Below are 235648 nucleotides of genomic sequence, written 5' to 3'. Positions count from 1 at the left end.
TCCGGACACCGCCGCCAGGATACTCGAGCACTACAAGCGTCTTTTTTGTGTGTGTGGAGACTATTCTAAGCGTGAAGATTCGAGCGTTGCACAATCTCCTGCAGCGATCTGCACGCGTGTGCTCGCTAGCTTTCCTGCACCTTCTCGATGGAGCTCCTTTGGTGAACTTGGCTGTTTGCGAGGACGCCACTGCCACCGCCGCCGCCGTCGTCGCCGTGCGCGCGCTGTAAGTTTGGAAGTTGACGCGCACGCACCGGCCAGGTCAGTTATTTTTCATCGTCTTTTATTTTTCAATAAAGATGAATGCGAAGCAGTAAATCTACTCAAGTTCTCTGAGGTCACCCCGAAATCATGCCGTAAACCGAAAGTCTTTAATTGACACAAAATACAAGAGAAGTCCACGTGTTATGTTGCACTTGCACTAAAAACAAGTTGACTGTGACGTCACGTAGAGGTGCTCACTAACAATTAGCTTAATTTGGAGCGTTTATTCACTATACGGGGTGGAGTTTTTTTGTATTATAAATTAATTTATTTGTTACTCAGACCTTATTTTGTTTTCACTTTTCAATAATTAGGGAATTTAATTTTCCACTTTTTAAAATTAAGTGTTTTTTGCCACTTTTCAAGTCATGTAGTTTTGCTTTATGAATTATGAATTTAACTTTTTATCAATTAATAGAATATTTTACCTATTAATTCTTTTATTCTAAGTAATTGTAATTTTTCCAAATGACTTGTATTTTTATTAAATATTTGTAATGTATTTATTTTTGTATTTAAGAAATTATTGTTTTGTTTTTATGAATATATGTTTTGACATCCGTACATATATTTGAGCTTATTATTATACAATGTCATTTTTTACACTTTCTTAAATTTGTATTTTTATTAATACAATATATTTTAATTGCATCTTTCCTAAACATTTACCATTTGATTAACGTATGTATTTTTGCTTTATGAATTACCGTTACATTGTATTTTTTACTTTATTTAATTTTTCGCATTGCCATTTATTTCTTGTTTTAAACTGACGTTTTAATTATTCATGTACATTATTATCTACAATTTGTTAGTTTTAAATATACCTAAGACATCACTCAGGTGTTAATCAGATGATTGACACACTTTTTCCGTAATGATATTGATTTTTTTTTTTACAGCTATGCCACCAGGCATGTTTTATGGTTTCTAGTTGTTGTGTTGTGTGTGTGTGCGTGTGTTTGTGTGTGTGTGTGTGCGCGCGTGTGCAAAAATATTTCCGTGAGTCCTTCATCTGCATTGATTTGATGCTACTGTGCACGCTGGACCTCCACAAAGGCCAAACAATTTGGTAGATACAGCCTTTCTGCTAATGCCTGAGTTTTTTGGGCATGTGTGTTTTTTTCCACTGAGTAATGTCTCAAAATGTCCTTACGTAATACACAAGGACATAACCCGATAGAAGATAATCATATTACAATACAAATTATAATTTTTTTAAACCACCAAGAGCATTGATTGAGAGTGTTTTCAGTCTGCAGGCTTCCGCAAGTAGTGCACGAAGAATCATTGGATTGAATATTCAAACTGCGTTTAATGTTCCAGTGGATTAAACTTTTTTTTGTTGTTGTTTTTTTTGCAATCCGGTAGAGTATTTTAAGTAGAGTTCAATTGTATTTAACCTTGAAGTTCAAGACAATTGCATTTAATGTTTAAGTCTTCGTTTCCAAACTTTACTTAGGTACAATTTTTGAGTTACATTTTAATTGATACATCAATGAAGTATAATTAAAAGTTCGAGAACAATTTCAATCGACTTATTTTTGATTGTAAAACCAGTAAATGTGTTGTGTGATAAATAGTCTAAATTCATAAAGATAATTTATGCCCTCTAATGTTTATTCTGCGACAAAATGACAATTCTACATCATTTGAAAACACTTCTCCGTTGTCCTAACAGCATTTCTGTAAAATACCACAACAACCAAGAATTATAGCAAGATTTATACTGTAATTTTAATAACTTGGGGAACATCTACTTGTGAGAACAGAACCCAGAAAGGAAAGAAAAAAACGAGGAAAGGCAAATTATTTTCACTTGTGGAGGCAGCAGTTAATGGGCTCCACGGTGTGGACAGTGTGTGGCATATGGACAAACACTCATTTTTCGTCTCCCCACTGCCACTGTCAAGTTGTGAATGACTTTTGTACTCCAGAGACCCAGCTATTTGTATACTGACTTTAAAAAGTCCATTTGATATGATACATGACATTACTCTACAATGGCAGTTAAGAATACCAAAAAAAATATTCGAAAGATTTTTCATTTATTTCAAATAGCATTTGTATGACAGGTTAAACTGCTAACAAAATGATACATGAGGAATATTAAGTGTACAGATTTTATTTTTTATTTCTGCTTAATTGAAATGCCCTGCACAGTTAATAAATCTTGTAAGATTGTTCCAGTGTTACCCAGGCCCGTATTACATCAACTTCCATTTCCACTTTTTTTTTTTTTTTTCATGATTTTGTTCAACAAGCATCGAAGGCAGAAGATAACCGGGTCCAAATGCGACACTTTGGCCCTGGTCTCTTACTCTTACACCCCCTCCGCCAAGGAAAATGGCTTCCTCGGGCTGCTCTCGACTGCTCTTTAGTACTTTGATCTCATTTGAGTACAAGTGCAGCGATTCCAGATGTGATTGCGACTGCCACAAAGTCAAGTCTGGACATTTCCCACCCCCTCTTTTCTTTTGCTTTTTATTGAGTCTCCAGCATGAAGCATTGGCGAAGAAGTCCTTTAAGTGCTTCACTACGCAAGTGCTTGATCCGATTTCGTCAGAGAAGTGCGTCTGTTACGGGCCCCATTGATTTATAGCCTTCATCGCAAAGTGGCCCTGCAGCGGAGGTCATGGCGGTCTCAGTTTTTTTTTTTTTTTTTTTTTTTGTGAAACCAAAAAAAAAAAAAAGCTCTTACTCTCGTCTTGGTGAGATGAAGCGCTTGTTAACCCCCCCTGCGGGAGGCACACGCCACTGTCATTTACCTTGATTACGGTAGGGTGAGTGTCTGTGCTGATTGTTTAAACCTGACGGATATTGTCATCCTTCCGCCATCGGCGTGGAAAATGTCTCTGATCTCACCCAGAAGGCCGTCCGTCTTGCTTTGCGAAGCGTTGGGCTGACACTTATTGGCCCATATTGAACATTTGGAACATTTGCCATGCTGCTTGTGTTACCGTCGGCTCGGATGTAAGGCCTTGTGCGACTCAGATCGTTTTTGACAGCTTTAGTATAGCACAAACGCAGAATGCCGTTAAACAAATGTGGATAAAGGTTTAAAGTTTCATTTAGATATGCCTTCTATGTGTCATGTTGCTAACTAAGACTAACTGGCACTGACTTACCGGTGTTTTGTGTTTTAAGACATATAATCCTAGCTCAATGCCATGCTCTGCTCGTACACAACTATGAAGTCTTCCTTGTTCCTCCTACATGCCTTGATGAAATCTCAAAATTCTTCACATTTTTGAGTCTCAATTCTGTTTTCGTAAACTTGGTTTCATTTTGGTTGCATAATATTTTTATGCCCATCATAAGTCTAACGCGGAGTGCAGTCAAACTAGTGCTCATATGTGGAGTTTTCTTTCTCGTGGTATTTTCGTAGGTTGTTGTTAAAAATGAGCGTTTGCATCATTGTAGATGTGAATATAGCCGACAAAATCGATGTGGTTCTCCTGATTCCCTTTAAATTCAGTGCAGTCGAAGAGCACAAATTTACATAGCAGAAGCATAGACTCACTGGAGTCGGTGCAGGAGCTTGGCATGCTCAAAGTACATTTATAGGGAACTGCAAGAAGATCTCCACTCGCAGATGGTATAAAGTTGGCCGCCGCAAAGTGGGCACTTGCCGACTGCCTACCACCCCTGATTTTGTGTCTGTGTGCTCCCTGGCCACAACAGGCACCTCCATGCACACACTCAAACCAGTTGTGGTGCTTTCTTATTAAAGATAATGCTATTACTACTACTACTGCTAATAATAATAACGATGATGACGATAATATTATTCATGATGAATTCAATTAATTTATTGCTCCAATTATTTTAGGCCCCATCTCGCAGGAACATCCAGAAAGGCGCAATGTGGTCTGCCAAATTCCTAAACAAAGTAAACTAGACTTGCCCCAGCACAAAAATGAAGATACTGGAGTTTTTTTGGTGAGCGCACGTGCATCTGTCTACAAAAATAGGGCCCTTGTGTCTTTTCAGGCATGGCTTTTTGAGACTTTTTTTGGAAATAATCATGGTTGACATGTCTAAATTTAGTGGTCTTAAGTGAAACCTCCTCTGGGGGTTGAATTTGCAGAACCTCACCTTTTGAGGTTATTAGAATTTAATGTTTTATGGTGAACTGTAAAATTTCATCACCATGCTCTGCCCACACGCTTTGACAAAATCGAGAACATTTCGAAATTTAGTATCAGCCTTCTGTCTTGTTTACACGGTTGAAGTTTACCAGGAATCAAATAAGATCTCTCGGGAGAATTTTGCCTTAAAAGTTGGTCTAAATTAATTTAAAATGGGGGCTTGGAACCCAAATAGTTGCATAGCTTCTTGAGATTTTTTGGTGGGTCTCCAGAGGGTTGAAAAGCCTACCAAGTTTCATTTTGATAAGGGATCCTTGCTTCCGGGGCTGGATTTTCCTTTTAAATGTTAGAGTTCTGAGTTTTATGACCAGTGATCAAACTTCACCGCAATGCTCAACCCACATTCAATGACCAAAATTCAATTTTCTTGCGTTTTAGCATGGCCCATCTGTCTTCGATCCAAAAATCAGACAAAATCTGTATGATCAGCTTGTCTTTCAATTGATCAATGAAATGTCCCACTTTCATGTTTTTCTGTCTTCCATATGGAATGAAATAACATTTCCCAAATGTTTTAAATATATTTAAATTTTAAATACCCTTTTAACAACAGAATAACAAAATGATTCAATGAGTTTAAAGATACCGATTCACATTTCAAGTGCTGCAAAAAAATGAAGATCCATGGAGTAAACTTTAGAGCCGTCTTATGGAACATATCGAACAAAAGGTGTAATTAGTTTAAAGTGGCCTATCTTTGGGGGGTTTATTTGTCATATAAATATCGAATTTCCTCAAATGTGTCCTTTTATTAGCGCCAGTGCCCCAATTAGTCGCCGACTTCATAAAAAGAAATAAAAGCCTCTCTTTTCCTTATCAGTAAAAGGATATGTAATAACTACGGTTACCTTTGTTCGCAACACACAAACAGAATATGGTACATTCCACAGAATGGATTCGCAAAGTGCTTCACACAATACAGTCGTACATGCAGAATACTATAAAAGTAGTGGTAGAAAATAAAATTACAACTGAAATTAGGCGCTGTGGTATTTTTGAATAGAATAACAAAGACACTAATTAGTATTTGTCAAAAATGTATTTCCTCAAATATCTCCAAAAATATGTCCTTTTTAATATCATGATTCCCTACCACTGTGCGGGAGGATCTCATCCATGACCCAAGTAACTGAGGTGCACACACCAGAAGGAGCAGCACAATCAACATCCAATGAATTGAAAGAAAAAAGACAAAAACAGTGTAACTCTTTACAATCTACTTATGTCACAGTGCACATTGTTGCAAAGTACAATACCACATAGCGCTTATTTTCTGATTCAAGAACATGACCCCAATTTTTTTTTTGGGGCGGGGGTGGCTGGATTGCAATAATGGCATTTGCATTTCATTTCAATACGCAAGTTGATTTTAGATACAAGTGTTTTGAATTGTGTACGTGGTCTCTGAACTCATATCTCAAGGCACCACTGTAAGAGATTTTTGTTTGACTAAACAGAACCAGGTTTCACACTGCGTAAGTCCATTTTGAGAGTGAACGACTGTCAATTAGTCACTCCACAATAACTACGTTTTAATGCAGTCAATAATCGGAATATTGGCAGTATTCTGGGTTTTACAAGCCATGTAAACGTGCGCAAAAAAACAAATATGGCTTTATTCCTGATTTTAAAAATTCGAATAAGACTCATGTGTCACCTCTCTTCTGACCTGAATATTGGGTCATGTGAACTGCAATGGGGTTTCTTCTTTAGGAATGAGGCATTGGTTTGTGTTCTGCGCATGCCCTTGCGCAAGGAATCTTGCCTTTGTAGAACAGGAAGTTCTTGTATGTGCTTCATGCGCACCGTAGCAAGCCCAACTTGAATACATTAGTTTCTCTGCAGTGTTTTCAAACAGTGAAAATGAGACAGTGTGTATATAGACACACATATACGTGTGAATAAGACCGGACGACTGCCGCGCAACTCGCCGGAAATGCACAAGCTGAGGTAAACAGAAACAGCTCAGAGACGCTGCTCAAAAGCACGCTTTTGGAGTGAGGAGGAATCCGCGGCTGCTTTATTCTTGTGGTGAGGGACATGAATATAATGTGTTTTATTGACGGAAAAAAAGTAACAAGCGGAAATGATGTCTATTTGCGTCACGACATCCGGGTGTCACCGTTTCAATTGGTGTATTCAAAAGCGGGAGTGACTTCTGTCATGTAAATGGGATATTCAGAATTTTTCAGATTTTTTTTTTTTTTACGTGAACCTGCGCACTGACTACATGTAAACATGGTTACAATGTTGGGTACACTAGAGAAAGGATATTAAAAAAAATCAGAGTGCAAGTGTATAGTGCCTCTATTCTGTATGAACTATGTATTCCTCTCGCCCCCCCCACAGCAAATTAAAAATTGCGTGGGATGACAATCGCCCCGTGGGGGATGCATGCCAGCCGGCCCTCAGAGGCATGATAAATTGTTATTAGCTAATCAAGCAGTCTCACTTGCGTAAAAAACGAGCATGGCATAAAGTCGATGGACGTGTTGGCGTCGGTGCCGTGACCTTTTTATTAGAGTTTGCGATGGCAGACAAACAGCACTATCAAACGCACCAAGGTTAACGCTGCTTGACACTGTAGTCGGACGCACCGCGGCAACCGTGATGTATTTACTTGGTGTAATTGCGGGCCCCCTAATCCGCTACTGTTAATACATGGGTCCGCGTGGCTAGTGTCAGCGTTTTGCACATTTTTTTTTTCTTACCCCATTCACCAATGAATAATTAAAATAGGAAAACAAGCTATGATGCCTTTAGGATTATGGGGAAGGTAAACAAACTGGAGAATTCACATTAGGTACACAACATGGCATTTGGTAGGTATGTCCATCATGAGTAGACGGAAAGAAAGTCCCAAGAAACTATGCATGAAAAGATATAGGAAGTCTGCAATTTTGGTTGAGTCGTTCAACGAGAAGCTTGAAAGAGGACTTTTTTTTCTTTACTTTTGTTCGATTACTTGCAAAATCAAACCACCTAAACATAAAAGAAGGATGACACAAAACGTTTGCATTTTTTCATCATAAGTAGGCACAGTGTGACTGTGAAGTTTGGTGATTCCCCAAAAAAACACAAAATTCTAGTGACTCAACTTTTTTCAATGCATTTTGGAAAATTCAGTCCAACACCAAATCTTATTTAATGACTTTAATGAGTAGACAAGCAAAAAAAGGTTTCAGATGCCATGCCGAAACGACACCGCTGTTTGCAGCGTCATTTAAAACCAAGCTTGTCCTCAAGTTTGTCCAACTACCATATACAAGGCAATTGTGCAGCAAGAACCAACGTTTTTTTTCATTGGATTGGGCGGCGCATGGCAGCGAAGTTTGACGGCTAGCCATAAAACAAGAAACTTGTAGTCAGAGCCAGTGTCACTTAGCAACTTGAAATTTGGTTTCATTATTAATTTGAATTAATTTGGAAATTCCCTATCATGAGTAGACCCACTTAAAAGTCTCAAGAAGATTTGCTGGAAAAAACAGCCAGCTTGGTTTGAAGCAGCCAATTTGGAGTCACGTTGGGCATCGCCTGCTTTCCATGTCCTTAATACAACAAACTTCAGAGATGAAAATTGTTGCTATTATTTTGTCTCGTCTTGTGCTTAGGTGCACAATACCCCGAAGAAAACATTTAATATAGAATCATATGAACTCCTTACAAATGCAGATGGAATAGACCGAATCCACGGTATTCAATTCAAAGTCAGATAAAAAGCAATAAAATGTCTTTTGTAGTCACAATATCTGCTGTTTGTCAAACACTCTGCTCCTAAATGATTCAACACTGTTCATTTGTAGTCCATGAAAAGCTGTCAGGATTAAGCCCGAGACTATTAGGCTTCTAAATTGGAGCTCAAGCGTCGTTATACACGTCTCGGCGTTTTCATTGGAGCATGGGAAGTTGCGTCGCCCAGGCAACGTCCGCAGTAGCCGCCGCACGCTGGCTGCGCGACCTCGTGTGTTCTGCATGATTGTGTTGGATTTATGTATTGTATGAGTGTGTGGGCAGTTGCTATTGCAAAGAACACACACAATTGTATTTGATGGAGAGGACAGCTTCGCGATTAGCCGCGGGACGATGCGGCCCGCTAACCAGCAGATGAACGTTTATGGCTCGCCGTGCTCTGCTGGACTTTCTGGGTCAAGAGCGAGTGTAGCAAAAATGGGAGGGAGAACATACGTTGCATGTATTGTACTCTCGCTGCTTGGTTCTTCCACCATTATGTCATTACAAGACATCTTTAACGTACACGAGATGCTCATTGTACTGCGTGTTTTGGGAATGATTTCACATCCCCCAATTCTGCAAACAAAAATCCTGTAATCCTATTTTGACAGTCTGGTTATGATAGACATTCACACCAAATTTCACATTGGTGAAACTGCTGTTGCTGGTCAATTTATTTTTTCCCTTACCAAAAATACAAGAATGAGAATTGTATTTTGATGCCATCCTCTGCCCGCATTATGAATGTGTGTGATTTCATTTGTTGGAGTTTTTCAAAATACAAACCTAGGAATTTGCCTAAAACAGCTTCTTGCGACTTTTTCGCGCATCCTGTGATGATTGACATGCCCGCCTAATTCCCGTCAATAGATAAAACCAGTGTCTGGTGCTTTTTACTTTCTGAAATCCTTCAACTGATCATCAAACTTGACGTCCCTGATCTACCCATAAGATGGTGTTGGCAAAAAATAAAGAATTCTGAATTAAGCGTCAGCCATCTTTATAGTTTTCCTGCTTCCAATTTTGCTTCATTTGGGCAAATTCCCTAATTTGAGACAGAACCTTGAAATTCACCCAGGATGACTGCTTTAAATCAAAATGTCCGACTTTGTGTTAAATATCAAGCATAGGTCCTGGACACTTTATCATGTCCAGTTTTGAAAGACGTGTCAAACCAATTTCACATTCATTCGTAAAACTTGGAAAGTCAGTTTGTGTGTCTGTGTGTGTGTGCGACAGGAAGATCATGTTTGTTTTCATGACGATGCTTGCACTTGGAAAAAAAACCCGATGAGTATTCAGGTGGATTGAGTACCCGAAAAAGGCGATTCATGAGACCGAGGAGGGCCTTTGAACTGCCTGGTACTGGGTTAAAAAAAAAACAAAAAACGTGTGTTGGTGTGAACGTAGCCTTAAGTGACCGTAAACATCCGAACCCAGATCTCTTGTCCAACTGAAAGCCGCATCAAACCCTGTAGTTTTCTGTGTGGACCTGCCAGGCATCTCCAGTCTGTTCTTTTGTGGTCGCCGGACAGCTCAGTGGGGAGCGCTGCGTCGTCTTTAGCGCTTGTCCATAGCACTGCCGATGCGCTCGTGTGATGGGAACACGAGGGAGGGAAAAAGTGTGTGTTCACTCCGAGGTTGAGCCGACAAAGGACGCCGAAAAAGCCGGCGTCGACGTTGCTAAATTTTCAGATTGATGTTTCTTTAATAAGGCCCGCAGTCTCTTGGTATGCCGACGGCGATCCGCGGCGGTGACCTACATTCTCCTTAAAACGCTGACAAGCAATGAATAAAATCCTCCAGTTACTTGATGTATTTTAATTTTGGGGGGAATGCCTTAAGATAAAACAAAGCCGATATAATATTCTCTATAAAGTAAGGGGAAGACATTTCTTCAAATTATGTTTTATTTACGGGTATCTGTGACGATTGTTGCAGCACCATTGCAGCATTCGTCCCCTCCTCTAGTTCTCTCCTCTCGTCTGCTGCCATTGTGCTGGCGGCAGCTTCCACCTTTATACTCCCCCACCGCCTCCGAACCCCACCCATGGCCGCCGCCCTCCCTGTTTGTGGTAGTGTGCGTGCGGTGCAATGGAATTGTACCCGGCGTCAGCACTTTGAGAGCGTCCCCACTGCATAAAAATGCATCCGCTGTTGCGTGTTGCTTGGCGCGACGCTGGCCGCATTTCAAATGTGTTTGGAGTAACATTTGACCCTCAAACGAGGCCGATGCGTGACGAGATATTGATATTCCCCCTTGCAATGCCATTAATTCCTACAAGCCGTCCACATGACATTTTTTGCAATTTTTTTTTACCATAAAACAGCACACTACAGTGGTACCTTGACTTCATTTAGTTTAGTGACCATGTTTGTGAATCAATTTACCCTTAGATGAAATCACTTACTTATTCCTATTGAAATGAATGCGATCCAAATCCCCAGCCACGCCCACATGTTTTAATGATTAAAAATAGAACCGTATTGCATAAAAACAAGAGAATGGATTGACATAATCTGTTTTTAGTAAGTGTAATTAACTGTATCTGCTGGAATACGTGAGACTTAAAGGGGCGTGGCCTAGTGAGTGTCCTCAAGAGCTGGAACACATTTTTTATATGTGTGTTAGACTGTTTGAAGCCATTCAATATAGAGCTGAAAGTGCATCATCCCTATTGCGCAACTTGCGTACAGGGAAGGGCATTGTGTTACCAAACCTTCATTATTTTCATCAATAGTTTCACTGACCTGACAGTTCCAATTATGGTTCCCATAACAATTTTGGAGTTAAAATTACTGAAATGATATCTTGGAGCCAAGGATAAGTTTAAAGATAATTTGATATTTTTGCCCGAAGGAACAACCAGACAGCAGTTTCCAGAGTGGTCGTGACTCATGACTCTAATACTTCCCTGAGCTTCTCTTTCATCTATGTGTAAGTCACGCTTACTTATTTTCACTAAACATGGACTGTGCTCTGTAAGATACAGCAATGATGTATCTTAATAATATATGTAATATAATTAACAATTACGTCACCTACAATTCCATAAAAAAATTTACTTTGATTTTATAATTTTTTTGCATATTAGCAAGTTTTTTTTAAAATGAAGGAACTTTGAAAAGTCAAAACACGTCCCTTTAACAAAGTCTCAAATGTGAGACTTCTTCACAAGGCAACGTAGAGAACTCAGTCTATAAATTGATATAAAGTTCCATTGTCAGATGCTTTAGTCCTCAACCTACTGTTTCTTTGAAAGTTAGGCATTCATTGTAAATAAAAAATGAAATAAAACATCTAATTACATTCCAGGATCCACTTTTATCTCATTTGCTTTTTAATACTATTTAGTATTTTCTTTTTGCTTAATGTAACTAAATATACTGAATATGTCCTTCTATTTAATGTTGGTATTTACATATCATAGTTGGATAGATGGATAGATAATACAACGATCTAAAGATGAATAGTTAAGCCGGTCCTTGGTGGTAAATACAACGGCAGTCAAATTATTCATAAGTGAATATCAAACTTGCTGGCTGCATTCAGGCTGTCAGCTGTATAAAAAATAGCAAGTCGATAATGGCTCAATACTGAAAAGAGCAACCTTTTGCTGCAGCAACATTTATTAAAATGCATTTCCCCCCCCTTTTCAGTTGTCCATGCAGCAACTTAAAAAATTAATTTGGCTTTGGTAGCATTTTTTGTTAAGATTGCATGAATAAATACAAGTCATTGTGCTACTGGTGAGTGGTTATTTGGGAGTTTGTAAACATCCCCTCTCAGCTTATTATGCAATGCTTGCATGGCCGTAAAAAAAAAAAAAAAATGCGAACAATCAAAATGGTTAGGATGAGATGCGCATGTGGATTTGTGTGTAGTGTCTGCAGTTTCCACGATTCGCATCCTCGGCGTGGCAGAGAAACAAGAGATTTAGCAGAAGGATTTCATCATCTTCCTGCCCGGAGTAAGATCATTGGTCACTTGGGGGAAAAGAGCAGGCAGCTGCAATTGAATTGCTTTGTAAATGCAGTCAACTTCTGTTGTTCCTGCTGCCGCCTTCTCACGCTTTGAACCATCTTTGCTTTGCTGTTGCTGTTGTTTTCAGATTATAGTAATCCACCCAAAACACAATAATGGAGACATGTAGAACAGAGCCCTTCACAGCTGATAGGCTTCAACATATATAATTTTTTTTTTTTAAAACTTGAGTATGTTTTTATACTGTTTACTGTTTCATTTGATATAAACAGAAAAACATTTAATGAAATTCAAGATGAAACATTAATTCTAATATCCTCCCAAAAAATAAATTAACTGTTCAAACAAAAAAAAAAATAATAGCGTATCACAAATAAAATATTGAAAATGTATAAATCTAAAATGACACAACAGCTTAATTTTTGATAAGGAAAGTACAACATCTTTAGTTTGTCTTCTTTTTAGTGAAATGCAAGATCAAAAATTTTCTTTCAAGGAAAGTCCCATAGTGGTTGGTTTTATTCCTTTTAGGAAATTGTAACATCAACACTGGTTTTGAACATTTGAGGAAAGTGCTGCATCAATAGTCTGTCTTCTTTTTATGAAATAAAGGATGAAGTAAAATGTCAAACAATCTGGATTTATTATAATATTAAAAGAAAAAGAATGCCATTAGTTGTGTATATCCACTAACGAGAGTGGCTGGTTTGTTGGTGATACTAATCGTTCATATCTTTTACCCAAGATGTCCCATACTGCACCAAATTTGACAAAATGTACTTTTGTACGTTTTTATTTCATGATATAGGTGAATGGTTTCATTCACAGTGGTCTTTAAAAAGTGATCTGTGCAGAAACTCTTTGAGAGCATTGCCAAAACACATGGTGGCCTAAGGACGGTACATGTGGAACAATTGGATGCAGTGTAAGAACAAAATAGTTTCAAATAGATTGAGGCGTTGAGCCTCCACAGAGGAGAAGACAATCTGGTTCTGACAGTGTCCAAAGTTCGCAAAGTTTAAGACAATGTGCTAAAGGCCAAGCCTTCCATTTATCGCAAACAACAGACCACCCCCTCCCGAAAAAAGAAAACCAGATCCATTGCTATTTTTGGTGAAGGTTCCATTGACTGTTCCAATGGCGGTGAATTTTTTTGAGATTCAGTTGAAACTATCGTTCAAGCAATATCGACTGTCGAAGAGTCCATTGACTGGTTGAAAATTCAATTGATGGCTCTATTTAAAGAGGATGTCAACCCAAAAATTATGTTTCCAATAATATGTTCTATGAAGCCCCACTAGTCTCAACACTGCATTCTGATTGATATTGTGTTTGTGGAATATGAGTTAAGAAGCAGCATCAGCCCAGCATCTCAGGGGGCATTCATTTTGCCACTGACTGAAAACTGTTGCCAAGCGTCTGAATGTCTTTGCTACCATTTGCGACCTTGAACAAACCCGGACGAAAAATCAACTTCCTCTATTCTCACAAACCTTTGCCGTTTTGTGGGATACGGCTTTTAGCTAGGCTTTGAGCCGTCACCGTTTAGCATATTCCAACAAGTATTATGGCAATTACTAGATAATGCAGTGTGTCGTATGTAATTCTATGATGACTCAAGTTGTCATTAGAACACAGTTGTCCTCTGTGCGTTATTGGGGTTGAATGAAGCTTCACTTTGTGTCAATGCCCTTGTTCTGGTAATAGCAGCGATTGGGGTGGGCCTAACTTGATTGCTAGCTTGCGTTGATGCATTACATCACCGGAGCCACTGGCAGAAGAATGCAACCTCTGCGGCATCATAAATGCAAAGTGTTTTTTCTTGTTTTCAACCTGTTTCAGAAATGTGACCCATGATTTATTCTTTTTTTTTTTTTTTAAATATCTGCAAGAGTCAATGTTACGGGCGTAATGAGGTATTGTTCACTGTTATCCGCAGCAAAATGTGGACTATCTGTAACAGCTGGCAGCTCTGGTATCGGCACTTTTACACCCAAGTCCTTGGCAAAATTGCATGGCATCTTACTTGGCACCTTGACAAAGTTGGTGGAAATGGATTTTTCATTTTGCTTAACATATCCAATCTCTGCGAGTTACCCTTTTATGACGCTCCTCTATATTTTCCCCATGTACTGGGAGCGTAAGTGAGCCATAAGAATGGAGTCAAATGGATTAAGGCGTTGAGCCTCCACCGAGGAGAAGACAATCTGGTTGCGACAGCATTCACAATTCAGAGTCCAGGCAATGTGCTGCAGTCAAACTTGAAAAATACATGAACAAAAAAAACGTAAAAAAAAAACAAAAAACAGGCAGCATTTGATGGAATGCTGCCCTGACTCCCCCCTCTAGAACCTACCTCCCAATATACTCTTAGCACCGACAGCCAGGAGAGAGCAGGAAAGCGCCTCGACAAGATGAATTATGCAAAGCTGTCAGAGGCGAGCGTTGTCGGAGGCTCTGCAGACACAGACCCCGCCAGGCCCTTCTGGCCACGTCCCCTCTTTTCCCCTCGATGGCCTGTTGTCACCATAGCGGTCCGGGCCACTCTGGCTGACAAGTGGATACTCTTTGGGAGCCGCACAGGTGAGCTTTATTAGCGTCATTTACAGAGGTCACCGACGGCTGATGCGGGAAATATAATTACAGTACCGGGCGGGAGAAATTGCTTACGGGGGGGGAAGAGTTGTCCTTTCAGCATTTCGAGGGGACAGTGGCTTCATTTGTTTGCAAATAATGCTTGTGTGAGCTGATGTCAGGGCTACTCACCCTTTGCTAGTATTTTTTATTCATGCGTCAGTTTCTGAGATGCACCTTTTTATTTTCTGTCAAACAGATTTCCGTGAATATTGATTGATTTATTTATGACTCTGCTATTTATGTTGTCATGGCAAATACTTAATAGCCCCAGATGGATGCTTGTTTCTTGCCACCGAGGGAAACCAGGTTGCCAGGGTTATAACATATGGATTTATAGTCTACAATGGAAACTGACAAATTACGTGTAACTCCAATGCAGACTCTAGATCAGAGTTGGTCAACGAAGACTAAGGAACTCACCAGACAGATGATGAATCGATTTGTGGAGAAGTTTAAAACATGGTTATATAAAATAAATCAATAAATAAAATGAGCTTTGCACATCTCAAGGAGGACCGTTCAATCCATCATGAAATTTGGAAAAAGTATGTAAACCTAAAAAGACATGACTGCCCACCTTAACTGACAAGAGTGAGCGAGCACTGTTCAGGTCAGACAAGCAACCGACAAGCCCATCCTTACGCTGATGTAGCTGCAGAAATCCACAGCTCAGTTGGGAAAATTTTTCTACAGGACAACTAGAAGTCGTGCGCTCTACAAATCGGGTCTTTATGGGAAAGTGACATGGAAAAAGACCTTGTTGAATGAAAGGCATAAAACCTTTTTTTATATTGTTTTTAAATAATTATGCGAGGCATTTTTAGGCTATGAAAAAAGAGGTACAAAAGTACGTGAATTTATTCGACATTCGGCTCTAAAGGACAATCGGGGTTCCTCTGTACAGGGAAATCTTGGAAGAAAAATGTTTGAATTCTGCGAAAGATATGCGATTGGAAATGAGATTTGTCTTCCAGCAAGGCAGTGGCCCTAAACATAAAGCCAGAGCTCCAATGGCATGTCTTAGATCAAAGATGTTAGAATGGCCCAGTCAGAATTCAGACCGTAATCCCATTGAGCATCAGGGCCAAGACTTGAGAATTGTTGTTCACAAATGCTCTTCATACAATCTGGCTGCGTTTTATTTTTTTAATTTTTTTTTGCCAAGAAGAATGGGCAAAAATTTCAGTGTTTAGATGTGCAAAGCTGGTCACGACATACCCTAATTTGCAACTGTATGTGCAGAGAAAGGTGGCTCTGCAAAATATTGATGCTGGGGGCACATTCAGACACATTTTTTAGATTTTGAATTGCCTAAAAACAAAAGGAAAAAAAGGTTTATCGTGTCCTTTTCATCTCACATTTACTGTATGTATTACTTTGTGTTGGTTGATCATATACAATTTCTTTGATGTTGTGAGGTGGCACAACTGTAAAAAAAGTTCAAAGGGTAAGAATACATTTTCCAGACGCTATATAATTCCAGGCAGTAATCGGACTGCCTGCTCTCGTGAGCCCAATTGAAAGTACAAATAAATCAAGATGCACAGAATACCCAGATGTTGTTCTTGTCAGCTGTCTTAAATCAAGGAAGCGTCAGTTGGATACCTGTGAAGGCTTGACTAGGAATTTATCACAGGATGCATTTCGTGCTGCTATCATGGAAAAACCTGGACGTCAGAGTCCGGTGGTGGGAGGTTGCGTGAAGTAGCAAGTACACACTCATTTCAATTTCCCAAGAGAATCATGTTCTTAGGAAGAATGTTTTTGCGTACATTCTTTGTTTGTGAAGACCGTACTTTGTGAGTTCGCGAGTCCATACACTGCATTCTATTGAGAAACGGCCGGTGCTAGGGTGAAGTAGTAGTTGTCACTGTTATTGTTGTACTGGTGCTGTGCTAGCATGTAGCATTAGCTGCCTTTACTGTAGAAGTCTATTTTTTTTAGACATTTTGAAAGGTTTTGTCTGTAGTGTTACTGCCACTGAGCCCCAAAGTGGCCCCTCAGGGCCAATTGACTCAGACATTTTGGCCCTTAAATATACTTTAGTACACGCTATAGTGGGGGGGGGCAAGTCTGGCGTGGGAGTCATTGTGAAGTGTGCGGTGTTCCATAGATCACCAAGTGTCTCTTTCCCCCGCGCTGTGACACTAATTTCGGCCGCTGATCCGCGGTGTCTTCACGGGTGGCTGCCTGCCCCGATTCAAGTGCACGATCAAAGGCAAGACGTGAGAGGAAGGGGGGTGGTGTGTGTGTGTGCATGAGTGTGTGTGTTGGGGAGTGGTGGTAGGTGGTGTTGGTTCAAGTATAACTGGAAGACTGAAAAATAGAACACAGATTTTGCTAAAGAATTCATGATCCGACTTCCAAAAATCTTCAAACGTAATCAGTCGGCATCTGCACATCACTTTCTACTCTGGTTCTTAAAATATTTGTGCCGATGCTCAACTGGGGAAAAGAAGAGGAAGGTTTTAATTTTTTTTTTTGTTTTTTTTTTAAACAATCAACGAAGACGCGCTGTCTTTTTATCCTTTTATATAAGCAGCCCTTCACTGGAATTCTTTGCAGCCTTAAAGCAAAAGTAAGGGACTTTGTTTAACTGCAGACTTCTCAGTTATATCTGAGGTGTAAATTGGGTGATACTCGTGTCATGCTGTGGGTCCATTTTTTTTCCTTTCATTTACATGGTATACTCCACGTTAACTCTTGAAGACAATATGTAAGCCTGCTGCTTTTCAAACCTTATTCTGATGGTCTATTTTTGTCATCCTTACCGTGTGTCCTAAATGATTTCCCCACACATATTTTAACCCTACACTAAACAATATGTAGTTCTCCTGTTATGTTGTGGGACTAACTGCCCCAGTTTCGAGTTCAAATAACGAAACAAAACAAAAAACACTGGATAAGTTGGCTTTATTTTTTTCCATTCATTTTCATAATTCCATTTTAATAAACTGTATGTATTTATATCTATATATGTGTGTGTGTGTGTCTGTGTGTGTGTGGGTGTGTATAATTATGAATGTTTGATTTATTTTAAAGATAACAAAAAATAATAAAAAAATAGAAAAAAATAACCTTCCATTGAAGTAACGTTGTTTTCCAAATTTTTTGCAATATTTTAATTCTCTAAAATGGCCACTGTTGCATTTGCCGAAGTAAAGGAATCATGAGGTTTATTCTTATTTTTTATATACAAATATTTTTTTAAGAATAAAAAATAATTAATTTCCCCCATCCCCTAAAGATTTTTTGTTGTTGTTTTCTAAAACCGAAAAAAAAGTATACGCAATTCACAGATTGAAAAATAATTATCATGAAAAAAAATTCATCAATCTTCCATGTTAAATATATCAAAATTAACAACCTGTAGTAATCGTGCTAAAATGGCGGGAGGTCACAGCAAAACAGCTGCAGTTTTGTCTTCTCGTGTCACCATAGCAACAACAGTGATGCTCTATCTCCTTATTCCAACTTGCTGTCGCATCAAAAAGTCCATGAGGCTTTTGTTTTAAGGTCAAACGAGTACATAGTGTCTTTTTTTGGGGCCTACGGACGGACGGACAATAGTCTTCTCCCGAGAGCTTCCGTGACCTTTTCCTAGTGAAGCAAAACCAGCGGGTAGCGTTCCCATGCGGCTCGTACGTGTGAAGCAAAGCATGCTGGGAGTTCATGTACTTTACACGCCTGGTCACTCAAGGGCTTCTTGCGAGTTACGACACAAATATAACTCCACTTAAGTGTGCGTGTGTAGCATTAGGATGCAGCATTATACAATCAAGAATAAGACGGGGGTGGTGTTCATTTCGGCTGCAGCTCGTGTCACTGCGGTTTTTCCGGCAGTCTCCCACGGGCGTACGTCACCGCCAGAGTGGTCCGAGCTACCGCGGTGTCATTGGGAGGCGTCCATGCTTGAAGTGAAACCAAGTAGAGCTCATTCGGGGGGGGGGGCAAAGCGGGAGTCCATAGCCTGCTCTCGTAGTGCAGCCAAGGGAGAAATGAAAGTGTGTGTGTGGGTGGGGGTGGGTGTGTGTGTGTGGTGTGAGTGTGTGTGACAACGGTAATAAAATAGTCCTGACACACTCGGGCTTCGCATTCCAACTAAGGTTTTTTTCTTTTTCTTTTTTTAACCCATGGATTGGTCACATTCTCATTGCCTTTTGTCCACGTCTTTCGTAGAGTTCTCTTTTGAGCTTCAGTCGGAGATTTCAGATTTTTTTTTTCGTTTTTGCATAATTTAAATTTTTTTTGACTTTTTTCAAAAGTCTAATAAGTTTACAAAGCAATGTTAGATAAGTTATATAGAAGATCGTCTAGAATAATATGAAGTTGGCCCAACATTAACAGGTAGTGTGTTTCACGATAAAAAATAAATTAATCACTTTTGTAGGAAGTTTTTTTTTCATCAAAACAAATTTAATTGAGATCTTAAACATTTAACGATTAGGCATTTTTATTTCTAAAATGGAAACATTTGTTTGTGTTCCATTAATTGGAGTTCCACCACAGTTTTCTTTATAATTTTTTTTCTGCATTTTTCTTTCTGTGCACCAAATGTTATTTTTTTGCTATTTATACTGCATTTTCTTGGACGGAATTCGATTGAATTCTGGATGTTCTACTTTTTTTAAACAATTTAAAGCAATTTATCACTATGATTTTTGTACTTTTGATGAAAAACGCTTGCTTGCTGCACAAGCAATGACATTTTCAACAACAACAAAAAAGCCATAAATTTGTTATAGTAAAACAGTTTTCATTCATAAATTTGCTATACTAAAACAGTTCAGGTTTTTTGTAATTTTTTTGTTGTCATTGTTGGGGGGTTGAGGGAGAATTTATTATTTTTTTAACCACTATTAACAGTGCATTTTTTTTTTATATTCTAAATACGCTCCTCGGCATGTAGGGCAACTTCTGTAATTCTGTGTGGGTGGGGGTGGGTGTGTGTGTGTGGTGTGAGTGTGTGTGACAACGGTAATAAAATAGTCCTGACACACTCGGGCTTCGCATTCCAACTAAGGTTTTTTTCTTTTTCTTTTTTTAACCCATGGATTGGTCACATTCTCATTGCCTTTTGTCCACGTCTTTCGTAGAGTTCTCTTTTGAGCTTCAGTCGGAGATTTCAGATTTTTTTTTTCGTTTTTGCATAATTTAAATTTTTTTTGACTTTTTTCAAAAGTCTAATAAGTTTACAAAGCAATGTTAGATAAGTTATATAGAAGATCGTCTAGAATAATATGAAGTTGGCCCAACATTAACAGGTAGTGTGTTTCACGATAAAAAATAAATTAATCACTTTTGTAGGAAGTTTTTTTTTCATCAAAACAAATTTAATTGAGATCTTAAACATTTAACGATTAGGCATTTTTATTTCTAAAATGGAAACATTTGTTTGTGTTCCATTAATTGGAGTTCCACCACAGTTTTCTTTATAATTTTTTTTCTGCATTTTTCTTTCTGTGCACCAAATGTTATTTTTTTGCTATTTATACTGCATTTTCTTGGACGGAATTCGATTGAATTCTGGATGTTCTACTTTTTTTAAACAATTTAAAGCAATTTATCACTATGATTTTTGTACTTTTGATGAAAAACGCTTGCTTGCTGCACAAGCAATGACATTTTCAACAACAACAAAAAAGCCATAAATTTGTTATAGTAAAACAGTTTTCATTCATAAATTTGCTATACTAAAACAGTTCAGGTTTTTTGTAATTTTTTTGTTGTCATTGTTGGGGGGTTGAGGGAGAATTTATTATTTTTTTAACCACTATTAACAGTGCATTTTTTTTTTTATATTCTAAATACGCTCCTCGGCATGTAGGGCAACTTCTGCAACTCACCCCCCTCTCCCAAACTACAGTTTAACATTACATATATTAATTTTAGATTGTACCCAGATTTTATGATCATATGCCATGGTACAAATGATATATTTCTATCAAAAAACAAAACAATACATTTGCCATTGAGCTGAAAATTGTGCTTGCAGTACTAATTTGACAACTCATTTTAAGGTGGTGTAAAACCCATGATTTGTACTTTTTTAATGCAGTATAAAATTGTTTATTTGCTGAAATTTAATATAGCTTCACTTCTGTTGGATTACTTTTGTAGGGGATTCATACTTTTCTACGCTTATTCAGAAAACATGCATCGAAAACAACTAGTGACTTTTGGTGACTTTTGTTGTCCTGGTTTCATGAACCACAATATAAAAATATCAATGGCATCACCAGATTTCATGACATAGAAATGTAAGGAAAAAAATAGTTCGAGAATTTCGAGGATAGTCCATAAAATGCAAGCATGCTGCACTTCAATTATATTGTGGCCCTCAGAAATGGATCATTCTGAGTAACTACATGTTCTCGGCCAACCAAATAAAATATGCTTCATGTTAAATAAAAGATTGGTGAAAATTGCCGCAGTGAGTATGATTTTAACACACACAGACTGATTCAATCTTAGTGGAATTTTAGCTGCATTGAAGATGAAGTGTGGGCTGATGTGATGCAATTTTTCAGTCTTCACCCTGAAAAAAGACAAAAAGTAAATTACAGTAATTAACGCTATATTGTGGAATTTTTTTTTTCATTTTTTTTAAATGTCAAAAAGTGTGTTTAAGTATGTCTCCTGCAATGAAAGGATGGAGGATCACTGCTAGTTGGTACAGGATCATATGAGCAAGAATTACCCATGTTATTACTGTAGAGTAGGCAACATGAATCATTTTACTTGTGTATCAAATTTTTGCAGCTGAAGTTAACTGATATGTCATTAATCCATTCCAGCCCGCCCAAAAACGGCACCAACATTTATGATGTTTTTAATCGAAAAAAAAAAAAACCCTGTACCGTATAAAAAATGTAAATGTTTTTACATGTTAGGGTATGCTCCCTGTGAGTGTTCTCATTTTGTATTTGTGTTTGTCCACATTAATTAAATGGCTGAAAATGCATTGGCAACTGTGTCGCTCCTTGCCCACATGTGACGGCATCAAAATACCTTCATAGTTCATTCCCCGCACCCCCCTTACTCTACTTGAGAGACCTTGCATTGAAGGTCACCCACAAATCAAATTTTTGGTTTTCAAATCCCATGTTCAGGCACATTTATATCAAAATGAAGCTGTCAGACTTAGAAATTAACCCAATATTTTTGGATGTGACATGACATCTTGACAATTACTTAAAATGAAGGTCCCCGCTATGTGAAAGTGCAACAAATCTGACACACAGTGTCAAAAACCCTGTCAAATTTGAATGGTTAGCATGCAAAACGAGGCTTCAAAATTGTGAAACAAATCAAGCCGTCTCTCCACTCTTGAACACTGCGGGTGTGTCTGCCTAATGCAAGGAAACCACGCCCCACTCAACTGTCAAATACCACAACTATAGCCTAGAAAATGGATGCTACTTCATCTAGAATATTTCTGGAGCAACACATATTGCAACTACAAGTGGGAGCCGTGAAATGTATATGCACAATTTTTTTTTTCTTTTTGGGTGTACATAGCAAACTGTGCAGCAAAAGTGCACTGATAACCACTGATAGAGTCGCTCAAGTCCATATGTCGTGCCGGACTCTGAAATGTGTCACATGGTGCCATTTTAGCCACTCTCCCAAAAAATAAGCAGATCTAAAATGGTGGGGAAAAAAAACTCCACCAAAAAACACAGTAGCTCCACAATTTTTTAGTTTTCACATAATTGAAATGTTTTAGGTAATTATCTCCTAAAATGTGCAAACTAAATCCCTCTCAAAAGTCAATCTCAATTGGACTTAAAGAGGAACAGGAAGTTTCATGTCGAAGTTGGAATGAGGTTTTGAAGTCAAGCAAGGTTTCATCGTTGAGAGCTTGGTGTGAGGGTTTGATTTGGATAAGGCTCACCCGAATTTATTGATTCCTGTATTTCTTTCCCCCGTAGGTGGACTGAATGGAGTGAGGAGGCGGGGCCAAGTGGGGACCGTCGGAAAGAGGCCTGGTGACAACACGTACAGAAAAGTGGGCAATAGGTGAAGGCATGCGGGCAGCATGGAACGGGTGAGGGAGCAGCGGCCGTTCTGCTCGCTCTCCAAGAGCCAGCGAGAGCACCGCGAGCGAGGCGGAGAAATCGTACGTGAGTATCGTTACGCGTCGGAGCGTGAGGACGCCGCCCAAGACGTCATCGCACCTTCCTGCCGCGTCCCCACCCAGAAGTCGTACAGCTCCAGTGAGACGCTCCAGGCCTTCGAGCATGATCCGGCGCGCATGCTCTTTGGCGGCCGGGTCAAGGAGACGGTGCGCCAAGAGAGCGCCGAGTACAGTAGGCCAGGTCAGAGGCACGCAGAGTTGATGATTGTTCATCGTGCTTGAAACCCTAACTTCAAACTTAACCTTGTCTTGGAAGAGAAATTTAAAAGCCCCCCCGCCCCCTGCATTAAAACCCAACTTTGAAACCCAGTGGGTTGAAACTCTAAGTTAAAAACTAAGCTTTACACTGATTTGATTGGCTGGAGCGGATGACACTATATTTAGCATTTTATGCAAAATCGATGATTGGTTGTAATTTCATCATTTTCCAAACGATCAATGACGTCATCTTCGGCTGGGCAAAATAAGACATTTCATTCAGTCCAGAGACGTTCTGTGCAGCCATAGTTAATCATTTCATCAAAGTTTCTCACTATATACAGTTGGATTTTATTTAAACTTCCTCACAATATTTTATTTTTTGGGAGGGCGGGTGTGACGTGAGCTAACCCGACTTTAAAAACCCAACCCTAGCTTTAAACCCTACCTTGAAACATTATTTTGAAACTCAGTCTGAAGAACTACTTCAAACGCCAACACCTAGTGTGAAACCCAAACCTTTTCTTTGAAAAAAACCCAATTCTGACTTTAAATTTTAACCCAGGTTTGAAACCTTGATTTAAAACTCTAACTTAAAACCCTAGCCCTGCCTTGGAAACCAACTTTGAAAGCCCCTATGTCTTAAAACCCAACTTTGAAACCCTAACCCTGGCTTGAAACCCTACTTTAAAGCAGTAATTCTGACTTGCAACCCTGTTCTGTTTGAAACCTGAATCCTGGCTTATCACCTTAATCCTCTCTCAAAAGCATATCCCTGTCACAGAACCCTCACACTATCTTAAAAGGCTGTCTTGAAACCCTAACCCAGGCATAAAACACTGACTTGACACCCTAACTTCCCCATCCTTAATTGAAAAACTACTTTGAAACCTTAAGCTTGCCTTAAAACCCTGATCCGAACTTGAAACCCCAAATTGAGACCCGAACCTTGCCTCCAACATCAACAATGCAAAATCTCCCTGGAATTAAAAAAAAAATGAAGGAATGAATACATTACAAAAAAAAAAAAAATAAAATCAGCCGGTATAGCCACTTTGATATAGCAACATTAAATGTTGTAGACATGTCTATCATGAGAGCACCTACAAAAAAGTGTCAAGAAGCCATGATGTAAAAGAAAGCGACTCAAAATGGTCATTTTAACCATTTAACCTAGAAATTGTCTGATTGCTACTAAATTAGAATCAGACAAAGATTAAACGGTCATTGCGTGTGAAACAACTGGGGTAAAAAGTGTTGTAATTGTCTTTTTTTTTTCTACAGACTTTCTGTCTAATTTATGTAATTAAAAAGGGTTAAAACAGTCCATTATATTTTGTGGCTGTCCTCTCGCTCACAAGCTTGCAATTGGAAAGAAAATAACGTCATATTCTGGTATATGGTATATCATATCCCACGGGTAAATGACCGTTTTATGACATGAAGTAGCCAAGTTATTTTTCCAGATTTTTTTTTTCAACATCTCCAGCTGCCTCCGATTGCATGTAGTCTCACAGCAAATGCCAGATTTCATGCATTTTCATCTGTTGCTCAGCACACATGATCTCGCTTTACAAATGTACATGACATTTAAATACACACAGCCGGATCTCAAGACACTTTCATGTCCACAAAGGCTGACCATGAAACATCCCCCTTCATCAATCATAAAGAAAAGACTGCAAGATGTACCAGTATATGTAAAATTAGAGTAATACAGAATTGCATTTTTTCTTTTTTTACATGGAAAATGCCTGGATATATGTCATTTGCTCTCACTTTTAAGAATGAAAGACTAAAAACACAATCAACAAATACAATCGTAGTGGGAATAATTGCAAATAATTTGACTGAGTGTAGCATCATGTGGCTCATTGCTTTATTTTTGAACAATTGTTAAGTGTTAGTTGAAAAAAAGGTAATAAATGTTATAATAAAAGTTAATGAAAATGGCTGAATAAAATTGGAATTGCTATTGAATAACATATAAAAATAAAGATTTAAATTCATGAATTATAAGTTAAAATGAACATTTGTATTACTAAACGAATAATTATATTAGAATAATATAGAATAATTAAATTAAAATAACAAATAAATTAAATAGTAGACATACACTTTACCAGGAAATACAATAAAAGTACACAGTTAAATTCAATAAAAACATACAAATTGAAATGGACATTTTCGGGCATTATTTATTGAAACTGATATTACAAATGCACACATAAGGAGATAAGTATAATTAAAAAAAATATATTATTTAACAACAAAGTGAAGATAAATTAAAATAGCCATTTTGGCGTTTTGTATCATTTAGTACAGCAGCACATATAAAAAAAGGAACACAAAGAGAAGAGTAAAAATTAAATACAAAAATACATTTTCAAAACTACTACATAAATAAAAGAATAAAACAACCTGTCAATTCATATGCGGGTGACTCAAAACAAGAACATTTTCCCTATTTATGTGCCTTGTGTTTGTAATTAACCTTTTGATCTTAAAATGTGTGATTTGAGGGGCAATTAATTCCAATTTATTTTAACCTCTACTTTGTGCGAAAAAACAAGTGCTTTCATCAAGTCGTCAATGAATCTGTTTTGTTTTTGGTTTCCTCATGTCAATGATTAACCTTCATTTTCCATGAGGCTAAAATATAAAACTGCAGCGTGAACGTTTTGAAAAGGCATTCAAGTTTGAGTTGCTTTGCAAGTCTGTCGACGTGAGCTTCCTCGGGTGTTGTCAAGGTTTTTGATTTCACGGCCCGTCCCCCGCCCCTTTCCCTCCCTCGCCATCCGCCATTTCCCCCCTCACCTTCCACCACATTAGCACGCCCGTCTCTCGGTCGTTAGGCTTGTTTTTCGCTCGCTTTGTTAACTTTTATCGCTTTCCTTTTGCAGGGCAGACGTTCTCGCTGAGGCAACTCGGCATTTGTGAGCCTCGTCGAGGCCTAGCTCTGTGCCCCGAGACGGGCCTGTCCCACCCCCTCGGCACCTACGCCAGGGGGCCTGCCGTCCCCTCGGATGGGCATGAACCCCAGTCCCCGGAACGTACAATTGCCCTTTGGGGCAAGGGGGGCCGCAATTCCTGCCTCTCCAGTCGCTCCAACTCGGCGCTCACGCTCACCGACACGGAAATGGACAAGTCAGACAACGAAATGGGTGAGTCGGATCCTCGATTATTATTGGTTGGTGGAAGAAGCTGCAGTGGGCGGGGTTGCACGGCTTTGTTGCGGATGATTGGTGGGAGAAAAGCGGCAATACAGATGGCGGAAAAGGAACAAACCAGGGTGTCCTTCTGACGGCGTCACCTGCTTGTTTTCGCCGCATTAAAGAGTGGAGTTGGATAAAGTTCACCCCGCGGCGAGCGTGTAATCAAAGATGGCTTTGAATTGGGGGTGGAACGGGGAGGTGGGGGGTACGAATTGTTGCGAGGTTGAGTTGGCGCACACAAGGCAACCGCGCTTGATGAGATGGTTTGAAGTGCAAATGCGATCACGGTGGAAACTTGAGACACTGCATCGGGGCAAATTGAGGCGGATGCTGATTTGTTTTTTGATTATTAATATTAATATTTCTTCTCTTTGTTTTTCCTCCGGCTTTTTCCTCACATTACGAAAACATTTATGTTAGCTTCATCGAAAACGCTAAACCATCCATAGAATGGCAATGGTTGTTTTTCTGTATTGTACAGGATGCTACCATTGGGCTGACATTGACCATTTTATTTATATATATATATATATATATATATATATCCCCCTCAATGCAGAAAATCCAAAAAACTCCATAGTTAAGCTTTAATGTAAATATTTTAAATGGATGTTAAAAAGCCTCTTACCATACCCACTATCGGAACCGTTGCCATTAAAGAAACGCTCTGTAATTATTTCACATAGCGAAAGATATGAAAGAATGACAGGTGGTTAAAAATAATTAGACTTGATTACATAGACTTAAATGTAAAAATGTGTCAGTTTTTGAAGAGGAGAAAGTACATGTGACATTTCAGACAAATTGTTTCTTTAATGGAGGGATTTGACTTTTAGCGGAAGCAAGAGTGGTGTTGCAGTCATCGACTATACTCGCTGAGGAATATTTTTATGTTTTTCGCCTGCCATTGTGCCCATGTGCCTGTTCCATCCTCTAGTGATGCCTTTCAACTACAGGAACCTTTACCTTCAACTTTTGTAGGACCAGTATGTTCTTGGACTGCAGGAACTATTGTTTAAATTTGCTTTCAGCTGAGATGGGGCTTGTATTCTCTTTGGAAATTAGTTCACTTGGGTCTTCTGCTCTCCCATTGCTTAGTTGGCTCGCTTACTTATTCGGATGTTAGTCCGTTCTCTTGTTAGGTTGTTAGTTACTTTATTAGTTCGTTTGCTTTCACACTTATGTGATCCTTTTGTTTGCATACGCACTGCCTCTTCCATACGTTTGGTAGTTAGAGCGCACTGGCGCTCATTCGTTCCTTAGTTGGTTCTCATTTGCTGCTTTGTTTGTTTGTGCGTTTACTCATCTGCTTGCATTTGTCTGTGTGCTCACTTCTGAGTTTAAATGCACCGTTGGGCATTTTTTACATTAGTTACTTAGCTCGTAACCAGTTAATTTCTTCTCATGCTGGGGTAGACCCTAATCATGGTGCTGAGGCGCCCAGGCCCAAGGAGCCTCCAGGAGTTTTATGTTTTGTTCTTGGAGATACAGTACATGATAAAACTGTTTTGCAGTGTAAACATTTTTTCCCTTAACAATCATTTGGACCCTCTAGTAATTTTTTCAATGTCTAGATTTTAAACGTTAGATGAAATGTGATTTAAAAAAAAAAATGCAGTCCATCAGGCTGGATGGCACTTGTCTTTTGACTTTGACTATTTAATGAAGCAGCTCAGAGAAATGAGCCATGCATTCAAAAAAGGTTTCCATCAAGCCAATCTGCATGCGGCATCTTACGCAAGGGGCCGTTCAGGCCCGTTTAGTCATAGATAAAAGCTATATTTCATTGGCACTCACACTCATGTCTTACCAACTACAGCACGGTAAGAACACTTGACACAATTCATGCAAAATTTTAACTGTATTTTGTAATGGCAACCATTCATTCATTGAATGATAAATGAATGTAATTATAATTTGGGAGCAATTAACATGTAATAATGTGCAGCGCAGCAAATTATTTCTAGAAATATGCAGGCAAATTACTCTGAGAGAACCAAACCAGAGCATGAAAGTGCCTATTTTATGAGTGGTGAAATTTTATACTTAAAAAAAAAAACGACACTAGAGTGTTTACCCAGCCTTTTAATTATATTCCTAATTCTCATGCTATTTAGTTTTTTTTATATTCTTGATTTTTTTTTTTGATTTCTGGCATATTTTAGGGGAAAACGCCTGAAAACACAATTTATTAAAATATCTTACCTTTTTTGTTTATAGTAATGTAAACAATTTATTAATTATAGTCCAAAAAAAACCATCACCGAACTAAACCTTAACAACTTCGAATTGATAGCATTTTTCCATTGTAAAATATTGGGATTGAAAGTCAGTATCTTGGCTGTCTTAGTGCAATGTTCTGAAATATGACCATTGCAAAAAAATAAAAAATCCAGATTTTGTACAAAGTTGATAGGCGATATGTCCCTCAGCGGAGAATGCTGAGCATAAATTGAAAGTTGCGTTCTCCCCTCAGAATGCTTTTTCAAAAGCAATGAATGCTCTGAAGTAAATTCCCACATCATTATTGTTGGAAAGGTGAAAGAGCAATAGAAAAATCGCTGCTGCCTACCTTTTACTTTCTTTCTTTTTTCAATAAACGAATAACCAAAATGGCAAGTTGTGAATGTTCTTTTTTCAAGTTTCAAGGCCTCACAGTTTTGTTGTCATTCTGTGCTTTTCATACTTGATGGCAAATAAGGCGGACAGAAGTTTAAAAGAGACATTTGACGCGCCCCAAACAGACTACCCCTCTTACCATGTTGCGAACTTGACTGGAATCGCTACAAATATTAATAGATATTAACATTTTACATTTTACTTATCCCTGCTACTTTTTTCATGTTAAAGGCGATGCATCATGGTAAAGCGACGTGTAGGAACTGTTAAACAATACCTCGCCTGGGTTCTGTGAATACAAGTATAGTTTTACAGGATCTGAAAGAGGCAACAGAACCATTTTGCCTCAAATTGAACAAACTTGTTAATATCGTTGGGGGGGGGGGACAACAAATTCACCCTCAGTAGCAAATATAGAACAAAGAAAATGACATATTAGACGTACACTACACATTGCAGTGTATGTAGATGATTTGCATGGATTACATTGTGGTACACATGACTTGAAGTATGTTTTGTGTCAAGTTACTGAAAAGTGTGTTAGCTCAAGGTTTAGCGCTGAGTGCTACGCAACGACAGAATTATTACTGTAGAAAACCTGTCACCTCCCGAGTCCCACAAACACCTCGGCCTCCATGCATTTTTAATGCGCTAATATTCCATTATGCCGCTTGTGGTGCCCATGTTGTGATATAAATGTTAATCTGGTGGACCTTTTAGTTTGTGAATACTTCACAATCAATGTTGCACCCCCTCATAAAACATGTACAAGTGCACAAAACAGAAACACGGCCACCTCTTGCTTGACTTGAATCCTAATGAGGTGTGAAGAGACTTTTCTTATCCACCACAGGACGGGCAGAGGCTGGAATTCCATAGCAAGGGTGGACGCCCAAAATGGACATGCAGTAGTTAAAATCTGTCATAAAATATTGCAATACGGTCATATCCTAGATAGTTGCACAAAATCACAGACGGTAAATTTAGCCTGAGTTGTTAGCGGTTGTTACGTCGAGTCTTTGTGGCAACGACATGGGCACTTCTGATGAATTTTTTAATCAAATTATCCATAAGCCTTATTTGGATGGCAAATGTTTGTTGTAAGACAAATTGGAAGTGATATACATGTTTTGGGATCATAGTTTGTGATATATTTACAAGGCTTTACACGATCAGGGTTTTTGGGGTTGATTATCGTGTTTGAAAAAAATCATACTTGATCACGGATTTATTCTGAAAATGGAGCAATATATCTATTTGGACAACTTGTATTTTTATCTACAGTCGATCCCCGCCATAGAGAAAATGCATTGGATTAAAAAAATTTATTTCTAAATTAAAATTTAGTTCTTTAAAACTTATAGGATTTAATTGCATGGTTGCCGTTTATAGAAATTTTCATTCTACCACATTACTAATTAATTGAATTTAATAATTTGACACCATTAATTGAAAAAAAAAATACACAATAAAAAAATCCCTCCCCCCAGGAAAATTTTTGGGACTAAACGCAAAGCTGTTTAATGCTACCCCTAATTCAAGTTTACTGTCAAATTAAACATTTTGCATTTAAAACAACATTTACCAAATGTTGCTGGTTTGTCATTTGTCAGCGCCCTGGGCACCCATCCATCAACGCCAGTCCATTATTATTTCAAGCCAAACTACTCTGGAATCATCAGTTTGCCAGTCCATCATGTTATTTTAGGCACGCTTCCGTCATCACTTCCTCCAGTAAACTTGACCGCTTCACCAGCCTGTCAATGGTCAATCCATTAAAATGAAAAAAAAAGTCTAAAGTCTATCTAGTCTAACAGATGAAATATCCAATTTCCTTCAAATGGTATATATCAGTGTATCTACAGCCTACGGTGGTTGCCAAAAGAACTTGACACACAGACCGATACTCGCATACATTTCACTTAGCTTACACCATTTGCCAATCTATTGAACGTTTTAGTACAGCGGGAGCGCACTGGTGGCTGCTTGCCACTTTTTGAACTCCTAAACCAGCAAAAAGTTGAACTTTTTATGTTTTGCTGACCTTAACCAGAATCCTGGGTCCCATTGTTGGTTGGTGAAATCCTGTGGGCTTCAAGTGCCGCCTAAATTCTTGTAGAAATCAAAACTAAGTTGCCAAGACTACCAATCATTGCTTTTTCTTCATCTTCTTCTTTTATTTTTAATGACTTTAAGCAACTTTTCTTTTTTTTTTTAGGAGGCTGGAGCAGCTTAACGGCATTCCCATTCATTACCGTGGCGAAACATGATTTGAGTTGCGAGCTCTGGCAGGGAACAAATTATACTTGTACCTCAAGGCACCACTCAATGTTTTCTACTTTTTAAAAATATTTCACTGCGTGCTATTAATAGTTTTTAAATGACTGCAAAATTTCAGAAAAAATGTAGCAAAACACCCCCCAAGTCGTCAACATGTTTGTGTGAGCGCGTCGCTCTACAGCTCACTTTGTTTCTCGCGTCAACTTGCCGCGCTAACATTAGAAAAATCGCAAACGCGGGACATCACGCTGACGCGAGGTGACACGCCATCTGCCAAACTCCCATCTCACTTTCCCGCCTTGTGATGGCGGGAAAAAGCCTTCTGATTCCAAGCACCGCTACACCCCCCACCCCCTGAACAGACAACACCCGTCCCCCTGTTTATGACTCAAACATGGCAGGGAGATAATAAATAACATCAGATTGTTGTTGCATTTATGGACAGGTCTGGCCATCTGGGATGTTTGTTTTGAAGATTAGTCCCAAAACTGGCTCCCAGGATTCTTTCATCACTTGCTAACAGGCTGCTGTTATTTATTGCACGCCACAGTGTAAACTAGCGTTGTTAGAATCCTTGCCGAGGTTGGATTCGGTCGGTAATGTTGGTAAATAGTGGATCGTTGCTGGTTTTTAATCTGGAGGCTTTGTATTTCCAATGGGTTGATTTTCATCCATCCATTATCTGATCCGCTTCTCCTCACGAGGGTCTCAGGCGTGCTTTAGCTTATCTCAGGCATCTACGGGCAGTAGGCGGGGTACACCCTGAACTGGTTGCCAGACAATTGCAGGTCGCACAAAGCCATAAAAGCATTCACGCTCACTATCACACATAGGGACAATTTGGAGCGTCCAATTAACCTACCATGCACACGGGTACGGGGAGAACATGCAAACTCCACACAGGAAGGCCGGAGCCGAAATCAAACCTCTGTAATGTTAGGCCATCATCATCATCATCATCATCATCCACTGTGCCCCCTGAGTTGATCTTAATTACAAAAATATGACCCAAAAAGGGACAATTTTGCTTGATTTTTAAAACCTTTTCTTTCTTTTTTTTTAATTGTGGGACCAAAAGCCCCACAAACAATGCAGTGAAGTTGGTAAAAAAAAGACATGTTTGGCTGGGTTCTTTGAAATATGTAATTTTCATACACTACTAATTAATTGGAAACAAATTATTCATCTTTTTAGCGGCACATCACATCTAATCTACTTTTCGATCTACTTTTTACCTGTAATTGTTTTCAGCTGACCTGCTACCCTGAACTGGTTACAGTTAGCAGTTAAAAAAAAAAAATACTCCCGGGCTTGTCAATGAGGTGTTGATCCGAAATTGATGCCCACTCGCACTGCAACGCTGACAGCTTCATGAATTTGTTGCCAGCGGTGGCGGATGCGAACGCGCTCGACGGCACGAGCCGCACGTTTCTGTGGTAATCTGATTTTGTTCTGCTAAACTCGTTAGTTTTGCGGCCGAAAGCTAATTGCTGCCTTGAGCAGTGCTGTTACTTTGAACACCACTACAGCGGCTCCTGTTTGCCATGAGGGGGCGCAAGCATCCATGTCTGAAAACTTCAACTAGTCGCCACCGGGGTTCGTGTGCGCATTTCTGCTCTTGTCTGCTTCAGTCTGCGTAGGTGAAGTGTCTGTGTTTTTTTTTTTTTTTTTGTTGAGGTGATCATGGTTTTTGCTCGGATTAGTTTACTTTTGATCCAAAATAACATGAAGAATTTTTTTATACTTTCACAGATTAAAGTGGACAAGAGTAATAATGTGCATTTTCATTTTGGTGGCGATCGGTCGCCCGTTTTAGACAACAGAACTAACAAAGCTAGATACATTACCTCGTTTGCCTCCCCGCTGTGACGTAGACGGTGAGATCGGATAAAATTAACAAGACAAGCTCCAAAAGGGGGTGTGCCAAATTGTGGTATCATCCCAAAAGAGACCTTAAATCACTACGCAGTCTTTTAAGGAGGTGAATTTTACGGCCAATCTAATTTTTACATTCACACCTATTATATACAATGTCAACCTTCAACCCGTCCGAGTGTCCCTTTAATTAAAACATGGATTTTTTTGCCATATATTTTGCGGATCACACATTTAGTGTAGAAAAAAAAGGGTGTGAAAATATATATTACAATTGAGTATGATTTATGTAAAAATAATATTCTCAAAGAAATTCCTATGAAATTTACTCTCGTCATTTATTGTCATGTCGTTTTTGTGTACAACTTTAAAAAAAGAACAGAATAAATATTTAGTAATCTTTAAATAGATAAACAAAGGAAAATGCACGGTCATTCGTCTGCAACACATTTTGGGTTACAGGAAAAAGTGTTTGTGACTTTATCATTTGTATGAATTACTCATTTCTAATACAGGTTCTTCGAAGGAAGAAAGTGTTTTTCTCATTGTTGTTATTTCACAGAATTGACCCATGTTGCAAATGTGCTTGGCGAGGTTGGATTAGCTGGTGAATGTTGGTTAACTGGGGTGCGGATGCTTGTTTCTATTCCGGAGCCATTTACGTGCTGCAAAGGTCGCTGACAACGCTGTGAAATGTTGTAGCAAGTGGCGACGTAGCGTGAGCTACAAACAGTGCTAACACGATAGCGGAACCTTCTCTCGTCTCCACACCGCTGCTCCCCCACAGAGTGGATGATCTGATTAGTCTTCGGAGTGTCTTGCCGTATAAATCTGCATCTTAATGGTGGAAAAACACTTTTTTTTTTTTTTTTACCCCTTTCAAGCCTTAAGATTCACACTGATATCATCAATGACTAATTATTGCAGTAATGAATTTAGTTTATCCTCATGATGGGATGGCAGCTTGATGGGATAGAAAAGTTGAATTTTATCTTAAACACGCATTTTCAGTGTCACAAGTGAAATGTATCTCTAGTTTCTTTTTGGATTAAGAAAGGAACAAGCGAGTCGATAAACCTTACCTTTTGTGGCTCATTCGCTTTATTAAAAATATGTTGATCTGAAAAGATGATAGAAAATTAATTATGAAGTTCATTATTTCTTATTCATAGAAATTATTTAAAATGTTGCAATTATTTATTATTTAATTTATTCATTATATAAGTTGGTTTTGAAATTAGTAGAAACAACATTTTAAATATTTCAATTTCACATTTTTCATGTTTTTGTACACAAATGGATTTAATGTTTTTTTTTTGTGGATTATGAAAAGAACTGGATTCCCTGTAACATTAATGCTCTTTCTGTAGTTGTGATGTTTAACAAATATTCAATTAAAACTTGTTTTGTCTTTATTTTTAACTTTACAAGAGTGAATATATCATTAAAACATGCATTCATCCACTTTTTCGCAGGGGGTGGTTCTGCAAAAAATGAGACCTTATTTCTAAATTTTAGTGGTTATTGTTTTTCTTTTGCAAATAATGAGAGTCATGTTATATGTAGAAAAGAGACATGTTTTTGGAGTTATTGGAAAAAGGTGTTTTCTTTTATTGTGATCATTCATAATTTGACAACATAGCCCTCATAATTACCTACTAACGCAACATAATATTTAAAATAAAGGTCATGTTTTCTACTAATTACCATACTTTTTATTTTTTGTTTAAAATACAGTACTAAATTGTTTGCAAATGCTGGGATTAAATTTAAATTTTCATGCATATTCTTTGTACAAAAAAAAATCATTAATTGGTAAAATGTACTTTTTTGACTAAGCTACAGTGAATTATGTTTTTGTATGAAATCCTGTTAAATTCAAATAGTGGCTCCTTCACGACAGAAGTTGTTTGGTGTAAGAGGAGTCAATTTTGTATAAGTATTACAATCTGTCTTTTTTTATCAAAATTTTAGAAGCATTATTATTTTATTGTACGAGATCCTACTGTAGTCTAATAGTGGTTATATTCTAACAAAGTGTAACTTGACTAACCCCGGGACATTGACACTTCAAAATGATGGCATGCTTTTGTCCAATTTTCTACTAAATTATATCCGATTTGTTGGATTGTTGTAGAGCTTTTTAGTAATTAATTTTTTTCCACGATTGGGTCAACTCAACATGGATGGATTCTCCAATTGATTGCCGTCGGCCTTTTTTGTGCAAGTGAGCAAAAATATACGCAGCTCCTAAGTTCATCTGTCATCGCGGGTTCTTGTCAGAGACGCAGCTGCCCGATAAAATGTGCCGTTAAGGCTGCGCGACATCTATTTCCTGTCACCTCGCTGAGCGTCAACGTCAAGATCCGCTGAGGGATGTGGCCCCAAAAAAAAAAAAAAAAAAAGACGGCGGCGACTGCGAGTTGTCGGCATCACTGATAACTGTGTGGTTGTCAATCACCCATTCGGAAGAGGGTGTTAACAGGGGGGTGGGGCAAGCGAGTGCGACTTTCCGCCCTCCAGAGACAACGCCTTACTTCCTTTCGTCATTATTTATAGCGCCAGTGCAAAAAAAAAAAAAAAAACAGGAAGCCGGTTAATAATCATCGTTGATTACGATTAGTATGTCACCCGGGTTGCGTTGCTTGTAATTACATTTGCGATGGTGTCGAAAGCAATTCTTTTCTATTGATGACCCTCACCTCTTTCAGGTCCCCGTGAGACGTGCTAGTGTGAACACTAACAGTGTTTCACCATGAAGCATGATTACTTTCTGAGGAGCTGTGCAGAATAACAGAGGTTACAGGAGTTCAGAACACTCAGCGAGATTCCCCCATCCTGTCGGAAATAATACTTGCACTTGGGATCGGCCATTGAAATGTCCTTAAAGACATTTTGTTAAAAACCATGAAAAGTGTCTATTTCCACATTCTACCGAAAAAAAAACATAGTCCTTTAAAAGCAAAGAGAAAACACATCAGTTAGAAAAGGCCGCTAGCTTAATGCTAACACACGATGCAAAACGCTATCGACGGTCTCAGGACACACGCGTTGATGTTGCGGAACTATTTTGCCACGGATGGGTAACTGGCAAGCCGTGGACCACACTATGAGTGGCCTCTTCATTATCCTCCCAACCCCCTGTAATTATTTGTGTGTGTGTGTGGGTGTGTTTTTGGGGGTAAAAAAACTCAACGTGTGTAAAATATGTACATTTTCCTGGTTCGCATGGCACTTTGATGCAACAAGTCGAGCTGAGGACATTCACTTGTGGGCCTTCTGGGTTGGCTGTGCTGTCGATGTTCTTTGCACTCTGGCAGCACCTCTGGGCGTGCGTTGCAGACGACGTCCCCACCAGACCAGCTTGTTCTAAGCCATTCATTTGGTTTCATGTCGGCTTTCTTTTACAATCCCCTTCCTCAGTGCCGTCCAGGGACTTTGGGCTGCTTCTCATTTTTATTGCCACAGGTGCTGCAAGCTCTGACCTTTGTGCTCCGGATTTACACTATAGACCTGAATGCCCTGTTCTGATTTAGCGCCTTTTTCTTGCCAGTCTATTCATTCATGTCATCTACTTTCATATCCCAAGTGGGATTTTTACTGTATCGTCCAACCTTAATGTGGTACAATGTGCTCTGGCCTTACAATTGACGTGGGGGAGGAGGTAGTCCAGACTAAATGAAACTGCAGTTGCGCTCTTGTGTTTACATACGCTGGCAGAATTGGTCATGTATTGACAATTTTGGGGAGAATATGATTGCTATGGCTGTTTGTTTTATTAATGAATGTGCTGTCATAATTATAATTTCAAAGTAATAAAATGAAGCATTTTTTTGTATCATTCATCAAAGCACTTTACAAGGTTAAGTTCTGGCATCTAACGACCAAGAGTTCAGCAAATGTACTTTGGGTAGCCATTTCAAAGCTTGAGATAAACCATAGTATTCTGGGAAATTAAGTTCTGTTCTACCATCATATCAATCAGCGTATCATATCAGGTTTTACAATTTTAATCACCTTTTTGAGCTCAATGAGCTTTTAATGTTAACGAAACAATTATTACACTTTACTTTATTCTATAGTTATTGTGTAGATAAAGTTAATAATTTTTGTATCAAATTAATGTCATAAATAGGCTAGTAATTTGTGAGACATGAGTGTTTTGCGTTATGAGCATGGCACAAATTGAACTCATACCTCAATAAACCAGTCCGTTTTTTTACCGTTTTTATTTTGATATGAATGATTTTTATTTTTTAGTTTTTGTTTAAAAGTAAAACAAACTCAAACTTTGGTGAATGAATTCTATTAAACCGTAAACCTAAGACTTCAAAATCAACCAACCAACCAAACAAACAAACGTGGGGAGTTTATTTCAACTTGACTAGTCAAAATATTTTTAACAGTATTGAGTTTTTTGATTAGGGGGAAAAAAATTGTGCTTTCTCTAAAAATGTTGGCACTGATACAAATGAACGGGAATGTGTGTAAAATGAGATGTAGAGGAGCTGTGAAACACTTGAGGTGGTTTTAGTCTGTAACATTTTTAAACATCCCAATCAGGGAGAGTGCTACACTTGTTGAGGTGGGTTATAGCCCCCCCCCCCTCACAAATCTGTGTTGCTCCACTTAGACTCTTACAGCATTTTATTTACTATTCTAGAATATATATTTGGCTTATTATTATTATTACATTTTTATATATACATATATTTTTATTATTATTCTCAGCTCCCCCATGTATGGGTCAAGTCCCGTTTATCCCTGAGAGAGAAAAAAATCCATGCCTGGTGACAATTTGGTTTCTAAGTATAACAACGTTCTACTTGCCACCATTTTTTAAAAGCCGGACTGCATCGTTTTTGTGAATGTGGAAATGTTTCTTCGCGCTTTAAAATCCACAAATAAATTGATTGAAAGGTTTGTGAGTTAATTTGGGGTTTGGGTGGGTTTTCCTCAGAGTGAACGTTTCTTCCAGCTGGAACAATAGCATGTTTTATCTAAGTGTTGCTCTTTCAGGCAGTCTGGAATATTTGAAACAAGGTGAAAGGAGCAAAATTCGCAGAAAGAATGATGAAAAAGGTCAGAGTTTCACGTCTGTTGGGATGTGATCGCTTCCAAACCCGCGCAGAGACCTCGACAGCGCTTTATTCTGATTTGCTGCCAGGAAAAAAAAAACTTTCAACGCTGTCCAAGAGGATGAATACAGAAAAAGACTACGCGGTCACTGCGGCTGCCTCAATTATTTCCATGTGTGCCCAAAATTGAAATCTTTTCCTTTGCATTACTAAATTCTCGTAAAAGCAAAGCAAATTTCCTGATAATAACAGCATGGTGGAACACCGTGTCTTTTTGCTGTTGTCGTAAAATTAATTAGACGACACATTTCATTGTCTTTTGATCCATGCTTCTTTTTTAGTCTTTTAATCTTAACTTCACGACACTAAGCAAATGGAAGTGGCTCTCCAGATGCCTAAGAATATAGAAGGGCAGATAAATTGTCATTTACACTGAAAAAAATTGAGTTAACCATATTTTGTGGTTGTTTCATTCAGGGCAGAAAATCAATCTCTCAGAATATGTGATTGCAGCATTTCCATTCGACTTCAACAAGAAAGAAAATTTATGTTGGTTGTTTTGAGAGAGAGATTTTCTCGTAGAGAAATCTCACATTTGGAGTGACACGACAAAAACCTGTGTTTTCAACAATCAACATGTTTGAAATTTTATTTTTAATTTATCCCAAACAAAAATAAAAAGTTGCTATCATTTTGTAGATGAAAAAAAAAACAAAAAACACTCATTCACACAATCCCAAACTTTGTAGTAAGATGATGATGATTTCCATTGGGCAGCGACAATAAAGATTGTCTGTATTGGGTCATTTGAACTATTGCTTTTCCTCACAACAGCCGTACTGGTGCCTCTCCCAGCCATTTTCGGCAGGAGGTACACTCTAAATTGGTTGCCAGCCAATCTCAGGGCGCATTGAAAATCCAAAGTCTGTTAAGACCTTTATTTAGGTTTTTTTATTTTTGTATGCAAAATCTGAATACAAAGTCAATATGTGATTTGCATTATAAAGCAATGAATAAAAAAATGTTGCAGTAATGAAAAAAAAAATACTCGTAATGAGTTCAGATAGAAATGTCATTTGCTTGAGCTCATTTCCCAACACCAATAACACAGAAATCGTCACAGCGGTGTGTTCGGCTGCGTGATTAAATTAATTTGATGCCGCGTTTCATTGTTTATTGACACCTATTTTTTATTTAGTCTTCTGTAGGCAAATAAAAGAGCCTCTCCGGATGAAATTATCTGCATAAGCATTCGATAACGGGACATAAATATGACAATTTACAATCAACAATTGAATTATTTTCCTCCTCTCTGTCGCATTTTGACCAGGCTTTCATTTTGCTTTCAATCCAATCAAATGAGCATTTACATCTGCTCGGGGCATAAAACCACAACTAAGAGTGGCATAAAAAAAAAAAAAAAAAACGCTCATAAAAACACGCCCAAGAGAGAGGCCTTATTATTGTCGACGTGGGACGGTCGCCGCTGAAGAACATTTGATGGCACCGTATTTCGTGATGCAGTGCTCCTGTTTTATTTAAGCAGAGGGGGCCGCCTCCGCCAAAGGGGCCCGCGGGGACCCCGGCGCACAAGCAGAAGTTATGATGCCGGGGAGACGAGATGGTGGCTCTTTTGGGGTGGGGGTTCAGCGAAGAGGCGGTGGAGGTCAGCAGTATCTGGACGCGCTAACATCAGCGTGCTTGATTTGTATGAGCCTACCGGCTGAACCAACACGGGGCACTGGGGAGCCCACCATCCATGTAAATACAGTATTAATATACAGTGGTAGCTTCTCTTATGAGTGCCCAGATTTATTTTTACTCTCTTGTGAGGCAAAATGTGAGTTTGCGATATGCCGCTACGTGAATAAAGTGGAGAAAAAAAGGAACATTTAGGTATTGTAATTCCCTCGGCAGTAAGCAAGGAAATCCCTTGTTGCCGATAGACTTTCTGTTGTTTAATGAACGGGACGCACAGTCAACAACACAAATACAAAATGAGAATACTCGTAAGGAGCTGCTGTAGGCAACAACTCATGCCAGACGCTGACACTCAGACTGATTCCAGCTCTTGACATCACTCATTAGGCAACACACCTTAGAGCAGTCGTACCCGTTTGGACCAGGCCGCAGCGAGCCGCAGAGATGAAAGAAAACAAAAGCCAAACTTGCAATTGATGCATGTCAAGAAGCTATTTGTCTCAGTTGTTTTACACTAATACTGAACACACATGCTAGCCAAATGAGCCCTTTTGGAAGTTTTTCAAGATGCACTAAATTATTATTATTTATTTATTTTTTGTGTGCGTGCGCTTCAGACTCCCACCTGTAGGTGGCGACAGCAGACGTCATATTGTATGTTATTTTATTTTTTTTTTAAATGAAATTGTAATAATTTCTTATACAAAGTAGATAAAGTTTTTATCATCGGAATTTTAGTCCCATCTCTAATTGCTTCTGGATATTCACATTCATTCAGGTAATTTCTTTCTTAGGGCATTAAATTGATCGCCACTGTACTGCTCTGTTTGTCTTAGAAGACGTTAATTATATGTGACACGTTTTACGGAAAATTCTAAAATAAATAAATAAATTTATCATTACAATTTATTTGGGTATTGTAAAACAAAAAAGCAAAAAAAAAAAAAACAAACCCAATAGGAAAGGGGACATGATGGTTTCCTTAGAGTGGGAGGACAATTGTGCTCATTTACTAATAAATGCGTAGGAATGTCCTGTGTTTGTGCATAAGTGGGGTTTTATGTTGATATTCTCAACTGTTCATATTTTTTTAATCAGAATTCATCCTAAAGCAGCACCTATTTGAATAACACGCGCCCATTTCCCCCTCAAAAAGGGGCAGCCGTTTGACAATCTGCAAAAGATGTTTGGAAGGTTCTCAATCTTTAAGCTATTTATAACAGTGTATGTAATAAAAGGAATTAAAGGAATTTGTATGTAATTCATGACGGTCTAAGTTACGTCAAGCAATCCAATGACGATGAGTGCGTCGTCAGGATCGTTTTGATGGTTGTTGTTTGTCAACTGCTGTTCTAGATTTGTAACATGCATGTGTAGGGCCACTGCATTGATATGAAAACGCTGACGCTTTGGATTAATGCGAGCTGCTCCATGGATTTCCATGTCCAAGGTTACCGATATGCTTTTGCGCAACAGCCGTAAACAAACAAAAAGCAAGGCGGAGACAATCTGATACAGTACAGAAGCACATACAAGCACTTGAACAGAACTATGCTAAAAGTGACACGTGTCATTTTCACATTTATTTAAGACAGCCAACTCAGTAGTTTATTACTGTTAAAATTATTATCATGAGGGTTTAAAAATGACTTTCAATACGTTGTACATCTTGGTTAAAAATGTAATTTTGACGTGTCTTAAGATAATCATTATTTGTGCTTACGCATGGTCTGATTGCAGAATATGCACAAAACCAAGTACGAAGATAATGGTGAATCATATATTTTGTGCGTTGCACATTTTGCGCACAAATTGGTGTGCACGCTAGTAAATGAGGGCTAAGGTCCGTTGACGTCGTTAGTGCAACATTCAGATGGTTTGTCCCCCTCCACCACAGCAGAAGGACAAAACATAAGAGATCATTTTGTTTTGTGACAGCATTTTCCGTATATGCAGGTTATGTCGAAAACAAATTATTACTTCTTGTTTTCTTTTACAGTACAATATTTGAGTGCAAGTTATCTTATGATAAATTGTTTTTTGTTTTGGTGCATTGAACTGTGAAAAATCGGAGGAGGCTCGGTTACATCCTGTGGACTTTTTTGCTGTATTTGGCGCGGGGTGTCTTGGTCCTGCGTGCAGGGTACAATGAACATTTCAAGACTCCCGAGACACAGCAACTGTATTCTGCAGAGTAACACATAGTGTTATCGCGCTGCATGGCATTTTCAAGTCATTTGGCGTTTCAGGGGATAAAAAGCAGCATCCCCACCAAAGGACACCGTAGTGGCTCCGCATTATAGGACACAAGGTGATGATGTCACGCACGCACGCACACACACTTGTCTTTTCCTTAACGGAGAAAGGTCAGTTTCCTGAGGAGGAAATGGTGAGCCATTGTTATGATTGATCACATGGCGAGGTCCAGGGAGGACACAGTGTCACTTTCATTGTCAAACTCATTACGCCACCGAGAGCGGGAGGAAGATTACCCCCCTCCTGCGCTTACGTGTCCTTTCTCCTTGACAGCGGGAGCGGCGGCGGCAGGAAGTAGCAGCTACCTCCGCCAAGACGAGGCCTAATGTGCTGAACATGCACTGGTGGCAAAAATACGTTGTAGAGAATTGTCACTCATAAACATAGAGTGTGAGTGTGTCATGTATGTATGACATTTATGGTGAACTTAAATATACTGTACCATTTATCGTTTAGGAAATATATGGCTTAATATTCCATGCATGGCTTACTATGCCTTGTGTGGTTTAATATTGCACGTACCAATCAATCAATGAAGCCGAGGTTATTTATACAGCCTTTTAATTCAAGCTTCACATGAACAAGAAGCAATTAAATACAAATATAGTGAGGTTTGAAAATTTAACAATTCTATATATTTTTTAAATATATTAGGAAAATTACTATAGTAAAGTGGTGTTCATAAAGAAAATATAATGACCATTTTAAAAAGAACTGCAAATCCTAGGCTTTTATATTTGTAGTCTTTGGGCATTCTGCAACATTTATTAATTCATATTTGATCACAACAGTCTTAAATCCAGGCGAGCGCGCTGTCGTTGACATTTCTTAAATCCTCGTCATCATCCTCGGATGGGCTGAGTGGGCAAGAGGTCATGATGTGCTTCGTTGTTTGGATATTCTGCAACATGGGTGGTTTTTTATTTTTTTTAAATTACATAATATTAAGAATGTTTGTCTTTTTTTTGATAGAGCATCAACACGAAAAACTTTTCATTTGTAAAAATCTCAAAAACTGCTCCAAAACTAACAAAAACCTCAAAGCCTCGTTTTAACACATTAAAAAAATATATTTTTCTGCAGTTTCAAACTTTCAGTGGGTCATTTTAACTGGCAACATCACAGTAGGGTTAACAACATGCAGTTTGGTAAGGGGAGAGCAGCCAAATCAATTAGAAAGTAAGGAAATTGAATGACGCTGGGGCAGCTTGTGAGGAGGGGTGTTCGGGAGGATATTCTTCTCCTTATTAAAAATGAATGTCATCCAGCTCGCTCTGGACATGTGCCCGCTGTAAAGCATCCTGAGAGTGTGGTCACTTTATAGAGGCGGGTATCGGGTATCCGGAGCTATGATGGCGGCGGCCGATGAGTCGATCCGCCCAGTCGCTGATGCAAAGCAGAGCACTTTGCAGATATGGATTGGAGATTGATGATACTGTAACGCCATGTAAAATGATTCATCCTCAAACAACAAGAGGGAAAAAAAAAAACATTCCCTTTCTGTTTTTTTAAGCTTCTTATCTCAGCGTGACCTCTCGGATTCAAGGCTTTTTATCTCTGTCAAACATAAGCCAACACCAACAAACACAACATGAAACAGAATCCTTAATTCCCTCAGTTTTGCCTGCAAACACTCGGAAAAGAAATGTTTGCCGGATTGCATTTATCGGAGCATTTGATTTCAAGTTATTACAAAGGCGTAGAATATCTGATGATCTGACAAAATCACAATGATTTAGGGTAGTATTGGGGCATTTTGTGTCATCCAAGGTACAGTCAGCACTAATCAACCCCAGTGGGCACTGTAGCTGTGTCCAAATTCATAGGCGAGATCCTCCAAAGGCTCCATCTCCAAAAATGTACACTTTCATTTAAAAGTAAACTTGGCCCAGTCCGAATGCCTTTGGGCAAAGTTTTTTTAAGTGTAGGAGAAGAGTGGAGCAATGTAGGCTACAAAAGAGTCCTTCCAAGTAGCCTTAGCTCAGGGGCCATCGCCATGGAAACATGAGCAAGATTTGAAGGCTGGCCTTCAATTTGGTGTGGTCGAGTCGCGCAGTGAGTAACGTCAAGTGGCAGAGAAATGAAGTATTTATTTCAAATAAATTCAAATCCCAAAATTTGACTTTTTCAATGAAAAATATAAAAAATGTCCCCCCCCCCAAAAAAACAAAAATACTGATGCACTTTCCTACTCAGAAAACGTTTCAGCATTTTAACTGCAAACGCTGTTCAATAAGTTGCTGTTACACCAAAGTAAAGCATTTTTTACAATTTGTTTTGTTACCTCAATGCACTCAATGAACTGGGACTTTCGAAACCAAGAATGTACGCAACTAAATTGGTGCTGTGCAGTGGAATTAGTGGCATTAGTAGTAAAAAGTGACTGTGCGCGAAGATGGGAATTAAGCACTAAACGGTAAACCTCAACTCATCTAATCAAGTCCCAAATTCCCAAATTTGGGTGTGTGCTTTTGTGTATCCTTGCACGAGGAAAAAAAAAAAATCCAGGTCGCTAATAAAGGGTCTGTACTGAGACCGCTGTTGCTGTTTCCATAGCAACACTTTTTTTTCCTTTAGTGTTATTGCTCCTTAAACCGACACTCAATTACAGTATGTTGTTGTATTTGGGGGGGGGGGGACTAATTGGCAAGATGCCTACTCTGGTTCACTCAAGTTAGTTTTCTTTTCCATGAAGTCAATGGTGGCAAAACGTGTGGCAACATTGCGAAAAAGAAGACAATAAATGCAAGATGCTGTAACCTATTTGCCAAATGGTTTGTCATCTAATGCCCCGCCCAACCCCCGTGTGCCCCTCCGCAGTCTAATCCCACTGCAAAGGCTGCACTAAAAGGATCCATGAGGCATAATAAGATGAATGGGTTCTGACCCTGAAGCTGCTAAAAGCCAACCTGGCCAATTTATCTGAGTGACCTCTACACTTCTGGCAGACGCTCCCGCCTCACCTCGCACGGACGGCAGGAAGGAAGCCTTCAGGGTGGGATCGATACAGGCCGGGAAAAACTATCCGGCACAAATTGGGCACACGACGGCTCAATCCGAGATTATGTCGCCGATAACGTGTGGTCATTTTTTCATCCGGCTTTTAATATTTCATGTTTTTCGATTTGCAGTCATTGGGTGTTGAACATTTGGAGTAAAAAAAATGTCATTTTTGAGCAGCGCAGTTTAATTACGCTTAGCACCTCTGCCTCACTGTTCTGAGGTCCAGGTTCATATGTCGGATCAGGTTGTCCCTGTGTGGCGTTTGCGAGTTCTTCTCTGTACGCTAATTGAATACTCAGAGGTGTGAACGTAAATATAAGTAAACCCTGATAAGATGATACATATATACAAATATTCATTAATGCATATATATTTTAAATAAATATATATTAAATTAGGAACAATCATTTGAAAATTCATTTCAAATGAATACTGAAATGCACACACTCTTGTTTTACCTGCACCCATTGCTGTCGACTTGGGACCAACCCACAGTCTACCAGTCGGCTGCGATCAACTGGTTGGGCTCTCCTGGTATAAGGAGCGCTGTACTGTATTTTATTGGATGAACAAATTTGGGATATCCTTTTCATGCCAAATTAAGACAAACTGGATTGCGTCGTGAAACCTTGAACATTTTTGGCAATGCTACAATGCAGATTTTTTTTTTCTCACTCTTCGGCGCAGTCTAATATTTTGGTTACAATAATTTTTAAGATGTCTGAGATATGCCTTATAATTTACGCAGTGTAGTACGTTTAACCATGACCACTTTAATGAGTCAAGTGCCTCATACTGTGTCGACAAACCTGTTGTTTTGTTTTTTTTTTGCATGCAGCTCGTTTTACTTTCTTTTTCATGGCCGCCTGTGAGAAGCCCGTCTCCGTTCGGCTTCAAGAGGGGATTCTTGGCGTTTGCCAATAAAAGTAACAACAAACAAAGAGGCACAAGTATGACTTTTGGGACTTCATTAAAAAACAGAAAGGATTCCTCTTCCTCTCAAAGACATCAGCGCTACTGGCAAATAATCCAGCATCACTGTTAGACATTTTCCATCATGGATAGGAATACCTACTTGGAATCAGTTTGTCGTACTTCCTGGCTCAATCACATTTCCAAATAATGTTTTTTTTTTGTTGATGTTGTCCTTGATTCTATTGAAATACCATATCAGAGGAACTTACAGAGATCAGCAAAGACATACTATACAAATTGATTCTTGCGTTTCACTTTAGGGGCTCTTGAATCTGAACATGGTACAATGATATCCCAAGAATTTCATTAAATGCCGCTTAGTGTCAAAACATGTTGTTCATGTTCTGCGTCCTTCAACTAAAACTGTCTTTGCAGTTAAAAAATTACACAAGTCATATCTTCTGCAGGATGTCTTGAATTGGTGTGGGTCACAATGAGATTTGAGATTTTCAAGGCATTCTGGAACAAAATATACTGGCCATTCTCAAAAAGTTGAGTCCTTTTTCCTTTTACGGTAACCCAAATTTAATACACGTATTTCTTAGCAGTTCAATTGAATTTACTTGAACAGTTACACAAAATTGCATCGGGCACAGGGTGTTTGGAAAATGCAGCCTATAATTAAATCTCAAAAATGACTTTTGAAAGTTTTATTGGGTTGGAACTTCAAAGAATTTGTGTCAATTGTGGGTAATGTTTAATGTTTTTTTTTTTTATTAAATAAAGCACTTTTGATTGTCTTCCGTAAAGCAGTCTTTGGTGTTAAAGGATGTTCCAAACTAGCTGCCCATTCTGTTCTTTGTACGAATCCAATCCCTTTAAGCCATGGAGCTTCTATTATTCTTGTTTTTTCGATGCACAATAGCATCACTCATCTCTTTGTTTTCACTACGTCCGATGTCATTCCACCAGTCTTTATAGCAGCGTATGCCCCCCCCCTTCCAAAAAAAAAAAAAAAAACAGCCACTCCTTTGAACTCGCAGTGAGTTGCTTTGCATTTCACGCCGGCGTTCACATTATTACCGTGCACACATCAAAGATTGGCCCTAAATCCCCTCCAGGAAACACAATCAATCTGCTCGGTATGCGCCAGTGAGGACAGTGGGCCGTCGTTCCCCTTTTAAGGGCGCCTGCGAGCTTGACCGATGTGCGTTCGATACCCCAGATTGTGGCTAATCATCATTAGCGGGCGCGGCAGAGACAATGACTTTCCTTCAGCCGGGCTCAACTCTGAGAAGGGCATCAGAGGGGGGGGGGGGGTGGCGGATTTTTCTTATGGTGGCTTAACACTTGAGTCTGGCTTTAAGGAATTAGAGGAGAGAGGACTTGGGCACAACAAAATGTGCTCTCTGATCATCCATCCGAGTCATCAACGTGGGCCACTGTAAAGTTGTCTGATGAATTACAAGGGGGGCAAATAAAATAAAAAAAGCCTGAGAGGAAGATAAAACTGGGGAATTTATTTGATTTTATACATTTATCACCTGCAGATATATGACGAAGTCCTCCGCAGGGAATCGAAAACAACAGAAGGGAAATGAGGACGGATAGTTTGGGGGAATTGCCCAAAATCGACAGTGGATTATGAAAAATGTCTTTTTCCTCGCGGTGCTTAAAGGTTAGCTCTCTATTACACGGAGAATCGGAAGTCAGCAGTATCCCCTTGAATGAGTGGATCGGGATATTAATGGCGAGTCCGGGGGAATGGGGGCTTCCCTGACTGAGTTTGGCCTCAACCAGACACATTTGTCATTGAGTTGTCAGCCAGCCACCTGCTTCAAACAAGTAACATCGACAAACTCAATGATGAGGACCGGAACGGGGCCCTCGTGGCGTTGCGAGCAAGTGATTGGGCAAATGTTGTGCATGTCGTGTGGAGCACTGCTTTAACATTGCAATTGCGGCCCGGGATGTATTGGCATAAAGTTACATTTTCAAGCTAGTCTTGTACTCCTGTGAGACTGCTGACGCGCGTCGCTCTTCATAGCAGGGTTTGACTTTAGTCGGTAGCTAAAATGACGGGTAGGAATTCAGTGGATTTGATGTCTTTTTCTTCATTAGGGCCAACTTATGTTCTTTATAGCGTGATTAAAAACAATATTTTTTTTTTCATTCGCTATTTAATTGGATAATTTGCCTTCTGTCGTACATGTGAAACATCAGCACAGAATTTTTTATTGACAATGCATTATTTATTTATATACTGTTTATTAAATCTCATTCATTTTTGTCTTTGTATTTTCATGTGATTATTTTTTTACATTTTTTTTTTGTTTCATTCATATGTATTTTAAACCAAACACTTATTTGATGTTTGTTCTCTGAAAGAAATTATGTATTATTTAACTTATTGCAATGGTTTCTTTGAAATTGCTTTTTTAAACAAAAAGCATATTTAATTTGAATTAAAATCAATTATGTATATTGTATTAAAATAAAGTTAATTTATATTCAGTTTTATTTTTATTTAATTTGATATAAAATGTGTTTTTTTTAAATGTAACTGAATTGTTAATACCATTCCTTTTTAAATTAAATTTTGTATTTATTGAAGAAATGGCTTAATTTGGGCTTAATGGCTTATTTTTACAACTGCTGCAAGTCAGAACTGTAAAAACACCACTGCTGTCAGTCACTCTGGCGGCTTTGTCAGGGAAAAGCTGATAAAAATAGAACCACATTTGCTTTTAAAAATAAAAAAAGTCATAAGTATCCAAATGACAGCTCTGCGCCATTCTGCACAGCAGTACAGTTAAACAAAGGTCCAAATGTCAAGCGCCGGCAGCAGACGCAGAGGTTTGACCACAACGGCTAAATGGGCCAGGCGACTGCGCCATCTCTTTCTTTTGCCCTCGAGGCGCAGCCAATCACTGCTGGGGATAAGTGGCGCCCCAGTCGGGCCAAGCGGGACCGCCGCAGGTACGTGTAATCCCATGCATTATTCACACCCGCCGCCATGGCACTAAGACCTCCACAAAAGGGAAGGCCTAGGGTTCCATCAGGACGACTTGTTTGCCATCTATTATTGATGGCGACACTACAGCACCATCATACTTTCCTCTTGATTTACCGGATTCTATTATTGCGCCAGTGACAAAAGGCAATTTCCAGTAAATTTGGCCGAGTATTCGCGGGTCGCCATGCCACTAGTGGACTTGTGATTGCAATCTTTCGAAGAAGGCTTTGGTTACACACGAGAATGAAAAAGATGCTTTGTGTGGTAAAACCCCAAATCATTCTTCTACCATCGGTGGAAATCCCATCACAGAATGTGATTGAGATGACCAAACTCTCGGAGACTTTGGAAACAGGAGCTTTTGGACACAAAGCGGAGAAACATATCTCCGGAATCACAAGAACATGTCCGGTACAGACCACCACGACAGAAAGTAGAAACAGAGCTTAAGTCTAGCTAAAGACACATAGGCGCTTGAGCAGTATGCTCACTCTTTTGTTATAACGGATCCTGTTATCTTGGGAGGAATCAGTGGAGACAGGTATGGAGCAACTTTGGGATCCTCTCGAGCTGGTGTGGCCATTTTTGTGGTGTTTTAACAAACAAAAGCACTCAATAAAGATGTGGACTAATGTAAGATTTCCTTGCTAATGTTTTAATGAATACTTTCTACGTTTTGACCACTAGATGAAGCCACAAAAATTTGGATTTGACATGATAAACCTGTGTGTCAAAGATTCTGCCCTGACAAAGATAATAACACTCAGTTTTGCAAATTATTAATACTCCTGTGTTAAGTAGTGGAGCTTGTTTCACCATGACTACGTCACAAGGCCACTGTACTCTCATCAGATTTGCCGGAATCTATTACTGCGCCTGTGACAAAACGTTATTTCCATTAGGTTCGTCCGAGTATAAGCGGGTCGCCACGCCACCGGCGGCACCTTGTAATTGCGATCTTTAGAGGCTGGCTTTAATTACACCAATCGGCGAAACGAAATACGCTTTTTAGCGCTCTTAATGGCAAAACCCGAAACCTTTCACGCCGCTCATCAGTCATGTCAGAGGTAGGCCTCCATGCGAAATTAATTTTGTAGCCAAGACCCCCAGTCAGACCTAAGTGAAATAAATGAGCTATTGAATTACCGCTTTATGATGCGCCGGGAAGATGACACGGCATCAGCAGCTCCCCAGCAAGATTAAAACCTGCTTAAGTCATTTTTTATGCCTCTACCTCATAAACTGTCATCTGTTTGTTTTTTGTTTAAGCAGTAGGGGGGTCACATTGTTGAGTGATGTGGGTCAAGTGGTATTAGACTGGAAATTGCAACGCCTTCAGAAAACCAATGCTGAGCGATACTGTTGTCAAGCTAAGAAAAGTGAGGACTGGAACGCCGGTTAATACATCAAAAGCATATCATAGCAATCCCCAGATAGCAGTGTAATATGCTCCCCTGGGGGGGCCTTCACCTGCATACGGATGACATCAGAGCAATTTGATTGGACGTTGAGGATGTCATGACATCATTAACAAGTTATTGCTTCTCTGTCCCTGAGATTGCATTAAATTGTCTAGTGGAGAAAAGTATAATGTTTTGGAATGGAAAGTGTGGAAATAATTTTGCGTTCGACTTTCCAATGTCCTGATGCTGTGCCTTATGTTGACAATTATGTGTTTGAATTCCCCCCCAAAAAAAAAAAAAAAAATCAATATTATCGTCCTTCAAAAAGTCATAAAAAGTACAATGTTTTGGAAAGCCTGTGTGGAAACATCAAACAACTGTGTTAGATTTTCAAATGGCTGTTGGACACAGATGTCCAGATGTGCCATACAAGGACGTCATATTGAATTTGAATGATAAAAATTGAATATTAATTAAAATCATCTTGTGAAGAAGTAATGAAAGTGCTATGTTTTAGAGTGGATGGTTGCAAAATTTAGTTTAAAGTTATTGAAAACTGGTGGGTAGAATGTATATTTTTCAAACACATTTGATCATCTTCATCACAGTAGTATTTTCTATCATTGCAGTATTTTTCTATCATTTCAGTACTCGTACCATTACAGTACTTTTATCATTGCAATATTTTTATCATTGCAGATTTTCAATCATTCAGTATTTTATTTTATCATTGCAGCGTTTTTATTTATTTCCCCTCTGTACCATGGACTGGCATTCGGAGTGTTTCCTTACACTTGTATATGTTGTGGGATGTGAGTGTGTATATACTTGGGGATTTGTGTATATACGTTTATACTGTGTATATTTGCATGTTTTTTTATGAATGTCTGCTGCTAATGTTATACATTAACGGCCACATTACGCTGCCGCCTCTGTGTGATCTATATCTTTGCTGCTGCAACACCTCAAATTTTCCCATTGTGGGACTATTAAAGGACATATTTATCTTTATCTTTATCACAACAAGTCCATTTTGAAATTGATGAAAAAATGAAAACATGTATTGATTAATTTTATTGCAGACGAATATTGAAAAAAATTCAAGTAAATGTTTATTAAAAACAAATTATTAAAAAAATATCAAACAGTCAAATGAACAGATGCACATGAAAGGAAAAAAATATTTAAAAAGTAATGATTCAATTACAATACAAAAAGAAAAACAAATAAGAAAAAAATAATCCTAATTGAATCCTGAATGTAAAAGAAAAAAATATTAAAAACAGAAATTAAAAAAAAATAAAATATGATAGGGACCTGCCATTCATCGTACGGGATAAACATGTAAACACGCTAATAGTAAATGAAAACACTTCCAAGGAACATGGAGAAGGCGCATACACCGAAGTACTGTAACTGTCAACTTATTTATTTATCTAATTTATATATTTGTCTGTATTATTGTTGTATTGCACTGGAGAGGGGAGCCCTCTAATCTCGTTGCACACTTGAGTACAATGACAATAAAAGGGATTTCTAATTCTAATTTCTAATTCTAAAATTGCCCAATTGTTGAATCCTGATGTCATTTCGGAGGCGCGCCCGTGAAAGACACGTCAAAACACGAATAAAACAGCGTGTCGTGGGCGTATGATTTAATCGAGCCGCTGCGAACTTGAGTGGGTTAACTCCACGTGTGTGTCATTTAGCAGGAGAGTGAGTTCAAATTTTATGGCTGCAATAAAATCAGGTGATTTATTTCTCTGTGATTTATATTGGAATGATTACTTCTTTTTGATTCTTGTTCTAACAGAAGTTGTTGTTTTTCTCAGATTTCCAAGCACCTGTTAAATCTGTCAATATCTCATTATAGACGCATGCACTTATGATAACATGTACCGTAGTTGCACTGGCACCCAGGCTAAAGCATTACTTACTTTCTGAGTCACATCACTTAAGGAATGTGTTTGCAAGAGCAAAGAAAGTGGGGGTTTCCCCAGCTGTTGTACTGATGAATCAGGAAAAGCTCTGAGTGCAGTAATGGGCTGCCCGCTACATTAATGTCAAAATTTGAATTAAACCTTGATTGAGACCAGTATTCATCTAGAAGATGTGCCTTTTCTCCATTTATATCTTAGAAATGACAAAAGTGGAATTAGCCCACTGCAGTTTTCATTTACACATTGGAATGGCTTCCATTCTTTTTAATGATTTGGGAGTGAAGGTATGGCTGGATGCCGTTTTCCCTTGCAGTTGATCAAAGAAACGATGTGAAGACGCTAGCTTTGACATGTCTGAGCTTCTTCTTTTACTGCACCCCGATTACCCCCAAAAGCCTCCCCCCACTCTCCTTTTTCCATGCCAACCCCCTGCCGATTCGCCTTTTGCACCGTCTTTTCTTGCTCGTTCCCTTTCACACGCCCGACGTATGCCGCCGCCGGTACGAGAAGAAAACCAGCTCTCTCAATGAGCTCGCTTGGAGAGGTGGGGGTTCTCAGCGTCCTCTCACCCAGGGGTCCCAGCGGGGAGCCCCGCCGATGCCGGGCACCCCGTCCCGCATCCCCCATCGAGCCCATGCCTGCTTGCCGCATCGCCATAATCCATATTCTAAAGGCCAGATGGATTAAAAGAGACACTCGATGGTCCCAGACAGTTTTGGCCGCCATTTCGCAACACGTCTTTCAGGTTGAAATGCAAGGCTGCTTTCTTCCTTTTAGTCTGGAACATTAAGCACATTATGTGAAGGACGTACTGGCTCGTTTCCCATATTCTTTACTTGTTGCCATTTTCCCCTACTTCTTTTTTTTTCTTCATCGGAGTGAAAATGAAGCTCCTTGGCTATAGGTGGATTGAGTTCCAGGAGTAAATGGCCGGGGTAATCCTGCCATGACGGACGATGGATGAATGGAGACGGGTGACCGTCCAAAGGCAAGTGGACGTATCATGTGATTTATTCCCAGGACAATCTCGTTCTCAAGACAGCTGCCCTTCTATTTGGCGCTGATACCTCATGCTGGTCCAATTACTGTGCACACCAGTGGTTCACCAGGTGTCCGCAAGCCATTGCTTGGGCTCTGCAAATTGATCACATCAATCTAAAATAACGGCATTAAAAAAAAAAAAAATGTAATTTGTTTTTTCAAAACAAAAGGCATCTTATTACAGGTATAAAGTCCCATTTGTTTTGTGTTCATTTCATCAGTCTTTTGAAGACATACCTTATGTCCAGATGTTGTGCCGTACGACAGCAACACACTTTCATAGTCATTTAAAGTAGAAATTACATTTTTTTTGGAATGAAATAGTGAATATGCAATTAATTCTGATCTAAGTTAGTGAAAACTTGCATCCAGACAATGTCCGTTGTGCATATAATTTTTTTTAAATCACTCCTGATCCCCTTCTAGACACAGTTACAAAACTTTAGAATTAATAATTAATAAAAACGTTTTATCAATATTAAAAAAAAAAAGAAATTTGAAATTGTAAACAACATAAAAATAACAAATACATGTAATTAGATAATTTAATTTTTTCATTGTAAGTTTACTTGTATCTGCGCACCAACAGAACAAACATAATAAAGGCAGAAACCTTGACACGATTACCATATGTCAAACTGGTCTTATGTGGCTGTAGCTCCAGTTCAAAACTTTGACAGCATAGCTAGAACATCAATAGAGGTCATGGTTCAGCACAGAAAGAAGAAGTGAAAAAATAACACATCTGATCCTATTGTTACTTGTCTTTATCATGTGTCAATTCACAATTTTTCATCTTTTGGCTCAAGATACATGTTGAAACATTGAAAGAATTTGTTAAAATATTTGTGCTCCTATGTTGAGCATTACTAACTTAAAGGGACAGTTGATTGACGTTGACTTATATAAAAATGACATTAGTAATAAAATGCCCACCCTAAAAGACTGAAGTAATTTAAGGGCTTTTTACAGATGAGATTTACAACAAATGGACACGCCCCCTTTTGGAACCTGGCTTGTTATTTTTTTCCGGTCTCAGTTGTCTGTCACAGCAGGAAGGCAAGCATGGTAATATTGCTTGCTTTGTCACATGCAAATGCACATTACTACTCGTGTCCACCTCAACCTGTCGAAGTAGAAAAGCGTTCTGCACAATAGTTTGGATTTACTGACATCAAACGTGAGCTCATGTGATCACTTCCACAAAATCAAAAATATCATGCCGATTTCTTCTCCAATTGCACAGGCTGAAGCGGACATGAGCATGAATGCGCACACGAACCCCGACTGGTTATATTTCAGATATTTAGTAACTGTAAAGTCATCTCAGGAGGCAGACGGCGACTGGCGGCAGGTAAAGACCTCATTGAACACCAGGGTGATCTTCTTGGAGCGGCATGTGCTTTTAGCCGGGGTGTCAATGTCAGATAGCCAGCTTCACAACCGTTGTTGTGCCTTGTGGAAAAAGTTGGACTTTGAAAACATCTAGTACACCTGCGCATGTTCGTAGTGAGGATATGCTGTGCAGAAATAGATGGATGGTTAGACAGACTTTGAAAAATTCATAGCGCAAAGGTTCCAGCGAGGAGGCCGACTTCACGGCCGAGTCTGGCCGCATTGGACGCATCATTTTCGGATGAGTGATCTTGGAAAAAAAAGTAAGTCAAGCTTACGCTTTTAAGTCAGCAATGGAATGGCCAATCGTTTTTTGATGTTTTCAGAGGTTGGAGTGGCCCAAGTAAAGATGTCCACATACATTTTGTGGCTGATTGGTCCTGTTATTTTGTCGTTATTAGCGACGTATTCACAATGACTTTGAATGGACAAATTGTAATTGGTCCCTCCCATGGAGGAGGGAGAGGGGGCACGGCCATATCCCTTCTTTTTCTAGGGCAGTTTTCAAATTGTTATTAAGTCACTGATTACTCCAAAACAAATAGATAACATCATTTTTCAGAAAAAAAAGGATACACCCAAAAAAATACACCAGCCTGGCTGGACGATCCCTTTCATAAAGACAGAATCCTTGACACAGTTCTTGTGTGTTTACCATTCGTCAACTCAAACTTTTGAGGCATTTGGAGGAACTGATAACTCTCAAAAGAGCGTATTATTACCATGTGTGAATGCAGATTCTTGGACACAACTTTTGTGGCAAATCAGATTTTCTTACTTTTTCTTGCTTTTCTAACATGTTTTAAGTAGTTGTTGTAACAAGCTGTGTTGCAAGATTATCAGCGCTGATGACATCTTTGATTTGACAACCGGTTGTATAAATTCATCGTTCTGACTTTTTCTGGCCTTAGTTAAAAATTGTTTTTAAAACACATTAATAAAAAGTCAATTGGATTTTTGGTTCTCTCACTAGCAGCTAGCGTTGGGAGCTAATTAGTATTCTAAAAGACAACCAAAATAAACCCATTAACTTATTGGAAGCAGCATTTCTGTGGAGGAAGAAATGTTTAGTGTCGCTGTCATGTGAAAAATGCATTAGCTTGCCCACGGGACCGTGTCCAGTTCTAATTCTTGGGTTCTCGCTAAGGAATACCAGGTGGGAATAGTAATGAGGCCATTCATTATTCCCAGAAGAATAAGAATCAGCATCATCTCAGGTGTTGTCGAGAGGGGCAAACACGGATACTCTGTGCTATCTAATAATAGCATCAGTGTAATCGTTTGATTGAGTCCACGCTTGATTTTTCATCGTGTTGGGAAAATGTAAAAAAAAAATTTTTAAAAAAAGCTCAGAGGCACCAACCCTCTGGAATGCATATCGAGTGAGTCTGTCATTTATAATAAATAAATAAATGAATAAATAAATACATTAATAAATAAAGCATGGCTCAATGGTAGAGTGGTCGTTTCCCAATCTAGAGGTTGTGGGTTAGATTCCCGACCATTGTGACCATGTCGAAGTATCCCTGAGTAAGATACTGAACTCCTGTTGGTATGTCGTCAGTCGGAAGATGTGACATCAGTGTGAAGCGCTTTGAGGGCCTTAATAAGTGGAAAGGCGCTCAAGAGACCATTTACCAAAAATATTTTGTTACTCACACAATAAAATAAATGCTACAGTGCACCAGAATTATTATTATTATAATTATTTTATTTTTGTTATGGCAAAGCTTCGTTACACTGACACGATACAGACTCATGCAGGTATATGTATATATTTGCAATTGATAAATGGAATTAGATCAATCAATTTTATTAACGTAAAGGTTCTTTTTTTGAATCAATGAAAAAAATTCAAAATGACATTAGTAAATGTTTTTAATTAGATTTTTGGTACATATTTGTATTTGAGTCTACATGAGGTCTTTGTTTGAATCGGAACAATTTATTTGAAATTATATAATGGATTTTTTGTTTACAATACAAGAAAATTTTATTTTATAGTTAATGTATAGTTAATTTATTTACTGGATGATCATTTAAATCAAATTCTTGCCAATGTGGTACATGCCTAAACAGTAATACTCTTATTTGTTTATGTCAAACTGAAGTTTTTTAAATTTGTCATTTTACTTCCAGGTTGAAACGTTGAAAGCTGTCACCAAAAGATGCTGCTCAACACGTTTGGTATTATCTTGGGAAAGTTAAATCTTTGACACAGCTCTTGCAGGTTCACAATGTGTCACATCAAACGTTTTATGGCTTTACTTCCAAGAGGTTTACAGTGGAGCCCAGCTATTCGGTGGCAGCAGGGACCAGTCGCCTTGCGAATAACGAAAATATGTTGAGGACCATCATAAATGCATACAAAAACAAAAACAAAAAAAGAAAACAGGGGGTATCCACCCCCAAAACACAAAAAAATAATTAAAAAATATTTTTTAAATATTACAGCAAATATTGAAAAAAAATAGCCACACAAGGCGCTCTTGTGCGTTTACCATGTGTCAAATCTGACTTTTGAGCTCTGCGTTGTAACCAATTCATGTAATTAAAATGTTAGCACATTTTGATATGGTTGTCGGTGCTCAGCATGTTTGATGAGGACCGTACGTCCTTTTTTTGTTTTTTTTTTGTGGCCTTAGCTCCGTGTTGAAAATCGCAAGCGAGGCCATTGAGTGTTTAATAGCTCATAAAATCAAGCATTAATACATAATTTTTGATATAGTTTACCATATGTCAAATCCCACTTTTTGTTGCTTTAGTTTTATGTCAAAACATTTAAAGCAGGGCATTTACATGTAGAGGTATTGATTCCTCCTAAAAGCGACTAATACTGGCTCCATCAAGGCAGATTATTTTTGGACAAAGCTGTTATGGTATTACCTCGTGTTATATCCAACTTTTTATGGCTCCAGGTCGAAACACTAAAAGCAGGACATTTATGGGCCTTTATAACTCTCAAAAGTGAGCATTGATGTATTTCATGGAGGGTGGGTCTTCACAGCTCTGGTGGGTTTACGATGTGTCATATCTGACTTTTTGGGGCATGGGTTAAACCAAATTCCTATATACGAATAAGTCATTATTACCTTTTGTCAAGGCAGAATGTTTGGATTTACCGTGTGTCAAGTTCCTCCTTTTTTTGTCTGGATGCTCCATCCAGCCAGACGGCGTAACACGATCCGTGATAGAGTGGTGCAAAAACACTGCCGTCTACTAGGCGGAGGAGGGGTGTTGTTGGTGGTGATGATAGCGGGGAGGGGGAGTGGTGCGGGGGGCTAGCCCACGAGAGGGTGAGTTAAAAGAGAGGAAGAAGAGGAGGAAGGAGGAGGGTGGTCGTGGTGGAGAGAGTGCGGCAGACAGCGACTCGGCTGCTAACTACCGCGACACCCCGTGCGACTTCCCGCACCGACGCCGGCTGCATCCATCCTTTTGAGGGGGACGGGGGGGCTTTCGGCATGGTCGGAAGATAAAAAGGAGAAGAGGAGGAGGAAGGGTTGGATCGGAGAGCGCTGCTGGCTGGCTGGCTGGCTGGCAGGCAGGCGATGCAGAACTGCACCGCCGCCTAACAAGTGCAGCTTTCAGTCTCCAGTCAGGGAAATCTCCTCACGAGGTATCAACTTCTTTGTTATAGCCTGCTTGTAATGATCACCATGTTACAAATGCATCGCTGCTGCTGGAGTCTACGTCATGGACAATACATACAATTAATGCATTGTAATGTGTGTATGTGTGTGTGTGGGGGGGGTGAAGGTATGTGTGTGTGTGTGTGTAAGCTGGGGGCCCTCATTGAGACTGCAAGACTGTCTGTCGTGTTTCCCCATGTGCACTCTGCTGGTGTTACCTCCACCAAGGAGGGTCATGTTGTCATCTCCTTTGATTGTTGGCAGGATTGAGTGGGATTTAGCCAATGAGCATGCAGGTTGGATCAAAAGGGTGACGGGTCTGCAATTTGGTGCTGGTCCAAGTGGTTGAGCCTTGGCGGAGGGCTGAGCTTGGTCATGTCTCCACCAAGGATGTATGGTTTTGGTTACATGATAAACTTAAAAAAATAATGATAAATTTGGGTTAGTCAACCTTAGCAGACGTCTGTGGTTGTCCATGTGCAATACTGGTTGCCTCCACCAAAGACGAAATGCATGGGCTTGTTTATTTGTTTGCAGTCGTGGGCATCATCAGTCCGTCACCAAGTTCCCGTCAGTGTTTCAGGCCGATCCACATGAACCCAGTCCGTCCCTCGTCAGCGACAGCCAATCAGTGTCAAGGGCATTATTTCCACATGAAGACATCATTATTTTTGTGTTTTTTGGATGGATTCCAAAACCTTGACTATTTGGCCTTGGTGGAGGCCAACGTTTTTACCTTTGTTACCTCTTACATTTGTAAACTTTCTAATACATTTGTTTGCTTATAGGCACCATTTATGAATATGAACTTCATTTTGATCATTTATTGTGTGGATCACAAATTGGGATTTTTCGCATTGGCGAAGGTCTGCGCTTGAGTCAGTTACCTCCGCCAAGGAGGGAATGTGTTATGTTTGTAAGTGGTTTGTTGAGCAGCATTAAGAACTATCAAGGGAAGTAAAGGATTTTATTTTGTGGCTACCATATTTGAATGAATCAGTATTGGTGCATGTCTACGTTTGACATCCCCCAAGGAGGTGATGGATTTGTCGTTTTTGAAGTTAAACAATATTAACACCTAAAAACTGATTTCTCAAATTTTGTTGTTAGTGTAGTCGTGCCTTGGCGACATGCATACCAGTTACAGCTACTCGAAACATTATTTTTAAGCCTTGTACTTTTTCACATTTCACCTTGCTACCACAAACTGAAATGTTTTGATATAATTTTTATGTGATCCGCAAACACAAAGTCGCACATAATTTTGTCAACACTTTGTTGAGGCACTTTTCTCTGCATGTCTTTTAGGGTTGGCTCAAACAGTTCAGCACATCGACACACTATTTTTTTCCCCCACACATTCTTTTTTCCAGAAAAGCTCAAGCGCAGACAGATTGGATGAAGGGCATCCGTGAATTGCAATTTTCAAGTATTGGCACATATACTCATTGGGATTTTAGGTCTGGACTCTGAACGGGCCATTCTAACACATAACTATTCACACACATTGTAGTACTCTTGTCTTGCTAGGAAATGAATCTGCTTCCCAATCTCCAGTCTTTCGCAGCCTCCAACAGATTTTCCTGCAGGATTGCCGTGTATTTGGCTCCATCCATCTTCACATAAAGCCTGACCAGCTTTCCTGTTGCTGAAGTAAAGCAACTCAACAGCATAATGATGCCACCACTATATTTCACAGTGGTGATGGTGTGTTCAGGGTGATAAGCAGGGTTAGTTTCCCACCACGCATTGTGCTTTTCATTTAAGTAAAAAAAAAAAAAAAAACTTCCACATTTGCTGTGTCCCCCTCATAGCAAACGGGACTTTGTATACCTTTCTTTCAACAACGCCTTTCTTCGTTCCACTCTTCCTTAAAGACCAGATTTGTGGAGTTCACGACTTCTCTGTGTCTTATGGACAGATTCTCCCAACTGAGGTGTGGATTTCTGCAGCTACCCCAGACCGAAGATGGTCTTCTTGGCTGCTTCTCTGAGCAGTGCTCTCCTCGTATAGGTGGGCGGTCACGCCTTGGTAGCTTTGCCGGTGTGACAGATTGAACGGTGCTCCTTGACATGCCCAGAAATTGGGATTTTTTTTAACATAATATAACCATGCTTTAAATTTCTCTGATCTGCCTGATGAGTTCCTTGGTCTTCATAATGCTGTTGTGCACTAGTGTTCTCCGATAAACTGCTGATGCCTTCACAGAACAGGTGTATTTATACTGAAATAACACAGAAGTGGACTCTATTTGGTAATTAGGTGACATCTGAAGGCAATTCATTTCACTGGATTGTATTTCGGTGGCTCAGAGTGCAGGCGCCTGAATACAAATGCTCACTACATTTTTCAGACGTTTAAAATATTGAAAACCATATATGCTATTTGTTACACTTTGCTACTTTGTGTTGCTCTACCACATACAGTTGCCCAGTTGGCATCCATTGCAGCCTGGTCATCCTGGAAGGGGGATTCCCCCATCTGTGGTCCCTTCTCAAGGTTTCTCACTTTTCCCCTAATGAGGTTTTTTGAGTTTTTCCTTGCCCTCCTGGGGGTTAAGATCGGGGATGTCGATTGTGGTTATGTAAAGCCCTTTGAGACTGTCTGTGATTAAGGGCTATAAAAATAAAATTGACTTGACTTGACTTGACAATTCTATTGAAATTTGTGACTACAAAGTCACAAAAGGTCAAGTTCACTTTTTCTAGGCACTGTTCCTCTCAGAAGGAGGTCATGTTCTTGTTTGCGAAGGTTCTGGTATGCATTTGGTTCTGTGTTTGTTTGTTTGTTTCTGCGTGTAATATTTAAGTCTTTTTGATGCTGATGCAAATTGGGATAGCCTGGCATGCGCGGAGGGCTCAACTCCACTGATTGCCTGTCTTGGATTGGCTGAGTTATTTTGTCAGAGGATTTATTGTGTTTTGGGCCCTCAACATGCTAAAACACTGTGTGTATACCTTGGTAAAAACTTCTGTATTTTTCCGGTCCCCATTGCAACCGCCTCAAAACTCATTCAATCGTGGCCCTTGGAAATTTAGAAAAAAATGTCCCAGACACCAGTTTCAGAAATCGACACAAAAATGAAGTGCTCAAGTCTATCGTAACGGGTGGCCCCAAAAAGTTTCCCGGACCCATGACCAAAATGTAACAGGATGGTGGCCATTTTAGCTTAAGGCAGCTGTCTCAGTTTGAAGCAGTCAATTCAAACCCCTATTTGGGACTTGCCCATTTGAGCCCCAGTTAGCAGCAGGTATAGTAGACAGATATGCAGTATTAAATTGTGGAGCTTTTATTGCCCCCCACCATTTTTGATGTAGCCTACGTGCTCCATGGTGGTTAATGTATGCAAACAAGCCAGTGGAGGTGTTGCTTTTTCAGTCAACTTTGATGAATGGTGTGGGGTTGACGTCACATGCCTGCCAGACAGAGATGGATTGAAGTGCTTAGCACACCAATGGCCACCGAGACAAAGAGTAATCGGTGCGTGGTGAGTGCTGGCCAGTGTAAATGGAGTAGATTGTAAATAGTCACATTTTGTACCGTAAATGCTCCAAATAATCACATTTTCAGCGTGAAAAGTGAAAGCATACAGAATATTTATATTAAAATGCATTTTTAAATTACTTGGCCCTTTTATGAGTATGATATTTTGGACTCTAGTCATTAGTCAATTGCAGAAATTTCTGTTTTGCTTGAGTTTTTTTTTTTTTCTCCTATTATGTTAACTCGGTGAAGCCGCATGTGGCTTCTTACCCACTGTAAATTTTATACACTCTGTTCCAGGTATCGATGGACGAATGCATATTTGTGATTACGAGGCGGCTCGTGTTTTGGTCGAAGTGTAAGAGCAGCTGCCATGCTCGAGTTTGTCTGCTGTACTCCGTGGGTTTGGTCTCCACAAACTCTCCTCTTAGTCTGTCCGAAGGTTTATTAGCGTAATATACAATATAAAATGTGCACTATACTCTCCCAAAATGTGTTTTGCTTGTACTCAATACTGCATCTGTTTACATGATGCAAAGCACTTCAATGCCAATGTAAAATTTTAAATATATTTTGTCAATAATTACATGTTTAATTAAACGCATAAGTCGTCTCTTTTTCCACAACACATTTTTTATTCCCGGGTTTAAACCTCATTTCTGTTTTTATATGTGCAAATGTTGTAGTTTTATTTATTTTCCCGGTGGCACATTGCCCAACCACACTTCAAAGGTCATGAGTTCAAAGCGGCCCCCGTGCATTCCTTTGTGGAATTTGCATGTTCTCCCCTATGTCGGTAGGTTTTCTCAGGGTACACAGGTTATAATTTATTTATTAAATATGTTTACGCATTTGTAATTGATATTAGGTGTTAATTATTTTTATTTTGATTTGTATATGTTTCGCTTTTATTTGTATATATATATTATACTTTTTAATTAGATTTTACTGTTGAGTACTTTTTAATTTAATGTTTCTTTTATGTGAAAATAAAGTTTCAGCCTGCAAAGCAGTGTTTTGCCGAGTCTGCAGTACAGTTGGAGAGAGGGGGTGTGGTGGTCTATTGTGATCCAGCCGTCTTTATACGTGTCACTTGTAATTACATTGAAAAATTAGGTTGCTGCGCACAGCAGAGAGAGAGAGGGTGAGAGAGAGAGAGAAACAAAGCATTGCTGAGTACTGTACACATACAACATTCTCGCTGAGGGTTTGCTGTGACATTTGCCACCGCTGCAATCACGTCGTTGGTGTGAGACATCATAAAGAGCTGATGGGGTGTCACTATAATTTTAGACACCCCTTTGTGAATGGACCATTACATTACAACTATAGTGCTTGTGTGTGTTTATTTCCATTGTGCAAGGTAGTGGTTAACATGAATAACAGGCTAGAGAAGCCATTGAATAATTATGACACTTACTCGACATTGCGCATGTGATCATGTAAGCAGTGGGATCTTTTTCATGATATGTGAATGTGCACAAGCGTGGTTGAGCGTGTTGTAGACTCCTTTTTCTTTTCTCTGTGGATTATTTTGAATCATTTTGTTTATTAATAGTGTGCAAGGCGCCAGTTGATTTTATTTGGCTAGAGAAGCGATTGTATGTGTAAGAAAGTGTGCCATGGACCATTTTTTGGCTCTGTTGATTATTCCTGATGGTTGTGTATAATTCTATTGTGAAAGGGTTAATGAATGAATGCCAAGAAGAACCTTCTATATTACAGAATGTGTACATTGTGTGACTACATGTGCAGCGGACTTTTTGGACTGCACTACGGTTTACTTGAAGTATCTATTTATATATTGTGTTTTCAATCAGTTTTCATTAATAACTGAGGAGGCAAACCTTTTAATCATGAGAATTACATCCATATGACAGACGTTACGGACTACTTTTTACTCTCTGGTTATTCATATTAGTTTAATTTATTTATTTTGTGAAAGGTGGTGGTCAACGTAGTCAAGTTTGAGTAAATGTTTTACATGCCGATGTTGTGTGCTTTTGATATTCTATCCAGGTTGTTCAGTAGAGTGTATATAAAAAAAAAAAAAAAAAGAAAGACGCTTGTTCAAATTCTGAGCCGTATGTTTTGAGTTAAGTTACTTTGCAATGAAAGCCGTCAACATGATGAGGAAGATGTTAGCAGGGTTATCCAAGCTATTTATTTTGGAGCGCGATCCGAGACCCGCTGTTATCAAAGAGACTATCCATGCGGCACATTAATACGAATTAGCGAGCGGGCAACACAGCCGAGCTTTGATCAGAGGTGTGTACGGTGCAATTCTGGGATACAGTCAAGTGTGGTAAAGTATCACTGAATCCAATTATTATTATCAGACGTTTGGCGTTCCTGAAATTCCTGTCTTGTCCTTGATTGGTATCTTTTGCTTGTCTTTCCTGATGCTTATTATGACACATATTGAGAGGACCGTGATTGAAGTTTGAACCTTTGTGCTATCTTTTATCCTTGGATGGCAGACTCATAAGTTTGCCATTATAGTCTAAATTGAAAAAAAAAATTTCAATGTTTATCTTCACCATACTTCCTTAATACTAATTACCACATTTCTATTGTCCACGGATTTGGTTGCATCTTGAACTTGAAACTGCGGACGCGCATCTATCAAAAACAAAACAATTCAGATTAAAGCTGCAAGCAGCTATGAACGAGGCCCTCATGCTCACATTTTCCTGGCAAATCCTCAAAACGATCATCAAACTTTGATGTTATGTTCCACCCACATTAATTTCCCACTCTAATCGCAATTATACAACTGTCTAGGATGCTTTTTTTCGATTGCAGACATTTAAATGAATTCCCTATTCGGAAAAATACCAGCCCTGGATTTTGCCAAAAATATCAGCTTCGAACGAGCATTGCTGATTAGCTGTTTTATTTCATGCTTTGTTTGTTGAGTCTTTTTTTTTCCTTTTTTGCGCATCCTGATGTAATAGACATGTACACACAATTTCATGTCAATCAGTGAAACTGGTCCAGGATTCCTGGTTGAGATTAGAGTTTACTCCGATAATTTACCTTTTCGTTCATCAAAGTAGTAGCCCTAGATTGGTCCCCTAAAAGGCTTTTTTAAACCAAAATGACTGACTTCCTGGTCAGTTCATTCATGGTCATTTTCATGTGCCCTGCTATGATAGCCATGTCCACTCAATTTGAAGTCAGTCTGTGAAACGATTGTGCTTTTCTTTCCCCCCATTTGGGTGCTACTGAGTGATGTTATTGTGAAAATGCATCGAATCGTCATCCGGATATTGCAAAAATGGGTGAAATTTTAAGCATGTTGAGGTACCCAAAAGGCTGGCAAGATTAATAAAAAGTTCAAACTTTGACATAGAATCACAAACTACACATGAATCCGTAATAAATGTTGAATCATAATCCACCAATTTGAGTGCATTGGCCTGTGAAGTTTCTATTTCACAACGTAAAAAACACTTGAGGGGAAAAAAGCTGCCTTCAGATTGAATAACGCTGAATGGTTTCAGGGTGAAAAGTGTCATTCTCGATGTTAATGACGTTAGAGCCTGTCCCGTTCTGTTCAATCCTAACATTGCTCTCTTTAATTGAAGTATATTTCATAATTCAATCTCATTATAAAGAGTTTTCATCATCCTCGCTCTCTGTTATGACTGCAAATCAGATTTTAATTACATTTTCCCTGAAAAGACAATTGGAGCTTTCAGGTGCGACTCTTTCTTGTATATCTGCAATTTGACTCGACAGAGATTTAATTGACAATTTAGGATTAAAAAAAGAAAAAATTAGTGTGTTCTAGATGGCGCCACTCTGCTTGTAATTTCACAGTCATGTGCACTCCAAAAACCTAATTAAAGTTATTTTAGTGTGATATCAATGCAATATTGTCAAATCATGAAATCAAACTTTAGGTAACTAAGTAATCGTTTTTTAAGGGGCACGTCGCAGGACAAAAATGCACTGAAGATCATCCTAAGCAGGAAATCAGGAGGATATTATACAACATTTCTGGCTCGGAATTTAGTAGCAAGCATTACACTTTTCTGCGGTCAATTGAAGACAGCGTGTATCTCTATGTTATTATAAATTTTGATACAATGCCTTGATGGTCACTGAAATAACCTGAAAGTGGCACAAGTAATAATTGAAAAAAATACTAAAAATTAACTAGTCAAAACAAGCATTGTTTTATTTTTGTGGTCAAATCTCTTGAAATAAGATTAAGATTATTTTATCCAATTTTGCCCATTGTTGTTGTGCTTTCACTTCTTACACCAAAATCCCTTGAGTCTGATTTGTTTGTTGCAAAGATGTACAAAGCCTATATGCAACAAAACATTTCCCAGCACTTACGCAATTAGGGAAAATTATTGGTTGCCCTCCATTGAAGACAGCAAATCCCACTATAGTCGAAAAATTATGTCGCTGTCACTAGTAAAGTAATGATTCCAAAACTGCACAAAAAAACAACAAACAATAAATATATTTTTTGACAATCCAATAGAAATATAAAAAAAAATATTAAAAGGATCAGTTAATTGTGCTTCTACTGAATAGTCTGAGGTTTTTTTTTTTTTTTCTCAGCCATTCTTGGCTGTTTTTAGCCATGCATCAGTGGATCAGGTAATGGATGGATGGATGCATTTTAAGAATTTGCTCCAAAATGCTTTGAAAGTCTTGACATATCATGGTACCTTGCAGAGATTTGAGACCTCATGTCGCTAAATATTTCGTCGATCGTAAATACTAGCAGTTGAACAGATTAGTCAACTTTACTAGTCCACATTGATGTTTAAAGCTTGAAGTCGATAAATCGCTAATCACGCGTTTTGGGCATTTCGTCTTTAATTCAGCCAATTTGCAGAGGACTTTTGACTTGGTTGCCTGCTGCTGTCAACGGACAATAATACTCTGTGGAGCAGCAAAGTGTCTGTTTTACCAGGCAACGCAGTGTTCATACATCTGCACAAAGAGGCATTGCACAGGTGGACTATAGATTGCCATGCCCATCCACCAACATGCTCAGAGTGAATCTGAGTGCTTCTTATTGTGTGGCATTGTGTAATGTGGCATGACGTCCGTAAAATAGGCTTTCTACGGAATTGTAAATAACAAGCGCCGAGGACATTGCGGTTGACTGGCACATAGGAAAGTCTTGCTTAACATAAACATCTCTTTAGGTAAAAAAACTGCAATAGATTGCAAGCAACATGTATGTGGACATCGCTACTTCTGCACACATCTAGCTCTGAAAATATCAGATCAATCGGCCCATTATTTAGGATATTATGGATGAAGTGTTTTACTCATTAAGCAATATAACCTTCTGTAGTAAGAAGTAAGTAAAATATAATCGTAAATACTCGGGCGGTCGTTCTAATATTTTCAGAGGTTAAAATGTGCAGAAGTAGAGACATATATTTGTTTGACGTTTGATTGCGGTTTTGGCGTCATTATGTTTTGGCACATTACAAGTTTAAGATTCCCGGACACCAATGCAGGATGGCAGTTGATGAGGGGTATTTACATCGGGGTCGGCATCGAAAATGGTATTTGGACCCATTCCATAAAAGAAGCCACAAACCCTTTGGACATCTTAAAAAAAGATAGATTTCTGTTCCGTTTTATTTCTGTTGCAGACACCGCCTTGAGCAGTATGTCTGCCATATTGGATTTGGCCATCGTCTTAACCATGAACGTATAGTTGTAAAATTGAGTTACAATGACATCATTCAATAAATAGCAATTGTTTAGGATTAATCCCATGAGTTCTTCCTTGATGATACATCGCCAAGTAAATGTGACATCTTCACAAATCGCTTTACTTTGGCCCATCCAATACGGCCGTGGCGTTGATGTACTCAAAGCAGGGTTTGCAAATATTGTCGATGGTACTACTTTCCAACAGGGTTGGATTTGCTCTGCATGGGTGAGAGTTTACTCAAATTAGCTGGTTGTGAATGAGAATAGAAGTTAGCCTCACTAGCTTTGGCTGTTCCAATTGCCGCTAGCCTTAAAATAAAAGGGGCTGGCGGCAGCGAGGAACAAGGTCAGCCGTGCAATGTGAAGCTCCATCTTTGTCGCATAAAATATGATGTACAATAACGCTTGAGAAACAACCTTGTGATTATGAGAACTTCATTCATATTACAACACACACCAACCAACATCGCGGCATTTGTGCTGCTTTATAACAGACATTGTGTAATAGCACTCGTTGCAGTATGTGGCATGAGGACATTTGGAACTCAGTCATTTGCAAAAATATGGAAGTCCATCTTCAAATACAAAACAAGCTCAAATAGCAGGGCAACAGTGAAACAAATAACTACTTAATTTTTTGTTGCCTGGCTCCTGTTTTCCTTTTTACAGCACGCTATGCTATGAAGCGCAAGGTGAGACCAACCGGCTCGTGGAAAAGAATAAATACGCTGAGCTTCAGCTAATAACAATAACAACATTCAGTGTAATTATTAGTTGAATTTTTTCAATCATTTGTTTTTATTTGTTACTATGCCAGTCTATCAATTTATGTCTTTTACGTTAAACCAGTTTATGGCGCAAAAAGGTTGGGCACCTGTATGTACCGTATGTTGGCATGTTGGCACATATAAGAGTGTGTTCGTTTACCAGAAGCTAATTCTTCTTAGTTTATCTGAATATCTGCTTTAATTTGCATTCCTTGTTCCTAATTAGTGAAAAATAATGTCTTCGTTAAAGCTTTAAATTATTGTCCCTCTGCTTTTAATGACTACAACATCCAAAAAAAGGATAAAAATACCCGCGAGTCAATCAATACATTTCTATCCTACTGAGTTGTGCCGGCAAGAAAATGGAGTCCACAGTTTCTGGATTTAACCTTTAACCACATTTTCACAGAACGCAGCACGTGACCAAAGCACTGGGCTCGCAGGTCACGGCGACCCATAAATATCAGCCACAGCGTCCTCCCATTTTTGATTGTCTGGGGGGGGGGTATTTGTGTGTGTGCGTGCGTGCGTGTGCGTGCGTGCGCGTGTGGGGGTGTGTGTGTGTGTGTGTGTTGTGGGTGGGGGGGCAAGGGATTGTTACAGTTAACATCGTGGAGTGATGGATCTTCATGGCTCATCGGTCGACCACATGGAATCATTTCCGTCATGTGAGAACTATCTCACAAGGGTAGAAAAGACAGGAGTGGGTTCTAAATTCCTTTTAAAATGTTAGTAATTTTAAATGTGATTTTTTTTTTTACCTTTCACTTTTGAATTACATTTGTTAATTCTTATTGAATCAAAGTTTATTTTTATTTATTTTTAAAAATATTTCACATTATTTATTAAGTTTCACTTTTTAATTGTATTTAATTGTTTTTTAAGTGGTGCAATGTTTGTATTTGTTAAAATGAAATTAAATCAAAATAATTGAAATCTTTTTTAATTTAATTTTGTCTCCAGTTTATCCTTTAATTTATTTTCCAAACACATTTCTTCTTCATTATTATTATTATTATAATTATCATTATTATTATTATTATTATTATTATTAGTAGTAGTAGTAATACTATTTTCAGTTGGAAACTGCGTTAGGCAACCAATATTTTTTCATAAAAACACTCATAAAAACACGCAAACTCAGCATGGAAGGCCCAGATTTGACGTACGACCTCAGAACTGTGAGGTGGACGTACTAACCAATCATCCCCTGTTTCAACTGTCATAATAATGATTTATTTATTCATGGTATGTTTTTAATTTAATGTCTAATTTATTTTTCTGAGTTTATTGTCATTCTCTTCATTTTTTCAAAACTATATTTATTTGGTCATTTTTTGTATAGTAAAGTTATTCCGGCATTAATTTAACAAAATGTTTTGTTTGTTGTAATGTATTGCGTCGCACAGTTTTTAGAATTTGGCACTTCTCATGTAACTAAAAAAAGCCTTTTGTTTCACTTTAGTGACAACGAGGCTATTAAATACTTAAAGAAAAGCATTTTAGAGCTGATTTGGATGAGATCAGATCATTCATCACTAGCAGATTGTGGAATTAATGTGATTAAATGCGTTATTAAGCATGTTTGAGTTAATTTGTCCATGATTAACGCGCGAATCTCCTTTTGGCAAATACAGGAGGTGCTTATCTTCAGCATGAAGGCGTGCAATTTAGCTCGTTTAATTTTAAATAAATAGTTATTTTTGTACTTTGAGCTGAGAGCAGAACCCTAATATTACCTTACGACTCCGCTTGGTCGCGCTCATCAAACAAGTTTGCAGAAATGAAAATGTAACCCAGAATAAACAGTAAAATCAAAGCAAAATATGATTTCTCTTTGCAAATATATTTCGGCTAACCTTACCTTTTTGTGTTTTCATACACAGTATTTTAGAGCAATAAATAGAATTTCTTTTTGGTGTGTTCTATGAAAAAATGGGCTCACAATACATGTTGTAACCGAGCAAGTTTTTATGACATGACTTATGACTTGCTCGAAATAATTAATGACTTGACTCGACTTGCTTGAGATTTGGTGGCAACTCGACTTGCTTAACTTTTTTTCCACAGTAACTTGGTACTTGCTTGAAACTTAAAGGTTACGACTTGAGACTTGCACTTATATGACTTCATCCCACCTCTGGAGAAACCCACCGCAGCGACTGAGAAAAGATTATTTTTCAATTTAAGTAATGTATTACTCATTGCATTACATTTATTAAGCCTTCTTTTTGCACTATAGAAAGCAATGAATAAAACTTGCTTAATATTTTGTGTGAATTTAGGTTTGGAATAAACCCTGAGCATGTGTTAATTTGTCTCACAAAAAATACAAACATTTATCGATTGTATGCTGTAATTGTTTACTTTTGTTATTTTTTTTCCTGCAAGAAGTTAAGACAGATTGTGTCGTTGCATTGCTTCAAATCAATTACAATGCTACCTCTATATTATGTACGAGTCGTGTATACTACTGTATACCTTTTTTCAATAATGACATATATAGATAGATGCGGCCTGCCATTCATATTGCTATAAATAAGATACGATAATAAGTCTGGTGTCGTGACACACATGTCACATCGTCTTGGGGTTTACATAAACCGCCCTTTCCGTGTACCAGCCACTGACATCTAAATAATGAATACCCTGCCACTCGCTGTAATCCTTCAGCTACCACAAAGTTCCCCCATCATGCCCCACTCAAGAGGAGCTCAAAGTCAGACAGAGCACTTCAGTACTCTCTTTCCACCGTCTGCGCTCAAAACAAAAAGTGCCCATGAAATCTCGTCTTTCACTTCAAAGCAGCATTCTTGTCCTCTGTGTCAAGTAATTGTACAAAGCAAAATGTTAATGTTGATTTATCTAATAAATTAAGTTGGGTTCACATAAGCTAGCAGATCCCGGAAGTCCAGAAGCCACAACCTGGGGTTTCCTGGCATAATTTGCAATAAATTATGTCGTACATATTTACGATTCGGCATTTGTGATCTCGCCTGGTATTTTTTTTTCATCATTTCATAATGTCATGTTTTAGACCTCAGGTGCTAACATACAAGGGCCGCTAACTGTTAAAGTCACCTTTGAGTCATCTGTGATTGACGACAAGCAGGCAAATAAAAAAGGAGGAATGGAAGAGCGAGGTGAGCTGTTATGAAAAGCAGCCTTAATTAGACGGAATGCTCGCCCTCTTGCACAATTCCCTCGTGTTCTTCTGGGACGGGAGCGGGAAAAAGCTACGCCGATGAGCGTCTATCTGTTTAAGTGGCCTTTTATTGAGGGATAAAAAGCTCCTCTTTGCCTCTGTTCCCATCCACTGCCTCCCGCCACCATTACGGAAGGAGTGAAGGTGGTCAGGACACGGGAACCAAGGATTTCTCAACAAATGATGTCGACATAAGTGGGACGCTAAATGCGATTCCATCAGTACTCCGTGGACAGCAGCCATTATATTGGATAGCAGAGTGTTCTTTACATCAATCTCCTGTAACTAGCTGTCTGTGTTTGTGTCTGTTTTCAGTCTTACTGGCTGTCAAGTCAATATTTAGTGGTACGCTTTGTTTTTGGTGAATACCGGAAAGCCCCAGGGTTGCGTGAATATTTTTAATATACCATGTATCGGTGTTTGGAAACCAAAAAATACTTTTTAAAATATGCAATTTAATGTAATTTATGTTTATAATGCCAAAAATTAGGTCTGCAGATTTTTTTTTATTAATTTTTTTAATATTTCAAGTTTCAATTTGACCCACAACACAATGAGTGTTAATAAGGAAACAGATTAAACTTTGACACTATTTATGGATAGAAAGAAATGGAAACAAAAAAGAGTTGTATCTTCTTTTTAAATTTAAATGACTCACCAATTACCGCAACAAGGGGGCCAATCAGGAATCAGATTGACCTCCCCTCATCACACCACCGTCGCTGTTTGTTCACCATGGATATCACCACCAGCACTTTATGTTCCAAAAAATAGTGCATCAAAGTTGTCTTTTTTTTTTTTTAAATGGGGAATGAATGAGGAGGAGAAATCAAATATTCAGTCTGGCAAAATAATGGTTTCAATATAAAAAAAAACATAATAGGAAGGTAATTAAGTAAAGTGATTCACCTTTAACACGGTTTCCTTCTTTAGCTACTTTGGCAAAGATGGCTAAAACATCAGCGCTAAACGAAAGTGACTGAGCAAACTCAGATTGATGGAGTTAATGGATGAAATCATTGTGTCACAGAGTTGTCCCCTTCTCCCCCACCCTTGTGTTACTATTTATAGGCTGTGCATGTCAGGGGGCCTTTATCCAGATGTTTTATGGTGCATATCAGATGCAGTATTATAGTTTTAAGCACATTCACCACGACCGACTCAATCTCTGGAACTCTTTGTCAAGCCTGCTTGATTGTGAAATAATGGACATTTTTTTGCCGCTCTCCTGCTGGCGGCGGATATCAGCGCCAACAAACGGATTTAGATTAAAAAAAATAAATATATGTGTCACGCTTTAAAATGGAGTAAGAAGTTGTAGAGCCAAAGGCGGCAAATTGACAAATCCGGAAATTAACCTTCAACGGAGGTTATCGGACGTCATTGTGTGATCGTCACTGCCGTGCTGATGACTGTCAAAAGGCCAATGGGATATCAACACAGACTCCAAGTGTAAAACGTGCTTTTGTGTTTCTCTTTCAAACATCAGAGAATAGAAGTCTTGTCAATAACATTGACATCTTTTAATCTGGGCCAACAGGGTATCAACACAGCCATCGAATATTGTAGTCTGTCAGATCAGCGCTGGGCATTCGGGAATCTTTTGCTCAGTTGATTAAAAAAGGCCAGTCGTGCTTTTTAAATCCAAAACGCAAGGTCATTTGAACAAAAAGAAAACAGTTGCACAGGCGTTTCAAAATAGTAGTTTTTGGTGTGGCAAACAAAACACGACTCCCGGCCGGCCCTGGCTCTTTGGTGCTGAAAGCAATTGGCAATAGTGCCGCCATGCAGCTAATTAATTATCTTAATACTTAAATTTTCAGAATGAATTAGAAATCATAAGCGCAAGGTCTAATCTGAGTCGCTGGAAACACTGCACACTCAAAGGACTGTGTAGAATCGGGAGATGGACTTGAGTGAGCTGACTAAACGGAGACACTGCAGTAGGGCTGAATGATATTGAAAGACGATATAATTGGAATTTCGTGCCCTCCCTCAATATTGCGATTTGGAGTTAATGATTATTTTTTTCAAGGTCCCCTTCCCATGTAGAAAGCAATAAATCAAGCTCTTACATAATAACAATTATTATAAATAAATGTTTTGGTCTTATAAATTAAGATAATAAAGGCAAATGAATCATAAATTGATATGAAAGACATTTAATCTAATTCAATTTGGGGTGAACTTGCTGAACATCTTTCATTGAGACACACACACGGCCAATCACGGCTAAGCTTGCAAATGTCACATGACCAAAGTTAGCTGATTCCTGAGCTACTGTGATGTCATTTTCAGTCAACAGCAAGTGACAAAATGGCCGCCACCCCGAGATGCATAAAAATGGTTGCCGTTGCAGTGCTGCATAATTCATTTTCATCAAACATAATATGTAGCCGCAAAAACCTCATTACTGAAAAGATTTTTTTTGGCATGACTTCCCTTTTGTTTGCCACGACAATATTAACAGTTTACAATATCAGCCTAAAACACACTTCCTTAAAAAAAAAAAAATTGTGTTAAACGAAGTATAAAAAGACTTTTTTTTTAAATAAAAACAAATGAGCATTTATATTAAGTGAATTCTGTGAACGTCGGTTAATGTTTTTTTTCAATAAAAAATAATTACGTGATAAATATAAAATGTGACTGTTTCATACGTGTATTTACATGTATACTTCTAAGTATTGTTAATACCGGTTTTCACTTATACGTTAAGTGGGGATGGTGTCATCTGTTGAATGTAGGTAACTAAGTTACTCTTTCGAGGTAACCGTGGCAACATTGGTGATACCATCACCGTCTCAATCCCGCCTGATTCTCGAGCAAGAGGCTGACAACTGTGCTGTGTAGTTCTTCATCCTTGGGGTATTTTGATAAAACTTTCCTTATCATCTGTGCTACTAGCACCCTCCCAAAGGCTGTGTTCCATCTCTGGTTTCCGTGGTTCTGCGACAGGTCCCATTTCCCATTATAAACGACATGTAAAAGCATTACATCATCTGTATAAGCAGGCCAACAGTTTGCCAGTGTGCTGCTATACCTTGCACGGCTCCGTCTGGCTTGGAACAACAGTGTCATCTCTATTAGCTCAAGTGTTTACTCAGACAGCTTTCATCTTGGACACAGAGCGCGTCCCACCGCCGTGATTAATGCACCGCCACGGCGGAATAAGGCTCTCTTGACGGTCTTCGGTAAACTGCTCCAACAATCACCCACCGCCCTTCCCCACCCGATCTTCCCTCTAATGTGCCTCGACAATGAAGAGATTGATAATGATCATTATGCCGCTCCCAAAGAGTAATGTCACGTCCCGGCATGAGCCAGGCCACTTCATAATTCAAGCACCGCTGCGGGTTGCGCGAACGCTTCGTGACTGCCGACCACGAGCAGCTGCGGCTGGGTCATGTCGAACCAGAGCGGCTGCCAAACTCCTACCGCTCAGTCTCACTAGCATGTTGCTGGATCAGCCATCTCGAGGGACGACAGAGTAACAATCTGTGGACTGTTCCGCCCCAAAAACTTTTAGTAGCGCATAATTAAGCAGTTAAGTAGGCAGGTAGAAGGTAGAACAATAAGTAGGTGCAAAGTGAGTGGAGACAAGAAGGGAGCAGGAAGGGAGGTGGATTCTTTAGTTGGTTTTGCATAAAATACGCCACTCTTTGTGATCCGTATCAAAGTACATAGCCTTCCAAAGTGTGTGTTGCTCACCCCCTTCCCCCCTCTACCGAGCCTCTCACCTTGACATTTTACAAGCCGGCGTAAACGACAACCCGAGGGTCACTCTGTATTTGCTTCCTCTCTCGCACTGAGTCCTCACAGCCTGTTTCATTTGTTTATCTGTATGTGTTTAGCCCGCCCGGTCCCCAATCTTCTTACGGCTTAGCATTTAAATTGCTCCATCCGCCACACATTTTTAACACATTACGCTAATGAAAAAAAAGTGCACCGCTAATCCCCAAGGGTGGCCGACCTTATCTGACTAAACACCTGACAATGAGATATGGTTGTGCACTGGACAAAAATGTGACCAACAGTACTTATTGACTTGTGATGTGGGAGCTACAGGTTGGTATTCTATTCTTGGAAGTATTTTGATATCTGTCTAATTTGTTGCAGTCATCGCCTTGCTATTCACACTTTGTGAATTCACCTATTCAAGTCTTATTTTTGTAACCTATGCACCAGTATTTGCTTAAAAACTCACCTATTTGTGTCTTGTGCTCTTTTATAGTGGTGGGCGGCACAATCCAAGTAGCGATAACATCGATCCATATCAGATCGATAATAACGAGCCAAGATCGATACCTTAGTTTCAATCTGCTGCAGTTTCATCAAACAGACGACAGACATTTTGCTGGACTTGCCAGTTCGTCTCAGCTCCGAGCAGAGACAATTTGTTTCTGCCCCTCCCCCTTCTCTTGTGCTTGGATCTGTCCGCCCATCAATACATATGCAAAGCATGCATGCACATACGTACAGAGCAACTCGCTAGACAGCTGCTGGCAGGCCAGTTTACTTTCCACCCTCTTTTACTTTGGAGCCACACTGTTGTAACATGTGCAGATTGTGGCTTGGCATTGTCTAGGTAAGTTGTCAAAGATGTGCCTGAAAAAGATGTTGCTTGGATGGCAGCACAAATTGCTCCAAAATGTGCAGGTTCCATTCAGCTTGCTGCCTTCACTACCCATGACTTATGAACATAAACAGATGCTGGTTTTTGAACTTTCCATCCAAAATAGTCTGCATGGATCTTTTCCTCTTATGACATCCACAATTTCCCAAAACAATTTGGAATGTGGATACCTCGGACTATTGTCCACTTTTCACTTTGCGTCAGTCCATCCCAGAGGAGCGAATATTCTTCACGTAATGTTGCCGGTTTTTAATGCAATGCTGTTCTAGGGATCAAAGGTCGCCTTCATTCAATGTTGATTTTCGGCCTTGCTGCTACCCTGCAGAGATTTCCCTAGCTTCTCTCAAACCTTTTATTTTATATGCTGCAGATGATAAAATGCCGAATTTTTTTGGGATTGTATGGAGAGAAACGTTCTTAAACACATTATTTGTTCAGGCGCTTATTCATTCATTAAACTAAGCTTTTGGGGGGGCTCAATTTACTACCAAATCAGGATTCTCACCTGTTTTCATTGAACTTGTTCAACTATGGAATGTTCCAAACAAATGTTTAGACTTTCCCATCATTTCTTTATTGAAACATGTTGCAGTCAGAACATATTTGCGACAACAAGAACAACATTTACGTTCATCTGTCTGAAGAGATCATGTGTTTACAGTGTAGTCAATTAAATACTGGTTGACAATTATTTGCACACGTTTTTGTTGACATTTTACAAAACAGCCAGCTTCATTTTAATTGGGATTTGTTGAACAGTGAGTCGTAGGTAGATACAGTAGGTAGACTGTAATCAAGTCTGTTGAGAAGAATAAGTTAAGTCTGTACGTAGGCAGGAGGTGGCTAAGTAGAAGGTAAGTCAGTTAGGATGCACAGGAGGAAGAGGGGTAGGTAGTTAGTCGGGAGGCAGTTGTACATTTTGGTTGTAGGTATGGTGGGATATTGTAGGACTAGGAAGGTAGTTAGTTATGTAGTTCACTATGTATATACTGTAGGTTAAATAATAATATAGTCAATTATAAACATTTTTTAAGGGGAGTCATTTACACTTTTTTCCTAATTATATGTAGTAGGATTAGCCCTCAATGTAGATCTTTTTTTGGGGGGTAAATTTCAAGTGTTTCTTTATCATAATACTAATTGACTAGATACAAACCTAATCCCCTGAATCTCCTGCATGTTTCTGCGACATCCTCCCGCTTGGCTCGGTTCTTCTACCTTTAGCTGGAACAAGACATTTTGTCAATATAGGTAGCCATATGAATATGGAGGCGCTCATATGGTTGCTTTGTAAATCACTGGGATTACAATATTGACAGCCTTGAATAAACATTGGGACAAGGTCAAAATTCACTGTGGCTTTTTTAAAATATTTATTGGCACGCTGCGCTTCAGCACATTTTTTTTCTTTTTGTTTTAAGTCAAGCGGAGCATATCTCGCTCCGGTAGAATAATAATATTATGAAGGAGGGATTAGCATAATTTGATGGTAAACAGTGTGCGTGCGTGTGCGTGTGTGTTTGCGTGCGCGTGTGTCCTGAGAGTGCCCTCGTGTGATTAGCTGTGCTATCAGATTTTGTCCGGCATGGCAGATTGATGGTGATGGTGATTAAGTGTACCTAGACGTGGAACAGGAATATAGTCACTCCCTCTTATAATGTGGAAGGCACCATCTCTGGGCACTTTATTACGCAGTTATATCAAGAGGTAGATAGATGTATATGTAGGTTGCTAGGTGGGTTGGGTCTAGGTTTGTAGGCAGGAGGTAGGTATGGGGAAAAGGAGATTAGAAGGTAGAAGACAGGTAGCTTGGAAGGTCGGTTGATTGTGGGTAGGTAGGATGATTGTAGGTTGGAGCAAGCCATTAGGTAGGTCGGTGAAGAAATCCGTATATGTTGTAGGTTAGTAAGTAGGAGGCAGCCAAGTCATTAGGTCGGAGGAAAACAGGGAGGTTGGAAGTTAGTAAGGTAGATAAGTAAGTAAGGTCAATCAGTAGGTTGGTGGGTGGAAAGATGGGTAGGTAGGTAGGTAGCTGCACAGTTATTTCAGTTAGTGGGTTGGTATTTGGAACAATCACACCTTTCTTTATGAGAGAAGCTCGGATTTTCTCCGGTGCATAAGGGCAGCAACTGACTTCATGTGACGGATAGACAACATTTAAATGCCACAGAGATGTCACCTCAACATTTGTACCCTTAGTATGAAGGTGAAAAGCGTTTTTCATGGCACAGTCCAATGAAAAGTGGGTGTGATTACTTTACATGACTTGTAAAGTCAGAATTTTCTTTTATTGGATCTCATTATCTTGTGCAGGATGGGCTGTGAACCGGAGATTGAACATGACAAGGGAATAATAATAAGGCAAGTGTATGCAAACAGCTGGAATTCCTGTGTGCATTCCGGCTGAAAGCTGATCCCAGGCACAAGTGTGGCGGTGCTGCTGTATCAACATGTCTAATCCAAGCGTATAGTGCACACGGCGCTCTCATACAATATTAATACTGGCCGAGGAACTTATTGCAGGCAGCTGCTGACAATTGATGCTCACGCTCGGCCATATGCTGCCTCTCTCTCTAGCTCGCTACTCAGTTGTCAGTCATCTCGGCCTTCTCATGATCCTAATTCTGATGGATGTATTCCAGTGTGAAATGAGTCACCCGGGCGTGAACGCCGACCAGCCTGCGTTCGCGTTTGGTGAGCGCCCGGGTCTGTCAGAGGAGGTGTGCTCCTCCGTTATCTAATTGGGGGCCGAGCCAATGCGATTAGAGGCAACCTGAAGGGCGGACGCTGTCTTTTGGGTTCGAGACATGTTCGGAATGCACACCTGCTGTTTCTACACAAACATTTCAAGCTGAGCACTCTGTTTTTTTTCTCCGACAGGAGTAAAATATACTGTCCGGCATGGCAGATTGATGGTGATGGTGATTGAGTGCACCTGGATGTGCAACATGGTATGATTCACTTACTCTTAACACAGGAGGCACTTTCGCTGGCCACTTTAGGTAGGCATTTAGGCACTTACGTCATTCAGTTGATATGTAGTAAATAGATATGGAAGCACATAACTATTTGACGTGGTCAATAGGTAGGCGGTAAGTTGGCAAGTAGCTATGTTGGTGGGATTGTAGATAGGCAGGTCATTTGAGAGGTAGGAGTGAGCCAGTTAGGTCGGTTGGTTGTTAGTCTGTAGGAGCTAGTTTGGTTGATCAGTCATTAGGAAGTTTAGGTAAGTGCAGACATAAGGTAAGTTGTTTCGTAAGGTGGAGCTAGGTCACTGGGTTGGTTGTATTTTTGGAACATTGTACCATCATAATCGTTCCTTGTCATTGACCACTTAATTCTGAATATACAAATCACCGTTTGGCTTTCTCACAAAAGGCAGCTTGTCATCCAGTGCAGGGAATTCCAACCAGGGGTTGGCATTCCCCAAGGTGTACGAGGGCACACTTCACGGGGTACGTAAAAAACATTTAATAATATATTTTCCAGATCAATAACCTGTGGCACAGCCATGTGTCAACTCAAGTGTCTCAAATTGACTGAAAAGAAAGTAAAACTGCTCAAGAGGATCTTCACATTATTCTTATTCAGTGTTTTGGTCTTGATATTTAAAGTTGAAAAACCTGTTGTTTAAACAGAACCTATTCAAATGAGTTAAAATGTTTGCGCTAAATGTCATTAAAGTATTTAAGACAAACACAGGATTATTCTTTTTTGTTATTTTTTTATTTATATTACTTCTTGCCTGGGTAACATATTTAAATTTGAGTTAAAAATAAACCAATGTCTAAGAATTAAATTAAGGGCACAAAAATTTGGGTTCTACTTTGGAAGAATCATCAACATGTGTGAGTGAGCGGGTACTCATGGGATGGCAACGAGCTTTGGGGGATGTACCAGACAGAAAGGTTAGGAACCACTGCTCTAGTAGCTTGAGTATTTTTTTTCTGTCAGACAATCTTTGCACTTCAATGCCATCCCAGCACTGACATGCACAGTATGAGTTGGATGAACCGTGCGTTGAGCTGAGAAAGAAAACCTATAGTATGCTTTGTTATTAAAAGCCCAGGTGAGCTCGCTGTCACATTTTCAGCCTTCCTGTTAAGTCATGAGAGCAAACGCTGCAATGCGTTGAGCACTAAGTGATGCTCGCTGCGGCGTGGAATGTATAGTTTACAAGTGCAGTCAAATGGAGGGGCTCGCCCCCCTCAACACTACCGATCACGAACATAGCAGTCTACATCTGTAGTCAGTGCTCAAACGCTGTCACACAAGACAAAAAAATTACAGCTCACGTCTCATCTGGAAGGCACCAGAGCTTGACATAAATATATATTTTTTAATTATTTAATTATTATCTAGTTAATAGTGGGTTATTTTAATAATTCACTCACCCTAGCCCAGCTACCAGAAAATATTAGAAGAGGAGGGTTGGCAACAGCAATTGCATGTCCATTAGCATTGATACCAATAATAATACCAATAAAATATGCCAAAAATATTTTGTCATTGGTTAGCGCGTAATACTGCAAGATTTCGTATTAATGTGATACGAAGTAAATATGGGACTAGTATCTCGTTAGAGAAAACCATACTTCTTTTAATATCAGTGCTTTTGTCTTTTTTTTTTTTTACAGCAATATTTTGTGTCAATATGATATCATGTCTGCCATCACTTTGACTCATCATGTCGGCTGCGATAAGTTAGCCTCTGGTGCTAGCCATCATCCATCCATACATCCATCTATCCATTTTCTGTACCACTTATCCTCACAACATTTTTTTAAATTTATGCAAGCTGTTCTATCCATCTGATATCAAGTAACTAGTCTACTATTGATTATGATTTCAATAACAATCATTTTTAATAATTAGAGGTGGATGCATCATTAAGTTGCTAAATGTTTTCTTTTCTATCACTCATCGCAAATGTATGTCCAGTATCTCATATGATTCTGTTTCTGTTACCAATACTTTTTAGCTAGGTTGTGATACTTCAAAAATTGGAATCATTTGATTCGCAAAAACAGGGTCAGAACTGCTTCTACAGATATTGATGTATATTTTAATTAGCTTTGTGCATTATTCAAAATCCGGCATCACTAAAGTTGGATATGCTGACTGACCATGCCAACAAATTTAAACTTTGACAGGTTCAACCGTACATTAAGACTCCTTTGAGGCCTAATCAATTTCTTCAACTCCAGTAAGAAAGTACTTGTGGATCACCAAAACTTTTTGGTGTCGTAAATACGCGACTTTAATGACGCTTTACGATTTATCTTTGTTTCTCTTTTGTAGCATTTATGAGCAAGTACTCCATCAAGTGACGGATGTGCGAGCGTCCGCAGACAATTGCTTTCTCTTTGCTCTGAACAAGCAACATAAAAATGCCCCGCAGGGTTTTATCTTTAAAAAAAAAGATAAATATCCATGAAAATCATTACACTGGGGGAATTTGATCACAGCGGGCGTTATTACAGCTGCCTGCACTCTACTGGCTCATACATGTACATTAGAAGGAGGTAGCCGGCGGGTCAGGAGTTCAGCCGTAAATCTTTCCTTATACACCAAAACTGTAGTAGCGCAGCAACATCAGTGTCATGTATTATTTGCAAAAAAAAAAAAAAAAATGCATTATTTACTGGAGCCCATGATGGCACCAGGAGCCAAAAGATCATTTGGGCTAATGGGCTGCTGCAAATGCATTCATTACTACCGCTAAATGGTTTTGATGAGGATGCTGATAAAAGTTGATGAGGAAACGTTTTCTTTTTTTGTAATGATAATGCATCCCCATTGCTTTCCAGTGAGCCGGAGATGACAGATCAGCTTTCATCGCTTTGTATAATGTTACCTTGACATACGATTTCAGCTACCACAAAGTTCAAATCATCTATATTAGTGATGTTTATTGATACTTCTTATTCTAACGGAATGATAATTTTATTTTCTCAATTTAACTATTAAAAGCCCAAATTCTGTCGATATAAACATCCAACATTATGTATTTGGCGACTGTATATACAGCAAGTTATAGCCATTGAATATGTATGTATTCTATATATACATATAGTCAGCAGCAACACACATTTGAACCTACACTTGAGTTACGTTAATTGAAGCTGGCATAACTATCGGACAACACTGACTCCAAGTAAGTCATAAATTCTATTTCAACTCCATAAAGAAACTAGTTTATGTTTGACATAAATTCAGTTCAGAGAATGTGTGTGTTATAGCTGTTCTTTTAGCTTATGGACATGGCATTGCATCAGTGTGTTGACTTAAGCAGCCTTGAGCAGTTTGGCACAATTAGACATTTTGCACTGTGAAGTTTCTTTCGAGCTTTCTTTCTGTATCTGTGTGTTACCCATGGAGACCAAGTACAGGAGAGCAGAAGTGTGCATAGGCTGGATGCCTCCTTGACAACAACACCTCGCTAGTAAAAATCAATGTCTGCCGAGCAAACCTCACAGCCGCTGCACGCAGGCACATACAAGTTAAGGCGGTATGTTCCGTGGGGACAGGAATGCGAGGTGGTCCATTGTGCTGGAAACAAACATTGGCGTCTGACTTTGTTGACTTTTTATATATATTGATTTACATGTTATACAAGGCCAAATTAAACGCCTCTACACATCAATACGACGTCGGCCGTTGTGGTCAACTGTCACGTCGACTTGGAGGTCGGCACGTGGGACCGGAAAATGATGGAAGAACACATTGCAAAAGCCGACGGAGACATCAAATACTCCGGACCTTCTACGCATGAGTGAGAAGTAGTACCTCTTCATGCCATCGGCGGTGATAGTCATTCATGGTGATGACCAATAACGGCGGCCTTTCCTGAATGAGCATGATTAATTTGTCTTTGCGCTCTTTTGTCCAGCCAGCCGAAAAATGAGTGAAGTTGATTTAGTTCTTGAGGAACAGCTTCAAATTTCACTGTTTGTCTGCTTTCTTCACTTCCCATTCTTGTCCAGTGGACTGATTTGCTAGCTGACAGTCTATCGCAGTGATCATTTGTCCCGACAGCTCGACCCAATTCTACAAACACGCCCCCCCAGACGCCCCAACAATGGCTCCAACTTTATAACGTTGCCGGCTACACCAAACAGACACCGTGTATCGAAGGCTGACGTCGGACCGGTGCATAGAGAGGCCTTAAGAGTGATTATGGTAATGACCAGTCCTCATAATGACGCGTCACTTGATAGTCCTCTATACCAAGCCCCCCTTCTCCCGCCCTCGAAATTTTGGGAAAAATTTGGCCCCTGAACCAATTTCAGTTGGCAACATAAAATAGTGTCGTCTATCATGAGCAAGCCCACAGAAAAGTCTCAAGAACCCATGCCCAAAAGGAAACAGGAAGTCTGCCACTTTGGTTTGAAACAACCATTTTCGATCCAATTTTGTCATTTCTAAGGAATTCAATTTTCATCACTGCATGTTGATGTGCGTGGCGTTAAAGATAGTAACTGGGCCTGTTGCTAGAGGCAACGTTATTTTGCTTGAGGCGATTGGGTGCCGTGCTTGCTTATGCGTCTGCATGTGTGTGTATGCGTGTGTGTGAATTTGTGCACAACTCCGGCGATGACCCCAGCCAAGCACCGTGGGCCGTATCGTGTTGCCGATTGAGCGTGCAGCATGGCCTCCAAGGGCTTAGCGGCAGGTCTTCCACAACAGCGGTCGTGCTGTGAGGCTTCTGGTGTGTGTTTGTGTACCGCAACATGTGCTCACGCGCACCACCTTCTTTGTGCAGCATACTCAGACACAGACACACACACACACACACACCAAGCATGGCGGTTGAAGAGTAAACCAACGATTGGCGCTATTATTATTCTGCACTGGCTCTGCTCTACTCTTCTGCCAAGTGTATTGCAACTGTGGGCTATCAATTCATAGCTCTGGCCCCCGGGAAAGCGCTTTGGAAAGCAGAGGGATTTTCGCGCTGCATGCTGCGTGCTCTTCTTCTTCCAACTCTGAACTCATTCTTTTTTCTTTTTTTTTTTTGCAAGCTGTACTCTGGCAAGGAAGAGCAAGTGCTAATGTTTGAAGTCACTCAGCAAAAAAAGAAAAAAAAAACATGGAGGGAGGGACTGAGGGGATGGGAGGGGGGCTGATATAATGGCACCAAAATGCAAGTTTGTTCATCGTCGTTCATCAGCTTGAATAACAACACGTTAATAATGAATGAGGCTAATGCATTCACCATACTGTTGTGCATTAAATACTTTATTTATCTGCTGTTATACACTCGGCAAGTGTGTTAAAATGTTTAACTGCCTTATTGTTCTGAATATTTTTTGTATTGAATTTACATTACATTATTAGTTTGTGGACTATAATGGACTCGACTGAAACTTTTTTTTACTAGTGGAAAAGGCAATAACCTAAAATTACGTATGTTGTGTTATATTTATTCAATAACCTGCACAATCTAATGCAGTTAGGTAATTAACTGCAAATCTAAACGCAAATGTTAAAAAAAAATAATGTGAATTATGTGTTGGATAATAATACATCTTCTAAATGTAATATGTTTTTAATAATAATTAAAATCCTTTATTTTAGGTACATATTTGACTACTTTTCAAATGTAGCATAAGTCTTTGAAGAATAACAGTCTAAATTATTATTATTATTTAATGTTATTGCTGTCAGGATATGTGGTGTTTTAATGTAATATGTTAATAATAATATTTATAATAATTATTATTAATACTTTTTTATTATATTTTTTACTGCCAGAGGGAATCATTTACTAGGTTTTAAATACATTTGATTTTTTTCACAATTGATCTTGACTTTGTTTTATTCCTAAATTTCATTTCAGGCAGGAAATTATGTACTATATTTAAAAGTAATATTTTATTAATAGCAAAGAATAGGACACATTTTAACAAGCATACAGAGGGGGGATAAATATCCCCTAACATTTACATTTTCAATTGTGTTTGTGGCAACGCATGGGGCAGTGATCTAATCCCTCCTTCCCTCTCTTGGCATGACCAATCAAACCAAAAATAACCAAACCTTTCCGTGAGTCTGACAGTTGCATTGAATGTAAATCGATTTGCCATGCCTCCAGAGTGAAATGCTTGGCTGCTACGTTCGTAGCAACTCAGCTAATCCAACGTAAAGAACGCCAGCTTGCTTTGAGTGAGTTAGTACAACCTCACTCACACCTTCCAAGCCTTCAAAGCTGCTGTCATTTTAGTGGCCCGTGCTTGCCCTGTTGGCTGAGGAATTGCCACCATTGTAAAAATACGTAAGTCACACATCAAAATAAGAGTATATAAACTACAGGGTTATATGGCACGATGGACGTTTTTATATCGTAGCACATATCATATCATATTATCACACAGAACGGCATTGGCACAGGAAGGAGTCACAGGTGCCTCTCGCGCACAGCGCGGCAGTGGGGCGATATCACCTACGATTGTAAAAAAAAAAAAAAGGATCTTCAGACGAACAAATAAATTATATTGCTTAATTCTAAACGAGATCAGAGTGGTAGAGGTGTAAAATGATTCTCATTAAAGTATAAATTAATCAAAAATACATTTGTGTTTCCAAGACCATTAATGTCATCCCGAGTAGTGACTTTTTAAAGACGAAGGAACAGCTCCTCCAGCCAACTCTGTGAAGTGCTGTCCAATATGTTCATCTTTTTTTTTTTTTGGTCCACGTTTACCAGTGAGCTGGTGTTCTGTCCTACCTGTGCAAAACTTCCTACGGAAGGCTAATTTGACAGCCACAGTACTACCTCAGATTGTTTTGTTTAGATGCACACAAATAGAACTTAAAAAAAAATCCTTAACAAAATACTTGGACATAGACGCAAGCAGATAGGACGTCCTGACAATTGAAATAACCTCCAAAGAATATAAGCATAGATACATAGAGTATGTTTATGCATAGATGTAGGATTCCAAACCTAACTTTTACTGGCAATATCAAAAGATTGTGGTATACATACACCGTATGAGCAATGTGATCAACAAAAACACGCGCCATTTCGAGGCATTGGAAAAGTCAAATAAGACAAAATAAAAACAAAAATATCATATACTCACTGCTTTTAACCGAACAAACGGCAGGTTGGACAAAAGGTTCCAAACTTCTGGCAAAATCACGATTGGTGTTGTGCGTATGCGTGCGGACGCGCACGAGGCACTGGGAGGACTTCTCGACGGGTTGGAAGGAATTTCAGAACACCTGACTGGTATTACAAAGGGGATGGAAGTTCATACATTCAACAAGACAATTGAAGTATTACAACATCGAATGTGTCCGTCTTCCGCCTTGTTTCTCCTTGCTTGGATACCAGGCGAGTCACAAAGCTGCGCTCTTTCTCACTTGAGTCGCTCTCTCCACCGCCGTGCCCGCGAGGCACCAGGCAATGGAGTCGTTTGCTCCTCCACAAAGCTTCGTGGAAACGTTCATCCTCATTCTGCAGTTATATAGTACATGCTTGTCATCTGCACCATAGAATGTGACAACAAAGACTTTGTATTTTATTTTGTGGTTGTTTGTGTGCCCTCTAAACAAAGTTGGGTTGAACTGAAACAAACGGCGCAAGTCTGTTCACTCGGACCTAAATGTACTGTGATACAGCAAATGGCTCATTAAATCAGATATGGTGCTTCGATAACTTTTGGAGCAACTAATGAGGTGACACCTCATTTACGGTAACTTGACGTCATTTCTGCACACTGTGATAATATTTTAAAGCGTTTGATGCTATCGTTATGCGTTAGATTAGCGACTGGAAGTTAGCAAGCGCACAATGTGGAAATAATGTGCGCATAGAGACCAGGAGCAGCAGTGCCGACTCCGTAGTCATTGCTAGAAATTATACTTGGGGTTATTTTTACTTAAGGTGGAAGGTGGAAACAATTTTTAAAATCTAATTCTAGCCATTCAATAATAATAGCCATGTATTTTTTTTAAATCTAAATTAATTTCCTTCACTGAGGAAATATATATATATATTTATAATACATTATTTAAAATTAAATTAAAACTGCTTACAGTATGTCACTAAATAAATGTATACAAAATTAATCAACACAGTATGGTGCGGTCCAAAACTCTAAACTGAGCATTAATTTTGTAACGTCCGCATTACTCAGAAAGCGTGTCGATTTCAATTGTGCATTTGCCAATTTTGATTGGGTGGGTCTACCTAATCTTGTGACGGTGTGTGCACGTCATTCAATATATTGTCATCTAGAACTGTTTTCAAAGTTATTTAAAGTAGACATGATTTACTGGTAATGATATCACACAGCTAAAGTTGGCCTTCCTGCCAACATCTGTTGAGTGGCACCTCTCAAGGCCCGTCGTACTCGAACACAGTCACGAGCCCGTTCAGAGCATTCAGAAGTTGCCAAAACTGAGCAACGCATTTGGATCATACTCCTCTGCTCATCTTCCACTTGATTCTGACTTTTTTTTAATCATCGATTGTCATTTCAACACTTTTGAAGTATGAACAACCATCCAGTTGAAGCAGGCCATTGTTGTTTTAAGCAGGTGTATTTCTAGACTCCTTGGCGACCCCAGCCAAGAGTCACCTTGGGGGCCCTCACAGCTGGGAAAGACCAAGATCACCATTCAATCCAGAAAACCTTTATTTAAAAATAAACAGAATGGACAATCTATAAGAACACTATATAACATAACAAACTGAAATACGCATAATTTTCTGAAAGACAGAAACAATAACAGAAAATGCTCACCTGAGGCTGATTAAAAAAAACATTTAGTTTATGTACTGCTTTTCCATGATACCCAAATGTCCTCAATTTAAAAACAAGAAAAAACATACTTGTGTAATTGTTTGATCTTTATTTGTGTTATAGCCGTAAATCAGATCATATCATGATAGATTTAAATGGGTAGCGAATTGCTATAATTTTAATGTTAAAAGAAACTCCCACCTTCATCTGCAGAGGTAATTTGTTGTTGTTGATGTTGACAATTTCAACTCAGAACCTTTGGGTTGGAAAAAATAAATGGGAGAAGCACAACATACCAACATATTTCATCAGCTGGCTTCATGCTGCAAATATTGTGTATGCTACAGTCGTGTTGCTACTCACTAAACATTAAGATCTGTCTGAAATAATTAATGAACAGCCAACTTCACTTACTGATAATAAATTTGATTAATGTGACGTACAGAAAATTCAACAAGATATGTGATATTGCCGTCTTCCAAATACAAAATGATTATGGGTTAGCTTACTGTGTTTAAATAAGCCACCTTTAGCCGTTGCAGTAAACATGTCATGTGCAGTTAGACTTTGTGAGACTATACTGCATACTTGGATAAAGTAGCATCACAACCTTTTTAAAAATAATGTCAGATTTCTTTTTTTTTTTTTTGCATGCCCGCTTTATTTTTCCTCGCGGTGAAGTACGGCAGAGAGCCGACCACAGGCAGTCGGGGACTCCTTCTCGGAGGGGGGTTCAGTGTGTTGTGTGTTCAGTGTCTATGGCGGTTTCTGGTTGCATGTGTCATTGATATGGATCGATATTGGCCGTGTCTCCCCTTTAACAGACGAGGCAGTGACAGCTGGTGGAGGCCCTGTGCGGTTTTTTTTTTCAATGCATCGACGTTGCACGTCTAAAAGTTCCGTCATTTTGTCACTGACAAAAGAACCAATGCCATCGCTGGCCTGGGGGCTCATTCCAGTTCAGGGCCCACAGGCAATTGCCTACCCCGTTGCGGTGTCTCGAGTTGTAACGAGTCTAAATTGACCTGTTATTTATGATGTCATTGTATGACTTTCATTTCATGGTTGCTATGAACTTATGAAATCTTCACCAATAATGTCAGTGGCCACGATTTAAAGCATGGTCTGCTCTAATTGATTGCTGATGTTCTGGTGCTGTATTTGATCCTCTCTTAAAATTAAAAAAAAAAAAAAAACACCTTTGATCTGAATGGACCAAATTTTGGAGGCATGTTTATCCTCGTAAAATTAAAGTTTAGTAAGATAACATAAAAAATGACTTAGTAATTTCCTGGAACTCTGTGAAAACTGCAGTCCCCCAAACCAGATTACATTTGGTAGGTGTGTGTAAATGCACCCATAAAAAAGTCTCAAGGACCCATGCCCAAAAAGACACACGAAGGCTGCCTTTGTCTCATTCGTTTTTTCCAAGTTTCCTTCAAAGGTGAATTTGTCTTGGAGATGTTGTTTGATTCTTATTACATTTATTACCCTTATACAAACCAGATGGGTAGCACCAAATGTACAAAACATTAGTGTTTTGTTTTTTTTGCACAAGTATAGAATTAATTTTTTTGATTTTGATGACTCACCGTAAATCAGGGAACTAATACAGAAACTCCTCTATTAATTAAAAAAAATGTCGCTCCCAAAGCCAGTTCCACTTCTTCAACTTTCAACATTGCTACAAGCAAATAGCTTATGTACATTTGGCAAAGACTGTCCGCAACTCTCGCGAACAACCCAGGCTAAAATTAGCTCCACCGTGGCATACAAACGCTTAGTCTCACAGTCAAGTTGTATAACTTCATCATACGTCCTTGAGGCAAATTTCTGCTTTCCTACAAGCTAGGGCACAGGCAGCATCTTGTGGCAATTTAGGGCATTACACAAAGAGATGGGTGTTCACTGTATTGCTTGTTTCATGAAAAGTTGACTGCAGAGAGTCTCCCACCTGTACTGAAATAGTGTAGAAGTGTAACATGTTACCTGTCTGGCCCAGACAAACAAAAGATGAACACACAGGATAAATATTAACTAAGTGTTTTGTCAGCGAGCTAATTGGTGGAAGAGCACGTTTGCGGCGGTGGCGAGCTGTCAGAAGGGAGACGCTAAGCTGTCATCATCTGTGAGATCATCTGCCATCTGTGCTCTCATGGAGGTTTTTGCATTCAGAACTTGTATTTACGTGGCATGCATTTGCAATGAAGGTCTGGAATTCAAATGCCCCCTGATGAATGCCTACTAAATAACTCGCAGGGTTATTTCTATGGTGCAACAATTATGTAATCTGTGAAATATTGGTTACTTCGCCCCCTACCCATCCCTTTGCTGAGATGTGACTTAAAAAGCGGTCTCGCTGTCTGATCAGACAGCATTGAGGAGGAGGAGAGCATTTAAGATATTCTGGCAGAAAATATGATGGAATTTAACACTCAGTTCCTTTCCCTCAAAAAAAAAAAAAAAAAAAGCAGTCTCTGGAAATTCTCAAGTCTCCTTGAGTAAATAAACCACCCTCAAGCTCACCCTGAGCAAGGTTGTTCTGATGGGCCCCAATTCCACTGAGTAGACCCACCTGCCTCTTTTTACAATGGAACCATGTTAAAGTGTTTCAATCTAGAGTTAACCCATTTTCTGGATGAAACATACTACCCAACTATGACTGACTGATCAAAAATCGTACAACACCTGCTCAACCAACCAATTTATGAACAAATTACCTTGCTCCCAACCTACTCCTTTACCAACACCTTACCCACTGATCTTCTTTTCATACTCACCAACCTGCTTATTCCTTAGCTTCCAGCTGATCAAATGACAGCCTATTGACAGAGAGACTTACCTCTACTCTGCCCTCCCTATTAATTGACCATCAGACAGACTTACATAGCCACCTCTCACACTCCCATCCAAAAACTACCTTATTAGTTATCTACCAAATGACCTACCTACCTATTTAACTCCCAAAGTACCAACAACTGCCTTGCGATTGACTGGCAACCAGTCCAGGGTGTACCCCTCCTACTGCCGTAAGATTTACAGATAATGGAGGGACAGTTAATACCAACAACCCAGCAGCCCAACCAACCTACCTATCTACCTACTAACAGACCTCCCTACCTATCGACCGACAAATTGAGCCACATCCTACTTTCCGATCAATCTAATTACAGGACGAATTGATTAACATCATACGTTCCTACCCACAGACATAGTTTTGCGTTATTTACTATATATTTTTGGTTATATCTTTAGATTTACCTTTATTTATACCCAAGTGAACAAACCACTGGGATCGCTGCTTATTAGCCGGGGAAGTCTGTGCTATTTTATCGATTGAACACACTGCAGATAAAGAACCTACCTTTCCCAAAAGTGTTTAATCCTGGATGTAATCCATTATTCACTACATTTAAACCAAATTCTAAAAGGGCTTTTTATCATGCGCTTTCGGGCATCCCGAGCGAGTTTTCTTTCAGAGATCATGTTGTGCGAATACAAAGATTAAATAGTAGAAGGAATCCTATGCACACACCATTTTGTGTTTGCCGAAGGCCGAGGCAGTCATAGCAAATGGCCTTTCAGTTCCATTAGTGGCGGCATCAGTCTCTTAATGGAGAGCAAAATGGCACAGGACCTTTTGCGGTACTTACACAATGAACATAAAGTCTTTCATGACGTGCGCTCAGCTTAATGGCTGCAAAGCGACTTTTGTGCCGCAACATTATACCGTGTGATATGCAAGGGCTCTCAATGCTTGAATTAATGCTCATTTAAAATGAATGTCACAGGAACCCAGTAGGCCTGGCTGTCAAAAAGTGGCACCATTGTGGCAAAATGTGAATGACACAATGACGGCCGCTCTGTTTGGTACTTTTCTGATGCTCCATTCTCATTCCCGTTTCACTCTCGGGGAATCTTGACTGCGTAATCGCAAAAGTGCACCTTCTTTACGGTAGCGCAGTGGCTGAGTGATTACAACAGAGGTGGGTCACTTTTGTGCTCAAGGGCCACGTTTAATTTTTAAAACAGACAGATGCACCAGGTTATTTTTGTATTATTGAGTTGGCCAACTAAACTGCCATTGTACCTAATGTTCTTCCTTTCTACTACTGACCAACTTAACGACTTACTGTACATACAAACTAACCATACTACCTCGTTACATAACTATGGACTGACAGACATAGCTGCAGACCTGCCTCAGCTACCTAGTTACTGAATCGCTGACCTACCCTACAGTAGATGTACTTAACTGCCGTCAGATTGCTGACAGAATGACCAATATATGTGCCTACCGACCATCTGACCTATGCGGCCTCTCCTACCTGTCTACCTATTTACTTACCTACCCACTGACCAAATGACCTAATTAACGTCGATCTACATAAAAAAAATAAAAAGGCGAGGGACTAATCAATGGATCATTAATCTCATCACCTAATCCATCTAGGAAATTAATTAAAATGCCGATCAATATGTGTAGGTGTGCGTGTGTGTGTGTGTATATAAAGTCTACTTAAAGCCATTTCATACCAACACACATTTAGGGAGATGTTTTTGCAAGAACGTGGAGGCATCGTAGCACTACTTTTAATAGATGTGCAAGACTCATTAAGGAGGCGAATTAGCGGGTCATTGCAGCTCTGGCATGAAGTATTCATCAGGAAGAATGTTTTAAAAGCCTCTTTCTGATCCTGACTTTTCTGATCCGGGTCTTTCTAGCGCGCTCCCAGGCTTGATGCCATTTCAAAGCCAAAGCGTTTCATCTGCCTTCCCAGTCACTGAACCTGCACTTGAAAGGCCGGCTGCCCCATGTCAAAGCTCATTGTCCAAAATCCCATCGCTGACTTATTTTTGTACAGAATCCGACTTGGGAGACGAGTCTCTTCATGTAAAGGACTTTTATTCAATTGCAAAGTGCTTTAACTCCTTACCCTAACTTGAAAACCTGACCGGGACATAGAAGACTAATTTGAAACCCTAACCCATGCTTAAAGCCCAAATATAGAACCCAAATTATGGACTGAAACCCTAATTTCACTGAGACATAAACATCTTCTGTCAACGTGTGTGTTTGGGAGGGGATTTCTTAAACACTGGTCTGAAATCCTTATTTGACTAAGACATACACGGTCTTGAAGACGGGTGCTTGGGAGGTGAGCCTCTTCACATGAATAGTAATACTATCCGTATTAGTGCAGTGGCATTATTAATATCCCAAACATCAGCATTTTTTATTGGCGTGAAACTTTTTGATACATTTTATGCCTGGCAAATGTATCCCCTTTTATAGCTCTGCTTAATGACTTTGGCTCTAAACTGTCGTTGCTAAACAACAGCTTTGTCTTGCTAAATGCCTCATGTTTAAGTCATCTTCCTTTTTTTTTATTATTGCCAGTGTAGTCTAGTTTCCAGGCATATTTCCCTTGATATTTCTACACAATTCTCTCCATCAACGTAGCAGTTAGGCTCCAGGTGAAGTACAGTAATTCCCTCATCTCCGTTCCCTCTGCTTTGCTTCGTTTCCACTGACACAACCCATTCAAACAAGAATCTTGAAATTAAAATGTTTAACTGGAATTCCCAATCATAAACTGAAGTTAAAACCCTATCCCAGGCTTGAACCCCTAAATTGAAACCCCAACCGTTGTTTTGAAACCCCAATGTGAAACTATAAAACAGACGAGAAACCCTCATTTGAAATGCTGACCTTTGTTTGCAAATTTAATCCAAGTTTACGCCCTTAAACTCAAAACTCACTTTGAAACTCAAAATTGGAACCCAAACTGTTTGAAACCCCGAACCTTGAAATCCAGGTTCCACATTTAAAAGCCTAAACCTTGTTTGAAGCCCTAATCCTTGCTTGAAATCCTATTTCGAAATGTCAACTCTTCTTTGAAACACGAACCCAAGCTTGAACGCCTAACTTGAAACCCGAACATACCTACGGTTAATAAATCCTTGTTTCCGGACCTATTTCCCTTGCTATTTCAACCAAATTCTCTCCATCAACATAGCACTTAGGCTCCAGGTGAGCTAATTCCCTCATCTCCGCCTCCTCCTCCCCGTCTTGCTCTCCCGCTCCTCTACATCAAGTTTGTGCTGGAGTATGTGCTGATGGAAAATGCTGAAGTTAATGATAATAATAATAAGAAGAAAGCTTTGCTGCAGACCCTGAGTTGAAGCAACAGCTGACACTGATCCACATTTCTATTAGCCTGCTTAGCACTTTTCTAATAGGACTCTCCGTCTGGCCCGGGAAGATGAGTGGGGCGTCGCGTGTTCATTATCGTTGTGTTTACCGCCGGTGGAACAAGCACTCTTGCGCTACTGCTGCATCATTTCAGATCAACACTCAATATTGGGCTTTAAATGCGGCATCAGCCACAGACAACTCCAGTATTCTTATGCCCGAAAACTGGAACAGAAATACAGCTGTTATTTTAATAACTGCAAATGAGTCATTGTCATCATAATCTAAAATTTGGGATCTTCGCGTTGCTTCTTCTTTTTGTAGCTTGGGCCTACCATGTGTATTATTATTCCACTCCTGTCACCAATCAGAGGCGACCAACTTGGGACATCTTAGCTTGATTGTATGAGACGTCATTTTAAGAGGAAGGTTGTTGCTGAAACCTGATGACTTGGAGACGATGTCCGAAGAGTAGCTGTCATCTCTGCCTTAATTGTCATTGCGTAATCTGAAATACAAAACTTGCTCATGAAGGTTTATGACCTGGAATGCAATACGTCATGTCCAGTGATGCTGTCTTTGCTGAATTGACTTTAAACCGTGTGTTATAACTGTCGTATTAGGTGACATATGTAGGTAGGAACCTTACATATGGACCGGTTGTGCATGGGCAAATAAACAGATGCGCAATGACACTGGATGGCGTGTGCCGTTCCTCCTGTCGCCTCCTACCAATAATGTTCGGCCAGACTCACTAACTAACAAGACAATAACCCAATTTTGTAGCCGTAACCCGAATTTAAAACCCAAACATTGGCTTGAGACACCAAGCCGCACGTGAAACATCCTTTGAAACCCCAACCTAAGCAAAAACAGTTTAACAGTCCTGAGAAAAACGACAATAATTTGCGTCCAATATTTTGATTCATGATGGTGCGCTAGTATGTGGCACATACTAACTACTACCTATTCAACGCTTTAAACCTCCTTTTCACTTTGAAGCAGCAGAAATGTGAACTTTTGAAATGTGATGTTTTCTCGCATTGAATGGACATCTTTTATGCTCAGAAGGACGCCTTTGCGAGAGCAAAAACGGGCACGGCCATTAAAGGCACTTGTCAACAACATCTTTTAAACGGAACGATGTCTCATCGATTTTTCACGCACCTCCAAAAATCTCTTAATGGGTGGTTGGGAATGCGAAAGGTTTTATAACGCACGTATTTTTTGTTACTTCTATTTTCAATTGGCAATGCAAATTGAAAAAGTGACTCATTATTTTCTTTTTCAATCTGACACAAAAAAACTCACACTCATTACCCAGACTGTGTGTGGCTTGAAATCTAACTTTGAAACCACAGCTTCTGTTTGAAACCCCCCAAAAATAATACATGCATTTTTGTTTGTGAGTTGAATTTGAAGTCATTTAATAAAGAAAAAATATAGATTGCCATGGCAACACATCTACGTTATTATTCTTTTTTTTTTTTTAATTTAGTGTCAGAGTGACTTTATTAATTTTTATTAGTTTTAGTTATTTTATCAACACTTTTTTTTTAAAAAGTGTTTTACTTGTGTGAACAATTAGAAAATCAACACAAACAAACTCGTCTCCTCGAAGGGACGTCATCTGCTGGCTTTGTTTAATTGGCTTCTGCTTGATGACGTCACTTCTTTGTGACACAAGAGGACTACAACTCCCAGATGACTGTTCCAACTTTTGACACCATCGGCTTGTGTATTAAACTGCCAAACACGCAAACAAAACATTTTCAAATTCAACAAATTATAGTTTGTTTTAGTTAGTTTTATAAATGTAAAATATAGTTTCTGTTTGATTCGAATTTTTTTAGAAGCATTTTTGTTTTGATTATAGTTCGTTAATGAAAATGTTTTTCCAATTTTTGTTTCAGTTATTTCATTATTTTTCATGAACCATAACAACCTTGTAATGAGCAAATATTAGAAATTTGGAGGCTCCACTGCATAAACCTGACTACCTAAAGACTAAAATTAAAATATTAAAAATCATATTTTTTTTCTGTTTGTCAAAAAAAAAATGATCAGTGACTTTTAAATGTGGTGATTTTTAATTACAATTGAGAGTGGAAAGAACAAATGATGCACAGATTGTTCGCCATATGACTCAAACTTGGAAAGGCGACCCTCTTCCCATTTGTGGCTCATTGGAGCAAATCAGATTTGTCAGCACTGTGCGGGTTTTTTTACCTGTTTAAATGGGCCGAGATGGATAGATTATCACCGCGTGCAATTCTGGGGGGCCAATTCCACAGCTTTGTGTGAAATTGGAAAACCTGTTCTCACCGAGTGAGAGCTAATGGATGTTCTGGTCATTAGTTATCTGAGAGTCTTTTCCGGCAGTAATCAAACGTGAAGCATGGCATTAAGCGTCCGTAAAAGAAGCAGATGCCTCGCTAACTGACCTTCTGTTTGAGAAAAAAACGACTGTCAGGGACGCCCTGCTCTGACTCGCCATCCTATTTTTTTATTTATTTATCTTTTTTGCCATGCTTGCATCTCGTCTCAGTTTAATGTCTCGCTCTTGGTTGTATTTACTTTATTCGGGGTCTGACAAGTGGCTCTTTGCACCACATTTTGCCCATCTGCTTGCTCTCTGTGCCAATTTGATAATGCAGACACGCCGCGCAGTGCGGTCGGTGGGTTAGTGGCTTGGGGATTTAAACCTCAGATCCAACAACATGCACTGTGCACCATGTTCATCGACGTATCTAAAGTGTCTTCATTGATTTAAAATTCACATTTGTAGTCATTTAAATGGACACCGCATCATCCCGAAATAATTAATGGCTCCCTCAAATCCAGCAGATGCCTGGGAAACCTGGGAAATAGATATGTGTGTTTCAAATTTGAGTTTTCCATCCTGCGTTCAATTTGAAAGACAGGATTAATCTTTCAAAGTAGGTTTGAGTTTTAATCCAGATTTAGGGCTGATATTTAGAGTTTCATTCTTGTTTTAGAGTCTCGCAAAGGTGAATGGCTTCAAATGAGCTGGTTATAATGTGCTTTATTGTTTAAAGCCACAATTAGGTTTTCAAAGTAGAATTTTAAGCCCGTTTTTTTCTTATCACTCTGTTTTGTTTGTTTTAAAACCTGGGTTGGGTATTGAACAAGGGTCAAGGTTTTGAAATAAGGTTTCAAGACAGGGTTGCAGTTTTAAAACAGGTTTTCAAGTCAGGTTTTTAGTTCGTGTTAAAAACGAAAATATTAGAGGTTAGCGTTATGAATTAGAGAGAAAGGTTGATATCAGAAATTTGGTTTTAATCCAAAATTAGCATTTCAAAATGGGTTAAAAGTTAGTGCCACAAAGTAGGGTTTTAAATGTTGGTTAGGGTTTTGAATATTATTCAGGGTTGTGAATCAAGGTTTCAAGACATCTGGGTGAGGGGGATCAATTAGTTGCCTCACTGAATAGAAAACGAAGGCTACGATTGAAGTTTAACATTTGTCCGCCTCCTCCCTCCGCTCTTCTTCCTCTCTCCAGGCGACCATCTGTCCAGTCCTCAGGGTCCACCCCCCTTGCCGCCGGCGCCCCCGCCGCCGCCCCACAAGCAGCAGCCCTCCATCACGTCCCTGAGCCGCGGCTCGCTGGCCAATCACAGGGCCGCGAGCCCGCCGCCCGCCGCCGGCCTGGCTGCCGATTTGCAGAGCACGGCGGAATGCGTCCAGCTGCAGGACAGCTGGGTGCTGGGCAGCAATGTGGCCCTGGAGAGCCGGTAAGTGGAGCGCCGTGCTTCCCAGCATGCATTGCTGTGGCGCTCGCTCGGTTGCCGTGGTTACGCTAATATCCCGCCGTGGGTTAGGATATCATGTCCTGTAGTGATAATCTGTGGAAGAGCAGCAGTGCTGTCCTATTAATTATTCTGTTAGCTTGACAATTACGCTCAGCAGGACTTTGGACTAAGCGGCCTTATTTGCATATTTGCAAAGTAGCCTTTCAAATTAAGGTTTCAAGCATTACGGTTTTCAAAACATAATTCCAGTACATTTGAGTTCCAGATTTTGTTTGAAATTACAGTTTCAAACCTTGGTCTGTGTTTTGATCAGGGTTTGGGTTTAAATGCTGCGATAAGGTTTCAAATAAATTTTTTTAAGATCTTCAAATTCATATTCGGGTTTGAAATTTTGGTTTCAAACAGAGGTAAGGGTTTCCAATTATTTTAAGGCTGGGATAAACGTTCAAGTCTGAGTTGATGTTTGAAACATGAGTCAGATATTTAAAATGGGTTTTAAAACCAGATTAGGGTTTCTAATTCGGGTTTTATATGAAATGATTGTTTCATGCCAGTGTTAGGGTTTTTAAAGCAGAGTTAGTGTTTCAAACAAGCGTACAGGTTTCAAAAGAGCGCTTCTAATAAGGGTTTGGTTTTCAAGAACGGGTTAGCATTTCAAATATAGGTTGGAGTTTTAAATTAGCAATTAAAGCCATGGGTTTCAACATGTGATGTGATTTTTTGATTGCATCATGTCATGTTCACACCTGGGTGACACGCTGGCAGAGTTCACTTTTAACAAGATCTCTCGTCTTGCGCCTTGCTCAGTGTGATTCACACCAGCCTCTGTTTAACCATTGCCATGGAAGAGCCTGTTCTCAGGAGAATTTAGTGGAATTTGGTGCAAATTATTAACACAAATGGTGTTGCCCTTGATCAGGCCGAGAACCGTAATGGAGGCCTCACGGTAAATTGGCTACAACCGCACAATGTTCCAAATAAGGCGTAGGATTTACAATTTGGATTTCAAGCCATCATTTATATTTTCAAACAAGAATTTGAGGCCTGGGTGAGGGTTTCAATTTGGGTTTTTAAGATTTAAGGTTTCAATTGATGATTCTAAACCTGTGTTAAGGTGGCAAATTAATTTCAAGTTTGAAAACAGGGTTATAAATCAGCATTTGGAACCTGATTTAGGGATTCTAATAAACATAGATGGGCACTTTACCGTATTTTGCCGGTCCGTCCTGTGTCCTCTGTCCCTGAGCTGGGCCCCCCTTCCAACCTTACACTATCGTCCTTATTCATAAAAAAAATCGGCGTCCAACTTTGTCCTTTTAAAGTACCTCCGTCCTTGCATTTAACCCGAGAGGCGAACGACAGAGGTTTTGTAATTCATAAACATTACTTAAATCTCATTACCTGGCTATTCACATCCACTTACTGTAATTTACGGACTACAAAACACCTAATTAAAAGCCCTAATAGCTATATTTATCCATGAAAATGGATTTGTACTTACCTTAGGCGCTTCCGACGAATGGGGTAATACCTATATTGTGGCGCCCACGAAGTAGTGAGAGACAATTGCAATTTTATTACTGTAAGCAGTAGAACAAGCCTTCAGTTACTTACATTCATACAATGCGGTATAGGGAAGTCATTCGTGAACACGTCTTTCACGATCACAGTGTCACATCAAAACTAAAATTATTACTCAGCAGCAAACTGAAAGACATGTAAATAATGAAACAATAAAATAAAAATTGTCTAAATTGACACAAAACATGCATATTATTTACATCCTTAGTGCCGCAAAGCATGCTATGAGCGCATTGTAGCAAAACCTTTATCAGATTCTTGTCACAGGAGACAAATTCACAGATGACCTCGGACCGGGGTCGCTCTGTGGAGATGGCTGTATTTATTGAACTTTAACCCTTTGCACAAATTAAATACAATTTAAGATGCTTAATTTGGCTCTCAATTGCTTCTTCACCCGCTCACACACTCTCAATCTCTCTCTCTCTCTCTTGCGAAACAGTACATTACAAGACTTCATTCTGAGTGCAAAAATTTGCATTCTATGCATGTGGTACTTAAACGGACGGACCAAAACCCACTTATGGCCTTGCTTAGTCTATCCTTTTTAATAAACTTCTTGTCCTCCGCCCCAAATATGGGCGTCCACCCGTCCTGTTTCATCCCAGGGACGAAATGCCAATTTCTGAAAATAAGAGATTGCGTTTTAAATTGGGATTTCAAAACTCGGTAAGGGTTTCAAAATCAGGTTTTAAAACAGGAATAGAGTTTTTAAATCAGGATTAGTTTTTTTTTCTAGGTTTAGAGATTCAAACAATGGTTAGGGTTTGAAATTTGGATTTAAAGACAGGGTTACGGTCTCAAAGTGTTTATTCATGCTTGGTTTAGGTTCTCGAGTATGGGACAGGGATTCGAACCAGCGTTTAATCCAGGGTTACAATTTAAAAATTATGGTTTCAAGTATGGAGTTGGATTTTAACACACCGGTGAAGTCTGGGTTAGGGTTTCAAACTAAGATTTCAAGCCTGGATTTGTGTTTTATGTTCAAAGTGCTTTATAAATGAAATCAGATTGGATTGGGTCAAATTTTAAATCGGGGTTTCAAGATAGGGGTACATTTTCAAATTATGGTTTTAAAACAGCCTTAGGGTTTGTTGCAAACAGTAGTAGTTGCAAACCTGGATTATGGTTGCAAATTAGTGTTTCACGCTTGATTCAGGGTTTTAAACAAGGGAGAGGGATTCACATTATGGTTTCAAACCAGGATTACATTTTCAAATGAAGAAGTCCCCTGGGTCAAGGGTTTGAAACAGGGTTTCAAGCATGATTTTAGTTTTCAAAGTAGGGTTTCAAGGCCAATTTATAGATTCTGGTCGAATTTATAGTCTGGTGCCCTGGCGGAGTTCCCTTTTAACAAGCTCTCTAATCTCACACCACTGACTTGTAAGAGCCTTATCTCCGGAGAATTCAGTAGGATTTTGTGCAAAATATCAATTAGAATGTGTAATGAACCCAATCCAGTCACGGCAAGTCAAAATGGAGGCCTCACTGAAAGGCGATAGAAGCGTGCAACATTTATCAGCCCGGCGACGCTGTTTGCAATACATTTGTGACACAATAACGGCGTGATGGAGTGCGAGCCGTAAAGCAGACACTTTAATTCTTCAAATCCTGTGGTGAAGCATCATTTTATTCACTGCGCCCGCTTCTCTCGTTCTTAGCTGTTTTTTACAAGCATCGCTAAAATATCATTGTTTACTTTTTATTTTCCTCCATTTCCCGTTGTTTTCCAAACGGGGCGGCAGTGGTTCCCACACGTCTTCGTCAATTGAGTACTGCACAGTAGGTGCTCTGGTGGGGTTGCAGTAAAAAAGAGGACCAAAAAAATTGTTTGTGAAATTCAGGATTCAAATTGGGGTTTCATGTTAGTGTTTGAATTGTTAGGGTTTAAACTCAGACTTCAAACTGCAGGTTGGGTTTAAAGCCTCTGTCAACGTTTGAAACAAGTATTATTGTTTCAATTTAGTTTTCAATTGAGGAATCAATGGCTGGTTTAGTATTTCAAGGTCAAATTTAAAATTATGATTTCAAATCCGAATTTGGCCTTTAAGAATCATTGCAATGGTTTCGAGTAAGTGTTTCAAATGACTTTTCAAATAAGGATGAGTATTTTGTATTTTAGAAATTACAATTTTGAGCCAAAATAGGGTTTTAAGATTGGCATAGCGCTTCACATTAGGGTTTCAGTAGAAGGGTAAGGTCTCATAAGTCTCATTATTTCAAGCCGGGGTTAGAGTTTCAAAGTACTCAGTTATGGTTTCATAATAGGCCTTCAAATCAGCGTAAAAATTCCAAAGTAGGGTATCTGACCTTGGTTAGTGTTCATTGGGAATGACACTTGCTTTGCGCAAAAGATTCCAAACGCATTGATTGCTCCAACAATATTGAGCTCCTTGCTTGCGTGTCCAATTAGCACATTTAGCCCAACACTTCATTCATTAGTGCTAATTGACGCAATGCTGCTAAGTGCTTTTTGCAACTTGAGCTTTTGCTTGACGTGGTGCGGGTGGTCTTCCGCTTCGAACCTCATCAGGCAGCCGATCAATGTGAACTCGGTTGATGGTATTGGATCGGTGCTGCGATGATACTGTCACTGCGCACTGTTGCCTCATGGATGAAGTTGAAGGGTATTGTAGAATGTTAACCAAGACTTGAAACCCTATCCACATTCATTTGAAATCCAGCCCTGGTATGAAACACGAACCCTGGTCATCAACCCTACTTGAAACCCAAAACCTGGCTTGAAGCCCTAATTTGAAAATACTTGACACAGTCATCCAGGCTTGAAGCCCTAATATAAAAACCCTGATTTGAAATCCTAAGTTATATTTTAAACCATACTTTAAAATCCAAACTTAAAGACCTGACATTATTTGAAACCATAAACAATGCTTGAAACCTCAATTTGAAATCTAAACTTGAACCCCTAACTCTGGTTTGAAACCTCAATTTGAAACCTTACACCCTGTTATGCAACTCTAACCCATGCTTGAAACACAACATGACCCCAAACCTAGTAACCTGTGTGTAAAAATAGGTATTATTTTTTTTTTATTTTTATTTTCATATATTTTATTTTATGAATATATTTTTTTTTTAATCTTCTTGGTGAGCGGTGGGGGTTGCGTCCTAGCCGACAACCACACAGCAATCCTCATCTCATTTTAAATCTCTGTAAAGGAAACCGGAAGCAATCACGCACTCCCCAAAAGAGTCACTACATGCTCCCGACTTCACAAGCATGAACCATGTTGCACTTCTACTCACAGCCTATCCTTCCTCATTCCACCAGCGGGCCAATCCACTTTATCTGTACTTGTTATCTGCCTCCCCTTGCACTCTACACACTGCTAAATAAAAGGTGATGGCCTCACCTGCAGCCTTTGGCCAAACTCGGTGCGGTTGTCTAGCTTAATCACTTTGAATTGACGGTATCAGCAAAGTCTTCCTATGGTCCTGCTGTTGGGCCGCAAATCCATGTTGCTATTAAGAGTGGCAGAAGCAGGCAAAACGTAAGGTTTCCAAACAGAAGTGGCTCAGAAAAGCTATCATTTCATTATTTAATACGATGTGTAATAAGGAAAGCACGTTTCCTCTCCACAAGACCATTTCAGAGCCAACCACCAAACTCAGATTCAATTTATATATTTTTTTTCCTTATGAGAGTGTATGTGTCATTTTATACTGGAACTTAAAAGGCGAAGTTAACCACCCCAAAAATATTTGCGATAAAATGTGCTATGCTGCCTCACGAGTCTAAACATGACATTCTGATATATATTTTGTTTGTGAACCATGAGTTAAGCAGCAAAATCCACACGTTTTTAGTCATCTCAGAGAGCGGCCATTTTGTCACTTATGTCGACTGAAAATGACATTACAGTTGCTCAGGGCTCAAGTAATGACCAACCAAAGCTCACCTGTTTCCTGAAGCTGAGCCAAGATTGGGCCTGTGATGTCATTTTCAGTCGACAGCAAGTGGCAAAATGGCTGCACCCGGAGATGGCTGGGAAAAGATTTTGCTGCTCAACTGATATTTCTCAAATGCAATATTAATCACATTGACGTGTTTGGACTAGTGGAAGCGCATAGAACATATTATTGTAAAGAACATTTTTGGGGTGACCTCCCCTTTAAAAAATGTTGGGTAATGGTTTCACAAAAGGGATTTAAGCCAAGGTAAGAATTTCAAAGTAAAGCTTCAAGTCAGCGTTAGTTTTAATTAGTGGGGTTCAAATACGTTTTTAAAAATAAGGTTTCAAGATTGTTTTGGATTTTAACTAAGGGTTTGAAACAAGGATTAAAGTTTCAAAAAGAGGTTTCACACCAGCATTAACACAGCACTAACACCCCCCTTAAAATATGTGTTTTTTTGTAAATCACAATTTTTGTTCTTTCAAAATGAAAATGCAAAACAAACAAATATTCAATCCTTTGATGCAGAGGGCCTTTTTACCTTGACTTTTCTGAAGCTCAAGCCCCTCGGATTGGATCTCAGCATACATTTCTTTAAATCGCCATTGTAAGAATCCAGTATAGCATATGTACAACACATATGGGTACATCACGAGCTTGAATAACATCTGAAGGTTGTTCACAATTGTTCCATCGAAGCGTTCATGCGTGCAAAGGGAACCGAGGCGTTCTCCATTGACAATGTCGCCGTGTGGAATTGATCGCGAGCGTGTCGGAAGAGGTTTTGCTGCCTTGTGGGAGGTCGTTGGTGGCGACGGTCCTCAAGACGCGCTCCGCTTTTAAGTTGATTGTGAACGATGCAGACAAGCAAGATATGTATTGAGTTCAATCGTAAATATTTTCTTTTTAGGAAAGTGCGACATCAGTAGTTTGTGCTCTTAGTCAGAAATGAACGGCACAGACAATTCGAACTGAAATACAAATTGATTAAAAAAAATTAAAGCATACTATGTAACACCTCAAATATTTTCTTCTTTTTTCAGTTTTTATTCTTAATAATAGAACGACAGACAAATGCAATGTGCTGTTTGGACTATTCAGCCATTATCTGAGCCGCTTAACCAAACAAAGGTCAATTTTTAAAATATCATTTAATAACTTAAACTTTTGGGAATAAAGACACTCTGACTATGCAACAATAGTAGTTTTCTGTGTTTTTTACAAACCATAGCAGTTTGATTAGTCCGCTCCAGCCGCGTAATGCTATTGCTAGCTAAGCGCTAGCGTCCGAGAGGTGGATTACCCGTTAGTACAACTTCAATTGGCTTTGTTTCGAGTGTTCTTCTTGGGCAGTTTAGCTCTGGACAAATCCACCCACTCGCTTGTTCCTTCTTTTGTGACTGGTTTTCAAATGTCACGTCGATGACAACCCGTGGAAGCCGCAGAGCGCCGCTGGCCTTTTCTGCCGTTGCAGTTGTCCAAGTCCCTTAGAGTTGAGACCATTCATCGGCTTTCGCGGCTGTCCCTTTGCCATCTCCACCAGACGGATTAGCATAGGGATGCGCCATGTTGCGTCAAGCCGGCGCTAATCAATTACGCGGCAGCGGTGTTTGTTCGTTGTGTTCGACAGCATTTTGTTTTCACAGAGTGCTCTTTAAAAGCAAACAAACATGAGAACCATTCAGAAAAATCCGCTAGTAGTTTTTTTTTTATCATTAGCATTTAACAAAGTTAGCAGCGTCATATATTTGTCATATTTGTTTTTTTGCCATGTACAGTACATAATTCAAAATGATTCACTTTTGACACTTCTGGTATTTTACAATCGTTAGATTCGCCTTTTAATTAATTCATGATTATCCTCAGATTTCTGAACACAACACTGCAATATGACAACACAGCCTTCGTTCAACACTTTTTTGATACACCTTTGGCAGTAAATTGTATTTCAAGCCTTTTTGAATAGGATGCCACAAGCTTTGCACACCTCCCGTATGGCTGGGTGATTTTGCTCATTCCTCTTTGCAGCACTTCTCAAGTTCCATCAGGTTCTCCTTATTTATTTATTTTTTACCAATTTTTTACTCTTTCCCTGCCAGCCATTTTCAAAACAGAATTCTCCATATGGCCAGATTCTTCAAGGCCCACAGAATATTGTGTTTTGTGATGGTATAAACACTGAACCTACCAAAAGAAGGAGTAGCCTCTTTGACCGGAGCAAAAATTTTTGTTCTCAATTTTCCGTTCTTTAAGCCGTTGCCCACTTGACGGCGAAGGTCTGTGGAGCCGGCGAATGTTTTTCGTCAGGTTTCGTTCAACGTTGCGAAGATGTTTGCTAGAAATTGGCACACAGTTTTAACATTCACAATCACTTTTTATTCTTGACAAGAAAAAACATGTTAATTGTTGAAAACAACAACTGAGGAAAAATCAACATTCATTACAGTGGCAAAGCTTCACCGCTCAGTGGGATATATATGGGGGGTGCGACTACGCTGTTCACCACGCGGACATGAAATGACCTAAAACGTTTTAATATGAAAAAGAGACAAATGAGAAAAAAAACATACTTACAGAGAGAAATAGAGCAATATTATCTGGTAACGTGGAACAAACAAAATTCGAGAATATGCTACGGTGGCGGGAGTATAATCATAAAGTTGCAAATGAAAAGGAGAAATCAATATTCTGGCAACGGGCTACTCTATTTCCAGCGATTGTGAGCTGATGATTACAAGCAAGTGTCTGCTGGAGACTCTGCCTAACCACCTGGCCAGATGATTGGAAAAAAAAACAACAGAAAAAGATATTCACTTACACAGAATCACAGTGAATCTCCTAAACTTTAAATGTGCTCATTTCCATTCCTCACGATGGAAAGATGAAGTCAAAATTCACAGCCTAATCATTGTGTTTTTCTGAAAAAGCTGTGTTGATCTTACATCAAAAGTAATATAACGAAGCCATCTCCAGAGATTCTATTAGTCATTACAGTGGTTTACTAACCTGCATTTCTCAGAGAAGTTGGGCGTGACCTTCACATCCACCCGTTGAAAAACATACTTCCCAAATATTTATGTCAGTGACAGAAAACAGTTTGATTGCCATTGACGACTATAAACAGCCGTGGCAGTGAATTAATTAATCGCAGATGACATGTACGTGTTGGCTACCAATCATTTAGTGTCAGTTGTGCAGTGCTCCTTCTTTCCTCTAGTGAGATTTGGATCACAAATGGCAAAATTTAACTTACTCCACGGTGCTGTCCAGTACTCACTGGTCCTTCCTTCTTCTAAGTTACTGTTTGATTACAAACGACAAACCCATAGCAGCTAACGAGTCAGCAGTTAACCACAGAGGCTAAAGTTGCTCTGAACAATTTAATTCTTTGTTCTTCAAGCGACCTTTTTTTTCACAGGTGATAAACATATGGCATCAAGCTAGTTAATGGTTAGCACCAGATGCTAGCACTGCTGTCTGCAGTCGACATCTTTGCTCGACGAACAGATAAACTCAAATGGACCACAGAAGCCTCACATCAGAAAGCTTTTGTCAAAAAAAGCTTTCGCATCCAGCCAACGGTAATGGGAAACACACCTCCCACCTACTTACCTGGAACATTGTCATTCCAGGAGTGACGCGCACTAACCTTTAAACGGAATCCCCCTCCATCTGTGTGTCGACAGCTTGCGTCGATCGAGGGGCCGCCAAGGACTGCCAGACGGGTCTAAAGTGTGACATTTGTTCTCCGCTCCAGCATTGATCACAATATGTAGCGGGTGCAGGCGACGCTTAGAGTTTCACTGCATGTCCTACTTTCCCGAAAAAGACTATTAAGAGTTGTTAAAGCAGCCATTTTGTGTGTTTGAGTGCGTCGTGGCTCGCCGTGGGGATTTTAGATGATGCCACTAATTGGCTGCGCTAATGCTCCTTGAGTGCAGATTCTTGTCGGATTTAAACCAGAAAACTTATAGACTTTACAGATGCCGTGCAAATAATTGATGAGCAAATGTATGACTTTTTGAGTGTGTATCTGAATTGTCAGTTGCCATGGCAACTCATCCTCCTCCGAGTACTACTACTGCAGGCTGCTTAAAGTCATTACCAAGCAGAAAAAAAAGAGTTTAACCCAAAAGTAGAGCGAGAATGGGGGACTTATTTTTTTTTAAACAATCAGAAAAGCTTTCAAGTTTTTGGGGGGGAGACTTTAACGCCCACCCACCAAAAAATAGCAGTGGTGACCGTTTTATGTTTTTTTTTTAATCATCTTTTTCCCCTCCTACTCCCTTCAGGGTCAATGGAGACAATTTGCTTAGTTACAGTTGGTGAGTCAGTAGAAATCTCTACTATCTGTTGACTTTTGAGGTGCACATCAGCAGCTTTTCTTTTGTCATGCCAAACCAACGCTGTTTATTTGAAAGGAGCAACTCATGGCTGGATGGCCACGGTCGCCAAAATCAGTACAAGGTGTTCCCTGGCGTAATTTTTCACTTTCAGGTCATTCTATTAAATTCTGAGGCGTAACAAACGAGTCGACAGAAGTCACGATCGTGACTCAGTGTTTCTTGGGTAACTGATTATATTCAACACCTTACCACAGTGGTGCCATTCAAACTGCAAGGTATTGCCCGTGCAAGTCTGTGCTTCCTTTTCATAGTAACCCGTACATACTTCCCAATTGACAGTCAGTCATGTTGCAACAGTACTTGGACTTAATGGTTTTATCAATTGGGCCAGAAATGCCACTCCTCATTTCCCTCCTTTGGCCAGCTGGCAAGCGCCCCGGAGTGAAACTGGTGGTGGCAAAAAAAAAGTCTGGAAAAGAAGTAGCGAAACTGGTCTTGGCAAAAAAAAAAAAAAAAAAAAAAAGAATCATGAAGCACAACTGATGGAGGACCAGAAGCCTGAAGAAGTATTAAGAAGTATAGATTGTACAGTAGTTGGAGGTGGCCCAAAAGCCTGAAAAAGAAGCTCAGGGTGGATAAGCGGTGGTAAGAAAGACTGAAAAGAAACACTAAGTGCAACTAGAAGTTGCACAAAAGTGAGAGATAAGTGAATGATGTTCCATATCTCTGTTACTCCGTGCTTCTTTTGGGGGCTTTTTGTGTAGCACACTACTTCCACGCTTTGTTCACTCAGTGTGAGCAACTGAGGTTGGCACAAAAGCCTGGAAAAAGAAACGGAGTGCAACTGGATGTGGCACACGAATCTTAAGCACACAGTATATCACAGACTGAGGGAACTCATGTTTTGGGTGGTAAAGATTCTTCCCCAATGTACAGCATAGTCGAATGCAGAACGCGGGGTCAGCGGGTACAGTTTTCGAGCTCTATGACCATTGGGGGTATTAATCCACAAAGTACAAGCGTTGGTAAGAGTGGCAAGATGGCTTAATTCATTTACTTAAGAGCTTTTCACTTGGGGTTTAAAAGTTAATAGGACGATGGCTGCGTAATGCCTTTGATTAAAGCCTCTTAATTAGCACAGGTATTATAGGCTATTAGCACAGACCTGGTCACAAAAGGTCAAGGGAACAAGATGGGAGTCCATTGTATTTATGAGATATTGTTTTGTTTTGTTTTTTCATGTTGTTTTGGTTTTTACGTAACCTAGTGTCATGCATTCTGGCAGCTATTAAGATCTGGACAATATTTTTGGGGGCACTATCGATATTTATGACGATATTTAACGATGCTGCAGTTTAATGGCAGCAGCATTCATTATTCATGAATATTAAAGGTTTCCGTCTCATGCAGTTATGAATCCAACACAGTTTTAAAAAGCATAATAAAAAAAAAAACAAGTATCACTGTTTGCAGACTTTTAAAGTGCACACCTGCAACCAGATTGCAATAGCCTATGTTCGGATTCCGCAACCCTTTTTAAGCTGCGATTACATTGATAATGGGGTGAATGATGCAATGCGTTATGTAGAACACTCATTGTATTTATACTTTAGCGTGCAAGATAGCAGTAGTAAATGACACCATATGGATATTAACTGAACTAACGATATGTAACAATATCGATATATGCTGCCTCTGAAATTTTTTTTTATCATCAGTCAGTTGTTATCACAGACATGCCACTAAACTAATTTCAAGCTTTCTAGATGTAGGAAACATGACAAGAAATCAAGAAAAAAAATGTGGTAGTCAAGTAGTTACTTGTTTAGACAACGCAGAGGGAAAAAATTATGCAATCATTCAATTCTGAGTCAAAATAATATGGAATCATGAACAACACAAGAACACTGAAGCACACTATTCGTACTTTGTTGCATCAACACTGGCTTTTTTTCACAACTTCGAATCTCACAGGAATGGACTTAATTAACAATCAACTGTTTTTTTGTGATTGCTTTTGCTGGATCATCTTTGCTTGTTGGAGCCTCTTCATGGAGCAAACATTTTCAATTGGATTGAGATCTGGACTATTTGCAGACCTTGTCATTGACCTTATGTGCCTTTCTTCAAGGAATGTTTTCACAGTTTTTGCTCTCGGCTTGAAAAATGATTTCGTCATCCACAAACGTCCTTTCAAACGTGAAATGCGAGAGGATGTAATGACAGCAATCTCCTCTGTGCCTTTACATGACGTGCAGCCCCATATCATCAAAGACTGTGGAAATTTCTTCAGGCAGTCGTCTTCATAAATTTCATTGGGACGGCACCAAACAAACGTCTACAGCATCATCACCGTGCCCAATGCGAATTCGTCATCCATCACTGAATATGACTTTCATCCGATCATCCACAGTCTACAATTAAGTTTTCTCTAAGCTCATTGTAACATTATTTTTTATTTTTTTTATGATTAGGTTTTAATGATGACTTTCGTTTAGCTTTACTGTACGTAAATGCCATTTCTTTTCGCCGTTTTCTTACAGTCACATACGCTGACTCCAGAGCCTTTGCTGAAGGTTTTAGTAATTTTAGTCGGCTATTTTTCTTCACTTTACATTTTAATATTTTTAATCTTCAATCGTTTTCTATGTAAATACATTTAAATGTTGTACTTTGAAGCACATTGATCTATCTTGTGTATGCCATGTGTTCTACAAATAATGTTGCCTTGCCTTCTGATGTAGACATCTAATGCTTCCAAATCTGCACTGCTCCCTGGGAGATTCAGACATTATCTGTATTCATATCATAGCTGGTGGTATCAGTAGTGCGCCATGAGAGCTTACAATATCGTTAGTCTTATAACATAATTGCCCAAGTCATTTTTAACTTGCAGTTTGTCAGCACATCAGTAAAGAATAACAATGTGCTTGTTATTTTTTTTTCAATGTTTTCTAAAAACATTCAAATACACCTTGGGCAACTAAGCTATTCGGCTAACGAAATGATGCATTGAAATATTGATATCAATATGCCTATCTTCTTATCCGACAGGCATTTCCTGTTTAAGACGGGCACGGGAAGCACCCCTTTCTTCGGCGCGGCAGCCCCCGGCTACACCATGGCAACGGGCACAGTGTATTCCACCCCAGCGCGCCCGCTACCCCGCGGCAGCCTGTCCCGCGGCGCCTTTAAGTTCAAGAAGTCGCCCAAACACTGCTCCTGGAAGTGCACCGCTCTGATTGCGGTTGCCGTGGCCGTGCTGCTGTCAGTCATCCTCTGCTACTGCATAGGTCAGTGCCAACATTCACTCTGAATGGACCAATTAATGTCAGGGTTCAATTAGAATTGGTATTTAAACACTCCTCTTTATCATGCTGTTCACGCGGCCATTACTTGACCGCTAATCTAACTAAACAGCAAGCTAGCATTAATTACAAAACAAACAGGTGAAAAAAAACAATGCAGAAACAAAGAAATTATAATAAAACTGTCACGGTTACAAGAAACACAATTTCATCTGCACAACCCACAAGCAACTGCAAATGATTTCAACAAGGGAAACGTGTGTTTCTCTCTGCAAAGAATTGACACGCTTTGGGGTCATAACACTTAACCAAAGATGTTATGAACACATTACACGGTACAATACAAAACACGAACAGAATATGAACACTTAATTATCAGCTATTCCGGGCCATCAAAGAAACGTGGCTCAACGAACTGTGCAGGTGGAGCGAAGCAAGCGATATAGCTCGCGAAACTCGGTGCTGGCCGCTTTAAGAGTTAATCATCCATTTTGCAGGGCATAATTTGCACTCGCCATAAAGTGTTGTCTTCCGTGTCCTTAGGGTATCTTCGTACATACAAGTACATGGTATAGCTCATACCAGAAAGCTGTATGTTAGGCTACACGCTACAGTGTCAGTCAATTGTTACGGCTGATACTGGTATCGTGCATCCATAATGTCCCCATTGTAAAATCGCTTTGGCTGCTCCTTGCTCCTCAGAAGTCATTTCTCACGCTGTCTTAAATGTGAATCCAAGAGTGAGAATCAAGGCGACTCGGTGGAGGAGCTATAATCAGGGAAACAGTGACGTTTCCTTTTCTGAAGTCAGTTAGCTCCTATCCGAAGATGGAGAAAATAGGCCTAATAACAGCTGAATCGGAAACAGAGCAAGACTTCACAAGCAAAATATTCTTTTCTTTTTGTCGTCCTTTTTAGTTGAAAAATACAAATTTTCCTGAGTCTGTTTTGTTTGAGGGGGTATTCATATCTTAAAAAGGCTCAGTGACACTTCTTATTTATATAGTTAAGCTACAATGAAAGTCCATTATAATGACATGATAAATTCATTTAACCACATCAAGAACATACACATCGCTAAATTAGGTTTGGAGATTCTGAACTGTTTTTCCATTTCCTGTAGTATACAATTTTAATACAATTATGCAATTAGTTGTGTTAAACCTATACCACAAAACTCCCATAATTAATTTGTAATTGATTGAATTAAAACAATATTTTTTTCACTTTATTTACTGCTTGAGGCATAAAAAAAAAAGACTAGACATTTTTACACGGGAGCGTAGTCCATCCATGATCGACTCTGCATATTAGACATCGTTGTGCAGAGTGACAGTGTTGGGATCAATTGAATTGAATTCCACTGGAAACATAAATTAGACGTGTGCTCATTGTACTCACTCAGCCACAAAGGCTATTTATTCATTTGCGATTCACGGCATCATGATTTACATTAATTTAAAGCCTAACATATTAAATAAAAAATAAAAAAGTAAAAAATATGTGGTAAATATATAATAAAAAAGTAAAATAAATGCTGTTTAATTAAATAATTTGCATATTATTAAATTAATTAATTTGTCAAATATAAGTGTGTTAAAAATACACTACAAATACAAACGATTGTTCTTTGATTGAAACAATTTAATTTAAATAATGCAATTACAAATTAGCATGCTCCATTTTTTTAATAAATGAGTACATTACGAACAAATTATTAAAGTAAACAGTTAAAAATCACAGTATTTTATTAGATATCTGTATAATCAATAACTTCATTGATTCTAAATACTATCATAAAATGGAACTAGAACCATACATTATTATCTAATTATCAAAATAAACAATTTACATAAAAAGCAACAAAACTGATCAAATAAAGTATTTACATCTTCATTTGATGTCAGGTAAATACTTTATTTAAAAAAATAAATAAATAAATTTATATATATAAAATAAAAACATGAGAGTAGAAACATTTATTACAAAGGTATACAATTGTACATACATACACATAACATTACATTACAGCTTTCCACACACATAAATTTTTTTTTGCCTCTTCTTCGAATGGCCGGTCCCATCTGTCCATTTTAAGAATCAAATGTGTCCCCTTGAGCAAAACAATTTTGCCCACCCCTGCTCTATATAAATGCAGCCTATCTGCCATTTAATTACCATTAAAAGACTGAGGCCGCCTATGCACAGCCTGCATGTTCTTCCTCCCACAGTCGCAACATGCGCACTGTAAAAAGGAAAAAAAAACACCCATTAGCATTATGATCTTTATTGTCTCACTCACCCACACACACTAAGCCACGCAGGCAGAATCACTGCTAACGGCAATAAGAAATTATTACTGATTGTTCTACACTCTATAAAAATTCACTTTAAAGACCAAGTGAGAAGTAATTTCAGAAAATGCCAAATGAAATCAAAGTAAAGTAATTAAAGACAATATAAAAACAAAGCATGAAAAAAAAGTAATCATGTTCCCGAAATGAGATGTTGGCAAGCGACCAACTCGGAAGTGTGATGTCGTTTCAAGAACAACAATTGAGGGGCTCCAAACAACAAAGCCAGTCAGAAATCGACTCAGAAAGTAATATTTCAAACTTATCTGAGGGGATCCAGGTGTTTGCAGAATTGGTGGAAGAGGAGACTGTTGGCTTGATGTATGTTGTACCATCCTTGCACGAGCCAGATGTACGGTAGGCGTGAAAGGTCACAACAAAATTACTCCACTACACAACAACACTGAACCTCGGCACAACTGCAAAAGCCACAAACCACAACATTGAATGACAGTGCTATTGCAAAAGACAATCGAAGCTCCCTCAGGATGGGGAAAAGACGCAAAGCTGTGATAGTAATATTAAACTTTCTGGAGGGATGTCCGTGTGTAACGATGACGGAACGGGTTTCTCTGGGTTGGTGTCGGCTACGGCCCGCAGTAGCCATGTTGTAACAATACAAAAAGGAGTTAACTCAATGAACATGTGACGAATCTATGATTACAATAACCATTGTTTGCCATGATATAGCTATGAAATTCTTCAGTGAGGATACTTTGCCCCAAGAGCCAACGATACAATAAATTGTGATATTTTTATCGGAGGTTGCGTTCAGACTGCAGGCGTATCTGATAACAATCGGATTTCTACTCAGGGCTGACTGTCCATACTGTTTTTTAGCAAGTGTCCAAATGGGATTTGGCCTTGTTCAGGCTGAGTCACATTACAGATCAATCTGATAGGTTGCTATAGTAACATGGACGGATCGAAGGCGTCGTCCAGCATGTGTAGTGTTTAACGACATAAAATTGCGACAGCAACAACAACAAATACATGCTGTTGAACTTTTGTTTGTCTAGCGCCATCTCCCCACGGAAATTTCTTCACTATGCTCCATTTTTCTTATGGCTCCGCACTTCGGATGGTGCTCTCTGGACTGGTGCATTGGGTCTTGCATCACATAGAGTGATGTCACGGACGATCAAAACGAATTTGTGTGTTTGGAATTGCTCAGACTGAGAGGCATCTTGTCCAAAACGGATATTAAACTACCTCCCAAATGTGGTTTGTTCGTCTGTCTTGGCGAACTCTAAATTCATGTGATTTGTGACTGTCTAGACTACAAACGAGACACCCAGTTTCAATGTGAATGGGCTAAAAATCTGATTTTGGCTGGCAGTCTGAACAAGGCCTAATACGGGTATAGCAAATTTGCACCCTACATCCAATAACACACGTTGGAATGTTGAAGTTTGATGCTGCTGTATTTATAATCTACCCTCACAAATCTATTCATATTATTTCATGCTGGTTTATTTATAAGGCTGGTGTATCAATACTGTGCGCTGAAAAATAATGATGTGATACATATTGATACTGTTTGCTGGTTTTTTACTTCTGCATCCTTGCGATACCGATTTCTGATGATTGTATCATCAACTGTTCACTGAGTAATACTAATAGGTCACACTATCTAATACATATTTTATCATTACATAACAGTATGCTCCATTGCAGTAAAACTGTGGCATACATTATGATATCCTTTCTCAATAACACTCCTTTTATTTTATTTTTCTTGATTTCAACTTTGTGTTGTAAAATAACCCGCACGACATTGTTTCAATTTGGAAGTAATCGCCTCCCGTCATTTACAGTTGAGTCGATGAACCTCTTGGTCACTTTTGACTAACATTCACCTCCAGTTGTCCTTCCGGCACTGCCAGATGAACACGTCGCCTGTACTCCGTCTGATAGTTTGTCACTGTCAATGAGACACCTGCCAGGGTCCCTGCCTGTTTTTTGTGGGAGGCGGGGGGAGCAGGGCAAGGCGACAAAGCTAAAGTCAGGGAACCAGTCACTTCCAATGTGTTTCATTCACAAACTGAAACCATGCAAAGAATGCTCATGATTTAAGGCGATAATTAGCGTGTCGTAATTAGCGCATTTTAAATGAAATGGAAAATGGAAGCAGCAGACGACGACAACGCCTCCTTCCTTCCTTTTCAGTCTTTGCAAGAGAAATGCACGACTCCATTATCTCCCGGTGGCATTAGACAATCTTTAGACGTGTCATTCTGTGAAATGGAACACCGCAGACAGGCTGCCTCCAGAGAGCGTGTCTGGCATCGCTCTTAATCTATATATGTACACATATTTCTTTTTTTTTTTAAATTGCACACGTGATACATCTCAAACGTATCTGTCTCACATAGTCTCTGTTGAAAACATCCTCTTGCTTTGGTAGGAAGCCCATCTCTAGCAACCGTAACCCATTCTTATCACAAACATAAAACCTTCCCTTGGTCTGAATGACGGAAAACACTATGCACATGGACTTTCTTTCTTTTACATTGTTAAATTACTATAGTCCATTTAAACACTCAAGAAGACACAGTCCTTCTCTTAATTGTTCCATTGTAAAATAATGATTGACAATATTATTGCCCATACAGTCAAATAGCAAACTAAAGGAGTGCGCCCTCCCTTGGCTGGCACAGTAAAACTAATGAGGGATTTTACTATAGCATATTGTTCTCCCAACCAATTTAGTAACAGGCCTCCCGTTGATTGACAAATGCTAAAAGATCACGACTGAGTACATCATAGGCCAAACGATTGTGATTGGATGGCCCTTCCGTTGGACATTGCATAGTAAAATTAATGATCAACTGTAGTACTATAGCCCAAACTACAACTCCGTTTGTTGACACATGGTAACATGAAGGATTGACTCTACTAAAGCCCGATTCTATCATTTCCACCCACTATGATTGTTATTTGTAGACCAAGAGCAAACGACGTGGATGGTTTGGCCAGTATGTGCTTGCGGTCAAAGACTCTGGGCTTGAATTTTGGCTCGGGGCCTTTCCGCATGGAGTTTCTTTCAGCACGGCAGTCCCCTTGGGCAGCAAAGTGGCAAGCACTGAAATACATGTGCCCTCTTTATACAATCAACCCCAGGTGACACGTGCATCCATCAAATTCTACCTGACAAAATTGCTGATTTTGATAAAGTGACCTGCAGTCACATCTATGTTACACTTGTGGTACCGCCACCAGCAAACGTGGCTTCCATGCTGACTCTATATTTTCAGGAAAGTACCTCATTAATGTGTTTTCTTTTTAGGAAAGTGACAAAATACTTTGCCAACTTTTTGAGAAAAAATAACCAAGATAATATTCATTTTGGAGAGGAACAACAACACTAGTTTTTCCTGTTTTTGGGAAAATTCTGCAATTCTTTTGAGGAAAGTTCAATGAATCTTTGTTCTTTTGAAAGATTATATTAACATTCAACAATTTTCTTCATTTTAGGAATGTACAACATCAACAGTTTGCCTTTGTGAGAAAGGGCACCAATAGTTTGTCTTCTTTTTTTAGAGAATGAATGACGCAAATAAGTCGAGCAGTAATAGATTGAAAAGTCAGAATTTATTATACTGACTAAACACTGATGGCATTTCTTTTAGTCATTTGCGATCCAGAGGCTGAGCTGCACTGCATTTGTTCATAGTGTTACTCTTCCTTTCCCTTACCTAATGAATCATGATTGGAACTCGGCTCCCCTCTTTAACATGACATAAAAGAAAGAAAAAAAAATTGTAACCCAATACTCATTCAGTTAACATATAAAGTCATGTAAAAATATATTATACCACCCTGATTTCTTTCATTTCTTTGTCATTTTGAATGCCATGCACTAATAAAGGTGCAAAGTTTCATTTAAGAGTTGATATATTGCTATTTTTATGTGTCTTCTTGATACTAACTAAAAATGTGTCCTTACATCAATAGCCATGGCATCGTAGTGGCAAAAACCGTCCTTTTAGGCACTCAGATTTTTTCTGTCTGTTGTCCAGATAATCCAGCTTTAATGGAACCAGGCATTAATATGAACAAAAAAAAGGACCGTATGCCAAATATGGCTTGGCTAAGACAAGAAGCACTTTGTCTTTCAGCTGCTATATTTTGCTGAGTGTCAAAGCTGACTTGTCGCAAACCTTTTACAGTCTTGACCACAATAATAAACCATCTTTCCCCTCCAAAGGATGGAGCCAATGCACTATATGACTCTTTATTCAACTTAAGGGAATCGGGGACCTTGTGAGCAGGTGAAATATGGCCCAGCAAGGGTGCCGACTGTTTCCCAGCCGCTTTATCGGTGAGCCCAGAACTAGCGCTTCCTGTCTGGAGAAGTGGTAAATGTGCCACATCTGTATCTGTGCTTACGGCGCCTTTATTGGCGGAACATTTGCTGCTGTTTATGAGCTAATATCATTAAATTCATATGCTTATTCTTGTTTTATTTGGCTTTAGCACTCACTGGGGAATGACTTAATCCACTGCAAAGTCTTTTGTCCCTAATGACGTGTTTCCACCAAACAGTACACTGATTTAAGAAGGTACCAATTTAATTAAGTCGGCAATTTTCACCCCTAACAGGGGGTGTGAGTACCGCGAGGTGATGGGTTCACATTGGGGACAGTAAAAGTAGTAGTTATTTTCGTTGGTGCAAACAATAACAGATGGCATTTAAAATAAAACATAAAAAATGGCTACCAGCATATTCTCCAAATAATGTAATACTGTGTGTCGGAATTTTTGGAAAGCACAATATCCATTTTTTTTATTTTATTTTATTTGAATTTTTTTTAAGTCTTTTTTTTGTAAATAGAAGATCATTTTACTTTTGGTAAAGTGCACCATGACTAGTTTGTCTTCCACTTGTGTTCTGTTTTGGAAAATCTAACTTCATAATTTGTCTTTTTTTGGGGGTGAGTGCATCATCAATCATTTGGCTTTTTTTTTTTTTTTTTTGTGAAAGTACAAAATTAACAGTTTGACCTTTATTTTTAGGAAGACGACAAATCAACATGAACAATTTATAGTTTAAAATGACTTTGACCTAACGTACTTACAGTACATACATATCATTAGAGATTGGTATGGCAGGTTAAATGTTTTCTTTTCAGTGTAATACCAGTAGTTTGTCTTCATTTTAGGAAAGCAACGGAACAGAAAAATTCAACTCACAGTGTTAAATGAGTAAACAAATTTCACATAATGCCAGAAGCAAAGTGGAAGCCATGAAGTCGTATAGCCAGAGCTTCGATAGCTCGTCGTTCGAAAATTAACGATGCAAACGAGTACAACTTTAACTATTTGAGCAATCTGAATTCATAATATATCTGAAAACACCGATGATGTTTGTTGATGAAAAGGGCCTCCGGCCAGAGGCTAGGCTGCACTGTCTTTGTTTACATATGTGGCTAGAGAGCAAGGTAATGACACTTCCTGTCCCATAACATGCTTCCATCCCCATCCTAATATCCATAATTGTGGGTGTAAATCCCAGCTCCACAGAGTTGGTTTTGGCACCAGCCGACTCCAGATGGGCCGCGTCGCTCATTCTGCTATCATGAGCGATTATCATGGCGGTCTGCATGAAGTGTGACATGTGAATATTTTAATTTGTCTCCTCACACTCGCTCTCGTGTATTAAGAAGCATTACAGGTTTTTTTTTTTCTGAACCTCACTTGAAGATTTTTTTCGTATTACCCCCGAGCTTAAACTAACATGTTACGAATGTACAAATCCAACCTTTTCCCCAATTTACCGCCAGCAAAGGTTTTCTACTGGGCACGCTCTTAACATAACAGATAAAAGGTCAGCTTTAAGCGGGAAAGGGGGATTTTTTTTTCTCGGGAGTCCATAAATATTCATTGTGACGGGCCAAGGTTGCCAGAATAATTTATGGAAATGACGGGATATTCACAAGGTAAGTGGAGACCAAGCCCCAGGTGGAATAAAATTGCTTGAGGGGGGAGAAGCTGATTTAAGAGCCAATTGGCACAAACATTGAATAGGGATACATGGAGTGCTTTGACCTGTGAGCAAAAATATGCTCATATTTGGATGACCTGACATCTGAGACCCGGTTGAAATGTTCCCTGTTTACGTTACTATGTAGATATTTCAATGTGAACGGCAGCGGCAATAGTCAGCAGAATTGTACTCCATGTCATGAAAAAATATGCTTTTATCACTAAATAGTCTGTATATGAAGAGTCGAGAATCAAATAAACATCAATAAACGTGATATACTGTCAACATTGTTGTGGTAGTTATACATGCAGCAAGAATAGTCTACAGCAGTCTAAGTTGCTAAACAAACATTTATTATTCGATAATAATGCCAAATACTGTCGATACTAAATGAATGCCGGATATACAAAGAGTTAAGATTCAAGACCGCTCCGTCATTGGAATTGATGGAATTTCCATCTCTGCTATCAAATACATATTTATAAATAGTAGACTCTACAAAGATTGTAACTTTCTGTTGTCATGCCAACCAATCAAAGATAAGAAGAGCGCCAGCTACACGCAGACAAAGCCAAATAAAGTTCAAAACAAAAAAGAAACACACACAGAAGCAACATGGTGATTGATGAAAGCACCACAAGTCAACAGATTGACTATCGATGTGCTGCACTTGCCTTCCAATTTTTGTAGGCCTTGGTCAAACGTACCAGTATAAGGTTCTGTTAAACCTCTGTAGGGTGTGCTCCAGACCCATTTTTGCTGGGGAGGCATGGCTCATTAGTAAAGTGGTCATCTCCCAACTCAGAGGTTGGGGGTTTGATCCCCGGCCAGTGTGACTACGTTGAAGTGTCCTCGAGCAAGATACGGCACCCCCGGTTGCTCTTGATGCTGCGTCATCAGTATTTAAATGAGGTACCAGTGTAACGCACTTCAAGTGCCGATGGTAGAAAAGTGCTATACGACAGACAGCCCATTTACCATTTATGCATGTATGACAAGTTTAAAATGACAAATTTTGCGCAAGATCTGCTTTGGTGAGTTTTCCTTCATGTTTTGGCCCTCAAAAAGGAGAATTATTTCGACCGAAACAATTGGGTACCTTGCAGCAGTCTACCGATAAATCACAAGTGAAAGCAACATAGAGGGACCGCCTCATGCTGCTATGTGCGGACAGCGCTTTGTGGACTTCTCTAAATCATGATAGTGTGTCGAGTCTAAACTTAAGGGTTAGTTCAAAAAAAAGAATTATGAGGAAAGTAAGGCAACATTGAGCAAACAGGCAAGAGACTATCCCTAATGTAAGATTGATCAATGTTACACATTACGCAATACTAAGGCGAGGAAAATAAAAACTGTAATAATAGCTAAATCATCAAATAAACCACAACAGCAGCAGCAAGAATAGTGCGTCATATAGAATAAAATCTGAGTTGTATCCCAAAATATCCTGAATAAGCTGTTGAGAGTGGAATAAATAATAAATACTCTGTAAACCTGCCCAGTGCAAATCCGGTGTGGAGCGCTGTCTAACTGCTCAGGGGCAGGCTACACCAATTGTTGCAATTTTAGTAGACACACGCAGCTTGGCACCATGAGAAACGGGCCATTTGCGCCATTGTGGGGCATGAACCCAGCCAACTTGATTTGTAGCCAATTGAAGCGGCTGCTGCCATTCCAATTAAAAAATATATATAAATTCATTTAGGATGAGAGACTGTGATAAAGGATGGATGTATAGATGGATATTTAAAAACTATAATAAAGATGATAATAGTAGTACGCTCAATTAGTTCAGAAAATAATTCAGAGGGTTTGATGCTCCATGTTGTCATATACACGAATGAAATAATATGACGTCTGCCAAAAACCTTGCTAAGCCGCAACGCCCTGCATGGCTCAGAGCCGTCCACCAAATTTCCAAACATGAGGCTTGCACTTGCACAAAAATGATCATTTTGGATGCTCAAATGCCCCTGTGTTTCTATGAATATAGAGCCCTAAGTGTAATTAGTATTATACTGTATATGCAGAGATCATTGTCAACAGTAGCAGAATTGAGTCTGCAGCATTGTATCTGACAACATAGCCTCCACCTATAGCAATAGTTTTTCGATAAGACGTTGACAATGAAATAACCACAAACACAATGACTAAATAGATCATGTACTATCAAGTGTATCTACAGAAGTGAATTTAAAAAACAGCAAAAATAGTCAGCAGTACTCTAAGTAGCAAAATACATGACTAAATAGTCTACCATATATACAAAGAGTTAAGAATTTAATGAACAGATATGGCTATCTCACACATCAATTGATACGTTATGTGCCAAAGTTAATGTGAACTCCAGTTTTCCACCGTTTTAGTTTATTTGCAGGTATTTTGAAAGGGAGCTATATCCGACATTCCTTGAAGGGGAAGGCAACCCAAAAATATTTCTTGACAAAATAATGTTCAATGTGGACCCACTAGTCCAAACATGACATTCAGATTAATATTGTGTTTGTGGAATGTGAGTTAAGAAGGAAAATCCACCCATTTATATCCATCCCGGGGGACGGCCATATTGCCACTTGCTGTGGACTGAATTCAAAATCACAGGTGCGCAGGGCTCAGGTGACGACCAATCATGGCTCATCTTCAGAAAAAAGATGAGCTGTGATTGGTCATTACCGCAGCCCTGAGCAACCGTGACGTCATTTTCAGTCGACAGAAGTGACAAAATGGCAGCCCCCTGTGATGGCTAAAAACGGTGGATTTTGCTGCTTAATTAATATTTCACAAGTACAATATTAATCAGAATGCCATGTTTAGGTTAGTGAAGGCACATAGAACATTTTATTGCAAGAATACGAAATTATGGGGGGGTTGACTTCCCCCTTAACAAAGCAGCGATTGATAGACTTTCCATAGCAGTTTTCATTCTCTTGTCTGATGTGCCCTACACTTGATATCCTCTCCGGCCCCCCTCAACCTCTCAAGTTGCTCACTGCAAGTCGATACCCATCTACCGAGCAGTCTGGAAAAAACAAAAAAAAAAGAAAAACTTTTTTTCCCGCACATCAAATGGCCTGGGAATCAAGATGCTTCCTCAACATTTTCTCATCGGCTAGTTGTCTTTGAAGGAGGAGATTGGTCTCTCGCTCGCTCTCTCTCTTGCTCTCTCTTCTTTCACCATGAATGTACCTTGTTTTCCACCACCGAAATAAGAAGAAGGCACTTAGATTGTGCGGAAACAAAAATGAAGGTGGCATGAAATCCACTCTGCATTTTTATTATGTAACACCGACCCCCACCACCGTTATTTTCCTCACTTTCTTCAAAGCTGCCGTCTCATACTCAATGAGGAGTGGCATCTTTGCTACATTTGTAGATAGAAACTTTAAGAGTTAGATGATAACCTCATTCACAATCACCATCATTGGCATCCCAAGTGTGTCGCTGGTGATGCCACAAAACCTTTCCTCCAGTGCAAGAACTGTCTTGTGAAAACTATTGTGTAGGCAACAACATGGCAAAACGGCAAGCGTTCCCTGAAATGTTCCCAAATTAAAGAACCTTGTATTTTTGTTGTTGTTTGTTTTCATTTGCAACACTTCATTTTAATAGTACTTACTAATCCATACAGCAAACCTACTTCATCTTTAAATCCTGACGACAATTCGGAGGAGAGGGAAAGATGGCACTTTAGTCATGTGAGTGTTTTTTTATGTTGTTATAGTGCTTATCACCCATAGCAATCCTACGTCCTATTTACATGATACAGTCTTTCGACCACTGAAGAAAGACAGAAATGTTAGGGTTTTTTTTGTTTTATTTTGGCACTCTAGGAGTTTTTTATATTTTTTTGTGCCTCAACATGCTGGCCAACAGTGAGCTCTACAGTGGGAATTCAGAGAAAGAATAACAAGGTCCACTACTCGTTGGCACTTCAATGGCAATTTAAATAAAATGTTAGCGCTCACCCACTGGACTATCGTTGTTATATGATGTTCCGTGTTCCCACACCACTTTGTGCTTTACATTTTGCGGCTTCATTGCGTTGTGTTTTTTCCTAAATATTCATTAAAAAAAAATAAAAGAAATAAAAATACAGTTGTATCCGCAGCTATATTGTGGAAAGAGATGAGCTAACTCAGAGGCGGGCACTCAAACAAGGAGCGTGATTGGTTACCCGCACAAGATTGACCAATGAGAGCATGAGTGGATTTATACCGGGAGCTGATTGGCTGCACATCATCGTAGCCTCAACCAACATCTTCCATTGTTGTATCTCACCAGTCTCGTCCACATTTATGAACAGACAGCACTTTTGAACAAATAAAGTAGTATTTTATTGTTTTTTTTTTAACAACTCATAACGTTTCTCAAATGTGTCGTTTAGTTAATCAGAGACAAGCCGGAACGGCAAATAGTAAACGGCCGTGTTCAGAAGCCACCCGACAAACATGGCTCAGTCAGCAAGAAAAGAAAAACGAAACATCGACAAATCAAATGTTACAATGTTTATAAAAGTTTGTCTTGAAACAGCGTACCTTAACTAGAATCCCGCATTGCATTTTTTCAAAGGCCCTTGTAGAGGTTATCGTACAAATCCAAAGCTAAGCAATGATTACTTCACCGCTTCTTCTTCATGGGTTTAAACGTGCATTAATCCACCAGGATTGTAACTTTGGCTAAAATGCACCATGGGATTCTAGTTAAGGTAAGCCAATTTAAGGATAAAATAATTAAAACATAGTTATTAGCCAACATTCAATTTGCATTTTTAAAGTTAAATTCGTTGTGTAACAAAAGTAAAAAGACCCCCAAAGTGATGTTCTTTGATAGTCTCCGATGTTGTTGACTTTGAGATTTTGATAACAGGCACTAAGGAATATGATACAAAGTGTGTTTCGATAGTTTGAAATGTCTTCAAAGCATGTGGGTGGGGAAAACTCATCATTCTTTATGGTCTCTCTATGTTGCAATTTTTCATTTTACGTAGAATGGTCTGAAACACGATAAACACGACAAACAAGGATCAAGTTTATTTGCTTATCACTGATTGCTTGTGACCACCACAAGAAGAGAGCGACATCACGTGGCTTTGTTACATTTTGATGCACTTAGAAATAAAGCCAAATTGTTTACAAACCCATCAACCGATTGGAACCACCGAAAGCCAACTACAGGTGTTGAAAGCACCCCAGACCAAATGTTTTATTTAAAAGGAAACATTAAACTCCTGACTGCTGGTGCCTCTGGGGCTCTGATAAAACCATCGCTGTGTTAATGTGCCCACATTGCCGTGCCAACTGCGAGGAAATGTGCTAAAGCAACAGGGCTCCTGCACGCCTTGATTGAAACCACCGCTATCAGTGTCGCCTTGCCGCAAAAACACGCTCGCACAAACAATGTGAAATAAATTACTATCTCTCTAAAGAGTTATCCTGCCTGCATCCTGAGATGGCAAAAACACTCATCCTCTGAGTTGAAGTAGAAGTCCAGATACTTGGGGAAAATATGACTCTGGGAAAAGTTTTAGTACTAATTCGATTCATATCCTTAAGAAAAAGTAATAAAGCACAAGTAGAAATTATTTTTTTGTCTGCTATAATCTTTTTTTCCATTTATTTATTTTTTATTACTTTGATAACTTAGACTCCAGCATGCCCGCAACCCTTGTGAGGCTAAGCGGCTTGGATAATTCCAAGTCAAGTCCATTTTACTTGTATGGCGCCAGTTTACAACAGAAATGATCTCAAGGCACTTTACCGGTTGAGCAACTCAATAACATCACTCCTCATGCATTAAAGAAACCCAACTAAACCCCAAACAGCAACAGAGGTGAGGGGGAAAAAATCCCTCTAAGAAAGAAGCTTTGGATTCTGTGGCGTCACCGTCTGTCTCTGCAGTTTGGGTTAAGATGGCGAGACAGACGGCAGAGCGATTGTCGAGAGTTCGATTGGGCAAAGCAAAATTCCTTAAGAAAAATAATAAGGGTTCCATGATAACTGCAACAATTATTATTCTCCATTCATTATCCACAGATGTTAAAAAACAAATAACAAGCATATTTTGATAAAGTAAGCAGTAGTAAGAATATATTTTCAAGTTTATGGAGTAAATGGTCATCAAAAAAAAAAAAAAAGTAAATTGTAGATAACTAAAAAAAATAAATAAAAAATACTCAAGTGCAATAAAGTATTTTGACTGTTACCTTGCGCCACTGCCTGCATCATTCTAGTGCCTTATTTGCCTTTTTGTCTCATTTGCTTCTGCACGCTTGTGCGGCTTTTTTCTTTACTTCACAGCCATGCACCAAACACAAATTCCAAGGTAAATTCAAAACTGTGGACTTACTGTTACAATTAACATATGGCTCCAAAAGTCATTTTGTCGGTCCCAGGCTGTTACATCTGCCTCACAATTTTTGTAGATCTAGATCAAACGTGCTGCCTAGAATGCTTCATTAAGATGGCATTTTGAAATGCAAAATTTAATGCACATCATATAGTATTTCGAAAACTCGAGATTTTGTTTCCCTGTCATTGTCCAGGTGTTGAGATGGTACAGCCCCAGTTTGAAAAAGTATAACCTCCGTAATGGGCTAAAAGTGTATAAACAAACACTTCCTGCACATTTTAGGGTGTGACTACCAAGCCTTTTCGAGGTGCTACACTTGCCTTCCAATATTTGTACTCCTAAATCAAAGGTACTGGAATAGGGATTCTGAAAAAGAAATCCACTCAAGTAAATTCCAGATGAACTGAAAACTTGAACTCAAGTCCAGGAACAAAGTATTTCGTCTTACTTTCCACCTCTGCTCACATCATCCCACAGGTGCTTTATTTGTCAGTTTTCTATTTTTTTTCTGGGGGGCTAATTTGCTTCTGCACACCCACGTGGCTTTTCTGTGTACTTCACAGCCATGCACCTATTCGGCCTCAACTGGCAACTGCAGGACTTGGACAGCCAGCCAGCATTTGAAAATGGCGGAGTCGGAAAGGCCGGTCCCACGCCGTCCAGCGCCGTCACGGCCCTCGCTGCCGACGGTGAGGAAAGCTCACTGTGATTGCTTATTCTTTTATACGTGTATATTATAATGTCAGTTTCCGTCCATTATAACACTGGCCGACAACTCCTTAATGTGCCACTTTTCCCCAAATCATAAATAATTAATTTCTCATTATGTTCGGGGGCATCTCCATTAGGCAAGCCGTTACAATCTAAAATGAGTAACTACAGAAAAACCATGGTGAAAAAAAAGTGTGTAATCGAAGGCCTCCCGAATATATTCATTAACTCTTGTATCAAGAGATTAAAACGTAACTATGCAATTTATGATGGCAAAACACTTCTTCATGTCAAACAAATATTACATTACCCTTAAAAACAAATGGCTTGCAGAATGTTTAACTTAAAAAATACACCGGAAATGTGCATGCACATGCAGAAACATAAACTTACATCACTTCCCAAGAACTAACCTGGCTAAACTTCGCTCTTCTGCGACATGGAATGTTTGTTATTCAGTCGGGATGTATCACTGTGTCAAATACAACAACAAACGCAAATCCACTGTGTATTTTCAGCGCCAACACAAACAGCGCGTTCATATGATCATTTTGGGAACACTTAAACATGAAACAGACAACACAGAATAAATACTACATGAATAGTACGAGCAAAACCAAAACTGGGATATTTGGTAGGGAAAACAATTAGCAGCATCCTCCTGAAATATGGCTTCATAACAAGATACCGTAGGACAATTCTTAAGTGAATGAAAATACAAAACTCAGCATAATGCAGAATCAAAGGCCGCTCGCCGCTTATTGTGCAGAGCGGGCTCAGTGTGTGGGAATATCCTTTTGCAGTGAATTCATATTTCAAGTAGGTCTCCAGACTCCTGGTATTGTCTGTGAAATGCACCTTTCGGTTTTGCTTTTGGCCCGTTTCTCCATTGCAAAGAAACGTTTTACTTATTTTGCTTGCTTGTGGATTTAGATATTTAGCCTCTTGACATGCGTCTAGAGTCCATCATTAACGGAGACAACGGAGAGAATCCAATCACGTCTCCAATAATGTATAAACCAAAAGCTGTACATTTTGTATCCTTTCATTTGTGCGGCCGCCGCCCAGTTGTTGGGGACCACTGCCTTAAGACAATTCAGAAAGAGCAAAAAAAAGTGCCCTACTTTCTCGGATACAGTCTTGAGATTAGAGCGCTTCCATTATTTGAACTGCTTCCATTTTGAAAAAGTCTCATGTTGTATGTAGTCCTGGAATTCACTCGAGAAGGGCTGTTTCAGTTCCAGATCTCTAATCTTCAATTTCAGGTAGGAACTTCAGACTATTTTGTGCATCCTGTTTTAAAAGATGACTGCTTAATTTCTATCCGATCAGTGCAACAGGTGTTGGGGGCTAATTGTTGTTCTAACTTTCCTCTGAGTTTTGAGGAATGGTTGTGTTGTAGACACTTTGTTTCGCTGCTGGTAGCATTTTCATTTGAAAAAATTCCTCTTTGCATTATGAATATTATCCCACTATCACACCGCCCGATTACAGTGTGGTAACAATCTATATTCATCGGCAAGTAGGCGGCCCATTTTGCTTCACCTTTAACACTTAACGCCTCCAAACAAAAAACGATAACAGCAATGCAGCATTGCGAACATGCAAAACAATGCGTAACACTGGCTCATTGAACCCTGGCTACTTTTAAATCCTCATAAGCGCTGTTAATGAATATGGTGCTGGACAGCTTGTGGGCTCTTTAAAGGCCGATCAATAGCCGGCCGTTATTCTCCCGAGAGGTTACGCTTGGCTCCAGGTCTCGCCGCTGCCTGGAGTTAAAGTGACAGCCAATGGCCTCATTAAACGCAAACGCTGAAGCAAGGCAAGTAGTGTCTGAGTGCAAACACACACACACACACAGACCCACAAATTTACAGTCCAGTCCAGCTACAGTACAGTATGCTTGTTATGCTCGACCACGTAACCAGTTGATTATAATTGTTAAGTGAACGTGCCATTCAAAACTAAATCAAATGTGACTATTGTAGAGAGATGCAGTGTACCTTCTTGGAGAAGACACACAACGTAGTGGCATTTCCATACCGCAGCGACTACTTGTAATAACAAGGCTATTCATGGGAAATGCAAAGAAACAGCAAGATGTGCGGGGGGCGTCTGGAACAAATAAGTGTCATAGCACCCAGCACATAACTGTGAATATGAACGCACGAGACATTGTGGACTGACCACATGTCAGCATCTACTGGGGAAAAATAAAACAGCGATTACAGAGAAATGCAGAGAAATGGCAAGAAACGAGATTGATTGGATACCAGTGTACACTATATAAGCCTGAACGCACACAATATAATGGAGCGACCATACATCAGTGACTACTTGGGCGAAGCGGGACTATTATGAAAGAGACTGGATGGTGTTCTATAGCTACACAGATATATACAACATCGTGAAGTGACCATATGCTGTCATCTACGAGTAAAAAAAATTAAAAAAAAGACAATTGTTGTGACTAAAACATCAAGAAACACAGAAGACTGAAACAGGGTCCAATTGTAACAGCGTGCGCTACTGGAGCAGGCAATGACTGTTGTGGTCTTGAGTTGCCGTAGCGCAGGAAGGTAGGCCTTGATTTGCCACGGTGAAGGAACTGGGACCATGAGTTACCACGACACATGAACTGAGGCCTTGCGTCGCCGTGGTGCACAAATCGGACCTTGAGTTTCCACAGTGTTGCAGAAGAATAGACACTATTATGGGGTACACCTGGACAAGACACGAGTGGCTTAACGGAGCTGATTGGTTGACACAACGGATTGAGCTGACAAGAACAGGTGTAAACAGAAACCTTTTGGGGAAGACAAGAAAAAGGACGCATGGAATACATGAGAAAACATCAAACAACTCTAAATGTGATGAAAACAAAGTTAACAAAAACAGGTCTTCTCAGATGGACTAATTTCATTCCGCATACTTTTGCTTGAAGCTGCTCTGTCTCCCCCTCAAGCTAAAAACACTTGATTAGTGACCTGTCGATGTCACGCTGTAAATGTCAATGAGGAGTTGTAAAGTTGTCAAAATAATCAGTCCATATAACCCTTACACTGACTCTGGGAAATGTGCGGGTCACTTATAGGAACCACCTTTACCTAGCACTGCATGTAGCAATTGAGCTGAGGCTGTTAACTCAATTACAAATTGCAGTACTTAAAATAATACTGCTATCAACTTTTCTGTTTCTCCTCCATAGGAAGGACGAGCGTTCTCCATCAGGAGAACAACTCTGTTGACACGGGTCCTGTGGACGTTGGGAAGAGCGCAGGTCAAACCGTTCCACCAGGGGTGTTCTGGCGTTCCCAGCTCAGTGTGGACAAGCCACGCTTCCTCAAATTCAACATCTCTGTGCAAAAGAATGCCCTGATAGGGGTATATGGGCGCAAGGGACTTGCACCGTCTCACACGCAGGTGAGGACTTCAGCTTTTACTTGGGTTGCGGTTGTGTTTATGCTTTAGGGGGTTACGGGCTATTTATCTGCTAATTACAACTGTGACATTATTACTGCAGTTCAGAGGGTTAAGGCCATTTCACACTGGCCTGGCCAGCAAAATCCACTTTCGAAAGAAAATGGGTCTGGAAAGCCCACACTCCACCGCGGTTCCTCCCAGGTTCAAAACAAACTATGCAATCAAATTTGTTTTTTTGCTGTGACATATTCTTTGGCCGCAGAAGCCGATCCTCATTCAAAATGGCGCGTGGGACAGACGGAAGTTGTTTAACATCATTCAGCATTAAATTTGTTTGAGAGACCCAGAAACACATAGAGTCATTAAAACCCCAGCAGCACTTGGGAGCATTTATTTCAAATGAAGAATTTTTTTTTTTCCTAACGTCACACCTGCTCCTTTGCTGATTGGTTCATTTCGATGGTTATATGCTCAGGTTGCTTCGCCTCAGAAACGCTTTTACATGTCGGTTTATGATTTACCTTGCACACATCTTTCACTGTTCCGTACGTTTCAGCCATTTCCCCTCACAAGTGATTCCAAAATGTTCAAAGGTGTCACTTGAATGACACTGGGCGTCTGGGGACATCACTGACAGAAGCACTCAGGCGACAGTGGCCTGTGAAAAAAAAGCTCTCAGTCTCACCTTGTTGACATTCTGTCCTAGTGAAGAAGCACTTTACTCGAGCGCAGAGGAGGAAAGCTGTGTTGGGCACGCAGGTGAGATGGGTAGTGTTTTTAAGGTGATAAGAGAAGGAAAGACACGCAACAGATTCTAAGGTGGAAGTGTGTAATTAACAAGACAGTAATGTTTACGTTCAGTTCAGGAAATCTAAGGGATTTGGTCAGGGGTTAGGCTTAAGGGTTCAGGAAATGAAATTTAGATTGTTAGTTTGAGAGAAGAGACCGGGGAATCTCACCTGTTCAAAATAGGAAAGGGGAGTATTTAACCAGCAGACAGGATTGGTTAGCTCAACAGAATAAGTGCAATGAGTAATAAGTGACGAAAAACAGGGTTCGGAGTTTGCGAGAGGAGAGACTGGGTAAATCTCAATCGAATGAAAAAAAATTCTAGTCACAAACAAAACAGCAGGGTGAGGGAATAGGGGTGAGGGGAAAAGGGTGAAGTTTCACCCAAGTGCAGAGGAGATTGGTGTCGGTCACAGGTGAATCGGATTGCACTTTTAAGGTTGTGGAGAAAAAAAGAGAGAGAAATAAACTCGAAAATCAAAGAGGAGTAATTAACAAGACGACCCCTTTTGTGTCAACGCCGGACGTCGTGTCAATCGTGGGCGCCTCGGAGCGGCATTCAGCCACAGATCAATGCATTTACTCAACTGAGCATGAAAGAGCCCGGCCGGTGATATTGAGCGTCCCATTCACAGCCAGCAAAGGGGAGACAACATTTACGAGTAACAACTTTTACGCCTCTTGTCAAATATAGACCTTGTCCTGCTGCTATTGAGTCCCTGTCTACGGCTGTACAAAGAAAACAAACTCAAGGGGAGAAAAAATGACTTTTGTTGGGCTCTTTTTCTGGGGAATTTGTAGCAGGTCACTCAATCTAAAGGTTGTGTTTGTCCTTTGACTCCCTACGCCTAATGTCACCGCTATTGTTGGTCCAAAATGAGCTTAGATGCAGTTCAAGCAACCTCATCGAGACGGATGCACTCAACCAGAAGGCGAAGATATGTGGGATGGGACTGTATTACTGCTTCCCCCCAGCACAAAGAAGCCAACTTCCGTCAGGTTAATAACATCCCCCCACCCCACTTTCCTCTGCCCCGTGCCCCCTGCCGCAATCAAAGGGTCGACTTCACCTGAGCGGTACCAAAGTCAGACAAAAAGGTTGCCAAGGTCCTTGTTTGTCACATACCATGGTAATGAATCCTGTTTTAATGTCTTTTCTTATGCCCTTTTCCTTCAGAAATATTCATTTAAAGCCATATTTTAACTATTTTCCACAGGGAAGAAAAGCAGCATGTTTGAAACAGATTGTTTGATGGTGCCGACTGGGTGGTTGTTCCACAGTTCTAAGGCTTGTGGTTCAGAACTTTTGAAAAAAAAGATGCAGCACCGGGTTGCTTTGTTGCATGAACACTTTGAAAATTGATAAAAGTTTAAACTTGTCCAAGGCGAAACTAATGTTTTATCGAGGTTATTTGAGTGGCATTGGGTTTAGGATTAGATTGTCATGGTTAGTGGTTCGGGTTCATGTTTGGTGCAAGGCATGGGCGGTCTTACCATTATGTAGGATCAGGCTGGGACCCCAAGATTTCCATGTGCCACCAAATGTTTAATAAAAATAATTTAAGTTGTCTATGATTGAAAGCAATTATTCTTTTTGGAGTATCATTTAACTTATGCTTTGAAATGCATCAAAATGCTTGATCCATCATGATTGTTCCAAGTGCTCTACCTCTCCCTATTCATGCAGCGAACTACTCCAACATTCTCCTGCATATGTGGAGACTTCAGAATCAGGAACATGTAAGCCATAGCAAAACAAACTTGCTGTGCAGAGTGAGAAAAATGAAGAGCAGTTATCACAGTGTAGCAGAGAGCACAAGTCAAAACTACAAAAGGTTTTACCCATTTTCATGGTGACACCTCATGCACATAACCAACAAAAGCCAGGAACTTGGCATTTGCAGTGGCACTGCTGTCAGTGTCAGATGAGGATGATGTGGAAAATGACCAGAACACGGTGTGCTATGATGCTAGTGCTAGAGAATCCTCATGAATGACTTCAAAGACTTCATGTCTCTCAGAAAATGTGCATATTTTCTCAAAATCAGTTTTGTTTTGATAAACATTTGATAGTTGATGATAAACAGTGTTTGGATTTTTGCAGTACACAAATGAGGAGGCCTCATTTGCCTTGGCTGGGTTGGGACTCAGCAGTCCAAGTTAGGGTTTGGCGTGTTAGGGTTACAAACAAATTTGACATGAGTTCAGTGTTGGGTGTAGATGATTAGTGTTGGCGTCAGTGTTGCGGTGTGAGGTTTGGGTAAGAATTGAGGTTTGGCTAGCCATCTCCATTTTTTTAGTATTGATTTTTAGTTATAACTCTCTTGCATTTTTTTCCACTAACGGCACTGAGTAGCTTTTTTGACTCCAATCCAATCCTACCTCTGGTCTCTGAGGTTTCTGGATTTACAGCCTGTTGGCTAGTCTTGGAAGTATGGATTGTATGACTTTTAAATAACAAACCGGAGAAAGAATCAATCCTCATGTTTCCCAGTTCCATACATGGTTGATACTGCCGTCAGAAATTGGCTTCGAGTGCAAGTCAATTTCAGTCTTATTATTTGACTCAAAGGATTCATTTGGACCACATGAACTTTCCTAGTCAAAAGTAAATGTTTTGTTTTCAGGGTTAAAATCTTGCCCTAGTGTAATGTGCTTACCAATCCATTCACCCCATTGTACTTTCTTTTACGAGGGGCGACCTTGCTTTGTAACATTGTATTTTCCAGGCGTTCAGCATTAATCGTGACATCTTAAGCGGGAAGTTGTTCGTGGATCTAGTCAGCCTTTAGTTCTGTTTTCTTTGGTATTGTTGCTATCCCTGCTAAAAAAACATTCTAAGATCTCTTTTCCTAAAGACAGACAATCTGTATGCTTCTCTAGCTTCCCCTTGGTTCCCCCTTCCCAACACAAGTCTGCACCAGAGGCTCAGTTTGTCTGCGTGTAGCCTGCAGTGTCTTAAACCAGGGAATCCTATTGTCTACATCTGCTGTATTTTGCTGTACCCATTAGCCTGTCTGGGGGACTGGTTGTTTTCTTCCGCACTGCACAGTTGAGGTCCAAATGAGGTCCAGCTGTTCAGCGGGTGCTGTGAGAGCGGATGCACCTCTTCAATTATTTTGCCAGGCAGGAATCACGCCTTGTTTGTCTTGTAAGTCAATGTTTGTTTGCGGGGGAAGAAAGTACATTTAGACCCCTGGTTTGCCGCCTTAATGAAGAACTCTACTGTGTATATTTTGTTATTCTTTAAAATGTCCTAAAATTACCATCAATCAATTATATTAATTTGTTTTTGCTAGTATTAACTATTCAGCATCTACTGGGTCTCTTGGACAATTTATATATTTAAAAAAAATACAAACTTTGTTAGCCATCGGCAAACTCAAGCTGGCAGGCGTATAACTGAATTACTGTTTGATTTTCTTTCTTTTTTTTTTGCAAAAAAAATAAAATAAATTCTTTTTGCGCCCAAGATAATAGAGGGAGATTATTTTTTTCCCTTTTATCACAGGAACTCACTCCTAATATCCACTGACGGTAAAATCAACATCCTCCTCAAACATTGGATTTCCATGAACAAAATTCAATATGATAAACTAAACGCAATGAAAATTCTGTTAGTGAGGACTCGTCCATTGAAGTTGTCTTTCATTGTCTTTAATCTAGGAACAAAGCAAATACAAAAAGGCTGCTATAGTCGGCTTTCACAAGGCTTAGTGCCAATGTGAGATACAAATGTGCTTCACAGGCATCACTTTAAACAGTCTCAAATTCAAATGACATCATTCAAGACTTGTGCTACCATAATAGGTTATACAGTATATATGCATTTAGATAATGACAGGCCTATTAAAGCTACGTGTGGCCTCACAATTATACACTTGCACGATCAACACAATCACTCCTTTAATTTGGTCATGTATGCCATGTTAAAGCAATGTATTAATTTAAATTATGTGGGGACTGCCTATAATACACTTGGATGGTCAAAACAATCACTTTCTCATTTTGGCTGTGTATGGCATGGCAAGGCGATGTGTTATGTGGTGCATATTAAAGCCATTTATGGCGTAGTAATCATACACCTGTGCAGTTAACAGAATCCTTTAATCATGTTGTTTATGTATGGAATGTTAACTTAGCATATGTAAGTCATATTTAAGTGTACACTGGTGGAGTCAAATCAATCGCTTGCTCCTTTGCATTTCACCAAGGATGCTGGACTCTGTCGTGTGTGTTTTTCCGCAGTACGACTTTGTGGAACTCCTGGATGGCAGCCGGCTTATTTCCAATGAACACCGAGCCCCGAGTGAGCCGGAGAGGGGAGTCCGCCCGGAGCACCAGGTGATGGTCCATCAGGCGGGGTTCATCCAGTACCTCGACGCTGGGGTGTGGCACCTGGCTTTCTACAATGATGGACGCAGCATAGAGGCAGTGTCCTACAACACCATCATTCAGGGTAAGACCGTTTCAAACTGAAAATGCCATCTTGGCTGTCTGTGTTTTGGAGACCTTTGAAAATAGGTCTCAGAGTTTGTATCAGAATCAGATTTTCAGTATGTCTTTAATCCATGGACGCCACGCAGTTTTCTTCTCTGACATTTTTAATGAACCTTAAACCTGTACCCAGAGATTCCATCCCAAGGACCATTTTGGGGATGCAGGAGAGGAAGTTTTCTTTTTTCTTTCTTTTTCAAAAGACGGCCTAAGCAAGGCCATCCCTGTAATCGTCCCTCACCGGGTCAAGTACCGCGGGTATGGAATTCAAATATTTGCACTGGAAGCTGAATGAAATCTTGTAATGCTGTTGTGTGTACTGGCTCTTTAACTGAGAGTTCAACTGAGCGAGCGAGGTGAGCGAGCCTTGAAGTTGGCAAAAAAGGGAAGAGATACGCAAGGCTGTGAGAAGCAGCAACTTTTTTTTGGGGAGCAAAAAGATGAAATGCAATAAATACAGCCATCTCTATAGTGTGACCCCGATCCAAGCTCATCTGTGAATTTTCCCTGTGTGAAACCTAAAGTCTAAGAAAACGTCATGAACAGGGTTTCAGTATCTTGCTCAAGGACACTATGACGTGGTCTCACGGGTCAGGGATTGAACCCCCAACCTTTTAATTCGGAGACGACCACTCTGCCACTGATCCGCGCTGCCAGATTCTAGTCCCAAGTGGCTAATGTATATACAAATCTGTTTATAATGGCTAAATTTGCCGTGGCTTTTAATGAGGCGTGTTTTTTTTGTCTGGAAATTACAGTAAGTTGATATGAAAAGGAAATTAACCAGCTAATTATCTTTAAATAATGTTTAGGAATTATGAAACTTCTGCTGTTAGCCTCTCGTCATGGACAGTCTCTTTTTTTTGGGGGGGGGGGGGCGGTAGGGTCAGACGGACTGGTGAAATGCGAGGACGGGAGTGCTTTAAAATCAAGGGGATGCACGGTGAGAGGGGACGATTATTTTATAAATAAGGTTGGAGGGACGATGCTGGAAGGGTGCCCAGGTCGCATACGGAGGACGAACTGGCAAAATGGGGTAAAATGCTCATTGTTGCCTTTGATGGGACAGTGTTCTTTCCTTGTTGTCCGCCCATAAACTTTAAGCCTAACAAAAGAAAAAAAATTTAATCAGCCTATCCAGCTTCACCTGCGTGACAAAACACAAACCAACTGGATTAAGACAGGTAGAAGAAAAATTCCACCTGCTCCACAAACAAGTCGATCTTTCAGACTTTTCCGCAACCTTCCAGGCAGACGAGAGTTGTTCCTTGGGAGAATCGCTGATCATTGGCTGCCGCGCTGTAATAAAAGCCATGCATGGGCATTGATTCTTCCAGCCAAACAACTTGTAGGCTTTAGAAAAAGGCTGGAATTTTTTTCCCCTCTATTTCCTTCGGGGGGAAGACTTTCATCGATTGGGTCCTACCAAATATGAAGGTATTGACGAGCCTGGCGGAAATTGCTGGGGTACACTACCAGCTAAAGCGAACACCCACTACGATTGGAACATCCAATACAATCCAGAGTAATAAACCCCTAAAAAAAAAAAAAGGAAGAAAGTTTGCCCTCTTCACACTTATCAAAATCTTGTCCTTTTGGGACTCTGTCGAGTGAGCATCCTGTAGGATGTGTCAGATTAACTTCAAGTTGGAGAGGACTTAAAACACTTGGGAGATTGCTCCACTCGGCTTGATCATCAGGGCGTTGGGCCGTGATAGCAGGATAAAATACGAGCAAAGACGGAGAATACGTGTTGAGGAAATTGAATTATTTGTTCTAATTTAAAATGCTTTTTTGTTTGACAGATACGAGCAGATGCGTTACAGAGGCTTAAACCTTAGTGGAATGGATACACTTTGCCTTTGCCTTACACAAATAAGGGATGCATGGTGGGAGGAGGGGGAGGGGGTTGATGGGGCACTGTCTCGTGTTGAAATGTGCACTTGTCAAAAAGTTACTTTAAAAGCCATCTCCCCCAGATTTGCAGCAGGGTGACAGCGGCGTGATGCGTTATTAATAGTCTGACTTCCCGCAGAGTCTGTCACCGAGTGCGCACACAACTGCTACGGGAACGGCGAGTGCATGGCGGGTTCCTGTCATTGCTTCCCAGGATTCATCGGGCCGTACTGTTCCAGAGGTAATTATCCTCTTTTATGTTAGTGTGTGTGTATTTTTGTGATATATATATATATATATATATATATATATATATATATATATATATATATATATATATATATATACATATATATATATATACATATATATATATATATATATACATATATATATATACATATATATATATATACATATATATATATATATACATACATATATATATTTATACATATATATATATATACATATATATATATATACATATATATATATATATATATATATATATATACACATATATATATATATATATATATGTATATATATATATATATATATATATATATATACACTGTATTTCAACAATCATTTGGAAATGAGATGTTAGAAAAGGTATTGTAGAATTTTTTTTCATGCCGAATTGTTACTACTTTTTTCCGCACATCTAGCTGCCTGCCCGGTCTTGTGCAGCGGAAATGGCCAATACACCAGGGGGCGCTGTCAGTGCTACAGTGGCTGGAAGGGCACAGAGTGTGACGTGGCCTCAGGCCAGTGCGTGGACCCTCAGTGCAGGGGCCATGGAGTCTGCGTGGCGGGAAACTGTGTGTGCAACACCGGCTGGAGAGGAAGCAACTGTGAACAAGGTAATACAGTTTGCAGTGCATATTTTCTTTCAGCACACTAAACTCACTTACTGTGATGCCCAAAAAGCAATTAATGCACTTAAAAAGTATGTTTTGATAAGCTTAATGTGTGGGAGGGGCAAAAAAATGTTTTTTTTAATTATATGGTCTCTCTATAGGGTGGGTGTGGAAAGTATTCACGTGATTAAGGAGGGTTCACTCAGTGATTCTCATTGTGTGTTGGAGCAGTGGCATGTGAAATAATCACTGCCCAAGTATAGCTCAGTGCCATTTAACAAATTATTTAGGTACATTTTGATTTAACTTTTATGTGAAATGAATAGTGTTACTGAAACATTATTTGAGCACAGTTGTTATTTTCAAACTTTCCAATATTTGAGCACAATATTACTTTTGAACCAGTGCATAATGTCATGGTGGCTTACAATTATACTAAATATTATATTTAGGGCATAAAACTTCTGCTTCCTATTGAGGTGGTACTTGGTGTAAAAAAAAAGAAAAAAAGAATGAGAACCACAGCACGTGTGATGTGGTTCTGCACTTATTTGTCTTGTGTACCCGGAACCTTTTTGTCATACCATGAATAGACCCATTCATACGTGTCGATGTCTCCTAAATTTGAAAATGTAGAACAGAAATAAAAAAAATGTAAATACTTCATGAATCTGAATTTGTTATATATAACTCAAAACATTTACCACAAAACTTGGAGTCCCTATTCATTCAACAGCGATTCAAACTTTAAATTTCAGAAAAAAAAACATTTAAGAATAATTTTCAATATTTCTTTTTATTTTTCATGTAAGCTTTATTGAGACACTTTAGCTGACAACTGGCTGTTGAGAGTTTGGCGCAGCAGTGCTATAGGTTGTCTCTCCGGAGAAACAAGTTGTCCTGCACAAATATCACTTAATTGATATACATATGAAATGACTGAAAATATTTACTTATCACCTTGAAAATAAATTATTAAATCCACGTTTCCACATACCTGCTACAATGTGCTTTTGTATGCCTACCCCTGGTTGGGAAACACAGCACTACATATTTGTGTGTAGCTGTTTAATGTGTGTTTTGGAGTCGGTCAAGCACAGAATGCGTATTTGTTGTTATTGACGGCGTGTGAATAAATTAACTTGGGCAGCTAATGGGCTAAACTATCGTCGAGTTTCGCAATCGTCCATTCCAATCAATCAATCAATGCCGTCATTTAAGAAAGAGCGTCATTCTTTTCTCTCCTAGGGCCGATCCGCTTGGCCGCATTTAAAGGTATCGACCTGCACGCCGTCCAAAGGCAATTATCAGCTCAGATTTACATGCACGGGTTAGTGACCTCATGTGCATGAAGCAACTGAATGAATGAAGGTTTGCCTTTGAAGGGAAGATAAAAAGGACATTGTTTTCATTGGCTTTTGTCGTTAGTTCTTTTGTGGTGCACGGATGGCTATGGCATAGGCCGAGGGAGAACTCGTTAGAGAACTCGTTAGTGCAAATATGGTGCATTTCATGTCTTCGTTGATCCCAATGTACATGTATTCATAAACATCAAAGAAAATCTCATCTTCGTTGTATTGGCTTTTTGCATTGAACACAATTAGGACTACCAGATTTTTGGAACTAGAAGAACTACGAGACCCATCATTTTGACTGATTGCGCTCTGTTGCGCTTTGGCAATGACGTCATTGACTAAAAGGATTATTACTTGCCGCTCAAGTGTTTAATTAGTTATTTTATTAAAATTCCATTTTGAGTATCTTTTAATGTAAATGATGTCGTATAAATGATTGAGAAACAATTGGTTCAGCGCCTATTGTCCCGTACGGCTGCTTGCGGGTCAGCTGTTCTAAAATACAGCTACTTTGAGGCCGACGGAAAGGAGACTCATATTGCAAACAACTTCACTGCACTTCACTTCGAAAAAGAGGTAGTAAATCGGAAGTGCATCACACAAAACAATTCTGTCTGGAGCGCACCGCGGAACTCTTTTTTTTCCATGGGGGAATTATGTTAACATGCACCACATAAGCTCATTCCTTTATTGATTTTGTCTGACTGGCATGTACTGGCCACAAAGTCATGACTATCACATCTAACAGCCAATTTTACCACACGCCACGTGGCTCTTCTTGGCCGGGGCAGGGGGACTTTTATAATCCGACTCACTGTGTCTCAGCTGAGCAATTCATCCTCAGACTCATACCGACTCTACTCTATAAGATTTTTTATATGGTAACCAGCAGCGCTTCTCAATACAGCCGTGTGTTGCTATGGAAACCCGACAGCGCCATCCCAGCAGACATGCATAACAATAGGTAGAGCCGTCAAATTGACTGGCACGCCATAGTTAAAGTAATAATGACTTGTAACAATGTTTAGATTGTTTAATATCATAAAATTGCAACATGGGGATGGAATACATACAAAATTAGGAAAAGTCACATACATGTTTTTGTCAGCATCAAATACAATTCAGTCTTCATTGTAACTACCGTGCGTGTTTTCAACCGCCATGAATGCAATGTGAGCCTTAAACTTCACTAATGTATTTGCATAAGTAAACTCTTTGAAGTGGTAAGCCTACCTGTTTTTGAAAACTATTTTTTGTTTTTGCCAAGGGTCTTTAAGATTAAATGTTTGGGATAAAACATTTGTATAATGGATGGATGGATGAATTTAGAGTGAACCTAATGTACACGGTGTGATAACCATTGAGTACAAGTTATCCTTCAATGTATCGAATGTATGCATCTTCAGAAACGTTGCGTCTTCATTTAATGTTATTAACGTATGTGATTTTGCACAAAGCTCTTAGAGCAATCACCATTTGAAGTTGACCCTGATATATAGTCCGCTCCATTTATCATTTTAATCAAACTGGACTTTTCATCTGTTAGACTATAGCATGTTTTTTTGTAGTTGTTTTGTTTAATAGACGGACTGACGATTGAAGGACTGGCGGACCAGTGAAATTTACTGACGGACGCGATGATGGAAGGGCGGTTTTAATAATAATGACTAACTGACCAACGATTACTAATGATGGCCAAAATTTACTGACGCGCCCGGCTCTGATAATGATATAAGATAATGAAGACATTTACTGCAAATCCTCAACGTGTCTGTTAAGGCTGTCTATTGCCAAAGAACCTACAGCCATTGCTTTGTTAAGACGCAACAAACAACATGTCATTTAGTAGGCATTATAAACAACCTTCAATGAACCCAACATATGTTCGTAAGCACTTAAGACAATTTCGAGTCTGTTTTGAGCCACGTGTACATGATTTTAGACTGCGGGAGGTAGTCGCTGTAATGTTCAGCAATGCAGTGCAAACACTCATCCGCTGTTCAATGCGGAATACATCAGCGGGGCACTAATTATGCTCCTTTTTCTAGCACCTTTAATGGAATATCATTAGAAGTACAAAAGAGGTCAGAGCTTAAGCGTGTTAGTGTATAGCAGGAACTAATAAAGAGTAAAGGAAAAAAAAAAGTCAGCCGTGGCACACTGCGTTTCCACCCGAGTGAAAATAATCTTGAATGCAAAGGACACCAAGTGTTAAATTGACATTGCTCACTGTGTGTGCTCAGTGGACTGCGTGGACCCAAAGTGCTCCGGACATGGCACTTGTCATCACGGCGAGTGCCACTGCAACCCGGGCTGGGGCGGAATCAGCTGCGAGATCCTAAAGAGCACTTGTCCTGAGCAGTGCTCCAGTCACGGAACCTTCAACACTGACTCTGGGACGTGTGTCTGCGAGGACAACTGGACCGGCGCTGATTGCTCCATTGGTCAGAATCACTTCTTTTTCTGCATGAGTGTAATTTATCATGTGATGTATTGTAATATCAGAATGTCAGGACTTGTATGGCTTCCTGAGACTTTTTTGTGGCTCTTCTAACGCTAGACATACTTACCAAAGTTCATAAACTGGCTTTGACGACTGAAAAAAGAACTGTAACAGATTGGGTGGCCTTCCTTCGGATACATAAAAAGTAATAGTCACCCTAAAAACTACTTTTGCATGTTTTGTGTTCAAAATACTTCTTTGGGAGGGGATGTATTTTCCTCTCTTTGCTTACATAGCATCAAAGGGCGGCTAATTACCTCCCAATGATTTTGTACTGCTTTCCTATTTTGCCTTTCAACGCTGAACACTCAAATTAACTGGGAACACATTAGTTTAGTTTGTGTACGTTTCCTTTGATGCGCTCACAAAACAACAACAGATGCTTTTGCCTTAATTACCAGACTTGATCATAAATGACACCATCGTTTCATACAATTTTGGGGGAAACTATTGTACAAGGTATGTGCAACTTTCATATGCTTAACGGTGATGTGATGTAAAAGATAATGGCGCTCTTTAGCAATCCAGTCTCGTCTAAAAACAAAAATATGAGCATGCATACTAATAGCATATTATTTATTTATTTTTTACTTAAGGTTAATATTAGTCTATTGTGTCCCTGTTGCGTGTCTCATTGCATTATGCGTTCAATGCAGTGTGCTTTTCGCAGTTTGCTGGAAAAATTGCTGATATATAATGATCCAACACATCTGTGTTGTTAACATTTGGGCCACTTGTAAATATTTAGAACATTAAGTGACCGGTAAGCATTTTGCTTTGACTGCTCATTTCTCATATTTTAATCTGCGGTAATTAATCAACTCAATTTTTGAAAATTGTAATTGCCTACACAGGAATAATTTATTTCCCCACTCAGTTGGACATGAAAGTCTTTGAGCAGAAAAGACGGCTAAATCAAATTATTTCTCTCGTCTTTCCCACTCCTTTCGTAAAGCCAAAGTTATTCATTTGCAATGTCCCGCTGATTGAAAGTCAGGAATTTGATGAATACGAGCCAGGCCCTAGCTTTATGAATTTCTGATGACGCGCTTTGTTTTTACAGCCTTGATTAAATTACCGGGAGAAAGAAAAAAAACATCCTGAAGCTTCATTATGCTCTGTGTCGGAGATAGTCAAAGTAGGTGCAAAGTTGTGACACTTGACGCGCACTCCGCTTGCTATAAGGGTGCCGACATATGTTAACAACGCGATTCTGACACCGTACATTAATCTTGCGGGAGCCGACATATGTTCTTTCTCAAGGTGTCACCCAGGTATCTTATTAGAAAATATGAGACACAGATTTATTCGCAGCCTTAATTACCCCCCCCCCCCCAAATAAAAAGTCATGTTCTTTTCTTCTTTTTTTTTCTTGTAAGGGGAAAGCATCATTTCCCATCTGAGACTCTTAATTCGTCACCGGGATTTGCTTTTGAGCTCAAGTGGATGTGTTCGTGCAGAGGGCAGACCCCCACATCTGTTATGTCAGCCTGATTTATGTGGACTTTCTTTCTTCTTATGGATTATTTTGAGTTGTTCTCTTCATTTCTATTGTGTAATGTAGCGGTTGCCGTGAATATCTGGTGGATCTAAGTTTTTTTTGCCACGTTGTGTATTTACAATTGTAAAACAACAAAACAAATCTGCCTTGTGCCGACGCCAGACTACACGAATGTAGCCCGATTGAGCCGACAGATGTGTTGCCGACAAACGTAGTGTCTCGTAGCTGATATTGAGTCAGCTTGATGCGTTGTAGACCGTGTCATGTGACATCCTCAACGATTGGTCTTGTGGCATCTGGTATGCTTGTCCTTCAGTGCCCTGAGAGTATGGTCTTCAGCACTGACCAATTGGAAGACAGGGCCCTCCTACTTATGATGAGAGATTGGATGTGGTGCGCACAGACACAATGGCAATAAAATGAAAGCGCGGTGTCTCGGTTGTTCTCCTTTCTTTATTTGTTTGCCTTTTCTGAGCAGAGAATGCCTCAGTTGACAAGTCTTTGACAGCTGCTTGTTCCATCTCCCCGATATTGACCTCTTTGTACCATCTGGCAGGGAAAAAGAGGGCACTCATAGCACCAACTAGCGGGAAAAAAAAACACAATAGTTGCTTCAGGTCTTTCCGTCGCACTGTTGTCGATATAACGTCTTTGTAGTGGCTCAACGCTGCAGCTGCAGTTAAAATACGTAGCTGCGGCAGGGGGACATCAATCGCTCAATAAACACAGCTGGAGCTTTAGCTGTGTTGAGTGATATAAATCTGTCTGGGGACGGCACAAAATTAGCAGGAGGCGGCCACAATGCAATTTTCAACGCAGGAAAAAACATGTTTATGTGACACAATGCCATAATAGTCAGTCTGTTAGTAGGTGTGGCACGATTTTTGTCTAAATGATGCATTTTTGCAATTGAACACCTAATTGGTCAGAGTCATCGCATCCTATGCGCATGTGACTTGAGTGTGCAGTTGACTTTTTTCATAGTGGATACATTTTCTCATTGTGTTTATTTCTTTTGTACAAGGTGGCCTTTTTTTTTATAAAGAACTAGCAAGAGGAACCATCGCATTGACTATATAACATACATTGTGCACAAATGCACCTGTGTATGACTTAAATCAGTTGATCATTTATCAGGATTGTGGATTATCAAGTCTACAATTTAAATGCGTTCTTGAAGATTTGCACAACTCGTGCAGAATTAACAGTCAGGTGAGCAGCAACGTTAATGAAGCACAATTTTTCAGGTCACTCACATTAATATTCTATACCACGAAAAGCAGAGTATTCATTGTTACCTTGACAACAAAAGAAACACTAATACTGTATGTATTGTATTTGAAATGGACATATTCTTTTGGCTTTCTTTTCTTTTCTTTTTTTCATTTTTATGATTATATTTTTTTACACGGCATGGAGATTGTTTTGTGCCCCAAAAGAAAATAATAGCCTGCACAACAAAGATGTTCTTTTCCGTTTCATGTCTTCAATGAGCTAGGATCTCAAATCAAATTTGTCAATAGCAGATCGTCTCGGCCCAAAAATTAGGGAGTGTGTTAACCCGCCGGGGTGCGTCGGGAATTTTCACAAGCCGGACAATTAATGCTGTGGTTTTTCCTTCAATTAAATAAACTTTAATTAACAAGCGTGGCGACTGTGATCGACCGCCTGCAAACCTCTATTCGGCTGGGGCGTGTTCAAAGCAGATAAACACTTTGGCGCTAATGAAAAATTGATTACATGGATTCTTTGCGAAGGAGGAACCTTTTGCCAATTCAATGACTGTCCCCCTAGAGGTGCTTTTAATATTCTACAGTGTAAGCTGGGGGGTGGGGTGTTGTTAATCGCAAGCATCTCTCAATTGAAGTAAAAGTCTGACATGGACAAAAAGTGTTGCAATCTGCGACAAGTAGGCTCTCCACCATTTTTTAATCGAGTGAAACAGCAGATTCCTCTACCTTTGATGCAGTGTTATGAAATGGTAATTTCCCTGGTAATTTATTTGGTCTGAAAGTATATTTCCAATACATACATATATATATATATATATATATATATATATATATATATATATATATATGTCCCTTTTATTGTCCCGAAACAGGTCATGTACCCACAGTCCCACATTTCACTGACAGAAACACGGCCTTGCATGTGGCATCTGCCAATACACTACTTCAGACAAAATGTGAAATATCAGGACGCACCCACCCCAGTTGAAGTAAACTGTTTTAAAACAAACTTTAGTAAACACTTTAACATTATATTTATCGATGTATCGTCATGCTGAGCGAGCCGTGCTTGTTGGGTGGCCGAGACTCTGCCCACAGCTTTTGAACACAGTTGTTTACTATTTCTGACACGCAACGCGTCTTACCGCAATATGGCTGTATTTTGTTATGAATATTTTGGAAAAATCCCCAAAACACTGAAGCTGCAAAAAGTGGAGCGCAAAGTGGCGAGGGATTACTGTTTTTGTAAATAACAAGAGCCGAGGACACAGAGGTAGACTTGCACTTAGGGCAGCAGTGAAATAAATAAATAAACGCTTATCTCTTAGTATGTCACTGCAATTACTCGTATCCAAAACATACCAACACATATATACAACCTCTAAAAATATTGCCCCAATATTTTGTATTTTATGGACTGTAACTTTGTCTCATTCGTGACATCAGCTTTGTAGTGACCACCTCTATGAAGAGGAAAGCGGATCATTCTAATATTTTCAGTTAAGTGACGGCAACTATACTGCCATTTTTCATAAAAGAGTCCACAGGAGCCACACACACTTTGGACATCTACATCTACATCAAACATCATTTATGTTTTCATTTAAATTTTGCATTTCATGTGACTCCCTTAAGATTGGGCTCTGGTGATGGGTCTGTGCAGGAGGGAGTGATTTCACTTTGTTTGAAGCCGACAAGAGGAGGAGTTTACAGATTGCTTGTCCCTCTGGTGAGGGAAGGTGGTTATCTTAGAAGCTAAATGCTATCTTGGTTGAATCAGTCGCAAGCAATTCAATCCACCCACAAGATACTCCCAGCTGGTTAAGAAAGCTGGCTGTGTCGTATGCCCAAGTAGGAAACATTTGCCATTAGCCTGCCACGTAGACGCAGCTGTCGTCTACTGTATGTCTGTGACAAGGGCGGCGCAACCCGGAAACACGTTTCCCGGTCTTTCTGCCATTTTTAATTTCACCGGAATCACCTCAGCAACATTTACTGGCACTGTGGCCAACCTTGGCCCATTCTAGAACTAACAGACTTTGACAGCTCATGACAAGGGCCATTTTGAGTGGACTGCACATTATTTTCCTAAATGCAGAGTCTTTTACTTCTGGGTTAATTTAAACGAGGCTTTGCTGTACTCAATTTCTTTGTATATAGTTGAATTTAGTATTGAATGTATCAAGTATTTATATTGGGTAACATATAAGAATTAACTATGCATTTTGATAGATTTTTATTGCTGTAATATAATTAGTCATTAACACAGATATGTGAAAAAAATAAAATAATGTGAAAAAATAAAGTGCAGGTTATGGAGAAAATGCACATACGGAATTGTTGCGAAAACACGCTTTAAGTTAGTGTGAAACTTTTGCAGGCTCATGTACATTTCCTGGAGCCACTTCAGATTGTGAGAACACACTCCAGCTTCCATGGTGATTGTCACACCTTTTATCCTCGCTTCTCGCCGAGTGTTAGCCTCGGCCCGCAGTGCTCTGATGTATCACCCCAGCCAGATAACGCCGACTCAAAGAGGCCCGCTTCGCTTTTGTCAAAGTCCAGACCACGTTTGGAAGCTTATTTGGATGCTCCTCACAGTGTTCTTCCCACATGGCTCACATGAATAAATAAAAAAAATAATAAATGCCTTGTAGGATACATGGTTGCTATAATACAAGTTTGTGTTCTGAACATCTCTGAGTCATGCAATGTGAGTCAAAGCACTATTGTTCCTTTCCGATTTTCAAGAATTAAATAACCAAATAAACTTCTTTGACCGTTGCTAAACATGCTTCCATGCACTTCCCACACGCAATGATAAAAACTAAAACTTTTCTCAACTTGTCGTCAACCATCCGTCTCGTACGTATGGTTCAAATTCGACATCAATCAGTCAAAATTTGTTTGAGATGTTCTTTTCACTCAAAGTGATTCAAATGACTCTTAAATTGCGGCTTCAAACCAAAAGGGCTGACTACCCACGTGTTTTCTGTCATATCTTATTGATGCTTTTTGCTAGCAAGGATATTGTCGAGACTCACCCACACAAGCCTTACCAAATATACATTTTCACTGGGATGAGGAGATGACAACACAGCAGTCTTAGATGTTATTGTACTTCATTACAGGACAAAACATTAGGTATACCTGCCCATTCTCTTATACTAGTCAGGGATGTCTACCAAACCAATGTGTTATCCGGTCATCTCATCTTCTTTGGGTTTATTTAAAATCCTGACAAGTTAGTTATTTGTTTCCATGATCCATGTCAGTACGGCATAGACAGGGTGACCTTACTTAAACACATCTAAGGTATGTTTACGTTACATGTAGCTATTGTTCATTTATGTTCCGAAACAAAAAGGTATAACTTGCTTCGTAAACCGTGGCTATGGTTTGTTTACGTTGACTAGAAAAAGCACACAAGTAGGTAAAATGTAGCTTAGGTATGTTTCGGTTCCCAACAATCAAGTAAGATTACTAAAATTTGTTCACATTCCCTACAAAGGAGAAAAAAAGTTGGCACAACATAGCTAAAGTCCATTTAAGTTTATTACAATAGAGTGAAATGTAACGAAGATTTGTGAAAAGTTTTCAGCAAGTTAGTGCAACCTGTCCGATTTGCAAGTAAAATGTTTGAAAGTAAACTCACCGAACATCATACTAGAAAGTATTGTATGCCCTTTAAGGTTACCTTAGTTAACATAAGACAATGAAATACCTAACACTAAAATAAAAAAAAACAACTTAATTCATCTAGTTGAAGAAAATTTCATTGTTTGCCCATTACTTTACATAGCTGGTATTCATGAATTGGCTCAAAAAATATTAGAAAATAATATATTTTTGGTGAAAGTAATTGACATTGGCTTATTTTCTGCGACACACCTGATGATTCTGCGCCAAGGCACACTGGTTGAGAATCCCGGGCCAAAGGTAAACACTGAGTGTCATGGCAAGACTGAAATTGCCAGGTTGTGAATGACAAGGAAGTTGACAGAGCTTGGCACTTAACCCTTCTCTGCCCTACGGCCGCGATTTTGATACCGTTCTGGGCTCGACCTGAGGCAATTTTTGTCGTTTGCCCATTTCGCGAGGAGGTTGATCACACGCACTAGGGCCGATTTGTGTAAAATCAAACTCCAGCCTTTGTTAATTGAACCCCCTTTTTTTTTTTAATTTGTCACCCCCCGCCCCAAAAATGGGCTTTCGGCCGGGCCGGAGGGTTGGACTGTTCCGCCCCTGGCCTGCCCAGCTCTGGAAGTTGACATTTATATTTTTATGTATGTTTAGTTTCATTGGTACCATGCAGGTGGAATTAAAACCATTAAAAAAAAACTACACAGAAAGACGTGTATTAAAAGTAGTTTGTAGTCTAAATATTTGAACAGTAAGCATAGGTCCAGCTGATAAAAATATTTTCATTAAAGGTAAACAATTTTTAAATTGCACCCTGGCCACTTCACTTGTCTCACTGAAAGCAAAAAAGTTAACGATTGTGTTTTTGCTAATGCCATTACAATGGTAACAATATTATAATCATAGCCACAGTTATAAGCCAAGATCTGCTTCATGAAAGGTGACTAAGGTATTGTGAAAAAAAATCCTTGCATTTATTATCCTTATATTAATGTAAGTTGAAATTAACATTTTGTGCCTATGTGTATTTATATCTCTTCTCAAATACGGTGTGAATCATTCTGTGATGTTCAATGTCATTGAGTGCTATAAGTAAAGGAACGAGAAATTTGATAAAACAGCGCCAATGGAGACGCTTTTGCAAACACCACTGACACTGAGTAATCGACGGGCACATTGCTTCTGCTGGTTCAATGTTAGGCTTTGATTTTAGCAGATTTTCCCTATTTTTCCTATAGACAACCTCAAACCTCAAACAACATGGCTATAGAGGGTATTGGTAAAACTGGAAAATTTATCTTGAAAGTCCTTATAAAAGTGCTTGAATTAGGCCATGGAAAAGGTGTACGAATCCTGTAACAAGGGCTTTCTTTATTTTCATACAGTACTAAAAAAAAACAAAAAAAAAAACAAGTACACTGTACAACCGGGTGTAATACTTAATACAATTCCTTTCATCAGGAATTCATGCCGCAAATCCACTTTAGAAGTTGGCAAACAGGTAATCCTAGCTTAATTTAATTAGGGCTCATGCATGCATCTTAACTTCAGAAGAGGTATTATCCACTTATTGTAAATCAAAGACTGTTATACTGTGAACCTTTATTATCAAAATGTTTTTCAAATAATATGATTGTCGTATTTACCATTTCCCCCTAATCATGTACACAATACACATTTTATTTAATGAAAATTGATACTAAAACTAAAACTGTTTTTGAAAAACGTAAAGGTAATAAAAGCCACCCTGAAAACCAATTAAAACATAAAATGAAATAAACCCCTCTATAATTAAAAGTCCCAAACGATAATAACGCTGATGCTGATGGACAATTCAAGGGGATATGTTTGCTATCTCAGTGCTTACAGGTCAAAATATTAGGTACCACGGACCGATATGGTGTCCCACTGAGAAAAGCTGCTTCCTAACCAACCGTGTCATTAACTGCCTGATTATAAAGAAGCTTGTCGTGTGCCCTGGCGACATTAATCAACGGATCACGGAGCAGCATCCTACTATTTAGAGTCTTTTCATGTCATATCTCAAAAACGGGAGGACTCTAGTACGACAAAAGGATAAGCCACATCTTCTGTCTTAATTTCTATCATCCTGTCCTTTTATAATAAAACCTTCAAGGTATTGCAGAGCACTTATTTTCTCGTCTTGTTTTTAACAGCTACATCTGTCCATTTTCTGCTTTTCTGTGTTGCTGGACATACATATAGAAAGCTTTGATATGATTGTTACGTACATACTGTAAATGTGACATCCCTCCCTGTGCACAGTATTTCTAGCTTTCTGTTTTCTCATCACCCTTTTGCAGGTGAGGCAGAGTGACTTTGACAAAATATGAACCACTTAAAAACACATAGCACTTGTCGGCACTTTCCAACATGTGAATGAATCACTGTTTTTGCCACATGTATTGGGCACAATGTCGTTGGCAGTGTTCAGCGCAATTGACTCCGTGACTACAGGGGCTCCTTTCTTGTCATTTGGGAAACAATGTGAAAATGATTCATGCTCTCTGTTTCTTAGTAAGAATTGAACTTTCTGGTTCTTTTTGTTTTGAACAGTCTAGCGACAAGTCGGAAAGGTTGTTCAATCATGTCACATGTCGTCACATTTAAATCGAGCCTGAAAAAATTGGCTGTTTTTTTTTTTTTTTTTCATAAATCTTGATTTAAATTCCATTACCTCTCTAAAACATGATGAATTTGTATGAATGATGCTATACAAATATAAGTTCATTAAAGATGTCTTGAATATTTAGGTTGAAAAGTTAAAAAAAAATAATATTCCCATGGACACATGAGATTGTTGTTTAGTTGACATTCGGATTGTGATGGGTCCTGCAGGGAATTTCTCCCTTTTATGGTGTTCCTGAACCCCCCCCCCCAAAAAAAAATAATAATAATCACACTGCTGACAGTCTAAATCTGACTTTTCTGAACTTCTTATTTTTTGTTTGTTTGTTTTTTCTCCCCGTGTCGTTTCCCTTCCAGAGGTGTGCGTGGTGGACTGTGGCCCTCACGGCACATGCCTGGGTGGCATGTGTCACTGCGAAGAGGGCTGGGCAGGTGCAGAATGTGAGCAGAGGGACTGTCATCCGCGCTGCATCGACCACGGGGTGTGTCGCGAGGGCAAGTGTGACTGCCACCAGGGCTGGACGGGCGAGCACTGCACCATAGGTGAGCATGACGTCTCAACACAGCCTGCAAAAGCGCACACACATGCAGACATCTGACAGAAGGCCACAGATTGTGGAGGCAACACGGGCAACCTTGAAGCGTGAATGTCAGTGGGTTCAAAGTTGTAGAAAAAAAATCCACCTGCACTACCAGGCATATGTCACAAGATTAGGTAGACCATGTTGTCAGCACTTCTGAAGAGTTTTGATGATGTAACAATCGGTTTAAGCCTCATTCACCAAGTCTGTACTGTGACAATGATAGATATATTGTAAACTATGTGTTATGCCACAACTGTCAACTGAAAAATATCATGATATTGGCACGTGCAGAATTGTTGATGGATCTGATGTGCTGGGGTACCTAAAGTTTTGATTGGTGGGTATAAAATAATGCTTCAATGATGTCATGATTTACTGACCAATTTTAAAACAAACAAAACAAAACAATGCACATATGCAGATCCTGAAAAGTCTGTAATTATATTTTTAAAATCTTCGGGCCCTAAAATTAGTACAGATTTGCTTGTTTGTTTAAATTCCTGACAAATTGAAGAAACAAAACAAAGGTTATAGCTAATGTTAATTTATTGTCATAAAGGTAGAGTACGACATAGCTGAATTTTCTTGTGTGTAACAAGTGAGTAAAATGTTAGTTTATGTACCTTGAAAATGAGTAAAACGTAGCTAAGTTTTGTTTGCTGTTTCTGCAAAAAATTGTAAAGCCATGAGAAGAACCTTTAGAAAGCAGTTTTAAATCAAAGGATTTTTTTCATAATTCTCTCTATGAAAGGAAACTTTGCTGAACGGTTTTCATGGTCTCACGTTGAACGGCGGCTAATCATTTCTATCAACCACCATTTTCCTCAGGTGAAGTGCAACTCTGGAATTAGCAAGTCAAGGGTGGATGGCTTGTCAAGGCCTCTTTGCAATATAATTTTTCATGAAATGGCGGCACTTCAGTTGCCGCTAATGAGGATAATGACATTGGAGATGCCGCTTCCTACCGTTGACCTGTGGTCTGCCGCTTGAACCTCGACATTTAGTGTCAAACGTCATATTGCCAAGGGGCCATGAGCAGCCCTTGCTTCATGTTCCCGTGCGTCACCTAGGAAACAAAAGATCCAGAAACTCCAGACTGCTGGCAATTAATTATGTATTTCCAATCCGGCAAGGCTTCTTCACTGCAAGTGGTGGGAGTCAAATTCCAGATCCCTTAATGCTCCCAGCGAAACTATGACTTTCCAGTTCCAGTTAAAATTTGAGATTTGGGAGGCTTTCTAGAAAGAGAGAGAAAATTGTTTCTATGTAGTAATAGTACATTTTGGGAACATTTTCAATAAAATAATGAGCAACCACAGAGAATGATGACTACCGTATTTTCCGGACTATAAACCACTACTTTTTTTCTATAATTTGAACCATGCGGCTAATACAACACTGCGGCTTTTCTGTTGATTTTTCTTTCACTGTTAGAGGGCGCTATATAGTTCAGAAAATACATAAAAACAAAATCTGTCTTGGGACTGTTCCGTTTTAATTAACAAAGTTTTTGCCGTGTTAAAAGGGACTGTTTTAACAATCTGTTTATTTATCTTTATGTACAAAATAGTTCTGTACAAGCAGTAAACAACTATGTATATGTAACTATGTGTAAACAACTATGTATATGAGTGTGTGTGTGTGTGTGTATATGTATATATATATATATATATATATACACACCGTATTTTCCGGACCATAGGGCGCACTTTAAAGTCCCAAATCTTCCCCAAAACGAACGAGGCGCCTTGTAAAGCGACGCGCCCATTATATGGACTCACTCTTGACCATCAACCCTTTTACTCTTTGGGCTGTTCGGAGTGCATGTTAGCACACCCTGCTGGTCAAAGTCTCAGTCATCTATGCTTCGAATTGACTGTGACTAATACATTATGTGACTATGGTGTTTGGGTGAGGGTGTAGGACAAAGCTGGACAAAAGGGCAACTGTCCACAATGTTGTAGTCTGTCTTATCATTTATGTTATTGCAAGCAAGAAACGTCCCAGGTTTAGACAACAGACTGCAAAAAGCCCAAAGCACAACAGCACATCTCTCTAAACAGCCATGTGATTGGCTGAGTCTGAGTGGCTCCCAAGAAGCCATTGCTGTAATTGGCTAAGGCTGGGGTGATACCTCTGGCAGCAATCCCTTAAGGGATTGAGTCCTGGTGAGCTGGCTACAGCCCGCGCGATCTGAGCTAGCGCTAGCTAGCGTGAACTCACCCCTTGTAGTGCGGCGCGCCTAGTATATGCATTAAATACGGAAATAGCACCCTCAGCCGGTGTTGCGCCCTTTGATGCAGCGCGTCTTATGGCTGTAAAAATAGTGTGTGTGTGTATATATATATATATATATATATATATATATATATATATATATGCATATTTTTTCTTTTTTTTTAGTTGCTCTATACATGCGCGCCTTATAGTTCGGAAAATACGGTATATGGGTATTTAGGCCTTCAATTAAACACTAACCACTAACTCCTAACCCTCTCACATCTAATCCTAAATATAATTTATTACTCATAACCACAAACTAATCGTCATACCTAATCCGTATCTCTAATCCAAACCCTTTATCATAACTTCAACTCAGATGCACCAGATACCGCAAGATATAATTCAAAAACATAAATGTAATATTACTAGTTGAGTAAAGATCAAAATAACAGTTCAATGTGCTTGACTTCTAATGTGTTTATTTTGCATGAGAATCTGCATTATTTTTAATAACGTGATTCATGTTGATCCCCAAAGAATACCAAATTTATGAGCAGTAAAGTGCCTCACCCTTATCCTGAATCTCACCCTGAACTCATATAATAATCTTAACCTACGACTAACTCTGCCACAAATTAATCTTGCTGCAGATCATTAAGATATCCTTCATGGCCAGCATTGGCACCCATGGACAAAGAGTATGTTTTTTACAACAATGAATTCTCTTCCCTTCAATTTGTTGAATTCAGTGGCGTGCAAGTACCATATTCTGAACTCTAATCCTGACTCTATTCCTAACAGTGTCTCACTACTAAAATTAACTGCTGAACCTTAACACATACCACTTCCCCTAATTTTATCCTTTATGTGAACCAAACCATAATATTTATCTATTGCCCCTTACCGCAACATAACCTAACCTGAACCCTCCAACTCCCTCACACCTTAATGCAAACCCATTTGGTTGTTGGGCTCCAACTTGATCCCTAGACCTTTTTTTTATTTAAAAAGTACATTTTCTTTCTTTCCTTTTACTCTACTTAATATAAACTATAAAACAGGTCTGACAAAAGCGAAACGGCAGCTCACTGTGTTAGTGGTTGTATTCAATGGACCAAAAGGCCTTAAAGTGAATTGAATCAGCCTTTTAATCTTCAATTTGACTTACTTAAACGTTCCCTGTGCTCTTGTTTCAATTCACATGCACTTTTCTCATGGCTTTATTTGTCCATAAAGTGTCTTTTAATCTCATTTTGCAAGGCCAGAGCTCGCATGGATGACTTCCGTGGCTATTCTTTGGCAACATAACAGTGATCCTGTTATATGAGTCGTTGCAATGCAGTTTGAGGTGTTTTTAACTCACAGCCACCGTCAAAGATGAGTTGGCGTCGAAAGAAGCGACTCGGGTACTCCGCTTAATGGCGCCGCATGGATCTGCTTTGAGCCCACTGGTGTTTGAAGGCGACAAGGCAAACAAAGAGGTTCAAATATCAAGAGTAACTGTGTTTTCCTTTGTGCTAGCCCATTAGTGCCAAATCAAAGCAGACGGAGAATGTTCATAATGAATATTTTAGCGAGCGTTTTTAGACTGAGTCATTTAGGCGGTGATTCTTATGGCTGCTAATGGCCGGCATCTGGGATTTTTCTTCTTAATCACTCGCCGCTTTAATTAACGGCTCACAATTTTGTCCAACACTGAACTCACACGCGTGATAACTGCCAAAAAAAGAAAGAAAAGACTCGTCTTCATCTGTGGATTCCTTTGTGTGCTTTTAAATCTGTTTATTTCTGTCTTGTCTTGTAGCCTAACTCCAATTTAGGCTATGTCCACATGAATATGGGTATATATTTCAAATTTTGACCTCTTTTCTTTAGTAATTTATTTTCTTTTAATAAAAACTCTACTTCACAAATATCTTCATTGTAGAATGAAAGTAATGTACAGGCAATTTGAAAAATAATTAAAAATATTGCCACCTAGTTTTTTCTTGTTACCTGGGCATTTGGGTCAATGCTGAGCAATTTTAGCATAATTAATATGAAAAATTGACACTTTGAGATCTTTTCTCCATTTTACGATGTCTTAGGAAGGGCTGTTAGAGGAATTGTATAATATAATAATTATGTTAAATGAGCTTTAAATGCAAGAACATTTCTATAACTCTTTTTTAGTAGGTTGTGCACAAAAAGAGATAGGATTTGTTTTTGTTTTCACCATTATAACTTCAAATCTACCCTCCTGATTCATATGAAGGGGTGGCGTGAGTCATGGAAGCAATCATCAAATATTTGTGCAGATTTTCGGGGGTTTGCAAGCGTCCTTGGGGGGTTGTGTGAGATAAAAGGTAAATATGCTCTCTATAAAAATTAATCAAAAACAGGCTTTTTGACATTTCTATTTTTCAAGTATGCAGATTTTAGTGGGTGAATTTTCATCCTACTGAGGGTGCATGAGTAAAATGTTAAATATGAGTATTTTCTTTATGAAAATTAATTAAAAACATGTTTTTTTTTAATGTACAAGGATTAAAGTGCCACCTGTTGCTTCGTCAAGCACTAGACAACCTGCAAATATATTATGAGGATCAAAAGTGTTTATACCACATTCAAAAAAAAAAAAAGATTTTAAAATTTCTAAAGTGGTCTATTTACACTTGAAATGTCTTCATTTAATTTGCTGAAATAATCTAGAAAATACTGGACTCATGTGGACATGGTCTGAGAATAATTGTCTTTTTCTATGTTCCTATCTTCCTTCCTCTTTGTCTTCCTCTGATCTCCTCTTGGCGTCCATGTAAAGCCTTGGATTCCAGAGTGTCAGGTAAAAGAAAAACAAAACAAAACAACACACTCTTTGCTTGAGAATAACCTCATCATGCAGATTGTTACGATCCACCTTTATTTTATTGCTAACATATCGAAAACCCCCCGCCACTCATGTTTCGCTTTGGCTTTCCGGTTCCTCCACAATTGGGATTTTTGTTTTTCAATAATCTTCTTTTAATTTTGAACCCAAAGATGTATTCATGGGAGTTCAGGTACTGTATGCTTTGCTTTGGAGTGGCAGTCCTAAACCTAACCCTAACCCTTTCCCTTACCCATGACCCTTACCCTCAATCCGTGACCTCCTTCCTAACCCAACCACACACGCTAACCCAAACCTAACCTTTAATGCTATCCCTATACCCCAAACCCAAACCCTGGCACTAAACCCCAACCTCATAACCCAAACCTAACTCTTTAACCTAACCCGAAATGGATTCCCAAATACTAACCTCTAACCCTTGCCTTCCATGTAGCTCCATCCCTCTTTCAAACGACAATCAAATTTCAAAATGTCTTATCCTCATTAGAGTTGCAGATGTGCTGGAGCCTATCCCAGCAAACTGGGCAAGGGATGGGTTACACCTTGGACTGGTTAACCAATAGCAGGGCACATATAGACAACAATTCACTCCACCAACCACACCAACCCAAATGTATGTTTTGGGGAAAGGGAAGGAAATCGTAGTTGTCTGAAAAGACGACGTTTTCTAATATGATAGCCTTAAATTTTTGAAAATCACTTTTCATCCTTGATTCTACCTTCGTCCTTGAATCTGTCTAACCCTAGCCCCAACTTAACTGTAGCCCCTAAACTTGCCCTCATCCCTAACGCAAAATTAGTGTTGCTGTTGTCAACGAAAATTAGGACAAAATCTCTTCGTCAAGACTTTATTCATGTGAGGGAAACGAGACGCAACAAAAATGCTGGTCACGTGATAAAAATGATAACTAAATCTATTATACCATATTTCTGATGAATAAAAATGAAACTTAATGTAGTTTACAAAATAAAAAACTATGCTAAAATGTCTCTTCATTTTCATTAACCAAAGCGAGATGTGATGAAATTTCAGATGCCACAAAATGTCATGTGTTATACGTTCCATATTGCCGGCGGTAGTCAGTATTCCTCATAGTCAGAAAAAGGCAACAGGAACAGTATTGACAGGAGCGGAATATAAAAAGGTAAACAATGTATTACGTAATATTTATCGCTCTTGTACTTTTAAAAAGATTAATGCCGCAAAGGTGAACTTTTTCCATTGCTTACTGTTTATCTATTTGTCACTTCCTGTTCTTGCCCCGTGGGCTGATTCGCAAGCTAACAGCCAATAAGAACCTCATGTCACGATTTATGATGCCAATTCAACGTGTTGAAACAACCACCAGACGCTGTTCGCTACCAAAATCTGACGGCACAATCCGACACCTCAACAACAGATTGGTCTATCTCAGCCATTATACAATATTGACAGGGTTAAATGTAGAACTGACTAAAACTAGATCAAAATGTCAAGTTTACGTTGAGTAAAACTAGAGTAGACTAGTGTAAACTCCACAGGTGGCAAGTCCAGGTTCAGAAGCACCCTGAACTGGTCACCAGGGAATCGCAGGGCACAAACTGTAACCCGAGCCCTAATCTCTTAAACCCAACCCCGAATATTAATACCTTTCCTAATTTTACAGCACTAACTTTAACCATTCATCCATTAATATGCCTAATTCTCGTCTCAAAATGTACAATCCTTAATTTTAAGACACACCTCCTACGCCTAACTCCGTTATCCTTGCCCCTGTCTCCTATTGGCTCATCCCTGCTTTTTGTTGACTATTTTGATCCTTCTTAATTTTGCCTCGAACATACTGACCACTCCCCAGCGTTTACGGTTAGCGTCGGCCTACTGGCTCCACCGAGAATGCGAGTGTTGGTGGGTGGGGATTTTATCTGCGCTATATCTTCTGTCAAGTCATAAGAAAATGTTGTTTTGTTTTTTTTTGTTTTTTTTTTTCGTCAGCCTTAGCTAAGTCACTTCTGTTCCCTTTTTTCCTAAATGTTTCCCTCTCCTGGGTTGTGTAATAGGAGCGGTCAAGATAGGATATAAAGGTAAACTGAACCCTCACCAGGGAGATTGTCACAAATGATCACCTCCCTCCCCCCCTCTGCTCTTTGTCTTCCCCCCTAGCACGACGTTGATACACCTGTTCTATGTCCGAGTCGACCATGATGTCTCCCCAACTCCCTTTTTCCTTCTGATATGTCCCGTCATTCCCTGTCCGTCTTGAACCAGTAGACTCCACAGTCCCCTTGTCCCCTCCTTCCTTGTCTTACCCAGTGGAGCTGCTGTGGTTTGTTTGGGCCTTCTTGAGGCCAGTGCTTTGTCCTCCTCTGTACATGTAGACGCTCAGGATGCCGACGCTTCCCTCTCCCTCTTTCCCTTTATTATGATTCTTATTTGACATTAAGGCTTCTTTGTCCCCCGTCACTATGGCTGTTACTTCACATGAGCGGTCAGTCCAAAATGGAAGCTGCACCTTCCAGGATTTGTCCAAATGTCAAGGAAGAAAAAGAAGTTCCCATGATGTTCATCTACATTAATATACATTGGATGCAATGCAAGAGCTGTGTCAAAAATGTTTCCTTATTTTTATTTTTTTTTTTTACATGGCTCACTGTTCTGTTTATCAAGTCATACATTATCCATTAATCTTTTTATCTACAACATGGAATGACTTGTGTGTTTTTCCTCCACAATCCAAACTCCAGCATTATTCGTCTTTTTTTGCTCCAGCTTTTGTATTGGATCTAATTAGAGTGTGCCGTGTTCGGCTGTAGCTACTCTGTGGAGTGCAGTTTGACCCACGGGAACCTCATTCCAGGATCAACAATACCATCTCTATAGACCACCTGAAAGCTCCAACACGGGTCCTGGTCCTGCTCTAATTAAGAGACACCGAGACACTTTTATCACACCGACGCGCTCATGTGAATCGACAGAACCTTCTCACACATCCCAAGTCCTGTCAGACGTCTTCTGCACTCTGTGTTCGCTCCTGTGCCTACTGTCTACTCTCTAAACCCCCTTTCCCACCCACCTCTGCTTCACGTGCTGGTCCGTGACATTGTTACATGGTGTGTTGACAGACGGCTGTCCGGGCTTGTGCAACAACAACGGGCGCTGTGTCCTGGATCAGAATGTCTGGCACTGCATCTGCCAGTCGGGGTGGCGCGGCCTGGGCTGCGACGTTGCAACCGAGACGCTCTGCTCAGATGGCAAGGACAACGAGGGAGGTAGGGAGATTGACTGGTTCAAGCTGGCCATCTAAAGCCGGTTTTGGCTTGGTGTAAATGATGCATGAGGAAATGGTTTAAATGAATTTGCCATCGTCCGATGTAATAGCAGAAGCCACTTTCACATTGACAAATTCACTGAAATTGTCACATCAGAGGCATTAACAGTACAAATAAAAATGATTAAACCAGTCAAAAACATTAAAAAAGAAAAAATGTCAAGTACCAGGCCTAAAACTAAGTCAGAAAACAGACAAAAACCAAGTAAGAAAAAAAATGCCAGAAAAGAAAAAAATAAATAAAAAGGACCATAAATGAAGTCGCAAAAAGTCCATGTCAGGGTTCGCCGGTGGGCGAGGTGGGGAAGGACCCAAGATGCGAGGAAGCAGGGAAAAGGGTAACTTAAAGGGAATTTATTCAATCAATCAAACAAGGACAAATAACGTGGCAAGGTGCAAAAATAACAAAGGCAAACTAAACGTGACTAAACTGGATCAAATGACGAGGAACAAAGACAGTGACAAATACTGGGGGACGAGAGCGAGAGCGAGAACAAGAATGAGATCAGGGAGCAGCCGTGACAGTCCGAAACGGAGCAGCGGGAGCGAGAACGAGATCAGGGGGCGGCCATGACAGTCCTGGTATGGAGCAGTGTTCCGACGCTGAGTTGTCGGCACGGGGCGTTTAAATAGAGGGTTGATTAGGGGAACAAATGGGAGTCAGGTGTGAAGGCTAATGGGGAACCGGTGTGTGGCTGGTGGGGAACGAGCGCTGAAGGAAACGCCCCACTCAGCTGACCAAAACAAAACAACAACAAGGACATGGCATGGACGGTGACAAATAATAACAAAAACCTGACATGACCGACACGGGTCATGACAGTCCAAACATCAATTAAACAGGTTTAAAGTAGTTTATTATATATAAACTCATTATAAACTAGACTAAAACTAAGCTGAGAAATGGCCAAAAAGGGTTAACAACGTAATCATAATTAAGTTAGAAATCAATGAAAAGAAATACCAATTTAAAAATGATAAAAAGTGCCTCAGAAGGGCTCTCAACATCGTCAAAGACAATACCCACCCAAACTCACACCTGTTCGACCTGATGCCCTCTGGCAGGCGCTACAGATGCATCAAATCAAGGACCAATAGACTGAGAAACAGTTTCTTTCCGAGAGCCATCTCCATTCTGAACTCTCACACACACACGAGACCACCCTAACCTTGCAGAACAGCATCGTGATGTGTTTTTATATACCCTATTCAGTACTAAATTCCATTGCACTCTCTTATTTTTTTATCGAATTTATATATTTGTCTGTATTATTGTTGTATTGCACTGGAGAGGGGAGCCCTCTAATCTCGTTGCACACTTGAGTACAATGACAATAAAGGGATTTCTAATTCTAATTCTAATAACATATAAATGCGGTCAAAAAACAGTTTAAAATCTAGATCAATCAAATATAAATCAAAACCCACCTAGAAATTGGCAACAAATACAAGTAAAAAAAAACAAGGTAGAACCAAATCACAAACAAGACTCAAACAAATGGGAAAAAAAGCTCTGAGTCTCAAATAGTCACAAAACAGTGGGTAGAACAAGGTAAGAACCAACAACCTAGTCAGACAAAGAAATCACAGGCAAGAAATTTGACTCCAAAGTTCAAAATGTGCCCCAAAAAAAAGGCAAAAACTACTGCAAAAATGTGCTCAAACAAGATCCCGAGATCAATTTAAACAACAGAAAAATTGCTTGAAAAAGTACAAAACCAGAAAATACAAGTTTAAAAAACACCATGTGTCCTAATACTTTTTAAATGTTCCCTTAGCATGGTGGCCTGTTTAAAAAATTTCCAGCTTTCAAATATTTAGCAGCTTATAATGAAGAGAAGCCTCATTGACATGAACACAGCACTCTCATCTCATCAACAAATTTGGAGGTCACATCAGGTGATTGTTAAATAATTCAATCCGCGCTGTCACTTTAATGATGCCCAATCCACGTGCGAGGTCGCCGGAGCACCGGAGCCTGACGCCTGACGGAGACACTATCCCACTTTCCTCTTTTTCCCAGATGGCTTCTGTTTGGACTTTGCTGTCCAGTGCAGTGACTAATACACAACTTTGACATCCAGACTCATGCACATGAAAGAAAATGTCTCCTGAATAGCTGCCAACTGTAGTGACTGAGATGCGATTTGGCATTGAGGTGGCTATAGAAAAAAAAAAAAACTTTGGAGATGTCCACTCAAGTGAATGATGCACAGATTTGACATCAAGACATGCAGAAGAAACCCACTTTCGAAAAGTTGTCCACTATCGTGACTGATGTGCAACTTTTGTGCTGAAAACAACTTTGAAGAGATGTCCTCTGTAGTAACTGATGCATAAGCAGGACATCAAGACTCACACTTCCGTCCTCGTGGTTTCCCAGATGGCCTGGTGGACTGTATGGACCCGGATTGCTGTACTCAAATCTCCTGCCAAGGTCAGACGTACTGTAAAGGCTCGCTGGACCCGGCTGCTGCCGCCACACAGGGCCAGAACTCGGCCGGCCAGCCCGCCTCCAGGAGCTTCTACGAGCGCGTAGCGTTCCTAATGGGGCCCAGCGGGAGTCACGTGGTAACAGGGGAGAACCCCTTCAACGGCAGGTAAGCAATGTTTGCGCAGCCTCTCTGCAATGTTGTATCGTCAGGCTCGGTGATAAGTGTGCTCGGATGGCTTTACGCTGTCACAACCCTTCTTTTGTTTTTACTTGGTCTTATATGCAGTAAATGTCACATAGTAGTGTTAAAAACATTCAGATATGACAAGAATGTCTCATCTTCCATAGTCGGAATGAGGAAAAAAAGAAAACAGGCAGTTTAGTTGCATGCTGCAAACAGAAAAAGACAGCATAAAACGTTTCAACAATCTGTGTGCTTTCGCATCATAGGGGAAAGCATAACAAAAGTGACTGAAGTGTAAAACACACCCACAAATAACTTAACAAAACAGGAAAATATAAACACAACAGCATATATAAAAAATTAACGAAACAAAAAACACCCGCCAGGCATGCATTTCAGGTCAAAGATAAACAGTGCCTTCTTCCATCAGCAATTATTCTGATCTCCCCAACGTAACCCGTACCTAGCACTTCTGGTCGGAAAATATCATCACGTTTGTTTTTGTGGTGTTTGATTTGCTGTTGTATATATTTTGGAGTTGTTTGGGTTAGTTATTTTTTTTTGTGCCCCCAAGCTCCAGTCCCATGCTGGGTGGCAAGTCCGACTTTTTTTGCCCCACTTCACTTTTCCCGCCTTCTCACTGTGAGCTGCGTGTATTCTCAGATGTCAACGTGGCACTCCAAATTGGCCATACCAACAGACTAGCCAAAGGAAAGATGCATTTTTCTAATAAAAAGAAAAACACCAAACATAGCATAGCGGCCGATGCCTAACTTTGCATGACTTAGAGCCTGATTAGACGCCGCAAGAAAAAGTGCACAGATCTGTCTGTTCATCTATGATAGGCACTTCCTAATATTCCCTTGAGCACTTTCCCTTTTTTGAGAAGCCATTAAAACTGTTTAGTGCTTTATTTACATGTTTGGCAAAAGTTCAAAATGTTGAAATGGGATCTCCTTCCTTATTCCTTCATAAAAGGCAGCTGCTTCTGGCATCTGTGATTAGGTGACTCCATTGTAAGTTAGTAGAACTTCCGCTTGGCCACAGCACAACTACATGATTACATCGACATTAACCATTAGTTGCCATATTTGTAGAGACTCTACATTTCAATAAATAATTTAGACACTTTTTTAACGAAGATGAAATTATTTTGCGACTTCTTTCACCATCTTATCCACAAATGCCACCACTATTCGATTTGTGATTGGATGATCAAGGATGCCGAGGTGGAACTTCTGCCTACATGGTTGTACTGGTTATGCAGCACGAGCAAACAAACCCATCCATGCATCCTTGGCAAAACCATTCGAATTTTGAAAATACTGCGTATGTAGAAGTATTTTTTCTGCCAACAAGTAACTCAAATTGTTCAATAAAAGGGACGTTTGTAACTCCAGATTCCGCTGTATTACAAATCTAAAAAAAATCTGCAATCTATTATCATTATTTTGCGTTTTTATTTTGGAAATTATGTGACTATCTACCATATCTATCATGTCACTTGATCCGATTTCATTTTCTTTTCTGTTTCCTTAAATTCTAATTTAGTTAAATATCCTTTTATTTATGTTATTTTTAAATGAAAACTGATGAATTGATCATCTGATAAATAGACAAACCATTGTGTGGTCTTTGAAAATGGGCGACTGCGTTTGATTTTACGCCATTAGAATGACAAACAGTCCACTAAATCACATTTGTTCCACTGTTGAAATTAGGTTTTCCCTTTCAAGATATTGTAAGCTTCTCTTCTAATAAGATCAAGTTAGCGTCTGCTATTTGTCTTTGTGCTTTGTTGGGGTAGCCGAGGGGCTAAAAAAAAGGATGAGATACTGGTTAGACCTCAATAAAACACAGTTTTTATTGTTTTATTAGCGTGTTAGCCTATCGCCAGACCTCAGTCCTGAAGGGGCGGCATATGAAATGCATGGGGTTGCCCAATTATTATTAGCCAAGACTACACATTTTGGATTGTTCACTCAGCACTGATATACGTAATAATCACATTAAATATAATCCACAGTAAATAAAACCAACTATAGACTAACATACCAGTCCTCATACTTGTAATTTAAAGCAATGAATTCAATAAATTAAAGCAAGTCATCAACACTTCTGTATATAACATATAAGATGCAGATGATGATTGAACTGTCAATTGAAAAATCAAATGCATATCAAAGAAGAGCTTATACACTATAACTTATTCGTAAGTTACCCACATCTACACCGCCCGGTGCCTCAGCAGAGCTCTCAATATCTCTAAAGACAATACACAATACTCACCCGAGCTCACACCTGTTCGGCCTGTTGCCCTCTTGCAGGCGCTACAGGTGCAACAAAGCAAAGACTAACAGACTAAAAAACTGTTTCTTCCCGAGAGCTATCTCCATGCTGAACTCTCACAAACACCTACCCTTACCTTGCAGAACAGCGACATAATGTGTTTTTATTTTTCCAATTTCGTATTTATTTTCTATTCAATTATTGAATCTTTAATTAATCTAGTTTATATATTTAATCAAATTATTGATGTATTGAACTGGAGCGGGGAGCTCTCTAATCTCGTTGCGCACTGAGTACAATGACAATAAAGGGCATTCTGATTCTTATTAGAGTAGCCTGTTGCTAAATGCCAATGTTGGTTGCTTCTGGGTCAGGTAGCCTCTTAGTCACTATGGCTAAACAGAAAAAAAAATCTTCTAGCCACACTGAGGTGTAGTCAGCCATGACATCACGTTTATGTTTTTCCGCTGTCCTGGTACGTGCACCACGCATACGTGCACATGGCAAGAACGTTGTGGCCCAAATGGCACAGCTCACATTGGAATTTGAGGGAACATCTTTGGGAGTTGTAGGCATAGCTTGATGTCTAACTGCAAGTTGTATGGTGGCTATGGGCCAAGTTATCATCAGTAAACAAGTGTTCCTTGGTTGTCAGCTGGGATGCGTTAATAAATCTCAACACTTCAGTACTAAATTTTTACGATTTCTTACCTGTAGTTGACCGATTAGAGCAACCATAACTAGCAGGTGTCCATCACTGTTATGACCAAGGAAAGGGCTTAGCAACTGTTTTACCTCTCAGCCGCCTGCCCCAGACGTGGAAGGAAGCCTTTGAACACATTGTACCAACGTGACGTCACAAGTTAAGGTCTAAACATTCACCAAAATGCTAATGACACGCTCACATGCTCATGTGACAAAGCTGACAAGATGATGGTGGGCTAACATGTTGCATAATGTGTGATATATATATATATATATATATATATATATATATATATATATATATATATATATATATATATATATATATATATTTGTATTTGTACATTCCACAGTGGTTTAACCAAGAGCTAAATGCTAAAGACAGGCTAACACACTCATGTGATAATGCTAACAAGATATTACACCGTTAATCGCCACATTAAATCAGTTTGCTCAATTGCTTGGAGCTAAATGCTAAAGCCAGAAGGCTTAAAAAAGCTTTTAATGAATAAATGCAGCATTGCAGTGGTGCGATACAGTAACATTTAATTAACTGTATGCTCAAATTCTAACGCGGCAGGCTTTTCTTTTAGCCGTGAGAAAGCGAAAAGAAAATCTAATGAATATTTTGAGCACGAGCGCTAATGCTGCTGCTAGACACCAACATGACAGTAAGCTGAAGACAATGAGGATAAGGATTACCCGCCATCCCCGGGTCTGGGTTATTGCCTGTTTCAATATTTGCAGTAAAGCGAGATATTTACATAAGGATTACTTGAAACCATCGCAGGGAATATTCCCAGAGCGCAGTTGGAAATCATGTTTTCTCTCTTCTGTCCACCTCAAAACAAACGTGCTCTCCAGTTAGGTATTGGAACTAATTTTGCTAATTACCTTACACAAATGAAACATTTGCTCTGATACAATAAACCAGCAAGTCTGTAAGGCTGGAACTGTGTTTTGATTTAATTTAGCCCATATGAGAGTTAATTGCTAAAGCAGCGGGCTAAAGCATAGTGGAGCCCCACTTACTTGCAATCCGACACCAGTGGATAAGTACATTATCGGATTTGTTTTTACAATGTTTTCCAGTACTTTAATTTCCCAACTGTTCACATTTCTACCTTTTTTGTTGTTGTTTTTTCTTTGTGTGATGCAGTGCTGTCTTTTCCATTCTGTGTGACAATGAGATGGTGTGTCAACAAATTACGTACAACACAAACAGTAAAAGTGAAATGTGAATTGTGCTTATTCTCTTGCAATCAATCTTCCACATACATAACTATAACTTTTAATTTGCAATAATACTATAATAATTACAATAATTAATTAATCATCAAAATTTAAGCAGTAGTTGAACATGCCTCCAGTGTACACTGCTTCATTGACAACATAACTAATCAATTTGATTATCCATACACAATACAAGACCTGTCGTTCTGATGACACTGACATGTTCAAATATTTAGTTTTGAAACAGGTACCAAGGATTCTGAGAAAGGAAAATGGCCGGGTTACCATGATGTTTTGCTTTTGCACAAACTGTGGGAAACGTACTTACCGTTTTATAAATTTAAATTCTGCTCTGAGATATGTACCAAAGCGAGTGAGAAAAACTGTAACATGAAACATGTAAGTACCTATATAAATAACAATAAAATGCGTGCAAAATGAATTAAAATAATTTTAAATATATAGGAAATAACCATGGTGATAACTAAAATGAAAGCTCATATATTAACATGAAAATGACACACGTTAACATAGAAAGGACAATGCGAAAAACAAATATAATAAAATATTGTAGTCAAAAAACAAATATTTAGAAAATTACAAACATAATTATATAAGTAAAATAAACACATTCAATTAAACTTATGTTAAAAATATTGCAATAAAATCCACCCATGTGACATTTAAATAATTAAGTGAATTAGATATATGCGGTAAAAAAATAAAATGAAATAAAAAAGAGAGAAAACAAAAGAAAAATTTTCCTTTTCTTGAATTTCCAGCATCTGTGGTTGACAATGAAACATATGAGCATCTAACACCGCATTCATTTGAGCGCGTCAGCAGCTGTCGCCAGCTTTATTTGTACTTGTAGCATTTGTCTTGCATCCTCAAGACAAATAGAGATGCTTGGAAAGAAGCAGCGGCACGCTCTTAAGTGGCCCCATTGCCTGAGCTTGGCCAAATAAAGGATGCACGCGCTGCTTAACACTGCTGTTGATCAAGCCTGCCTCCGCTACATAATGACCTGGAGATAACATGTCTTTCCCCCCCCTTCTTCTCAGCCCCGTGATGAATGCAAGAGGGAGCCTGTTTCCGATTCCTCTCCACGCTTGAAAGCCGGCGAATAAATTAAACGCAGCGGAAACATGACTTAAAAAAAAAAAATACACCAGCAAGGTTAAGTCATGCGGAAGTTCACCTGAAGGCACCGCCCTTGTCTTTGATAGATTTTTATTCACACGTCTGTCATTTTTATGCAGCAAAGTGTCTGAATATTTTTAAAAATTCATTTTCAGAGCAGTGAAAGCGTAGTACAGTGCAGAACCAAAGCGAACCAGCTTGCCTGTGGGGCGAACCAGCCAGTTAGTGAATCATGCTGCTTCTTGTTAGACTCCTGCTAAAAAGTGAAATAAGAGAAAAGAAAACATCCTTGACACACCAAATTAGCCTCCATGTAAGATATTTATTTAAAAAAAAATCACATGTTGTAAATGTGTTATACAAACAAAAGCACAAAACACAATTAAAGTTATAATATAAAAAAATGTCACGATAAATAGCAGTAATTGTATGATAATAGCAACAAAGTACATTGTAGTGTATGAAAACTTCACAATTTTGTTGTCAAAAGCCAGATTTCTTTTTTTTTATCCAAAATATTACATGAGAAAATTCTCAATTCTGTGAGGAACAAGTTGAAATTTGTCATGAAGAGAAATCAACAAGAAATATTTACAAATAAATCAGTCAAAAATACTATGAAATCATTCTAATGTTGCAAGTCTGATTTTTTCTTTTCTTAATGGAGAAGTCAACCTAAATATGTTCTATGTAGGCCCACTAGTCCCATGGCATTCTGATTGAAATTGCATTTGTGCAATATTACACAAGCGGGATTAAATTCAAGTCAAATATAAAGACAACTCTGTTACCCCTAACAATTTTGCAGATTCACGTACAAGTAGTTCCCCTCCTCCCACGAGGCCCATGTCAGATTTGATAAAAATCGAAATTGTACTGTTCACGTTGCATGAAAAAAATCTGGTACTTGTTACATTTGGGCAAAAAAAAATTCAATTCAGATCCAGCCTTCGGTGTATTTTGTTTTTTCCATTTTTAAATGCCTTTAAATGTAGTACATGTAGATCACATTTAGTTACCGTACCTTGTTTATGAAACACACTATATAATTAAAGCTGCTTTGCCTTGCCTTGTTCAGGAATTTTGTCATTCAATCGCTAAAATACATCTTTATAACCATGTCATTTTTGTATTTTTCATGTAATTGTCCACTTGTTTCTGTTGCGTCTGTCACTTGACACAATTGCTCCTGCCTGTTGCCCTTTCCACCAACTATGTATGTGTGTGTGTGTTCTTTTTTCCTCACACAGCCTGACGTCAGTCATCCGTGGTCAGGTCCTCACTGGAGACGGAACGCCGCTGATCGGAGTCAACGTGTCATTCCCGCACTACCCCGACTACGGCTACACTGTCACCAGACAGGATGGCATGTAAGCGCAATCATCCGGCAGCGCTACATCGGCGACCTTTCGCCTTGTGCTTATGTTTATTCTCTGTGGCGGGGGGGAGGAGCCAGGGGGTGGAATTGCAAGGAGTCATCCTGGCGCACATCCCGAAAATCACAACAAATGGAGAGCGCCGCACCAACAATTGCTGATGCAAATGTCACGGCGGCGTAGACGGTGTTGTTGGAGAGGCCTGTTTAAAATGCATTGCTTCAGTGAGGCTACAATCAATCTACCCGCAGTGTCGTTAAACACGTCGCGTTACGCTCTGACCTTCTGCCGTTGATGTTGTCGCACGCATAATGACAGCGCCAACGCACCCTCCTGCGCGCTCTCTGGTCGCTTCATTGGGTACACCTCCAACAGAATTGAAGCTGCAAACAGTAGCGGATAGGAATTTTTCACAGTGGATCCTAGAAATTATTATTTGACGCCATGCTTCACCCACATTAGACAACCGTGGCGATCACATAGCCTGCATGGCACTCTTTGGGAAAAAAAAAAAAAAAAAAAAAGCCTGACAATTCCGGATAGCTGTTTAAAATTGGTTGAATTCCCGATTAGGATTTTTTCAAAATGCAAGTCCTGGAATTTGACCAAAATGGCTGCTTCAAATTAAATGCCTGGCATCCTGTTCAATTTTGACCATGTGTCCACATCCACACAGTTTCATGTTGATTGGTAAAACTGGTGTGAGTTGTTTATTTATGTATGTATTTTCAGCATTCCATCCATCCATCCCTTATCTGTTCCACTTCCCTACACAAGGGTCGTGGGGGCATTGGAGCCTCTCCCAGCTGTCTATGGGCAGGGTACACTCTGAACTGGTTGCCAGCCAATTGCAGGGCACAAAAAGACGAACAACCATCCGCACTCACACTCAAACCTTGGACAATTTAGAGTGTCCCATTAGTCTTCGAGTGTCCGGAGTACAAGGAGAAATTTCAGTCACTGGGAAAGCAAGCAAACTCCACATAGGAGGGCCGGAGCCGGAAGCGAATCCTGCACCTCCAAACTGTGAGGCCATCGTCCACCATGCCGCCTTCAGCATTCCAAGATTCCTCAAAAGCATTGCAATTTAGCATCTCTCATCAATCAAGGAGAGGGATGGGCAACTGATGGAAGGGGCCACAATTTTTCATCAGTGCGACACGGGGGCCACATAGGCCCACACACTTCTTAACCAGATATATGACAAAAATAACATTTCAAATTAGGACAAAGTACATGCAGATGCTTTTTTTATCGAACCAACATCACATGTATCTTGATATACTTCATGCTCAATACATTTATTAAAGATCCAGCATTCAACAAGAAAAGGTTTTAACAATCAAAAATTAAATAAATACATTTCTTTTTCCTGGTACAAAAGTCTCTCATGTATAAAATTTATCATTCAAGGATGCTGAACAACAAACCTAAATTAAGTGCAATTACTCGTTTTGTGACTTTTTTTTACAAAAATCAACTCATACAAAGTTTCAATATTATCCAGACATTGTTCGTCCTGTGTGTAATTCCAACTTCGCAAAAGAATTATTCGTGTAGGATAGGGCAAAGATCCAGTGTGAGCACAACCAAGCAATGCCAACCATCTGGTGGTGAATGGTGATATTACAACTTAAAACGATGGCGGGCCAGTCATGTGAAATTGACCGTGATTATCATTTTGAGAAATCTTGGACATTTTGGAGAAGAAATAGCCCCTTGAGATCCAACCCAAAATTGGGGCAACATCAAGTTGCCCTTGAATCTTAATTACCCATCTTAACAAGACATTTGGACAAATGTAAGCTTCCAGGCGTTTGATGAAGAAGGCCGTCTTCCATTCTGTGTGCCCCAAGCAAGATTCGAAACGAATAACCTTTTTGGGATAAATATTGTGAGAAGTCCTACAAGACCGGTCAGAAGCTGTTAGCACAAAGAGGGAAACAGCTCTTTCATGTTTCCCGCACTGTAGGGATGGAATTTGACTGAATACTTGAGTCTATAGCATGTACAACAAGCCCGTTAAATTCAACCAATGTCAAACTCGCTACACACACACACTCCAAAAAGTAATAATGTTCTGATTTGCACCACCGTATTCCCTCATAGCATCCTTCATACGGTCATATCATTTCCTGAATCCAATTCATTACTCATGTTTGACCAGGCATGATGGTTAGAAAAGAAAAAAAATGACATTTTTCACTATTTGGAGTCTTTAGTCGAGAGAGTTTTCTGGCTTTAATTAGCTCGGCATTACTCGGAGGAAAAGTTACTGGTTTGGAAATGAAGGACTTTGAAGTGCTTCTCTTGACTGTGCATGTGCACGTGCGTGTGTGTGTGCACGTGTGTGTATGTGTATATGAACCACCTCCCGGGGGTGGGTGAAGCATCTGTGTGAGCGGGGGTGCATTGGTGTGTGTGTGTGTGTGTGTGTGTGGTGACATTGCATGACTTCAGACGCACACATATGCCAAGTGCCAAGCTGTGCAGCTGACCTAAAACAGCTTCACTTTCGCCAGTGCTTTCCACTTTGGGCAAGAGGGAGATGGGGGTTGGATGTGGGTGTCAGATGGAAGGGCTTCACAGCTGCAAGAATACACACACACACACACATGCGCACGCTCCTTTTTGTAAGGGCGGCTCTGTTGGTTGACCAAGTGTTATCATCCACAAGCATTTATCACGCTTCTTGTCAAGCGACTTACAGGGTGGAATATCTGAAGAGTTGTGCTAATCCTCAAACACCCCCCTGCCTCACTATTTCTATCCATCAAACAGTGGTGAAGCATAAGGGGGGAGTAGAGGGTGAAAATTATATTTGTTCTGGGTAAGTCTTCTCCTCTTTCAGCCAGTTAACAAAGAGCGAAAACGAAGCCTCCTCGTTTGTAACAGTCGTCAGTGTGCATTAATGCGGACGTGTCCACCAAAATTCACGCTGACCACTGGAACTTTTATTATTACCTGAAAATCCTTGCAACGCTAGGTAAACATTAATATCAGGCTCCACCCATATTAGATGGTGCAGGCGAAAAGCTTCACAATTTAACATGCACCATCTGTCTATAATACCTTGTTTACTATTGGGGCTCGTTGGAGCAAATTCCCTTGATGAAATATATCAAGCCTGCTGGAATTCAGCCACAATGCTTGTCTTACACCAAAATATCAGGCTTTCAGTTAAATGTTCTGCCTAGGTCTTCAAGACTTTTACATGTGTCCAATTACACATGGATCAGTGAAGCTGGTATCGGGGGCCGATTTAGTATGTGTTTTAACTTTTAGAAAATCCTGGTCATAATCAGGATATGACATGATCAACGTGCCTAATGAGGTGTCCACTAATTTCCCCCAGGTTTGACCTGCTGGCCAACGGCGGTGCGTCGCTGACCCTGACGTACGAACGAGCACCATTCCCGACGCTACGGCGCACTGTGTGGATCCCCTGGAATGTCTTCCACGTGATGGACACAGTTGTGATGCGGCGCGAGGAGAACAACGACATTCCTGGCTGCTACCTGACGGGTCTGAGCCGGCCCGAGCCGCTGGTCCTGGCCACGCCACTTTCCACCTTGTACAAGACGTCACCTGAGGACAGCCCCGTGATCCCCGAGACGCAGGTGAGGAATTTATATCAGTGCTTGCTGCTACATTTGGCCAGGTAATAATGTCTTGGTGAAGCAGCATGTGGCTCCTTGTCCAAGTCAGAAACCAATCAACATGTTTGTTAGAAAGCTTTCATTTTACAACACACCTTGTATTTTTCCCCAGTATTGTTTTGCAGTCATGCAGAAAATATGACCGCAACAGACACAGCGTATGTATAAAATGGGAGATTGGTGTCCAATGTAGGACAGCATGAAATATTGAAAATGAGTATGTGAGCAAAATAAGCAATTTTTACACGGTATTTTGCAACAAATAATTGGTGTTACTTCCGACTTACTATATGTATTACATCTGCGATGGTTGTCTCATGTCAGATGATATCATTAGATTACTAGTATAATTGCCCAAAATATTTTGTTTTAAATATTTTCAGAGAATTCAACAGATGAAAAGACTCAATTTGCCTCGATTCAAATTTGGGAATAACCATGACATGGTAAAGGAGACTTGACCCAGACATAAAAATAAAAGCAAGTTGATATATTTACATTTAAAATGATTTGCGCAACTGTGCGTTTAGGCAAATGATCATTTATAACTGATGTGTGGTTTCTTCTCATTATTTATTTATTTTTTTAAAGAAATATGTCCCAAAAGTTCTCACTGGATAGTGAAAATATCTTGCGTACAAAATATAGTATCTTGTTACGGACAATGTCAATAATAAATGACAGTTTGTGACAAAAAAAATATTTTTTTTTTTTTTTTTTTTTTTGAAGTCACAGAATTACACAATGAATGGCTTGGACAGATCCAATTTAGGTGCAGTAGATTAAATACAGTAATTAAAAAAAAAAGATGTGACGTAAGAGATTGCTGGTCTTTTTCTTTGAGGTTTCTGTACGGCTTCTTTACAGTTCATTAAAGTTTCAGGGTGTCATTTTTAAGCATTTCAACATGACTCTGTAGACTTTGACATCCATTCTAAGCCACTCGCTGCTTCCACAGGTTCTCCACGAGCAAGTGGCCATCCCGGGAAGTGACCTCAACCTGGTCTACTTGAGCTCACGGGCGTCCGGCTACAAGCCCATCCTCAAAGTTCTGCTGACCCAAGACCGGCTGCCCTTCGGCCTGATGAAGGTGCACCTGATGGTGGCCGTGAGGGGGCGTCAGCTGCAAAAGTCTTTCCCGGCCTTCCCTGACTTGTCTTACACCTTCATCTGGGATAAGACGGACGCCTACAGCCAGAAGGTCTACGGTCTGGCGGAGGCTGTGGGTGAGTTCTTTGATTGATTTCATCTATTTTTTTTATTATTATTATTTTTTACGGCGTTTGTTCTTACGCTCCAAAAAGATTTAGTATGTGGTGTCAAAGCCTTGAATCAACCCACGCGCTGTCTCATCTTTTACACGCGCAATGTCGAGATATATATAAATATAGATATATATATATAGAGCCCTGGAGTCAAGACTCATATAAATGACTTTATGATTGAATCACACAAGCTTGACAAGTACGGGCACTTGCTCAGCGGCTCTTCACAAAATAAATTATATGCATCCTCAGAATTAATTCAGTTGAACAGCAGTTAAAGGAGACACGTTGGGCATTTTTTTCCCACAATTTAAAATGGTTCTCAGGTGTCTGTTTTTCATCAAAATGAGCTTCTGTTCGCCGGCTCTACTGCAAGGCCAATGCAGAGTAGGGCTTTGACGAATCTGAACAAATGGACCTCTCTATTTCATTTACATTTCATTATTCATTTGCAGACATACATTTCATTTTTCTAAGGGAAAAAATAATTTGCTTTCGGCAAAGTAAAGTGTCATTATGTTGCGGAGAAGGGGGACAAGAAAGTGCTTGGGCAAAATAAATAAAAAGATAATTAATTTATATTTTTGCAGAAATAAAACAAGTTTTATTTGGAAAAAGGCATTGTTTTTATAGTGACATTTCTTTAAGAAAAAAAAGTCTGAATTGTAAGAGAATAAGGTCTCCTATTTTTTTTTCTTTTTTTAGGAAACAAAAGGTTGTGTTATCATTTTTTTTTTTTTTTTATGTGATGAGATTTACAACAAATTGACACGCCCCCTTTTGGAGCTCGGCTTGTTATTTATTTCCGGTTTCAGCAGTCTACGTCACTGCTGGGATGCAAGCAAGGTAATATTGCTCACTTTGTCAGTTCTGTTGTTTAAAACGGTGACCAATCACCACCAAAATGCAAAAGTATAAAAACGTTTTGCACAATAGTTTGGATTTACAAATGTGTGCTCATGACATCGCCTCCAGAAAATAAAAAAAAACGTGCTGATTGCTTCTCCACTTACAAATGCTGAAGCGGACAAGCCCAATAATGCGCACACGAACCCCAACTGGTTTTATTTCTGACATTTAGCTACAATAAATCTATCTATCTATCTATCTATCTATCTATCTATCTATCTAAATATATATATATATATATATATATATATATATATATATATATATATATAAATAGAGAGAGAGAGAGAGAGAGAGAGAGAGAGAGAGATAGATAGATAGTTGCATTTTTCAGGGAAAAAAGCATGTTACAAGAATAGAAAAATAACAAATGTATTTCTTATTGGCAAGAAGTTGTTCTCTGAAGACTATAGCCATATATTGTTGGAACAAAAGTCATTTTTCATAATAAAAAAGTGGTAGTGTTAAGGCAATAGCCATATTTCTTCTGGTATGAAGTCATATATTCGAGAAAGTCGTTTTCAGAGAAAAGAATGTTGAATTCTTTGTGGAAAAACTGTTGGGTTTAGCAAGCGTTGCAACTAATGCCGGAAAATCCCAGATAGTTATACTTGCGCCATTTATTTGCTATGATCTGCCAAGATGGAGAAGCGAACGCTGGTGTCTCACGCACAATTTCTGCGGGAATTGCCATTTTGCTTATTGCCGTCCTTTAGTGTGCAACATTGAGTCTATTCAGCAGATTTCCGTGGCTTGCTTTTACACCACGACAATGCAACTCATATGTTGTGGCATTATCGCAATATTATCACACCGCGTCTATGGACAAAACTCATAATTTACCGTTGCGATCACATAGCCTGCATGGCACTCCTTAAATAATTCATGGCTGTTGCCGGTGGCAAAAGTACACCGTCTGTAATTAAGAAGAGGTACAGATAGAAAGACTCCACTCCACAAGTACAGTAAGAAAGTATTTGGACCCGTCCTCACCACTTGGGAAAGAGTACGTAATTGGTTGGATGTGTGACCACTGCGTGCTCTCTACTGTAAATCATCCCGGCCTGGAGGTAATGACAAATTTGCTGACCGGCGCTTCGCATCTTTCAGTGTCGGTCGGCTACGAGTATGAATCGTGCCTGGATGTGGTGCACTGGGAGAAGAGGACGGCGGTGCTGCAGGGCTACGAGGTGGACGCCGCCAACATGGGGGGGTGGATGCTGGATAAGCATCACATCCTGGATGTGCAGAATGGTAAGAAACAATTCGCAATGCAAAATCTTGCCTATCTGTACTATATGGGCGTGTTTTATGATGCTATAGGGGGCAAATAATAGACTGAAAAAAACATCAACAAAGCAAGACTTATACTGTGACCATGTGTCCTCTTTTGCCCGGACTTGTTGACCTGTCAAGCTGAGCAATAATTCAAAGTAATTTATATCCTTTTTGAGGTCCTTGTACTACTATGCTCCTTTTCGCACACATAAAACATTTCAGCACACTAGTTTTGCAAGGCAAGTCGTGTGTTGAGTGAAATCATTTTGGCATATTTTGAAAGGAGTTGACATCATGGTTTTTGCTTCTGCAGACAGCAAACGGGTTGAGACTGAATGTGGTTGTGGCCAAGCCGTGCACTCATGACTTTTTACCTCAATCGCACTAAGACTGAGAGGATCAATCTGAATGTTCTGAATTCCTGGTCCAATGATAGTGTTGAGTGGTGTGAATGTAGCCGCAGTTGTGTTGTCTGCTCATTTAGACAGCAAACAAGTCGAGCCTGAATCCACAGAATCCGCAGAATTAAAGTCGTGCACTTATTCCATTATGTCTCGATTGCACCAAGCAATTAATTAACCACCATTTTTTTCATTACGCCCAATTTAAAGTTCTATTACGGTATGTCAATATTCCCCAGCAAACCAAAGCTTATTGCGTCCGTCAGTGCAACACGACAGGCGACCTTGACACACTCGCAGATAAAACACGACACAAATTGCCTCCAACAACTGGAACGGCGACTGTGTGCCGAATGCTCGTCCCGTCAGAACAAGAGGACCAGGCTGGCGAGCTGACAAATGCGCGCTAGCCCGAGGCTGGCCGCTTGTAATTGCGATGGCATTAGCGCGCGCCAGTGAATCGCCCGCACAACCCGGCCGACACTCTGTCGAGGGGAATTCGATTGCACCTGCTCATGCGTGCGCCTCGCACGAGACTATTTTACATTTATTGTACTTGTTGATTAACGCGCCGCGGATAGATGAGTGCGCAAAGAACTCATTTGCTATATTGAATTAATGTCATTAGCAGCATGTTCATCAAAAGGGCACATCTTCATGATCGCGCCGAGTGATTTGGAATGGCGGCACGGCTCACTTGCGCACTGATTCATTTGCTCATTACTGTCGTGATCAGCTTCAAAAGGCCTCTAATATCTGCGCAAGGGGGTGATGGGACATTTTTTATTACATCTGCAAAGGTGTGTTTTACACCAGTGAGGGTTGAAACTTTTTTTTTTTTTTACAAAACATGTCAACCTGGATTCTTTAACGATTGCCTCGTAGTCTTCCTGAGATGTTCCCATTAAGTTGGCATATTAATGATGGCATAAATTTCCAGTCATCAGTTGTAATGGTTGAAAATTCGTATCTTTCATATCTGATTAGAAAATGTGGCTGTGTGTATGCAAAGTCAGTAGTGTGGAAAATAAAATGGAAGCCAAATCTAGAAATAGTAATTGTTGCAGTCCACGAGTGACCAAGTGTTGTCATTAAATGTCTTCTTTTAACTGGACATGGCTTTTGGCAGTAGTAATAACACAGATCAACAAATCGTGATATTAAAGATACAAGTAGACATTCTTGATGCTAATTTTATTTACTTTTTTATCGCCGCTCATTTTTTTTCTCACGTCAGGTTATCGTAATAATAATATCCAGGAGTGCATACTGCTCCTAAATTATGGCATTTTGCAAGTTTCATTTACATGCGCCAGTGCAACTGGTAAATTTGCTGATTTCTCTTTTATTTTGCTCTATTACTATTCTCGAATATATTTTATTGCTGACAAACCTCTCCACTGTTTAGCCCGTTTATCAGTAATACAGTGAAAAAGAGTGAGATTAATATTTACTTCGCATGTCAATTTATAATTTATGGCCCTAAATGTTCTACTTGCACCTCTAAAAATTCAGGTGAGAAACTCCTGTGTTCCTCCTAAAAAAAGTTAGTCTAAGAAGCAATGCTATAATAACAGTGCAAAAATAGGTGCTATAGTAATAGAAATACTAATATTTATGAATCAAGAGTTGAGTTCAGCAACTGGTGTTTTTCCAGCATATTCATGATGTTATACAGTTTCCATCATCCGTAGTAATAGCTGAACATGTAAAAAAAAAAAACTTGACTTTCATATTTAATTAGAACATTGACTGTGTAAGCAAATTCAGGAGCCGTCATGGCAAATCAATTTATTTTGAAATAGTAGTCATTATTAAGTGTTCCCATTTTTCCAGGGCATATACACTTTTGGTCATCGTGACTGATGCAATCCGATCTGCAGACAATGTTGACTGTATAGAAAAGCCGAACACACATACAGTAATGTACATATCAGCCATTGCACAGCAAAAAGAAGATGTTTTCCCGAAAGTGAGTACATTACCGGGTTGCTTCTGTGCATCATTCAGACTTCTGAGAAAAACACTTGACCTTAAAGATGGTGCTATTTAAGTGATGGCCTGTCCAACCCTACGAAGGGTACATTAACTGAGTGCCTTGCTTTACGGCTCTCCGCTACTTTGGTAACCGTGGTTACGCATGCACTTTGCTCAGCATCAACATCATCATTCAAAAGAAGACAAATGCTGTTCTCCTAGAAGAATATCGTCAAGCTCCTAATAATGGCATATGTAATTTTTCAGAAAATTTTCCTCAGAATGTGTCCAATATTGGAGCAGGTGACCAGCATTAGTTTAAGCCCAAAATAATGTTTGTTTTTATTGTTTAAAATATGATTCTTTTTAATTTTCGAGGGGGGTGACATGCAGAAATAATTAAAAATAAATAGAAAGTAGTGAGCAAAAATATCTTGTGGTACATTAGAATCAGCGAATTAAAGAGCTCTAACTATTACAATAGTGTGCATCTCGGTATCTGGTGCCTCGTCTTCGCTCGATTTCCTCAGCAAATGATTTCAACCTTCGGGACCTTGGAGCCACACACCAAACTCCTCTCAGGGACAGTAAACGCGCTACAACAGCTATTTTACGCCATTGATTTTTATTTGGAGCGCTGTTTTTATGCACTGACGCAACGCTTCGCCTTGTAAAAACTACATAAATATTGCCTTTCCCTTCTTAAAGCAGTGATTATTTATAACAATATATCTAGAACGGGGGGCCCCAGTGAGGTGGACAATGTTAATGAGGTTCAGTAGCTTTAATGGGATCTTATTAAAGTGTCTCATATTTAATTTGAACACAAGCATGTGACTCATGGTTATGAATCTGTTTCCCTCTAAAAGCTACGTAGCACACAGTGGCATCACTGAGGAGATGTGCTTGTTACTCCTTAAATATGCTCCATCCTCTACGGCACATTAGCGAGCAATATAGTATGCATTCAAGGACCACTTCATTAGGAACACCTGTACGACCTATAATGAGACGAGATGTAACCGTGCAAATCTGGATTAGTGCTTTTGAATTCAATTAGGCCCACATTAGATGGCACAGGTGCAAAGTAGCTTTGCAATTAACCATGGTCCATCTGTCAAGGGTACATAATTCTCATTGGGGCACATTTGAAAGAATTCCCACAAAGAAGTTGTCAATGTTACAAGACCTGCTGGAATTTGGCCAAAAAGGTTGCTTTGGCCTTCTTGAATTATGGTCGCAGAGCTTTATGACTTTTCCATGTGTTCTTTTATGTCAGTTGGTGAATCTGGTTCTAGGGGGTTGAAGATTTTCAAAGATCTACTCAAAATGTGATGCCAAATTTTGATTCCAATTTTGATTACAAGCTTCCACTAACCACATAAAATATTGTAAGCCAAGGATACGGGCCGCAAATACATTTTTCAATTAGTTAAACGTCGATCATATTTGAAACACAGTAATGCTCACTTGTACACATCTCACGTTAATGTATTAGCGTTGTAGGCCCACTAAATGTGATCATTTTTAATGAGCATGTATGCAACTGAAACCGGTAGACTTCAACGTAACATTTGAATATAATATTAGAATCATTATGGCCTTGATTAAAATGTTTTTTGGGGCTGGTCAGGTAGTGCACAATATGCCTTCAAGTCACGTCAAACATCTTGGTGTGAGCTGGATTCATTAGATTGGATTCGTCAGATTAATTATTATTTCATGAACGCAGGATTAATCAGAAACCCGTCTTTAGAATATCAGGGCACATTGAACATCATGAAAAGAAAACTTTTTCTCCTCGCATCATTTTTACTTTTATACTTTAAGGAGCTTTAAAACCAATACCTTTATACTTTTACTTCAGTAAAAAGCTGGAGTTGATACTTCAACTTCTACTTCTACTACTAAGTCTTTTAAAACCCAACATCTCTTCTTCCACTTGAGTAATGAACATGAATAATGTTGACACAGCTGATAATGCGGAACACACACACTACTGAATGAGTCTCACGTTCTGTTTCTCGCCCATGCACAACCCATGTGAACTCATCAGCTCGAATAACAAATAAACCAAAAATTGACGGAAAAGTAGTAAACACTTAAGGCACCTTCTTTATAAAACTGAACATGTTTTTCCCCCACTCTGAATGACTTTGGGGGATTTTATGTTGTATTTTGGACGTTTTTATTGCGCAGCACTTTGAGTTGCATTTTCATGTATGAAAAGTGCCATATAAATAAAATTGATTGGATTTGATTTAGATTTAAACTCTTCGTGGAACACAAATCGGCGGCTAGCTATTTATACATACAATCTTAACATTTTCACACCGCCCTTGTGTCAAGGAATCTGTAGCAGAATTTATGAAAGTATGAGACCTGCTGGAATTCGTCTAAAATGGTTGCCTAAAACCAAAATGGACAACTTTCTGTTCCGTTTCATGCATAGGTCTTTGTGTCCCCTCTTATGACAGACATGTACACTCAACATGTTTTTGGGGATAATTTTGTTTAAGTAGATGGAATAGGCAAAAAAAAAAAAAAAAAAAAAAGCAGTGCAAACGAGCACGGCCATATCTATTTTGGATGTCGCCTTCTGTTTCTGACCCAATTGAACTAATGCCCCGGTGGGAGTTTGTCAACGTAAGAGACCTAATAAGTGTCATTCATGTGTCAAAACAATAATGAAAAAAAAGCAATTGAAAGAGAGCTTGCACGTTAACGAGTCCTGCTCAGATTTTTTTCCAAATGAGCAAGAAAGGGTATCATAGATGTTACGGCCCTGGGCTAGGGCCCACCTACAAGGCCACGCCCTTTGTGTATTGCAGTAACTCTTCCACCCTTTCGTTGTAAAGTCAATGGACTTGTGCCTCATCGCTGGACTGCTTTCCCGCTCGTTCCCCATTGGTGGACTGCTTGCCGGCTCGTTACTCATGGACGTCCCAATCAACGAGCTCCACCTGTGCAGCTGGGACCAATAAAAGGACCTCGGTTCTGCTGCTCAGGGCGGCTGGAACTTTAGAGTTCAGTTCGCCTCGCTTGCGCTCGTGGTGTCTCTTGGTTGGACTTTTGTGAATTTTCGAGACACTTGCTTTTGTTACTTGTACACATTTGTGAACTTGGGTTAATACTGTTTGGTTGAGATCATTTGTTTGAACCCTACCTCTTTTTTTTTACTAAAAATAAATTGTAAACTCTCTCCACACCATTTAACAGCTTGGTTTATGTTACTTCCCTCCTTCCCTAGCAGAGCCGGTCGTAATAGACAGATGGGCGGCACTCATTTTTGCCTTCACCATCTCGAGAAGCATCAAAGTAGATGTGAGGGCTGGTTCATCTGGTTGAAATCCCTCACTATATGATTTGATACGTATAGTTCAAGATGAAACCGTTTTAAAAGAGTTAAGTCATCAAAGCGTACGAGGACAGAATACTAATAGACCACTAGGTGGAAATGATGTTTACATGAGCTAATCCCGAGTATTGTGTCACAATCACAGCACCGGTATCCACGGAAATGCAGCCAAAACTGAATCAGTGCCATTCGATTTTATTTGTTTTTTTACCATCTCAACACTTTGTCAGAACAATGTTTATCCTCCATATTTTGTTCACTTCCACTGTGGTATCTTTGATCAGTGAGCTGTTTAGCAAACTGTTTTTTTTCTTTTTGTGATGAAATTGCACAAACAAGCATCTGCTCCACATGTAATTAAAAGACTTCAGCTTTGGTTGGCCTGTCAAAATCGGTTGGCTAGTCAAAAAATGAATAAGGTGACGGACACAATGCTAGGCTTGGCCAGTCGATTGGGCAATCAGTGAAGGCAGCGACTTTGCCGTCACTGTCGTCATGCAATCACTGGTCTGCTATTGCAAGCATCACAAATCATTGGTCAGGCAGTGGTTGGTCTACACATTAACCAAAACATGCAGCGTTACTGATTTTGCGGTTCCATCACAGTCGTCACTAGTCATTACACGACAATCATTGTTGTCATCACCACAACACTGATTGGCCAGTTCTGTCGCTCAGTCAGTGCTCAGTATTCATGTCAATCATGCATCTAGTGCGACTAATTGGATGGTTTTGGGTACAAATATATTTAGTTATTTTAATTAACCTTTTCTTCATCCAGGTAAGGCAATCTAGAACAAATTCTTATTTGCAATGAGCCCAGCTGCAGACAGCAGAGTTAAAAAAAAAAAAAAAAAAAAAAATTGAAGAAAATGTGTCTGGTCACCTTGATCAACGAGTTGCTTACTAACAAGTTCGATGAAAGTTTTTGCTTTTTTGTGATCAAAGAGTACAAACAAGCACCAGTCCCGAATGTAATTAGAAGAACGCTTCAGTGGGCTCCTTTCTAAACATTCCCCTTAGGTATATTCCATGCAAAGTAATGTTCTTTTAACTTCCCAGGAAGCCAGTTTTTTTTCTTTTTTTTTTCTCAAGTCATTGCGCTGCATCCTCCCTAAGTCCCCCTCACCCCTAATAACATTTTACCAAGGACTCACCAAGACAGCTGATTCATTACCGAGTTTAACGAGAGGCAGATACAAGCGTACTTTATTGCTAATATAGTGGGACTCTCTTCAAAGGCGGAAACACACTTGAAAGGCGAAAGAAGAAGAAGCACTGTCGGACTGGCCGCTGTCCTCATTAGTAGAACCATGGAAGAGGCCACGTGAGGCCACGGTTTCCCCGACATGCCAACTTATTTGTCCGTCCTTCCTGTGATTAGCAAATTACATTGATTGAATGGATGCGAGGGCACATTCAGATTGAAGACGGGGGGCCGCACTAGAACAGGAATACAACGGCGAGCCACGCTAACAAAGACAAATAGGTGTAGGCGCTGGCTTTTTTTTTTTTTTTTTTTTCACGCAACAAGGCAGTATCAAACACCGACCTTGGGACTTTAATTGAACCGCAGAAACATAGAGCAGCATAATGAAACTCCCGTCGAGCTGATAGGACGATGCGGTGACTGGAAACATATGTCTGGAATTTTAATTTATGTTTGTGTAGCGCAGCATCAGGGGACATTATTATGGGAAAGGGACCTTTTCAAAAAGAAATAACAGAATGTCACTGTTGTTGTAGGCACAGCTCAGTGTTAGCTGCACCACCTATACGCCTACATGACATGACTTGGGAGCCGTCATGAGCCATGTTCCTGACTCAGAGACCAATCGCGCTACATGTCAATCATGACACACATTGGTTGTGTCTGTCGCAATCCTCACACAGTCTCTGTTCAGTCCAAACGGCAATCATTGCAGGCAACATTGTTGATTCGTAGGGTCTGCCACAATTGTGTCCGTCAGTCATTGGTCAGTCTACTTGTCAATCATACATGCAGAAACACTGATTGGATGTTTCTGTCGCAATCCATCCATTCCATTATCTGAGCCGCTTCTCCTCACAAGGGTCGCAGGGTGCTGGAGCCTATCCCATCTGACTTCGGGCAGTAGGGTGGGGGGGACACAATCGTTTCACTAAATGATGGCCGGTCGGTAAGGTAAATATGGAAAATGCATGTGTTGCTGTGCTGCTGAACTGCAGCACTTTGGCTGAGGTTCTGAGTGGGAAAAATGGCAGAAAATAAAGCTGAGGTCACTTTAGCCAGCTACCACTGTTGTCTTTATTTAGACATCTGTCACCGTTTACAATACACACCAGACCCACCCGAGTGTAATGACTGCGCTGTTATACCCGCTCCCCCAAAAAACAAAACTGTACCGCAGCCCCGCTTGGCTTTTCATTGTCATTGTTAGCGAGCAGATAAAAGTTGCTTTGCGTCGTCTCCCTCAAGGACGCTCGGTCACGAGGCATTACGCTTGATGTCGGTGGTGGCGGATCTGCGGCGGCCATCAAACTTGTGACATCTCAGGCTGGAGCTGGGAGGGGATCTTGGCGCCTACACGTGCACACGCCAAGCTCCCGGGCTGTTGACAGGGAGGCCCACAGCATCTTGCATAAAACGTTTTTAAGCATATATTTATAAATTCTGCACACTCGAGTTTGGATGAAGAAAACTTCCTCGCGGTAGGATGCAAAAGTGTTTGTGTGCCTGTGCATGTGTGTGCGTGTGTGTGCGTGTTTTTGTTTGGATGGAGGCCTTGTTTTTCTTGCCGTGCTGAGGAAAAGGCAGGAAATGACTTGTCGCTTAAAAGTAAACTCTCCCACTTGCCTTATGCATGTCAAAAACAGAACAAAATCAATTAAATAACCAATCAGGAGGTGACCTGTATGCTTCAAACTGTACAGCAGTGGAACAGTGCATAATGATTGACACGTTGTTCTGTCATCTATTCATTGTTTTGTCCGTCAATCATTTGGGGACAATGACAGTGTAGAGTTATTATAAGTATGACTAAATTTGAATAAAAAGTCACATGACTTTTACCCAAAGTTGAATAAGAGACACAATGCAGTACAAATTGTTCACACAGTCTACATGTCAATCATTAAGAGCCAACATCACTGATTGCGCTTCACTTTCTAATTGCTCATTGTACACGTCAGTTTTACACTGCATTGAGAATTATCTTTCACCCCGAGGGTCAGATAAATTTGGTCAGGTTTGGCAATTTGTGATAATACAAACCTTAAAAAAATGCTGTATCTTGATGTAAATCAAGACTTGAGAGCATAACCCCATAAGAACATTTGCACCACGCTCTCTTTGATTCCAGTGGAGTCATTACAGCTGGAATCCACTCCTTTGATACCGGGCTAATTTGAGTCATGTCGTATATGCAAAAAAAAAAAAAGAAGCTTTCATTCCGGCATCACAGCCTCCTAGATGATGAATGATACAAAAGTGGCGGGGGTGAGCAGACATACCTGATGTACTAACTAGATTGCCCTTGGCAATGTCACCTTGGTGACACCACCAGAGGGGGAGTGGGGTGGGGGTCTTAATTGTCCTCCTAACAGGCCACCCTCCACGGCTCCATCAGCATCAGATAGTGACATTAGCCTGGATGGAGACCATAGCAGGCAGCGCCACTGATTGGTTGCTTCCACGACAATCTCATTTGGTTGGTTCTGTCAGAATTTTCACTCCATTGTCTTTTTTATCGGTTCTGGAACAATATTTACTTGGTAATTGGTCAGTTTAGATAGAAATCATTACACAGAGCTATTCTATCGGTTGTGTCCATGACACGTCAATCACTTCATGCAGCACCACCTGTTATAACTTGGGTAGGAGGGTTAATATCCAAAATAAAGACTCGGGAGGCAGGAAGCTATTGCAACTGCGTCTGTATTTTTCGTTCAGCGCTCAACAACAACTTACGTCATCAACAAGTTACCCAGGAGGCACCGCTGCATTCTCAACGAGAAACGACTACAATCAATACATAACACCACAGATTTATTGGTTACGTCACAGTTTTATCAGTCTACATGTCAGTAATACCACTCATTGGCCAGTTCTGTCGAAACCAAAACCAACTAAGTACTAGTAGTGTGAGTGTAATGATTGACATAAACTGATGTATGACTGAGTGAGCATTGTGGCAGACCACCTCGATCAGGGGTGCCCAAGTCTATTCCTTGAGAACCCAACCTGTTTTAGATGTCTCCCTCCTCTGATGCACCTAATTCAAATGATCAGGATTGTCATAGGGCTTCTGCAAGGCTTGCTGATTAGCTGGTCATTTGAATCAGGTGTGTTGGAGGAGGGGGACATCTAAAACAGGCTTGATATGGCCTCTCGAGGACCTTCCCTAACCTGGACTGACCACTAACTGAGTGAAGACTGTGACCGAGCCAATCAATTTGTGGTGTTTTTGTAATAATTGGCCTCTAGACTGATTTAGTTGCAATGCCCACTCAGTCATAGGCCAGTCTACATGTCAATCTTTGCCAGGAGCATCACTGATTGCTCGGCACTGTCATAAACCTGTCACTAAATGCTAGGCCTATTTTTCTGTTACACTTTTCATTCAGGGATAGGGTAGGCTGCATGACAATTCTTTCAGGTAGCACCACTGACAATATCTTCAGTTATCCTAGATGGGGACACGCTGCAGATGGCAAGGCGAGTATGTCCGCCATAAATGAAGTGCAGGAGGACATGACTAAAGAACAGACGCAAGCAATTTGCCTTATCAAGTATGACAGAGATGATATGAGGAAGAGGAAGGGGAGGAGGAAGAAGAGGCGGGCGAGGGGAGGGGGACTGTATCTGCAGATGTTTGAAGTGGCACAGAAATGAAGAATGACTCACAGTGGGGAGGAATAGAAAATGCATCTGCAGAGCATGTCAGGGGGTGAAGACATTAGTCAAAGTTTACAACGTTAAGGGATCGATACGGAGGCGGCCGTGGAGGCAATCACTGATATTTGGATTCATCTTCGTGAGATGGGAGGGATATTGAACCGTAACCCTGCAGCCTCCCCCTCCCACAAAGAAAAGGAAAAACCCCACGTGGGCCATAAATCTCAAATGTCAAAAAGTAGAAAAGCAGGACTGAATAATTCAGTGGGGGACTGAGAAAAGTCAGGCGACACCGTAGATAAATATTAATATGACTGAGGGCAAAGACGCATTATACATGCACACGTGCTGCTACAAACAAACAAACATGCAGCAGACCAAAACAATTCACAACTGAACTCTGCTCTCTGCTAAGTGACCACCCTTTAGCTTGGATTTCAGTCCACATGCATTTTCAACTGCATAGTGACTCATGTTTCTCTTTAGCGTTAACCATTAGGTATATAATAGTAGTCACGTGGTACAATTTACTTACACATTTTTCTGTGCTAGAAGCCATCGTTCTGAATTTTTTCCGTGTTTTTTTTTTCTTGCTTTGCTTTGACTCGCGAACAAAAATTTGAGTTTCCAAAAAGATAGGAACGCTGTGCAATGACTTCAACTCAATTTATAGTAAGCAGCTGTTTGGCAGACAGAGAACGATTCTTAAAAAAAAAAAAAAAACAGGCTTCACGCTGTTTAATGACACTCCCAGTTGAATGTTACTATCAGTTACAGCACAGGTAGTATGTAAAACAACCTCACAAATTGGCCTTCTCCCATCTTAATGCTAGCATACTGTGCAAAATGCCATGGATGGGCTAATGAGGAGCATCTGTGATCGAGGTGTTGTTTCTCTAAGCCAGGGGTGTCAAACTAATTTTTACTGATGGTTATATCAACATAATAGTTGCCCTCAAAGGACCGGACGCAACTCCAAAGGGAACCAAAATAGTTTGAAATATTACATACTGAATGTACTTGTATAGACGTAGAAAAAAAATCATGTTTGCTTGTTGCACTGTTCTTGTCAAGTTAAGAAACTCACATTAGTCAATTAACGAAATGATCAAACTATCCAAGTCAATGCTTAAAATTATCATCCACCACTAGTTGTGTCATGAATTTAAATGGGTTCAAAACTTAATTTTACAGTTGAGAGGTTCAGATTAACCGTACAATCAACAATTCTGAGAGCTGTAGCCAAGGCTTTTGTATCTGGGTGAGACATGCCTGCTCACAGACCTGCAGCACACACTGCTTCACCTCTAAAAATGACTTTAAAGCAAAGGGGATTTCTTCAGCTCCAAAAAAAAAAAAGTTAGCTTTCAATGCCGCATTGGTTTGCCTTTTAATTATTGGCCAATTTGTTGTTATTCTTGAAGGCTTACTGTATTTAGTTCAGTGTTGGGTGTCAAAATGTTGACAAAGACTGTTTGTACTCTGACAACTGACACCACGTCATAATGATTACGACATTCTGTTTTTTTCTTCTTGAAGCACAAACATGTACAGTGCTCGCCTTCCATCGGCATCATTGAAGACCGCTGCAATATAACAATACTGGCAGGCATATAGTAATATATTATAGTTGGGCTTTGCTTGTGTCTTTATGACTGGTTGTCACAATTAATTAAACATGACGGATTTACATTCTATTTAAAAATGTTATTACCACTGTATATAATTTATAAAGTACAATATTATAAAGTGCTATGGTCCTTGCTAAAATGCACATTACAAAAATGTTTGTCGCGTCTTTTTGATAGGCTGGAACGGAGTAATGGCATTTCTATTCTTTTCAATGGGATGAATTGAGATATGAGAGTTCTTTGTTAGCGCGTTGTCACAGCATGAATTAAACGCCTTTCAAGGAACCACTGCACTGTCTTTATAATGCGTCCACTGTTTGAAATGTCAACTTATCGATGGCTGAGTGAAGATTGTGATGCAGTGGTGCTTCACCCAAGTCACTGATCAGTCATGTTGGTTCAGGCACGACAAGCAGACTCGCTGGTTGTCAGTTCACTGCGATACTTGTCACTCCGTCATTGGTAAGTCTACATGCTATTAAATACAACCATCAAAACTGGACAGCTCTGTCACAGTCGTCACTCTGTTATTGATCAGTCTACATTTAAATCGTTATAGGAAGCACCACTCAATTGGCTTCCGTCAAAGCCTTCACGCAGTCACTGCTAAGTCTTTGTGCTAGTCATAACAGATCAGTTCTGTCAGTCTTCACTTATTGATAAGTCCTCATGTCAGACACGAATCCATTGTTGCCAACATGTACCAGTTCACAAATGCTCCTCTACTATAATGACGACTAGTAAGGAAAACCCAAGTGAATGATTTTGCATTAAGTGTGAAAACACAGAAGCAGCTGCCATATGCTTCATGTTGTTCTTTATATTTACTCTCAAGTACGTCGTCACATGCGCATGCTGCGACATTCACTTTAACGTTAAATCCTGACATGCAGCAGTGGGGGCGGTAGTGGGGGCTTCATTAGCATATCACACGTACGCCGTCTATCTGTTGATCACAGGCGCTACAATGCGCAAAGTGTGATGCCTCGTTTGCCGACGGATGGCGGGATAAAAGCAGCCCAGCGCTGGCAGGAGTGGCGCTCCGAGCAAGCGTGTTCGTCTCGCCAACTGCTTTGACTCACTTCACAAACTTCCTGTTGTGGATGGCTTGACAGATTTGGTGCGGCGATCCCCCACCCCCACCAGCACCATCACTTCTTTCATGACTGCATCAAAGTTTGCGAACAAAGTCAAGGAAAAGTCCATCTCATGTTTGCCTTGACATGTTTTTTTTCACAATTGCTGCTGACAAAAGACACTGTTCAATCTCTATGACGTGTGCTGACCATTATGCATATGAAATGTACGCTCACCGGTCACTTCATTAGAGACACTCACACAATCTAATGAGATGAGCTGTATCAAATTTTAGAACCTCTTCCCATAATTGTGGTGCAGTTTTGCATCACGAGGCTACCAGCAACCACAATTAGACATTGTGGGACAGGTATTCTGGATTTTTTTCATCCATTCTAAGGTTATTAGTGCAAAACGAAATCATTGACAATATGAGGTCTCTTTCATCCACTAAAACCAAAGAGGTTGATAATACATTTTGTCAAAAAGCAGACAAATTATGGACATATCGTTGGTCAGAGAGCAAGTCATATTTGTGTGATAAAAGAAAGCACTGTACACCGCGACCACAACAAATTGCAAAAATGAGAAATGCGAGTGGAAAATAATGATTAAAGTAACCAACAACAGCCTTTTCAGGATGAAGCCGCAAAACGATGTTATAGGCCAAAATGGCCCACTTTATTTTCAATTTTAAGCATGGCTTGTGGAAACTGTGACCCATTATTAAAGACATTCCACCCAGTCCACCAAAATTTGTGTCAATTGGTGAGACTGATGTTTTGGGCTATTTTATTTTATTGTTTTAATCTTTTTTGCGAATACTCACAATGATTGTTAAATTGATGCTATGCCAAAAGCACGTTAGATGATCGGAAGCACAAAAAAAGAATAATTAATTGTGAGTCATCTGTCTAGGATGCATAATTGGGATTGGGGCTCATTTGGACTAATTGCCTTTGCAAGTTTATTTATAAGACCTGGAATGTGCCCAAGGTGGCTGCTTTAAACCAAAATAGTTTGGCGTTCTGTTTCATTGCTAGAATGGGTCCTTGAGAAGTTGAGATGGTGTCCGGTTAACAATAGAAATATGCACAAAATTTCTTATGATGGTTAAAATTGGTATCAGGGGCTTTTTTTGTTGAGCTTTATAAAAAGAAAAAATATCAGGCCTCTTTTAGACAAATTCCCTCGTAGAAGCTAGTCTGAAATTTCTGAGTCAAAGCAAAATGTTTAACGTTCTGTTTAATTCTAAACATTGGTCCTTGAGGCTTTTCTATGTGTACTGATATGAAAAGCATATCCACCCAATTTCTTGTTTATTCCTACCTACCAGTTATTCCTACCCTTCTAGATCTCAATCTATCGATTGAGATGTGGATCGCGGATCACAAAGTATGACTCTCAGACTCTCATCTGTCTTTTGCAGGCATTTTGTACAAAGGCAGCGGCGAAAACCAGTTCATCTCGCTGCAGCCGCCCGTCATCTCTACCATCATGGGCAATGGCCGGCGCCGGAGCATCTCGTGCCCGAGCTGCAATGGCCAGGCACTAGGCAACAAGCTGCTCGCACCCGTGGCCTTGGCGTGGGGCATCGACGGCAGCCTCTATGTGGGCGACTTCAACTACATCCGACGCATCTACCCATCAGGCAACGTCACTAGCATTATGGAGCTCAGGTAAGAAGTTTTGTTCCTCAGACGGATAGCCTGGATAGATAGATGGATGGATGGATGGATGGATAGATACTGTGGGAGAGGGCAAAAATGGTAATGAGAGAGAAGATAATACCCTCTTCTAGGATAAAGAAACCGAGGGCATAGAAGCAACAGAATCTTGTGTTAGAAAGTACAAGATTTCAACAAGAACATCAATAAAATAGGGAAACAAACATGACCAAACTTTAAAGAATGGAAGAGTTAGAGGTAGGCAAGCGATATTTATTAGAATGAAGGAAAGGATGGCATTCTTTGTGAAGGGTATCAGCGTAAGTCTTCTCTGTGTGGATCTAAAAATATTAACCAACAATTTAGGCAACAGAATACAGAAATATATTAAAAAAGTAAAACTGAATTTATTAATGGGAGCCAAATAATTAATAATATTATGACATCACTAAAAATACAGTCAGTAGCCATATCTAAAAGGCAAACGTTTATGCTTCTCAGCATAGATGCTAAGGAAGCCTTTGACAGAGCGGGCTGGGTGTTTTTGTTGCAGACGTTGCTGAACATGGGTATTTTGGAGTCAAGTTCATGAACACACAATTTTATCAGGACCCCAAATTCTTCACTCAGCACAGGCATAGTCCCCTGTCCTATTTTTTCTTAGTATAGAACCGCTAGTGAAAGCCATGAGGCACAATCCCCAAATACATGCACTAATAGTACATCAAAATGAAATAGTCCTATTCGCTCATGTTATTCTGTTATTCTTGCCAGATCCTTTGATCTTTGACTGACTACTGTTCCCTTTAAATGCATACAGAACATACTGTATGGCTCAATCTCAGGCCACTCAATTACCAAGAATAAATCCGCGGCTATGATGTTATCTGGATCCACTCCCACTCAGCTAAACAATACAGCTCCATCTTGACACTCTCTGCAAAGGTTCAGATACTTGGGGATTACACTTTCTCCCAACCCTGCACAATTATTCAAATTGAATGCTGATAAATTATTAAAACAAATAAAGGGAGACTTGACAAGGTGGGATGTTCTTCCACTCTCCCTTTTAGGCAGACTAGAAGCTGTGAAAATTAATATACTGCCAATACTTCCATATTTATTCCAGGATTTATCTGTCAGGGGGGGCCTGTCTTCCTTTATTTTACTAGACAAACTCATTTCCAGGTTCATTCGTCAAAACAAAAGACCCAGGGTACGATTAAAAGATATGTGCTCAATAAAGGATAAGGGAGGAATATCCTTAAATAAATCTAGAATATTATTTTGGGGTGAGTCAACTTACTGTTAGAACCCAATGGATCATCAGATGCCCGCGCGGTACGGGGGTCTTACTTACTTTAGTATGGTAATTGAGGGGAACAAATATCGGACCTTTGGTAACATAACAACTTTATTGTTTGTCTGATAAGACAGTCGGTGTAAAAGAGAAATGGTAACCAGAAAAGAATGTGATAATTGATGTCAGAATATGGGAAGACGTGATCCAATTGACAATCAAATATCAATAGTAATTTAGGGAATACATTTGACTGGACAACTAAAGACATTTTTAGGGCCCCATCTGTGATCTCAACATTTTATTAGCACTCCCACCAAAAAGAGCCCAATGGACAAAGAGACTGAAATAATAGAAGAGAATGTAATGCATGACTGCTAAACTGCAGATGAAAATTCCCAGTTTTGTACGAGGATGGACACCATTGAATGAATATTTAAATGTGTAAAACTGTAACTACTTAAATGTTTACTTAAACAAGTGAAAATGCTAAGCCCTCTGTCAAGTATCGCAAAAATATTTCCAAAATCAATATTGCCTTTATTTCACGCTAGTGCTGGGCCTTAACCTGTCACAGATTAATATATTTCAGATTTGTTCACAAATCTATACAATTTGTCAGTACACAATTGTAGATGTTTTTTATAGATTACTGAAAGATCTAATCTTTAGCCCGATATATTGAGCCATTGCTAGGCAAATCTGATGTAGATGCTGAAGACCCTGACAAGCTGAGCTAACTGAAATTGATTAACCATTGATAAACTCTTTTTTTTTTCTCCTTTTTTTTTTCAACGTCAAATTTCACTCATCTAGACACATAGAAATACACTTACTGGCTTAACTTGATAGCGAATATACTGACTGCCTTTACCTCAAGCGCTAGCAAGCTGCTGAAAGACAACATTATATTGTATTTATTTTAATTAAAAAAAAAAAAGCATATCTTTGTGCTTAGTGTCAAAAAGAAAACCCCACCGACACAAATCTTTTCCCTCTCCGTCCTTGTAATTACGAAGGACATCCTGTCTCAAGCACGTAATTGGTAGCTCGCAGACCTCGTGCCAACTTGGCTTTGATCGCGTCGGGGACAGTTGGCTGCTCTCAAATTGGCAGGATTATGACTGCGTTCATCGTGAGCCGTCATCCTCGTTCAGATATGCAGAATGTGTAAAATCATGTGGTTACTGTAAAAAAGGCCCAATGGAGTGGCCTGAAGAGCATTTCACAAAGTACCTTAGAGGAAATAATATGCATATAAATAGGAAATGGCGTGCTTTCCCGGGTTTTTATAAGAGTTTCCCAATTGGATTCAATCTTGAAGGAGCTGTTTTACAACAGTGCGGGAGGAGTGAATGAGGTGTTGTCTTGCTGGAGTTGGAATAATTGCAGCAGTGGCTGAGATTTTATACAGAACAAGTGACTTTGCTATGACTTTCGCTATAAAATGTGGCCAAAAATACAACTCGACATTCTTTATGGTGCAAAAATGGGCCTTTTACAATCATTTCTTTATTTAAAAATCATGAATGCTGCCAATTGGAAAATTTGCATTGAACAATTTTTCAATTTTCTAAGGGAGGAATTAACAGAGATTGGCATTTCATCCCTGGGACGGAGCAATCCGTCCTTTCGTCCCGGACGGATGCCCATTTTTGGGACGGAGGACGGAAGACTTTTTATTACACGTGGGAACGGTTTTAATTTGTGGGGGAATTTTTCATAATTGTCTTTAAATGGAAAACCTCCTGATATCCTGTTCCTCTATTCCTTGCTTCCTTTCTTTTCTTTTTTGTAGAAATAAAGACTTTAGACACAGGTAGGTGTGTGTTATCCTTTAGTGCATGCTCATTACCTGCAACACAACCATGATGACGATCATCATCTTCACATAAATAAAGCTCTCCCTTTTTTTTTTTTTCACCGTTCCTTTGGCACCCTAGTGATTACCATATGCATAATTAGAGCGGGCCAATTACCGTCTAATTACCACTGATGGAGAGAGTTAAAAAAAAAAAAGCGGCGTCTTGTTTGCAATGGTTGATGAAAATGCAGGTTCCAACGCGAAAAGATACAATCAAGACTGAAATAATTCATAGCCTGAGAGAAGAAAGTAGCACAAAGACACTCGAGTTGTGTAGTAGAAATAGTTAAGTTTTTTTTGTCATTTTTTTTCAAAGCTGTATCATTGTGATAATTGATCATTAAAGTTTTCTTAAAGAACCATTCTATAATTTAATATTCTAAAATCAAGCAAATACTCACTATAACTGAATTTCACATCAAAAGAAAAACAGCTTTCCAATTACCGCGTGTTCAAATTGCTTTTAAAGGCTTTCCTGTCGGTGATGTGTTTGATCCTCAACCCACAAACCCTAAAACCTGCACGACATATTTCTTGCAGATGTTGCAATACCCACACTTTTCCCGCTATTATTGCACAACTATCAATATCATGCCCACCCTCACACCTTATTCAGCTTGCTTTGCCTCTGCCTTGCTCTGCCTCTTCCACCGAAATCACTTTACAGTTCTTTAAGCTCTTAATTCTATGCAAACCCCCCTAAACCCCACCGAAATCACCATCATTTGAAGTTGCCAGTAAAAATTGCTCATTTAGTGTACGTTGACATTTACTGAGTGATAAATACATTTGTTGAAATATTAGTTTAATTGCAGGGGTTAAATTCACAAGTAATGCTTCTTTTTTGACGGCTTCTCGAATAGCTTTATTAAAAGCTCGATGAGGTTTGAGTACAGTGGTACATTCACTCACATGTGACCCCATTTAAAAGTTTTTAGAGATACAAGCTATTGTTCAATGTATTGTTTTTGTTTTGCAGCCCAATCAAAAATTTAGGTTACAAGCACTTTGTGGTGGCAGTAAACTTTAAACATGATAAAACAAAGATGTTAACATAAGATGTTACATTGTCTTTATTTAACCAACCATCAAATTCAACTAGCGTAATGCTAACACATAATGACATACAGTATTGACTGGCTAATGAAACTGGCATTTATATGCAGTTGTTATAAACCTTTAGGCAGCTTGTAGAAATTCAAGTCTGCTAGCTTAATGATAAGCCATAATGGGAAACCATCATTCAGCTTCCAGGTTACTATTGTTATAAAGCTCTAAAAAATTCACTATTGACTATTTGAATACAAAGTGGCAGCGCATGGAGACAGAGCATACGGTTTAATATGTACGGGCCTATATTCTTTGCACTCTTGAAAATGTGATTATTTGTCAGAAAAATGACGAATATCACTGTTTGTGTCGGTTTGCTTCTGTGGTTCTTCATCAAATCTATTTGGTGGCCAACATACAAATTAACGCATGAAATACTGATGCACAGACTTTTTAATTCTTGACATTCTATGTATTTTTCTTTACTGTATGTTTTTTTTTTCGGAAAGCACATCCTTGTTTTCTTTAAAACAACAATATATATTTTTTTTGGGGTGTTGGAGTGGATTCATGGCATTTTCATGTATTTCAGAGTTGATTTGAGTTATGCGTTACGAGCCTGTTCACAGAACAATTTAAACCCGCATGTCAAGGCACCACTGATTGTAAACCAATGTTCTAAACATGATATTAATAATAAATCCTTCTAATGAATGCAGCAACAACCCAGCACATCGCTACTATCTGGCCACCAATCCGGTCACGGGCCAGCTGTACGTGTCGGACACCAACTCACGACGGATATACCGGCCGAAAAGCCTCTCCGGAACGAAGGACCTGCAGGCCAACGCCGAAGTGGTTGCCGGGACTGGAGAACACTGCTTGCCCTTCGACGAGAACCACTGCGGGGATGGCGGAAAAGCTCCTGAGGCCTCGCTCACCGGACCCAAAGGTGTTGTAACGCAGTATTGTATTGCATTTACTCAGAGTGACATCTTGCTATATGTTAGCATAACAACTGTTTGCATTTTAGCAAAGTTGTTCAAAATTGGACCACAGAATGACATTGCTTTTTAGTGAGAACAATGTTTAAAATTGTTCTACAAGGCTTGCCTACATGCAAATTAATCCTTCACAAATAGTTGTTTGAGATGTGCAACATTCAACAGGCCCATTCAAAAGAAATGATCTCATATTTTTAGTAGGATCATTAGTATGACTAAAGTTCATCCATCCATCCATGATCTGTTCCGCTTCTCCTCACTAGGGTTGCGGGGGGTGCTGGAGCCTAACCCAGCTGTCTTCGGGCAGTAGGCAGGGTACACCCTGAAATGGTTGCCAGCAGAGCACACAAAGAGGAGCAACCATCCGCTCTCGCACTCACACCGAGGGGCAATTTAGGGCGTTCAATTAACCTTCTATGCATGTTTTTGAAATGTGGGAGCAAAGTACCCACACATGAAGGTCTGAGCCCGAATTTATCCCACGAGTTCTCCACTGTGAGACATCGTCCTAACCAGTCGCCCACCGTGCCGAAGTCATTTTAATCCAAAATATTTTATGTATTCTATTATTTAATGTCATATATATATATATATATATATATATATATATATATATATATAAAATTAAGTTAAATTCAAATTAAAATCTTAAATGTACATCAAAGAAATGACTTTGGCGAGAGAGTGTAGGAAACAAGCAATTATCGACTGTACTCTACACTCTAGTCTTCACACTAGGCCTGGAATTAAAAAATAGGAACTACAGTGTTACTCTTTTCATTCTTTTGAATTATTTGTTCAAATTGGTGCACAAACCTTTTCCATCCAGTTCTCACTGAGTAAAACCAGTTGTCTCAGGCGGTCCATTTGCGCCATTTGCGCTTTGATTGTTCACTTTTCTATAAATTTCCAAAGATGAAAAGACCAAACCAAAAGACTGTTTTGCTGTCGCTGCCGCCGGCTCCCAACACCAACTGCGCTCGGTGCGAGCCTTTCAGCTCGGGCAAGAAAGTCTGTAATGATGGAGTGGGTGGAAGACCGCGCGAAGAAACAGCAGATGGCTTTTTTTTCCCCGTGTGTTTTCCACCCTCCCTCCATCTTTCTCTGAGACATTTTGATGAACTCTGCTTAGATGTGACACTCATCATCAGTCTGAAACTCTGACACGGTCAAACGACGCGGCGAACTCACCCAAGCACTCGTTCAGCCAAACGCGTTCACCTTACAAAAGCTTTTTTTCAAGACTTAATCCAAGCTGGAGAATCTGTGATCCTCTTAGAGGTGCTTTGTAAAGAAATACTTTCAATACATGACAGCAGGACAGACAAATTGTCATATTCCATGCAAATAAAATGTGTTAAATGCGTTACATCTTACCTGAAGCAAATGGCCTATATTTTATGGCTTCCAACCTCATAACAATGGCTAACCACAAAATATTCCATGGAATATTATCAAAGTTAGTCGCTTAAGGTCGGGCTAATTTTTAATGAGTTGAGCAATGAAATGAGTATATGCTCTGATTCTGATTCTGATTAGCCTTCACATGATAATACCAAACCCCAAAGCAGGTTTGGTAGATTTCACTCACTGAGTAAACGCTCCCAAACGAGTTGTATACGTTTTTTGGTTTTGTCTGACTTGTTATGCGTTATGACACTTGCGTCTGCTTGCATCATCAAGATTTGGAAACAAGTTTTCATGATTGGCCAACCGTGACCAATTAGTACCAATAGAGGACCGTACATGCAATTGCGTCATGTATGTGTGATTGGAAAACCAAAACACTTTTTTCTTGGAGCATGTAGGTAGATGTGTGACGCTCAATCACAGGTGTGAGACGGCAAGTGTATTTTTTTGTAATATATAAAAAAAAAAAATTGCACCGGTTAACTTGAGTCACGTTCAACTGCGTCTGTCGGTATGCTGCAGGCGTCCCGTGTTAACCTGAGCAGATTTGATACATTTTATGACTTTCACTCGTTGATTTAAGGGTCCAGGATGAGTTGTATATTTAGATCAAGTGCCGTAGCTTGTTACAACTCGATAAAAGACGAAAATATGCATATTCTCAGGCTTTATAAATAACACCTGGAGAAAACTTTGGTCCATTTTATGGCTTTCACCCAAGACAAAATCTCCTAAATGCACTCAGAATCTCCTTGCCGACGGGAGTGCTTTTTAGCCGGGCTGACAAGCGCACATACAGTATGTACGCAACGCTATGACTACAGCTTTTGCCACTTCTGCCTGAGAAATTATTTAAAAGCAGAAAAGCATCCAGTGAATTATTGATGGCGTGCTTTTTGCCAGTGACCTGAATAATGGGGAGGCAAGCTCAACACATGTAATCCGCCGCGTCGTCTCCACTGACTCGTGCGAGCCGATCCGTGGCCTTTCAACCCTGTTATCTCAACGTACTTGACCTGACTTGCAGGCATCGCCGTTGACAAGAATGGCCTGATTTACTTCGTGGATGGCACCACCATCCGCAAGGTGGACCAGAACGGCATCATTTCCACCTTCCTGGGCTCCAACGACTTGACGTCAGCACGACCACTGACCTGCGACAGCAGCATGGACGTCAATCAGGTGACTAATAAAGTCATTGTGGCTTGTGCACATACTGTCAATGGCATGCAGAGTGGAAACAATTCATGACAAGCATTTCAAGTACACTGTTATTATAATGATGTTATTTCTGTAATGACATGAACATACTGTACAATGCAAAATGGCACAGTGTTGGATGTTGAATAACAAGAAGAAGGTGCGAAGATGAAAACACTACTAGTGCGACTACTACTAATGATAATAATAGCATTTTTATTATTAGCAGCGGCATGGTGGCCGACTGGTTAGCATATCCACCTCACAGTTCAGAGGTAGTTCAGTTCAGATTTAATTCTCTCGGCTTCCTGTGTGGAGTTTGCATGCTCTCCCCGTGTCTGTGTTTTCTCCGGGTGCTCCGGTTTCCTCCCACATTCCACAAACATCCATATTAGGTTGATTGGTCATTCTAAATTGTCCCTAGGTGTGATTGTGAGCACAGATGGTTGTTTGTCATTGTGTACACTGTGTTTGACTGGCATCCAGTCGAAGGTGTACCACGCCTACAGCCCGAAGATAGCTGGGATAGGCTCCAGCACCCCCTGCGACCCATGTGAGGAAAAGCAGTTTAGATAATGGATGGATGGATGGATAGATATTATTATTAATATAAAAAATGATTATACACAATAAACATCAAAAAATGAAACAAATAATAATAGTAATAATAATAATAATGTGTGTATAAAGGCATAATTGGGCAATTTTAACCTTTGAATCTTATTTAAAAACAAATCAATGATGAAAAACATTCTAAAAATATTGAAACAATAACATTAGAAATATTAAAATTATGATAAAATGAGAAAGTGTGCGTGTGAGTGTGTGTGCGATATATACATCAATTATTTTTATTCTGGGAGAGACTTGAAATTATCCAGAATTACAGACAGAAAAGTGCATTTCTGTGTGCAGCCACATTATTAGCGAGTATGACAAGAGAACTCAATTATCAGCCACTTGGAGCGAGGACCGGAAGAGGCTGGAAAAAAAGCTGTCTCCTTACTCTTTGCTCCTCAAGAAAACAAGCGTCATCATTCTCCCGAAGGAAGGAAAACAGAAAGTGGCCGGTGGAAAATATGGGCTGTGAAGTGTTTTTTTGTCGCCCTGAGCTTCTCAGTCACAGCGAATGTTACGCCGAGACGAGTAATTACTCAGGTAGGGCTTAGGTTTGATGTGAAATGCAGTAGAATTAGAGCTCGGTGGAGATGGAGCGCCGATGGTAATGAAGCAGCCCCAGTAAGCGAAAAGTGGAAAAAAAGGAACTCTTTTTCAATAAGATGATTCTAAAGTGGCCCCGATAGCTCGACACAATAGGTCATAGCGTTACCTTCTGCTGAAGCAGTGCAGCATTTTTTTTATTTTTTTGGGGCGCTTTTCAGATGACGATTGCAGGAAATATAAAGAGGTCGAAAAGGATTTTAGCGCATTGAAATGAATGCATTCATTGGCCCTCTTTTAGACCTGACCTGCATAAAGTGACTTTTAAGTGATAAGTCTGTCGAGCATGAAACCCGCATTTTCAATTTTCCTCATTCTCTTGAAATCTGCTCTGTGCAAGTGACGTTTTAATTTTATTGTTGTTGGTTTCTTGATAGGTTATTTATTCTCCATGCAATACCAGCAAAAAAAAATATACAAAAAGTTGCAAAAAACATGTTTTTGTGAGTCGGAAATACCCATTGGCACCCGGGCAAGTTTGACACTGTGCGTGCGTTGACGTCACTGGCCCAACCGGGTCATCTTCAGATGATGACATGCTGCATGGACATACTGGACATGATTACAATCTGATTGTGTTATATTGCCATCTAGCTTATATTATAAGGTAGATAGATAGAGAGAGAGAGAGAGAGGAGTGATGTTTACTGTCATCTAAACATATTTTATTGATTGAGAGTGTCCTTGTCCTCGAGATTTTTTTGGTAGAAATGTTAATTATTTAGAAGTACAGTATACTATGCCTGTAGGGAGGAGTATTTTTTTTTTATTAAGACGTGTGTTGTATATACATGAATATTACTTGATTGTATGCATAAATGATAATAGAAATCTAGAAATGGTGTGAATTGTCACTTGTTTCATATGAATCATATTATAGTTTGTAAATATTTCATTCTGGGTCAATGTATATCCCAATACTGAATTTGTTAGCAGTGCATCAGCATACTTACTTGCGATCATATTACACTTGTCTCACCAAATATTTTCATTTTATTTTGTAGCTTCTACTTTCTCACAGCTTCAGCAATATCATCAACATACGTGTTCAGCATACTCCATTAAATTTTCTTTCTCTCGACATTATTGAAATAGATATACTGTAACTATACATAGGGATCAAAAGTTGGCATGGAAAACAGAAAAAATACTTTCATTGTTTTACGAATGTTATACGACTCTTTACCTTCATCTGTATGTATCAAAAAATGATTCTTAAAAATTAAATTCCTTTATGGTGTCAGAAATAAGGAGAATATTTCCACTGATTGATTACAAAGGCTACAATGAAAACTGATGATAAAAAATACAATTTCACCCTATTTTTATTTCTCTTTCAAATAATTCAATGGTGGAGAATAAATATCAAACCTAAAAATAATAATGATGTCTTATACCATGTTGCAATTTAGTTCACAATTTTGTCAAATACTTTCATTTGTATGTTCTGATTAGACTTTTCTTGCGGCTCTGTTTTGGTCCTCTTTGTGTCTCCGGAGTCCAATGGTCCACGTGAGGGCATGTACTCATGGTCAAGTCTCGTCCATGGCTGTCAGCGCTGCATGTCTGTCAGTGGCCACTCCTGAAAATACAATTACTAGGGAAAATATTTGTCATGAAAAGTATATTGGTTGACATAATGGTGACTTATATAACTTGTAATCATGTAATTATAACTTCATTTAAAATTTTCCCAAGTAATCATATTTTCAGAAGTGGCCGCAGAGTCGGAGATGGAGATGGACATGCAGTCCCATGGACGAGACTTGACGATGACTATAAACTAGACAAAATAACGTAAATACAGGCCATGTACCGGTGCCTTCTGCAATTTCATTCTTAAATTTGCAAGACAAATTACATGTATGTGACAAATTTGAAAACAAGGTGGAGAGCTAATTATTTTTTCACAACTCCATTAAATGCCTAAATACATAAATACTGACGGTCAGTTTGGTGCGCTTCAGCATTTTAAACTGGTCTGTTTTCATTGATTCATTCAAGTATAGCTTGTATCAATTTTGCATAAACAGTTATTCGCTATATTTACTGTATATTTTCTCTCTTGGATGATTGTGGCTATGTGCGGATGACTATTCTGTTTGTGGGTGTGTTACTCGATTTTAGTTGTTACCTCTTTTCTTTCTCTTTTCTGAATGGCTTTCAACCAATGCATCCCCCAACACGTTCAATTACATCTCCCTCTTTTTCGTGTAAAATGGCATCTTTGGGGAACTGAAACAGGCTCACGGTGTCCTCCCCTTGGTTAAAAAAAAAACAACCAAAAAAAACACGCTCAGCAACGCTATATGGCGGCATAATCCAAGTGAAACAAAAAAACAAAATCAATCAGAAGAAAAAGCGCGATGTTCACACTTCACAGCTAGCAAGTCAACAATGTGGTCTGCTGATGCCATATGGTCCGCCAGCTTTTGCTGTGGATGGCCCCACCTGGAAGTGTTTCAAAGCATTACGCTAAGTCCATTAAATGCTCGCTTAATGTGTATGAATTCAACATCAAATTTTATTGTTAAATACAACATATTAAATTTTGTACAAAATGTGTCTCCTTCACTGTGATGAACAAGTGCTGCAGAGTTATACTGAATCACTTTTTTTTTTTTTTTGCGGGGCGTAGGGGGGATGCTACTTTGTTAATATTTTTTGATTTCGCAAAAATTAAATCACCCATATCCGAGAAAAATGGCTGCCGAGACAGAAAGAAAAAGCTACAATATTAATGCAGCTCTGGTTGAAGGAGTTCAGCGATACAGTGCGCTTTCATCTGGGCCAATTGGGGCAACGACCCACCAGATCCAGCTGGCCCCTTTTATTGCCGTTTGCTAATCGGTTGGTCATTTGTTTCATACGCATGATTTGGCAAAAGCGACATCACCCATGCCCACGAAAAATCGGTGTCAAGAATAGAAAACGTCAAATTTCAGTGCATCACTGGCAAACACGCAGTCCAAAGCATCAAAACCAAACGACGCCAAGAGCAGACGTGTCAACAGAGGCGCATGAATAGAAATTGGAGCGAGAGGTTCTTTGCTGGCTGTGTACAACACTTAAATGACTAATGAAAGGAAAGCAATATACACACTCGCGTGGGCGCTCTATTAACGGTGTGGGACAAAAGTGGAGCTGGTCGCGCTCTGCCAATTAATGAAAAGTAATTTGCCGTAAGCCAATAAAGCCGTAACGTAAACTCATCATGCATCCAAAAGAAAAGAATCGGCTTGGCTATCAGTTATGTGTTATTATTGTTTGTATTAATCATCAAACACATTTCACCAGCGTGCTGACAGCTTTAATGACACATTTCGAAGACCAGGCCAATCATTTTGACATGTTGACTGTGATTCCTAGTCTTGTTTTGTAATGTGCTGATATTTTAATTTGAATGCAGCACGGTGGTTGAGAATCATCAACTTAGTGTTTGCCCAGACTTGAAATGTAAAGTGTGAATTTTTGAAAATAAATGATGAAATTAATTAACTATATTAAATATTTAAAAAACTTTAAAAACTTAAACAACTATCCATCCATTATCTGTACCACTTCTTCTCACATGGGTCGCAGGGGGTGTTGGAGCCTATCCCATCTTCGGGCAGTAGTCGGGGTACACCCTGAACTTGTTGTCAGCCAATAGCAGGACACACTTTAAACAACTATTGAGAAGATAATTAAAAGTTAAAACGATTACTTACAATGTATTTTTAACAAAATGACTAACAGACCATGATATGATTTGTGTGTGCGCACATCAGGTTATTCTGGAGTGGCCCACAGACCTGGCGGTGAGCCCAATGGACAACTCGCTCTATGTACTGGACAACAACATCGTGCTGCGCATCACAGAGAGCGGCCAAGTCAGCATTGCGGCGGGACGCCCTGTCCACTGCCCGCTCTCTATGCCGGAGCGCGGCAATCCGTCCGGTAGCCAACGGGCACAGCTCACCCCTCTTGAGTCGGCTGCGTCCATTGCCATCTCCTACCACGGCGCCATCTACATCGCCGAGACGGACGAGAGGAAACTGAGCCGCATCCGCAAGGTCTCCGTGGATGGTGAGATCACGCACTTGGCCGGGGTGCCCTCGGACTGTGACTGCAAGAACGACGCCAACTGCGACTGCTACCAGGCGGGCGATGGCTACGCCAAAGACGCCAGGCTCAACGCGCCGTCCTCCCTGGTGGCGGCGCCGGACGGGACGCTCTACGTGGCCGACCTGGGCAACATCCGCATCCGGGCCGTGTCTCGCAACGGGCCCGCACCGGTGTCCAACGGCTACGAGGTGGCGTCGCCAGACGCCCAGGAGCTATACGTGTTTGATGGTAATGGCACGCACCAGCACACGGCCAGCTTGCTGACCGGAGACTTCAAGTACACCTTCAGCTACAGCACTGAGAATGACATCACGGCAGTGACGGACAGTAATGGAAACACACTGAGGATACGGCGAGACTCCAGCCGTACACCGGTGCGCATCGTGGCACCGGACAACCAGGTGATCTGGCTTACGATGGGTACCAACGGCGGGCTCAGGACGCTCACAGCGCAGGGACAGGAGTTGGTACTGCTCACCTACCATGGCAACAATGGTCTGCTCGCCACCAAGACCTCCGAGATCGGCTGGACCACCTTCTACGAGTAAGCACCGGAGCTGTCTGCAGGAAATGTTCATTTTGAATCAGAAGGTGTCAATGAATGGTTTTGGATTGGGGTCTCTAACCAGAGTAAATATGTTCAACTCAGAGTTAGGGTTTTTGAGAACGGGTTAAGGTTAGTCTTGTCTTGGTCTGATATCTCCGGTTTATATCAAACTGGATCTAAAACCACTGAGATAAGCACACCGACGGAAGCACTTTATTCTTGAGTCCGCTCCAGCACTTCCATCCAGCAGCACCCAGATTCCGCATGCGGGGCCCACATGATCACATCAACAACGTGTGCTAAGCTGCATGCATTGAAGCTGCTCCACAAAAAAAAAAAATAATTATGCGGGACACAAAACTCTCGCTGGCGACTAGTTCAGGGTGTCGTCCAACTTTCGCCCAAAGTCATGTGGGAGACGCTCCCCCGTGAACATATGCAGGATAAGCGTTGTTGATGATGATGAACTTCTTGCACGCTACAACAAACAACACTGTCCAGGGTATGAAGTTTGCGTTTGAAGTCAAGGTTAGTATTTCAAAACAGGCTCTCATATCATGGTTAGGTGATTCAAGACAATCTTTAAAAAGATTCTCAAGATCGTGTTCAAAGTACAGCTACATGCTATGCTCATGGTTTCAACATGGGGTTATGATTTTAAGTGGTGGATTCAAGTGTGACTCAAGTCCGGCTTTCACAGGAGGGTTAGCGTTTCCAAGTCGTGTTTCGAGACAGGTTTCAGGTAAGAAAGTCAAGTCAGGGTTACTGTTTCAAGTTTGTAAAGTTAAGTTTTCAAGACAAAGTTTGGGTTTCAAGCTGGTGTTAGGATTTAATGTTAGGCTTTCAAGATTGTGCTAGTTGATTTATGCTTGCTGAAATGTGTTTTCGTGCGGCATGAGATGAAAACATGAAGGCTGGCTGTGCAGACTCATTTAATTATGCAAATGAAGTCACCTTCAAGTGGAGCAGATTAGTTTGTTTTGCAATTGAAATGTGTATAAAAGCATTGCCTGCTGCTTCCGCCATCCACAAAGTTGACGCAAAACTTCAGTCTTATTTACCCACAAGTGGCATACCCAAGAACGACTATCAATCCTGTTGACAAACATGTTGCAAGCCTTTTTACACACAAGTGTTACGAGCCACGATTGAGGTTTCAAAGTCGAGCTACAAGACGGGGTTGCAGTTTCAAAGTAGTTTGTTTGTTTATATCAAACATGTATCACAAATATTTTTCTTAAACATATCATTGATATTAGTACAATTGAGAGTAAAAACAAAGCATCAATGAAAACAACACCAGTCACCCCATTCATTAGTAACGAATTATGTAGTAACCCAGACGTGTAGAAACAAGGCATTGTATCCAACATGATGGACTGCTTTTACAGCTCTTTTATGCATCATAAACAGATTGTAGTGAATTATTTTGCAGATGTTTCCCCAGACTTCCGAATACTCATTTAAATATTAGTAGTAGTGACAGGGCTAAGACAGTGTTAAGATTGCAAGCCTGCGTTAGTGTGTCAGTCCATACTCAAGCACCCCGCAGTCGAGGGTCAGGGGGTGGAATTGACAGTGGCGCTTTTGCATCAGACAGCACACTCTGCTCTGAACAGGGATGTATAGAGAGCCTGTATAAGAAAACATCCACTACTCTTTGTCTTCCAAACCAGCTATGACAGCGAGGGTCGTCTCATGAACGTCACCTTCCCCACCGGCATGGTGAACAACCTTTACACTGACATCTACAGCGCGCTTACCGTGGACATCGAGAGCTCCCTCAGCGACGAAGAAATCAGCATCACCACCAACACCTCTAGCATCCACGCCTACTACACCCTCTCCCAGGGTGAGTTGTTCCGTTGCACAGTGTCGCACAAGTGTGTGTCCGAAATACATGTCTTGTCTACTGACCGGTGACCAGTCCAGGGTTTAGTTCGCCTCATGTCAAAAGTCAGCTGGGCATGCCTGGAAAAGATATGTGGTAGTAAATGGATGGATGGATTCTTGATCGCTCTTGGTTTTACGATTCTAACTACTGCTACTCTGAAAGATTTTGGGGACATGGTTGGGGGACCATGGGGATACAGGTTCAAGACACCTGGCTGTCTGAAGATCCCTGTGGTACAAAGACCCTCGTGGCCCAAGGACCTGCAGTTCAATATATCAAGCACTGGTGTGATGCCCTTGAGCAATGTGTCTGTGGAGCTAGTAGGGCTGCTACAAATGACTAGTTTGCTAATCACCAACAGTAGTTGGGATTTGTCGGCTAATCGCGTCATTTGTAAATAGCAGCATATCGCACCAGCAAGCAGCTGCTCTTATATAACCCTCATTAGCTGACAGTTTGAATTATTGAAAGTATGTGCAAATTAAAAATGAAGACAATTAAGATGATAGTGCCTTCAACTTGGATTCAACTTTGCAGCTTGTTCCAGCATTGGCGACCTGTTTATAAATTATGTTGCAATTTAAATTCAAGGTGATAGCGTGGTCTTAAAATTTGTTGATGTCAATGTTTAGTGCATTTTAAAATGAAAATAAAAGCTATGCATAGTTGCAATATGAATGCTATGAAACGATGTTGAAATACAAAATGAAATATTTTGTACTTGTACAGATATTTCTCTCTTCTCTGGCATCAAGCAATATTTATGTAGTAGATAAAATTAGGAAACGGCACTGTGCTAAAGAAAACCAAAATACGCTAAACACGTTTTTTTATTTTTTGTTTTTATGCAACCTATATTTGTCCAATTTGTTTTTGCTTTAAATCATTAGCATGCAAAATTAAAAAGTCTGGAATTGATCAACAAAAAACGAGTACGGACCTGAAACGAAAAAAAAAAAAAAGAAATCTTTACAGATTAAAAAGGAATATGATTTTTAGCACTGTAACTTCGTACATCATAATGAACTGGGTTATGTGTGTTATAACATTGTGTGTTGTCGCTGAGGTCTTGTGGCAAACATGTCAAGTTGTGTTAATTTGACTGCTCCTGTTTCGGCGTTCTTGAATGTCGCTCTCTATTTGCAAGTGTGGTAAGGAGAAAGAGAGCGGGCATGCCGTTCGTGTTTTTAACAGTACTACGGCCATAAAGTAGCTGTGCTGTGGTTGTTATAAACAGAAGTTCACTTCCTACAGCCTCCATAATCCATAGGAGATGCATAACTATACATTACATCATGTTACGTGACGTCAAACACACACACTAACTTTGTGTATTCTGAGCATAGCTTCCAGACACGACTGTCCCTGTCAGAAATGGAATCAGGCATCAGCCACAACACGCTTTCCTTTTCTTATACAGCCGTGCTGCCATGAAAGACAGCTTTGCTGTACTTTTAGTGAAATGCACCCTAACTTTTGGAGCCATGACACTAGGATCTAAATTAACATGACAGCGCAGGTGCTTCACAGACAGGTTTTGACCAATTTTGGAAGCCCTTGTAGTGGTGCAACCTGCGCTGAGCGTTGGACACCAGTCCAAGGTGTAGTTGGCATCATTGCGACTTCACCCTCTCCAAGGGTGAGTTATTTGTCACTATGTGTGAAGGGTCGCCGGAGCAAGCAGCACTCGTGTGTCATTGCAGACAGATGTCAGCATAAATGATGAGTCGCCCAGTGGGCTGGATTGGGTTGTCACCCTACACATCAGCCTCGTATTAAACGCCGTCCTGTTGCTTAATGGCCAGATGGCGCACTCGTTTATCTTATATTCACTCATGTTTCCTGTTCTGTATGAGTACATTCTCACTTAGGTCTGGTCATTGGATTCCAACTGAGAGGTCTGTCTTTGATGGAATTTTTCCTGAATATAAAAGTTGGGAGCGGGCGCCTCCACATCGTTTTCAACCTCGGACATCGTAGTAGCTCTATTTTGACTAGCATTGCACTTAGTTGGGTTTCATTTTTAATCACAATGGTGGTATTATGCCAAGTTGCTTCTTTGTGGCACAAGCAGTTGAAAATCACTCCTAAAACCAAAATTTCCTTTCCTTGTGCAAATGTGTCTGAACATTTGGTAGCTTTTCAAACAAGTAATTATTGCTTCTTGTCTTATTTCTCAATCCCAAAACACCTCAAATTTAAACATTTAAAAACTGCATAACCATAGAGTGTTTGATTGAAATGTAACATTTAAACAACAAAAATACATCTCAATACCTCTAAAATATTGAATCAGTCAATACTATTTTCATTTTTCTATTGTAAATGTTCCTTATATTGTCTCCATAGTGCATGTAAAAAGTTGGTTTAGGATTTATTCATATGCAACAATTCACGTAGGTCACCTATTTTGGTTTCGAAACATCACATTTTGCGGAAATGTTGTCAATAAAACCAATGATTTACTAACACTAACTATCTGCAACTATAGGTGCTATTAACATAAATGATGTTAGGACACAGAGAGAGGGGGAACAAAGGATGTTATGTCTTAGTATGCCAGTTGTTAAATTTATGTTCATGTGTTTTATTGAGTGTTCTTTGCATTTCATATAAAAGTCCCCAAAATTGAAGTCCAATGTCCATTTTGGGGATTTTTAGTACTTGCTACTGGGAGCTGGTTTACTCCAGAAATCAATACAAACTCTTATTGATTAGTCTATATAGAGTTGCTGTGGAATCAAAATGATTCACTTCGACATGTTCCAATATGTTTAAAAATCCAAGCAATTCCTCTTTTTTTTTGGCTCAATATTTCCTGTAATTACACTTCATCAATAGCGACGTGAAAGGATTTCCCAAAAATCTCCAATTTCCAAAGAATCTCCAAAAAATTAAAATCTGTCAAAATGCAAAGTCTGACTGGAAAAGGCACTTCAACCTGAGTACAAGGCAGCAATCATTTTGAAAATTGGATGTCGCATTGTGCAGAAAATGAGCGCTTTGTGCGGGAAAAAATGGGCTATTTGAAGGCTATTTTTTTGTGATATCGCCTTTAGAAAAATGTGATCAACATCACCTTCAATTCAAATTAAGACTAAAGGCGGTATTACTTCATTATTGTTCAACGTTCTGCTCGATTCTTTTGTTGCATCTTGTACTCATTTCACTCCTCTTTCCTTTAGTTAAAAATATCCACCAATTTTTCAGCCAGGCCAAAATTCAGAGACGCCGATGGGTTAAAATTGCGTAATCTTTGAAACGTCGACACTTGCCCCAAAAACTTGAGTTAATGAGCACAGATGGAAGGTTAATGGTGAGAAAAGCAGTGTGGGCATGTTACGTAAGCAGTCATTTCTTGTTTTTCTTATTTAAGTCATTTGTTGTGGGAGATTTTAGATGAATTTTTAAGTGCTCATTCCAGTCTCGCTTATTGAATGACGACCGGTCCAGGCTCTTAGGATAGTTATCTAAGTGTTCTTTTTCGTGTCCTGTATTCTCCCTCTCCAGACCAGTGCAAAAGCAGCTATCAGGTGGGTTTCGACAACTCGCTGCGGGTCACGTACGCCAACGGGATGGACACGCACTACCAGACCGAGCCTCATATTCTGGCGGGGGCCGCCAACCCCACGGTGGCCAGGCGCAACATGAGCTTGCCGGGCGAGAGCGGCCAGAACCTGGTGGAGTGGCGCTTCCGCAAAGAGCAAGCCCGAGGGAAGATCATCGTCTTCGGACGCAAGCTGAGGGTATGTTTGATCCTACCTGAGATGGGGGAATCGAGTTGAGTAAGGCTTCATTTGCCAATTTAAGGACTTGAAACAGACTTGATTAATCTTGCTTATTTACATAAAGAAAAATCTGCATTTGCACACCTATGATAGTGTGTTATTGATTTATACTTTGATGATGACTGCAAAGGCCAGCTCATGAAAACTATTTTCTGTGTATTCAATAAGGGGTTCTCTGATCAGGGTTTCATTCTGCCGATTCCAATACCGATCACCCATGAGTGAGATATGCCAATACCGATCACTGTAAATGTTTCATTTTTTATAAAATAATTCATAAAAAATAATTACAATTTCCATCGCTTTATTCAAAAACAGAACATTACGTCAAATTGTTTGTGCTTTTCCATGAATAATCAGTCATCTACCGCAGGGGTGGGAAATTATTTTGATTGGTGGGCCACAATGGGTTCTAAAATTTGACGGAGGGGGCCGGACAAGGAGCAGATGGATGGAGTGTTTTGGTAACCTCACCTCGTTGTCCTTGAAAAACCACAGCATTTAGAAAATTAAACATTAACAAGGTTTATTCATTTAATTTTTTTCAAGTTTGGCGGGCCGGATTAAAACGTTTAATGGGCCGCATGTGGCCCCTGGGCTGTAGTTTGCCCACACCTCATCTACAGGGTTTGCAATGTGGTAATATTAATTAATTAAATCAGTTTGTGTGCGTTGTGTTGATTTTGCACACTAGGTTAAAAACTGATATACCCGTGATTTTTTTAATCACCATGTGTGGGGTCTCTCAAAGTTTGGAGGACTGCCAAAGTTTTTTTAAGATCTTGCCGTGTGTGCTTAACTTGTATGTCCAGATACAAGCCTACAGACTTTACACTGATAATTTTCTCACAGGTGAATGGACGCAACATCCTCTCCGTTGATTACGACCGCACCCTAAGAATGGAGAAGATTTACGACGACCACAGGAAGTTTTTACTGAAGATCATATATGACACGGCCGGGCACCCCGTGCTGTGGATGCCCAGCAGTAAACTGCTGCCAGTCAACGTGAGTCGTACCAGCAGCGGGCAGATTAGCACGCTGCAGAGAGGTCCCACAACAGAGAAGCTCGGCTACGACACCCAGGGACGCTTGGTGTCTCGGGTGTTTGCTGACGGGAAGATATGGAGCTACACTTACCTGGAGCAGGTATGTGGGAGGAGCTTATCATCAGTGATACCCTGAAAAAAGGCACACATAAGATATTTGGTCAAGCTGTGACCGTGTGGCGCTGAGAGATCAAGGTTTTTCCTGTTTCATGGTCGTCAAATTTGGCTGCTCCACTCCACCAACAAGCAATGACAAAAACAAACATTATGTTTTGACAAATTCATAGGTGGGTAAAATTTGGTAGCAATCACACAAATCTCATCGGCGTGTGGAAATGACCGCTTCAAACCAAAATGGCAGACTTCTTGTGTGTTCATTTCTTGTTGTGATGTGAAACAAGGCTGACTTTTCAAAACATTTGAACAACACCTGCTATAATCAGATTAACCCTAAACAGGCCATTTCAAACCAAAATGGCGGAGTTTCTAAGTGTTTTCAGGCAAGACTTTCCAATGGGTCTACTCATGATAAACATGCCAGCCGATTTTCATTTTGCTACTCTAAGTGTAACGTAAGGCCCTGTAAGAATGGTCACAGAACATGACGCAGTTATACAAAGCTTGGAATGAAGTCATGAGGGATAGTGTGTCATAAAGCAAGGTTATCCCTAACACAAACCTCACTAATTCCCCTGCTAAAATGCAAAGCATTATTTTTACATAATCCTCCAAGCCTGATTGCATCTGCATAAACATTTGAACATCTGTAAGTACACTTGCGTAATCATTTTATCCAAAGGAGACAGCTGTTTTTTTCTGCAGGGTCAACTAAGGCGGCCAAATGAAAACATATCCTGAGCTCTGCTTTAAAGTGCTGTTTTATATATGCTACGCGGATACAGCTGCAGGGGGGCGGTCTCACTGAACATTTTTTATTTATGAGCTGTGAAGTCACTGCAGAATTTATTTTAAGCTCTCAATAAAGTAGACAAAATGGTAACACATCTAAACTGATGTTTGACACATTGGCTGTCTAATTTTTTGGGGAAGTTTTTACTGCGGATGAGATTCTTTTAAGCTCACAATAAATAAAAGGCATTGAAAAATTATGGCGGTTGATGGTTGGCATCTACCTGTTAATCAACGTTAGATGCAATAACCGTGTAAGAAAATAAACGGATGGAACGCATACTGTATTGGGTTTTTTTTAGCCTGTCTGCAGATTTCAATTTGTTCTATTTCATCTCTTCTGAACAACAAAGGCAGTGCTGAAAGCACCGAATATTCCCTTCACACATGCACAGTTCAAGTATGCATAGAATAGAATAGAATAGAAATCCCTTTATTGTCATTGTACTCAAGTGTGCAACGAGATTAGAGGGCTCCCCTCTCCAGTGCAATACAACAATAATACAGACAAATATATAAATTAGATAAATAAAGAAGACAGTGCAATGGAATTCAGTACTGAATAGGGCATATAGAAACACATCACAATGCTGTTTTGCGAGGTTAGGGTGGTCTCGTGTGTGTGTGAGAGTTCAGTATGGAGATGGCTCTCGGAAAGAAACTGTTTCTCAGTCTATTGGTCCTTGATTTGATGCATCTGTAGCGCCTGCCAGAGGGCAACAGGTCGAACAGGTGTGAGTTTGGGTGGGTATTGTCATTGACGATGTTGAGAGCCCTTCTGAGGCACCGGGCGGTGTAGATGTCCGACAGTGGGGGGAGAGGGCAGCCAATAATCCTTTGCGCTGTTTTGACTGTCCTCTGGAGCCTCACTCTGTCCGCCTCAGTGCAGCCGCTGTACCAGGTGGAGACACAGTACGTCAGCAGGCTCTCGATGGACGAGTGGTAGAAGGCCAGCAGCAGCTTCCTGTCCAGGTTGAATTTCCTGAGGACTCTCAGGAAGTGCAGACGTTGGCGGACCTTCTTTACCACTGCTGTGGTGTTGTGACTCCAAGAAAGGTCATCGGAGATCTGTACTCCCAGGAACTTGAACGTGTGGACCCTCTCCACACACACGCCTTCGATGCAGAGGGGGGGCGGCAGCGTCTTGTTCCTCCTGAAGTCGACGACAATCTCCTTTGTTTTAGCAGAGTTAAGGTGCAGTCTGTTGTCCTTGCACCAAGTTGTCAGTCTCTTTACCTCCTCTCTGTAGGCTGTCTCGTCACCTTCCGAGATCAGACCGACCACTGTCGTGTCGTCAGCAAACTTGACGATGGTGTTGTTGCCGTGGGCCGGGCTGCAGTCGTAGGTGTAGAGGGCGTACAGGAGAGGGCTCAGCACGCATCCTTGGGGGGAACCGGTGCTCAGCATGAGGGTGGAGGACGTGTAGGGGCCGAGCAACACAGTCTGGGGTCTGTTGGTCAGAAAGTCCTTAATCCAGATGCGTGTGAGGGCAGGGAGGCCGAGAGTGTCCAGTTTGGCGACGAGGATGTCTGGGATGATCGTGTTGAATGCCGAGCTGTAGTCCACAAAGAGCATCCTTGCATAGCTCTGCTGTCGTTCCAGGTGGCCCAGCACAACATGCAGAGCAGTGTCGATGGCGTCCTCAGTGGATCTGTTAGCCCGGTATGCAAACTGGTAGGGGTCCAGAGTGGGAGGAAGGCAGTCCCTGATGTGCTGGAGAACCAGCCTCTCGAAGCACTTCATAATGACTGGTGTGAGAGCAACAGGACGGTAGTCATTCAGGTGGACGGCTGGTGACTTTTTGGGGACAGGAATAATGGTGGAAGTTTTCAAGCAGGAGGGGATGACTGCCTGAGCCAGGGAGCGGTTGAAGATCCTGCAGAAAACATGTGACAGTTGGTGGGCACATGCTCTGAGGACCTTGCCTGGTATTCCGTCGGGTCCAGTAGCTTTCCTGGGGTTGACCGCCAGGAGCGCGCGCCTCACATCGTGTTCCTCTACGATGAGTGGGGGGGAGTTGGAGCTTGAAGTGCGGGGGTGTGACGGTTGGGGCGAGTCAAAGCGAGCGAAGAAGCAGTTAAGCTCCTCTGCCAGCGATGCACTCGGGTCTACAGAGGTCGTGCTGCTGCCACGGAAGTTGGTGATGCTCCGTAGACCCTGCCACACCTCCCGTGGCCTGTTACTGGCAAGGTGGGCCTCCAGCCTCCCCTTGTAGGTTGCCTTGGCTAGCTTGATGCCTTTGCTCAGGTCAGCACGAGCCACCCTGTACTGGGCTTTGTCGCCTGACCTGAAGGCAGCGTCACGGGCCTTGAGGAGAGAGCGAACCCTGCTGGACATCCAGGGCTTCGCATTTGGAAAGGTCCGTATAGTCTTATGTTGGGACACAGTTTCCATGCAGAACTTGATGTAGTCCAGTACACAATGCGTGTAGACATCAAGGTCCTGATGATCAAAGAGGTCCCAGTTTGTGTCATGAAAGCAGTCCTGTAATTCACTCATGGCGTCGTCACGCCAGGTTTTCACACATACAATGTGTGTCAGCACGTATTTCAAGGTATATCCTTCCGGAGCTTATTTCTTTTAGCATTAGTACTGGCAATTTTTTTGTCCTGTATTTCAATATACGATGTGTGATATTTTCTTTTGTGTTTAGTTTAGTTTTACAGCAAACTTCAACTAGGCTGTCATTAACAATTTGAAGCATACTCACGGGGCGCCGAATCACATAATATAAAACGCTTGCTGCCCAAGTAACATGGGGTATTAAGGGAACTTGCACAAACACTCTGGCATTGGCACATGAATAGTTTTTCTTTGTAATTATAATGTTGTTATTATTACAATGTAATGTCGAGAAAAATAAAAATCTAAATCACTATTAAATTTTGATTAATTGCCCAGCCCGGCCATCACCACACATAGAGCCTCTCAGAGTGGGCTGCTGTCTGGTAGCATAAAATAATTCAGGAATAGTGGCATGTGCAGGAGCGATGGACCTGGCTCTCGTGTTTTTTGCCATACGTGAAGGTATAGTCGGACAACACCTCAACTGTTTTCGACAGAAACCAATAGGTTGTGTTCGCACATTAACGACTGCTAAATACAATTTTTTTGTTAGTAGCTGCTTGGTCTTCCCTCTAACGTGGTTCCAGACCGACTTTTTTGAAAAGCATACTTCACACCTATGGTCATTCCTGATGCAATTTCACATTAGCAATTAGCATTAGCTTCTCATTGTGTTGCACGCTTAAGTGCCTATCCCACTGAGGGACAAACATTTCCGACGATTGGCGTAAAAAAATATGTGTTCACGTCGGAGCTCGTCAGGGTTCGTCCAAGATCTCAAATGTTCGGCAGATAATCAGCAGACTTTTCTTGTCTCAGGGGAATTTTTAACATGTTCAAAAAAATTGGGCTAAAAAAAAAAATGACAAAAAATGTCGGTGAACGTCTGACGAACGATTTGCAATCATTTGCGATATTGAACGAACCCTGATGAACTCCGACGTGAACTCAACATTCACTGCTTTCAAAAACACCCTTGCAATTGTTAACCGCTCAGTGGGATCGGGGCTTTAGTGCCTCTTCATCCCCCTTTAGTGATCTCGCTATTTGTTAGGAGAGGCGAGGATTATTTACTTTGAGGAGAGGCATCGCATGAGAGCCCACAGAAATTTTGCAGAGCAAGTTACCTTCGCACATAGTGTTTGCGGGCAGCAGGGAATTAGGTTAACGGCGTGAGAAAGACGCAATTGTTCTTTAACAAACCCGATCACAGTACAATTGGTGAGCACAGGGGGGGATGAGGGTACTTTAAAAAATGCAGGTTTGATGAATACAATATCAAAGTGTCTGAGATAGAGATTTCCATCCCCAAATAATATACTGTCCAAGCCCTAGTTGCAAGTATTTGAACGTGTCATATTAATCTGTCCCATTTTTTTGATCATTCATGTTTATTTATTTATTTTTTATTTTTTTTTTTAACAATAACAACAATGCATGTAAATAGTGACGTCCCGTTCAAAAAAAAACTTAAAAACTTAACTTACAACTTAATAATGGGCTTCTAAAAAGGGTTGACTTGGCCCAAAAAAAGCCGCACATCACTTTTAGTTCCTGATAGTAAAAGTGCCCTCCCGTGGAGTGAGGCTGGTATCTGTCCAATACTGACACTAGGTATTGATGAGGTATTCATGCATCACTAACATTTTTTAAAAATGTTTTTTTAAAAACCTAACCATAGATATTAGAGTTTTCAGCTCACAATAAAAATGTACATTTATGTTTACCCTCAGGCAATATAATTGTTTGACACATTGCCCTTCTATATTTTCTTAACATGGGCTGTGTTTAAAAAAAATCTATATGAAACATTCATATGACTGCACATGTGAAGCTAGCTTCAAAGTTGCTCATACTAAATCAAATAATAATTGTGAAATGTGTGTGTGTGTGAAATGTTGGACTCCTGCACATTCTGTACAAAACTAATACATATATAAAGAGTACTCTTCTTATATTCAAAAATATTTGCATCCAAATCAAATCCAAATCAGTCGCCAGACAAGCACTCAGTGGACACACTGATGAATTGCTTTGATTTTCTTTTTGAATCTATTTCTTTAAAAAGATACGTGGCTCATTTCACAGGATGCTTATCTAACAGAATTCACAGACGAAGTCAAAAGAACACAAGCTCGTTTTATGTCTCGCTCCAATTGGACCATCTAAGAATTATTTACTTGTTTCTGTTTTGGGCTCGTGGAGGGATTTGGCTTTGATTGCATGACCACGAGAGGCACGTGTGCACGCTCTTTGACGTGAGTAACGGCAAGCGCTCGGGTTGCTTGGGGAATGCCAATGTGCGGATGACTGGGTATGATATTTTAACAAAGGAGTGCAACAAACGCCGGCAAGACAGCCAGTGCTCTGGTCCTCCATTTACTGTAAATGAATTCAAGATCCACCTTCTGATCACATATTCTTGTTGAGGCAATTAGACCGTCACAGCAACTGTGCGAGAGACGGCGAATTTTACATATTTTTGCAATTGGTGTCGCCCACCTGACAGTATATTTATATTTATTTCCAGTAATTGGACCAAATTTTTCAAATATTTTTCTTTGAAGCTTACTTCCAACCAAAATAGCAGACTTCCCTTGTCTTTTGGGGCAAAGCTTCTTGATTCTTTTTCCGTGGGTGTACTCATGATAAATATTGCTATTAAATTTCATACCCCGTAGATAATCTAGCTTTGGGGGGCGATTTGTATTTATTTATTTATTTATTCATTTTTGCGCGCTGACAATATCACAAGATCATCTCCAAGAACCCCTGAACATAGCCTAAATAACACAAAATAAAATGGCTGCTTCTCAAGACTTTATTGTTTGTCCACTATCGATAGACAATGCCTGCCGAAGTTCACATCACAAGCTGAAAATAGCTTCGGGGAGTTTTTTTTTCTCTTTGAAAGACTCCAAAAAATAAACTAAAATGGCTGATACTAACCAAAATGGAATACATTGTGTGTTTTTTCCAGCATTACTTTTTTATGGGTCTATTCAGGACAAATATTGCTCTTAAATGTTATGTCCCTTCATGAAATTGACTTTGGGGGGTAGATCTTTCTTCTTTTTATAATTATTCTATGGACTGTATGCACACAGCACTTCTATGGGGCCATTATTGCAGAATAACCCTTTACAAATGTGTATACCAATCCACAAATATGTTAAATGAATCCTATCTGTAACCACAGTCTCAAATGTGTACCTAGAATCCACAAATGCATCATTGAAGTCACAAATGTGTGAGAAAAAAATCAATGTGCACATTCACGGATTTTTGTCACACATTTGTGACTTTAATCACGCATTTGTCGATTCTCATTGTGACTTCAGTCATGCATTTGCATATTCATGTTACACATTTGCAAGAGTAGTTTTGGATTCTTTTTGCATATTTGTGGATTGAAATACACATTTGTAAATGGTTTTTCTTCAATAATGCTCCATACACTTCCGCGATCTACGTCATAAGGCAGAGAAGCTTCCGGTGCAGGTTAGTCTCTATAGCACAGCGCACCTTTGATGGGATGTAACCCCGGCCTAAGTTCTCAGAATAGGAACGGCTCTTTTCTTAAAACTAGATTTACGAGAGCCGTCATTTTGACGGTCTTCAAACTTTGATGTGTTATTACTCTCCATATATAGATTTACGATGCTCCTGGCCTCTTGACTTTTCCTCATTCTGTATACACTTCTTTCCTATGGTGCAATTTTATGGTATTAAACAATATAAAAATAGTTACGAGTCATTATTCCTTTTTATACAGCTCGCCTGTGAATTTGACGGCTCTACTTAATCTTAAGCACATTGGTTTCCATAGCAACCAGTGGCTGCATTGAGAAACGCTGCTGGTCACCATGATCTATAAAAAATCTTATCGAGTCGGCATTACATCTGCTCCAAAATATTGACGAGTCTGAGAATGAAATGCTCGGCTGAGACACATCGAGTCAGAGTATAAAAGTCCTCCGCCACCCGGAGATGTGATAGTCATGACAATTTTGGGCAGTATATGGCGGACAGACGAAATCAATAAAATAATGAGCTTGTTGACATAATTCCATGGGGGAAAAAAAGAGTTCTGTAGTGCTCTCCAGACTGAGCTGTTTTGTGTGACATACATGCTTGCGATTTACTTCCTCCTTTTCGAAGTGCAGTAAAGTTGTTGCCAACATGCGTCTTTTTGTATTCAGCCCCAGAGCAGCTGTACTATATAACGCAGTGCGAGAACAGCACAAGACAATGGGCACTGCACCAATTGTTTCTCATTCATTTATTTGACATAATTTACATCAAAATAATGAACAGAATTTGAATAACTTTATTAAACACTCGAGCAGCGAGTAATAATCATTTAAGATGATGGCGTCATTCTCAGAGCGCAACAGCGTGCAATCCGTCAAAGTGACACCGCTGGTTGGTCTAATAGTTTTAGTGTTGATGGCTACATTATTACATCAGCAGGAAGAAAACGCAGGGAACAGAATTTGGTGCTTTTTGTGACTCCAAATGTATCCCATGTTGTCAACTCACTGTCTCCGCTGCTCATCAAAGCACAGTTCCACCGTGAAGAACCAGTCTTGACGAATACACGCATACACATACAATCACCAAAAAATACCCCGTTAACAATTCAGAGAAATATTCGGAAGTAAAACCGCTTCAAAACACTGGCGCCTGGCAATTCAGGAAAGGGCGATACCTTATGAGAGTTTACATGCATTTTCACTTAGTAGCAATCGAACAACATCCCTGCAATCTTTTCAGGCATGTTTTCTGTTCTATTTTGTTTGTATATTAACATGACTGCAAAATGAAACTGGCTTTTAGGGGCTTTTGGCTTCAGATGGATGAAAATCACTATTATGTGTTCTTTCCCTGGAAAATCTCCAAATTGAGTCTGAAATAGCCACTTCAGACCAAACAGCAAACTTCCTGCTTCTTTTATTCTCCGCATTCACACAATTTCATAATTGTGTGTATAGTTTACATTGGTTTATCCTCTTGCAATCCACTCTAGTGGCGGTCAGATTTTTCTATTCAACCCTGACAATTTTGAACATATGAACAAACTGGTCCCCTGCCAACTACTCTCCCACATGAGCGATAGTTGGCACAATCAAGTGTTCTTTCATTCCTCAAGTTTGAGAGCCCTTCCCAGCCCGCCTGCCGGCACCGGTCCTTCTCATCCGTCATGAATTCCAAGTCTTGTAATTCTCTCCAATCTGTGTCATTTGTTGTTTTTAATTTGCAACCGAAAATCCATTATAAAGCCATTACCTGGGGCCCTTCCTAGATGAACTTTACCGAGAGAGTGTCCAATTGCTACCAAATAAAACAATTCAGCTCCTAAAGCCAGTTTCACTATGGCACGATATTTGCTAGGTATGCCAATCATAAGAAGACCCACGAAAGTCTTAAAACCCATTTCTGCAAATGCACAAAGTCTGACACTTGTTTGGATTGAAGTGGCCATTTTAGGGATAGTTTGAACATTTCTGGGGTCCTTCAAAGATAAACTTTGAGAGACTTTGTCAGATTGCTGTAAGATTTGAACCACAAACACTAGAGGGCGATGCTGAATTCCCGTTACAAAAGGGCCAAGGCGGTCTGACAACATGCCATAAAACCCAAAACTATAAGCACAAGATTTTGGAGGGGAACTATAGCCCCTGGAGTCACAAAAATTAACATCCATTTAAAAATAAATAGAAATAAATGTAAATATTGTCCATAGCTATGCGACAGACTCGGTCATACTCGAGGTTAAAAAAAAAGAAATAAATACATAAATAAATAAATAACACGTGAATTGAGTTTCTCTCTCTTCTTTGTTCTCCAGTCGATGGTCCTGCTACTGCACAGTCAGCGTCAGTACATCTTCGACTTTGACTCGTTGGACCGCCTCTCGGGCATCACCATGCCAAGCGTGGCCCGCTACACCATGCAGACGATGCGCTCGGTGGGCTACTACCGCAACCTCTACCACCCTCCAGAAAGCAACGCCTCGGTGGCTGTGGACTACAGCGAGGACGGCCTCCTGCTGAGGGTCTCGCATTTCGGCACCGGCCGACGGGTGCTCTACCGCTACCGCCGTCAGAACAAACTGTCGGAGATCCTTTACGACAGCACGCGGGTCAGCTTCACCTACGACGAGACTGCGGGCGTCCTGAAGACAGTCAACCTGCAGAGCGATGGCTTCATCTGCTCCATCCGTTACCGGCAGGTGGGACCTCTGGTAGACCGGCAGATCTTCCGCTTCAGTGAGGATGGCATGGTCAACGCCCGCTTCGACTATACCTATGACAATAGTCTGCGCGTCACCAGCGTGCAGGGAGTCATCAACGAGACGCCTCTGCCCATTGACCTCTACCAGTTTGATGACATATCCGGCAAGGTGGAGCAGTTTGGCAAGTTTGGTGTCATTTACTACGACATCAACCAGATCATCTCCACGGCGGTGATGACCTACACCAAGCATTTTGACGCGCACGGTCGCATCAAGGAGATCCAGTACGAGATCTTCCGCTCGCTCATGTACTGGATCACCTTCCAGTATGACGACGTGGGCCGTGTCACCCGACGCGAGATCAAGATCGGACCCTTCGCTAACACCACTAAGTATGGCTACGAGTACGATGTGGACGGCCAGCTGCAGACCGTCTATCTGAATGAAAAGGTTACCTGGCGCTACACGTACGACCTCAATGGGAACCTGCACCTGCTCAATGCCGGAAACAGTGCAAGACTCCTTCCACTACGCTACGACCTCAGAGACCGCATCACCCGTCTCGGAGACATCCAGTACCGCATGGATGAAGACGGCTTCCTCCGCCAGAGAGGGGCCGAAATCTTCGAGTACAACTCCAAGGGGCTCCTAGTGCGGGTGTACAGCAAAAGTAGCGGGTGGACCATCCAATACCGCTACGACGGGCTCAGTCGAAGGGTGTCCGCCAAGACCAGCCTGGGCCAGCACTTGCAGTACTTCTACGCCGATTTGAGCTACCCGGCCCGGATTACACATGTCTACAACCACTCCAGCTCGGAGATCACCTCGCTGTACTACGACCTGCAGGGCCACCTGTTCGCAATGGAGATCAGCAGCGGTGAGGAGTTCTACATCGCCTGCGACAACACCGGAACCCCTCTGGCCGTCTTCACCAGCAACGGTCTCCTGGTCAAGCAGCTGCAGTACACGGCCTACGGCGAAGTCTACTTTGACTCCAACCCAGATTTTCAGATGGTGCTGGGCTTCCATGGGGGTCTGTATGACCCGCTCACCAAACTGCTGCACTTCGGCGAGAGGGACTACGACATCATGTCCGGCAGGTGGACCGTACCGGATGTTTCCACCCTGAGGGATGTCGGCAAGGAGCCAGCGCCTTTTAACCTTTACATGTTCCGGAATAACAATCCCATTAGCAAAGTCCACGAAGTGAGAGAATATGTGGCAGGTAAGAGGTTGGTGCAGTCAAAGAAGCTTTTAGGAGACAATTACGAATAATGGCTACTCTGACTGTGCTCCTATTTTGTTGTCTAAAAAAATGTCAGGAAATAATGGAAAAATTACTGCCTGTCTTAGCCTCCTCAGTGGAGTTGATAAGCTTCGCCGCTCGTCATAATTTCTTTTTTTTTTTTATCTTTTGTCGTGCAGACGTGAACAGCTGGTTGGTCACTTTTGGTTTTCACCTCCACAATACCATTCCCGGGTTTCCCGTGCCCAAGTTTGACCTGAGCATGCCGTCGTACGAGCTGAGGAAGAGCCAACTTTGGGATGATTTGCCAGTGAGTCCAGTTTACATTTATTAATGAAAAGTGTTTCTGTGGACAGAAAAAAAATGTTGTTTTTCAAGAAAATGATGTTCTGAGAATTTGGTCACATTCGTTCACAGAAAAAGTCTTAGAGTTTTATAATAAGTCAATTTTTTAAGTTTTTCTGTACGAAAAGTTCATTTTTGGGAATCATGTGGATTTCTTGGAGAAAAAAGTCCGACATTTTTTAGGGCAAAATAAATGTCACTCTTACTACAATAGTTTTCAAGAAAAGCAGAAGTTAATTATTTTTTAGACTTAAGTGATATCCTCGACACTGCTGGCAACATTATGCATCTCTGATATGTCTACAGTGCTTCATAAATGACTTCTTTAATTTAATAATCAAGTGACTTTTATCTTCGGAAAAAAATATTTTAAAAACTTTTTTTTTGTTCTCTCATAATGTTGCAACTTTATGCTCTTAGTAAATTACTTTTAGTGCATTACTTTTGTTAGAAGTGGAGGCAGAAGCAATAAAACAATTTTCTTACTTTTCATAAGTGTGTTATAAAGCTGCTACTATGCATTTCTAAGAGAATATTACTTTTAATTGGATCTTATTTGCACAATAAAGCAAACAGCGTAGTTCCGACGGCTGAATACATTTTCTCACTGCTGTCTTGCGCTGTAACATGCAGTGAGCTTGGCTTGCTGTGAAGTTGAAAGTATCTTTTTTTAATGTAAGGCGAGGTTGGAGGCCAGTAAGTGTTATGGGGAAGTTCACCTGCATTAGCATCCAGTGCCTATGCGCTACCTGCTTCTTCCAAAAATTTATGAACAAGAAGTAAAGTTCCAAGTTACATAAAAAAAAAAATCTAAATTGAAACTAAAATATACTTTATAGTTATTATATGTTAATCAATTTTCTGGTTCCAAGAAAACACTCAAGTACATTTCTCTGAGAAAAAACATTTTGAGCAAAAATGTGAGCCTATCCCAGCTGACTACGGGCGAAAGGCGCACTATACCCTGAACTGGTCGCCAGCAGGCCACACACAGACACCCTCACTGAGTGGGAACCGATCCCACCCTGCCTGCAAACAAGTCAAGCGAGTGTACCAATACACCATCAATGACTGAAGAATTTTATATTTTTTTTTTTGAAAAAAATAATTTAAAAAATACATAGATTTTTAGAGATATAATTCTAGGAAACGTAATCATCTTAGCATTCATAATTTAAGTTAATGGTTGTCTTTGATTTAGTAAAAATAGCTTATTTCTAAGGAAAAAACGACACTTTTATCTTCTTTTTTTCAGATAAAAAATGAATTCTCAAAGTGTACTCCAAGAATTGTTTTTTTTTTGTTTTGTTTTGTTTTTTAAATGGGAAACAGGTGAAAAACCACTTTGCCTTTTATATCCGTTGCAGTCCATCTCTGGAGTGCAGCGTGAAGTCACCCGCCAAGCTGCGTCGCTCCTGTCCTTTGAGCGCCTGCCCGAAGTTCACCTGCAGCGAGGCCGTCGCGGCGAGAAACCTTGGCTGTGGTTTTCTGCAGCGGCGTCCCCAGTGGGCCGCGCTGTCATGTTTGCCATCTACAAGGGCAGTGTGCACGCGCACACCCTCAACATGGCAGGCGAGGACTGCATCAAGGTGGCGGGAATCCTCAATAACGCCTTTTACCTAGAGGAGCTCCACTTCACCATAGAGGGTCGGGACACACACCACTTTGTCAAGCCGGGCCTGCCCGACGCTGACCTGGCCGCGCTGCACCTGACCAGCGGCCACAAGACGCTGGAGAACGGCATCAACGTCAGTGTGTCGCAGTCCACTACTGTCATGGACGGGCGCACGCGCCGCTTTGCCGACGTTGAGGTGCGCGCCGGTGCCCTGGCGTTGCACGTGCGCTACGGCGCCACCGTGGACGAGGAGAAGGCTCGCGTGGCCGAGCTGGCCCGCCAGCGCGCCTTGGCGGGCGCTTGGGCGCGGGAGCAGAGGCGGCTGCGCGACGGCGAGGAGGGCGGCCGGCCGTGGACGGAGGGTGAGAAGCGACAGCTTCTGAGCAGCGGCAAGGTGCTGGGCTACGAAGGCTACTATGCCCTCTCTGCGGAGCAGTACCCCGAGCTGGCAGACAGTGCCGACAATATCCACTTCCTGAGGCAGAACGAGATCGGGAAGAGGTAACAGAACGTTAGGTGTGACCGTTCATGTGTTACACGACTCACAAAAATGTAGGGATATTCGGATTTTGGGTGAAATTTCAGGACTAAGGTCAAATCTACTACAGTCGTCCCCCGTTTATGCCGGGGGATACGATCTCGACCAAGCCGTAACATGATGGTACCTTGATTTAGGAGTTGAAATTGTGCTGTGACCAAGATCATAATTCAATTTTTCAAGTTTTATCAAATCAATTTTATTTTTGAAATAGAATGAATTGAAACGCCTTTATCTAGTTCATCTCATTTACACGCCCCAAAAATTGTGATTTCAATAAAGAAACATAGCACTTAATTCCTAAAAAACTAGAGCTGTCAAGCAAGAATGTTTTTTAATCACAATTAATTGCACAATTTCCAGAGTTAACTCATGATTAATCGCACATTTTTTAGATTGTTGATGTACGATAAAAATAATTATTTCAAGCTCCCCCTCACCTAAGTACTTGTGCTAAACTGCTAGCTACATCCTAAGTAGAAATTAGTCACCAAATTGAGCTTTTTGGGCTCAGGGAGTCAATAGCAGTTGTCAACAACAAATTTTAAACCGCAATGTTGCTATGTTTCCCTAAATGGGTTCTTGGCGCTTGCGTAAAACAGCGTTGTAGTTTATAGCTCTGTTGTTTCAGAAATAAATTACGCCTGTTGCTGAATTACAAATTATCACTAAATATATGAGTACATTACATATTATATGATTATTATTGTCACCCATTATCCAAGCCGCCAAACAGCACTTAAGAACAGAACTGTAGCTACAACTTCTGCAAACCATTTTTTTCCCCACTTAAATCGAGCAGCGTTGTAGCTGATGGTCGCTTGTATCTCAAATTTTAACTCGCAACTCAAGGCAGGAGAAAATGGTTACGAGACATTTTTTAACTCCCAAAACCAGTCAGTCAAGGTACCATTGAAGGTGAAAATATAGGATCTCTTTAAGCACATTTAAACTGGTTAAAATATAATCATATTAAAACTCTGATTGTATAACTCAGACTTGCTCCCGATTCACCATGTAGTGCCAGGGCACTATATAAGGATTTTACCATTTTCTAGTACTTTCCGAACGCGTGGTGCGTGTACGTTAACATATAATGAGCATCGAGGCCCATGAGAAAAACAAATATATCCACTTATACATTGTGCTGATCCAGAAAAAAATGCTTTCACTCATCCGAATATCCCAAACTTTTTGTGGGTAAGTGTATGTTCCCGATGGCTGTTTTTGTAAACAATCAAATTATATTGAAGAAAAGGGGGTGGGAGCAAAGATGAACGCAATGCTGTGCATTGTAAATCGGTAGGGGGACTTTTAAAGTCACCGAGCCTTAACGCGGGCGATTACAGGTCACATCCTCTGTAGCACAAAAAGCCTTCTGGACTCTCGAGTGGAGCAATAGTGAAGGGAGAATGAGCTTATTTTTAGGGCCCGAGCACCAGGTGGTGGTGCGTAGGCCCTCTCGGAATCGCTCTTTAGTTGTTATTGAATGAATGACTGAATGAATGATTGGGTGGCCTTTTTGGGTGAGACCCCCTCCCCCCCAAAAAAAACCGCACTGATAATTTACATTTTTGCAAATCCGTGTGAAAATACATGTGTCAATGGGGTCCCCAACACTGAACTCACTCAGTAGTGCCCCCTGGAAAGTTGGGAATAATTAGCACCTGACACCAGTTTCAAACACATGAAATTGGGTGGACGAGTTCATTTTGAAATGATTCTAAACATGCCAGACGCCACCAATTTCTGCAAATCCTGGTGAAAATGTATGTACCGTATCTAAGGGGTCCCCAATGCAATCTCCCAAACTCACTCAGTCGTGCCCACCTGGAAAGTTAGGAAAGGTTTCAAGGACCCATGGCCGAAATTTAACAGAAAGTCGACAATTTTTATTTGAAGTTACCACTTTAGGCAAATTCAAAGTTTGATGATCAATTGGAAGATTATCAGTAAATTTTAAAAGAAAACAACAACAAAAAATCCCAGACACCAATCAACACGGAATTGGGCTCAAATTAAAAAGGAAGTCAGCCATATTGGTTTCAAGTAGATATTTTTGGCAAATTCCAGGGCTTATACTTTTAAAATACATTATACGTACAAATACAAAATCCCCCCTGCACCAGTGTTAGCAAGCAACACAATATTGTGTGGATACTTCCGTCATAGTATACGTACAAAACTCCCATGGGCAGAATTTAACAGGTTGTCAGTCATTTTGGACTAAAGCTTCCATTTTGGCTAAAGTACTCGTCCCAAATGAGCCCTAATAGGAAACAGGTATCCGAGCAGAAAAACAATGCTAAATGGTGAAGATTTTTTTTTTTTTGGGCTGTGCCCTGAGCGGAGCATGGCATCAAGGTTTGAGAATGTGGGTGCCCGCGCCCGTTCGTCGCTGCTTGTGGCTTTAATGATGTTTTTTCGTTGTTCTTTTTCCATGTTCATTTCTTTCCACAACGTCCGGCTTCACTGCAGTTATTGTACGACCAGGAAATGTTTACATTGTGTGCACTTGTGCTCGGTGAGGGGGAACATGACGTTCGTCATCAATGAGCAAAGCAAATGTTTGTTTTTGAAATCACCCCTTAGAAAATACTGAAAAAAAACATGTATATGGAATTTAGCACTTGTAAACTTCAACATGTGTTTGATGCTTTGGAAAAAATAAACTGTTTCCATGTTTAAATAGAAAATGTTCATTGTGTGCGGGGTGAAAAAGGGAGAAAGGACTCGAATGGACTCCTCGGGCACTCCACGGGAACCCGCTTTTTTGTAAATGATGAAACTACCAGTAATTTATGTTTGTGTTTATACATAACTAATAAAGTACAGATGGATTTTGGATGGTTTATTTCATTTGTATGTTGCTCCTCATATAACTTGTCGATGTATTTTGTTCTCTATTTAAAACAATTAACTCGCTTGCATATTAACCACTACTCAATCCCTGCCTTCCTCGACGGTGGGCCAACCCACAAACACAGATAAGGCTTAGCTTTGAAAAATAAAAAATACAAATGACTAATTACAGAAGACGGTTGTAATTTTTTTGTTAGATTTTTATATATAATTCAATATTTTCATTTTGTGGAGGAGAAAATTGGGAAAAAAAAATAATTGTTGGAAGATTATTCTTAATTTCTTATTTCAACAACAAGAAAAGTATTATTTTTCAGGAAAAAAGGAAGAAAAGTCACATTTATATTAATGTTATTTTTTACACACCAAAAAATATATTCCTCCTCTTAGTTTTTCATATGAGAATAAAAACTCACATAAAGTCCTAATTTTATGGATCTTTTTTTTTTTGCAAAATTAAAATTTTTAAAAGTAAGAACATTTTTAAATGTTTTTTTTTTTTCAGAAAAAAGTTATTTTTCAAGAAACAATGTCAACTTGCATTTATAGAGTAAAACCCCTCAAAAAAAAATATATATATAAAAGTGATATGTCACATTTCTCCAGATGTCTCGTCCTGTTCATGGCAAAGATTTGTATTTTCACTCTGGGAGGCAGCACTTCATCACCAAGCTGACGGATTTCACCTGTAAACAACAAACGAATATCGGCTCATTTCAAGCAATCCAGAGACCTAACTGCTGGTATACGAGCTATTGAAAAAGCTTTTTTTCATATTATGTCCCCTTGAAGTTTGAATTCTATAGCCAACTGTGGTGATTTTCAACATGCTTGGAGCATATTATCCATCCATTATCTTAACTGCTTCTCCTCACAAGGGTCGCAGGGTTGATCTTCGGGCATATTAGTGTCGCTCAAGTTCATGTTTACGGGGCATAATGCCATTCGACCCGCCCGTCAGTTGAGTAAATATTTAATTGTTTCATTGGAAATATTTCATGAAGATGGCTCACGTTAACATGCTGACTCTTTGGCCCACCCAATATAGCTTCTGCTCAAACAATACCAACTTTTTGTAATTGGTGACATCACCAAAATTTTTTGACCTTTTTTTTTTTTGGACTCGTAAATCACAGTCTGTTAATGAATAACATCACATTGAAAGCCATGATCGATCATTTTGATTGAGGTATTAATTGACTACTATGTGAATAATACTAAATTTATTAGTTTTTTTCTAATGGGTCTTGTATTGGGCTTATTTGAATTACGAAGTACAAAATATGATGTCAAATACAGTGTGCTGAATGACAAAATACGAAGAGCATGATCATTTATCGTAAGGAATATTTATTTCACACATTTTAATTTCAAGTCATTTTTGTGGGAGAAAAACTATTATTAACTCTTATTTTTTATTTATTTTTGCAAGATGAAAATCATATTTTCCAAGAGTAAAAACATTTGTTTAAAATCAAAGTCAAATCTACAGCAACAGGTTGAGCTTTCTCATGCATACAGTCCTTTTTCACTCCAAGAAAAAAACAATTCATACGATAATACAACCACAGGCACAGGAAAAGTAACTTTTGAGAAAAGCTTAAAACAATTTCAAGAAAAATGTGCAGAAATCTTTTAAAATCTTCTTCCAGGAAGAGTATATAGAAATGAGAATAGGTTTTATTTTATTTTTGTTTAATGACGTGGTATTAGTCAAAGATCTTTTTTATTTGATGTACAGCAAAAACAAATGAGTAATCTATTTTTTATGAAGGATATTTTTCCAGAATAAGTCACAAACTATTAGTGTATTATTTCACTATGATTAAAAATTTGACCGTTCTCCAAATTTTGACTCATTAAAAAGAAAAAAATACATATCTTTTTACATATATTATTACATATATCACCCAAAATATCCCCAAAAACTTGATATAATGAGAACAATGTTGAAATATTATCATGTTTGTTTAAAAAAGAATGTTGGATTCTTGCCAAAGTGCAGTCCTATTTTTCCAGAAATTACTGTGAAAATAAAAGTCTCGTTATTCCGTTATGAGACGAAAATAAAAGGAACCAGAAAGTAGCTAACAAAAAAAATCAAACGAATGAACAAACAGGAATGGATGGTCTTTCATGTGTAAGTGCTAAAAAAAAAGTACTCCTTTTTTTCTCGCACGCTTCACGATCAAGTCTTTCAAAGTGAACACTTATTGACTTGATATGAACTGGAACACTGACAAGCTTCTTTTTCAGATCACACCTCAACGAACATTTCAAAACTCTTTTTCAAGATTTCAAGTTCTTTGACTTTCTCACTATATTATTATTATGTTTCATTGTATGGAGGTGAACAAAGATTTTTGCGAAACAAATGCCCTCATCAGCCTCCCTTCAGGACTTTCAAGCTCCATCCCACCGTGATGCTCGCGTGTACGTGTGTGTGCGTATGTGAGAGAGAGAGAGAGAGAGAGACAGACAGACAGACAGAGATAGAGAGAGAAAGAGAGAGAGAAAGAGAGAGCGAGAGAGAGAGAGAGAGAGGGAAATGCACTTGCACACAGGTCATAGTGAATATTTGAAGTTATATGCCTCTCTGGTGACCTCTAAAGGCTCAAAGTGTCATTACAGTCCCTCACTCAAATCAACTCTGCTGTGCTATGAACTTCACTTAGTGTGCTTTTTCTTTTCTTTTTTCATGATGCCACCACAGCAGGCTAATTATGACAAGAAGGGAAAATATGCAACCTTTAAAAATATTTTCATAAATTGTTTCATAAATGTTTTCAGTTTCATTTTTTATCCCATACATCCATCCATTGGCTGTACTGCTTACACTAAAAAGGGTCGTGGGTGTGCTGGACCACTGACATAGGCTTCATACACACATTTACTGAAAACCTCAATTCAAGTGAAAATGGGAAGTTGTGTTAAACATAAATAAAGACAGCATTTGCTAAGCATGTTTAACCAATATTTAAATGAATAAACTACAAAGAGAAAATATGTAATGTTCAAACTGATAAAAAAAAATTGTTTTAGCAAATAATCATTAACTTGGAATTGTATTGCTGTAACACTTTCCAAAAAAGCTGGGACATGTGCCAATAAACACTGCGAAAGTTAAGGAATGCTCATCAATCACCTGTTTGGAACATGCTGCAGGTGAACAGGCAAATTGGGAGCTAGGAGGTACAATGCAATGATTGGGTATAAAAGGATCTTCCCTAAATTGTCATTCAAAAGCAAAGATGGGGCGATGTTCACCTCTTTGTGAACAACCGCATGAGAAAATCGTCAGATATTTTAAGCAAAATGTTCCTCAACATATCAGCGCAACATCCATAAGTGCACCTTCAAACTCTACCATGCAAAGGAAAAGGCATTTATCAACAACACCCGGAAACACCGGCGGCTTCTTTGGGCCCGAGTTCATCTAAGATGGACTGACGCCAAGTGTAAAAGTGTTCTGTGGTCTGACGAGTCCACATTTCAAATTGTTTATGGAAATTGTGGATATCGTGTCCTCTGTACTAAAGAAGAAAAGAACCCTCCGCACTGTTACGGATGCAAAGTTCAAAAGTCAGCATCTGCGATAGTATTAGGCTGTGTTCGTGCCAATGGCATGCGTAACCTACACATTCACGAAGCCACCATTAATGCTGAAATGTATGTCCCAGTTTTGGAGAAACATACTGTATGTTGTCACCCAAGCAAAGTCTTTTTCATGGACGGACCATCTTATTAATTTCAGCAAGATAATCTAACCACATTTTGCATGTGGTATTAGACTGGGCTGCCTGCAGTCCAGACCTGTATCCCATTGAAAATGTGTGGCGCATAAAATACGGACATCACGGACTGTTGAGCAGCTGAAGCTGGACAGTAAGCAAGAATAAGAAAGAATTGCACCTACAAAGCAATTTGTGTTCTCATTTACCGTTTTAACATTGATCGAATTTTATCGAATTAAAAGGTGATGTAACATAGCGGTAAAGATGACCAAGTCCTAGCTTTTTCGGAATTCATGATTATTTGTTAAAAACAAAGTTTATCAATTTGAACATTAAACGTCTTGTCTTTGTAGTGTTTGCAATTAAATATAGGTTGACGAGGATACATGCAGACAGAAACTGACCGAGTTAACTACCAACTTACTTATGTTATACATAAACATAAAGGTAATTATAGTATATAGATAAAAATACATCCAGTATATATACAGCATGTACATAAAGAGTGTTATGCTAATGTTTGAGCCTAGAACACATGTATTATTTCCTCTGAGTTTGTGTTTTGAAAGTCAACCAACTTGAAAGTCAACCAGGAGTCAATGGTGTTCCACATCAGAGGTACTGCACTTTGACTTGACTAGTGAACTGAGGTCGTTTTGCATATTGCAGCGTGTTGATTGGCGAGTTGTCAGAGACCCCCCCTGGCTCCGATCCCAGCCCCCTCAGGTTAAATGAGGAGGCATCAAAGGGAATGACTAAGCCGGAGTTCCATCTGCAGCCTCACGCTGAGACCACAGCGGCGCAGCGGGGGCGGCGGACCGCCAGGACCGTCGGGTCTTGGCCGAAAAAGACTCAACTTCAAAGGCCGTGTAACATCACACGAGCCTCCCTACACATCGCATCACAACCCAGCATGGGTTACATACCGCAGCTTGTATGTACGTGCACGTGATGATAAGGTCAATTGAGTAGCAATGTTCAATCATGAGATGATTGACAAGAGTCAGCTGTTAACAGTATAGATACAGATGACTCAATCTATGAGGAGTTTCACTCAACATGTTTGAAGGAATAACCCAAAGAACTTACATATGTGGTTATACATGAACACTCCAACTTACATCCATAAAATGATATATATATATATATATATATATATTTGGGGGGGCGAAGAAAAATAGGATTTAAAGTTTCATTTTTCAGAGGAAAAAAAACATTTTGACGACAGTTTTTTGTTTTTTATGAAGAAAAAGGAGAAAACATTTGTTAGTTTCCCTCCCACCCCCCAGAGGATAAAAGGATAAAAGGATAAAAATGTGTGCGAATACACTAATACTTTAAGATTAGTTTTGGATTGTTTGCTCAGAAAATAAACCCGAAGAATATATTTGTATATTTTTGAAGAAATTTTGAAAAAAAAATATATTTTTAATGGAAAATTCATTTTTTTAACGTAAGAAATAAATGTGCAAAAAGGATTTAAAAAATACGAATCATACTAGGTTATATTTGTTTTTATTTCAATCTATCTATGGATTTGTATTTTTGCAGAAAAAAAGTTGAAAACTGTTTTAGAAAAACATATATATTTTAATAAAATCATCACCATAATCTTACAAGAATAAACTCCAAAAAACGGGGAAGAAAAATTGTTCCACAGGGGGAAGAAAATGTTGGTTTTGGCCGCCATAAAATCGCAAATGCTCATTTTATAATTTATCTAACCTTTTGAAAAGAAATTAAAGTTTTGTTTTTTTGTTTTTTATTCTACAAAAACTTCTGGCTTTTTCTTCCAAAGAGGAAAAAAATAACTACATTCAGAGAATTAAATTAATTTTTATTTAAGAATACATATATTTCTTTAAATCTTCTTCTTCGAGCCTGGGTTCGATTCCTGGAAAAGCAAGGCACCCACTGCCCCAGCGTGACACCTCGCCGGCGTGTGTTTGTTGACAACCAGGTCATAGTGCATGTGTGCGCACGTGACAATTACAGTATAGCGAGTGCCTGGCAGAAACCTCGCAGGTGGGACACGTGTCGCCTATCTGGCATGATTATCTGGCCACACGAGAGGCTGCTGAGCAAAGCTTACACGGTCTCGTCGCGCTCGTCCTCGATCAGAAATAGCTTCTCGTTATCGCGCCTGTGATGTTTCCGAGGGCATAGCAGCAGCTCAAAGCGGCTGGCGGCCGGGACTCCTCAAGAGAGGCCTTGGTGTGAAAAACAAGCGCGCTAATGATTCCACATAGACGGAGGAAGTTCTAAGGACGCCAGTAAGCCTTCCACAGTGACGGAGACATTTCAAGCACCATACAAGGGGAATATAGAGGTCCGCCGCTCTTATTTGGACAGAAAATGTTGGGCCCATGTGTAACAATTTGAAAGTTCCATCTGTTTTATCATGAGAGCAAAGCCTCGAATATAAGCTTGCAATAACACTACTGCTACTACAGTGGGAAAAAAATCGGAGCTCAAGCTACTTAGAAAATGGAAGGCAGCTAATCACATCAAATTATCAAGTAGTTACAAAAAAAGAAACCACAAAGCAACATAACAGAATAAAGTAATATAGTAATATAACAAATTATGATATAATCTATAGCTAGATTCAATTATATATAAATGTATATTCCAAACCCAGAACAAGCGCAATTAAGTTAAGTGCCCTCATGCATCTGTATCGGGGAAACCAAACAACCACCGAGTAGGAAAATGGCACAATATAGATGGGCTGACCATATATCGGTGAATACAAAATAAATTGAAATAGTAGAAGCGTGTTATCTTCTAATACTGTCTTAAGAAAATTTCAAATTGAATAAACATTAAAGACGCAGTGCTTTATTAAATCACAGTTATTTTTTTTTTTGTCCCAATTCAAAACACTGCACCCGTGTTTCTTGACAAAAACACACGTGACAAAAACAATTTTGAAGCTCCATCCAGACAGGAAAACCAGCCACGCCATGTTGTTGTTGATTGTGCTGAACAAAATATTAACAGCACAGCAAATATTTACAGATGAGTCCAGCGACCCAAAAAGACTTGACGACATGGGCACAGCTTAGCTCTTTTTATGGCTCCCATGACCCGGTAACGATGTCGAAGAGAGTACAAAGTTCCGTTATTTTAGCCTCATTTGTGACTTTTCTGAATGTAGCAATTGGTGTTGTGAAAAGGCACCTGGGGTTCGTTTCTCAAAACAGGTTTAGTGAAGACTTAGAGTCTATTAACCCTGAAATGCAATAGCAGGCCGTGCATTTCACATCTGGGCCTTCAGTGACGCCCTACTTAGTCCAACTTGAATAAACCCCCCTCAAAATACCATCATTTAAGATACCACGGCTGGAGAAATATATAGACACACACACGCACTACTGGATTCCACCGGTACTATGAAATCTGCCTGGCAACACGAGATAGCTGAATTTTGATTGGATTAAAAACTCTCACCTAAAATTAAAATGATAGCATATGGCGTATGACATAAATGTGAAGAATAGAACAGGTGTGGTATATCAATGAGCCGGGGGAAAAATCAATAAGGCGTGAGCGCGCACATTTGGTGAGAGCAGGTGGAAAGCTTTGCATTTGCATTTGTTATATCAACAAAGTTTGAAAAATAAATAGTTTTCAATGATGTGACCATAGTGAATTTCAAGTTGTCAAACATGATATAAAAGGAAGACGATCGAGGAAGTGTGACGTTTCCAGCGGGAGAACAAAATAAAGTCACTCACGTTCTGCATTGGACATGGAGATGCGTTCAATGACCGCTCACACAGTTGGACATATGAAAAACCCATGCACATTCAATGCATC

The 235648-nt window shown here is 39.8% G+C and overlaps 1 protein-coding gene across 4 annotated transcripts; it reads left to right on the top strand.

The window, feature by feature from the left end:
* Positions 1–247: 247 nt before the first annotated feature.
* On the top strand, positions 248–225464 carry LOC148338038 (teneurin-3). Of its 4 annotated transcripts, none has more exons than XM_088292542.1 (31): positions 248–261; positions 22704–23090; positions 26011–26271; positions 97740–97971; positions 110886–111124; positions 126394–126519; positions 129753–129967; positions 135005–135215; positions 137289–137390; positions 137824–138018; positions 141614–141814; positions 151255–151440; positions 156505–156525; positions 158611–158634; positions 159673–159819; positions 162262–162478; positions 169117–169236; positions 172598–172862; positions 173860–174127; positions 176186–176329; positions 191103–191352; positions 194439–194459; positions 196274–196506; positions 198996–199150; positions 204160–205040; positions 206720–206895; positions 210448–210683; positions 211578–211874; positions 221100–222711; positions 222912–223042; positions 224445–225464. In XM_088292542.1, the coding sequence occupies exons 2-31, from the start codon at positions 22811–22813 to the stop codon at positions 225195–225197; spliced, it is 8199 nt and encodes a 2732-aa protein (XP_088148668.1). In that variant the 5' UTR covers positions 248–261; positions 22704–22810; the 3' UTR covers positions 225198–225464. The 4 variants fall into 4 exon arrangements, with proteins under 4 accessions (XP_088148668.1, XP_088148669.1, XP_088148667.1 ...); XM_088292543.1 differs by lacking the exon at positions 248–261 and adding an exon at positions 11068–11085; XM_088292541.1 differs by lacking the exon at positions 248–261 and adding an exon at positions 14601–14715.
* Positions 225465–235648: the final 10184 nt, after the last annotated feature.

Source organism: Idiotropiscis lumnitzeri, chromosome 4 (genome assembly GCF_059441095.1).
Source record: "Idiotropiscis lumnitzeri isolate Australia: NSW breed Sydney's pygmy pipehorse chromosome 4, RoL_Ilum_1.0, whole genome shotgun sequence".
In the NCBI taxonomy this organism is placed as follows: domain Eukaryota; kingdom Metazoa; phylum Chordata; class Actinopteri; order Syngnathiformes; family Syngnathidae; genus Idiotropiscis; species Idiotropiscis lumnitzeri.
The sequence above is the reverse complement of the archived record's forward strand: the minus strand, read 5'-3'. Positions and strand labels throughout refer to the sequence as shown.

What these genes read in the sequence shown, in the direction of transcription:
- LOC148338038 (XM_088292542.1), top strand. Translation starts at nt 22,811, where the DNA reads ATGGAACGGGTGAGGGAGCAGCGGCCGTTCTGCTCGCTCTCCAAGAGC. An exon ending in AATGTGGCCCTGGAGAGCCG is followed by an intron (nt 97,972 to 110,885) that starts GTAAGTGGAGCG and finishes CTTATCCGACAG; the next exon opens with GCATTTCCTGTTTAAGACGG. An exon ending in TGGCAAGGACAACGAGGGAG is followed by an intron (nt 159,820 to 162,261) that starts GTAGGGAGATTG and finishes GTGGTTTCCCAG; the next exon opens with ATGGCCTGGTGGACTGTATG.